The 284,594-nt window shown below is 46.3% G+C and overlaps 3 protein-coding genes and 1 non-coding gene across 9 annotated transcripts; 3 read left to right on the top strand and 1 right to left on the bottom strand.

The window, feature by feature from the left end:
* Positions 1-53,733: 53,733 nt before the first annotated feature.
* LOC135917816 (kinetochore protein NDC80 homolog) lies at positions 53,734-114,204 on the bottom strand. 3 transcript variants are annotated; one of them, XM_065451417.1, is made up of 9 exons: positions 113,621-114,204; positions 111,356-111,479; positions 110,262-110,348; positions 98,276-98,461; positions 97,574-97,615; positions 86,249-86,381; positions 80,927-81,021; positions 79,500-79,648; positions 78,837-78,973 (listed from the first exon to the last, which is right to left on the bottom strand). In XM_065451417.1, exons 1-8 carry the CDS (start codon positions 113,749-113,751, stop codon positions 79,583-79,585), a joined length of 864 nt encoding a protein of 287 aa, XP_065307489.1. In that variant the 5' UTR covers positions 113,752-114,204; the 3' UTR covers positions 78,837-78,973; positions 79,500-79,582. The 3 variants fall into 3 exon arrangements, with proteins under 3 accessions (XP_065307488.1, XP_065307490.1, XP_065307489.1); XM_065451416.1 differs by lacking the exons at positions 86,249-86,381; positions 97,574-97,615; positions 98,276-98,461; ... (1 more) ...; positions 111,356-111,479; positions 113,621-114,204 and adding exons at positions 53,734-54,007; positions 58,326-58,428; positions 63,303-63,427; positions 72,046-72,138; positions 74,631-74,870 and having other exon boundaries at positions 78,768-78,973; positions 80,927-81,019; XM_065451418.1 differs by lacking the exons at positions 86,249-86,381; positions 97,574-97,615; positions 98,276-98,461; ... (1 more) ...; positions 111,356-111,479; positions 113,621-114,204 and adding exons at positions 53,734-54,007; positions 58,326-58,412; positions 63,303-63,427; positions 72,046-72,138; positions 74,631-74,870 and having other exon boundaries at positions 78,768-78,973; positions 80,927-81,019.
* Positions 114,205-115,980: 1,776 nt separating this feature from the next.
* Hs2st (Heparan sulfate 2-O-sulfotransferase) lies at positions 115,981-193,474 on the top strand. Of its 2 annotated transcripts, none has more exons than XM_065451400.2 (7): positions 115,981-116,373; positions 120,051-120,322; positions 130,596-130,681; positions 133,024-133,162; positions 141,931-142,028; positions 172,220-172,377; positions 189,528-189,980. In XM_065451400.2, the coding sequence occupies exons 1-7, from the start codon at positions 116,229-116,231 to the stop codon at positions 189,659-189,661; spliced, it is 1,032 nt and encodes a 343-aa protein (XP_065307472.1). In that variant the 5' UTR covers positions 115,981-116,228; the 3' UTR covers positions 189,662-189,980. The 2 variants fall into 2 exon arrangements, with proteins under 2 accessions (XP_065307472.1, XP_065307471.1); XM_065451399.2 differs by lacking the exon at positions 189,528-189,980 and adding an exon at positions 192,881-193,474 and having other exon boundaries at positions 115,996-116,373.
* Positions 193,475-211,816: 18,342 nt separating this feature from the next.
* On the top strand, positions 211,817-211,888 carry TRNAT-CGU (transfer RNA threonine (anticodon CGU)). The gene has a single exon. It is a non-coding gene; the product is annotated as a tRNA-Thr (tRNA).
* A 27,370-nt stretch (positions 211,889-239,258) lies between these two features.
* LOC135917793 (neprilysin-like) lies at positions 239,259-273,488 on the top strand. 3 transcript variants are annotated; one of them, XM_070528668.1, is made up of 4 exons: positions 239,259-239,632; positions 257,148-257,281; positions 266,292-266,336; positions 270,023-273,488. In XM_070528668.1, the coding sequence occupies exons 1-4, from the start codon at positions 239,275-239,277 to the stop codon at positions 272,084-272,086; spliced, it is 2,601 nt and encodes an 866-aa protein (XP_070384769.1). In that variant the 5' UTR covers positions 239,259-239,274; the 3' UTR covers positions 272,087-273,488. The 3 variants fall into 3 exon arrangements, with proteins under 3 accessions (XP_070384769.1, XP_070384767.1, XP_070384768.1); XM_070528666.1 differs by having other exon boundaries at positions 257,103-257,281; XM_070528667.1 differs by lacking the exon at positions 266,292-266,336 and having other exon boundaries at positions 257,103-257,281.
* Positions 273,489-284,594: the final 11,106 nt, after the last annotated feature.

Raw genomic sequence — 284,594 nt, 5'->3', positions numbered from 1 at the left:
CGCCGAACGACGGGCAATATGTGGCGATATGCATTCCTCTCAGCTGCCATTGCATATGGCTACTCATTAGGATAATTCGCGCGGCTCGTCGCACCACTAATTATGGCGGAAAATCTCAGCAATGGCGGCCCAGCGCAACGTAACGCATCGTCAAAATGACGTGGACGAAACAGCCCTTCCTGTGACGCTCCTCACGGGAGATTCCTTCAGCCAATCAGCAAGCTGGCATGGCGGCTATCTTGGATCGCCACCACATATTCGCGAAATTGCAGATGCATTGCACTGGCTTCTGTACGCTACCGCTCACGTTCCTTTTGAAGCGCTAACGTCGTAATATAGCTGCCAAGGACCAAAAAATGTATTAGTCTATAAAATTTGCAGCTCCACGTCACGTTTCGTCATCTTGATGAAAACGCAAAGTTGCATTTCGCAAAGTTTTCACTTCCCGGCACAAATTTCAAGGGACGTGAGCTCTCCACAGCCAATCGGACAGTCAACATAGCGGATAATGGCGGCCGTGCAGACGTCATGCGTGTCCACACGCTTCAGCGTGTCCATGGCGAAGGCGTCTGGTTGAGGCTTCGCGCTGGGCATAGTTTACGACCTAGTCCGCGTTTTTCACGGTAAGCTTCTTACTGCCATTTTCCTTTGCGTACCGAATGAACTTTAACGCGACAGACGTTAAGCGCCCCGTGTCGCGGAAAATCCGGCGTCGACGCCGTTGTCTGTGTGGGAAAAATGTTCGCGAACCACGTAGGCCCTTCGGCTGGCGCAAATGAATTACTGAAATAATTGATTTTCTCAATGTAAAACGCGTCACGAAATTCCTTAAGTACGACTTACACTCAGCCTACAGACATGGTAGCGTCGAAGTTGAATTTGAATATACGAGAAAACATATGTTTGTTACGCGGAACCTTGAACACAAATCCCTTTTCCTGCCACCGTTCGACGTCTTAGTAGGGGGGCGATGGTTTGGGCTAGTTGCTTTTCCATGGGACTGAGTGGTGCAGCACGAAGCAGGACAGGGGACATTGGAAAAAAAACGAGGACGAGCGGCTACTTCCAAGTAGGAGCGGCACCCCCCGCTCGGTTCCAAGCAACACTATCCAGAAGGCAATCGCGGCAGCGGCGGCGCCTGCCGTGCGAGTGGCATGAAAAAAAAAAGCAGAAAGCTCGCTTTCGTGCATACTGTTCGCCTCCAGCGTTTGAAAGTAAACATTATGGTAGCATACGCTGCAGTTGCCGGGAAGCGTGAGAAGCAGTTAGGGATACAAGCGTGAGCTTGTATCTAACATCACATCATCAACAGGCAGCAACTTGCTCATTCCAACAGAAACTCTGCTACAGAATGACGTCACTGATACCGAAGTTTTGGCCGAGTTACCCGACTTCCATGTTTATCGAACTGACCACGTAGGCACAAGGGGCGGCGGCGTTCTAGCAGCAGTTCACCGGCAACTTTTGTGTTCATTTATTAACATCGCATCAAAACTCGAAATTCTTTGGCTACTATATCGCACATCACCAATTACAGTGCTGCTGGGGGTTTGCTACAGGCCTCCCCATGCCACTCCTGAATTCTGTGGGGAGCTCAATAACAGTTTAATACAACTTACGACCACCTACCCTAATGCCTCCATCCTACTTTTCGGGGACTTTAATTTCCCAAACATAGACTGGAGCAACTTACCATATTCTTAAACAGTAGGTCCCCCAGAGACAAGGAATTTTATCGACATTTGTTTGAACTTTAATGTGACACAATTAGTTTCAGAGCCAACGCGCGTCACACTAGAATCCGCCACCATTCTGGACCGAATCCTGACTAATAATCCCAGTACCCTCTCATCAATTACACACCTTCGAGGAATTAGTGACCATAATATCATTCATGCTACTTTCTCCTTTCCGGTAACACAAAATAAGACGCATAAGAAAACTATAAGGCTTTACGAAAAGGGTGACTATAACGCAAATAACCGCGAACTTGAGACCTTTTTCCCCACGTTTGAAGCCGCGTATCGCAATCAGTCAATATTAGATAACTGGTTGATGTTTAAGGATAAGTTAACAGATTTGACTAACAGATATACTACTAAAGTTCACATTCGCCACAGTAATCAAAAACCATGGTTTACTGACGCATAAAAAACTAGAAAATAAAAAGAAACGTCTTTACCAAGCGGCTAAAAATAACGGGAAGTCGCATCAATGGGAAATCTACTACAAAGCTGAAAACGAATATCTGATTGCTATCCGCAGCGCAACGCGTTCCTTTTATGACATCCGACTCCCAAATTTGCTGCGCTCTAACCCAAGACAATTTTGGCAAGTAATAAATACTCAACCCGTTCGCACTATTACGCTCACCAATGATTCACACGAGACGGTTACCGATACTGAATGCGCTGACACTTTTAATTCCGCATTTGCAACAGTATTCACGAAAGAAATCGAAACAAACATTTCTTTACCTTTGTACAATATTGAAGGTCCCATGCCATGCATCACATTTTGTGCTGACGGAATTTCATCCATAATCCAGTGGACTAAGCTATCATCTTCATTTGGGATGAAATTCTCTCTAAACTTCTAAGAAACACAAGACACATGGCTGCATCATACTCGTCCTTACTGTTCTCACAGTCACTCTCATCAGGAAACATGCCGGGTGATTGGAAAGTATGAAGGGTCATTCCAGTCTACAAAACAGGTAACAGGAATTCTCCACTAAATTATCGACCCATCTCACTAACAAGCGTGCCGTGCAAAACCACGGAACATGTCATCTACTGTCAAATCATTGCCTTCTTGGACAGTAATCACTTTTTTCACCCTTCACAACATGGTTTTCGCAAAGGTTTCTCTTGCGAAACTCAATTAGCTCTTTTCGTTCATGACTTGTGTGGTATCCTGTGTTGGCTTCTGGTTTCGGTTTTGGGTCGTTTACGTCAGGGCGCCACTCAGCGCCAAACGCTGTAAGTTGCCTCCTGTTTCCCCTATCATTCTTTGTCTGGTCCCCGACTGAAGCAGCCCGGCTCTTTCTTGCGGCGCTGCGCGCCCCGGCCGTTTAGGCCTCATGCCGTAAATCCTCCCGTCCGGCCGCCCCGTCGGAGCTACAACAATTTGCATACTAAACTTGACATTAATGTACAAACTGACGCAAGCTTTTTAGATTTTGCAAAGGCATTTGATAAAGTATCCCACCGACGTTTGCTACTAAAACTTCAACTGTTGAACTTGGATCCTAACTTTGTAATCTGGACAATGGAATTTTTGTCTATTCGCACACAAATGGTTTCAGTCAACACTAACCTATCAAGTCCCCTCCAAGTAACCTCTGGCGTGCCCCAAGGTTCTGTTCTTGGTCCCCTGTTATTTTTAATATATAATAATGATTTGCCTCAGTGTGTCTCCTGTAATATACGCATGTTTGCAAACGACTGCGTCATCTACGGCTTTATCAAAAACTCCTCTGACCATACTGCTCTCCAAAATAATCTTAACAGTGTCTTAGAATGGAGCAGCAATTCGCTGATGACCCTTAACGCCCACAAACGTAAATTCGTGTCCTTCTCCCACCGTCGCAACCTTTCCTTCTTCCCATATACAATTAATAAGACACCATTAGAATCAGTACAATACTATAAATATCTAGCTGTAACCCTATCACGATTTGTCTTGGCGCGCTCATGTCACTACCATTATCTCCGCAGCTAACAAAACCTTCGGTTTTCTAAAACGGAATCTACGGCGGGTCGCATCAGATGTAAAATTACTAGCATATAAGTCACTTGTCAGGCCGAAACTGGAATACGCGTCAGCCATCTGGAACCCTCACCAAGCATATCTCACCGACGCATTAGAATCAGTTCAAAATCGTGTTGTTAGATTCATTCATACCTCATACTCTTACGACGTCAGCGTTTCATCTCTGCAATCAGAATCCGGCTTGTCAATACTTCCATGTCGACGTCGCATTCCCAGTCTTTCCCTGTACCACAAGTTCTTCCCTTAATCAAGAGCCTTACATCACAGCAGCAGCACGCATATTGCCACGTGTACTTATCTTTATAGGGCGACCATGTTTCGCCGCCTAACAAATGTAATCGCATAGCGCGGGACGCGCCTGCATGTATCCGAAGTTTCTGGAAAGTTATCGATGCTTCCACCCGACTGACTGTTGTCGCCGAACCTTGCGTTATCTGATTTCATCGCGTGACGCGAATAGTGTAGAACTTTGTGGAAGGCACGCGGGTCCGAATGATTAGTCTGGAACGTTCGACGACTGCTGTATAAAAGCCGTCGCGCTTGACCCGCTGATCAGATTTTCGGCGATCGCCGACCGTGTTCGCCGCTATCGTTGTGCTGTAAGTGTAGCCTGTTTTTGTGGGCACAAGTTCGCCCAATAAAAGTTTTGTCTTTCACAGTATTGCCATAGAGAAAAAAACTCAACAAGAGGGGTCGCTCTTCAAAAACTGGCTACAGGAAGCACGTCGCGCCTAGTTTCAACTCCATCCGTAAGTTGACGCGAGCATCAGAAAAAAAGAATGTGAAATAAACCTACAGACAACGTTTTATTTTTTTATTCTTTCCCACTAAAAGTGAAAAAGTTTTGCGTGTAAATGAACTTCTACTTTACGACTTATTTTGTTGCGTTGCCCAGCAACAAGCTAGCGGCACGCCAGGCGCGCGTGCATACGTCATGCGCCAGACAAGCCGCCGGAGTGAACGAGGCCGGCTGCGCATGCGAACCTCGCGTGCTCGGCGACCCGTCTTTTTTGGATGTAGCCCGTTTTTGGGGCTCCTGGCGTTCTTTTGTGTTCCGTTTGCATTTCGGCACGGCACAGCTGCACTACTGGACTACAACAAGGTGAGGAATCTTGTTTGACAGTCTGCGACGCACTTCAAGCACATTTACGCTTACTGCACAAAAACTGAACCTATATGGTGACGCAGTTACCGAAAAACAGCTCCGCCGTCTAAGCCTACTTAGTTTGAGTTAATTATTCGTAGTGGAACATGTTTGCAACGCTTTCTATGAGCCCAAGCATAATTAAAACTTATTTCGGTAGTTTTTTGGGCACGCTCACCGCACCTGGTTTTGTGACGAAAAGCACCTTGGCCGTGTGACGCAATTTCACGTGTACTGAATCTTACCGGGAGAAGTTTTGGCGCTTTCTCTGACCCCAGACATTATTCTAACTAATTTCGCTACTTTTGGGGGTACTTTTCAAGCACAGTGGCCGCGCTCGGCGTAGTGGCGCAGTTAGCGAAAAGAAGCTCGGCTGTGTGCCACAGTTAGTTTCGCGTGTACGTGTTAGTGTTAGTATAGTAGAAGTTCGTGACGCATTCTTTGGCCCGAAAAAGTATTGTAATCCATTTGGTAACTTTTGGCATATATTGAGGCATGCTCGCCGCGCCTGGAGTTGTGAAGCTGTTACCAAAAAAGCAAGCCGCCCATAGTGAGTTAGGTTTGCGTGTACTGAATTTTAGTGGGTCAAGTTGGTGACGCATTTTATAGCCCTGAAACAACATATACCTTATTTCGGTACTCACGCTTGTCGAAAACGCGACGAGCGATTGCCGAGAGTGATAACAAGGGAGTGTTGCTTGCGCCGGCAGTACGCGTAAAAGATAACACGGAGGAGCTCAATAACTTGACATTTGTGTATTCTAAGTGACTGAAAACAGGCTTTGCACCCACGAATCTGTTTTGAGTGCGACTAGAAAGCATTCTGCGAGCGTTAACATGCTCTTTAGCAGGGAAGAAGTTTGGGCGTGTTGGTGGGATGCATTCAGACTGGGATACATAGCGCGTCCTGTGTTCTGCTTGTCCCTGTGAAATTTTTTGCGCTATGTATCCCAGTCTGAATGCGTTAACATGGTCTGACTGAGCCTGTGTTGAAGCCACGTCTGTGTACTTGGCGTACCGTCGCATCGACTGAGGCCAAGTTGTTTCGGAAACGCGCAGTCACCCATGTATTTGTGCACCTAAAGTGGAGGAAATAATGCCAGGGAAGGGAGGGGTGCTTGAAAATCGGATGTTTTCTTCAGATTTTGTGGTATAGTTTGGGAGGAGTCTTTGCTGCGAAATGTACGCAAAAGTGAATTTATCTGTAATGCCGCTCATTCACCACTTACGCACGTTTCGCCTCTACCCGCAATACTCCTGTTAGGTCGATATACCAAAATGATACATGTTTGTAATTTACTTTCTTTCAGCTGATGGCATCCGGTGGAGCTTCGTACGGCGACTGCTGCTTACCTGGTGCCACAACTTTGGATGAATGCAGAAGAAGCCCGTAACGAGCATTTATATAGGGCAAAATAAACATCTCACCATTGTCTTTCGTTTTCTTTATGAAATTGCACCTGACAGGATCGGCGCAGTCTTGTAAAGGTCAATCGCAATCATTTCTACTGAATAATGAAACGAATCCACGCCAAGGCCCGCGGGGTTCAGCAGAAGCGAAAAAAAAATGAATGCCGCGCCGATCAGTGGCGCGGCGTGTACCAACTGGTGTTCAAAACGCGCGCGCCCAAAACCGAAACCGGAAGGAGTCAATACCATCCGCTTGGTGTGCTACAGTCAATTCGGCCGCTGGGCTCTATGGGAGTGTCCGCTCTCGTTGAAATTTCTTTCTCTATGCTATTGCTACTGTGTTCTTGAACGTCACCACCACGTGACATCTGGTGGAGGTGCTTGTGCGTTCATGTACCGAACGCCCCCGCAAAGCCGCGATCCAAGCCCGAGGACAAAACCAACATCGTCCAAGACCAGCGTGCTAGCCGCAGACTGCAAGGACTGCCCCCAGAGCACGGACTTCTACCTGAGACGACAACGAAGATCGTGGTCAAGACAACCCCAATGGCGGCCCCAGCGTCCCCCGTTATCTTAAAGCAACCTCGGGACCCACCGACCTTCCATGGAGCAGCGACTGAAGACCCGGAATCCTGGCTGGAGACCTACGAACGAATTGCGACATTCAACAACTGCGACGCCGACGACAAGCTGCGGCATGTCTACTTCGCCATAGAAGACGCCGCCAGAACGTGGTTTGAGAACAAGGAGTCGACCTTGACAACGTGGGACCTGTTCCGTAGCGGCTTCCTGCGCAGCTTTACAAGCGTCGTGCGCAAGGAAAGGACCGAAGCTATGCTGGACGCCCGAGTGCAGCTACCAAACGAGAACGTTGCCATTTTTGCGGAAGAAATGAGCCGTCTATTTCGCCACGCCAACCCGGAAATGCCCGAGGAGAAGAAACTCCGCCTACTCATGCGTGGTGTGAAGGAGGAACCATTTGCCGGAATGGTACGAAGCCCACCAAAGACAGGCGACGAGTTTCTTCGCGAGGCCACCAGCATCGAGAAGACACTCGAGATGCGAAACCGGCAATTCGACCGCCGCCCGAACTCGACAAGCTATGCGGGAGTTCAGTGACTGGCCACCGACGACCTGCGCGAGACTATCCGAGTGGTCGTGCGGGAGGAGCTACAGAATCTGTTCCCGTCATCACAGCCTCAAGTGACTTCGATTGCCGACGCCGTGCGTGAGGAGCTCCAACAACAACTCGGAGTAGCCCCTGAATCGCCTCAGCCGCAAACGATGACATACGCCGCTGTAGCCCGCCGTCACGTTCCCCCTCCGCGCCCACGGCCGGGCCCAGTGACGACACAGTTCCGTCGTCCACCACCACCCCCGCTCCCGGCACGCCAAGCCGTCAACCCACGCGGCTTTCCAAGGAAGGCTGATGTTTGGCGCGCCCCCGGCCACCGTCCGATTTGCTATCACTGCGGAGAAGCCGGACACATCTACCGACGATGCCCATACCGGGTGATGGGACCACAGAACACCTATACAAACTTAGAGAAGGGAAACTGTACCTTCCACAGTGCTACGGAAATAAGCGTAGCGGTGGCGTCGTGAACTAAAGTATGTGACCACGGGTGGCGCTGTACAACAGGAAACGGAAACGGGGTTTTGCACACGCTTTACCAGGTGTTCTGTGGCTTTACTGGGTTTCTGGCTGCTGCGCCTCGATCGTGGTCCCGCCAGTTTGGTTGCTGTGTGGCAAACGTAGCGCCTACATTATACAGGCGCTACGTTTGCTACACAGCAACTAAACTGGCGGGAACACGATCGAGGCGCAGAATACATGTAGCGCTGAGTCATATCGAGTTAAGGCACACTCTGAACTGACTTTTAAGGGCAACCCGAGCGGTTTTTCGTTTATTACGCCGCCGTTACGCCGAGTTATGCCGCCGCGCTCCAGCTGTTGCATTTCGTGTAGGGCTACTGGCAAAATGCGGTTTCCAGGTGGCACGATGGCCTCGACTGGAATAAACGCACACGACACTAAAGATTGAGTAAGCCTGAAAATATTTTATTTGCATTTTACAAGTACAACAAAAAGCACACGTCTACGCATCCACACAAACGCGGTTACATAGTCAAGAACATAGGCAAGAAATGGCTCATTAATAAGGGTAGCACAAACGCACAAGAAAGAAGACCTAAGCTACAAAACGTACGGTCGGCTGCTAAGTATAATAATTTCCCTGTCACCGCGTGTCACTTTTATGCAGCATCTTTACAGCACTACCAGGCCGGGTAGTTTGGCGGAAAGAACGCAACAGCTTACGGCCGTCAGCTGCCTCTGTCATAATTATCCTAATCTCCGCATCAACGTCGTGCAAGTCCGCATACAGGCATCTGTATCTGAACCATATATGTGCCAGCTTAATACACGTGTAGTGAAATTATGACAACCACTGCGTCTTATCAAACGTATTGGTTTTGCAAATGCGCATTACAGCTGACGGAACGACATACTGTATGTGAAGCACAAGAGAACAAGGACAAAAGGAGGGTACAACACTTGAAGAAATGAAGAATTAGTAGGCGTACAGCAAACAAGCGATGACGGAGAACACACAATGATCGGGTGTTCTGTGACATCGCTTTGCGTATTTAGGGTGTTATGGAGGTCAACGGCATAAAAACGTACCTTCAAGCGTACTCCCTCAACCTCCACCGCATTCATTATGATAATCAACGCCTAAACAAAATGAGGCACTATTTTTTGCCAAGAGTATACCTCTTTACAGCAAGTCTATGTAATGACTCGCAGACGAAACCAGCATGCTTTCGAAAATGTTTTACCGCCGTAGTATTCGAACGCCAACGGCCAGGAAACACGTCGATGCCAATAGGCTGTCGGCTGTCGGTGGTTAATCAAGTACAAAAACCTTGATGCTATTACTAAAAAGCAGCTTCAACAATCGAATTAAAAAAAATCAACTGCCTATTTGCCTGAGGTAACAAAACATCCTTAGACACCTCGATTGTTTATGTCAATGGTTTGTGTAAAGTAAAAAATTCAGCATGTTCAGCGCCCCTAGCAGAAAAAGCACAAATTAAAGTATTCGACCAAATTACAGTATCTCCACTTGCGCGCTTACGCTGAAACACGCCTCGATTGATTTTTCGCCCTCTGTGGCCATTTGTTGAACTTGAGAGTGTACGGGGCCTGATGGGACTCCGAGGGTTCGCCGTAAACGCGCCGCGACCACAGCTTGGCGAACGACCTCGCGATATCGCCGACTTCCTCGCCGCCACTCAGTGGAGCCCTGGACGACCGTCCCGTTCGCCGTCACCAGGCCGCTACCTGTCGCCGTAGCGCGCACCATACACCGTCCCAGCCCGGGGCCGCTCGGCGAGCCCATATCCGGAAAACTAAAAGCAGCAACCGATGTACGTGCGCTTGCTGTTCGTCGAACTCACGAAGATCCTCCGCCGCCAACGAAAACGACGAAGAGATTATCTCGACGACCTAATAACGACACGCCGCCATCCCGACGAAGTCAGGAAGCCAAGACTACAACGACGAAAGACGACGACGCGGCGTTCCAACTTCAGTTCAACACGACGCAGCCGTGATCCGACGCCAAGACCTAACTGTAACGCAAGACAAAGAACCGCCGACCTCGACGTGCTTCGCGATGGCCACGCAGTCACCGCCTTAGTAGACGCAGGAGCCGGTTACTCCGTCATGAATGAACCCATCGCCGCCCAGTTGAGGAAAGTTAAGACTGCATGGGAAGGCCCTTAAATTCCGACCGCTGGAGGACACCTAATTGCGCCGACTGGGATCTGCACGGGAAGAATTAGCGTTCATGACCGGACTTACCCTGCCACCTTCGTTATCCTCCAACAGTGTTCACGAGAGATTATTCTCGGCATGGACTTTCTGAATCAACATGGCGCAGTCATCGACCTGAAGTCGAAATCGATAATGCTGTCGCAAGATCAAGCGATACCGCCGGAGAGCTGTCGTACTCGCCACGCCTTGAGTGTGCTCGAAGATCAAGTGAGCATCCCGCCGCGCTCCAGCATTATTATTTCCGTCGGCACCGAAACACCCACTGACGTAGAAGGCGTCATCGAGGGCGACAAACATCTACTGCTCGACTCCACGGAGGGCAAGTAGAAGTTATGCTAACCAACTTCAGCCAAGAGTTCAAGCACATCAACAAGGGCACGACAGTCGCATACATCGAGGAAATTGTGGAAACTAGCAATGCCTTTGTCCTCTCGAATTCAGACGCATCTACCCCGATGAGCATAGTCCCCGAACCAGACCTCGACGTGAATCCAAGTCTTCCTATGAGTAAGCAGCAACAGATCAGAAGTCTTCTCCGACGATACAAACACTGCTTTTCGACGTCACCGAGGATTCGACAAACACCAGTTGCAAAGCATCGCATAATAACCGAAGAGTGCGCTCGACCACTGGGCCAGAGCCCTTACTGAGTTTCAACGCGAGAACGTGAAGCTATTAGGCAACAAGTCGACGAAATGCTGCGCGACGACATCATCCAGCCGTCGTAAAGCCCGTGGGTCTCTCCTGTAGTCCTGGTGAAGAAAAAGGATGGAACCCTGCGCTTCTGCGTCGATTATCGTCGACTGAACATGATCACGAAGAAGGATGTGTACCCCCTTCCACGGATAGACGACGCATTGGATCGGCTCTGCAACGCTAAATCCTTCTCGTCGATGGACCTCAAGTCTGGCTACTGGTAAATAGAAGTCGACGGGAGAAATCGCGAAAAGACCGCCGTTATCACGCCAGACAGCGTCTACGAGTTCAAGGTCATGCCATTCGGACTATGCTCGGCACCTGCAACGTTTCAGCGCATCATGGACATGGTGTTAGCAGGATTGAAGTGGCAGACGTGTCTTGTTTATTGGATGACGTTGTTGTCTTCGACGGAAATTTCGACGATCACCTTAGGCGGCTTGCGACAGCGTTAGAGGCCATCAAGTCATCACGGCTCACTCTGAAGCCGGAAAAGTGCCGCTTCGCTTACGATGAGCTTTTGTTCCTAGGCCACGTCATTAGCAAATCAGGAATACGTCCCAACCCACAGAAGACAGCTGCCATCGCAAAGTTCCCGCAGCCAACCGACAAGAAGGCAGTGCGCAGATTCCTTGGCATGTGGGGCTTTGTCAAGGACTTTTCACGCATCGCGGAGCCGCTAACACGTCTAACCAAATGTGATGTCGAGTTCAAGTTCCACACGAGGAAGTCACTCGAAAAAGGTCAAAGAATTCGCCTGCAGAACCAATTGCTTCAGTAATTCATTTTTTCCTCGAACTATTCGAGAATGGAACCGTCTCAGTGCACACATTGTCGAGAAACCCACCATGCAGTCATTCTTAAGTGCTTTATAATTCCATCAGCCTTCAATTTTAGCAACACTTATCATCTCGCGACATATGCTATGGTTCTCCCGCAAAATGCTTCGATAAGTGATGCATTACAGCAGTTTGTCATATCGAGCGACGCGCCTGTGCAGCTTGAATTGTCCATGTTCTGATTTCTTCTTTCCTTGTCAAGCACTCTGTCAATATATCATTGTACAATTTTTATATCTGTAGCACGGGTTTGTATTCAAGCGACGTGCAAACTATTGGTCTTTCGCTACTTTTCAGTGCGTAGTGCGAGCATTGTGTAATGCGTTCTTGTCTTGTTATTTTTGATCATTTTTTTCATATGTACTGTCCACTCCTGCCTACGGCCTTCACTGAAGGCTGGCAGTATTTCTCAAATAAAATAAATAAAGTGGGAAACACCGCAGGGCAAGACATTTCAAGAACTCAAACAACGCATGCAGTCGCCGCCGGTACTTGCACACTTCGACGAGGACGCCGATACCGAAATCCACACTGACGCCAGTAGCCTAGGCCTCGGTGCCGTCCTAGTCCAGAGGAAAGAAGGACTTGAACGGGTGATATCGTATGCTAGCCGGTCGCTGTCAAAAGCGGAAAGCAATTATTCTACGACTGAAAAGGAATGCCTCGCCGTCATTTGGGCTACAGCTAAATTCCACCCTTACCTCTATGGCAGGCCATTCAAAGTCGTCAGCGACCATCACCCATTGTGTTGTCTAGCTAACTTAAAGGACCCTTCAGGACGGCTGGCGCGGTGGAGCCTCAGACTGCAAGAATATGACGTCAGGGTAATATACATGTCCGGAAGAAAACACTCCGATGCAGACTGGTTATCACGCGCCCCCATCGATCCCCCGACGCAAGACGACGAGGACGACGACGCCTTCCTTGGGATAATAAGCGCGGAAGACTTCACTAAACAGCAACGAGCAGACCCGGAGCTAAAAGGCCTCGTCGAGTATTTGGAAGGGAACACCGACGTTGTCCCTAGGGCATTTAAGCGCGGGTTGTCTTCGTTCACGCTACAAAACAACCTGCTCGTGAAGAAGAACTTCTCACCAGTCCGCGCCAGCTACCTTCTTGTTGTACCGTCAGCGCTGCGTCCAGAAATACTGCACGCCTTACACGACGATCCAACCGCTGGGCACCTCGGATTCTCCCGGACGCTGTCGAGAGTACAGGAAAGGTATTACTGGCCGCGTCTGACCGCCGACGTCGCCCGTTACGTCAAGACATGCCGAGACTGTCAACGACGCAAGACACCACCGACAAGGCCAGCAGGATTACTACAGCCGATCGAACCTCCTCGCCAACCATTCCAGCAGATTGGGACGGATTTGTTGGGGCCGTTTCCGATGTCAACATACGGGAATAAGTGGATCGTCGTGGCGACGGACTATCTCACCCGCTTTGCTGAAACTAAAGCTCTACCAAAAGGCAGTGCAGCCGAAGTGGTGAAATTTTTCGTCGAGAACATCCTGCTGCAACATGGTGCCCCAGAAGTCCTCATCACCGACAGAGGAACGGCTTTTACAGCAGAGCTCACCCAAGCCATTCTGCAGTACAGCCAGACAAGCCACAGGAGGACAACTGCCTGCCATCCGCAGACGAATGGCCTCACGGAGCACCTGAACAAGACCCTCGCCGACATGCTGGCAATGTACGTCGACGTCGAGCACAAGACGTGGGACGCGGTCCTGCCGTATTTAACCTTCGCTTACAACATGGCAGTGCAAGAAACAACACTGATCACGCCGTTTAAGCTGGTTTACGGCAGGAACCCGACGACGACGCTCGACGCCATGCTGCCCCACGTCACTGACGAAGAAAATGTTGACGTCGCTAGCTATCTCCAGCGCACCGAAGCCCGACAGCTCACCCGCCTACGGATCAAGAACCAACAGAGGACCGACAGCCGACACTACAACCTCCGACGACGCTTCGTCGAGTACCAACCCGGCGACCGTGTTTGGGTTTGGACACCGATACGCCGACGAGGACTGAGTGAGAAACTATTGCGCCGCTATTTCGGACCCTGCAAGGTCATTCGACGTATTGGCGCACTGGACTATGAGGTCGTGCCAGACGGAATTACGCATTCACAGCGGCGCCGCGCACGATCTGAAGTGGTCCATGTGGTGCGCTGAAACCCTTTTACGGACGCTGACGAACTTCCTTATTTTGTTGTTTTCTTTGCTACGGGTGTTTTTTTTTACTTTCGTTTGTATGCAGAATCGGGTCGGTGCTTTTTAAGAGGGGGGTATTGACACGTGTACTTTTCTTTATCGGGCGACCTCGTTTCGCCGCCCAACAAATGTAATCGCACAGCGCGGGACGCCCCTGCATGTATCCGAAGTTTCTGGAAAGTTATTGATGCTTCTACCCGGCTGTCTGTTGTCGCCGAACCTTGTGTTATCTGATTTCATCGCGTGGAAGGCACGCGGGTCCGAACGATTAGTCTGGAACATTCGACGACTGCTGTATAAAAGCCGACGCACTTGACCCGCTGATAAGATTTTCGACGATCGCCGGCCGTGTTCCCCACTGTCGTTGTGCTATAAGTGTAGCCTGTTTTTGTGGGCACAGGTTCGCCCAGTAAAAGTTAGTTTTGTCTTTCACAGTATTGCTACTGTGTTCTTGAACGTCATCACCACGTGACAATATCTCATCGCACGAGCCATCCACTTCAAGTGGCACGCCCACGTGCACGGACAACCACCTTCGCAGCCTCCTTTTTCTTCCGTACCGCCACAGACTGGAACGGCCTTCCCGCCAACATCACTAATACCACTTGTCCATCTTCGTTCACAGAACTTGTAACCGACCATTTTGTTGAATAATTATTTCTTACGATGTTTTGCTATCTTATAAAAACCCACCCCTTATGTAATGCCCCTACGGGGTACTTTTAAAGTAGCAGACTGAACTGAATGCTATCACGTTCCACTCCTAACTAAGAATATTAAAGAGCTGAGAACCAATTTTCATGGTACCTAGTTTTGGATACAATGGAAAGTTTACCCATGTTTACCGGTCAGAGTGTGCAATCAAGAAGTGGTAACGCGGAAAACGCCGTGGAACATTTTTTATCAGAAATTTTTATCTGCAGTGAGGATGTAGTCTTTCACCTGCTGAGGCGGTGATAGGTGAGCGCGATAGTGATTATACGCCGGCATTAGTGGGAGGCAGACGACAAGTGCGGTCGTAATTGTGACAAAGTATTTTGTCTAGCAATTCGACGTTCCTGCGATTCATGTTTTCCGAAGTGTTAAGTATTTTTGCGGTAATAGCTAAGTGTTTTCTTTTTTTCCTGCCCAACTGCTTTGGTATTTAAACAGTCAAAGCGAAACCAATCGGATTGAAAACGAAACGATTTGACACGTGATACGCAGTTCAGCGTGTTGCCGTAGCCATGCGTGCGCTTTTGATTTCCGAAGCATAGAATAAAGCGCAAGTGTCTAATATTATAGCCACTGCAATTTTAAGCAATTGTTATGATGTACTTAATTACAGCCCACTTACAGTAATCTCTTACTTAAATAATATTGCGCGACAGAAAATGACATGGACATGACAGAAGACGACACACCAAGCGCAAACTTTCAACTAAGGTTATTGCAAGGTAAATATACCTGGTAGCGAAGTTATGGCTCTAGCCACCATAGCGAAATTTCCATAGGAGCCCATACGTTCAAAACATGGCGGACCATCGGCGGTCCATGGGGCTATGGTGGCTAGAGGGGGAGGTGTCAGCATCGGCTGGGCTGCGCCGCGAATGGCGGTGCGGCATTTTTTCATGACAGCGACAGGTGGCGCGCTCGTCGTCTCCGAGATGCCTAGCGTGATGTTTTTGAGCAAACTCTCCGGCTCCAAGCGCGCGTCGTGAAGTCTGTGGTGAAGTTAGCTTCGCCTTCCCCGCTTTTGTTTGCTTGTAATAAGAAGTTCTGAGTAACCTTCTTGACCCACGCCACTGGAAAAATTTGGTCGGTATGCAGAGTAAGCTGGATGATCTCCTGGACGTGGGCCACCTAAATGAAGTTCACGAGATGGTAAAGCATTGTGATGCGATGCCAGATCATCGTGAAATGGTGGGATCAAATAGCGACTCTCGCATACCCTACTACGTTAGCGGGTATGTTACCAGGAAAATGCTAATGAGAAGAAAGTGCGAATAGTGTTCTTTAGCTGTTGCTTCAAGCAAAAGACTCGCGCTTGCTTCCGGAAGAGCCGTGCCTTACCAACCACATGGATAGAGGCGGCCTACTTTACCCATCTCAGGCACTAAAGGACTTGGTTGCTGCGATGGAAGATGCCTTCACGCATTGTTTCAGCTTTAACAAGTTGAAGGCTGACAGCATCATGGGCCTTATTTCCTGCCTGTCAATAAATAAGCTGGATATGGTTGGCTGTGCGCAGCATAGCGTAGAAATCACCAACCAAGTGATACGGCTTTCTGTCATCACGAGGTTGCACGTCCTTGTCGCAGGAGAGAACGCATCGAAGCAAGGGAAGCGAGAAAAAATTAAGTACCTAAGTTGAGGCGCACAACATAACTGCATAACTGCAAAGTTTATATCAGCAAGACCAACATAAGGCGTTTGTATATGTAAAACAGGAATTGTTCACATCACATTGTATGCCCAGAAATATCTGCATATCTGAACAAAATTTCCCACCCGACAAATTATTGTTTGCACTGCACCTTGTTCACCGTTTCTGGGTATATACCTCCATTATATATTGGATCTGCGCTCCATTTCGTGTCATATTGTTTGAGAGCTAACAACCATGTATATAGAGTCATGTGCATAATTTTTTAACAAGAAATATTCTTTTTAAGGCATTTTTGGCATTATTTGAGCGGTACTAAATACGCGAGCTTAGTTCTTTGCAGGTTTCTAATATTGGAAGCCAAATTTCCCTTAATTAACACTCTGATATTATGCTTAGTTTTGACCATTGGTGCCTACAGTTCTACCTTTCATTGCAAAATTAAATAAACTTGAAATAATCATGGTTCACTCGAGCGGCCCGTTTCAACTGAGGCGCGCACCAACCAGTAGACGATTAGGCGAAGCGCCTGTAGCTCAAGGCACTAATAAAGTCACGCCAGACATAACTGCATACGGCACCCCATAATAGTCCCTTAAAATGTTAAAGCGGCACTGGCAAACTGCAAACAACCGCCTACTGCGGAAGCTTTCTGTTTGGTGCAATTATGAGTTTCACAAGTGTTGCACTGAGCGCGAAGCTAAAGCGCGGCGATACAATGACCAAAATTTAGTAGATAGTACGTTAGGCCAGCTGCAGTTATGAAGTGGCCTAGCCTTTAAAATGATTTTCCGATGCGCGTATTGCACCCCAAGAAGCCGCGGAGCGAGAAAGCACTTCATAGCGGAACCAAATAACCGCAGCGGACCTTAGCCAGCGTACGGGAGGCATCTCGGAGCCGACAGCAGCGCCGCCGCATCGTCCTGAAAAAATGCCTCTCCGGCGCTCCGATGCCGACACCTCCCCCTCTAGCCACCATAATGGGGCTTAGCGCCATCTGTATGTGGTGGGAACACTTCCGGCGGAAGAAAAAATAATGTGACGCCATGTCCATTAAAAAGCAGAAGTGACGTCATTTTGTTTTCGAAGGTACGAAATTTGTTTTGTTGGCCTGCTTTTGGTGTTATATATTCAAATGCCCCGCCACTCGACTTGATGGCCGTTTCCAGCTTTCAGCGCGGAAAGCGATGCAGGAAAAGCCAGCCGTACGCTTGTCGAAATCACACCCCTGCACAGAACATACTTTCTTTGGAAGCCGACGAAAGCTTTAGGTGTAGAGTGCTGATCCTATCGTCGGACGCCAAGCCCGTCGGCCGGCGCAGTCGCACGAAAACAACTACACAATTATCTGGCAGTCGTAACTCACTACATTTGACTGAACAGATTAAGAAGCGATGAGGCTACCCGCGTCACCAAATTCAAACAAACTTCCACAAGCAAGAAAGCGCAAACTGTGAGGGGGGCGTATTTCAACAGGTGAACTTTACGAGTGCGCCTTTCTGCCCATTTCAAGACGTGCATTGCATTGCGAGTGATAGTGGCGTTAACGCCCCCTCTAACGATGGGCGCTCAAAATAAATGCATTTATTAATAAGAATAAAATTTAATAAACTTGCATTTTCCTAACTCGTCACGAATATATAAAATTGACCAGCAATTTTATTTTCGTTGCATGAATCTAACTTTGTCTCCCTTGAATAAAAAAAAACGCTTTTTTTCTTTCCCGATGTTTGTTCCCTCCAAACGTAGCCACGCTTCAATTGCTGCTCCTATAACCCCCCTTGCTGCTGTCGGTGACAATTTGTACTGAACCGCTTTTCGCCCGAAGCTTCGCGACCAAGGGCGCTATTCTGGACACGCATGGCGGCTGCACAGCCGCCATTATCCGCCATGTTTACTCTCTTATTGGCTGTGGCGAGCTCACGTGCCTAGAAATTTTTGCCGGGAAACGGAAGTTTTGCGAAATGTCATTTTGCGTTTTCATCAAGATGACGAAACGTGACGTGGACCTGCAAATTTTATGGACTAATACATTTTTTTGGTCCTTGGCAGATATATTGTGATGTTAGCGCTTCAAAAAGAATGTGAGCGGTAGCGTGCAGAAGCCAGTGCAATGCATCTGCGATTGCGCGAATATGTGGTGGCGATTCAAGATATGCGCCATGCCAGCTTGCTGATTGGCTGAAGGAATATCTCGTGAGGAGCGTCACAGGAAGGGCTGTTTCGTAATCGTCATTTTGACGATGCGTGACGTTGAACTGGGCCGCCATTGCTGAGATTTTCCGCCATAATTTTTGCTGCGACGAGCCGCGCGAATTATGCTAATGAGCAGCCATATGCAATGGCAGCCGAGAGGAATGCGTATCGCCACATTTTCCCCATCGTTTGGCGCCACGAAAATGTTTTGTTCATAACGCGTGCTCATAGTATTTGCATCGCTCTCGGGTGCTGTTGGCATTTGTGTTTGGGGCCATCATTTTTTTAAAGAACGCGTTTATACAAAATAATATTGGTTGAACATAGCAAACTTTCGGCAATGTTGTCCACTTTTCACTGCTGCATTCGTATTGTAATCAAGATTAATGCCTTTTCGCACAATGAAACGTTATGACAACGGCCTCTTTCTAATTTATAAAAAGAAATGTACGCAAGGCGGCGCCTTGAAGTTTCCTCTCTCGGTGCGAGTAACCAGCGAAATGAACAAGAGATGGCAGCGCCGGCGCTTGCGTCGCTCTAGTGGATATCTCTGGCGCCCGCAACGCTATCGGTGATATTCGGCCGTTTCTCAGCCAGCCGAGTCGGGCTGAGTCACTTACGTTTCACGAAATAGCGATAACGTGGCCTAGAACGTGCGCGCATCACCACTGGTAGGTCGCGTATGTTGTCTCAAGCAAGAAAACAAGCGCGTTGGCGCCAACATGCGATGACTCATTGCATTTTCCGGGGACACGCATCCTTGCTATTGAAGCAGACGACGGCTTGTACGCAGCAGACGACGGAAGCGCAAAGCGTTTTCGACGGAACAATCATACGCTTTGAGATAGCTGCTTTATTTTTACTGCGGAGGAAAACTGTTTTGCTTTACCGATAACGCTACATTCATTGTCTTCATTTCAGTTTCTTAGGCAAAACGTCAAGTTGGCGTCACGGTACGTAAGCAAAACCAACGTTACTAGACTAGGTTCAGTTGTCAAACTCTCCGTAGGCGCCATACATCGCGGGTGGCCCCTTGTCTTGGTTTGCCGCCAGAGGGCGGGAGCACCGCAAGTAGCTCTACGCGGGCGCAGCTCTGCGTTGGCGAAGGGGCTTGAGTCCAGACTTCGCAACTTACGTACTCAGCAAGTGTTTTCACCGATGTGTCTTTAAATGTTTGTATAGTCTCGCGTTTAGGAGATTGATTAAAAAACTTTACGTAGCTGTGAAAATGCTGCTGCGCTGCCCCAGAGTGCGCTGTGGAGTCCTTAGTCCAGAGCCGCAGCAGCCCCGGCCGTCCACTGCGCTCTATATTAATCAGCTGTTGCTGATGAGTAGCTGTAAGTAGCTGATTAGTAGTTGTAATCAGCTGTTGCTGCTTAGTACTAATTAAATAATAATGCGAACGCATGAGGCGATGTTAGCGCGACCACACGATGGTCCAAGAAAGTCACGGGAGCCCAAGCGAACCAATCGAGGCAGTTCACGAGGCCAGTCAAGGCTCAGTGAATTAGGCGAAGTTAATTAAGGCACAGTTAATTAAAATAGAGTTAAGGCACTCGAACCCACGGTCGTTGAAACCTGGACCTTTGGTGGTGGCAACGAATTACATAAATAGATGAACTAATTTATTCATTAGTGAATTAACAAGTACACTAACAATTATTGGATAACTTTTAATTAATAATGAATTAACTACGCATTACCTAACTGGGCGGATTTATAATTTGAATATCTCAAAGCTACGGCAAACATTACCTTGGTTGTGCCCAGCTACGCAGCATTCGCATATTTTAAAACTCTGGCTGAAGTTAGCTGGGAAACACGGTATATACACACTCTCAGCGCTTCATTTCGGGATAAAAAAAATGAAGCTAGCACTATTTCTTTCATCAGAGCACCGCATTCACAAGTGCAATGTTGCAACCTACGTGAGATTTGCTCCCTTGCGAGCAGACTTGCACATTCAAAGTAAGTTATCGCTGCAGGAACGGTGCATAAAAATGCATTCGCGTCAGTAAATAAAATTGGATGATACGGCCCGTAAACTCTTCAAAACCCACAGGGCATTTAAAACGCATAAGAGTGTCGCAAAAATGCACCGAGACTGCAGCAAAACACGCATATATACAACGCGCCAAAACGCATAAACAACGGACAGTGCTTCGTCGCCCTGTCCGCGCCGCGCTGACCGAGCAAAGTGCGACAGCAGCGCCACGAGATGGGTGGTGGGTCCACGCAGTCACGGGAGTTTGAAAACTGAACCTAGTCTAGTAACGTTGAGCAAAACTGGGCCACCAGCGCCATTTTGTTTGCGTCGCACCTACGTCACGCACCGAAGAAAATGGCGGAATGTCCAGAGTAGCGCCCCTATTTGGATCGACCTTGGTTATTGTGCCACTGCGTCGATTTTATACATGGGAAGCAGTGTAGACCGCGCATGCGCCTACAAGAAAATGAAGTGCGAATTCATGTAACATAGTTAGGAGTCATGTGATGCCGCCTCCAAGAAAGTTAGTTCTTTTTCTGTCAGAGCCAGAGACGGGAAGCTAACACATTTATCACCCAATTTCGCGATCATCTGCGCTTCAGATATTTCACGGATGAGCTGCGTGCTGCCACGGGAAACAATCGTACATTGATCCTCAAGAACTTTGCATCCATGATCACGACAGTGGATCGCCAAGAAACCACCACAGCCATTTTTTACATTGTTGCTGTGTTCGCGGAGTCGATTATTCAGGCAACGCCCAGTTTGTCCGATATACTTCTTCCCACATGAAAGCGGGAGGTTGTACACCACCCGGTGGACACATTCGACAAACTTTTTGCGGTGATGCTTTCTGCACTTATCGGAAGGGACGGCATTTGGATACGTCAGTCTGCAAAGCCTGCCAAGCTTGTTGGGAGCAGAAAAAACAACTCTTACATTCGCCCTTTGGGCCATCTTTTTCAAGTTATGGGATATCCCGTGCATGTTAAGGTATCACGCTTACTTTAGGGCGTATGCCGGGAGGAGCATCCGCAACTGACTTCTGCGTGCTGGATCGCGCTTCTCTTAAAATGCGTTCCGCGACAGACACTAGTACCACCCTAGGATATCCAGCCAAGGACAAACGTAGAGTTTGCTTTTCAAAGCTTACGTCCACTACATGACAGCAAGACTTGCCAAGGGCATTCTTGAAGCACAAACTGATAATGGCCCGCTTAACAAGCTTAGAATGTGCGGACGTATACGGCAGAAGTGGCTTGTTGACTCGTGGCTCATACGACCAACACGTGTGGCTGTCCTGAAAGCTCAGGCGAAGATAAAGGAAACGAAGAGACCTATCTACCGGCATCTCATGAGTAGTTTGAAGGTGGCCTAAGCACTTCTGAAACGTTTATAACGCTTTCTTAGCTTCCAGAATGAAGGCATTAGAAGAGCAGCCAATGAAAATGAAAAAGTCATCAACGTATCTAAATATTTTAAAAACTGCAGTGCCTTGCACTTGTGATGAAATGTCACGGTCTAAACAGGATAAAAACAAGTCACTAAGAATGGGAGCAATGCAAGAGCCAATACAAACTCCGCTCTTCTGCAAAAAACATTGGTTATCCCAAGTGATGAAGGTGGAATTAAGATAAAGCTGTAAAAGTTCTAAAAATTGACTTCAAGACATGCCGGCCTCATTCTGGAAGGAAACAGCACCATGCTTATCAATACATTGCTCAACACAGGACAGTACGCTTCTATGTGGGGAGGAATAATAAAGATCCTTTACATCAATAGAAAACGCCTGAAGACCGCGGTCAGAATGTGATTTAAAAAAATCAATTACAGTATCTGAGCTCTTACCGAGGAAACGGTCGCTGTTAGGCAGAAGGCCTAACAGAAGGCCCAACGGCTTTTGCCAAGTATCAATTTCTGACAATAACCCGTAACGGGACACCGGGTTTATGCGTTTCGGCACTGAAGAAAACTTGTGGATGATCTCACTTGCTGTTTTCAAAGGCCTTGGTTAATTTTTTGTAGATTAAGTCTGTTGCTCGTGCGCTTTGCCACAGCCTTTACCTTAGCCAGACACACCACCCTACGACAGTTAAACGTGGATTCATGTAACTATGTTACATGAATTCGCATTTCATTTTCTTGTAAGCCCATGCGCGGTCTACACTGCTTCCCATGGATAAAATCGACGCACTGGCACAATAAACTTAGTTGAAAGCTTGCGCTTGGTGTGTCGTCTTCTCTTACGTCCGTGTTGGTGTTTTGTCGCGCAATATCATTTTAGTAATGGATTACCAATTTGCCCGGAATGCTGCTCTCATACAGTAATCTCATAGACTACATCCGAAGTACCAATATTTCATTGCCAGGTCTCGCCACTTACTGGCCTTTCATATTTTCTTTGCCAATTTAATATGATAATCCCTACTTCCATCTCGAACGGCGTGCCTGTTCCTGTCACCATAAATCATGATCAGTCCATTTCCATCAACGCCTCACAACACTTTCTGGCCAGTTGTCCACCAAGCGTCCTCCAAGTTTTTTGTTCGTGCTTCCATTCGACATTCATTGCGATAGGCTGTCCCTCAGTTTCCGGGGCCAACAAAAAAGTGTTGTGTGCAAGCATCATGTAGCTGTTGTAGATGTCAAGGGTCGACCGTCACGGCATCACGGACATTTCTTTTACGACGGGTTGTACAAAAAGGGATTACCGTAGTCGAAAGGTAAAATTGAATATAAATATGGCTATATTTGGCTGCAAGTTTGTGTTGCTCTTTTTTGTGCTTGGCTACATTTGGGCTAGTTTCTCTACCTTTGGGTTGCGCCGCGTTGTCCGACCTGGCGACACTGGCGCGCGCACTGCCGACTTACGGTAGCCACCGTAGCCATAGAGTTTCCTACAAAAATTACTAGAGGGAACTCTGGCGCCAGTGTCTACGGGAGCTTCAATGGGAGCGCTAGTCCCAGCATGGGAAGTACATGGATTTGCCTAAACTTTGTCCTTTTGGCTTCAAACGGCGCTGTGACTTTGTAAACTCGTCATTTTCAACAGTGTATTGCGTAATAAATAATTGAATAAACATAATTAAAATTGCCCGACGGCGAGATTCGAACACAGGGATTCTAGCATAGAAGCCTGATATTGAAACCATTAAGCCACGGACGCATGTATCGACAAGCGAATGAAACGCCCTTATTAATTTATCGCGGGCATGCCAGTGCCTTGAGACGCTTGGCGCGTTTCGACTTGGCCACCTGGACAAGCTCAATCGTTGCAATTGATTGTACAATCGTTGCAATTGATTGAACGCGTACAATTGCGTACGCGTTCCCAGCGTCTTGTGCACTTCGAAGAATATAGATTGCGCTGAAATATACGAGAATAAGATTTATATAGCGTAAAATACAAAGCCACAAGAACGTCTGAATCCACAAGCACGAAGATCAGACATGTACTTCCCATCATTCCCATGGTAGGACAACGACTGCAGCGCCAGAGTTCCCTCTAGTAATTTTTGTAGGAAACTCTATGACCGTAGCCACGAGCACATCATAAATGGATTTCTCCGCTTTTTCTGCGCATGCGCGAGGAGCAGTGGTCGCGAGAGAGAAATGTGGGGACTTTCGGTCCTTGAGATTTCTCTTCGCCTAGGTACTACGGAGAAGAAAGTTGTTAGTTCCGTTTGTCCCTAGCCGAGCTGGCAACACAATCGACAGAATGCGTGGCCGCGAAGGCGAAGAAGCCGTGTCCAAAGTGAGCTTGTTGCTATTTTGTAGCGACGGTAGCATATTAATTTTTTATAGTCGCAGGGGGATACGTTTGGACGTGAGGCGTTTTCTCGGATGACTTTAATGACAAAGCATTACGTCGTGCTGATGCATTGTTCATTAGTGTCATTGAGCATACCACACACTTCAGGGTAATCGCGGAAACGGAAACAGTTTGTCAATTCAACTGCCGTGCCGATTAATTAGTTCTTAATGTAACCGAGCATACAACACACTTGGAGATTCGTGGGAATGGAACCTTTCGTACTCTGTATGTGAAAGTACTAAAACTTGCGTCGCCATGCAAACTGAACCATACGTCGTTGTGAAAGCTGTACAGCCACACTGGCAAAACACTACGCCCTGCGGATGAATACGGAACAAAAGTATGCTAAAGAAAATCGGTCGTCATGAAATTTCATAGCAGTAGACCCTTGGAAAGCTACCCGTGTCACACGGGCGTTTGGAAGGCCTTCCAACCGATAGTCAGTTGACTCAAAGCTCAAGTTCGAGCTGCTACACGGGCGCTTTCGACGGCCGTCGAGTCAACGGAGCACCTTACAACTCCATCGAAATCTCGATGGCCTTTGAACAACGGAAACGAAAACAGTGCGAACATGCCCTCTCGTTCACAGTGGGCTCGTACTATCGGTTGGAAAGAACAAATCAAACCAAAATGCTCTTGAAATACTATATATGAGTGTTATTAATTATTCAATAAAGTATTTTTGCTACTTGACATGCGCGATCTGCACATACTCTCGACAACAGCAACATGCAGCGACGCAAACGTTGCCGCAGTTTCGCTACTCAACAACTCAAAAGCTAAACATATATGTATGGCAATGTATAAACATTTCTTTAAATGCATAAACAAACATAAATAAAATTATAGTGCTCTTAAGTGGTTTTAATGTTGCTTAACTTTTCGGTACATGAAAACGAAAGTAAAGATCCGCAGCGCCACACAATTTTACGAGAAACGCCTGAACCACTCAACGGCCTTTCGAAAGTGCCGTGTAGCAGCGCGACAACTCCTTTGACTCGATAGAGTTGTGGCATTTCGAAGGCCGTCGACTGCAAGGCCTTCCAAATGTGCCCGTGTGACACAGGTATAAAACACTGATATTTGCTACGTGGTGCAGATTCGTAGCGATTCTGAGGTGCTTGTGCGCAAGGGTAATTAATGAAGGAGCGCGTATTACTAATCTCGGCTGTTACGATGTCTAGCTCTTATACGGGGAGCTCTATGTGGGCGAAACAACCGCGAGCGAAATAGCTCTGAAGGCCTGCCAGCACACTTGTTCGGCGTCTCCGTGCTTCTACTGCGGCAGGAGATATGACGGCAAGTGCGCACGTAGGTATATCACACTATATCCTCCGACAGTGGCCGCTTTTCACCCTTGGTATACTTCGCCGCAATACATTGCGCATGCTTGATTGCGCAACACTTATGTCTTACGGTGAAGCTGACATTAGGCAAACGGCATTGTGCAATGCTCGAGCCATCTTGTCCGTCACTGCGGATAGAAAACGCATACACGTTCAAGCTATTTGAGCTGCATCATTTTGTCGATGTTTATCCCTCTTTACTAAACGAAGAGGATAACGTACGCCTGTGTGGGTGATTCAAAAGATTGATAGAAAGCCTGCTAACCTATGTGCAGTCTTTCAAAAAACATTATTTATGCAGGTGCCCACGCTCCTGTAAAAAAGAAAAAAAGAAAATGCAATTCAGTGATGACCCTCTGGAGGTGGATCCCCACCTACGTAAGCACAGCAGGCTCATCAGTCGCAAAGTAGGAGCTGAAGAGAACTTTTTAATGCTCATCATACGACATTGATAGCGATTCATTTGTGGTCAGCCAGTGGCGAACGCATTGCACTAAACAGGGAGACTTCGCCTTAATCCGCAATGCTTATGTGGCGAACAGTAGAACAGAAGGTGAAAACAATGTTTCCATACAAGGCAAGTCATCCATGTAGTGGAATTGCGTTTATCGTTGGTGTAATGTTGACGCATTTACTTTCTGAAGTCCAACTTTTACTGCAACTTAGTTTCCATTGGTGCAGGTGCTTCTATCGGAAACATCCAAACTATGATTTATCAAATCAGAATGCTGTTTAGTAGTTTGAGGTATTTTCCTCCGGTCCTAAGTCTTTTCAGTCTTTTCTGTATCTGGAAGAGCTGGCTGATTGCACAAACCACGTAGCCAATATCACTGTTACTGTACAGCTTTCACGAGGGTCTACTGCTATGAAATTGCGTGTCGACCATTTTTCTTTAGCATACATTCGTTCCGTATTCATCTGCAGGGCATAGTGTTTTGCCAGTGTGGCTTAACAGCTCTCACAAAGATCTACGGCTCAGATTGCATGGCGACGCAAGTTTTAGTACTTTCACATACAGAGTACAAAATGTTCCATTCCCACGAATCTCCAAGTGTGTTTTATGCTCAGTTACATTAAGAACTAATGCATCGGCACGGCAGTTGAATTCATAAACTGTTTCTGTTCCCGCGATTCCCCTTAAGTGTGTGGTATGCTCAACGACACTAATGAACAATGTATCGGCGCGACGTAATGCTTCGCCATTAAAGTCATCCGAGAAAACACCTCACGTCCAAACGTATCCCCCTGCGACTATCAGAATTTAGTATGAAACCGCCGCAAAAGAACAAAAAAAGCAATAAACTCGCATCGACACGGCAGCCAAATTCATAAACTGTTTCTGTTCCCGCGAATCTCCTGAAGTGTTCGGTATGCTCACCTTGCTCAACGACACTGATGAACGATGCATCTGCACGATGTAATGCTTTCCCACTAAAGTCATCCGAGAAGACACCTCACTTCCAAACGTATACCCCTGCGACTATAGAAAGTTAATATGCTACTGTCGCAACAAAATAGCAACAAACTCGCCTTGAACACGGCTTCTTCGCCTTACCGGCCACGCATTCTCTCGATTGTGTTGCCATCTCGGCTAGGGATGAACGGAGCTAACAACTTCCCTCTCCGTAGTACCTAGGCGAAGAGAAATCTCAAGGACCGAAAGTCCCCACATTTCTCTCTCGCGACCACTGCTCCTCGCGCATGCGCAGAAAGAGCGGAGAAATCCATTTATGGTGTGCTCGTACCATAGCCGACTGCAGAACCGCGGACGCTCTGGCTGCAACGGACTTCACGGAGTTAGCTAGTGGAGATGTCGGCAATGAGAAAGGAACCGCTGCTAGTTGCCGCAATCGATGAGCTTTTTTCAAGTGCGTCTGACAGCGAAGACGACATGCTGATCGACCTCGTCCAAAAACAATGTGGTGAAGAGCGGCCGAAAGTGGACAGGTTCGTTGAACGGGTCGTCAGGATTAATTATAAAATCCATTGGTGTTTGCTTGCAACCAGATATGTCGGAGCGCGCAGTTTGACAAGGTTCGAGCGCTTGCCACAGATGCTCGGCACCTGCAAACAATAAAATGTGTGCGCATGCATATTCGCGCACGTTTTGCGCGCCAGGGGCAAAGTAGCGCTGCATGCAAGCACCCTGCAAGGGGTGCAGTTTTGTCCTCGATTTTGACCCTCCGAGGTGCGCCACCACGGCGGTGCAAAGCGCGCCATTTTGGTTTCGGGGCTACCGCGGGGCAAGGTGATCGAGGACGCTATAAGAATGCAATGATTGCACACGGTAGATTAGACACACGTACATTGGCTTATTGCTCTCATGATCGCGACCAATGTGTGAAACGTTTCGCTGGTCACAGGCGGCGTGCATTTCCATGCGCCAGCCGCGTCCCCAGCTCCTTGGAGTCAAAATGAGTAGCACAGCCAGCCACAACAAACTTTCTGAAATCGAAGCCCAAGCAGGTCGGCACGAAATTTTATGCATATGAGACGTACCCGCGGATAACCTGCTTTTTCATGTCTTGTGATGACACAACGCCAACTCGTCAATGTCGCCGGCGGGCGACGTGATCGCTGCGAATAGGGATCTTCCAGATATCGCTTTCGAGTATGCAATCACTTACGCGCGATTTCGCGTCTTGCCATCCGCCGCGTCGGAGGCCATCTGTTGCGCTGCGTAAGATGAGGTTGGCCCAGTGCGCGTCCTGCGCCGAGTCGCGCGAAATCGCGCGAAAGTGATCGTATCCCTGAATGCAACAATACATTTTCTAGCTGGCAACGCACAAATGGGCCGACTACGCCGAGCGCAGCCGTGCTGGTAGCATGTTTACATTTGTCCAGCTGTACCGGCGCACAGAACACCTACATAGAAGAAAGAACCTACATTAGAGAACAGAAACTGTACCTTCCACAGTGGTTCGAAAATAAGAAGCGGCAGCACATGGAACTTCGCGTGCGGCCCGACAGATGGCGCTGCTTCAGTGCACCGGAATTGTACTGGCGAAGCCACAGGCAACTCAAAGAATCTGTTTAATTGTTGCACTTTGAACAATCTATTGGCACGCGCGAGGAAAGCTGAGACGAGGCGTGGGGCTTGGAGTCTCGGTGCCAACTTATCTTTATTCTTTGTGCGCCGGCCCTCTCTCGGCGGCCGGCTGGCTACGGTCGACTGCGGTCGGCTCTGTTCCGCGCTGGCAGCACCGCGGCTTATCCGCAGCATTTTTGTGTTCACTACAGCACTCCCCCCCTAGTGAGAACACGAACGGAACCAACACGACAAAACACTTGTGTGATTAGAGGTTGAGGCGATTTGGCGCATTTAGACGTCTGCCACTGCGCGTGTGGTAGGTGCGAGTATCAGGCGTGGCTGCGTTTTCCGCCCTGGTGGAAACCGCTGCCCTGGGACGAGGCATTTTTGTATGGGTTCCAGGCGACGGGGTGGAGGTGGGTGTCATGGACTGCGTTTCCATGTACGCAGGTTTAAGTCTGTCCAACGAGACAACTTCCCGCCGCCCCCGCATTTCGATAGTGAACGTCTTCCGCCCACGACGGAGAACCTTTAACGGCCCATCGTACGGTGCTTGTAGTGGTCGTCGTACAGCGTCGTTCCGCAGAAAGATGTGACTACATGACTCAAGCTCGTTGCTCACGTGTGTCCTCCTCTCTGTGGGCTGTCGCGGAGGTGTAGCTCGAAGCTTGTTCATGATGTGACGGAGGCGAGATGCGTAGTCGCTGGCGGAAATGCGAGCTTGCTGTTGGCCAGATACGAAGAAATCACCGGGCAGACGTAGCGTCGTGCCGTAGACAAGTTCCGCAGCGCTGCAGCCGATATCTGCCTTGCACGCTGTGCGTATGCCCAAGAGCACGATAGGCAATGCTTCCACCCAAGAGTCATGTTCACTTGCCATAAGTGCTGCTTTCAGCTGCCGGTGAAACCTCTCGACCATTCCATTGCTCATCGGGTGGTAGGCCGTAGTCCTGATGCGTGAGGCGCCGATGAGTTTCGTCAGACTGGCGAACAACGCAGACTCAAATTGGCTTCCTCTGTCCGTTGTAATGGAGGAAGGTGCACCAAAACGACATAGCCATTGGTTGACAAAAGCGCGAGCAACAGTTTCGGCTGTCATGTCGGGAATCGGGATAGCTTCTGCCCACCGCGTGATACGGTCGACCAAAGTGAGCAAGTACGTTTGGCCCTGGCAAGGTGTCAATGGTCCGACTATGTCCACATGGATGTGGTCGAATCGAGCATCTGGCCCTGGAAAAGTCTCCGACGGTGTCACCGTGTGACGCTGAACCTTGGACCGTTGACACCTAAGACACTGGCGAGTCCACTGTCGGGAATCGCGGTTGATGCCAGGCCATACGAAACGTGCCGTGAGCAGCTTCTGGGTCGCCCGGATTCCTGGGTGTGAAAGCTCGTGTAACGAAGCGTATACCTCCCGACGGAGGCAAGCAGGCACGAATGGTCGAGGGCTACTTGTAGATGTATCGCAACAAATGTCTCCTGCTCCGGGCAAAGGAATCCACTGTACGATGAGTGACGTCGATGTTTTCTGCAAACGGCGCAGTTCGTCATCATCGCGTTGAGCGGCCGCCACTTTTGCGAGGTCTATTCCCGTGTGAGTGTTGGCATTTACTGGGCTGCGCGACAGAGCATCGGCGACAGCGTTGTCTACTCCTTTTATGTGGCGAACGTCAGTGGTAAATTCAGATATGTAGGACATCTGCCGCAGCTCGCGGGCTGTATGCGTGCCGCCATCAGATTTGAGGGAGCGTAAGGCGTAGGTGAGAGGCTTGTGATCAGTCATTACAAAGAATTCCGTCCCTTCTAAGTAATGACGAAAGTGCCGGATTGCTGCGTAGACGGCCAACTGCTCGCGTCCGAAGGTGCGGTAACGCTGCTCGGTGGGTGTCAATTTCCGAGAAAAGAAAGCGAACGGTTGCCATACTCCTTTGTTGAGTTGTTGAAGGACAGCACCCACAGCTGCGTCCGAGGCGTCGATCATGACGCACTGTGGAACTCCCGGTTGCGGGTAGGCGAGAAGTGTGGCGTCGGCGAGGTGTCTCTTGATCTCTTGAAAAGCCACTTCGGCGTCGTCCGTCCACAGCAGCTCCCTAGCAGCACCTTCGTGTGTCGACAGCAGGAGGTGGAGAGGGTGTAGAACGGCCGCGCACCGAGGTACGAAACGTCGGTAGTAATTTACAAGGCCAAGGAACTCGCGGAGCTGGCGCTTAGTGGTGGGTCGCGTAAACTTCTCGACAGCTTTAACCTTGTCTGGATGAGGTTGAATGCCAGAGCTTGAAACAACATGGCCAAGAAAAGTCAGCTTCTCGGCACCCAGCTCGCACTTGTCTGTGTTCACCAGGATGCCATGCTCCGCCAGGCGCTGAAACACGGATCGCAGATGCGCCTCATGCTCGTCCGGTGAAGTGCTTGCGATGAGTAGGTCGTCGAGGTATGCATGGCAGAAGTCGAGGCCGTGCAAAACGCCGTTGATAAAACACTGTAATGTCTGTCCGGAGTTTCGCAGGCCGAACGGCATGCGTAGGAACTCGAACAGGCCGAAGGGCGTGGTTATCGCCGTCTTCGATACATCCTCTGGAGCCACGGGGATCTGATGGTACGCCCGCACGAGGTCGACCTTGGAGAAAATCGCCGCACCATGTAGGCTGGACGTGACATCATGAATGTGAGGTACCGGATAGCGGTCGGGCACGGTTGCTTGATTAGGGCTCGATAGTCGCCGCAGGGTCGCCAGTCTCCTGGTGTAGACTTCGGCACCATGTGCAGTGGAGACGCCCACGGACTAGCGGACGGGCGGATTATGCCGAGCTCGAGCATTTGGTCGAATTCCTGTCGAGCTGCTTGCAGCTTTTGCGGGGACAGGCGACGTGGGCGTGCGTAAACTGGTGGGCCTGTGGTGACAATGTGGTGGCATACATTGTGTTTGACGGCCGCGCTGGCCTGTGGTGCCGCGTCAGTTCGGGGAAATCGCCGAGGATGCCGGTGAATCGTGTAGCGCCAGGCGGTGCTACGAACGTGGGGCTGAGGGGTGGATGCCTGGATGGCTTCCCGCGCACTTCTGCTTGTGACATGGGGTCCTGTAAACGCCGGTTGCGGACATCAACAAGCAGTCCGAAGTTGCGCAAAAAGTCCGCTCCCAGGATGGCAAATTTTACGTCAGCCACGACGAAAATCCATCGAAACGTCCTCTTGAGGCCCAGGTCCAGCGAGAGGGAGCGTTGCCCGTACGTCGGTATCGTCGTATTGTTGACAGCTTGCAACGGTGCTGCGCACGGTCGTTTGCGGTCGGCTGGCGACGCCGGCACGACACTAACTTCCGCCCCTGTGTCGACTAGAAAACGAGCACCTCTTTCCCGATCGGTGAGGAAGAAAACCGATAGGCGACTGTCCGGCGGGGCGGGGGCACTGGTCACCCTCAGTGCTGGCCCGGGGCGTTTCCCGAATTTTCACAGGGCAACACACAGTTCCGTGCAACGTTGCCGAATTTGCGGTGGTACCAGCACACCCTACGTTGTTGTGGTTGTGATGCGGTACGCTGTCGTGGTCGCTGGTTTCCGCTCGAGTGCAGCGCTGCGACGGTGTCTGCGAGGCCAGAAATTTCCTCTCGCATCTCTTGCAAGGAAGTGGCGGACGGTGCGTCTGCGTGCACCGACGCGACTGTGGGCACGGCGACAGCCATGAGTTTGTCGGCGAGCTCAGCCATCTTGGCAAGGTCTGTCTCGCCCGACGCCGTGAGGCCTATCCGTACACTTGTGGGAAGCCTTTGCAGGAACAGTTCCTGCACTAAACGACCGTCGCTTGCTGTCGCGTCGCCGGCCAGTTGTTGCATGTGGCGTAGCAACTGGCTGGGTCGGCGGTCGCCAAGTTCGGCCTCCCGCAGTAGCTGTTGGAGACGCTCGGGCTCTGTCGGTGTGACACGGCGAATCAATGTCTCTTTTAGCGTCTGGTAGGCGTTCTCTGCGGGTGGCGTTAGCAGTAGGTCCCGCACCTCGCTGGCCGTCGCAGGCGGGAGGTTGCCCACCACGTGGTGGTATTTGGTGCTGTCAGCTGTGATGCGGCGTGCAGTGAACTGCGACTCAACTTGCACGAACCAAAGTTCCGGGTCGCCAGTCCAAAACGGAGGTAGCTTGACATCAAGTACGGCTACCGTGGGGCAGTCGGCGTCGCTTGGCTGGTTCATGGCGATCACGTCCGGGTCACCAATTATTGGCACGCGCGAGTAAAGCAGAGACGAGGCGTGGGGCTTGGAGTCTCGGTGCCAACTGATCTTTATTCTTTGTACGCCGGCCCTCTCTCGGCGGCCGGCTGGCTACGGTCGACTGCGGTCGTATCTGTTCCGCGCTGGCAGCACCGCGGCTTATCCACGCCATTTTTGTGTTCACTACAAATCATGCTTCTACAAAGGCCACAGCAGAAAAACAGCCTGATGCCGGGTATTTCTATGCCACGAAGTAATCAAGAGGCGAGTGCCTAATGCGGACGAAATCGAGTGCATCGAGACATAGAACGACAGAAAGCTGAGCTAGTTGGTAAGGATTCATTATGCAAAACAGAGGTGAGGCGTGCAGACAGGACACAAGAGTAGAGAAGTGGGCGGCGCTCGTGTTGTTTGCTTGTAAATACTCTACTCTTGTGTCCTGTCTGCACGCCTCCGTTTAGCATAACGAGTGCATCAACCCACATATTAATAGCGTACGCGTTTTATTAACTGTGCAATATTTTCAACACTTCCTTGCATGCCATTTCATGTGGAATATATTTTCTGGTCACAAATTTGTGCAGCGAATCTATTTGCATGATCGACTCCGGGCCTGTGGGACCGTTCACTTGCACTTGATGCTGAGTCTTTTACATGTATCCATAAACTGCAGGTATGCACATCAGATCCCTGCGAGCATTTTCAAAATTCAATTATTTTGGACAACAGGCACATATGCAATACTGACATAATCCCGAATACCATGCACTAAGCGGCTGGGACACATTTTTGTTGACCATACTCGCAGGTAAAATAAGTACATCATGTGGACAGCTCCAGCTCATTTTCCATAAATCAGTGTGTACAAGGGGTATGCAAAAATAATTTTTTTCTCGCACACGGATTATTTTGCTGTATAAGCAAGAGAACCCACCACGTTAGTGTAACGTATCTTGTACATCACACTAATATGTGCTTTAATTTACCAAGTGAGATGAGTTACTTTTATGGCTCATTCAGTCATATCACAAGGCAAGCTGCATTCATCAATCTTCAATTGGATTTTGCAAATGTTTAATGAAACATGGTTCCCTTTTATGCAGATATGCTATGGCAAGCCCTTCCGTGTGTTCCAAAGGTAAAATTTAAGCTCTAAATTAAAGAAGACATTTCTAGTCAGAAACAAGAAAAAATGGTGAATGCAGAGTATCAGAAGCCCAAGGTACAGAAATTATGAGAAGTGTCGAATGATTTTAAGGAAAGAGTCATATTTGAAAATGCAAGACTCTTTAGTGGAGGTCAAGCAAGTCAATATAGGTAGAATACTCTGCAAAATTATGCGAGTGAGGGGATGTCAAACAATGGGTCAGGAAATGCGTTGTTTTTCTGCAAAACAAAAGCTGATTGCCATTTCATAAGTCACTTTAGCATCATGAGACTGCTGCTTGATAAATTCAGAAATAAACCAAAAAACAAGACGCGCAAGAATAAAAAAAAACCAATTAAATGATGCTCTCTCCACACTGGGATAAATAAAAACAAACACATCACATCTAATTTGGACATATCAGACGCCTTGTGAAACACTAAAGGAAAAATTCAGTTTCGAGCTATGGCACTTGTCGCATAGATGTGGGGGGCCTTGCACTAATAGTGATAGTTACCACTGCATTTAGAAATTGAAAGCATTCATGCAGACAAGGATGATTCTTTAAATTTTTGGCTACCACTTCAAGTGCCTCCACCAAGTGTTACAATGCTGCACGCAGCCACACTAAGGATCTCGCAGCAACACCTGCAGGTAAAAAGCAGAAGCAGTCAAAGTGCTGGTGTGTGCTGGACACTATCTTTGAAAACTTTTAGGCAAGAAGAGTGCAAGAAGCAGACATAACAACTGCATTTATCTCCATAATTCCACATTTGAATGTCCTTTTCTTTTTGCTTAGCCAATGCCTACGCCTAGCCACAGCAGCTCCCTCATACAGACTCCGCAAGCCAAGAGGCCGTGGAGGCAAATGCAGGTAAGAGGCAAGAAGCAATAGTACTGGTATCAACATTCATCTAATTTTTGATTTTTCTTTCGTTTAGGCAGCCAGCACACCTCGAACAGCCACTTTGACTGCGGGTGTGTCACCCTAGTCGCCAAGGAAACATATGAGGGAAAGCGACAGGCAATGTGAACAACCACTTCTCCATGTAAACATACTCTTTCTCTCGGATGACTTCTACGCCTCGCCACGCCAGCACACTTGTGCACAAAGATGCCGCAGAGGCACGTGCAGATGAGAGGCAAGAAGCAGTGGCGCTGGTGTCGACATTCACCCAATTTTTTTTTTCTTACACTGAGGCTACCAGCACACCTCGAACAGCCACCTTGACTGCGGGTGTGTCAATAGATTCCTGTTGTACATATGCTCATAACAAACTTCAGTAAACTTGAACTTGATAATAAACTTGAAGGCAAATGGGACATTGATGCATTTTATTATTTACCATTTATTCTACACATAAAATATATGTTATACTTTGCAGTGCTACAGAGCGTATTTTGAAGCTTCCTCCTATATTTTGCACCTTTAATTACGTATGTGTTGTGTGGCCTCAATGCAGTTCATGTTGTAGCAGCTGCTTTGTCTGTGTATCGCACATTGGCTTAAGCTCGTGATATCCACATACTTCTCTTACATATACAAAATAAAATTCTATGTAGTCCTCAGTGTTACAAGAAAAAATGAAAGTAAACAATCCGATCGTGGAATTGTGTTTATTACAGTGATTCCTATGACAGTTACTGACACGTTCACAACTTGAACTGGTCAATCCGTTCATAGCCTCCTCTATTTTTCGAAAATAAAGGAGGCTATGATCCGTCATGGCAAGGAATTGTATGTATAAATAAAAAAGGGGGGGTACGTGTGTGTGTTTGTAGGGGGGGTATAGGATTAGGGCGGTACGAAAAAATGTACCAACACCGTCTTCTAGACCCATTCCGTTAAGATACCGTAACAAAGCGTATTATGCATAAAGTTCATACACCTAACTCTGATATTACTACACACGCCAGGCGACGCGAGCTACATTTGCCATGACGCATTCGCGACTGCACCAACTGCACCGGATGCCCTCCATATTATTCTCGTTAATCGTGCTCACTGCACCGAGGCAAAAGAAAGATCATGGGCGCAGGTACCTTTAAAGTATCTCGACCTTGCGAGGCACTGCTGCGCGTGCCAGGGTAGCTGTCAGTGCGAACACTCTCTGGCACACACCTGCCTCGGCGGCCCCAACCTACACACCGTTCTGCTTCCAGCTTTGATCCCCCCACTGTCCCTTGGGTGCCCTGGAGTTCCTGTGCCGCCTGCTTTATTATAACCTCAGGTGCTTTCTTTGGACTTCCGTTTGTCAGTTACATGTGCCCTACAGCTGGATCAGTACTTACAATAATAAAAAAACCCGATCTATCGTCGCGACGATAGATCGCGAAAGGGGCTTTTGCAACATACCGAGCCCGTGCGAAGAGAATTACGGAACGCCAACGAGGAATCTGACCACAGCTTCAAGCTCGTAACCTCGTCGAGTGACACTCCTGCAACAGGCGTGACCGCTGAAAACCGCATACCGCCGGAAACTTCAACGGGTTAATCCTTCGGTTGCATAACTGCCACCTGCACGGCCAACATGGACCACACTCACACCGCCCCGCAACATAGAATAAAGAAGCAACTTAAAAAATCCCAAACACACGGCTGCACGCACACCACTTCACGACACTACAAGCGAGACGCCATGCTGCTACGCTGCTACTGTTGCCAGATTAAAACTGACTACTGTCACGAAGTCTAGCAAGCGTCTCGGGAGCTGGCAACCTCAGCGCGTAGCAACATGGCGGCGCTCTTGCGGGTCCCGATTTGAATGCATGGGCCCTATGGGTAGCTTGTCCTCTAGAGTCAGTATAGTAACTCTATGGCACAATGTAACCATGGGTAGGCTGGCTAGAATTGGGAGGTGTGAAGACCGCGGCACCGCCGCCATTGCCTAGGGAGGCCCCGCTACGCGTTCCTCCCACTGGGGTAAAATTTGGCGCTTCCGTCGGGGGCGCGGGTAGGGTGGCTAGCGCGGGGGCGCCATGAGCTTGTCAGTCTCGTAGGCCACGGTGCAGTGCCAAGTAACTCTCGTGGTCGGTATAGTGCAGCTGCATTTTTCTCGCGTTTCCTAAATTTCGATCGCTTCACAACACAGCGAATCTAAGTGGCCCAGAATGGGATGACGTGAAGGTCAGAGTGCGTGGGTGCTTCAGGTCTTGGGGCAAGCTTCGAGCACACGAGGAGCGCGGGGAGATTAGAATCGTCTCCGACGCGATCCTCCTTCTCTCGAGGCCACTGTCCGGCGGGCCTGGTGTTGCTTCGGCTCTGGCCTCACTCCGAAAGAAACTGCGGATTCACCTGCAGCGACGCTGGGACGGCTTGAGGGCCACAGCCTGAGCAGAGCTGTGGGAAATGGAAGCATGGTGCAGCAGAAACGTCCTACGTAAGCATCTTTCAAGGAAGAACACAACTCTCTTTTCCCTAATAGATCCAAGTGATGGTAGCATAGTCGACTCACCAGATGGAGTTCTTGCACTGGCGAGGCAGTTTTACATGATGTGCCTCTCCAGTTGCCTCTCCAGCTGTCTTTCCGTTTGCTTCACCAGCTGAGCTGCCACAAGCGTGTGACTCAGCCATAGATGAGGACGAGCTATTTTCGGCCTTGAAGTCTATGAAGCGTAATCGCAGTCCAAGATCCGATGGTCTGACAGTTGAATTTTATGTTAAATTTCGGACACTGAGTGAAGCCGCTCATATCACTGGTGAACAGGCTACTCGGTGAAGGGACTTAGCGTCTCAACGAGAGGGGCTAATCACTCTCCTTTGTAACGACGAGTCGAGGAGCTCCGATCTGAGAGCATGGCGTCCAATGACGCTTCTGAAGTGCGATTATAAGCTCATAGCAAAGTGCCTGTGTACGCGACTCACACCAGTGATCAACACTGTTTTGGGTCCATACCGGGCATGTATTGTCCAGGGGCGCTCTACTCAGCTTCACGGTTCAGCAGTGAGAGACCTTCTCCTGGAGGGAAATACTAGGAAACTTCCCGGTATTCTTTGCTCCTTCGATCAGGCAAAGGCTTTCGACATCATTAGCCATAGGTACCTTTTCCGTGTTCTGGAAGAGGCTGGTTTTAGTGTGGGTTTTCGGCAGATGGTCCAAGCTTTGTATTCTCCACCGACTTCTGCTCTTGTCATACGGGACCGCGTCTCGGGGGTTGGGGTGGGGGGAGGGGGGGCTTCTGTATCCCTCAGCATGTGTATACAACCTCATTCAGATACTCGAGGACAGGTTCACTCGTGCATTTAGCACTACGCGACTGCACGCAAAAGTTGTGAAGAATTTCTTGTTTCTAGCAGCCAATGTGCCACAGATTGGCTGCAGGAGGCATTCCGCTGATCTAACAGGATCGGTGTCTAGGTTTTATTGTATAACACGTATTCACTTTTTCCTCAAAAGCTTAAATCAGTGTGTCGATCATCCCCAACAAAGCCAAGAATGTCAAGCACTGCGTTTTGTAACAATGTGATGTTATGCAATAACTGTGTTATTTCTAATAAACATGTATTAACTCGCAAGCGCTTTGTACTTTCTAGAATTTCTTCACCACAATGCTGATATATTGCATGAACTTCCTTCATTTCAAGTAATGTTACAATTCGAAATATGTGACTAATGTGCGGGCGACACATTCAAGGTTATTCCAATGCGCTGGCCTTGCGCGGCAATTCCTATGAACTATATTTTCGGTAAGGCATAAGCGCGCTAATCTCGGCAAGAGGCGGTCGCAAAAACCGTTGCAATGCCGCCTGCGTAGTCGATGCTCGCTGTTTCCATGTGGAATGAGAGCAGCGAAACATTAAATTCTCTCAGCATCTACAATGTAGAGAAAAAAGTCTGGTAAGATTTTAACGCATTCAAACGCAAAAGCTAAGCGCTACCAAATCATTTTCCCGCTCGGAGGTATGCACACGCCCCGAGAAACTACGGCGCCCTAAACGGCGCCCCGGCCGGCAGCGCCGTCACGTGGCAGGAACGCGTTTTGGGGCCAGCTTCCGGAGGCCGGTCTTCCCACCTCCTCATTCTAGCCACCCTACCATGGGCGCTATTCTGGACATTCCGCCATTTTCTTCGATACGTGACGTAGTCGCGACGCAAACAAAATGGCGCTGGTGGCCCCGTTTTGCTTACGTAACGTGACGCCAACTTGACCTTTTGCCTCAGAAACTGAAATGAAGGTACTGAATGTAGCGTCATCGGTAAAGCAAAACAGTTTTCCTCCGCAGTAATGGTAAAGCAGCTATCTCAAAGCGTATGATTATTCCGTCGAAAACGCGTCTCGCTTCGGTCGTCTGCTGCGTACAAGCCGTCGTCTGCTTCAATAGCTAGGATGCGTGCCCCCGGAAAATGGAATGAGTAATCGCATGTTGGCGCCAACGCGCTTGTTTTCTTGCTTGAGAAAACATACGCGACCTACCAGTGGTGATGCGCGCACGTTCTAGGCCACGTTATCGCTATCTCGTGAAACGCAAGTGACTCAGCCCGACTCGGCTAGCTGAGAAACGGCCAAAAATCACCGATAGCGTTGCGCGCGCCAGAGATATCCACTAGCGCGACGCAAGCGCCGGCGCTGCCATCTCTTGTTCGTTTCGCTGGTTACTCGCACCGCGGGAGGAAACTTTAAGGCGCCGCCTTGCGTACAATTCTTTTTATAAATTAGAAAGAGGCCGTTGTCATAACGTCTGATTGTGCGAAAAGGCATTAATCTTGATTACAATACGAATGCAGCAGTGAAAAGTGGACATCATTGCCGAAAGTTTGCTATGTTCAACCAATATTATTTCGTATAAACGCGTTCTTTTAAAAAATTATCGCCCCAAAGACAAATGCCAACACCACCCGAGAGCGATGCAAATACTAAGAGCACACGTTATGAACAAAAGATTTTCGTGGTGCCAAACTACGGGGAAAATGTGGCGATACGCATTCCTCTCGGCTGCCATTGCATATGGCTGCTCATTAGCGTAATTCGCGCGGCTCGTCGCAGCAAAAATTATGGTGGAAAATCTCAGCAATGGCGGCCCAGCGCAACGTCACGCATCGTCAAAATGACGTTTACGAAACAGCCCTTCCTGTGACGCTCCTCATGAGATATTCCTTCAGCCAATCAGCAAGCTGGCATGGCGCATATCTTGGATCGCCACCACATATTCGCGCAATTGCAGATGCATTGCACTGGCTTCTGCACGCTACCGCTCGCATTCTTTTTGAAGCGCTAACATCACACTTTATCTGCCAAGAACCAAAAAAATGTATTAGTCCATAAAATTTGCAGCTCCATGTCACGTTTCGTCATTTTGATGAAAACGCAAAATAGCATTTTGCAATACTTCCGCTTCCCGGCACAAATTTTACAGCACGTGACCTCTCGACAGCCAATCAGAGAGTAAACATGGCGGATAATGGCGGCCGTGAAGCCGCCATGCGTGTCCAGGGGCCGAATCTTATAACGGTTCGGTTGGGGAACCGTTCCTTTGGCCTCACCTGATTGGCCAAAATTTTTATTACGTCACAGGTCGTCAGAGGCAGCGGGGCGGTATCGCAATTTTCGAATACGTCACACATCTGTCAATCATCTTCAAAGCGAACCGGTCGTAGGAACCGGCGAAGGGGTAGTCCGCTTTGGGTTCCGTTGCTGTGGCTTGGCTTTGGCTTGTGACCCTGGCCGCACGCGCCGGTCGCGCGACCCCGGAGACACGCGGGCGTCGCGCGCGCGTGCGTTGGTTGCTTCGGAGGCTATTACTTGCCTTCGTCGTCTGCTTGGCGTTCCTCTTTCGGTGTCGACCACGGCTGGAAGCGCGATACGCGTTCGAAGAAGTGACGGATAATGAGTTGCACCGCCCTTGCTGGCTTTTTAAGTAAACCTTTTGCAGGCTACGCTATCAAATGTAGGGGACTCAGGTGCAAGCGTACGAGTGGCAATTCCACGCAGAGGAAGGAATATTGCGCGCTGGGGTTCATTGCCACCGGCCTGCAGCTCCCAGAGCTCAGTTGGACGCGAAGCATTCGTCGGAATCGCCTAGATCTCTGCTGCCGACATTGTCCAGAAAGTTGCTCTCGCAATTACTGTGTTGGCCGGTTGAAGGGCTGGGTCAGCTTTCCCGTGACCTCAGCTTCAAAGTCAATGCCAAGGAGATATTTGCACGGTGAGATCGAATTCCCAGTGCTATCGCCAGTGTGAATAGCTCGCAGATCGCCGTTCAGCCGTCAGAAGGGTTCAACCTAGGCTGGTTCAGCGCTTCCTTCGTTCGGCTGATAAAACTATACAGTCAGGACGGGAAGGTATTGTAGAGCTCTCTTATTTGGCTGGCCTTTTTTCTCTATTTCGGGAGTGCCATACTTTGTTTCTCAATTTCACGGCACAGCGCGCACCGTCAGCACCACACTCTTCGATTTGACTTCGCGCAGGAAACGCAGGGGCCGTATACCGTAATGTTCGATTTAAGTTCCATTGCTTCTATCACGCGACGCGCCGTGGGGCAGATCGCAGGGATAGCGGCAGCGCGGCGGCGAGCGAGTCATGTCCGAGCCGATGACGAAGGGCGAAAAAAGAAGGAAAACTGATATAGTCGGCTAGTAAAGGTGTCCCTAAGAACCAGTTCACGGTTTTGTCGCGCTATCTATTTGAGAAGTGCTGATAGTGCGTTCCTGTTTCATGCATCGTGCGAGCTCCTGGTAGCAGACGACATAGCGCTGCGCTCTGCCCACTCCGTGGCCAACTCATTTACGCTTACGATACCGCCTGTGGGCTGAGAATGAAAAAGAATGACATTAATAAATTACTCCTGCATTGCGTAAACACCCGGCACCACAAGTTTATACTTCAAAACTTGGCGTATAATATTTAATTTATATTTTACATTTGTTTAGCAAGCAGAAACATTCTGCAATTCCTCGATTAGCTCGTCATATAGTGACGTACACTTCAGAGGTGGCACCCTCTCATCTATTGGTCGCGTCCTCCCCTTCTTGCACCGCCGGCTTGGGAGTGGCACATCAAGTGACGTAAGTGGCGAAGCGAACGGTTCGTATTCCGAACCGTTATAAGATTCGGCCCCAGGGGTGCTATTCAGGGGCTCTATTCTCGACACGCATGGCGGTTGCACGGCCGCCATTATCCGCCATGTTTACTCTCTGATTGGCTGTAGAGAGGTCACATGTTTTGAAATTTGCGCCGGGAAGCGGAAGTTTAACAAAATGCAATTTTGCGTTTTCATCAAGATGACGAAACGTGACGTGGAGCTGCAAATTTTATGGACTAATACATTTATTTGGTCCTTGGCAGCTATATTTCGATGTTAGCGCTTCAAAAAGGATGGGAGCGGTAGCATGCACTACCAGTGCAATGCATGTGCAATTGCGCGAATATGTGGTGGCGATCCAAGATATGCGCCGTGCCAGCTTGCTGATTGGCTGAAGGAATATCTCGTGAGGAGCGTCACAGGAAGGGCTGTTTCGTAATCGTCATTTTGACGATGCGTGACGTTGCACTGGGCCGCCATTGCTGAGATTTTCCGCCATAATTTTTGCTGCGACGAGCTGCGCGAATTATGCTAATGAGCAGCCATATGCAATGGCAGCCAAGAGGAATGCGTATCGCCACATTTTCCCCGTCGTTTGGCGCCACGAAAATCTTTTGTTCATAACCCGTGCTTATTGTATTTGCGTCGCTCTCGGGTGGTGTTGGCATTTGTGTTTGGGGCCATCATTTTTATGCGAAGCATATTACGAGAGCTCAACCCAGCTCCTCAGGCGCGGCGGTGTCGCCGTCAATACCACCTGACACCGTGACGTCACGACAGAGGAGAAACGAGGCTCCAACTCGCGCCGTCGCTCGCGGCGTCGCCCGCCGCATCGGACGCGGTGAGCGTCGAGCAACGCAGCGTTCGGCGCGATAACGATTTGTTCATGAAGTGCAACGCCGCAGACACCGACACCGACTTTTCTGCGACACGAGCTCCTTAACGCTGTCGCGTTAAAATAAAGGCTAGTATGCTTCGCATCCTGGGCGTAACCTTAGCTAAGCCACAGCCATTTTTAAAAGAACGCGTTTATACGAAATAATATTGTTTAAACATAGCAAACTTTAGGCAATGTTGTCCACTTTTCACTGCTGCATTTGTATTGTAATCAAGATTAATGCCTTTTCGCACAATCAGAAGTTATGAGAACGGCATCTTTCTAATTTATAAAAAGAAATGTACTCAAGGCGGCGCCTTGAAGTTTCCTCCCGCGGTGCGAGAAACCAGCGAAATGAACAAGAGATGGCAGCGCCGGCGCTTGCGTCGCTCTAGTGGATATCTCTGGCGCGCGCAACGCTATCGGTGATATTCGGCCGTTTCTCAGGCTTTGACACTAAGGCTTCTACAGACGGGGGCATACCCAAACCCCCTACTTCTTCACAAGATGTACCCCGAAATTCAGACGACAAATGCATGTGCACTATGTAATGACTTGGCGAACTTACCACACATGCTCTGGCGATGCCCCGCGTTACGCAGTGATGAAAGTAACACTTCTTCACGCTGGGATGCTGTCCTACACAGCCCCAACCTCGAAGAACAGTTATGGGCTGTCCAACGGGCCCGCGACGCAGCGGAGAGGCTCGGCCTCTCTGTCCCGACGTGGGAGCGGCCCGCTGCGCGCTAGGGCGCGCCCTAAAGGACCCTAATAAAGTTTTTCATCCATCCAACCATCCATCAGCCAGCCGAGTCGGGCTGAGTCACTTGCGTTTTACGAAATAGCGATAACGTGGCCTAGAACGTGCGCGCATCACCACTGGTAGGTCGCGTATGTTGTCTCAAGAAAGAAAACAAGCGCGTTGGCGCCAACATGCGATGACTCATTCCATTTTCCAGGGGCACGCATCCTAGCTATTGAAGCAGACGACGGCTTGTACGCAGCAGACGACGGAAGCGAGAAGCGTTTTCGACGGAATAATCATACGCTTTGAGATAGCTGCTTTATTTTGACTGCGGAGGAAAACTGTTTTGCTTTACCGATAACGCTACATTCAGTGCCTTCATTTCAGTTTCTTAGGCAAAACGTCAAGTTGGCGTCACGTTACGTAAGCAAAACGGGGCCACCAGCGCCATTTTGTTTGCGTCGCGCCTACGTCACGCATCGAAGAAAATGGCGGAATGTCCAGAATAGCGCCCCTCACTGGCGCCCCTGCACGGAGGACGTGCGCCCCTGGCTATACCCGCGGGCTGCCGGAGCTAGTGTTCATGTATATGCTCCCGCAGATACAGGAACACTAGCCAGAGCCAGCCAGAGCGTCTTCGTTTTTCTCGGGTTGCTCCGCCCACCGCGCTACGCACTTCCGCCGGGCGTTCGTTTTGCTCGCGCTGGATGGTTCTGACTACCCGCGGGCTGCCAGAACCTGCCAGGGGCGCTATTCTGGACATTCCGCCATTTTCTTTGATGCGTGACGTAGGCGCGACGCAAACAAAATGGCGCTGGTGGCCCAGTTTTGCTAACGTAACGTGACGCCAACTTGACGTTTTGCCTAAGAAACTGAAATGAAGGCACTGAATGTAGCGTTATCGGTAAAGCAAAACAGTTTTCCTCCGCAGTAAAAATAAAGCAGCTATCTCAAAGCGTATGATAATTCCGTCGAAAACACTTCTCGCTTCCGTCGTCTGCTGCGTACAAGCCGTCGTCTGCTTCAATAGCTAGTATGCGCGTCCCTGGGAAATGGAATCAGTCATCGCATGTTGGCGCCAACGCGCTTGTTTTCTTTCTTGAGACAACATACGCGACCTACCAGTGGTGATGCGAGGACGTTCTAGGCCACGTTATCGCTATTTCGTGAAACGCAAGTGACTCAGCCCGACTCGGCTGGCTGAGAAACGGCCGAATATCACCGAAAGCGCTGCGCGCGCCAGAGATATCCACTAGAGCGACGCAAGCGCCGGCGCTGCCATCTCTTGTTCATTTCGCTGGTTTCTCGCACCACGGGAGGAAACTTCAAGGCGCCGCCTTGCGTACATTTCTTTTTATAAATTAGAAAGAGGCCGTTGTCATAACGTCTGATTGTGCGAAAAGGCATTAATCTCGATTACAATACAAATGCAGCAGTGAAAAGTGGACAACATTGCTGAAAGTTTGGTATATCCAACCAATATTATTTCATATAAACGCGTTCTTTTAAAAAACGATGGCCCCAAACACAAATGCCAACACCACCCGAGAGCGATGCAAATACTATGAGCACGCGTTATGAACAAAAGATTTTCGTGGCGCCAAACGACGGGGAAAATGTGACGATACGCATTCCTCTCGGCTGCCATTGCATATGGCTCCCAATAGCATAAATCGCGCGGCTCGTCGCAGCAAAAATTATGGCGGAAAATCTCAGCAATGGCGGCCCAGCGCAACGTCACGCATCGTCAAAATGACGATTACGAAACAGCCCTTCCTGTGACGCTCCTCACGAGATATTCCTTCAGCCAATCAGCAAGCTGGCATGGCGCATATCTTGTATCGCCACCACATATTCGCGCAATTGCAGATGCATTGCACTGGCTTCTGCACGCTACCGCTCACATTCTTTTTGAAGCGCTAACATCACAATATATCTGCCAAGGACCAAAAAAATGTATTAGTCCATAAAATTTGCAGCTTCACGTCACGTTTCGTCATCTTGATGAAAACGCAAAATTGCATTTTGCAATACTTCCGCTTCCCGGCACAAATTTCAAAACACGTGACCTTTCGACAGCCAATCAGAGAGTAAACATGGCGGATAATGGCGGCCGTGCAGCCGCCATGCATGTCCAGTACAGTGTTCTAGAAGGGCTGCCCCTTCTAGAACACTGTAATGTCCAGAATAGAGCCCCAGGACGATTTTGGTCTGGCTGCTCTCTAGAAGTTCTCTGGCTAGCAGACGACTAAAAGAGGCGATGGGCGCTCGCCGCCATCTTTACGGGGACTTCACGGATTTCAACGCGGGCGCTTGAGGACTTAAGTTTATCTCGCTCAGCCTACTGTATACGGTCATCTCCGGATTTCCTTACTTCTAGCGTTATCTTTTTAGGTGCTAGCGCTCCGTTCCGCATCGCGAAGCGGTGTGATACGAGCCGTGGTGAACCGTTTGAAGCTTCTGTGTGTGTGTGTCCCCTGATTGCTTCTTCGCGGCGGTGAACAGCGCGCCGCGCTCTCATGTGTGCATGTTATCTGCATCGTGTTCCACGCAAGTTGTAGACGCTCATTCACACATTGCGGTACATCTTGGTTTCGTTTTTCTCTGGTGGCGTTCCTCTTCACATATTTCGCGTATGTATATCTCTCCTTTCTCTGCAGTTAGCGAACGCTTTGCAGTTAGCCCGTGTTCGCTTCGTCTCTCCGTTGTATGCTTAGGTGGCAGCTCGAAACCGATATGTGTTCGAACTGCAGGCCGTTGATCTAAGAATACACTGATTGCACTCGGTACATTTAGACACACGTACATTGGCTTATTGCTCTCATGATTGCGCCCAATGTTGTTTTTCGTGTGAAACGTTTCGCTGGTCACAGGTGACGTGCATTTTCACGCGCCAGCCGCGTCCAGCTCCTTAAATGAGAAGCACCATCAGCCACAACAAACTTTCTGAAATCGAAGCCCAAGCAGGTCGGCGCGAAATTTTATGCGTATGAGACGTACCCGATAACCTGCTTTCTCATGTCTTGTGATGATACAGCGCCAACTCATCAATGTCGCCGGTGGGCGACGTGATCGCTGCGAACAGGGATCTTCCAGCTATCGCTTTCGAGTATACAATCACGATTTCGCGTCTTGTCATCTGCCGCGTCGGAGGCCATCTGTTGCGCTGCGCAAGGCGAGGTTGGCCAAGTACGCGTCCTGCGACGAGTCGCGCGAAAGCGATCGTATTCCTGAATGCAACTATACATTTTCAAGGTGGCAACGCATAAATGGGCCGACTACGCCGAGCGCGCGTCGGCCTCGACGGGCGCTGCCATATAGCATGTTTACATTTGGCCAGCTGTACCGGCGTTCGATTTTGCAAACTTCGGGCAGGTTCGGGTTGTCTTGGGATCCCAGCCCACGTGACTTCCTCTCAGAACCGGAATTAGCTGGCTGCCGTCTGGCTACCAGCGAGCTGCCAGAACTGCGAAAATCGAAGAAGCTCACCGTTTCCAGGATAGTGCGCGTAGCGCGCGCTCCGCAATATACACTAAAGGTTACCAGAAACTCAAGTTAAAATGGTAGAGCAATGTTCTAGAACGTCTAAGGCGTCAATTTAATCGCGAACAGAGCTTTAGTAACCGAGAAATTGAGGTAAATGCATGACACGATTTGAGACTCCCCAGTGACATTCCGGTACTAGCCCGATGACGAAAGTACTCATAATTTGTGTTACTAATACTCAACTACTCATATTAAAAATATCATTTCATTCGATTATAAGACGGGAAAAAATGCTGCTTGTCTACGTCTATTCGATTCTAAGAAAAAATAACATTTTGACGTTACCCTTCAGTAATATGGGTGTTCGAAAGGTTTCGTTTTCGCTCGACTCTGCGCGCTCGACTCTGCGCCGCGCACGCTTCGGAGTTTCAGTACTTTCGTTATCGCGTCGTGCTGTGAGGGTTCTGCTGGCTCACGAAACTTTCATTTGGAACAAGCAGCGAGAATGCCACGTCCATGTGATGTCGTGGGAAGCCCTCGTTGCTTTCCCGCTCCGGAGAGCCGGTGTCGAGGCCGCCGTCGTAGTACTCAACGACGCCGGCAGTGCGAACCCTCAGCAGCAGGTCGCGCTCGTCGGTGCTCAAATCGCTGAAGTTGGGCCCACCATCGCGAGCCAATCTTGTCGGTGTCAGGGTCCATTGCGACGAGCGTCGAAGTTTGCGTCATAGAATTAATGAAGTACTGAATGTAGTGAATGTAGTGAATGTAGTAAATGTCAGTGAATGTAGTAATGAATGAAGCTTATGGGCGTCTTGCGCTGGAGCTTGAGGTATAGTAGCGGCGCCTGGTGGCGGTGCGGGAAACGACATCTGGGTCGGCTGTGGCGAAGCACGTTTCTAGGCCGAGTTTTGCGTCGATTCGCACTTTTTTATGCCCTGTTGCGAGTGCGAAAAGGCTCGTCACTTCTCACAGACCACGCTGCGAGCTCGCCGCAGCCTATAGTTTAACGAAAACGGACTCTCCGTGTGCCGTGGGACGTAATGTGGGACGTAATTCGTTTCTCCTTCCGCTAGCAACCATACTCCCGCTTTCGCTCTTCTGTCGGCTCTGTCTTGGCTCTGTTTCTGGCCGCGCGTTTGCGTTTTGCGCAGAAAAGCCGTAGCGCCGTCTGCGGACGCCGTTCTACTCACCGATGGCGCAACGTCACTATGAGACCATGATGTCAGTACTCCTCGATCGGAGGGCGGGCGATCTGAACTGCGCTAGAGGTACGCGGACGCTTCAGAACGCATTTTCTCTTAAAATAAGTCTCTCCTTGGCACGAAACAAGCGTTTCGAGGTTTCTGTGATGGTATTTCAACAGTCCACGTTGACTTAATAGTAACCTTTAGTGTCCCTTTAAGCTTAAAAGAGCGCACTCTGCTGGCTAGAGCGCACTCGAGCACCTTAACTTAACGCGCCCATTGCGAGTGTTCTGTCACAGTACCGAGCATGTCTGGTATTGCAGTAAGCGCAGGTGAGCTGGGCGCTTTCACAGATAGACGGAGGCGTAAACTGAAGTACCTCTACATTACTACCGCTGTGATGATGGGCTTTTTAATACCTTAAATGTGAGCAGCCTGCATGGTGGAGCCACCTGGTGGCACAAAACTTAACTGGCAAACAAAGAGCTAATATTGCTGTAATAATAATAATAATAATAATACATTTATTGCAAATAGTCAAATCAGTACATTCATACAGGCCTGCCAAAGCCTTTGAAGGCTTGAGTGGCAGTGCCTGGCAGGCAGCAAAACCATACACGGTACATTGATATACTAGTTGTAAGCACCGAAATCAAGTATACAACACCAAAAAAGGTTATGAGAATTTATACAGTGTCTATGAAAAGAAATTTCATTGAACATAATGAAACACAGAAGTACAGCAATGCGTGTGAACAAAAATTACCGTGAGAGGATGCATAACCGTCATGGTGCAAAGAAATGGCACAACCACATGTACAAAACACAAACAGTAACGGTAAATAAAAGGAACAAGTACGCCTTTACGAACAGACACGCCTTAGCAGTCTCTTTAACTTATATTTCGTTTTTGCACAAAATGTACTGTGCGGTAATTTATTGAAGTAGGTGGGCACATAATGGGCCCGAGCTCTAGTGCCGTATCTTGTGGAACAACGTGGCCTCCAAAAGGGGTCCCTGGGCCTTAAGCATCGGGAAGCTTTGTATGGAACTAGGAATTGACTGCACCAGAAGTGTTTCAAAACAACCGTTTGCCTTAAAAGATCATTGAAATTCGGCATCGAAAGTACTTTGAAACAGTCTGTGTCAGCATTCAGGTTCAGATCATAAGATATGTTTTTTAAGAGGGAGTGCAGTATCGCATTTATTCTGTTGTGCCAGCGGACAGCACAGTGCCCGTAAATTGTTATTCCATACCGGAGTAGACTGTAGCCTAAAGCATGTGTTATAGTTTTCCTTACTGATAAGGGCATGTAGTATCTTATATTGTACAGTAGACAGGATACGGCTCGAAGCTTTTTACAAACGTAAGCAAGGTGACTGTTCCAAGAAAGGTCGCTATCAAGATATAAACCAAGATATTTTACAACAGGTGAGTACTTTAAAGGTCTACAAGAACAAGCTGAACAATCTGAAGAATGCAAAACAAGAGGATAGTCAAGGGCTACCCTCCTTAAAGGATTATGGAAGCAGATTAATTGCGTCTTAGATACATTTATAGTAATTAGGTTATTTTTCTTGTTAACCAAGCATAAAACGGTTTAAACAGTTAAAAAGCACGATTACGCTGCTGCCTAAAATTCACAGAAGAAGCAAAGTAGAATACACTAGGGTACTACTATATTAGCTCTTTTTGTGTGCGTCTGTGCCACCAGGTGGCGGGCGCCCTTTCTTAAAGGGTGACATCAGGATGCCTTAGAACACGCACCTATAAAGCGAGATATAAGAAGGAAGAAGAAGCATGTGCTTGCTGTGGTAAAGCTAGGGAAACTACGGAGCATGTTTTATTAGAATGTGAAGACGTCTCCCCAGCGGTCGATTTGGGCACCACTGGCCTCCTTGAAGCCCTTGGGTTCAGAGGGAGCAGTGGTAAAGCAAACATGTCCGCAATAGACATTAGTAAGAGGCGACTGGATGATTGGTGGAAGTAGGGAAACGACAAAAGACAGAGACGCACAAAAGCACAGTTCGCAATAGGGGATCAGAAAATTTGGGCGTGGTAGTTCATAGTGTTTTTTATGTGTCTTTTTTCATTGTTTAACCTAGGTAGAATATTAGGCAGTATAGTAGCAAGAGCTTGGTGGCGCAACCCACCGCCCCGTTCCAAAGGGGACGCACATAACATCCATCCATCCATCCAGCAGGTACGAGGTACAACAGGTATGAGAAACTGAGAGGCATTTGGAAGGGAGTAATGGTGCCGGGGCTTACTTTCGGGAATGCGGTCCTGTGTTTAAGGGCAGAGGTTCAGTCGAGACTAGAAGTAAATCAGAGAGCTGTGGGAAGGTTAGCACTAGGTGCCCACGGGAAAACCACAAACGAAGCAGTACAGGGAGATATGGACTGGGCATCATTCGAAGCACGGGAAGCTCAGAGCAAAATCCTATACGAAAAACGTCTGAGGAAATTGGATGATAACAGGTGGGCAGCTAAGGTGTTTAAATACCTATACAGAAAGAGCGTTGACTCACAATGGCAGAAAAGAACTAGGAAGCTAACCAGTAAGTATGCCAGACACGAGGACGAAAAAGGACAGAGCATTAAACGACAGGTTAAAAATGCGGAAGGTAAAAATTGGATAAATTCAATGGAAAAGAAGCATAGTGTAGAACTATATCGATACTGGAAACAGCAGATCAGGAAGGAAATGTTTTATGATAACTCAAGAGGCATTGCCCTACTCTTTGAAGCTAGATCAGGATGTCTTAGAACGCGGAGCTATAAAAAGAAATTTAACGAAGAAGAAGACACATGTACTGTGTGTGGTAAATATGTAGAAACAATGGAACACCTCATACTAAAATGTGATGGTATCAATCCCTATGTCGATGCGGCCACAGTCACCCTTCCTGTGGCCCTAGGGTTCAGAGATAATGATAGTTATGTAAACAAATGTGCGGTGGAAATTAGCAAAGGGCGATTGGAAGATTGGTGGCTCAAAAGCAGAGAGGTGACATAAGGTTAAAAGGGTAGGAAGACGTATTTAAAGCAAATCGAGAAATTCAATAACACACAACACAGATAAAAATAAAAGGCAAAATAAAAATCTGAGGGTGGCAACTGCCATCGCCCCGTTTCAAAGGGGACGCTCCTACCTTCCATCCATCCATCCAGCGCCGGAGAAACAGTGGAGAAACCAGTTTGGATTGTTACATTTCAGGCGGACGTATACATTTCACGCGCTATTGGGGGCGATGTACTTGCGGATTCGCCATCTGTCGGAAGCGCCTCCCTTGCGTAGTATGAGGGATCACGCGGCGCGCTCCTCAGGTTTCGTTTACGGCGCTCAATAAAAACACGACGCGGCAGCCCTCCTGGACATTTATGCAAGTACTCTCAAATCAAGGAAAGTTTTTGACTGTCGATGTAATATTCTTGGGCAAACTGCAAGCACAGAATCGTCCACAGACGCGCGGTCGCCGCGATGGAGTCTCCCGAACCGGCTTCTTGCGTGAAATGTAGACAAACGCTGAGAGTAAACTATGTGAAATATGTTCTTATAGTGGGCTGTCTGTATAACCAAATGGAGCATAACAGAATGAAGCCTCAATGCAGCGACCGATGGCGCGTCTGCATGGATGTCCGCGCACAATGTTTTGCTTTCGCTGTGAGCGCGTTTTCGCACCGTGCCGTGAGCTTTAGGCCGCAGCATATGAGCATTTGACAGTACAATACCGACCATTGTTGCATGGACGCTATCAGAACTGCTAAAAAATAATTTCGTTATAGAGACTTCCACGCCTATGATGTGCCGCCGCGACGATTCAATCTTTTTTTTTGTCTTCTAAATTCTTGGACATTTCAATATTATTTCTCAAGTTGCGTCGCACTGTATGCTTATCGGTCTTCGCAGCGTGCGATTTTCCTCTGCTTCTTTTTCGTAATCCAGTGCATTAATTCATAACACAAACATGACCATATGCCATGCCTTTGTTTAATGTGCGTCTTACCGCTCCCTTTCCGTTCCAGTGAACTTGCCACTATCAAGCATCAACAAGTTCATAGACCAAATTAACCGTCATGACATTAGCCGAGCAGCTGGTGCGGGCGAGCGCCTCAGTATGCGTTTAGCTGCTTCTCCCCGAACATCTAGCAAGATGCGTTGTTGGGCAAGTTGATTCATTGTATTTGGAAAGATTGGATGTGCTTTGTAGACAACCACAAGGGAGATCATAGCGCCTGTCCCGTCTTCTTCCTTGTGATTGTCTACAAAGCGCATCCAATCTTTCCAGATCGCCGAACATCGCAGTCATGGCGCCGTACGTAGTAGAAATCTTCCTCGCGTCTGTGCTTGCTGCATACCCGAGTTGTAGCCGATGGCTGTCTGCCCGTTATAAGTTTCGCGCAGCTCCTGCCCGTTATTCACGCAGCTCCTTGTCCTGCGTCTGTATAGGTGTGAATAAGGCTGACACCGGGCTCCGTTGCGTATGCCCGGTACTGTGACACCGAGCAGTAACCTAACATGCTGCACGCCTCCAAAGGCAGCCACTACCTCGCCTAAAGCCAGTAAGTAAAGAGGCACCACATTTCTTGAGCCCTGCAAGAGATGTTGGGCAACAGTGACTGAAGAACTGATAGGACCATATGGCAGAATACTCCATTGTTAGCATTACACTTCATTCGTTCTCGATGGCCCGGCGGAATTGCTACGCGAATACATTTCATTATGCAGAGCTTCTTAGTTTGTTTCCTTTGTTTTCGTGTAGCTTGCTTCGATAGAATCCAGAATGGTGCAACAAGAAAAAAAAAAGTTATGGGGTTTCATGTGTCAAAACCGCGATCTGATTACGAGGCAAGCCGTAGTGGGGGACTGGAAATTTGGACCATCTGGGGTTCTTTAACGTGCACCTAGATCGAAGTACACCTGTGTTTTCGCATTTCACCCCCATCGAAATGCAGCCATCATGGCCGGGATTCGATCCCCCTGACCATAGCCACGAAGCAACCGTGGCGGGTAATGGCATAACTAAGACATGAAATAAAATGTCAATGTCATGTTCATGATGCAAGTGCGGGAGCATGCCAAGATATTCTGCCTATCCCTTTAGGGAATCAAGCTTGCCCTCGTGCACGCACAGCATTTCTGCTGGTTTCCTTACTCACGTGAGGCCAGCATGTGCCTTGTCAGGGGCGTTCAAATCAACCTGGTTATTGAAACAAGTTGGCAGGCAAGTTAATTTCCAATTGCATAAACGCTGCATTGCATGCACAGCCAATATAGTTTAGCAAGCAACACTTCAGCAGCACCACCTTTCAAAGTTTGTACTTATAGAAGACGAGAAATAAAAGGATAGTTCCAGACCTTTTTCACAAACAAGTAAATCTTTCTTTGGAAATCCCAGATCAAGGTACGCATTTATTCAAAAAGACAAAACTGAGAGGTCTGAAAGTTATGACCAATTTCACGCACTAAAAGAACAGCAATAATAAAAATGCAATAAATATTAATACTATGATAAAAATAGCAAACAGCAATAAATAATAAAAGTCAATAAATAAAATGGCCAACACCAATAACTATAAGACAAATTCTTATTTCTTCCTCAATCTGAGATTTTCTTCAATGGCATCTACTACGCTGTCGTGTGTTTCCTGCATCATGTCCAAGATCTCCTTGTGAGCAGCCTGGAACATCAGAAAATTGTGATTATTATTTTCATAATACATATTTGCAGAAGAATGTTACACATGGAAGACAGTTTTGGTACTAAAGGTAATGACTTTGAATGGCTTTACCTTTTGTGTTCTGCACCAAACATACCAGAAAGAATAGGAAGATAAAGGGCTGGTTTTCCAGTAGTGGTTCTCGAATGAAAATTTTCTAATCGATTCTAATAGAAATAGTAGAGAAGAACCTTTAAAGGGACACGAAAGGCAAATATTAAATCAAGCTAAAGTGATAGAGTAGTGCTCGAGCATCTCTAAGGTGTCAATATTATTGCAAGCAGGGCTTTGATAATCGAGAAAGTGAGGTAAATGCAAGACATGATTAGAGACTCCGCCGGGACATTCAAGCCCGATGACGAAGGCACTCCTCACTTAAATTCTGTCACAAGTACTCAACCACTTGTTGCAAAAAATTATAATTGTGTTTTATTAAAAGACTAAATTAAATGTTACTTATCCAGTTCTATTTCATTTTTTAGAAAAAAGAACTAATTGAAGTTGCCCTTGACAACGACACAGGCAGTCGAAAGGTTTCGTTTTCACTCGAGTTGGTGCAGCCTACGCTTTCGCGTTTCAGCAGTTTCGTTATTGCGTAGTGCTGCGCTGGTTTTGCTGGATCGCGAAACTCGCACAAACTGCAAGTAGCACAGATTTCAACTTCCATGTTATGTCGCGGGATGCCCGAGCGGTCTTGCCCCTTCACGAAAAAGCAGCTGCAGCGGCGAATCTACCACTCTGTCTTGGCTCGATGCCGCCATCTGTCGGGTGCTGTTTTACTCACTGATGGCAGCAAAAGGTGGTGATGGTGTATGCAACGTCACCAGTCCCCCCGGTTGGGTGGCGGGGGATTTGAATTTCGAAAAAGGTATTCAGACCTGTTAGATGCAATTTTCTCGTAAACTAAGTCTTTTCTTGGCACGAAACAGGTGTTGCGAGGTTTCTGGAATGACATTTAAACAGTCCACATTGACTTATTATTTGCCTTTAGTGTCCCTTTAAATATTGAATCGAATATAGGATATCTTCATTTTTAAACAAAGTGAAATGTGAAGATTCTGAGGAGTTTTTGGTAACACAAGAAGAAATATAGACTTTGAATTCGAATATTCACACTCTGTTTTCATGGTTTGATATTACGATTTTCATATTTTCTTTGTTTTGAAGCCCATAAGCAGCAAATTACGCTTAGAAATTGTACATTAGTATTCTAGTTAACCGTTTCCAAAAAGTGTTCTATCGATTAGGGGCAATATTATATAGAATGCAAAACACATTTTTAGCAGATGTTGCAGAGAGACAATGTATAATGCATGACAAAGGAAAAGTCGACTTCCGTTAATTCGACCCTGACGGGTACGGCGCCATTGATCGAATTATCCGGCGGGTAAAATCAAACAAGATATAAAGAAAGAAACACCAAAAGCCCGCAGTTTCATTTGGCAGTATTTGCCCGATTCTAACACGCCACAAATAAAACGCGCGATCATTTTCGATGTGTCCAAAGCAGAGAAATAACGTAAAAATTAGAGTAAAGCCCTTAAACAAAGTATAAATCTAACGCGCACCCGATTTTGGCAAGAAAAATTGTTGCACAATGGAAGCCTGTTTTTTAAAGTCAACTTCGCCGCAATACACTTGTGTCATGCGGCGAAGCATACGAATGTTGCGAAGGCAGTTTTGGTTTTGTGTCCGATTGTACCATGTAGGCAATTTTTGGCCCAATATTTATTTTTTAAAAAGGCGCGCGTTAGAATCGGGTAAATAGTACACTCAAATATTGTGAGCTACTGTAAACTTCCTAGGGCGGGCACTAGGAAGATAACTGCTCTAGGAAGATCTTTGTAGGGTAGGCTGAAAATAGGTTTTATCAATGAGAGATGGACATGCAGCGCATTCATTGTCCGCTAAGCTCCGCCGAGACGGACGCTGACACTAAAGGGGTCGCTATTCGGGACACCATATGGGTCAGGTGCATGTGAGCCGACATTCAGCAAAGGCCAATTTTAGGATCGCAATAACGAAAGTTTGGACTCATACAAATGCATGAATGCTGGCTGGAAATCTCATTCGGGATCGAATTAAATGAAAAATAGAATTAACCATAGCCACATCAAGGAAAATCTGCTGCCTAATAGATTTTTACAGCCAGTTTCAGCTTCATTTATACCGTAATGTTATAACACAGTATGTGGTTACATGACAGCAGGATATTGCGAGCTTTTGACATTCGCACCAGCTAACTCAGCCTCCCACTATACTGCCACATTGATCCCCGCAACGAGTACCAACATGCGAGGCGACTGCCGAAACCTCTCAACATCCTGCTCCCACGTGGTCATGTACTGTGTCATGACATTGCAACACTAAGTTACTGGGAAGCGATACCACAACAGGCTGCAGAAAAGCTATTTTCCATCATCAGCCTATATTTATGTTACTGAAGGACGAATACCTCGCCCAGAATCTCCAACTGCCACTGTCGTGTTTGTGGATTCGAAGTTGTGCCTGCAAATTTACTGCTTTCATCGCACCACCTGATTCTCGGCTGTCCTCAGCTGTGCTTCCCTTCTCGTGACCCCAATTTTGTAGTTCTAATAGAACATCAGTTATCTGCCCTACACATTGCATGGCCTGCCCAGCTCTATTTTGCCATCTTAATGCTAACTTGAATATCAGACATCCCCGATTACTCTAATCCCCACCACGGTCTTCCCATCTCTTGACATTACACATAACATTTTTGGCTCCTATAGTCGGGTACAACTTCATATGGCAGCGGCATGTGCCCCTCAAAGGCGGATGCACATGAGCCTCCGCCAGTGGGCACGCCACTCTAGACTGAAGTCGTGCGCCGGACAGCCGATGACCCCGCTGACGGAGAATAGGGCAGCCTGCACTTCAAACTGGGCCGAGTAGCGTCAGCAGGACTATTTCTTTAGTCGCGGAGGCAATCAGCTGCCGCATTTCGGTTATCTGGGCGGGGCCGGGGCAGCCTCTCCTGCCTCAAGTTGTACCTGACTATAGAAAAGCTATTGTAATAAATTAGTTACGGCACTATGAGGCTTGTTACTATTTTTCTAGTGTCTATAGGTCTAAGGACTTTCATTTCACGCATAACAATTAGTTGTAAAATAGTACTATGTCTGCCCAATTAGCAGCTTAGCTGTAAAAAGCTTTGAAGCCTTTTACAAGCACTGTGCACCTATTGGTCCTCTATAGTCCTCTCCGAACATCAATTTTAACTGGCTTCACAAATCCCCATATGCTGAAAGCAATTTCGGAGAGTGATTGACCAAGCATGTTGACCTATAACACGTAGCCAGTATAATTTGAAATGTTTAATTCGAATTGACAAACAAATAAAACTTTTTTTTGGTCCTGTCAAGTCCTATGTATTTGAATAGAGAAAGACTTGTGAATTCGAACTAAAAAAAAAACAGAACAGTTATTTTGAACAACATATTTCTCGCTCCCATGGACTGCTTTTTGCACAAATCCAAGCCAAAGGTGAAGTAATTTTGCATGCTGTAAACGAGGACAGACATGCAGGGAGTCTAGACCATACCGGAGCAAGCAGAGTGGCGGGCACCCTCCTTTTACACCCAATTTAAAAGGAGCAGAAAAAGGCATCCTAGCGCACTTACACTTAATTGCGTTATTTTGCATGCTCAATCATGTCATCACTAATACTGGGCCCGCGAGAGGACAGTGTGCATCAAGCCACCATTCTTCTCTGCTCACCCTCGCACGTTTACCTTCGCACACACAGCAAAGTATGCACAATCTTATCCCACTTGGGATTTACACTGAACCCAGACTTCTTTCACCACATGGCGTTCACTGATGGAGGAAAGATAACATTTTTTTCGAATGCGAGTCCAGTGACTGTTTTGGTTTTGCTCGCTGTACCACACATGTGATCAGGTGTTATGTATAAAGAGGATCTCCTTAGTTCGCACTCCATTTTGTTCGAATAAACTTCCAGACACTTTGGAGTTTGAATTAACCAGATTCTACTGATTCTATATTTCTTATCCACCGACTACAACTCGCCAGTCTTAGTGATAATGTAGGCAAAGTAAAAAGGCTAAGGTTGGAGCTGGTTGGTTGCATTTCGTGTACTTTCCATCTTTCATTCTTGTTGCTCAGTAGCACCTTTTACGCCAATGCAAGGGCTAATGGCCTCTGGTGCCACTGACAAAACATGAAAAGAAATATATGTGACTGGAGTAAAATTGTTACATTATCCTGGCTGAGCATTTTACTGCATACTTACAGCTGCAGCCTCCTGGCACTGTCGCAGGGCATCATCACTGGCAGCAGTGGTTTCATTATGCCGAGACTTGGTCTCGGCCAACTGCACCTGGAGATTAGCCAGGCTTGATATTCAGTGTGCAAATAGAGAAAGGGTTTGGAGGAGAAAGAGAGGAACAAGTGTCACTCATTATTCTTTAGTACACCCAAAAATGATTAACTAGGGATTTATTTATATTTCGATCTTGGCAGTGCGGTACACGAATAAGTACAAAACAATACAAAACAATGGGGAACTGCACTAAAAAAAATTCAAGCAACGGAGCTCAGCAATTCTCAAATCATACAGTGAGACATTGACCTCAAAACAGTCTCAGCAAGTGCAGAGTGCTTTTCATAAAAAAATATGTCTTGAAAAGTGATAATGAGTCCTCTCTTAGTTTTATCGGCCAGCTTATTCCAATCTACTATGGTTCTAGGAAAATATGAACACTTGAAGCAGTTGACACGTTTACTAAATGGAGTTGCAGCTAGCGAGTATCTGTCTGGTAGCGTAACTTGTCGTATAGATGAGAAGGCGATATTGCAGTGACCATTCTTAGCTAGAAAAATAATTTAAATGACACACATGATTTCTGTCAGTTACAGAAGGGAAGCCGCTCTGAAATAGGTTAGTAATTGAAGTACACGCATATGTATTGTAGATGAATCGAACTGCTTTTTTTTGTTGTTGTTGTAAACTGTCCAGCTCTCCAATATAGCTTCTAGTGAACGGGTCCCATATAATTGCAGCATATTCTAAAACGGGGGCGGACGAGTGTTTTGTAAGCCAATAGATGTACTGTTGGTGTCGAGGATTTTAATATGAGTCTTAGGAAAAACAACTTGTGACAGCAGTTTGCTATTACTGTGTCAAGGTGCTTTGACCAGGAAATATTTGTTATGCACAAGCCAAGGTATTGGTATTGCGTTACCTCTGACAAGGCATTTTTTGTGCCATAACGATACAGTAGTGGCTTCTGTTTTAATGTTATCCGTATATATACCGTCTTTTCAAAATTAATACACATTTGTCCTTGTTTACACCATTCAACAACCTCATTAATGTCCCTGTTTAACACAAGTTCGCCTTCAGTTACTTCCTCGCACAACATCCAGTCGTTAGTGTAAAGCCCGATTTTAATGGACAGGTTAGTGACAATATATCATTTATATATGACAAAAAGAAAAGGGGGCCAAGAACGGATCCCTGTAGGACGCCAGAATTGGCAGCAGCTATATCAGAGGTTGTTTTATCTACAGTAACAAATTGATGGCAGTTTGTAAGAGGGTTTAATCCATGCTAATATTTTTCATTTTTAAATGGAGCTCCTAACTTATGAAGCAATTCAACATGAGACTTTACGAAACACCTTGCCAAAATCCATGAATATTACGTCTGTTTCTCTTCTTTTACAGTGCTAGCAAAGTCATGTATGATTTCAACTAGTTGAGTAATCGTTGAAAGGCCACTTCTAAAACCATGCTGCATGTTTGTTAAAACGTCGCGTTCTAGAAAACCGGTCAAGTGTTTAAGAACTATATGTTCTAAGAACTTACCGACCAATTTCATTAACATCAACATCTTGTAATTCTTTATGGGAGATCTATCCCTAGATTTACGTAAAGGTTTTAGTCTTGCAATTTTCCAGTCTTCTGGCAATGATCCTCCTTTGATTGACCTCGTAAATAGCATGGACAGGTATTTAGCAGACCATTCAGGCGCTTTGAAACCATTCAGGCGACACCTTAGAAAGCAGTTTGGAATATTATCTGGCCCTGGAGATTTTTTAATGCCAAGATTTAACAGTAAATTTAGAATGACCTGTTCTGCAATAACAATGTCAGGAAGGGAACGCAGTTCAGCAGGAAAGCATGGTAAATAGCCGTCATTACTTGTGCATACACTTTTAAAGTGGTGATTAAAAGCACAGCACACTATTTTCTCATACCGCACACTTTCACTCTGTATAAGAAAGGTGTCAGAAGACAAAGAAGCCGGCATTAAAAGCCTCCAGTATATCTCGGGAGATGATCCGATAAAGTCGGGTAGTAATGTGCTGTGATAGTACTCTACCTTGGACAATTTTTGTTTAAGTGTTTCAGCCAAGCTATCAATAGTGGTATTAAGTTCTTTGCTGTCCTTCATTTTGGTGTGCTTCCTTTTTAATTGCTTAAGTTTCCGCCTCATTTGTAATGTCTCCTGCATAATCCACAAATTACAGTGCTCGGACCTCACTACTTTACGTTCCACACAATCAAAAACGAGGCATTTAAAAAAAAGCCAGAGGTTGTTTACGCTACAATCAAGGCTTTGAAAGCGATCGTAATTAAAAGCTAGCACATCTATCATACAGTCATCGTGAGGTCTTGACAAATTTGGAAATGATTGAACCTTACTAGTTCAATTGATTGAAGTCCTTTTTAGTGTTGGGACAACCACCTTATGATCAGAAATACTTGATGCTACAGAACATGAAATGCTGTCTTTTATGGCGTCACTTACAAAAAACAAATCAAGAATGGACGCTGAATCATTCTGAATTCTTGTGACATCCTTAACAATTTCTGGTAGATCAAAGTTAAAAGCTAGATCAGTCATAACACTTTCCACGCTCTATACTGAATAGGAAGAAGTGTCCCAGTCGATATCTGGGAAATTGAAGTCCCCGGTTAGTATTAACTTATCTCGTGTCACATATGAATGCAAATAATTATAATAGCATGACTATACAATAAAATATACTTAGAAGGCTCGGGCACAAAGTCATACAATGCAAAGACTTCATCTTGTGATGTGCTGAGTTCAAGTGACCACCATGAAAGGACAATGAGACAAGCAAGTTCAATGCGAAAGGACATTGCACTCGGTCATCCTTTCTTGGTGAGTCATTTTAATATTGTCAGTTGTACTCAATGCCTTACAAAATGTATTAGCACATATTGCCCATGCATTTGAAATCTTGTTTTTGGCCTGTGCCGATTGGTGGAAGCGAAACACACTTGGGATCATCACGAAACTTCAAGCAAACTTTATTTTAATGGAGCATATGCAACTATTTCACAGCATTGTCCAAGCCTGAAAAATCAATTGACAACTGCAAATGTGTTCGTAGTTGGCCACCAGTGGTTGCACTATTTTGTATAGCTCTCTGCGTGCACTTCAAAGCTTCAGTTAGAAGCTATAAGCCTGTTTCGAGCAAATCCTACATGCAGCACAAATTCCCAAAAAAGGAAAAAGAAAAAAAAGGAAGCATGGGCGTCACACAAGTATATACAGCATATCTAGCATGTAAAATTTTCATAATTACTACAGCGCAAACAATGACGACGAATACCAACCAGCCTAATTCACAGTTGTAAACTTTTGCATGGATGCCACTCTATATCTACAGTATCAAACTAGGTTTATTAAGCAGTCCAAATAATTTTTTTGGAAATTTCCAAACCAAAAGTGCCTATCTTTTTTATGGCTGATTTCGAACCATATTGTACTAAAAAGCAACTACTTGATGTTGGAAAAATATTTGCACCACATACTAAGTCAAATGAACACAATAGAGTTTATTTCTGAACCTTACATAGGAAACGAGCTGCCTGCTGCTAATAAAAATGCAAACCGCATAAAGAAAACAGTCACAAACACCTTATCATTCTTCACTCGTGTAGGCTAATCATCCTTTGGCCATTTCACTCGGGAAGCTTCGGGACTGTATGGTAAGTTTAAAAGAGGGGAATGACACTGGGATGAGAGCGTTTTAGCTTTTCAGCTGCGTTGCAATTGGTTTCATCGACCACTAGTGTAATCAGTTAACCATTGAAAAACTGCTGATATATGTACTCCAGATGGTCAACCGGTAATATCAAATCAAAAGTCTTGACTGGAATGGCCAAAAATGCAAACCGAGGAGACTTTGCGCAAAGATTGTCGAGATTAAGCTGCCCCCACTGATGAGCACTCTGGCAGCTCTTTTGGTGATGAGACAATCTCTGAAGTGAACATTGCAATTCAGAGCCATTGCTGTCTTCACTACCGGACGCAAGATAAACATCAATATGAAGATCAAAAGCTCTTTCAGGTTAGCAGGCCAGCTATGCATGTGTTGCTGCCACCGGACGCCATGTTTTCACACAAAACCAGCACTCCTACCGCAGGAGAAACTGAAATCGTCAAGTCTAGTGCTTCCATCTGGTTGGCAACATGGGATCTAAGCCGTAGAAGAGCGCTTCTCGTCCTGAACACTCAAAAGGATAACTTATTCTGCGTTTGGGGACACTTTGGCTAGGAAGAGTTCTCATCCGAAACACTATTAATGGCACTAAATAGAAGTGATGAAGAGCTCTCAGAACTGCTGCTGTTATGAATAGCTCTGCGGCCTGTACATTTCTTTTACTCTAGGAACCGGTACAAACTTCTACCATAAAGAACTGCACAACTGAGCTATCTGGTATGCCAGATAATGCAGTAAGTTGCAAAGAAATTTATACAAAATGGCATACACAGTGCACTATTCTAGCTCATGCATGCCTGCAGTGACTACCATGTATTGAGCTAGCTGAAGATGCAACTTGTGTGCAGTTAAATACATCAGTGGTCGAATCTAAAGCCGACTCAATCAGAAAGAACTCCAGTTTGACCAACTAAATTGGAAACTACTGTCATGCACCTTTGTCCTTGCTACAAAATGTGAACATGAAATACTTTATACTAGTTTAAACTGAATGGAGCACAATTTCTGTTGCATCTTCATAGAATCTAATATGAATACAGTCCAAGAGAGCAGCAGAGCAATTTTTAGTAGAGGGTGGGATTCTTTCTTAAAGCTACTTTAGCTACCTGATAGGTGATGCAAAACAAGAAAAATGACGAATACGACACTTGAGAGGCTACCTTCGTGTTGCATCGATTGCACACAATTTTTTTTTATTAGTGTTGAGGTACCAGACAAGAGAGACATACCGCTTTTCGGACTCCAGGCAAGCCTTTACCTCTGGGTTGAAGAGTTGCTTCTGCTCAACGTCTAAGGTTTCCTTGCAGATATCGGCATACTCCTTGTCCAATTTTTCAGCATCTTTGCGCATGTACTGAAAAAACAGCAGTGACACTTTTTATGAAAGCAGTAGTTCGGGGAGACTGCTCGAACACATGGCAGCATCTGGTTCATTTGAGAGCCACGATATGCTGAGACTAGTAGTTGGACATAATTCTGCTAAAACATGCGTTAGTATGAATGAGCAAGAAACCTAGCAAAACTTTTTTATCTGTTAATCATAACACACTGTAATACCAAAGAGCAGCCTATTAACTGATTATTTAATTGCTACTTAAATTGCTGTTGTGAAGCGTTACTGCTACATGGTGGTGTACAGGCAAGCAGGTGGACATTCCGAGCAACAGTGCTGGCTACACAACCACAGTGAGACAGACATGTATACAGCCAGCATCGTTTTAGAGCGCAGCTCTCTGGCACCCGTTCCTGTGCTCGTTCCTGCCAACGTATGCTCCCTTTGCGGCGGCTAGTGCAAAATGTTCCACACGAGACGGATTGTCTGAGGCTCACAGACGGTTTACATTACACTATAATCTGTCTGTCTATATAAATAGTTCGTTCTCAGTCAGTTCTTTCTGAGCCATGAGCGAGGCAACCGGTGGAAGTCTTTTGCTGCTGCTGCTAAACGGGCTGCCCGGGCAGAGGCCCAGCACTGTCGCCGCCAGAATCCAGAGGTGCGCTACGCCGAACCAGGAATTGGTGCACAAGTCGAGCATATATCCATCCATTTCGCCGACCACAAAGCTTCCTTCATGACTATCAAGAACTGGGAGTGCAGTGTTTCTTGAAGGAATATGTGTGAAGAATAAAAAGTTGTCTGTAAATGTACATACATGTCTTGCTCAAATTCTTTGCCTCAATATACCAAAAAGCCGAAACAGCTGAAGAGCTGCGCTCTAATTTCGCATTACGAAATAACGTAATCAGCATTTTTTTTCATCATTTAAATGCTCAACCAACGAGCCCAATCACGCAATTTTGCACAAGCAGATAGGTTCTCGGTCATATTCTGAACGACGCCCTAGATGATGATGTGTGGTGTTTTATGGTGCAAGGGCCAGGTTTATCCAAAGAGCGCCACGACAAGTGGTAATGTTGACAATGTATTATAGATGGCGTGCACAATTAATTCCTCATGGTAGATGTCACATGGCTCTAAAAGGGCCTAAAATCTGTAGCTGTAAGTGGCGTAGAATATATAGTTGCTAAAATAATGACGGTGACTAGGCAGTGATGTGGGCTATGGCAATGGGCTGTCGTTAAAACATTATGCAATAAAACAACACTCACACCAGAGTTTCAAGAGAGCCCTTGAATGCAGGGCTGTTAGTCACATGCTAAAAATTGCCTGGCCAAATGATTTTTTAGAATGTCGGTTTCGGCTAAAAAATTTAGGACTATTTGCAGTTTAAAAAGCGGTTCGTCACTAAGAAAAAATGCAGGGATGGAGAGGTATATTTTCCCGATACGCAGAAGGGAAATATTTTTTCCTCTCCATTTCTATTGCAGGGCACTGGATAAGAACATGGAGTACTGTCAGGCTATCGCCGCACCTACTACAAGTAGGAGGATCCCCGCCAGTCAAGAGCTAGAAGTGAGTACTGTAGGTGTGTCCTATTCTTAATCGGCAAAGAAGTACTTCCTTGTACCGTGCTGTTTTGTCACTTATCCAATTCCACAATCTTGGTTTTATAATATGTAACTTATTCAATGTTTGTGTATCCCACTCTGCTTGCCAATGTTTCCTCAATTCACGATGCAGAAAGGGCTTTAGGTGTGTGGCAGGAATGAGGATATTTCCATCTGTGTCGCTAAAACTCACTGACGTAGCGTTTTCGTCAGCAGCTACGTTGCCTTTTATACCTTTATGGCCAGGTACCCAGCATAGCATAATCGCTTGGTTGCAGATATATGCGGAGCAAACAAACTATACAGCTCATACAAAACAGGATTCTTATGCTTTCGTAAGCTAATCAGGGCTCTCACGACACTTAATGAGTCTGTGAAGACAATAGCTTTAGCGATACTTGTGAGCCGTATGTGTTGAATGGCCTTAAGAATGGCGTATGCTTACGCTGTAAAGATACTGGTGTGTGGGTTTAGTGGTCCAGATGTTAAAAGTGAGGGTCCCAGAGCTGCGTAGGCAACACCAGCTGGAGACTTCGAAGCATCTGTGTACAATTCATCACATGAGTACTTCTCCTTGAGTTCCAGAAAATGCGAATATATGTGCGCCTCCGGGGCTCATTTTGATATTTCTAAGAAAGAGATGTCACAATGGATAGTTTGCCACTCCCAGAGCGGTGGAAGCCGAGAGGGGGCCATTAAGACATTCTCTAAAAAAGAGACCCCTGTTTTTTCTGAGAGTGCTTCCAACCGGAGGGACAGAGGAGGCCGGACACCTGGGCGGTTACGGAATAGCCTGGCCGTGGAGGAGTCGTGAATAATTGAATGACATGGATGATCCACAGCTGATTTTACCTTCAAGGCATATGAAAGAGACAAATATGTCCTTTGGTAGTATAGGGACCATTCATTAGATTCGACGTAAAGGCTTTGCAAAGGACTAGTTCTAAAGGCGCCTGTTGCAAGGTGGATGCCTAAGTGGTGGACAAGATCTAGCATTTTTAGAGTACTAGGTCCAGCAGAATTATAGACTATGGCCCCATAGTCAAGGCGTGTTAATATTAGACTTTTGTACAACTTCATTAGGCATCTCCTGTCGCTTCCCGAAGCTGTGCGTGACAACAGCTTCAGCAGATTCATAGTCTTGAGGCACTTTTCCTTAAGATACTTCAGGTGTGGCACAAAAGTTAGCTTAGTGTCTAGAAGGATCCCTAAGAATTTGTGTTCACAGCTCACAGATAACTGTTCTCCATTGAGACTGATTACGGGGTCCGCCAGTATCCCTCTTTTATTAGAGAAAAGGACGCACATACTTTTTTTCGGATCTAACCTAAAACCATTTTCGTCCGCCCACTTAGACAATTTATTTATTCAAAGTTGTACAAGTCGCTCACAGATACTTAGATTACATGATTTAAAACCTATCTGGATGTCATCTACATATACAGAATAAAACATACTACGCGGTATGGCAGTCTGGATCGAGTTCATTTTGAGAATAAAAAGAGCAGCTGAGCACACCTCCTTGTGGAACACCAGCCTCTTGCGTAAACGGACGAGACAGAACGTTACCAACTCTAACACAGAACGTGCGATTGGAGAGGTAACTCTGATGTATAACAAGTTGCCTCGAACTCCCATTTCAGACAGATCACGGAGGATTCCAAAGCGCCAGGTTGTGTCGTATGCCTTCTCCATAACTAAAAATACGGACAGGAAAAACTGTTTGTGGACAAAGGCATCACAGATATTTGTCTCGATGCGGACAAGGTGATCTGTTGTGGATCTACCCTCTCTAAAACCGCACTGTAAGGGATCGAGTATCTTGTTGCTTTCAAGAAAATGGATCAGGCGACAGTGAATCATTTTCTCAAATAATTTGCATATACAACTTGTCAGAGCTATAGGCCTATAACTGTTGGGTGAGGAAGGGTCCTTGTCCTCTTTGAGAATAGGGATTACGATTGCTTCTTTCCAAACAGAAGGAATGTAGCCTGCAGAGAACATGGAATTAAATAGTGACAGTAGTGTTTTTCGGGTTTCGGGGTGTAAGTGTCTGATCACCTCATACATTATCCTGTCACCTCCTGGAGCAGACTTGTTGCAGCAGTTCAGTGAGGCCTGGAACTCAGCCATTCCGAATGGACGATTGTATACTTCGTTGGATGTGCTTTTCCAACCCAAATTTATCTATTCTGCTAGTTGCTGGTATTTTATAAATGTATCTGTGTAATGAGATGTACTGGAAATGTGCTCGAAATGTGCTCGAAATGATCCTCCAGGGTGTCTCCTTGTGTATTCAATAAAGGTAAGGGATGAGTTTCGCGGCCTTTTATTTTCTTAACCCTGTTCCAGGCTTTTGGTTCGTCTGTATATGAATTGATGCTGCTTATGTAGTTTTTCCAACTTTCCCGTTTAGCGCGGCGGCGCGTTCTTCTACCTTGCGACTTGATTGCCTTGACATTAATTAGATTCTCTGTGGTTGGTGAGTTACGGAGGAGATTCCAAGCCTTGTTTTGCTTTTTCCTGGCTTCCCTACACTCCTCATTCCACTATGGAATACGTCGGTTCAAGGGCGACCCTTTTGTTTGGGGGATACATACTGATGCAGCATCAATAATGAACGCTGTTATGTATGCCACTGCGTCGTCTAGGCTAAGTTCACAGATATCATTCCAGGGCAGCTGCGTTAGTTCGCGAAACTTCGTCCAGTCGGCTGAATCAACTTTCCATCGAGGAACATGTGCAGGACACTCACTTTGTTTTTTAAGGTTTAGGACGACGGGGAAGTGATCACTGCCATAAGGGTTATTAATGACATCCCACTGTAGATATGGCACAATTTTACTAGACGCTACGCTTAGGTCTATAGAAGAAAATGTTTTATGTGTAGAGCTGTAAAATGTTGGCTTTTTCTTGTTAAGCAAGCAGGAACTTGAAGTGAATAGGATGTTTTCTATAAGCCGTCCTCTCGCATCACAGCGTGAGTCACCCCACAGTGTGCTATGCGCGTTTAGATCACCGACGACTATGTAAGGGTGACGCAGCTCATCAATAAAGCTTTGAAATATTGTGCTAGAGAGTTGATAACTTGGGGGGGGATGTACACAGACGTGATGGTTACTAGTTTATTGAATAGAGCTGCTTTGATAGCAACTGCCTCAAGAGGAGTTTGGAGTTGCAGTTGCCGACAAGCAACGCCTCTGTCGACTATTATTGCAAGCCCGCCGGACGATGCAACAGCATCATCTCGGTCTTTCTGGAAAATAGCGTATTGCCTAAGAAAGTTTGTTTGCGTAGATTTAAGATGTGTCTCCTGAACACAGAGCACCTTTGGATTGCATTTGTGTAAGAGTTCTTTGACATCGTCGAGGTTGTGGATCAAACCTCACGTTCCAGTGTAATATTTGTGTATCCATATTGTTTGTGTTTCTGTGCTGCGTGTCAAGAGATATCACTTAGGTTGGCTCAAGGGACCTTTCCAGGCCCCTTGATGCGGGGTATTTCTTTTTTGTTGGCGCGCTCCAGGGAGCAACGCTGTTCCTTCGGCGTTTGAGACGCCGAAGAAGTTTTTGCTACATCCATCGCCTCGTCAGAGGCACTGGATGACACCCGCTCAGAGGGCACGTGCGGGCGTTTTCCGGGCCTGTCTGCACGAGCAGTGGCCCTGGGACCGGCAGGCTCGGAGGTCTGCTGGCCCTTCATGGTTGGGGGCGGAAGAGCCGTGGCTGCTCCCGCCAGGGGGGCTGATGGCGTAACCGCCGTCACACTCCGTGTGACTCGCGCGGCCGCCTGAAGATGTAGCACTGCCCCCCGGCGTGCCACATCGGTGTAGGAAGGACTGGACTGATTTTGGAGTGAGAAACGCTTACGTGCCTCTGCAAATGATAGGTTGAGTTTTACTTTCAGTTCTATGATTTGTTTCTCTTTTTTCCAAGTAGGGCACGATCGCAAGTAGGCGGGGTGGTCTCCTTCACAGTTGGCACAGTGGTTTTTTGATGTACAGATGTCAGAAGCGTGTTCAGAAGAACTACACTTGGCACAAGCAGCACGTCCTCTGCAGTTCTGTGACCCATGCCCGAAGCGCTGACACTTGAAGCATCGACGCGGATCTGGGATATACGGTCTCACGCGAAGCTCACAGTAACCGGTTTCTATTGTTTCAGGTAGGTTGCAGGTTCCGAAAGTAATGATTATGTGTTTGGTAGGTATTTGCTTGTCATCTCGCCTCAATGTTATTCTTTGAACTTTGACTTCGTTCTGGTCTTGCCATCCTTCAAGCAGTTCGCTTTCGGTCAGTTCGAGGAGGTCATCATCTGAGATGACCCCGCGCACTGTGTTCATTAATCTGTGTGGGCCCACTGAGACGGGAATATCTCCAAATGCTACAATTTTCGACAGTTTGTCATACTGCACTTTGTCGCGGAGTTCGAGAAGAAGATCGCCACTTCCCATCTTTGTTACTTTATAGCCTGGGCCAATTGCTTCAGTGAGAGATTTCGCTACAACAAAAGGTGAGATCATTCTGACTGTTTTCTTATAGTTCTGACTATGTACAACGTGGTACTTTGGAAAAGATTGTTTTGGCTGCATGAAGAAAGTGAATGTTTCATCAGTGCGCCCCCTTTTCAGGGAGCGATCAGGTAGCAGAGGAAAGTTATTTGCCATATAGAGCAGGGAAATTCGGCGGCGATGGTGGCCACCCACCACCGAGCCCAACAAGGGGACGCTACAAGGTTGGAAGAATACCTGCAGACGCCAGCCATGCATCACCGCTATAACCTAATATATATACATGTACCCAAGGCAGGATATATTACACACGGTTAACCCTTGCCGCCAGGAAATACGGAAGTAATAAGAAGTGAAGAGAAGACAGGAAAGATGTAAATGTGGGAGAGAAAGACGAAGATTGGAGAGGACAGGAAAAGGCGACTGCCGATTTCCTCCAGGTGGGTCAGTATGGAGGTGCCGTCTCATCATCATCATCATCATCAGCCTGGTTACGCCCACTGCAGGGCAAAGGCCTCTCCCATATTTCTCCAACAACCCCGGTCATGTACTAATTGTGGCCATGCCGTCCCTGCAAACTTCTTAATCTCATCCGCCCACCTAACTTTCTGCCATCCCCTGCTACGCTTTCCTTCCCTTGGAATCCAGTCCGTAACCCTTAATGACCATCGGTTATCTTCCCTCCTCATAACATGTCCTGCCCATGCCCATTTCTTTTTCTTGATTTCAACTAAGATGTCATTAACTCGCGTTTGTTCCCTCACCCAATCCGCTCTTTTCTTATCCCTTAACGTTACACCTATCATTCTTCTTTCCATAGCTCGTTGCGTCGTCCTCAACTTGAGTAGAACTCTTTTCGTAAGCCTCCAGGTTTCTGCCCCGTAGGTGAGTACTGGTAAGACACAGCTATTATACACTTTTCTCTTGAGGGATGCCGTCTATGTCTTTTCTCTTGAGGTGCCGTCTATGTGAAGCCAAGGCCAAAGAGGTCTGTTGCCTCTGCTGGGGGGCCTTAAAGGTCCAGACACCCAGCTTCGGCTCAACCTCCAGGATCCCCCTTTCCCCAGACACGGCTAAGCCGCACACGGCTACACGTGGGAGGGTCCAACCCTTCATGTGCTCGGGTACGTGGTGTCGCAACACACCAAACGCCTGCTTACACAGATGCCCCTGCGGGGAACGATGCCCTAGATATAATGAAAGATATGCCCAAATTTGGCATTAGGCAGGCAGGCAGGCTCAAACACCAAGCTACTATGTGTTGTGAAGAACCTCTCATTGGTAGGAGAAGCAAGTCTGAAAAGTGAGAGTGCGTTTGTCAAAACCTCTTTGCTGCGTTGAAGTGTAACAACGTCGATAGTAGCTTAAAATATATCGCAAAATTATGGTTTACTCAATTCAGGGCCGGCACTAAATCCTTCGCTACTTTTCCTTGCGATTTCAAATGTTACAAGCATCAACGTGCCACTCTTCCACTGCCTGCCTTGGACGCAATGCTGTCTTGTACAATTGGGTCATGTTATTGCAGGTGCAACTAATTACCCTCATTTTCTTACTCGTAATTGTTTTCTTGCTTTTATTCTCTCTTCCTATGTCAATATGCGTGCGTTGATGGAAATAATATTTTGGTATATGGAATCAGTATGCGCTTGTCAGACCAAGTCTGTCTAGGTGTCTGTCGGATGTACCTTGCAAAGGAAGACATGAGTGATTCCCAAACTTGTTCATGCTATATATCAGCATACGTGCCTATGAGGTTGGGGGAGGTGGGGGCAAGTTGTGCATCCACTTCGTAAATGCCTTCACATTGGCCCATGAACAAAAGTGGGGACTCTGTAAATTTTTGGAATATGGCTCTATCCACAATGGTCTGTTGACACAATGGCCTATCCTGCTGAAAGCTGTCATGCATTCATTATGTCCACTGCATAGGAGGCAAAATGTTCGAGTAAACCGAGCTATTGTAAATACTGTAAGTAATCCAAAGAGTCTCCGTCTACTTTTTTTTTTTGCCAAGCTCTAATTTATCCTCCCTTTGCTGCACCCTTCCTGCTGGTCAAGTGTCAGCCATTGGCAAGAGTTACGGTGCAGCCAGCAGAATTCTTCCTTCTTACAGCAGTATGCAATGTGCTGCCATAACACCATATCACAAGGTGAAACTCTCACTGCTGTTAACTTCAAGGTGAAATTTACATGTAACCTGTACCCCTCGTTTACTAATAAATTTTTTAACTGTTGGTACGGTACTACCTCGCATGCCAAGGTTTAATAGTTGCCACAATTTGCACTGCCGTCTAAAATCTGAATTGTTGGAAATACGGTGCTGCTGCTGCCAAATGGAAACAGGAACTGAATCTATGAGCCTAGCATATAAGGTGGGCGGTGACTTTGAGGCTAAGGATCTTGGGAAAAATAGCTCGCTTTATAGTTGAATGAATACAGTTTTCGAAATTCCAAAAGTGGAAATGCTGGCAAGGCGAACCGTGTTTAGTTTCTAGGACAACAGGTACTTACAGCTGTATGCTCTTCCAAGTGCAATTTGCGCTTTGCAATTAATTCTTCTTTCAGCTTCAGATCTCGCTCCAGGTCTTCATTTTTGAACATGTACTGCAGAGCACAGAAAAAATACCAAACCCAAACCATCATCTGCAAGTACTACTACTGTCCAGTAGTGCACTACATGGTGTACTGTGCAAAAGGTAAGAGTGCACTAGCCTTTCAGTCATTAAATTTAACTAGGCTGTCATTTTGTGTGGAAAGACATTAAACAATAACTCTAAATATCAAGGCTAAATAAAAAATCTGCTCCCTAGTCACAAAAGCTTATATTTAACCCTTACCATTTCATTAAATGCAACAAACAGTATCTTTGAAGTCTGTTCAGTAGTTACTGTACGGGCCTTTCTATTTCGCACAACCTTGAACAATGAAAGCAAGAGCTAAAGCTTTGTCTCAAAGCGACACTAGTGTTGAAAACTATATAGAAAGAGGTTGATGCACGATAGTAGGGCTTGTACCAGGGCCATCTTAGTTGCAGCTGTTTGATTAATAAACTGCACCTAACGGACATCAGTCTGTCTTCAACAAGAGTGAAGCGTTAAGTTTACTTGGATGAACCATTTCCGTGCGAAGAACAAGTTTCACTAGTCCTAGCGTTTTCTTGAATACATGCCAGTGACGAGTCTTGCTCATCCAGGCCTTTCATTCGTTTACTGGGTGCCACAGGTGAGTGGCAGTCTTATTTTGCACCATCGAGCAGTGCAGCATTTTGCACAAGCTTCCCAGAAAACTCTTCTGTGGGTATGGTTAGCAAGAGCACGGCTGAAGTCGAGCTACCATGGCATTTAAAAGTGGTGTCCTGGAGCTAAGCCGCTGTAGCGACGATTACAGATTTTTTCAATGCCAAATCTGTGGTGTTTTTGAATATTTCACCACTTCAAATAAACAATTTGGCTTGAAACATTCTGAAGAGTCATGTTCAGAACTTCAACTCAGTAATGAATTGCGTGTTGCATGGAGGACAACAAAAGGGCGCTTTTTCATATAGACTGCTTTTGTAGCCATGCCTACCATAATCCAAAAAGGTGAAAAAAACTGATAGCAATAAACAGAAAATATAACTGCCAATATTGCAATAACAAAAGCTGTTCACAATGAATCAGTCATTAAAAAATATTTTGGCAGTCTTTACAAAAAAAGAATTTGGCACAGAAAAAGTTAGTGGATTCAGAATAATCATCAGCCATTTACATTCACTATGAAACTAAGACATTCCCCAGGGATCTCATATTACCTTTGTCTGGGTTCAGCTAACTCAACCCCATGTATGCAAACTAATTTCATCAACTCGCCCAATACTATGGGACCTTAAACTGTCTATTGCCTTCCCTTGGAAACCACTGCGTTACTCTAGTAAACCGCAGTTTGTCTGCTCCATACTTTAAATTACATGCCTAAATCTATGCCTAAATATTTACTAAAACGTCAGATTATGTGGAGTTTTCTAATCCTTATTGCCTTCATTCCATATGCCATTTTCTATTTAGAACACTATGAAATGGTTTGGGGAAGCATTTCATGAAACTATGACAATAAATGGTTAGGGCTTAGTGAGCCACTGTGCCGCATTAGTTGTCGCTTCTCCGAGTCTAGCACGGCGCTTTGTGGGCGCTGTGCAAAAAGGAGAGCGGGGCATCAAGCGCTATGCATGCATGAGAACTCTTAGTATTGTTTTAAGTTGATGGAAACCGTTTGCTTCCTGTGACACCCAGCACAAATGCCCGATCCCGATCCAGTGCGGGAATCAAAGGGCTCCTGTGCCAAGAGCAAAAAATACAGACAGGGGCACCGCTAGCACGTCGCTGCGAGAGGCTAGCACTTTTCCTAGCTTTTCCTAGGGCAAGTCCCTGCAGCTCTGCTGCTTGCTCTCGTGATAACCAATGAGCCCCACTCGCAAGAGCTCGGGCAATCTCTGTTGGCTCGGACCTCCGATAAGTGCGGCTGGGTGCAGTACAAACACGTGCGAGCACTAGGCACAGTGACTTAGTGTTCGGAAAAGGATCCACACAAGGCACACGCCTGCTGTCAGTGCAAAGGTACTGGACGAGCTCAAGTCGAAGACCTTAACAAAGGGGCCAGTGGACGAAAGGAAAACTTGTATGTACCCAGTGGTGTCCCAGAGAGATCTCTCTCAAGCTCGTTATCTACCACCATCAGCAACGCGAGCACCACCGTTGCAAGTTGGTTCGTGGCAAAGGCCACCATTGACAACCGTCACGAGTGGAAAGGGAGGCGTAGGGACAATAGAACAGGTGAATGCCCGCACAAAAGCACCCACGGCATCCCCCAGTGCCCACAACATTTCAAACCCGTAACTTTGCCCACACTTCACCCTCATTGTTCCTCCACATTCTCCAATTATTATCATAGTGTGACTTTTGGTTCCTAAGATGGAGCCCTCGTTTCAGCTAACCATTCTGCTGATTTAATTTCATTACTGCACAATTCTAGGTTGTCAACTTGATGTGTACAACTGGAGACTTGGTGCTCTGAAGGGAATGTAGAAAAAAAAAAACTTGCCTAGGAGCTTTAATGAATACCTGTTCACAAAGATACTGGTCCTGCAGAATGCAGCTTTTCATTTCCTTCTCCATTTGACTGAGCAGGCTGGCCACTTTAGCAGTGGCTGCAGTGTTGGAGGCTATGTGCCTCTGGAGTGATTGTGCATCCTCTACAGGGCGCAGGTCAAAGTCATCCAGCGTGTTTCGTGGAAGCATGCGGCGCAGGGAGTTCGTAGAGAACTCCATGCTTGTCTGTAGTTGGGCATTTTCGGAGCGAAGCTGCACAGAATATGACACAGTACACATTAGTGCAATGCTACTTACTAGAGAGAAAAACTAATGAAAAAGCAGGGAGGCTAACCAGAAAAATCAGATTTGCTACCCTACAGTTGGGAGGGGCATAGAAAGAAGTAAAGAGAAACGGAGCACATGCACACAATCACCGCTGTCATAGCAAAGGATAACAGTTAACAATGTCATTGCTAGAACTGCTTGTGCCAGTTTATTGTCCTCCAGAACTGCAACAATACATTCGTAGCCCTGTGCTGTGACTGTGCTAGCTCATATCGACAACACACCATTGTCAGACCATTTTCAAGTACCAACCTCACAAGCCGTTGCAGCAGACAGCTACTAACTAGTCTAGCTTGTCATGACCTGTCAAATGTACAGCGCAGATGATTGATCACATACATCAGCATGGATCTTCTTGAACCTTTGTAGTGATGACAAATCTTGTTAAAATTGGCATAGCTGGACTACTCAATTGCTCTTAGCAGTCGGGTGCTAATGTGGAAGTACAGTCCATTCACATCTCACTTGACCCTAATCCCTCCAATCAAGAGCGAAAACCATGTAAACCAAAGAATGCATTATTTCATAGCTGAACAAGACTACTGTGTGATGAAACATTCAGATTTGTTAAACGTAAATGTTAAGGCTAAGGTTAAGGAACAGACTTTCTGAACTGCTTTTGTAATGCTATGGCAAAAAGTAGTTCTCTCCACCTGCCGCATGCTAACCTTCCCCATAAATGGAGTTGAGAAACCAAGGAACAATGTTACTAAAAAGACATCACGGCATGTGTCCACTTACATTTAAGGGAATGAAATTGACTACCATATAAACACATGCAAGGCCTGCACTTGTGTACAGGTCGCACACTGTTTTCTTGAAGAAAATACAGTTAGATCTCAATATAGCGAAGTCGGTAAAATCGGCAGTTCGTTATATCGAAATTTCGTTCTATGGAAATTCGGCCTTTCATGCAAATAAGTACAGCTGCCTATCTGTTTTTCTTATGCGGAGAGGGGCCGCAAAATTTTCCAAATAATCGGGCAATTGAAAAAGGCAAATTTGAATGAGAAAACACTTTATATTGATAAACTTGGGAGTCTGCGACGAACGATACGGTTTCATGTCACGTTCGTCGACGATATCTTCTATGAGGTACGAATTGGGCGAAGCCAGCCACGCTTTTCCCGTGAACTCTACCCCCGCAGCTGATAGCGTCGCCCGCACTGGGACGATGCTGCGAGGAAAAGTGCCAGCAGCGGGGAGTGAATGCTTGGTCTGCCTCTAGCTCCAATGGGTCACCGAAACTCGAGATTATGCAACCTCAAATACTAAACGCGCGGTAAGACGCCTACATGGTGCCACGCCATCTCAGCACACTCACTGTGCACACACGGCAGATTACCTCTAAAGCAGGGTGCACGGCTGCGTATGCGCTCAGCTGCACTTACAGCCATGCGCAGCCACAGCTGAGACATGCACCAACTTAACCCCCACTCCACCCCCTCCCCCTTGTGCACACCCGATCGCGCTACCACAAGCTCGTTACCCTCCCCTCTTTCCCCTTTCTCGTGCAGGAATGAATGAATTAATGTTTTTATTGGCGCAAGGGCCAGGTATGGCCAAAGAGCGCCGAGCCAGTGTTGAATTCGCAATGTAGTTATGAGATCAATGAAGTTGATGTGACATGGCTGTAAAGGAGCCTTAAAAATAGTCGCTCTAGAGTGGGTAAAATCTATCTGTTATAAGATTATGTCGATGATAATGACATGTTCTATTAGACATAAAATCCATCGTGAGAGAACGATGCATTATAAAAGATCTGTGAAATGGTAAAATTACCTGGAGCACTACTGCTTTGCCAGAGCCCATGAAACAAGGGCCTGGAGGCATGTGCTATACAGTATAACTATCACAGCGGCATCCTCTCAAGAGAGGAAGCGCTACGAATGTATGGGACTAATAACGTGTAGTACAACATCTCTGAGGAAACCTAGGACAGTGTTTGTATTAAAAAGCGGTTCTGGACCGAGAAACATTACAGGATGAAGAGGAATGTGTTGACGGTATGCTAAGGAAAAATGTCTCCTTCTCTCAGATTCAGCTTTCCGACACTCCAGGAGAACGTGGAGCACGGTCAGCCTCTCCCCGCATCTGCCACATGTTGGAGGGTCATTTCCGGTGAGAAAAAAGTTATGGGTGCCAAATGTGTGCCCTATTCTAAGACAACAGAATAGGACATCTGTCCGCCGTGATTTTATTGCAGAAGGCCAGAACCCTAATTGTGGCTTTATTGCGTGCAGCTTATTATTTGTTTCTCTGTCCCACAAGCGTTGCCAGTAGTTTGGCAGTTTCCTGCGCAAGAAGGGCCTCAGATCTGTAACAGGGACTGCAGCAGTAGGATGAGCAGAATACAATGCAATTGATATGGCCATCTGGTCCGCCAGAACGTTACCTTCGATGCCCCTATGACCCGGCACCCAGCATATGATGACATGCTGGTTACATATATATGATTTACATAGGACGGAATATAGTTCATTGATTACTGGATTTTTGTGCTTACAAAATGACATCAAAGCCTTCACAGCACTTAGGGAGTCCATATATATAACAGATTTTGTGAGTTTTGTTTTCCTTATATGCTTTACAGCCGACAGTAGTGCGTAGGCCTCAGCCGTAAAGATGCTCGTGCAGGAAGGTGGCACTGGCGAAGTCACCATCTTCTCTCACCCTCGCACACTTTCACTCCCACCTAAAGCACACAGTGCGCAGGGCGCAATAGGATCTTATCGCACTTAGGCATTATACGGAACATGATGCAGCTCCACTTCAGCGGTCGCTCTTGTTGCACGGAGTGCGATTTTAGAGGTGCGTTTGCAAACAGCTGCTTGTAATTCAATCATTTGACCATCTGCGTCCACGGATTTATTGTCTCGGCATTCCTTTGCGGAAGCAGTGAAATTTAGCAGGGATACAAGCTGTCATGAAAAAGGATTGAACTCGAGCGTAGTTTTGACAACAGAAGGACGCCATAGCCACAAAGCAAACGTGACAGGCAACACTTAATGAAGTCATTAATGAAGGCAGTCATTAATGAAGGCAAATATGCGCTATGGCGGTCCTTACAGTGTGGTTGCTGAGTGAATGTATGTAGTAACCAGAGCACAGTGCATTTTCGGCTGCAGCTTCTTTGACGCTACATTTGAGAGTAGAAGGACTGTTCGCTTATCAAGTCAGTCGCTTGTTAAAGCTAGAAAGGACACATGTAATCCCTGCTAGCTACCAGTGCTTCAAACAAGCAGCATCAAACGACACTGAAGTACCATTCGTACTCGGTATGCATGCTTTTGGCATTTTCAGCAAATTATTGCCAGCACATGAGCAGTCAACAAGTACAGTGAAATGCAAGTAATTCGAAATCTCTTAACTTGAACTGACGAATAACCTAAACCACTCTGTTGGTTCTGGCAAAGTCCTATGTACTCGACTAGAGAAAAACTCCCATGAATTAAAATTCCAAAAAAGGCACACGGTCATTTTGTTGCTCCTATGAACTGCTTTTCGGACAAACGCAAGTCAAAGGCAAAAGTTCGATGCGTTGCTCGCTACCGTAATTTTATGTTCTAAAATATCAACGAGATAAGACGCCCAAGGAGCTGAGACCAAACCAGAGCATGGCACGCCCTCTTTTCCCAACCGGCTTAAAAGGAGAAAAGAGCTACCTAGCACACACTCGATCATGTCACCATTCACCTACAGAGTTTTATTTGAACAAATTTTCAGTCCCCTCGGAGTTTGAATTAACAAGATTCTACTGCATTCTTGCAAAAGATGCCCCACACAATGCTGGCTCAACGGTGTATATAAAAGACAGCACACCTTTTCGTTTGTGTTGTACAACTTTAGGGCAGACAGGTCATGCTGCTGCCGGAGTGCCTCGAGATGCGAGCGTGCAGCTGAGAGGTCCTGCTCGAGCCGCCGCTGCTGCTGCTGCAGTGCAAGCTTGTCCTCATGGCGCGTATGTTGCTGTCCCCACAGTGCCTGCACATCGGCTAGCTCCTCCTTCAATTTGTTTCTGGTGGCATCTGCAGCAAAACGTCCTCCGACAACTTACCATGGGTCACCAGAATCAAAGTGCACGGTGAAACATGTCACTAGTGTATCAGCAGTGTCGCAGCATGCTGGCAAAGGAGATTGGCATTGTGGCACAACAATGAGGGCGCTGAAGTGTGCGCCTGTCCGTGTCAATTCTACTGACCAACTGATTTATTTCTAGAATAATTCAGACAAATTCAGCACATTTCACAAAAAAAGAAAGAAGCACACCCACGAAGGTACTATATATGTATTCGAAAGCAATCTCTCGGGAAGCTGAATTCACTACTGTGAAGCACAAGTGATGGCTCCCTAACACAAGGATAAAATTTCTTGATTGATGCTCATGACTTTCTGCATGTTTGCTGGATGTACACAATGACAGCTTTCTTCTGGAAATAACTATCTGTAAGTGTGCGCTTTATTGCTGCACCATGTTCCTGGCCTGGAACATGCGCAAACTAGCCAAATAACACATTTTACTAGGCTGGTGAAGGAGAGGAGTAATTAACGCACCGAGGGCAGCTAGCTTCTCTTGATTCTTTTCCACTTCTAGCCTCTTCTCTTCGAAGTGCGTAGCCATGCTTTTAAAGTATTTCTCATAGTCCTGAATTTCTTGTTTCTTTTTTTTCCTGCAGCTCCTTATTGAGCATCTCTCGCTCTTCCTGCAACAAAAACAGTGAAAAAGAAACAAAAGCAAGCAGTTGAATCTATCGTTTCACATGAAAGATTGAAATGTCATGCTAGAAGCTTGAACGACAACTGAACACAGGAGAGGAAAGCCAATCAGCCCATAATTCATGCTGTAAAAGCCTTTGCAGACATATGCAAATCGAACAAACTGAAACATCAAATGTAGCGAAGCTGCATAAGGAAGATGATGCACCCTTCATAAGGTTTGCAAAGTCCTGGTTACATTACAAGCTGTGGCAAACACTTCACTATGTCCAGTGCATGTTTTTTGCTGCACCCGAGTCTTCAAATGCTTTGCTAGTATCCGAGCTTAGTACTTAAGCATTCTCCGCTATATCCGACAGATGTTACCTATGTCCATTCGGCTGTGCATTCAGATGACCTGGTCATGTGGCCAATTCAAGGCTGCAATCCAGGCTGCATTGCTGTTTGTTCTTAGCGATGGTCTATCATTAACGCCTACATACAGCTGGAGTCCTCACCAATGCCCTGGCCATTGTGCTGTTCCTGGCTAAGATTATATACAGTTGAAACTCGATTTAACAAAGTGATAACCACGCTAAAATTATTTAGTTAGATCGGGAACTTCATTAAATTCAGAAAGGAACTTTTCAGTCCTTCGAAATCTAAAATTGCAACGTAGCAACACGCAAAGGCTACCACAGCATTGTACTTGCCGCTAATGCAGTCATCTGTCGCATAAACCATAATATAACGAAAGCAACCACCGCCGAGGCAGTGTTGAGTTGGCTGTTCCTTGCATCGGTGTGGCGTGCAGCCTCGTCAAAATAAAGCTAGGGATGCAACCATGGCACCTAGATGTTTCAATGCGATAGCTTTTAGAGCACACACTCGAAGAACCCATCTGTGAAAATCAGAAAGAAATTGCCGCTTTTTTCCCTCATTTATTTCAGGAAAAACTTCGTTAAAGCAAGTTTGTTTCGTTAATTCGGGTTGACGATAGTACTTGCCGGGCAATGTTACTTTCTTCATTAGATTGGGAACTTTGTAAAATCGGGTTTCGTTGGATCGAGCTTTAACTATCAACCATGCTGCCACTGCCCGAAAACCTTTGTGCAGCTCCTCCATACGGCTTCGCTGAAATACACAAAAAGTTCACAAAGAAGATTCAGCAGTTGGTCCGTAGGTGACTTCACTGAACATCTGGTGGCCTGGCGTAGCAGAGAAACTACTTCTGGAGTGCAAGACTGAACCCTGTACACAAAGATTTGGCAAAGTACTGCACACACCATGAGACCTGTCAGTCTTTGCACCTCTTTGCATTTCTCTGCTAGCTTCTTCTTGATCTTCTGTAGTGGCTCTATGGTACCAACAGCTTCCAGCACTGCACAAGGAACATGAAACCAAAGCAGGTTTAAATTTTTCATGCAACAAAGTGTTTCTACAAGGAAACTGAATATAACAGAAAACAGTCGTAAGAAGGACAACACCATTGAATAAAAGACATGCTTATTTGATAAGAACCAATGAGATTTGAGGTTGTATGACTAACCATCACGGACACCTACAGACAAGAATTTCCAGCGCCTGTAGACAGCCACCATGCCTTTCTTTACGATGATGGTACAAGTGCTGCCTGGGGACTATGGGAATGGTGCGGGCAATAATAGGCCACAGCAAGTTTCAGTTGCGAGTAGCCTGTGATAGCATTTTCCGAAATCGACAAAGCCGTCTTGTCTTTGGAGGCCGGTAAGCATATCTTCTTTAACGTGATCGCATTTCAGATGTCTGAATTATACAATGCAAATAACTTGGTGAGAGCACTCCACAGTGTTGTCCGATTCAATGGAGCTGCAACGTCATCTGCTTCACTGCAGCTGTAACTTTGTGCAGATGGCCAAGCCGTTTTCTCTGTTTTCTATGTACCTATGTACGCTTTTTGGGACCCGAGGCACTGCATGACATCTAGTATGCTGCACGTATTTTGTTTTTTGAAAGGAGAGTAACATGTCTGTGCTTTGCACCATCGCCATAACTTGTGCTGCCTTTTTACCTTGCTTTGTCATTGCGAGACAAGTACAACAAAACGATTTTTTATGCTTTCACAGCTTTGTCATTGCGAGACAACAAAGTGATTTTCTATGCCTTCGCAGTGCACACGCTCGCAGGAAAGCTCTAGTGTGTTTATTAAGACGTAGGCGCAAAACAAGCATCGACATTTGGGGCGCAACACGAGCATACCTCGACTTTTCGCACAAGTTCTCTTTGGAGCCTTGTCGATTTCATGCCCAGCGGCGGCTTTGATTTGGACGAAAGCCGGCCACTGCGTTCAGCTACTGCATGGCAATTGGACGTGTGCAAGAAAGCAAGTGAAACATCCTTTTTGTGAACTTGGGAGAGCAGGGACATGGCTAAAAATAGGAATGTGGCTAAAAAACACTTGTATGCTACCTAATGACATGAAGGCTGCCCCATTTGAGACCCTTGCTATGCATGAAAGAGAGAGCGGAAACCGAGGGGCTCTATCATGACCGCATAAAGCCAACAGACAATGAAGCCGAGGAAAGCATTGCGAAAATTAGCCGAGGCTAAAATTGAAATCTAGAAAATAACAAAGAAAAGAGAAATTAAAGCAGAAAAAAATAATGTGTAGCCGGTGCAAGCCGGTGACATTTCGCTGTGCAAACATGCAACATGCACTATCAGCCATGGTGTGTGCGCGAGCTATTAACTATGTTGGCTGTATCAGTTGTTACACAACAAAGAGCAATGGTTCTAGCATTATTTGGAAGATCTGCCTATCCGACCACTTGGCGTAAGAACTAAAACATAAGAGTGCTCGTGTACGACCAACATCGCTATAAAATATTTTTGTCGGCCACCGGCATCGTTCTCACGCATTTGAAGTCTAGTAGACTTGAAATCGCTATTGTCAACGTTGTCAACATTGTACGTTGGCTTCCTGTACAACGCTGATGGCATTGCTCAACACAGCGATCAATGCGGTTGGTAAACCAGCATAATAAATATGTCTTGTGCTTCAGCATTGCCTTCTGGCCCTGTAAAGCAGGAATATCCAAAGGGGATCGTAAAAAAAAAAAAAAATCTGATGATTATTTGCAAGGACACAATTTGCGTAATGTAAGTGAGTGCATCGTAGACTACGGGACGAACAAGGCCAAAGAAGAAAATGTTTTCACCCTCCTCTTACGAAAGTAAAAATACTACACCGGCTAACGCCGCAATAAGACCTCACATGGCCACGCCACATGCTTGGACAATGCGCTATAAAGCCACAGACAGATCTATAACCCAGCATTTACCACTACTTCAGACGCTCGGATAGTCCACAGCTGGTTGTTTGACCTCTAAACAAATGCGATTCCCACTGTATAGTATGCTATTAGTGACCAGAACTATTTGATTCGTGGGCGGAAACCTCGTCAAGCAAGCGAGGCAGTCGCGATAATAATTTGAACTCCTTCATAAACTCAGCAACAAAATTCCATAGCCACTGAATTATCAAGCTTGAGAAGCTTAAGAACTGCAATGAGCGATGGGATGAAAAATTATTGGTGTAATATTACTTTATTACCCACAGCATCTCAATGGTATTACAGTGATGTGGATTAGGTAGCGAATGGTGGTGCCAGAATCCTAGTTGAGATCGAGAGGAAGAAACATAGTAGGGCAGGCCATGTAACATGTAGGACTTGTAACTGGTGCTCCAATGGAGAGCAGAATAAGTGACAAGGGAAGGGAGGCACTGCCAAGATAGTTGCGATTGAAATAGGCAATTTGCAGGCAGAGGATAGAGTAGGTTGATGCAAGACCAGGTCAAGTGGAGATTGCTGGGTGAGGCAAGGCCTTCATTTTGCATTGCACATATACAGTTAAACCTCGATATAGGGACCTTCAACATAACGAAATTCTCGATATGATGAAGTATTTACCTTTTCATAATCTCTTGCCCATAGAAAACTATGTATTTAGAACCTCAATAAATCTAAGTGTGTATGCGATTTCAATTGAAGGAATTTTGCTTCTGCCGCAAAGGAATGCCAAGGCAATAAATGGAAACTGCCGCAGATGTTGATGGTCAAATGATTGAAATACAAGAGTGATTGCAAACGCAGCTCTCACATCGCGCGTGGAGAGACATAAGCGACCGCTGCAGTGGAGCCGCATTATGTTCCGTGTAAAGTTCAAGTGTGATAAGATCCTATCGCGGTCCGTGCACTTCGTGTTTTAGGTGCAAGTGAAAGCGTGCGAGGATGCGGCAAGAAAGAGATGGTGGCTTCAGGAGTGCTGCCTTCCTGTGCAAGCAAAGGGTACAAAAAAGGGGAGGTAGCTTGCTCGCAGTAACTCGATCAAGCGCATGCACGAGGGGTGAGGGCGGTAAATTGGTGCTTCGCGATTTCTGGCACGCGCCACGACCGTGGCTGCGCATGGCTGTAAGCGTGGATGAGCGCATACGCAGCCTTCTTTAGAGGTAATCTGTAGTGAGTGCAAAGAGTGGGTGTGCCGAGACGCCGTGGCATCATGTTAGCTGTCTTCCCGCATGTTTAGTATTGGAGGTAGCATAATCTAGAGCTTCAGCGACTTGTTGGAGCGAGAGGCAGACGAAGCATTCGGTCCCCACTTTTCATGATAGCGTCGTCCCAGTGCGGGTGATGCTATCAGCTGCAGGGGTGGAGTGCACGCGAAAGCGTGGCTGGCTCCGCATAATTTTGCGGTAACGCTATGGGAGAGCTTGCTATGTTGCCACAGCTGCTGCTGTGTGGCGGCGCTGAGAGCACGAAGGGGGCTAGATGAAAGCTATGCGTTGCATTAGGAGAGCTGGGCACCTAACGAATAAGGCGGCATTGCTAGTCTGTTTTCCTCATTTCAACAGATAATTTGTTTATCTGACGGCTTTGAGGATTGTATGCAAGGGCACAGGAATAGTGCACGGAGCAACGATGCCTAAACCTTGCTGTGTACCGCACTGTCGCACTGGCTACAGAGGTACGAGCAAAGAGGTATCGTTTTGTTTGCCTAGTGACACCAATGAGCGCGAGAAGTGGAAATGTGCAATACCGCGACAGGAAGGCGGCGGCTCTACCTTCGACTCTCAACACGTCAGAGTGCGCAAAAAGCATTTTGACACCACGGACGTTGTTTGAAGCGATAAGTTCATTGTGAGACAGTCTTTGCAACGCGAGAAGGCTAAGCTGCGGCCCGGCGCCGTTCCTAGGCTGTTCAAAGGGCTGCCTGTGTACTTGAGCAAGCCGAAGCCCCGATCCCAGTCAGCGAAGATTAAGCCAGCAGCAAAATGACGTTTGTCGTTGTCCGACTCTACAGAACAAGAAATTCTACCCTCTTCAAGCACGGAAACATCCCATACAACCGAGGCTGGCAATAAAGGTAAGCTAAACAGCTTTGAGAGCAGTAAACAGATGGGCGAAACGAGCAGCGTGGCCAAGCAAATGCTTCAGGCATACTTAAATTGGATTTTGCATTGTTCTGTAGATGAGACAATGGACATCTACGTGTGCGCGGGCACAGCCGGCCCAACAGAAGAAGGCGTTGCTCCTTTTCAGAGTTGCACTTCGCCGGTGCCAGATGAAACTCGCGAAGATGACCGTGTTAGCAAGCAGACAAAAAATAATGGATCAAGATATTCAGAATAAGCTACCGAGACATGTGCAAATGCTGTATTACTCATTATGACCTCATCTTGTGTTCTCTGTCCTTCACTGCTATTGCAGACTGATGTGACCAAAGCCCACAAAAAAAAGAAAGAAAGAAAGAAGAAAGAAGATTAGCTAGTGCACTGGCCTAGCCAGCTTGGGATACTACCTGAACGGGCATATTCCTTTAGAGCAATGTTCCCCCTTGCAATACTTTGCCATCTCACCAGCCTGAGGAATGTGCATGCTTTCTTAAAGCACGAAGTTGTAATTATTGCGATTTGCATTTTCTTTTTGCATGTGTCTGCATGCATGCCAGCATTCTGATAAACATAAAAGAAACCATTAATCCTTTGCTCCGTAGTATTCGACTATAGGAGAGATAAACCTTTCGAGAAGAAATGGGGTTAACCGAGGGGCCCGATTTTTATTAGTCATATCATAAGAAGCCAACAGACACTGACACCATGGAGAATATAGGAGAAATTACTTGTGCTGAATAAATGAAATAAAGAAACGATAAATTAATGGAAATGAAAGTGGATGAAAAAAGACGTGCCGCAAATAGGGAACGATCCCACAACTTTCGCGTTATGCGAAGGTTGTGAGCTTGCGAGCTTCATGTACCGCGTATGACAGCAAAATTTGGCTGAGATGTTCACAGTAGTGTATGCTACCCGTGGACTATGTTATTTCACCCAGCCCAAGGGGTGGTTCGGGGCCCCTTTAATTTGAACTCTGATATTTTATGGCACCTTTGAGTATGTGTTAAGATTTCAATGTACCACGTTAGGCTATGGATGATAACAGCAGGTCAAGCATACATTGTCATATCAATTTCATTGTTTGCAGTGCCTAAAATTTTCCCGGGATCTCAATTTGGGAAGCACTGTCATCACAAGGTTATCATAGTGCACAAACATACACAAAAGATCTTACCCAAGTTGTCAATGAAATCATCATCTTTGTCCGTGTCCTTATCTCCCTTATGCAAGCAGTGCTCCAGCAGCAATCCTGCGATACTGTTTCCTCCTGCCTGGTGCTGCCCAGGGGTGCCGGATGAAAAGTGTCCCTGAAAAAAATGCATTTGGTCATTTACCACATCACTACTGTTAATGCTATGTGCAATTTTGTGCTAAATCCATTCAACGTCTTTCCAACCTCACAATATAAAAAATGCTAGCCAAAGCTAAAACATAAAATTTGACAAATACTAAATTGCCTGTATACTCAAGGTATTGACTTTATAATTAAGGATTCACTGGCTTTGTAATGCATGGATGCTGTGAATGGGTACTATATTCTATAGTAATCACAGAAAGAATGATCTGCTGCACCACAGACTATCACAAATGTTTAAGCAGTTTATGCCAGATGTGAAAATTTATGAGCATGGCATTTTCAACCTCTTGCTGAAACTAGATGGTAAAAGATGTCCTGACCCGGATGATATCCCAAATGCTTTTTTACAAAAGGTATGCAGAATGGTGTGCGAAGTACCTGTTTGTATTGCTTAATAAACCTCCGAAAGCTTGTGTATTGCCCGACGACTGAAGGACAGCCAGAATCAAACCACTGCACAAATTCGGTGACGAATCTAATAAAAAATTACCGACCGATTTTATTAAGATCTACTTGTAAAATTTTCAAGCACGTAATTCGTAAACATCTAGCCGATTTTCTTGAACAAACACAAAGTGCTAACAAATGCTCAACACTGGTTTAGACGCAGTTAATTAACAAACTAATTCGAATAACGCAATTTCACATCCGCGATAAATAAAGGAAAACATATGTTACATACATGGATTTTAGTCAGGCATTTGACAAAGTCTCTCACAATAAACTACTACATAAATTATGTTTTGTAATAAATCAAAAACTGCTAGCATGGATTAGAGCTTGCCTTCAAACCACTATCGGTACGTTTCCCTAAACAGCTCTTCCTTAAATGGCGTTGGCATTGATTCTGGCGTTTCCATGGGCCCTTTATTGTTTCCAAATTTTATAATGACATCATTAGTGATATTAATGTTAATATTAGGCTATGTGCAAATTTTTGCGTAATTTATGAAATGGTTAGTTCAAATGAAGATCAAGTCAGGTTAAACGAAAACCTCTAAAAAAGATCGTGGTGGGAGAAATGGCAGATTACGTAATTTTGAAAGAAAAAAAAAACTCTTTATGCAAGTACCTTGCAAGAAGTTACTCCTTTTTAATTACTGAGCAAGCAGCATAACTCTCAGAGGTAATAGAACATAAATATCTGGGCTTATGGATCCCAAATAACCTATCTTGGACAAAGCACATTGACATGGTTACAAGTAAAGCACTGTGCGAATTGTTTTTTTCAAGACTCTTTTTGAATTTATCCACACCTGCTGTACATCTTCTTGCATATCACTATATTGTATGTCCTATGTGTGAGTATGCAGTACCCATTTGGGACACGTACATAAAGACAAAGAATAAAAAAAGAACATTACCTTCAGTTATTAATAAAAATCGAATTAGTAGACTAAAGTCCTTTTACCATCTAGTAAAATGACGTAACAGATATATTGCACATTATCACTTACTCCAATGGCTGTGCTACCAGAAAAAGAAATGTTTACAATAACACCTTTAGTTGCACGAAATAAATGTTTTAAGTACTCTTCTTCTGGGGAACCATTGTTGGACGGAATAGGCTTGCCGATAATGTTGTGACCCAAGATTCATTGTCTTCATTTGATAAACACTTGCAATGATCTTTTTTAGCAGTGTTACTTAGGTATGTTTGCATGTGCCTTTTTTTTTGTGCTGTTGAGGGTTTGTTATGCATGCAGTGGTATCGGTTCTTGTTCTGCCTTTTATGAGAAGCATATTAACGTAGGTTTCGGGCCTTCGCGCGACGCCCGGCGGTGGCCACCATTGACCCTGAAGTGGGGTCACGTGACACGACGTCACGTGATGACGTCACAGAGGCTGCAGATGGGGCCTCATATCGCACCGTCGGTCGCCTCCCGGTGGTGGCCACCATTGACCCTGAAGTGAGATCACATGATGTGACGTCACGTGATGACGTCACACCGGCTGCAGATGGGGCCTCATATCGCGCCGTCGGACGTCGCCCGGCGGAGGCCTCCACGCTTCGGTTCGCGCCGTCGCGCGCGACGCGGCGGCGGCGCCACCATCGCTGCATCACGTGATATGTGACGTCACGCCAGGGATGAAGCGGCGCGCGCCCGCCGTCGCGTCAGTCTCTGTGCCCGCAACCGCGCCAGCGTCTTTGCGCCGGGCGTGTATGCGGTCAAGATGCCTCCAAACGCTAAGGATACGCTAAGGTTAAGCCCAGTGGATGCTTCGCATCCACTGGGCTTAACCTTGATAAGCCTCCAATTTTTTTGGTCTTATTTAGCGTTTGCCATTTTGCTTCTAAATAATTTGTGCTATTCATCAACTTTATGCTTTTGAAGTTTAGCAAATCCTTATATTCATTCACTATTATATACTGTTTTTATTTTCACGTGGTAGTGCCTTTTTATGTAAACAATTTTTCTATGTATCGTACCTGCTATGATCTCTCTCCAAGATCTCAGTATCAATTAATAAAATATTTGTCTAATAGCTGTTTATATTTCACTTGCATTATGTGTTGGTTTTAAAAGTTCTTGCCACTGTTGCCTGGGTAGCTCCTTATAATCAACAGGTATGGAAAATTGCACTCAAGTTAGTTAATTCGGGTTTAATGGCGCAAAAGCGACTAAGGCCATGCTGCGCCCGTCACAGGACAGTATAAGATCCAATGTTAAGGTAGCGATAGCTGTGTTTCCTTAAAGTCAATGTAGATAATCGGTTTCACCTAAAAACTGGAACAAGTTAGTGAATGGCACTAGTGAATCATCGCCCAATATTAAGGCAGGGTGGAGAGGTAAGTGACACAAATTCTTGAAATGTTTCCGCCTCTGTGTTTCAGTGTGTGGGCATGATATAATGATGTGGGTTACTGTGAGTGTTTCGTGACATTTCTCGCATGTTGGTGGACTTTCGTTTCGAAGTAAAAAATTGTGTGTTAGATGCGTGTGTCGAATTCGAAGTCGACATAACATTACCTCATAGAACCGTTCTTGGTGAGTGCATGATTTCCACTCGCGAAGCAGGGGTTTAGTTATAGCATGTAACTTGTTATCTATGCACAAGTTCCATTCTTGTTGCCATTTTGATGCTAGGGCCTTACGAACCGCTCTGATACTGTCTTTGTATGGAAGTGTTATATGTGTTATGCTTTTGTGCGCTGCCATGGATGTGCTTCTATCTGCAGCTTCATTCCCTGCTATCCCAACATGGCTTGGGACCCAGCAGAATCGTGTGGTTCCTTTGTATTTCTTGTTAAATACTATGTTTAAGATATCGCCGAGCAGGGGTTCAGACGCGGAGTTTAAGTTAAGGGCTCTTAGGGCACTTAACGAGTCGGTATAAATAATAGCATTCTTCTGCTTGTCGGAAGTAATTTTCTTAACTGCCATCCATATCGCATAAACTTCGGCGGTAAAGACTGAAGAAAAATTATTTATGCGAATGCTATTTTCCCAATTTTTGTTACGATCCCGACACCTACGTATTCTTGTGTTTTAGAGCTGTCAGTGTAAAATTCTGTGTAATTTTTATATTTTCTGGAATAGCTTGGAACTCTTGTATTATGTGTTCTTGTAGAATGTCTTTTTTCTTTATATGTGTTAACATCCAGTCACACAGCTGTGTAAAATTGCACCACGGGGGCAATCTTGGTGGCCTTTCGGCAACCTGCAGGGCTTCAGGAGGAACATCATAGGTCTGACAATATTCTTCGTGTCGTAAGATGAGTGGCCGAATCATGTTTGGTTTATTTGCGTAGTGTAGTCATGATTTGCACTGTGTTACGATGTTGTAGCATATATGTTGTGGTGATGACCGAATTCTTAATACATAGCAAAATGTAAGTTGTGCTCTGCGTTGCTCTAATGAAGGCTCATTAGAGTCAACGTATAAACTTTGTATAGGCAATGTCCTGTAGGCACCACTCGCCAGTCGTAGGCCGAGATTATGAACTGGATTAAGTTGTTTAATGTAGGACTGCCTAGCTGCACCGTAAACTACACTGCCGTAGTCGAGGATGCTACGTACAAGGGACCGGTATATACGTAGTAGACATGTTCGGTCAGATCCCCAGTGCTTATGTGATAAAACCTTGAGGATATTTAGCGCTTTATTTGCTTTAATTTTAGTGGCCTTAATGTGGGCCAGGAAGTTCAGTTTAGTAGCAAATGTTACGCCTCGAAATTTGTAGTGTTCTTTGACCGGCAGCGTTGTACCATGCAATGTAAGAGCTGGAGTGCAGTGTAACCCTCGCTCCTGGGAGAAGAGAACTGTAACAGTTTTGTGTGTTGAGAACCGGAAACCATTTTTTTCAGCCCATTGTGTAAGATTATTTATCGTTTCTTGTAATTGTCGTTCGCAGGTGGGTAAGTTTGAGGAGCGGCAAGCCATTTTTAAATCATCGACATATATTGAGTGCATAACAGATGGTGGGATGATCTTATTTACAGAGTTCATTTTAACTATGAAGATCGTTGTGCTCAGAATGCAACCTTGTGGAACGCCATTTTCTTGTGTGAATGTGCGCGAGAGTATTGTACTGAGACGTACTTGAAATGTTCGGTTTGACATGAAATCGCATAGACAATTTAGCATTCTTCCGCGAATTCCTATGTCAGCCAAGTCTCTCAAAATTCCATATCGCCAAGTGGTGTCATACGCCTTTTCAAGATCAAAGAAAACCGCAAGGCAGTATTGCTTGTGAAGAAACGCGTCGCGTATTTCATGCTCTAGCCGCACGAGATGGTCAGTGGTGGAGCAGCCCTTTTTGTATCCACACTGGTGCTTGTCTATTAAGTTTCTTGTTTCAAGGATGAATGTGAGTCTTATGTTTATAATGCTCTCATAGGATTTGGCTAGACAACTTGTTAGTGCAATCGGTCTATAGTTGCTAGGGGATGTTGCGGGTTTACCAGGTTCCAGAAAAGGCACTACTACCGCTTTTTTCCAATCTGTGGGTATTACCCCAGACTCCCATATCTTATTGAAAAACTTAAGAAGTGCCCCTACCGATGCTTGAGATAGGTGTGCCAGCATTGTGTAGTGCACACGGTCAAGACCTGTTGCCGATTTTTTACCAGCAGAGAGAACTCTGTTCAGTTCATGTATTGTGAGTGCGTTATTGTACATTTCAGCTGAAGCCCCAGTGGTAGGCAGTCCCTCTTTCTCAGCAGATTCTTTATATTTAAAAAATGAATTTGAATAGTTTGCTGAGCTAGATATGTTATAAAACTGTTCACCTAATAAGTTGGCCTGGTCCTGTAGTGTTGTTTGTATGTGTGGACATGTAAGTAGTGGTATAGTGTATGATGAGTACTCCCCTCTAAATTTCCTCACCTGGTCCCACATTCGTTTTGATGTGACTGTACTATTGATTGACGTTATGTATTTTCGCCATGATAATTTCTCCGCATTTCTTCGAATAAATCGTGCTTTGGCTTTGGCCTGTTTGAAATTTAGCATATTGTTATAAGTGGAGTATACCTTCGTAGGATTCCCCAGGCTTTATTTTGTTCTCTTTTGGCTTCAATACATTCGTTTGTCCACCAAGGATTTAGTTTTTTGCGCATAATTCCGGATGACTGCGGTATCGCCTTTTCTGCCGCTGTGATTATGACTTCAGTGATTTTTTTTACTAAGTTCATCAATACTAAGCTCTGGCACAAAGACATTTTCCAGTTTCGCATTCTCCATAAAAACCTGCCAGTCAGCGAGTTGTAATTTCCATCGGCGTGGTCTAGTTACTAAAGTTTGTGGTGATGGTAGGAGTTTGATGAGTGCGGGTAAGTGGTCGCTACCATATGACGTGTCGAGAGCTTCCCATTTAATATCAGTAAAAAGAGAGGGCGAACAAAAAGCTAAATCTAAACAACTAAATGTGCGGGAAGTTGGTGAGAAATAAGTTGGCGCACCTGAGTTTAAAAGACAGATATCATTTGATAGAATAAAATCTTCAACGAGTTGTCCTCTTTGGTCAGTTTTGACACTGCCCCAAAGACTACCATGAGCATTAAAATCTCCTACCAAGACAAATGGCTTCTGTAATTGATCTAGTTTTTCTAAGTCTTTAATAGTAAAATGTGTGTGGGGTGGAATATATAGTGAGCAAATGGTGATGGTTTTGTAGGATAGAATGGTGACAGCTACGGCCTCTAAAGATGTATTTAATTGGACATTTCCGGTGGAAGTGCCACCCTGTACGACTATAGCCACTCCTCCTGACAAACGGCTGGAACATTCGCGGTCCCTTCAGACAACGGTGAAGCCTCTAAGGAATTGACTCTGTTTAGGGCCCAAGTTTGTTTCTTGTAGGCAAAATGCGACTGGCGAAAACTTGTTTGTTATGTCTTTAATGTCACCCAAATTGTGAATAAGTCCTCTACAGTTCCAATGTATGATAAAAGCCATAGTGGCAGAAGTGAGAATGTTAATTTATATATGTGTACTAAGCAAGTGTAGGTGACATTTGTTATCGGAAATGTACTATTGGTAGAACGGTAACCGTTCAGGTTACCGGTCCCTTTGTTCGCGTAGTTATTGTGACCTTGTCTTTCTTAGTGCGCTCCAGAGAGCGCTGATCTTTTGGCGTCGATGACGCCGGAGTTTTTGTGTCGACCTCCATAGCCTTGTTCGAGGCACTGGATGGTCGAGAACCAGGTGCTGAGTGGCGCGTCTCAGGTCTGGGACTTCGGTTTAGCCTGGGGCCCTGTGGAACTAGGGTCTGCAGGCCAGTCTTTGATGATGATGATGGAACAGCACTGGCTGCTTCCACTAAGGGGGCGGATGGAGTTACTACTGGGCCACTGTCTGCGGTCCCTGTAGACTACCAAGACCACTGTGGTGCTGTCCCCTGCCGCACCGCACTGGCGTAGGTTGTTTGAGGTAAGTGTGCTAGTTTCTTTCTTGCTTCATAGAAGGAAATCTCTTTCACCATAAGTGCAATTATCTCTTTTTCTTTCTCCCAGCAGGGGCAAGATTTTGAATATGCTGGGTGATCTCCTTCGCAGTTTGTGCAGTGTGGAGCAGCATTGCAGTTCTCCGACTGACCCCCATGTGCTCCAACCCCCATGTGCTCGGGTACGTGGTGTGGCAACACACCAAACGCCTGCTGACGCAGACGCCCCTGCGGGGTGCACTCATCAAGTATACATGTAATATGACAAAATTTCGGCCCAAGCTAGACAAATGAAAAACCATAAAGATTATTGGCGTATATATGTATATAACAATAGTAAACAAGCTCTAAACATCGGGCACGTTACTATGAAGTCTTACAAGTTGGCAGGTATGCATCTATGTACAGTATCATGTGAAATTGATTAACACTTGCAGTCTTGTGTAAAGTCAGTCCAGTCTTGCAATTCCTGTGCAAGACTTGACCAGCCTTGTGCAATAAAGGTGCAGCAACACTATAATATACTAGTATACTGTATATATAGGTAAGCTAGAATATACTAGTTTAACTGCCAGTGCCACCATGTCTTTCGAATGCCATTCACTTTTTTAAACTTCAATACTTACTGCTACATTTTAGCAGATCAAAACTATATATATACATATACAAATCACCGCCCCTTCCAGTCTGTGAAGATGGTCGAACAGCGAAGCTGTGTTAATTACACCGAGTGTTACGCCATGCAAGGCAAACTTCGCAAGCAATCTGTATTGTAAACTTTTTGTTTCACCATTCTTTCGTTCTTTTTTGCGCGCGAGGCAGGCCCTATGACGACGAGCCCATTCACAAGCCAACTCTCGTCAACGCAAGCGGTAGGCAGCTTCTTCCTCAGGAATAAGCACTACTCGTGGTCTTCCCATAGCTGTAGCTGGGATGGAATGTGCGGAACCACTAATCCAAAGCTCTGTATATTGGGCGCAAGGCTCACCACAGGAGATGTGGGCACTGCAATCGTTTCGACGCTTGACATGGCTGCCAGCACTTCTTGCGCCAGCAAGAAGCGCCAGCAGCCACGCGCTCTTAGTATCGCGTTTCGATTGCTGGGCACTGTTCGTTGGCCGCAAACTGCCAGCATAAATTTAGTTTCTTTTGCGGCATGGTGGAATCCATCGTCCATAATTTAGATGCCGATCTGGCTCGATCGCTGAAAATGCATCGTGTGACAACCGTATAACATTCGTATGTAAGATAGCATTCTCACAGAGGGAAAGGGGTCACTCTAACCCCTTTCTCTCTGTTGAGCTCTTTTCTCTCTCACTAAGTCCCGTGGCCCCTCTTTAGCGAAGTCTGACAACGATGGCACAGAGTCTGCATAAACAGCTTCACTGTAAAAAAATTGAGAAAATCTGCTGGCAGTACACACCTATAATCTATTACTATTCTTTGCAGGTCTGCAGGCATCACATTGGATGATACTACTAGTCATCATACATGAAAACCTGAAAAAGACTCGAACAATCCTTAACAGCTAATTTAAAATTTTGATAACACCGCAGATCTTATGGCAGAGACAAGGTGGAATAAGCAGTGACGTTTGTAAAACCATACTCAAGCCACTCCTGAATTAGCAACAAAAATATACAGGGTGATCTTTCTAAGTTTTACAGAATATTTAAAAATTGCCTGTGGCAGGTAGCCTAATTCTTATCGTTGAGCTGGAGTATTCAAAGATGTAGACATTACTAGCACAAGAAATCAAAACACATATTCAACCAATTAACAAATTAATTACTTTAGGTTACATACTGAAATTTATTTCTTGTAGCCGGTGAATTCGCAACTCATCCACATGAAATGAATTTCCAGGATGACACCAATTTCGAGATATTTCCCAAAGTGCGGGACGAAATACATGAGCATTTTAGTTACTTTTGTGCTTCGATGCATAAAAGAGCGTTGCTTAAAAAGTGGACCAACAATACATTTTTACAGCTAGTTTGATGGCGCACATCACCAAATTGGCATCATTCTGGAAATTCTTTGCAAGTGGACATCCCTGACAAACTGGCCGGCTACAATTCGTAATTGCAATATGTGCCATAAAGTAAACAAAAAGAAATTACCTAGTAAAATTTCATTAAAAATATGAAAATTTTTTCAATAATTCATGCAATGTTTGCTTCTCTGAACAATATAGCTCAAGGAGTAGAATTATGTTATCCGCAACAGGCATCTTTAAAAATTCCATAAAAATTTAAAAATGATCACCCATAAAGCATCACATACTTTGAGCAAGAAGGTACAGAAACAGTGCATAATTAGATGCAACATTAAAGCTATGCGATATAGTTCTGAAGTATGAAAGAAATTATTCTGAAGAAGACGCTGCCGATCAAAAGCCAGTGCAGTAAGAAATACATTGAGCCAGACTTTTACGACTGGAACGCTTGCATAGTTTCCACAGCTTTGACTGCCAATCACAAGTGTTAGTGTGAATGCGTGGCCAACACGCGCACAGAGTCAAAACTAAACTACTGTTTGCCTTAACTGCTGCAGACGAAACCGCAGTTGCTGTCGACACTATCATTGATAGTGACTACGCAATTATGAAGGCACACAGATGATGTGGTGTTACGCACAGTGAGAAATGCAAGAACAAAGGTTTAAAGGCACAAATAGGGACAACAGTTTCGCACCTTGAATCAATCTTCCTCACTCAAATGAGACTTTGACGAATGCTCAAAGTTATTTCCATCTTCAACTAGCGCTTTGCATAGAAAAATTATGTGGATGCCATGCACTGTGATAATGAGTTTAAGCAAAGCTTTCATTAGTGCTTGCAAGGAACACTGTATTTGCAAATGGTTTCTAAACAAGAATAGTCGAACCTTGATAATTCGAACTCGAAAGGAACTAAAGGAAGCTAACTGAATGGAGGACTTACCTGTAGTGTCGCATGTGCACTTAGCTAACACACGAGTGGAAAGTTCAACAAGATTTATTCACTCGTATTTACAAATTAAAGTCAGTTATTAGGAGTATCGGTGCTCGTACTGCGATAGGAGGCGGCGGGTGCATGCGTGTATAATCAAAGGAAACGTGTCCCGTGACAATTGCCCCTTCGAACTCTTGGTATGCTTCACCGCGAAAGACTCCTGTATTGAGGCGAAGTTGACTTTCGAGAGCCGGCATTATGCAACGTGCCGTGCTTTAAGACATTGGTGAGGATTACAAAGGTGGAGTCGGCACCAATGCTAACAGTGGCGAATTGAAAAACACGGCACCGAACAGGAAGAAGCTTGGTAGCGAACGTCGAAGTAGCTAGGCCTAGCGTTGCAGTAGTGCGGCTAGGGCTGCCAGCGGATCTTCATGCGAGAGCCCGGCTCGAGGCGAAGCCCGGAAAGTCGGACCGCGAAGGTTTCTTGCGTCCGAAATTTCAGACTTCTTATACACTGACTCGTTAGTGTCACGGCACATGGATGTGCCGCGACACTAACGGAAGTCACTAACTCATCACGAACAGAAGTAATCAGTGATGCGCACCTGCACACGCCTGCGCACAAATTTCCGCCACGGTTTTTTTTTTCTTCGCGTGCGGCGTTGAGAAGTCTCTCCTAAGCTTCTTTATGGCGGGGTCAGAGGAATGCTAGTCGGAGGCGCCGCCGCGCGATATGGCGCGCTGCTGAGAGGATTGTGGGAGTGCAGTATGTTCGAATTAACTGCCGCAAATGCTTGCGCGTTCGAATTACCAGGTGTTTTCGCCCACTGGAATACACAGTTTTGGCGGGATAGCGTCATTTCAAATAAACCGAAAGTTCGAATTAAGCGTGTTCAAATTAACGAGATTTGACTGTATATAGCACACATAACCAAGTTTTACACATTTTCAGTGGGGAATTGCCTCACTTTAGATAAGCTTGTGGCACTCAAAGTGCAGATCTCATGTATGATGAGAAAGGAATGACAATGATGGCATGACAAGAATGGAAAGACCATGACAGCATGATAATGCTGAAATGACAACGATAGGACAATCGGAGCGGTGGCGTAATGACTGACTGACAACTGCATGATGTCTGCAAGTGAAAAGTAAATTGTTTTCTTTGAGATTCTTTTGAAGTGAAATGAGGTTGTCACATGTTTCATTTGTACGACTGAAATTGTGCATAATTCTGATGGAGCAGTAGAGAGCCACAGTAAATTTTCTTAAAAGTACAAATAAGGCTACGGTAAAAGGAAAGCCAGTAACTTACTGAGCTGAAGAAGTCCATAAGTGGGTTCACAGAGTCATGGTACTGCAAAGAAAAGACAATAAAACCACCAGCAAAAAGCCAGTAAGAACACAGCATTTTCTTTGCCTAATTTCCAGCCTCACCAAAAAGTGTGCCAAGTACTATGTTATTAGAGCTGAACAAAAACAGTGAATGGAATTGCCCACCAGCTTTTAGTTACTACTAGATCTACAAGCATATATTTGCATTCACCATTTTAATGCTTAAAGCTCTTAGCTATGGCTACTAGTATAAGGAGAAGACGTGTACAGGTACTTTAGAAACCTCAACAATGCCTGTTAGGTTGATTGGACATGCCCTGATAGATTTTTTTCTGTTGCTTGGGTTAAAGAGAACTGAAGTTAATTCTAGTATACCAACCATGCCTGCTGTTATAGCAGCTCCACAAGACTGAAGAGATCGTCATTCAAACATTTATATTTGTGCTGCTCCCATGACATTGGTTACAAACAGCAACAGTTTGCAACACTACTGCTAAAAAGATGCCAAAGCCACAGATTGTGGACACTAGGTGAAAGGAACTCAGCTGAAAAAAAAAGGGGGGGGGGGGTGACGCTTTCTGCTCATGGACCAGTTATGTCAGCAGTACTCATCTGGAAACACAAAGGACATTTGCAGAAGTGAGCCTGCTGGTGACAACATTCCCTGTTCACTCATGCTTACCTTGGCTAAGTCTGCCAGCCAGGTGATGACGGCGAGGGCCTTGTGTGGCTGGGAACCGATTCCCAACAGCATGCTCTTGTGTAATGGGTACGGATAACCCAGCTGGCGCAGCTGCTCGAACACCACATCTTCCATCCGTGATCCGCCATCCAGATTGAAGTTGGGCTCGAAGAACTTCATTAAAAACTGCATGAACATTTAATTACTTTTTGTGCCAGTAATGAACGCACACTTTGCATGTCCAAAATATCAAGCCAAGCTGGACACCAACAGAGCTCAGCACTGGGCCTCATCCATCACTGTTTTCTATTATTGCATTAGCAACGGCAGTGGTGTGTGAGCCAACGATAAAGGGCTAAAAGAATGGAGAAGTGTGGCTTCAGGTTGCAGCTAAATTGGTTCACAGCTGAGAATATCCATTGCTGCCAATGGCTGTCTTTCCTTATCTGATAATTTATGGGTTTTTCATTACAAGAATGCACTATGAAAGTCCTCACCAGGTTTGGCCATATTGAGCTGACAAGCGCGCAAAGCATACGATGCGCGCTATTGATTGTGTTTGCAAAGTATTACATCGCGATGGGCTGCGGAAAGATCCGAAATTTCAATCCGAACGCCGTATTCCCTTTCCCTCGCGGCGACCGCACTCCAAGCCAGACAGTGATGTACACATGCTCCTGCGCCTGTGCACTTGTGTTCGCAGTGTGACGTCAATCATCGAGACACACGACTTCGAGACTTATTCAAGGCAACATCTGTTATTTGTGCAATCTGTTGCTTGAAATGACGAATTAAAGCTAAGAGAAATAATAAAGCACACAAACTGAATGTCTGCATGTTTTTGTTTTACTTTGCACCACAGCAACAGATGTACTTCTGTTTTGTCTGCTTGTCCCCACCGTCGTGCAGTCACGCGTGCAGACACCGAAACCGTCATTTTCTATTGTGTTCCAGCATGGGATCATGCTCTCTGATCTGCTTGTCTGCCTCAGTATTTGTGTAGCACTGACTTATAGCACTAGTCAGGTGTCCTCATGCACAGTGCACAAAATTGTGCGCTGTGTAAAATGTGACAATCAAAACAGCTCATGCGCGATGCCGTTAGTGGAAGTGCGCCGCACCGCAAGAAAGCGAGAAAAGAATGAAGGCGGGGCCCGCAACGTATGTGTCACATGATCCTTGAGGTCCGGTATGAAAGAACGCAGGGAACGCATTTTGCTTGGGGAGGCTAGATGGGGCAAGTGGAGAGAGTGCCTCACTTGGCAGGTAAATTCGCCTGCTGAAATCACCGGTTCGTGGCACTGAAATATTTTTATCTCTGCTATGAGGAAGAAGAAGACGAGGAGGCGTGCGGATGTGTCTTGCGTGCGCTTCCAGGTTTTTCGATGTTCCTGGCGGATTTATGCTTGTGCTCAAGCCAACTTCGATCGAATCATCAGCGGAAGTCACCAGGATCACCTGGATACCAAAATTCCGGCAAGTGGACCCAATTTTCGGCTATTTTTCGACTCTGACGCGTCGTCCCGGCAGCTGCGTTCGACCTAGCGTCGACTCCGATCACTGCCCGCCGGCCAAGCGTCGGTGCGTCGCGCTGCCGACCCCTGGGGCTTAGCACGGCTGGATATCTTCGGCGAAAATGGAGGTTGTTGTTCAAGGGGAGGATATTTCTCCTGAAGAATTTTCCGAGAAGGTCGGTTGGTTCACGATCAACACAAGCCGGCAACGCGGCAGCCAAGATGGCGGCCGCGAAGGAGGAAGCCAAGGTGTCGGCTCGGATCGAAGAGAGAGACAAGATGGCGGCCACGGCCACGTGAGCACCAAATCAATCAAGATGGCGGGGAGGAAATTGGCGCTGCGCTCCGTGGCGTCACAGCAACCACGCCTACCTACTGGCCTGCATAAGGTGATAATCCGACCGAGCGGAGGATTGAAAGCTCTATCTTTGGGTGGAGACGTGAAGATATATGAGATTGTTCGAGCCGCTGCGGGCGTGAATTTGAAGGAGGCTAAGGAAGACATTATTCAACTTAACACCAAGCAAAACACCATTTTGGTGGGCACCATGAGTGAAGAAAGAATGCATCGGTACCTGAAGATAAAAATACTTCAGGTTGATCAGGCAAAATACGAAGTAAACGCCTACCTGTCAGCCCCCGATGGCAGTGGCAAAGGAGTTATTCATGGGATCCCGGTGGAACACACGGAAGCACAGATTCTGGCCAACCTGGATTGTTCAAGGAACCCCAAAATCAGAGGGGTCAGAAGAATGGGGAAGACATCGACCTCAGTTCTGATACTCTTCGTAAACGATAATGTGCCGTTTTGGATTTATTATGGAGGCGGGCTCCTCAAGTGCTTCCTCTACAAAAAGAAGTTTGAGGTGTGCAACGCATGCGGACATCTTGGGCACCGCTCTGATGTGTGTCCGGACCCGGACGACGTCAAGTGCCGCGGCTGCGGTACGGTGAAGCCACCGGATGGACACGTGTGCGATCCCAAATGTGCTCTTTGTGGAAAGGGACATGAACTGGGCAACAAGAAGTGTCGCGAGATCTACCGAACTCCGTACATCGTCAGGAAACGCCGGTGGGAGCGGAAGCTCCAAGAAGAGGAGGCGAAGAAAACACCCTCGTCTGGGCGAAAAAGCCGATCAAGAAGCCGGGAGGGCTTCCGGAGCCGCTCCGGCTCCTTCCCTCGCCTCGATCACCCGGGCCGTTCCAGCTCCAGGGGCTGCTCCAGCTCCAGGGATCGTTCCGGCTCCAGGGATCGTTCCGGCTCCGGGGTCCACTCCGGCTCCAGGGCAAGATCGTCGTCAAGGCCGAGGAATGAAGCCAACAAGCAAAGGGAGGTGAGCTGGGTAGATAAGGTCTCCCCAAAAAATACGGAGTCCGAGGAACTCGCCAAGATGAGAATCACGGTAGAGAAACTCATTAAAAGAGTAGATGACCTCGAAAAGGAAAACGCTATGCTAAAAAGGGAGAAGAAAGTAGCTACCGCAGTCAAAACCGCTAACACGATTGGAACCCACCCAGCCGTTGAAAGCACTGTGGCGATGCAGGTAGATGACACCCGCTCCCCACCTCTGAAAAGGAAACCAGGCGCGAACGCGCCACAAGAACCCACAATGGCAGATCTGTGCAAGAAAATGGACGACTTCCAGGCGAGCTGGGAGGCAAAGTTCGCATCAGTCATCCAAGCCATCCAGGCGCTATCGGAAGAAAGCCAGAAACACAGGGCCGCGTTGGTGAGCATTAATAACTGGCAGAGGGAAACAGAGCAGAAAGTACATGGTGGTTCTCAGACGGCTGCGACCCTAATACCACTGGGTGATAATCCACAATTCAATCATGGCCAGTCACAATAAACACACGATTTGGCAGTGGAATTGCCGCGGGTACCGTCGCAAAAGGGCGGTCCTACAGCAGCTCCTTCTTGGCAAAGACAATCCGGACGTAATCGCTTTACAAGAAACTGCGGGGATGGCAAAATTATCGGGCTACATATCATTTAGTACAGGTGATGGAAGATCCGGGGTAACCACCCTGGTCAGGAGAAACTTGGCAGTCGTTAAGCACGACACGGAGGTTATCAACGTAGACCACGTCCTTGTTGAACTCATTCCAGCAAAAAAGAAAGAAGGCAGCCTCTTTGTTCTCAATATCTATAGCAGCCCGAAACAAAGGAAGGCCCGATTTGGACCTCTTCTCCAAAAAACTCTGCGTATTGCCAACAGGCAAGCTTTGGTAGTGGTGGGAGACTTTAACGCCCAACACGCTGCCTGGGGGTACAGAAAAGAAGGAGTTAAGGGAAGGGAACTCTGGCTGGATGCACAGCAAGAGGGGCTCACCTTAATGACCGACCCCCAAACCCCCACTAGAACGGGGAATAGTGTCAGCATAGACACCTCACCCGACCTCACATTTGTCAAAAACGTGGGAGATGCAACCTGGGTTAATACCCAGGAAAACCTAGGTAGCGATCACTTTATTCTCGAAACAGTGGTGAGCGCAGGCCCTGCCAGGAGAAAAGGCAGAAACCAGCTAATTGTTGAATGGGATGCCTTTCGCGAAATAAGAAGGGAGACGGCAGGGAGTGAGATAAGGGATATTGATGAATGGGCTAAGAAACTAGGCCAGGACGTTAAAAACGCAACCAAGGAGATAACGGAGGATTCTGCACTGGAGATAGCGGACAGCCACCTCCTCCATATGTGGGAGGCTAAGCTCAGCATGGAAAAATGGCTCACGAGGCAAAGGTGGAACCGCAATCTCAGGAGACGGATCGCTAGGCTCAATAAAGATATAGAAGATTACGCGCTCAAACTAACCAGGCAGAACTGGGAGTCCACCTGCGATAGGATGGATGGAAATATAGGCCTAGCTAGAACATGGAATCTACTCCGCTACCTGCTGGATCCACAGGGCTGCAAAACAGCGCAGCGACAGAACCTTCAAAAAATTCTTCACTTGTACGAAGGTACGGAGGTAGATCTAATGAAGGACATACAGGAGAGATACATAGGGCACACTAGCAAGGAACCCCTACCTAACTATGCAGGCGTAGGCAACTCCAGCCTAGACGAACCCATCAGCGAGGCGGAGGTCCGGGCGGAGATTGCCAAGCTCAAAACCAAATCAGCTTCAGGCCCGGATGGCGTTAGCAATAAAATGCTACGCAATCTAGACGATAACTCTATAACTGCATTAACTAACTTTATGCAGAAGTGCTGGGAAGAGGGTAAACTACCAAATCAGTGGAAAACCGCTAAGGTGGTGATGATCCCAAAACCAGGCAAGAAACTCCAGATAGAGAACTTAAGACCTATCTCTCTAACCTCTTGTGCAGGCAAGCTTTTGGAGCACGTTATTCAAACGCGGCTCAATAACTACATGGAGGATAATGACCTCTATCCGCATTCGATGGTGGGCTTTAGGCCCAGGCTCTCCACCCAGGACGTGATGCTGCAACTAAAACACCAAATCATCGATGCGGAAACGGGGGACGCAAAGGCAATTCTAGGGCTTGACCTAGCGAAGGCTTTTGATAACGTCACACATAAAGCCATTCTTGAGAACCTTCAGGACTTAGGAGTAGGCGTACGAACCTACAATTACATTAGGGACTTCTTGTCAGACCGAGAAGCAAAAATCCAGATTGGAGAATGCCAATCGGATGACATTAAATTAGGCAGCAAAGGGACCCCACAGGGCTCTGTGCTCTCGCCGTTTCTTTTCAATGTGGCCATGATCAAACTCCCTGAAAGACTGGAGGCTATTGAAGGACTAAATCACAGCATATACGCTGATGACATTACGTTGTGGATAGCTAGGGGCAGCGATGCCCAAATAGAGGAAACCCTCCAAAGAGCTATCCAGGCAGTTGAAGGTTATGTCGGACCTAGGGGACTTAAATGTTCACCGCAAAAATCGGAACTGCTTCTATACCAGCCGAAAGGCAGGGCCAGTAAGGAGGAACCGCAAATCTCTCTCACAGCTGGGGGGATCCCCATTCCAAAAGTGGACAAAATCAGAGTTCTGGGACTTTTTATTCAGGCCAATGGTTTTAATGGCGAAACAATAAGGAGACTAGACGGCTGTGCACTGCAGACCATGAGGCTGATCCGCAGGATCGCCAACAGGCGGTCCGGGATGAGAGAAGCGAATCTAGTTAGGCTAGTCCAGGCCTTTGTGATAGGTAGAATAGCTTATGTTGCTCCCTTCCTCAGTTTTAGGTCATTCGAGAAGAAGAAGATTGATGGCATCATACGTAAAAGTATAAAACAGGTGCTGGGGCTTCCCATCCGCACTGCAAATGAAAAGCTTTTAGCTCTAGGGCTCCACAATACGCTTGAGGAGATTATTGAAGGAGTGAGGATCTCGCAGTATGAGAGACTTGCGGGAAGCCCTACGGGCAGGAAAATCCTAGCTAGGCTAGGCATAAACTATGAGGGGCAGGAAGGCATCAAAATAGACCTGCCGCGAAGCGTGCGGAACCGACTAATAATCCCACCACTACCTCAAAACATGCACCCAATCCATCACAAGGAACGCAGACAGAAACGGGCCGAGGCTCTTGAGAAGCGTTTCAAAAACTCGAAGGACGTGCTCTACGTTGATGCTGCAGACTATGGCAACGGCCGCATGGCCCTAGCTGTAGCGAGCGCTGAAACTAGATTGATAGCCAGTGGCACAGTTCCAACGGATTGCTCTCAAATTGGAGAAGAATCTGCCATAGCACTTGCAATTGCAAGTACTTCAGCCAAAATTATAGTCAGCGACTCTAAGGTTGCGGTGATGAACTTTGCCAGAGGCAGAATTTCTCCCGAGGCGAACAGAATCCTGCAGACCTGCAGAGATAGCAGGAAAATTGAAATAATCTGGGCACCTGCGCACGCCTCCCTCGCTGGGAATGAGGCGGCCCATGAATTAGCTCGAGGACTCACATTCCGAGCTGGTGGGCTAGCCGAAGGCTTCACGGGGCGAGACCGCTTAGTGTGCTACAGAGAGATCACACAACACTACAGACTAGGGCGGGTTAAATATCCTCCGGCTGATGCATCCTTAAACAAGAGCCAGGCCTCCACTTGGCGTCGCCTGCAAACCAACTCGTTTCCAAGCCCGGTGTCGTGCAGCCTCTACTACCCGGGTCAGTACTCTAACCAGTGTAAGCTATGTAAAGCCAGGGCTAATCTTCATCACATTCTGTGGGAATGCCCACAGGCTCCCTCTGAGGGAAGAATAACCTCTTTAGAACAATGGGAGACCTTATTACTCAGCTCCGATCCGGAGATTCAACTGAAGACCGTCCAACTGGCCGAAAACGCCGCTAAGGTCCAAGGACTCCTGGCCGTCGTCTAGGTGGGAAGACTTAAAGCCTTCCCTACATCTGTTGGACAAATAAAGTTTTACAATCCAATCCAATATCTCTGCTATTAATGAGCTGAACTGAAAAATTGTTGTGGCAGAACACTGCCGAGAGAGCATGCAACAACTTCCATCGTATAACCAAAATTTACTATGAAGCCTGGTGAGGGGCCCTTTAATGTGCGCTTTAACATCAGTACACAAGGATTTCTGCATTCTGCTCACACTAGAATGTAGTTACATTGGCTGGGAACCAAACACACAGCCCTGTGCTCAACAGCACACCACAGCCACTGAACTACCGTAGTGGAATTTGCCAGACAAGGCAGGCAAGCACCTCTGCCGAATGCATTACTGAACATGCATAGATCAGTATGCCAAGATCTGGTGCGAATAAGTGAAAGTACTGCAATTTTCAGTGTCTGCAGCACAAGATTTCAACTTCCTTGACATCAAATAGATGGCTATTTTTCGTTGAATGCATAGCAGCACAATATAAATTAACACAGCAAATTTCCACTAATGCAAACATGAAGAAAACCTGAAACCTGCAAAGAAATGTTGCTTAAAGATACAAAAAATTTCGGAGTAAGCAGGAGTGACTTGGCGGTAACAGTCAAATCATCCAGCTGTCGTGGCATTTTTTTGTGCAGATTTTTGTGTGGTAGCATGGTATGCAGGTGTTTCATTGCAGGTTCTATGCAAGACCCCCTTCAATTTGCCATCACTCTAGATAAACTAAAAGTTTTACTCAAGACCAGGAATGTCTTTCGTCCTCTTCACCTTACCCCAATGCTGCAGCAACTGACTTAAGCATAGTGCACGGACACCGTCCCGCATTGCCCCTCACTCTACAAAATTGACAGTGCTGACCCTCAATTAAAGAGATGGTACGGTTCCTTGCCAGACAATACCTCGCTTGCTGGTGCATTGGATGTGTAACAGGATAGGCTGTGTCAAAGTTGTACAAGATCTTATAGGTGCCCGAAATCACTAAACCTGCTGACTTCCCGAACACTCTTTGGGAAGCCTTGTAACCACACTCCACCAAGTGCCCATAGCAGAAAACCAGCACGCACAGCTGCCAACTTACTATTGTTTCATCACAGGGGGAACGGCACGCCACTTGCCTAGAGCAAGTAACTCATTATCGAGTATAAGAGTGGGCTTCTGAGGCGGCTGCCGAGCTGGGCTCAATATTAGTATTTTAATCGTGACAGATGCCACCTCAACATTGTGCTTGTGCACAATGTTGTGCAACATTTCTTGTCCAATGTTGCACAATAATGCCGTGCAACATTGGCACCGCATTGTGCAACATTGTGCGGTGCCAGCAGGCAAACTGCCGTGTGCCAAGCAGATGCCGTCTTCACCAGTCCGCTAGTTTTTCTGGTCGTCTTGAACCTTGCATGCCGTAAATGGTATCATGGGTGCCCATGTTGATGGTAGCAGTGCTAAATCTTGCAGGTCTTGTTCATGCTATGGCAGATGTTACGAGCACCGGATGCCGTGGCTTTCCACATTTCCGGGGTCCTTCCCAGAGCACTGCCTGGGCCCCACTATAGGGGAACGAAGTCCCAGCTATCACTCACGATGTCCTGGCTATCAGTTCCCAGCCACGGCAGGAGCATCTTTCGTCCTCATAACCTAGCTGCGATGTTGCTGCGACCATGGAGTTCCCTACAATATGAGGGAATTCTGGTGCTGCGATCGTCCAGCCACCATGTGAATGATGGTTAGTACAGTGGAAATTCATTGATACGATCCTGTTACGCACAATTTCCAGACGCCAAAATTCACTATTGAGAACACAAAGAATGACCCAATTGAGTTTCGACTACTTACTGGTTCAATGTTCCCTTAAAAAGTCGTCTTTCGGCCCCAACGTTCAAATACATTGCAAAAGTGCGACTGCATGATATGCTTTCCGGCCGCTAGATGCCATGCGAACAAGAAAACGCACGAGATACACGTGACCGAGAGCAATAGCCGCCTGTCGTGGCAGCCTAACAGCAATACTCGCCCAACCGTCTCATGTGAAAACGCCGGTGAACACTATTCCGGTACTAGCAAAACTCATCCCTGGTTGTTGCACGCCGGATTTACAGTTATTTCCACCAACTCTAATGATCTTCACCTATCTGTTCCACAAACCACGGTGTCGTTGGAAGCATACTGCATCTTTCTGAAAGGGGGCAACCTAAACGCGCCACCATTCCCTGCTGCAGACTGATCGTACGATAGGTTTTATAGCCGCTAGATCTCCTGTAAACAATACAAGTCGCAGTTTCGCCCGAAAGGCAAAGCATTGATTGCGATAGCAAATTAGCAGACAGCTACACAAAGTAAGGATAGTAGTTTTACCAGCCATATAAACTTGTAAACATTTGCTTTACAACTAAATTAACAGGCATGGCATCTCACGCGCACAAGCAAACATGAACACATCTCTTTCTATGACCGCACACACTCGCTGTCAAAATGGTGGAGGAAGCGCGACAGCAGCAGCGAGTGAATTGATCTTTGTGTTGTCCCTTGCTTCAACACGAACTAAGTGGCAAGAATACAGCGCACACGAAGCTATCAGCACTTGGCGCACTCTGTCCTCATTGCAGATCGCTTTAAAGGTAGGACTACTGGAGTTGGGTATACTGACTGGTAGATCTCACGTAAAGAAAGAATTCCAGCCATGGCAGTCACATTTCGATGGGAGCGAAATGCAAAAAAATCGCTGTGTCCCGTGCATCGGGGGCATGTTAAAGATCCCCTGGAGGTCAAAATTAATCTGGAGTACCCACTATGGCATGCCTCAATCCAATCGTGCTTTTGGCACGTGAAATCCAAGAAAGAAAACGTAAACAAGGCGTGAGGCACGCACAATCAGAGACAGTAGCCGCCCGCCGCATTGGCTGTCCCACAATACTCGCCTGCCCATCTCGCGTAAAAGCACCGGCGCGCACTCAGTTTCTTATTCCCGTAGCAGCAGATCTCCTTGTTGCAGGCCATATTCACTGATATTGCCGTCAACCTTATTGCAATAAACATCTTGACCTATCTGTCTTGCAGCGTGTGGGGCGTATGTGGCGTTGGAAGTGTACTGCATACTTTTTGTAGGCGATAACCCAATGCACCGCCATTCCCTGCTGCAGGCGGCACCATGCGAGCGGCACGTTTTTCTCCAGAGGCATGCAAAAGCACTCTGCAATAGCAAAACAAGACGGGTCTTAACACGCCAGAGGCTCACTAGCTCGTCAAGTGTCGTCATCTTGTGCTGCGACGTTTCGCGTCGACTACAGTTTAGTTACTTTGGATTGTACATTTCCCCGGTTAGTACGTTTTCCCTCCATGGTTTTTCACATACGTAGGAATCAGGTTCTACTGAATATGGATTTGTCTTATCTTCGTGCTTGTGGCTTCTACGTGCTTGCCGCTTCACTTATACGCTTTATCTACCTGCAATGGCATAAGGTTCAAAGCAGTCTACTTTTTTTTTTAATGCAAAAGGAAAGAAGAGCCAAGCCACACAATCGCTGCTAATTGCAATTGTTCCGCTTGTACATGCATTCGCGGAGTAATGTTTACAATATCTGGCTTGTGTGCTTGAGGCCCTGTGTTTGAATCCAGCTGTGAAACAATTTTAATTATACCACAGCACTTTCTTGAATGTGATCAGTTTATCAAATAAAAGAAGTCGTTTGACAAAGTTCAGGCAAGTCCATGTACTAACTATCATTCCCATGTCGGCTGAAGTGCTCTGCTTGCAGACACCAGATCAGCAGTTCCCTCAAGTAAGTGTGAAACTAAGGCTGCTACTGTCATGAGGATACGGCGCATGGCAACAGTTCAACAATGTGTACAAACCAACACCACCTAGGTACAAACTCGTGCAACTTTTCCCCTGGCTTCCCTTGCTGCTTTCTTTCTCAACGTTTCCCCTGGCTTCCCTTGTTGCTTTCTTTCTCACATTCCTACCTCGTGCAACAAAATGCAATAACGTGAAGCAACAGGTCAGACGGCCCACATGAACCCATGCAAAATCAGCCTGCACATTTCACCCACTCCAGCTTCTCTCATTGTGCCAGCGTTTCACAAATAATATTTTAGGCTTTCCTGACCTCTCACTGCAATGCAAGGTTGCATCTTGCATCACTGCCTCTTCCATAAAATTTATAACAGTAATACAAGCCTAAAACAAACACTATTTAGTTCCCTAGCTTCACCTTGCCAAGAGTCGAGTGGTGGCGAGATGCTTAACAAAACATTGCTGCACTTCATTCGTAACAAGATCCAGCTTTGAATGGGAACACCTGCAGTCCTCTATTGTCTCCATCATAGATTTCATTGTTCAGATGATTGCTACATGGTAACCTGTTGTAACTCTGTTCCACTCCTATTTAAGACTGAAAGACATTGAGAGTAAAATGAAGCGAGATCAATGTGCGTGGACGAAATAGTTCCTGATGATCTTTTTATTATTATTATTTTTTTATATATATATATATTTCAAGCGAGCGTTATACATGAAAAAGCGCCAATGTATCTTTTGAAGCATGAGTGGGTCACTGAAACATTTAAAGGCATTTTTCTTTTAGATACACGACTAAGTGGAAGTGGCTTGTCTGTAATACAATGTTTTATTGGTTTCGTTGCTCCATGTCGCTATTAGAAAAACGCAAGCAAACAAATGGTGCAAACAAGCCCAGTGTGCTCAAGTTATGCAAAAACAAAAGAGGTAAGCCTGACACAATGCGTGAAATGTCAAGAGATTGATGGGTAAACACAACATCTTGCCCTATATCATTCTTGGAACATTAAAAATTGCTTAAAGTGCATTCATACATTGTGTGCCACATAGTTCAATCATGCTACATTGCTTTGGTTACTCCAATTCCACCAAAACCAACTTTTCATTTAGGATCACTTACTTTTTAAAATTGCTGAAGAATTCCTTTTGGTGCTATTCAAAAACCAAAATTAAAAGAGAATACAGCCACTTTCTTTTTACCCCTCATTATCCCTACGTCAGCATGGTAAATCCACTTCAGGTTAAGATGAACAGAAGGCAGCGTTCACGATACTGCATGCAAGAGCAGCTTGTTCCTGATGAAGTAGGAAGCACTCACTGTGATGACATTTTCAAATTCCTTGGCCGACATTCTCATCAACCTCTCGGGAGTAGTGTAGTGTGGGTATCTCCGCTCCTTGAGAAACTGCCACAAGAAAATGAGTACAAATGCAAAATTAGGCACTGGCCAGAAAGTTCCATTCACAAGAACACATTAAAAGGGTTACAGATATTGGTGACAGTGGCTCCTTTCAGGTTAAATCACTTGAGCCCCCAAACTCATGTTTAGGGGAACACCTTCTAACTGGTTCTAAGGCACTGTGCAAGCAACAATCCCACACAAGGTCCAAGAAGAATTTTGGGGAAACATGGAGCAATGGCTGAATGACACTTACCTCGCACTACATAGAGCACGTTTATTAAAGCAACTGTTTTCTTTGGCTCTTCCTCAATCATAGTCACCCGATCATAGTCCACAGGTATTTAATGCAAAACCCAAACATACTGACTAAATGTTTACTTTTGAGGAGAAAGATGTGAAATATCACAAAGAAATGGACTATTATTTTCTCAGAGGCCATTGTAGTATTAGTAGGAAAATTCCGTCACTACTAAATCACACTTGTTTAATTGCTTCCCTTGCTATGCTCCTGTATGAAAACATTGTTACAGTCATTTCAAAGCCACAAGTGACCTTGAAAGAGTGCTAATGTTATTGTCTGCAGATACGGTTATGTACAGCGTTAAAATTTGACACTTAGATCTGTACAACTGTAGTCTGAAAAATACAATAATTCTATTTGTATACTCTTTCCATAGAGGTAGATAAGACGTCATCAATTAAAGAAATTAAATGCAGAAATAGACATGCAACCACCGTGGCCCCCATTCGATGCCGCAGACTCATGCTTAGTAGTGCAATGCCATAGCTGCTAAACCACCACGGTGGGTGTAAGACGTCATCAATGAAAGTTACCCACTGGTAAAGCTCGCAGTAATCCCTTGCAATGTTCAGACCTGCAAGCTCCTATAGTTTATTGCATTTGGACTGCAGAAATTCTAAGCAGGACAGCCCATGTGGTAGCAAACATTAATGCAGCCTCCAAAATGGAATGTGTAAGATGCACGCTAACAGGAGCATTGTAGACTCACCCTGTGCAATTTGTCCACACATTCAGAAAGGTAGGCCTTGTCATTGAAGTCCCTCTGGTCTTGCAGGTTCACAGGTCTCTGTGCAATAAGGCTCAAACGGTCCATCTGAGACAGGCTGTACGAGCTAACCCACAAAGCAACAGATTAGGCACAGTTCACTGAATACCATTTTTTTTTGTGTATGCCACAAGTAGATAGAATAAATGACTAAGCTGTGTGCTCTTATGCTGACAGTCTACTCGAATTTTCGGGCACTGCTTTCCCCAATCCATTACACATTTCCACAGTCCTCCAACTACTTCATAGCTATTGTACTGCCATAAAACTCTGCCTTATTATAGCTGCATTTCTTTTACCCTAGGCTTTAAGTGCATCATTTTCTCCACTGAAGGTACAGTGCATTGGAAACATGCATGCACATATGGTTTCCGCACAGAGTGCAAGGCTGCATGCTTGCCCTTCTGCGATAGTGTTGCTTACATTTCTTTTTATGCTTGTTTTCTCACCCTGCCACCACAATGCCATTCTTACTTATGTATCGTTTATGGTGGCTAGCGCCGGTGCTGATCAAGCAGATAAATTCCTAGCTCTTGGCCACACTTTCTTGTAAATCAAATTACGCTTAGGGACAGGCAGCTTTTCGACAGTGGAAGCAATAGGAAAGCAATGCAAGGCAGGAAATGGAGCATGTACCAACCATACCCCATTGTAAAGAACGGTCCACTTTTAAGAGAACATTTGTGTGCAGAGCATGTTCAGATCTTCCTCCTTCACAAGAGTGCAATTGCCTAGATTTACAGCAGGTAACTTGTGGTTGGTAGCGCCGACTACTTTCAACACACCTCTGCAGTGCCCCGACATTGCCTCCACAGCCACGTGCCACTAGGGCACCAGAAAAGCGAGAGCCGACAATTTGAGCGTCCCCTTTAATAATGGACCACACTGTAAAAGTGGCAACGATGCTGGCCACCTCAACTGTACGGGTAGGTGGGGATGGCCATGTGGCAGTAGGGTCAGGAAACAAAGCTAAAACAAAATGTAAGCAAAATTATTGCAGTAAGGCGAGCAGCCTCGCTCTGCATGGACGCCCTTTATGGGCACATGTTTACCAACGATGAATGGCCAACAGTATGCACTATACTTTGAGTTGTGGAGCAAAAAACACTCGGTGTACTCTGACAATTCTGGTACAGTAAACTAGTCAGTTCACTAACCTCTGGAGGAATAACACCTCCTGGTATTCAAAGTTGCTGAGATTATATGGAACAAATGGGTGAAATATGGAACAAATGGGTGAAAAAGAAATGTTGAGAAGCTTTAAAGGAAACAAAAAAGAAGCTTTATTACACCAGTATGAATTAACAAGAGCATTATTACTTACAGCGTGCACTAAAAACCGTGTTTTTAGTGCGCACTGTAAGTAATAATGCAGATGTATACCAGCTCGCCCAGCTAGTTACCGTATTAACAAGAGCAGACGCGTTTGCAACAGACTTGGCACTCTTTACCAAAACAAAATTTTTAGTTCATTGACATATTTAGGTTTTTCTTTATCTTTTCTTTATTTCTTAATCTTCTTTACCTGCAGTGCAGCCTTATCGGCTTGCATTAAAAGTTGATTCATTCCAATTCCCATGGAAGTGGAATTTCTAACAACTTCGCTTTCAAAACCTTATCAGGTTTCAAGCGAGAAAGACATCAGCATCCGTAGGCGAAAGGCACAGGAGTGCACTACTAAACACTGCAGTGCAGGCAATCCGAGCAGTGTCTGAATATTGACTTTCCTGTGAAATGGCTTAGTTGGGACAGGCATAGCATTTTCTACTTCACATTTCTGTTTTGACATTACTTTGCCGAGGATGATAGCTGCGAATTGCAGATAGAGGTGTAAAAGGTAAAGGAAGTGGGGATGGGGGCGTGACTGGTCACCACCTAGGTTTGATAACTTTTCGTACAGAAGCTATCGCAGCGGTATGAGTTAAGGACTGACTGCAGCACTAACTCAGGAACGAACTCGCGTTTCAAAGGCAGTGGAGTTCACAACTGTACAATGCAGTCCAGGAAATTCAGACAGCGTCTGAACAAATTGACTTTCAAGTGTAGCGCCCAGTACTTCCACCCCTGACTCGTGCAACTCTACGCGTCCTCGGACCGATGCACACTCGAGGTGTGCGTATTCAAGCGAAATCATCGAATGCACAGCGTTAACTTAAATTTTTACTATCTGGCCGACAAAGGTGTGGAATGACACGGAAGTTCGCTTACCGTCTGCTAGTAGTACGACCCGTCATCGCTGCACACGTAGAGCTCTGCACATCGACCGAAGAGCTCCGCCGAGGAAAAGTACACGGCGTCACCGAGCTCTTCTTGCGCGAACGCGCTCCCCTGTGTTCCATTTTTGGGTACTTAGACCTTAACTTTAATCAACCTTAATTTATGGTCTGTAAATACAGGCACTGAAAAACAAACACGCACGTCGACTAACTGCTGTCCTGCGGGTTTATGTCAAAGTTGCAAGGATAGCAAACGATACGGCCGACCGTTTAACGTATATCGTGAAAGGAACAGCCGCACGAGCTGCTCGCGCTATTCACGTCAATAGGTCTATTCGATTCAGCCAAGTGCAGTGCACCAATTCACGGTGCACTGCACCTAGACCCTCGATTCCCCGAGGTGCAGCAGTGCACCCTGCACCCCCGTGCTCGATTGAACGGGGTGCAAGGCAAGGTGCCGCTGGTGCCGCCGTGGGGCCGTGGTGCACTGCACCCTTGAACCTTGCAGCGAGTGGTTGCAGCCCGGCACCCCCTGCACTTTTTCGTTCGAAGTGCCGTGCACCTTTTTCTAATGTTCCCGCGCATTTAGGCGTTTGTTAAGGATCACGTGACCCCACGCACTGATGTAACCATAGAGTTTCTCACTACATTACCTAGAGGGAAATCTGGCGCTGCTGCGCTGTGGTATGCATGGGAACATAGACCATACCTATACCATGCGCTGGAGTTTGAGGTATAGTAGCGGCGCGGGAAACGACATCTGGGTCGTACCAGCTTGGGTCGTATTGAGCCCTGGCTATGGCGAAGCACGTTTCTAGGCCGAGTTTTGCGTCGATTCGCACTTTTTTCTGCCCTGTTGCGAGTGCGAAAAGGCTCGTTACTTCTCACAGACCACGCCGACCACGCTGCGAGCTCGCCGCAGCGTATAGTTTAACGAAAACGGACTCTCCGTGTGCCGTGGGACGTAATGCTAGGAGCAGAAGGAATCCGTGACGGCGATCCGGAGAGACCTAGCCCAGCCTCGAAAAGGCGTCACCGTCATTACTTCTGCGTCGTGGGCTGCCATGAATAAGAAGGCCTGAATCCCAACATCAGATTCTACCGTTTTCCTTCAAGGCCTCACGAAGTGGAGCGTCTGGCGCGTTGCATAGCTGCAATTCGTCGCGCTGAGTGAGCGAAACTTCGCGCCATGCTGACTGCTTCGCCTGTCTTGAAGCGTGCTTGATTATTTGCGTTCTAAATTTTGGTCTTTTGCACCTACAGTCCCGACAGCAGACCGACATAGCAGCAGGCACGGCTGGTAATTCACGATTCGAGACCCGGCCCCAGCGACAATTAACAATTCGACCGACGCGAAGTGGTACGTGAAGTGACCAGTTGTGTGCAAATGAGGACAAATGGTCGGGCTCATTCGATGACAATTCACTACTCTACTACGAGGAGCACAGATTAAGAGAGTTAAATGCGCTAATCCTTGATATCAAGCCAGCACGTTGAGGCAGCGAAGCAAGGCAGTATTGATTGCAACACATCGATATTCGAACGCTTAAAACCTACATCAAGCGAGCAGCGTACGAGCTCGCGCTGCGGCGCGATTCGCACGTACGTGCGAGCTCATATGCATTGCATCAGTTATTACCACTTACTAAAAGGTACAGATGGCCGCTACTACAACGCAGGCATGACTACTTGTTCAGCGGCATGCAGTCAACAAAGATTGCAGGCGGCCCGCCGTTTCGCGGCATGTCGAAAGACCGCTGCCGTCGCGGCGCGTACGATCGTGCGCTCGAGCAGTCGCAGCGCGTACCGTCGTGTGCTCGAGCAGTTCCGTACACATGATGTCTGCTTATCGCTGCTGTGTATTCATTTATGGCAAGCATTTCCTCGCGTTTGTGCGTCTGAATCTTTCAGCTAGCGTGCAAACCTTACCTGAAGTTCCACTTCGTACGCGACTCGCTTCACTTGCGATTGACACCGTGCTAAAACTTCGCCGCCTAATTCTTGAACGGCGTACGCGCATTCGGCACTGCATAATTTCTTGCCTTTACGCAGCGTGCCACCCCTGAAAAAAATCTTCGGCGCCCGATATTCGCTGCAGGCCGTGATACAACACAACCGAAAGTGGCGGGTCCATATTGTAAACGTGCTTTCCGAAGCAGACGACCGAGCTTGGTACGACCCGTTTTAGCACAGAGGGCGCTTTTTAGCACCTTTTTCGCAGCGCTCCCTGGGCAATGTAAGAGCCCCATACCTAGACGGGATCCCTACCTAGACCACTGGGCAGACGCAGCACACCTGGTGTCCTGTTTACAAACCGCCGTTCATCACCATTTGTTCATATATCGCCCACATACAACTGAATTAGCACACCTGTGTTATTACTTTCCATAAAACATGTTTTTTCCTAAGTAAATTATCACTCGTTTGGTGCAAAGATCGTAGATTACTGATGCGGTTCTCCTTTGGAAATGGCGGAAGCGGCTGCGTCAAGACGGCCAACACGGTTTTTGACGCGATACATTTGGCATTTCTTTCTCTATGGCGATGCGTTTAACGGTAGCTTGCCAGGGAAACCAAAACTGTTTTAATAACGCGTGCTCATGCGGCACACACAACTAGCTATGATAGGCCGCATTTTTCAATGGAAAGTCATACTTTGTTTTTGCATCATCGTCTGCTTTGCATCAGTTTTCCTCAGGTTTGAAAACAAGTTGGCACTGCTCGAGTCGTCCCGCCTAAAACTGAGTGAGTTGCTTTGTATCAAATCAAATTTCTGAAACATTAGTATGATAATGTGCTTTAAATGTTGTGGCAATGTCTCACTGAAGTATATTTCGTCACAACTGCCCGGAAGTAACCGTGCGAGCACCACCGCAATCGGTTGCTGTTGATCTGACCACGGGGACCGGCGACGTTTCCGCGGCTTCTGTGCAAATTACGCTTTCAAGAACTACTTTAGCTTTTCCAGGTTCGGGAAAATTTCGCGGAACATGCAAGTGCGTTTGTGTACTGCTCCTAATGTGTTGAGGAAAAATCGAGCTAGTCGTGCTCCCTTTTGTGTACTACATCCTTGCAGCCGGCCCGACTTAAATTTGGGTAGCGCCCGTGAAAGTCGAACCAAGTCGGTCTCGGCCGTTTTGTACAATTGAAATCAGTGCGTGAGTTGGAGAACTGACCATTTCACCTGTCTGATTTCCACACCTTTGTTAAAGCGAAGCATAGAATAGCAGCCACACGAAGAGCTCACTCATGCTGGATGCTTTCTGTCAGCTTTATTTCTCAGTGATAGCTATCATGGGCTTCCTCCTTTGGATGTTGGCGAAATGCGAAAACGGGGTGTGTGCTTAAATAAGACTTGACTTGACCTGACGAAATTAAAGAACCCCGGGTGGTCCAAATTATTGCGGAGTCCGCTACTACTGCGTGCCCCATACTCAGATCTTCGTTTTAGTACGCAAAACCCCACAATTTCATTTCTTTTTTTTTTTATGGGAGGGAGCCCATGTTGCCAGCGGCCGTCTCACGAATGCGTAAGTGTTTTGCCAGAAGATAAAAAAAATAATAGTAAAGATCAGTGGCGTAGCAACAGGGGGGGGGGGGGGTGGGCCCGGGTGCAAGGGGCCAGTGAGGGGGGGGGGGGGTTGTCATATACGTCTGAAGACACCCCTCTTTCCGCCGGCTACACCCGGGGAGGGGGGTGACAGAAGACCTACAGGCCCGGGTTGCCAGACGACCTAGCTACGCCACTGGTAAAGATGTCGCCAAACAGCAGTAACAAGCTACTCCAGCCCACAGATTGCCAGTCGAATGCTTTAACTCTCTGCCACACGAGAAGAATACTACAGCTGGAGAGTGCGGTCGCACCGTCAGGTACTATGATTGGCTAACACCACGTGCAAGACTTGAACACAGAGAGGAGACATAGGAAAAAAACTTTATCACCTCATAACTTAGATGGGAACTGAGAGATGAGAGAACATCATAAGAACACGGTACATTTAAACAATTTAGTTGCCTGTATGTATGGCATTCTATTATTAATTGTTCTGTAGCATATATACACAATACTAACCCAGTGCATGTAATGCACGCCTTACCAATTGACAAACCTTGCTCCAGGCAAGGGATGATGGCAGTGAGGCTTCTAAGCTATCGTCCATAAATTTCCCTGGGAAGTCTTCAGGTGTCGGTGAATGGACAGTCACCTTTCCTTTGCACTTTCAGCAATGCAGCCTCTGCATTGCTGGCGCACAGGTTTTTCACCAACTAAACTGTTTTGGGAAGCCTAATAACTCTCCATGGACACCAGCGCTGCCCAGGGCTCCAGTGACTACATCAGTAGCAGGCCACGAACACTTGCTCTGGAACATAGCCCTGGTCATGGTCATGAACATAGCCTTGGAACGTTAATGGCTGGAGCGCTTCAGCAGGCCATGGACATGAGCATGGCCTCGACTGTCCAGGCATGTTGACTGCTGAGGACCTTGAGTGGCAGGATGATAGTGGTCATTAGAGCCGCCTTTAGTGTCCCAGCATCCATTGTCGCTGTATACCGTACTGCCAGCACCGTGGTGCCAAAATTGTGGGCACGAATCTGGCACCATGTTATGACAAGAGCTTTAAAATCTTCTTTCGTTGAGTATTCAAAGTACCTGGAAATTGAAAACTTCCTTGTGATGTTATGTCCACTTGTTTTCGTAAACCAGGACCAAGGTGAATTTTAATGAACCAGTGGTAAAAGACGAAAGGCAGAATAAGTAACAGGAGGAAGAAAAAGAAAAAGCCATGTCTCTCCACTTCTCTACCACCAGGAAGCACCACTTCGACAAAGAAAGAGGACTCAGACTTCCTGTTCTTGAAAGGAGATCGCTTGCGCTGATACTGCCCAAAACGGTGCAAAACTAACTGCCCATGATGTTGCACCAGCTATCCTATTATTGCTTCGCTCTATGGGCAAAACTACTTGGAACATTATTAAATATCAATGCATATCAACCCGCCCAGCTTCCGACACTTCTGAATGCAATTGACATTGACAGAGTGCAGTTTTATTCCTATAATCAAAGTAGTGCAAGATATTTCATTTTTTCCTCATCAGATGCTCCGATACATTAAGGGGGGATGCGGGGCTAAAATATAAATTTTTGCCAAGAAAGAAACCATTTTCTATTTTTGTCTATTTTGGGATGTAAGACGTGTAAAAAACTCACCAAGTTTGGTTGCATTCTGCACCGTAGAAAAAAAGAAAATGAATTCGCTTTCTCATGATGGTGCCGCGCGATTGCTGTTGGGAGCGCGCCCATGAAAGTTGTATTCAAGACACGGCCATGTAACGAACCGAATGCAGAGTGGGTGCCCACATTAGAAAGTTTGTTTTTCGTCAATTATAATCATGGGAAACCTTTCATAGAGACTGTGGCAGATCGCAAAGTATTAAGACACAATTCTGGCTGCGGCGCCCTTGTCTGCGAGCACAGACAAGGGCGCTGGACTACTTTAAAGCTGAAAAAAGCAAAGACAATTTAGAAAAAAGCAAGACAAAAGCAATTGCCACAGAGCAGGTTCAAATTGAAGAGGAGGGAATTGAAGTGCAGGGCCCTTTGATTAATTATTTTCGATCTTAAAATAAAATAGCGGGTTCTGAAATCTTTGAGCTAATTTTTCCTAGTTTGCCTGTTTTGGCTAACAGCACCTTTAGGAAATCTAACTCCCAGACTGCTTTGTAAAAATCTGCTTTTGAAGTAGCTTCTAAACTTAAATTTTGTCAAGAGCAAGATGAGGTGCTTTTTATATTTATAAATTTTTATTAGCACAAACAGTTTTTACATGTCTGAAATGTAATGATAATGAAAAAAATTGATTTGAGCCTCAAAGTGATGACGTCACAGAAACAATAAAAAACATGCAACTGGCCTTATCCTGCACTCTGATCCCCTAGAAGGTATCTTAACAAAAATGATTGGTGTGTTTTCATTATTTCTAAAGAGATAGCTTTCCTAAGGTGACAAGCCTAATTGGTCTGCATGACAGCCACAAGTTTTCTATTTGTTGCATATTAATGAAATTTAGAGGATATGCTCAAAAGAAGATGCATAAAGTTATGAATTTTCATAACTATCTGTAAGCAATAGCTCAAAAGCTAATTTTCGGTCCTGCATTGCCCCTTAAAGTAACTAGCCACCTTGCCTGTGACTAACACAAGTCAGGCACCTGCTCCTGCAGTGCATGTAGTGTTCTGGTTACATTTTTTCTCGAGTTAGTATTGTGTATATCTAGTGTGTGATTTTTGAATGGAGCACATACTGATGGAAATGATAAGATTAACAGGAAATCATGTTTTACGGTTGTCTTTTGGGTCGTTATGCAAAAGATTGCTTAACTGTTACCGGTCTCATATGTATTTACATTTTTACTCTGTACAGCGGACACGGTTGGTAGGCTACAGCTGTTTTACCTCAATGAGCGGCTGCATGACTTCCCACCTGTGCAAGAGAGCCGCACTGATGCACCCTTGGATGACTTTGGGCTACCTGAGAAAACAATGGACAATCTTGTCATTTTGTACAACCGGGTTCCCAAGACTGGCAGCACCAGCTTTATGGGTGTTGCATATGATTTGTGTACTACCAACAAGTTTCATGTGCTCCACTTGAACACATCCAAGAACATGCATGTCATGTCACTCCCAGATCAGGTAAGAATGCAGTGTGCTGAGCAGTTTCATTGTGGTATATGATGTGTGAGCATTGGGCAGAACTCATGCGCCTATTTTAAGGGGGGTGTTTAACAGGCTTGACAACTCCGAATGGATAACTGCAGCATGTAGAGCAAATAGCTACATAGTGCCTGCCAAACATGGTAGCGTTGTATGTTACAGGGAACCTACAAAAATAATTTAGGCTCCCTCTAACGTTGGCCCTAGTCTCTTTGACTATACCTAAGGGGGTGTAAGCTGCATATTTGTGACATTCGAATCCTCCAAGTACAGTGTAGACATTAAATAAATGAACAGTGCTGTGTTCCCCATGGTAATGCGGGCTATCCTCAAGAGCTGCCCTTGCCTGCTCCTAAGCTTACGTACTGTGTGACACCTGTGGTTAAAGGGATGTTCCACATCCACCATCTTATCCATTAGTAGCACTGACTGATACTCCCAGGGCTAATCTTGTGTGCATACACAAATACCCAAGAAAATGGATGGCAGGATGGCCGCAACAGTAGCTTGATTCGTAGAAGTGCTGCTCGTATAATGCGGAGGATGTCGGTTCTCTCCCCGTCTGCAGCAAGTAATCTTTTCTTTCACTTTCATTTCCCTTTACGTTGCTATTTCTACATTTCAATTAAGCATCTCAATCAATTTAACCTGGGATTCCTCAAGCTTCATTGGACGTTTCTTCATATAGTTGTGACTATTAAAAAAAAAATCGAGCCCCCCTCATACCCCTTATTTTACAGCATGGTGTCATGTACCTAGTAGTTCCTCGTCGCAGATATGCAATTAAGCATCTCAATCAATTTAACCTGGGCTTCCTCAGGCTTCATTGGATGTTTCTTCATATAGTTGTGAGTATTAAAAAGAAAATCGAGCCCCCTCATACCCCTTATTTTACAGCATGGTGTCATGTACAGTGCTCACGGAATGAAATGCGACAGCGAGTGTTTGGTAGAACCCAGCATATGTGCAGAGAACTCGAGAGTACCATGTCATGTCGCTATGAATCTGGTCACTAAAGGTGACTCTGACTCCGCTCTAAGTGTACACACCAAAGTTACGTCGATGTGACACGAACTGCAGCCGGTGGAAACGAAAGTATGGGCATTAGTTAGCCCTAAATTGATGCGTTTCATTCCGTGAGCACTGTACCTAGTAGTTCCTCGTCGCAGATATGCGTGCCTATCCAAAGGGAGTGTGCATCACTGCCAGCACACTTCATACAGAAAGAGAGATTAAGTGCAGTTGTGGTATGCAAGCTACTCTGTGCATCTGCCACATGTTAGAAGCAGCCATTTTTGCACTAAATTTTAGCTGCGATTTCTTCAGTGCAGCAGTGCGAAACACTTCTATTGATGCGAAAGCATTAATGTCCAACTGAATGCCGCTGAGTGGTCCTTCAAGTTATGAACTCCTCGCGGGCAAACAAGCACGTTGAGATGCTTGGCCAACGCCTCCTAGATAGCACAAGGCTGGTGCATTTCGATCCCTGACATCATGCTACCTTGCCTGACTGCCATGTAATCTAATGGGGAGGCTCTCGAGTAAGCCGTGGTGTCCAATTCAGCGAAAAATCTGGCATCCGTAACACCAAAACAGCACCTAAATTCTTATTGGCTGCAACACCATGCCACGTGTGCACCTCAACAGAGCAGAGCGGGCAAAAGGGAACACCTGCTGGCATAGGCGCAGACTACAAGGGAGCTCCGGGGCCCGAGCCCCCGTCGGAGTTTTTCGGGGGGGGGAGGTGCTGGGTTCGCCTCAGCGATGCCAAAGCCTACTCCCCCCTCCCCCACCTCACTATGTCATTGCTATAGTTTTGTCAGCCACATCATTTGAGGCTTATTTTGACTTAACTCAACCTTTTCACTTAAAATTTTATTGCGGATAATAGCTTACTGCATCATTGTTGGCGCGGATGTGCACGGCTTTTAATTCTTACTTTCACTTTATTTCTGCTAATCCTGACAATAAGAGGACAAGCGCACTAGAAGCACTAGCAGCGGCTGCCTCATCCGTATTTTTTCACTTCAACATGCATTGTTTGAAATTTACACTGTAAACACCACGAACATACACAGTATATTTAAACATACACTTAGGACAAATCTTATTATACTTTTTGAATAAAAGGAGGTAGCCAATTAAGTTATTCCTAATGGTATGGATAGCCTATGCCTAGAAAACGAATATGTTGTTGTATGTTCACCTCGTTTCAAATTGCTTTGCACACTTTTTTGACCCTGAAAAAAACCTGCGGACTTCAGTGACCCCGTCAGCAGAGTCTTTTATCAACGGTGTGTGAAATGCACGTGAATGATATGTGTCTCAGTATTGCTTCTCTTTCCATTAAGCAATGCTAATGACTGATGGAAAAAAAAAAGCTTCTCAGAATTTGCAACATTTATTAGGAATTAAAACATCACCACTTGCACACAGAGGTCATAAATATATGCATGATGTCCCAGTGAACTATCATGCACTTAATTAAAGAAAAAAGAGCAATTGCATTACCTGAAGAAAGCCTAGTGCATTTTGTATCTGGTACAGTTGAGTACCTGGCAGTAATTTTTCATTACTGAGATTTAATCAGGCAATTGTAAATAACTTTCTAACTCGAAACGTAATATCCTAATTATCAAAGTGTTAGTGAGACATTTGTAGGCACAGCCAAGGGACATCTAATTGTGGTATTTTCAGCGACATACTTATTAGGTACTAATTTTTTCCAACCATAACTAAACCCTGCGAAATATGAAAAATACCATGTGACTGTGCTTCCACCCGCATTATAAAGCATTGCCCTCGAACATGCTCCCTCTGAGTTAGCCAGTTTAATAAAGGAAATAAAGAAAAACATTGTGATCGAGCTACTGCCTTATCTGCCGCACCCAGGCCTAAGTAACACGGCGCGTTTGGCGTTAGTTAAAAACAAGCTGTGATAGCTGTTGTCTAAGCATAGATATAGTGGACGAATGTTTATTATTTTTTTTTTTGCCACAAAACCTATCGCCACAAAAGTGAATTCACAACTTCACTGCAAATGTTCAAAGGTGTGTTTTGTTTCTTCCCAGTTGCCATGTCTTTCTCTAATGAGTAGAAGGTAAAAATGATCCTTGCCTTAGAGCTGCACATTACAACAAGAGGAAGGCTGCAGCTATATATCACTTATGGAAATGTGGCGGTAAACTAAACGCAACGACTATCATCAGAAATGATGAAAACCTTATACAAACCGGCAGCTTCAAAAAACAACGGCATAGGACTCCATCTTTGAGTCCTAGCCTATGCACGGATGCTCTGGCATTCATAACCTCAAACCCTCATGCTGTGTGCGAGACGTGGCCGCCCAGGTATCAATTTCCAAGTCATCAGTTTGGAGGATTCTAAACGATGGCCTTTCACCCGTACCACCTTAACCAGCACCAATGCTTGGAAGATAAGGATCTGTAGAATCGTGTAGCTTTTTCAAATTGGGTCCTCACAAAAGCCGATGAGTCACCAGACTCTTTGAGCAACATCATGTGCACAGATGAAGCCGATTTTCAGAGAAATGCCGAGATAAATTTGCATAATGCATACTATTGGAGTGATTACAATGCATACTGGGTAAAGCGCAATCGGCTCCAGTACGAGTAGTCATCCAACATGGGGTGTGGAATTTACGCCGATGCTGTAATCGCTCACATCTTCTTCGATCACACACTGACCGGACAGCGTTACGTGGACGAAATCCTTGAAGGAGTGGTGGATGATTTTCTCAGCAAAGTCCCGCTCTCACGTCTTCCGCTTCTGTTGTATCAGCAAGGTGGGGCACCCGCACACAGCAGCAGCCGAGCATGAAACTGGCTGTATGCGACTTTTCATGCGCAGTAGATTGGAAGGCACGGGCCTGTAAATTAGCCGGCTAGGTCACCTGACCTCTCTCCACTCGATTTCTTTCTTTGGGGTGAAAGATCGTGCTTACATGATTGAGACGTATGTGAGATTAGCTCAAGAGAAGGATAACGGATGTCTACCGTAGAATTCGAGCGTCGGTCATCAAGAAAGCCACTGAAAATGTAAAAAAGCAGATTCGGTACTGCGTAGCTTCAGAGGGAGACCCATTCGAACACATCCTCTAGGCAGCAGCTGGTGTTCAACGATGCTTACGAATTCATAGGTAATTAGGCCACTCTGAAATCTGGTGTATTATTTTTGTTTGTCTTTCGTGCAGGCATCCCGATTGCCAGTTTGCCTCATTTAGAAGTAGTTATTTACGTTCTTGAATGCATCGGTTTTGCCTTTTCTCAACACATGGGTCGCTTCCTGGTATGTTTATTTCGATTTTATTTTATGCCACGAACCTGTTTTCCCAGCACGTATACACACTCACAACAACTAAAACCGTCGCCTTAATTTGGCTTTGGTCCGAAGCAAGTTTCTGGCGGGAAATATAACTGCGTGCGCACTCTGACGATGCAGTGCGAGCAAAGCCTGGATTTTTAAACATGCTATGCCTGTTACATTGCTTTTCCCATTTTGTGCATGGTCAGAGCGGCGCTTCGGCTGCATTATCAAAAGGCTTTTGTTATCAGTGTGATCAGTTGGCCTTGAGAGACGGATAATAAGAATGTCGTAGAGAGGCAGGAATAGCTAGCTGCAAAGGTGCGAAACCTACTGTTGGAGCTCCTTCCGTACCATTATCAAGGTGATACGCTGTCTCTTTGGGTTTGCGACAGGCAATGCACTTGCTTTCAGTCATGTAGCTTATTTGAGGGCACTGCTTTATGATGCGGGTGGGAGTGTAGTCACGTGATATTTTTCATATTTCATGAGGTTTGCCAGCCGGAAAAAATTGCACACAATTAGTATGTCGCTGAAAACAGCAGTTATATGCCATCTGGGGGTGCCTACAAGTGCCTCATTGACACTTTGATAATTAGGACAGTACTTCTTGAATTACACAATTAATTGCAATTGCCGAATTAAATTTCAGGAACGAAAGAATTACTGGCGGCTACTCCACTGTACTGGAAACAGTATGCACTAGATTTTCTTTGAGTAATGCAACTGCTCTTTTTTTAAGTCTTGGTGCTTGATAGTTGGGGCACCCTGTATAATTCACTCAGTAACCGAAATGAAGCCAAGCCAGATTCACTCGAAATCAGAATCAACAGCAGTCATGCGCAGGAGTGCTTATACTCGGACTCACTGAAAAAGAAAAGAGAGACAGAGAGAGAGACTGTAGTTTCTCCGGAGGAGCGAAGCAGTATGAGTGATAACGAAGTATACGACAGTTACATGGTGTAGTTTCTCCGGAGGAGCGAAGCAGTACGAGTGATAACGAAGTATGCAACAGTTACGCAAATGTAGATCACACTACCGAGAGGGGATGCCAGATTCTTGGTGGTAGAAGAGGTCTCGGGCTGTCTTGTAAAAGCCTTATATAAAGGTCTTGTAAACCTTTATATACGGCCGTCACTTCAGCAAAACAATTCTTCGAGGTCACACGAAGTTTCCTCAAGTGCAAGAAATATATACATAGGGTTTGGAAAGCTGGTCGTGCTTAATTAATGCTTTTGCAGTCACAACTCATAAGAAGTGCTTAGGTGTCCTCGGTTTATTTATTGTTCTTTGCAGAGTAGCTATTGTAGAAACTGGCTGCTACAGGAAGGGGTCAGTTCATGTAGCAGGCAACAAGATAAAAACAAGAAGATAAAATGTGACTTGGTGACAATGCGCTTTACAGAGCAGATGCGCTAGTGCTAATTCTGTCGTGTAATATTGCTTAGATGCTGTAATCATGACTGTAGGTGCTGTGTTGGTTGGGGTCGGGCATGAAATAGATGGTAGCTGGCCTATGCTGTTGTCCAACTCATCCACGCTGAGGAATTTGTTGAAGGGAAGGACTTGTTCTCATCGAGAATGAGGAATATGTGGTTTATTTACAGTATCTACATGAGAATGTTACGGTTCATCAGTCTAGCACAACTGAAAGAGGAATGCACACTCAGCAGCCGTGCAACAGCTGCTTATAAACACTCTGTCCTCCCTAGATCCCTAGGTGAGGGAAAACGGCTGTTCACCGTCGACCAATTCAGAGCGTCCATAGTCATCGTAGCCGACCTGCCTTTGACAGGGGAGGGTTTACACACTCACTTCCACACAGGTTTCACTGACCTCGCCGAGGTGAGAGGGTTCTCGCAGACAAGGGTCCTGCCCTGAGCAGGCGCCTCTTGATCCCAGTGTTGACTCCGCAGACAGTGGCCGCCACGTCTGTCCATTGACTGACGACTTCTAAGAAACGTGAGACGGTGCCACAAAACTTCTTATTCCAGGAGTTCCACCACTTCAAGCAAGCCATGACGGTGACGGCGAATCCACTAACAATGCCTGGTCCGCCGACTGCGTGTATACATCCCGGCGCTGTTCGGTTGGGGATTGTTGTATTGTCGTCCTTACAAAACGAATCGCTGCCATAGACATGGCAGCGCCGTTCGCCTGTTGGCTCGGCGTATTGTTGTTTTCACAGAGTGAGTCATTGCAGCGGGCCAGGCAGGCTTGGTTCGTCGCTTCTCCTCTAGTTCGCCAGCCCCCGCAGGCCATTCGTAACAGTGCTTAATAACGCAGTATTGCTGCAATATCTGCTTTCTTTGAGTTCATTTTGCGTCCTGTCCCATTGCAATAACTGTAGTGTTCGCCAGCATTAATCTTCAATGGCATGTATATGTTGTAACAGGAAATTTTGGATCCAGGGAACAAGACATGTTGGAAATGCTTTAACTCCGAGTTTATGCCACCCAAGAAAAGCAATGGGTTGTTTTAAATGTCGGCTAACATGAACTCATAGAAAATTGGGAATGTGCATGGTACAGCTAGATCATACCTTAAGGGAGGGACTTTGGTTCCTAGAACACTAAAGTCAGAAACATGACATGTGTTCAGTTATATGAATCTATCTTTTCGTTAATAAAAAGCATCCTTTGAGAAGTTTGCAATTTTTAGGCGCTAAGAGGGTGATTGACAACTAGACTCAGGTAATGTACAGACTTGTCCACTCTTAGAGGGAACACTCTAACAAGTGACTGTGCTTTGCGAACTATCAATACAGCCAGTGCAGCTGCACAATGAAGCAAACCAGGGCCGATGCAGTGATTCCTGGAGGCAAGGCTTCATGTCATCTGCTACATTGTTGGTGTTTGGGCATGCCAATGATATGTTACATCGAAGCGAACTTCACTTTCAGTAGCCTGCCGCTGTTGTGGGGATGCCAGCCCAACGTTTGTGTACCATCGTAAAAGGCCAGCGGTTTCACTGCATTGAGCCCAGTGAACTGCATATATGCCAGCAAAATTTTCTGTAACAGAAAAACAGTTTCACTTCTCTCGTTATACCTAGAAGTTCACAAAAGGTACCAAATAATTTTCTTTCAAGAGAGAACACTTTGCTGGAATCTATGTAGTTAATTTAGTTCAGGGCGAGGAATACAATGCCCACTTAAGTGTAACACAAAAACACAAAGCTGACTTTGCAGAAACGACCCTGCCCCTGTAGCACTTCTGCAAGCAAAGTTTGATTCATAGTAATGGAGCCTTGATATGCGCCTAAAATGTGGCAGACAGCAAGAAACCACACCTCCAAATATCACTATGTCTAAGCAGGTTTGCTTCAATGTGTGGCCACACTGGCTGCACTCGGCAGAATGCGGCCATAGATTCGCATGTTCATTGCAAGAGTGGACGAGCCTGTGTACTGCATCACAGCATGGCCAGCACCGTGGAAAGTCTGTGTACTTGGCAAGTTCTCATTAGTATTGCGACATTGCGTAGCCTGTCCACTTTGGTCCCCCTCTGGGCATGTGCTACGAGCTTTGAATGTGCTCACTGCAGCCAGATTTTTTTTTTTTCTACTGATAACTTCACCTGAAGTTTTTTTTTCTTAAACAAGAAAGTCGCCTGTTGCAAGAGGACATTGAGAAGATATTTTTTGTTCAGTATGAAGTTAAATAAAAGCTTGTTTTACCATTTGCAGTGAACACTATAGCATGGGTGTGGTATCTGTGAACCAATATTGTTTTAAATGTTCTGGGAGTATGAAGGTGCTCATGTAGCACCAGCATAAAGGGCCCCCTTACCAGGCCCTGTCAGAAATTTTGGATGTAATACTAGGAGTTGTAATAGCCTGTTTAGGAAACATTACTACCAGAATTCTAAAAAAGGGCACAATAAAGGTATGATAAATGGCTGCCTTGTTTTCCTTGATTAATCGAAGTCCTTTTACATTTAATTCTTGTCAACATCTGTGCACTTCACAAAAAGGGAAATGGCCATCCACTTTAAAGTAGCACAATGCTACAAAGGAAAACCTATACAGGTCTCTCTTGCCCCCCACCTCCCCTGGACATTTTTTTTTCGACTGCGAAGTTTCCTTCCTGAAAAATTTATGTGGTTTTGTTTTCGTCGCTTCACACTACTCACAGGTTAATGATTTTTCATGAAACTTCCTTCACCTTGCAGATTTCTACATAACTGATTTGCTTGTGGTTAGTCTGTACAGCTCAGTTGAAATCAAGTAGTGCTTTGCTTTTTTTATGTCACCAGAATTACATTGTACCTATTGTAGTGCTAGGATGTGAAAGGATCCCATTATGAAACTGGTCTGCCAAATATACTGGCAAAAGAAGTTGACAGTCACTTAAGTTACCTTACGTGACTTGAATGCGAAAGCGTAGTGATTTCTCTGAGTTATCATTAGATTGAAACTCTGCCTTAAATTGCCCTAATCCACCTTTCTCTAATTTGTACCAACCTTAATCCTCTTTATTCCACTGTAATCCACTTACATTCATTTTAATCCACCTTAATCCACTTTTGAGTGTGTGCCAAGTCAATTTTGAGAATGGGCCAAGTCAGTTTTGAATGTGGGTGAACTCAACTTTCGAATTTGGCAAAGTCAGTTTTTTTTTAGTATGGGCCACGACATCCATTCACTGTGGGATTTCGCAGTGCAAGCTGCTGTGAGTCCAGTGCCAGGAATGTGACTTCCTCACTTGGTCACATGGGTTTTGGTATCATCGGATGTTAATGCCAGACAGGCGCCGGATTTTCTGCTTCATGGGGCATATAATGCTTTCGCATTAAAAAAACATTTTGAATTGGCCAGCCCAAGTTTCCCAAAGGAATGTCATGTTGTACTTTGGTACTGGCATGGTCTTCTTAGCAGAGGCTTTTTGCTAACGAAACATCTGTCGCCAGCTTTAGGACATTATGGCATTTATGGCACTTGACTACATTAAGGTGGAAAAGATAGCTCAACTTAGTTGTGAAGTCTTGACGCTGTATTTGGATTCAGTAGGGATGTGGGAATATGGATTTACGAAATTAGATAGACTATAAAAGAATTGTGATGGCACTGAATTGAACATTGATGACACGGAACTGAGCATGAATAAACTAGTTTACAAAGAATTTTTAGATAGCTGAATTTAAAAAAAATGAAGCGTAGACCTTTTGGATAGTTTTGCAATTCTGGCTGGTTTCGTAGTTCTGGTCCCGTGATTTGCAATTCAGCAAAGTAATGATGCCTTTCTACTTTAAAAATTCATCTGAATCATCCACATGTTTGTGTAAATTACTTGTCAATGATTTGAAAAATGAATTGAAATAGCTGGCAGTTTCAGTTCCTCAAACAGCAAAATATCCAGTTCACTATTGAATATTACTGAATATTCATCACCTCCAGGCCCCGGGCAAGATAGCCTGGAGAAACCGTGACTGTGGGCATGTCTTTCAGTGATGCTTCTGATACTACCAGTCCCTCTACTTTCTTATAGAATGAACTCAAGTGTTGTCATTATAATGCACGCTGCTGGGCTTGTCCACGTTAAAATCTTGCAAACAGAGACATTTGTCTTCTTTGCTGTCATGTGGTCTGTATGATTGTAATGTTGGTAAATGTCAGTGGTTTTTGGGACCTGTTTTGTAATTAGGTGTTCTATAAAATGCTGATTAGGTCAAGTTGCAGTACAACTTTAGGAGAGATAAAGAGAATAAACTGCATTTCTGGATATGCAGTTTTGGCAATAAGGAGTCTCAAACCATATACGCGCCTGCACAGGGTGGGGTTGTGGAGGGCATCCATGTTGTTCTTCGAAGAACCAAGAAAGTGCCAATTTGGGCATATAGACCATCATAGTTACTTCTGTTGTTCTCATGACAATTGTTTTTTGTGTAATCTGCTTTTTTAACACCTTTGCTTCTTGGTTCTTTTGCAGATTAGGTTTGTGTACAATATTTCCCTGTGGCAGTACATGAAGCCTGCCATTTACCATGGGCACATTGCATTTCTCAACTTTGCAAAGTGAGTGATAGTTCAAGTGATTAACTTGTTGCTATTGCCAGCAACAGCCAATCAGTTCTGAGAAATCGTAAAAGAGAAATTATAAGCATTGCTGATTTAAGTTAGCTTTAATAGTGTTTTTTTTAGGAGAGGGGGAGGGGGGCTCTTTTTGTCACTGTTCTTTTCATAGGTGTTCTGCATATAAGGAATTTAGTTTCCTGAAATTCAATGTTGAAAGATCTCGCAGGATAGAACTATGATGTGGAGCATTTTTTTCTGGTGCACAAAGTTCCACTTCAGCAACAATAGATACACTCATGAATACTCACGCACATGACTTTCTGGATGCCTTATATATAATGGCAACTTTCGTCCATAGCCGGTGGCAGATACATGTCTTCAGAGGAAGTATACAGAATGCATGCAACTTCAGCTGTATTAATGTCTGTAGCCATTGCACAGATCATAAATGGGTCTTTGTGTAATGCCTTCTTTTGGTCGGTCAGTCAGTCAGTTGGTATTTTTTCACAATATGCCACTAGGCAGGAAAAAAAAAAGAGAAAGAAAATCTGTCTATGGATGACTTATGGTTGCAGGCCATATGTTCTAACCACTGCACGTGAGCAGTTTGATTAAAATGGTGCAATAGTAGGAGCAAAGTTTGGTATGTTAGTGGTAGAGCATCATACACATAGTATGCAAGATGTTTTTACTTGCAGCATGTTGTCTTTTCATCCACTTTCACGTCCCTTTTCGTTAATATTTCTACATTTCAGTTGATAAAGAACAGTTAATTTCCCCTATGCTTTCCTTGATTTCATTGTCTATTAGCTTCATGTTAGCTTCATGTGTTTGTAATTAACGAAAATTGAACCACTTTTTCTCCTTTATTCTTCTCATTCAATATTAGGAACATGTTATGTAACTTGATGCCTATGCAATGAGGCAGTTGCACACAACTGTGCAGATGCTTCACTAGGACTAGAGCTTGGCATTGCAAGCACTGGAACACTATGTGCTACAAAGAGAAGACAGATGCATTGATATGCTCTACTTTGTGCATGTCTTGCAGACTAGTATTGTGTTGTAAGCACTGGAAGGCTATGCATGACAGTGGAAAGGCAGATTTATTTGTGTGGGCTGCCATGCTCCTTGTGTTGTGAAAAACAAACCTGAATCACCTGTTAGAGGAAGTGTTAGTAAATGGGGAGTCTACACGTACTACAGTCAGGACATTGTAAATAACATGCATGTCGTGTGAAGTGCTTGTGTAAAGGCATTTATCAGAGGAAATGTGGGTTCTCCTTGGCTACTGCAGTTATGTTTTACTTGCTTTCAAAAGCAAAAAGTCCTGCAGTTGGTTCAGCAGTTTGTTTTGCTGATCATACTTGCGTAGTTAAAAAAAAAATGACGGATTCCATGCGTATGTGGGAATCGTTATAAGCGAATCTTTCTTTGAAGTTTACCAAAAATGTCTTCACTTCTCCTTTCCTGCTGTGTAGCTAGCTCAACACTCCTCACTCAAAGCACGCTCTGATCTCATTCTTATCACTTCACTTCTTTCTCTACATTTGGCTGCTTTTGGCGCTGGTTTCTTCACTTCTTGCCTCTTTGCTTTTATATTTGAGCACCTATCCAATGGCGCATACTCAATCTGGGGAATTGGCCAAGGATGTTCACATACCCAGTGCTACAGGCCCGGATGCATATACCCGGTGCCCTAAGTTGTCTGTTTGGGCACATACCCAGTGACACATTCCCAGTTGCACATATCCAGTGGCCTAGCTTGCCTGTTCCGAGCCTGTAGCCAGTGGCCTACATGACATAATCGGCAAGACAGCAGCAGCCAGCACTTGCAAAGTGGGGGGAAAGGACAAATAAAGCTTTGCTTTAAAAGATTTTTTTGGAAGCAAGAGCAGTGGTGTTTAGTGCATGAAGCCACACATGCTCTGGGGGCCCTAAAGACAAATTGAATGGGTAGATAGTGTAATAAGCATAAGCAGCATAGCGTACATGCAGGTGATTACATCATCTCTCTAGTTTGTAGCATACATTCACCTCATAAAGCCTCAACATTGTGAGTGCAAGAAACAAACACCTCCAGAAAAGCTCTTGAATGCTAGCAAACCTTCTAATTGTATTTGAGGTGACTGATGTTAGCTCCTGCAGTATTGATCTGAGTTTTCTCACAACACTTTTCTCAGGTGGAAATCTTTTTGAGTACAAGTATTCTCCTGCTGTGTTCTTGCACACATTTTGTCAGATGTGGTGGTGTGAATGACCTCCAGTAAAGCATGCCACAAAATTTGGCTTTGTGCAACTATGGAAGTGGATTAGGGATGAAGTTCTGCTTTCTCGTGCAGGTATGGGGTCTCCCAGAGGCCCGTCTACATCAACCTTATCAGGCGGCCTCTGGATCGTCTTGTCTCGTATTTCTATTTCCTCAGGCATGGGGATGACTTCAGGCCTTACTTGATTCGTCGAAGACAGGGAAACAAGATGGTAAGGTGCATTTAAGAACCCTGTTTTGTTTTTGCACATCAACTACTTTGTCTCACCTCTTGTGCAAATGTACACTAACTATGCAATCAAATCGAGACAAATATACCATCTGCTGAAAACAAAAAATTTTTTCTTGGCATTTTGGTTATACAGTACACTTCCATTAATTCGATTTTTCGGTTAGTTTGATCCTGACTTAAGGTTCCAGCAAGTGTCCATACATCTCAATAGGCCAGGACTTTCATTATTTTGATGCTGTAATTGTCCGTTGCCAGATAATTGGAACTTGGCTGGTCAGCAGGCGGGCTCCTGACCTCAGTTATGATCGCCATGGCTGCACAATTTGTTTTGGTGGAATAAAGGGGGCAGTGAACGTGTCAAATGCACATCTTTATCTCCTGCCAAAAATGAAAATTTTCAGCCATTCTTTGGCAGATCTTGAAGTGACAAAATTAGCGGCTCACAATGAATGGTTACTGTATTTACCCAATTCTAGTGTGCACCCTTTTTAAAAAAATATTGGTCTGACAATTGCTTGCACATTAGAATTGGATACGAAACTGAAACCATGCTTATGGCATTAGCAACAGCCTACCATGAGGGGGTGCTATTCTGGACATAGACAAATTATACGATGTTGTCGTGTTCACCATTTTGTCAGCCATGATTGGCCCAGGGCAGGCCCAGAGGGCTGCTATGACCTCTCTGATTGCCTCGAAATGCTGCTATTACCAACTTTGACAATATGGCAGAATTTGGCAATGTCCAGAATAGCACGCAGGGCTGGCATAATCACTGTTGTGATCACAAGATGGCGACAGAACAAGTTTTGTGTAGGAGGGCGCTGACCACACAGTTTTGTATTCAAATAATAAGGGAAACTCTGGCACTGTGATCGTTCAGCTATTACAAAATGATGGTTAGTACAGGCATTTGTCTAATCTTCGTGCTTGTGGCTTCAGACGCCCAGGCAGACGATTCTTCAAAGCATCTTTATTGCTGTTCAGCAACACTTTGCACTCAGGGAGGCCAACTTAGGAAGGCATAGGTTTATTAGAACAAAGTAGGATACATTGACTAGTGGCAGCCAAATATCGGCTCACTCACCACAATATCAATAATATTGTGTTTGATTCTCTCAGTGTAAAGCACAATGTTTCCATTTTTGTCATTATCTCGTAACATGTTTCACTCAGTTGTCAGTCCCTTCAACCCTTTCAATGTCAGGTTTTTTTTTTGAAGATGACGCACCTTCAGTGTCGGGATATTTCTCTCGGATATTATAAAATGAACACATTTCTTTTTTGTTCCGAATGAAAAAAAATGACAAGGGTGATGGCAAATGCTCTCTTGGTGGGGTCTTCACATTTCTATCTGACAGAAGGGATGTTATAGAAACATGGTGGGACAGAAATGCAGAAACATGTAGATTTGTCAGTGATACTGAAAGGGTTAAAGGGACCCCTCACCAGGTTTGGGCATTGCAAAGAGACAAGTGTTGTGCGTAGCTCATGTGGCAACAGTCGTGTCTGAAAACTATTGCATCTATGTTTGCCACAAAAACAGGTAAAGATTCAAATGATAGCCCACTGTTAGATATGGCGCCGTTTCCTGAGGCTACTTCGAGTTCCCCAAACCACTTCGAATCGCAGCACAGCTAATTGAGGAATGCAGAAGCAGGAGTGGCACATTCCAGAGGAGCGCACGAGCCAACAAGTTCACGTGCCAACAAGGTCGTACGCCGCCAGGATTAGAAGGGGTCCTCGGACAATAGAGCCCAATCGTCCCCCTTCGCCTTTGAAGAAGACATTTGCTACCGCTGCGCGGCCCTAGCACCGGGAGCAGGTGGGTCCTAGGACAATGGAGCATGAGCACCCCCCTCCCCTTCTCCTCCTTGGAAGAAGCGCATTGCCAGTCTGCGAGGCAAGATCGCAGGGGGATCAAGTGATCAAGAGAGGAGGACCAAGCACCGACTCTCTTCGCCGGGTATGACACCATCGCACGGGCGCCTACCATTGGCTGAAAATGGCGTCATCTGAGCGGACTCTCCCATTGGCCAAACATGACGCGACTTCCAGTCCTCGAAGGGTTTAAAAGAAGAATTCCAGAGAGACCAGAGCATTCCCCGATTCCCTGATTCACCTCTCTCGAACTTCTTGCCGCGGGCCGCAGCGTCCGAGTTGCTGCCGGCCCGTAATGACTGTACAACTGTTACTTGAGTCTCACCTCCCTGTATATAATGTAAAATAAACCCTCCCAAGTTTGGTTTTCATCCCGAAGTCCGTCCCTCAACCCCTACATCTGGTTGGCAGTGGTGAGATCGCCTCCGAATGCATCAGCAGGTGGCAACGCTACGGATAAACCTTCGTCAAAAAAGATCCTAAGGAACCCGGAAGAGCGAAGAAGAGAGAGCCTTCGTCGAAAGAGGTCCGAAGAAACTGGGAGTAGCGAAGAAGGAGCGAGCCTTCGACCCAGGGAGTCCAGAGGAACCGGGAACAGCGGACGAATGAACCGGATGGCAGGGTGCTGCAACCGTAAGTGAGTGCGTGGTTTTTTCCTTATGATTCGCCAGACTCAAATGTTGTGTATTCATTTTGATAGTTCTGGGAATCGGGAGTTTGATGCATTGTGTGTGTGCACAAATTAATTAAGGAAAACAGTTTTAACCACCTGTCGGGGCAGCTGCCATGGATCTTAGAAGGTTGACGAGGTTAGACTTGTTGTTGGTGTGCGACGATTTGGGAGTTGAGGCGGACGAACGGATGAAAACGCCAGCTATCATAAAGGCGATTAATGATAGTGGCAATGATGACAAAAGCATTGAGCTTGCTTGGGAGGTGATACAGGAGCCACGGGAGCGTGAGCGTCGTGAACTTACGAGTGAGCGTAAGCGTGAAGAACGCGAGAATGAACGGAAGCATGAGCTTCAAGAACTTACTCTTAGGTATGAGCGTCACGAACGTGAGAAGGAACGCGAACGTGAGTATCAGGAACGTAAGCTTGAGCGTGAGCAAAAGTATGAGAGAGAGAAGGCAGCACTGATCAAAGAGATACAGTATTGTGATCAGTTATTGGCACAGAGACAACGGCTGTCTGAGAATTCTGTAGGTACTACAGAGCGAAAGAATGAGGCAGCATCGAGCAGATTTTCGCCAAAAGCCGACGAGAAGAGTAGTGCCTGTGAGATTGCCTGCCGATTCATAAGTGAAGGGAAAAGGCTAGCTGCTAACGATGCCTTAGTGGCAACAGAGGCCGTTAAAGGCCGCAAGGAGAGCGACGAGGTGCTGTGCCAACAGATGACTGTAGAGACAGCTAGGCCAGCTGCGAACAAATTGGCACAGTTACCGCGCGTGTGCGTCGCTGGTAATGTTAGCGAGGTTGCTAGCGAAGAAAAGGGTACTGCTGACCCGACAGAAGTGAGCACCCATGTAGAGCCAGATGTGCGTGCAGAAGTGAAGTGCGAGCTGAGCGGTGCAGTTGAGGGTAATTCTCAGGATTGCGAGCTGCGTAGCTCAAGAGAATACAACTGCATTGTTCAGGGAACGGTGCGCCTCTCCGCCAGTCTAGATGGCCTAGATAGGGATGATTCAGTTGTTAATAATTCGGACTGTGCGCGTGAGACAGCGATCGATACCGACGGGCTGTGTGCCGATGCACAGCGTGAGCTGGGCAATGTAGTAGAGGGCAGTTCGCAAGAGTGCGAGTTGTCTAACTCGAGCAAAACCTGCTGCATTGTGCCAGAGTCGGTTGGGCTGTCCGCCAGTCGAGGCAAAGTGAGAGTAGATTTAAATGTAAATCACTCAGACTGTGCGGGTAAGAGACCGGTCCGGGCCGATGAAATGTGTACCGGCCAGCACGAGGCACGAGGCGACATGAAAACGAGTGCAAGGAGAAAGCGCCGTAAAAAGAAGCGCTGTAAAGACCGAAAGTCGGTAACTAATGTAGCGCCGCCAAAGATGGCGAGAAACCCAAAAGGGCAGGGCGCGAGGAAAAAGGTGTGGTCGTCAAGGACGATGTTGACGCATCCAGAACGTTCGAGCCACCGGTCAAAGAGGGACCGCGAAGCATGTTCTGCATGGACGCGGACAAAGGGCACGAGGCAGTTAAACTCCTCGTCGTTCCGTAGTTCTTTTCACAGCTCAGCGTGCAGTTTGAAGAAACGCAAGGTGGCAGGACGAGACCAGGTGGGGAGTAGCGACGCGGTCAGTCGAGTTTGTGAAGAAAGCGGGGCGCCAAGACGCAAATTGGCAGGAGACTGTAACGTCTTGGGGGAGCTGATAGTGAATCAGCCCTTTTGTTGTATCTCGGCAGCCAGAGTAGCTTTCAAACCGCGCCCACCTCGAGTCAGACTCAAAGTAGGAGTCAGACATAGCGTTTGGAAAGGGAGGCCAAGAGAGCTTCCGTAGAAGTAAAACGTGTTATTTTGTTTTATTTTTGAGCATCGGAAAGTTTTCGCGATTTGAGACTAGGATTTCTTTCAAGGTGTAAGGTATGAGCTTTGTTTATGTTTTGGTTTGAGAAAGCTCCGAGATTTGAAAGACGCGTTTGCGTAAACATGTAGTCTCGCGAGATGCTCATTAATAAGTATATAGGCTTTCTTTTTTTGTGTGTGTGTGTGAGTAACCTGAAGGTCAAGGTTATAGTCGAAAGGCCTATGGTAAAGCGCATGTGTTATTTAACCTGCTTTTTTATGTGTTTTCTTATTGTCGAAGGTTAAGCGCGTAGTTTTCAGTGAGTGCATGATTTGCACGGAGAAGCGTTCTTAGTTCCATTAGCGCATGTCCTGTGTGGACGGAAGGAAGCAGATTTATGACTGGGTTGCTCGTGTGTGTTGAGGGCAGCCGTATTCTGACTTCTTTAGTGAGCGTGCATGGAAAGAGTTAGTAGAAGACGCATCATTTTAAGAGTTCTGCGGAGTGTGTTAGTCCCGCAAGTTTAATTGTTCGTTTAAGTCACGTGTCCTGTAGGACTTTCAGGGAAGAAACGCGAGTAAGCGTAAATGAAAAGTTTGCCTACAACGCAAGTACGTGTTCTGTTTAGTGACCACAAGGCTAGTGCGCTTGTGTTTACGTACTTGTGAGGTTGACCAGATTGTTTAGTGGCACCAATACGTGCGATAAGTACGCCACTGCGATAGATTGGAAACATGCTGTTCGTGTAGTTAGGCCACTTAAGTTATGTTCGGCTGTTTTCATTTGTTGTTTGCATCGTCAACGACCCTTTTGTTTTGCAACAACAATAGTACTCTGGTCTTGTCGGCAATCGAGGAGAAATGGATGGCTGTTTGGAAGGGTGGTTGGAACTGTTTTGTCAAAATTGGGGAAATAAAAGATCAGGGTTCATTTTGACTCAGTAATAGCCTGGCGAGTCAGGGGGTGAAAAGCCTGCGCACACGTGGTGCAGCGCTGTGTTGTTTTGTTTGTTTGACTTATGTTCTCCAGGGCCTAGGATCCCGAAGTTCGTCAAACAAGGCTCGACCCCAGTACCCTGCAGGTTCTATCAGCGTTCCTCATGGCCAGCGAATTGAGTTCACCGGCCATTCAGAAGAACCGGGGCGAGGACGAGCTGTTAGATATGGCGCCGTTTCCTGAGGCTACTTCGAATCGCAGCACAGCTAATTGAGGAATGCAGAAGCAGGAGTGGCGCATTCCAGAGGAGCGCACGAGCCAACAAGTTCACGTGCCAACAAGGTCGTACGCCGCCAGGATTAGAAGGGGTCCTCGGACAATAGAGCCCAATCGTCCCCCTTTGCCTTTGAAGAAGACATTTGCTACCGCTGCGCGGTTGTAGCACCGGGAGCAGGTGGGTCCTAGGACAATGGAGCATGAGCACCCCCCGCCCCTTCTCCTCCTTGGAAGAAGCGCATTGCCAGTCTGCGAGGCAAGATCGCAGGGGGATCAAGTGATCAAGAGAGGAGGACCAAGCGCCGACTCTCTTCGCCGGGTATGACACCATCGCACAGGCGCCTACCATTGGCTGAAAATGGCGTCATCTGAGCGGACTCTCCCATTGGCCAAACATGACGCGACTTCCAGTTCTCGAAGGGTTTAAAAGAAGAATTCCAGAGAGACCAGAGCATTCCCTGATTCACCTCTCTCGAACTTCTTGCCGCGGGCCGCAGCGTCCGAGTTGCTGCCTGCCCGTAATGACTGTACAACTGTTACCTGAGTCTCACCTCCCTGTATATAATGTAAAATAAACCCTCCCAAGTTTGGTTTTCATCCCGAAGTCCGTCCCTCAACCCCTACACCACGCACCCTTCTTTTTGGAGGAGGCACTTAACCTGGCCAGCAAAAGTGACATAACTCTCGCCTCTGCCTTTGCCACCTACAGTGTGCAAAGCACGGAACGTGGGGGTTGCTATAAGATATAGTGGGCACAAAACTGCTGCAGAAAATGTGCCACCGCTCGAGAGGAAACAAAATGTAGGCATGGAGGTAGTGATGTAAACATCATGTGGGCCCTTGGCTTCGATGCTGGAGATGGGAGGAGAGCAATGTTGCTTGCGGATGCTGGTCAAGGCAATGGGAGAGAGCGTCTGCTATAGGAAGGGTGATTCGCCCCCACATCATTGCCTTGCCATCTATCCATTACTACAGTCAAACCCCGTTACAACGAACACCACATTAACGAACATTTCAGATTAACGAACTTTTATGAAATCCCGTGCCAACTGCTTATAGTTTCAATGTAAAAATATTTCACTACTACGAACTTCAGAATAACGAACATTTCAGAATAACGATCGTTATTTAATTTCCGTGTCATCTTAACAACACCTCAGTACTACGAACTCATATCCCGAAATGCGAGGATTCTTAGATTTCCGTGTATCCGTCACGGCAGTCGGAGCTCTAAGCTAGCAGACGACGCAGCGCGAAGAGCGGGCCGCCTTGCAACTTGCTTCCCGCAAAAACCTGAGATGGCGCGGAAGGAGAAAGATGCGGGCGGAGACTTTTTTTTTTATCCTTCTCCGTTGTGGAAGCAACGACGCACCAGGTTTTGTGAGTGGAGAGGCGGGGAGCATGGGCTCGTAAAACCTGAGACGGTGCGGCAGAAGAAAAAAAAAAGTAGTAATTAACGCTGAAGTGGGCCTTTTTTTTTTTTCCTGTTGCGGAGGTGACGACGCATCACGTTTTTCTTGCTTGTTTTCTCAGTTCGCGTGCTGTCACCCGTATCAGTCCTGTCCATCTTGTTTTTCTTCTGGTTATATTATTGTGTTAGAAGTGCGTGACGGCGTTCGCGTTGCCATGAGCTCAACAACTCTAAGCACGGCGAAGAAGCGAAAGCAGTTTTCTTTGAGCGAGAGAGTAGAGATTTTTCGCGAGATAGAAGACGGGAAGAAACAAACCGTCGTGGCTAAAGAACGTGGAGTGGCGCGGTCGACGATCGCTACGATTCTCAAAGATAAGGAGAAAATCTTTAAGCACCAGCAAGAATCTTGCTGCACGTTACGGCAGCACCCGAAGACCGCGACGAGTCCGTGTCGGCCACAGATGCGTTGGACTGCTTGCGAAAACTCCGCATATTTATAGCCAAAAGCGGCACAGCGGCCGAAGGTGTGCATAATAATGCGGACGGTCTGGAATCGTTCGTGCTGCAGAGTCTGTGCTGCACCCGTCAGAAGACGATCACGGACTATTTCAAATAAATGTGCCTTGTCTGACGATCACGTGTGCATTGTGTGAGAAACGAGTTCAAGGAGGTACCGTTTCAAAGGTAGGACGCTTGCGTTACTGAAATGCTATTGTTATGGCTAATTTTTGGGCTTTCACTATAACGACCTTTCAGAATAACGAACATTTTCCCGCGGTCCCCTGAAGTTCGTTGTACCGAGATTTCACTGTAAACCCTTTTTAATATCTCTTGTGGTAGAACGCTCCCTTAATAGTGCCTTACTACTTTTAGTGTATAACTGAAATTTCTGAGTGGGTCTGGTGAGAGGCTCTTTAAGGTTGGTGCACATGAATGCCAGGAACTAATGACATATATCATAAAACCTTTTATTTTCATACACCCTTAATGTATACAAATTTCACAATTGGGAAATGCCAGCAAATTTAAGGGCATGTTAAAGGATTAATTATGGAGACAATGCTGAAAGCAGAAAAAAGAGGCTATTTTGCCGGCTAGTTCTGCTGACTGTACCCTTTAAAACATTGCGCATTTGATTTACCGTACTTGGCTGCAGAAGCTTACATTATGTCAGTCCCCTCAAATGCTGTGCAGGAGATCTCTGGCTAATCAAAGCACCATACTTTGATGAGCCAGGCTGCGTGCAGTGGCTTCATCACAAAGGCCATTAAAGGCGCTCTGTTATCTGCCATACTTCAGGGGCATTGCAATCGTGCCAACGTATGAATTTGGCCTTCATTTCACACTTGAACGTGCTGTTAAAGTGCACATCTAGGGTATGCAGAAATGAGGCATAAGCCACAAGCCGGAAATTGCGAAGTTTAGTTGCCGTATATATGCCCAATGTTTCCGATTCGTCAGCTATTGGGGCCACAAAATTAGAGTCTTACAGTACTGTTTCAACCGCTGGGGATTGTTTGCTATCAGTTTGATCAGGTGATCCAACTTCTGCAAGGCTCACTTGTCATGTGAGGCTAGCATGTGTGTCATGGAAACAGATTTATGGATTGGCAGCAGACACTCACTTTGTCTATTAATCAGTGGATCCTTTTGGTTCCTGTGCACCAGAACAGCCGCAATATCACAAAAGGGAGTTATGTTGTGCACTGAGATGTTGTTTCCTGTTGCTGCAGACTTTTGATGAATGCGTTGCCAAGAAAGGGGCGGACTGTGCTGAAGAACGGCTATGGCTTCAAGTGCCATTCTTCTGTGGCCATGCTGCAAGGTGCTGGTATGTGCTTGGCTGATATTCATGCAACTGCTTCTTTAAATCATTTACTTGCAGTTTCACTACTTTAAGGGAAGCTGTAGTATTACCATGATCAGTAATCTGCTAATGCTATTCTGGGACGGCTTCAAATTATGTTGTTATAATATGCTGCTTCACTTCCTTCATTGGCATGCACAGTACATACTGTTGCAGCTGAGCCGCAAGCCCCAAGCGTTGGCCTGGCGGCCTGGGGCACAACTGGAAGCATCCGAAGGTCCTGGCAAAGCATGACTCGACTGCTAACAGAACAACTTGTTTATTCTAGCATCGCAAAAGAGCGGCCGGTCAGGTCGACCGAAGTGGAGACGGGAGAGCACGCTACTCGACGGAAGAATTCGGAGCCTCTCTCTTGGCGTCCGGGGGCAGCTGCTTTTATAGTCTCGCAGTCGAGGGCAAGAAGGAACGCCTCGTCAGAGGCACACGTGACGGCGGGACACGAACACGCTGAGAGACACGTTGATACGAGTAGGTGACGCATCCGCCGGGCCGGCGCCGGTCAGACCTCCTCGCTTCACAGTTGGGGGAGCTCCTCTCCCCAGCTGCCGCGCTTTGACAAGCGTGGGCACCAACATACACACACGCACACACGAAGACATGTGGCATTGAAACATGCCTGGACGCGCTTGGCTGGGAGGCGTTGCGGCAGCACTGAACGAGCCAAAATGTCCGCCGCTTTGAACGAAGCCCTGGCGTCCGTTGCATCCGCGCCAGCTATACCGCGCGTCGTAGTCGAAACGTAACAGACCGCCCCGCCGGGAGAAGGAGATCCCGATGGACAGGGGACTGCATCCGCTGTCCGGAGGGATGTCGCTCGATGATGCTCATAACCGAAGTTGGTTGTCCCTTGGCTTTTCTTGTGCGCAGCGCACAGAGAAGGCCTCGTTCTCACGTTCAGGTTCACACAGGACACTGCAAAGTGACTTCGGGAGAGTTGCCATTTTTGTTCTCGTTCCCAGCAAGCGTTAGAACTACGCCCAAACTCAACCGCTCAGTCAGCAAGCACGAAACAACCCTCACTAAGCCATGCCAGGCTCTTTCCCCTTTTATACTACTGCCTAGTTCCTTACAGTAGTCTAGCAGCACTCAGAACGCGTTCACAAATAGGAAAATTGCACTAGAAAGCACGTCATCACTTTGAAACACTAAACAAAAGCAATATGTTAAAAGTCCTGCCTCAGGAAGAAAAACATCAGTAACAAACAACTTTGAGGCTGATTCCTACTTTAGGGGCCTCGACTTAAGCCATCGGCGTTACCGTTGAGACTTCCCTTTTTGTAACGCACCTCAAAGGAATATTGTTGCAAAGTGAGGCTCCAGCGCAGGAGGCGGCCATTTTTGGGAGAGATGGTCTGCAGCCATTGGAGAGGGCAGTGATCTGTCTCAATGATAAACCTCGAGCCGGCTAGGTAGCATGACAATTTCTGAACGGCCCATACGAGACACGCTCACTCTTTCTCGGTGGCGCTGTACGCCTGCTCACGACTGGTCAGCTTAAGACTAGCATACAGGATGGGGTGTTCCACTTCTCCATTTTCCCGTTGGCACAGTACAACGCCCATGCCTCGCTCACTAGCATCGCGCTGAACAACGAACCCTTTTGTGTAGTCTGGCGATCGTAGCACAGGCTGGCTTGTTAGGGCGCTCTTTAGGACGCTAAAAGCTCTTTCCTTTGTCTCGTCCCAGACGACTGTTTGGGGCTCTGTTTTTCTTAGAGCATCCGTCGGGAGCCGCGATATCAGAGTACCTGGGGATGTACCGCTGATAGTAGCCGGCGACACCTAAGAACGACCGAATATCGGTCTTCGTGCGCGGTTGCGGGAAGTCTCGCACAGCGGCCACCTTTATTTCAGAGGGGCGGCGACGACCCCGACCAATCACGTGACCGAGGTAGACAACCTCGGCCTGTGCAAACTGGTACTTGGGAGCCTTGACTGTCAAGCCCGCTTCGCGCAGGTGGGTTAGCACTGCCCGCAAGTGTGCCATATGCTCAGACCAGGATGCGGAGAATATCGCTACGTCGTCTAAATACGGTAAAGCGAATTCTTGCTGTCCCCGCAACACTTTGTCCATGAGGCTTGAAAAACAGTATGGCGCGTTCTTCAAACCAAAACTCAACACTTTAGGACGGAATGTTCCCATTGGTGAAATGAACGCTGCATACCTACTAGCCTCTTCTGTAAGTGGAACCTGCCAATAACCCCTGACAAGATCTAGGGTGGAAATAAACTGAGCGCTACTAACTTTCTCAAGGCGCTCCTTGATGTTAGGGATCGGATAAATTTGATCCTTAGTGATGGAATTAAGCCTGCGGTGTTTGACGCAAGGACGAGGTTCCTTGCCCGGTACCTCAACTAAAATCAAAGGGGAGGTATAATCACTCTCACCCGCCTCAATAACACCGAGCTGTAGCATTTTCTTTACCTCAGCCTCCATAATATCGTGCTGGTGGGGTGACACCCGGTACGCCTTGGATCGTACTGGCTCTGGGGAGGTAAGTTCTATATCATGAGTAAGGACAGAAGTCCTACCAGGCCTCTCGGAGAACTGACCTTGAAACTCTTGTAAGAGCTGGTGTAGTTCGGTTTTCTGCTCAGGCGACAGCGATGCTTTACTGATTAAGTCACTACATAATGACTTGATCGGTGTCTTCCCTGTTCGTCACTGAGCCTAGTCCCGGAAGCTCGACCGGAAGCTCTTCGGGAGCGTTTACCATCATACACACCACTGCTTCCCGTTGTCTATAGGGTTTGAGCAGATTGCAGTGGTAAACTTGCTGTGCTTTCCGTTTTCCTGGCAGACTCACCACGTAGTTAACGTCCGACAGTTTTTGAACAATCCGTGCTGGGCCCTCCCACTGCACGTCAAGTTTGTTTTTTAGCGATGTGCGCAATATCATGACCTCATCGCCTACCTCAAAACGACGGGCCCTGGCTGTTCGATCATAATAAACCTTGGCCCTCTGCTGGGCTTTTGCCATTGCGTCACTTGACAACTCCTGTGCCCTTCTTAAGCGTTCGAGGAGCTTAAGCACGTACTCCACCACGACTGGGTCGTCGCCCCTGCCTTCCCACGATTCTCGAAGCATGCGAAGCGGAGACCGCAGCGAGCGACCGTACACCAGCTCAGCTGGCGAAAACCCCGTAGCCGCATGCGGCGCGGTCCTTAATGCAAACATCACCCCAGGCAGACACAGCTCCCAGTCAGTTTGATGTTCAAAACACAATGCTCTCGACACGCGCTTCATGACGGAGTGGAGCTTCTCAACGGAATTCGAAGGGGGTGGTACACTGAGCTGTGTAACAGCTTTACCCCGCACCTTTCGAGAAAGGCTGTCGTCAAAGCGCTAGTAAACACTGTGCCCTGATCTGATTGGATTTCCGCAGGAAAACCAACTCGCGCAAATATGGACAGTAGAGCATCGACTATCTCAACTGAGCTGAGTTCTTTAAGCGGCACTGCTTCAGGGAACTTTGTCGCTGGGCAGATCACAGTCAAAATGTGTCTGTACCCCGTGGCTGTTACCGGCAGAGGTCCCACTGTATCAATAACGAGCCGCCTAAAAGGCTCCGTAATGATAGGTACCAGCTTCAACGGCGCCCTCGATTTGTCCCCTGGTTTGCCCACCCGCTGACAGGTGTCACATGTCCTCACAAAGTGGTCTGCGTCCCGAAAACACCCTGGCCAATAGTACTCTTGCAAGAGACGGTCCTTAGTTTTCTTAACTCCTAGGTGTCCGGACCACGAACCCCCATGCGGCAAGCACAACAGATCCTGACGGTAGCACTGAGGCACGATAAGCTGATTGAACTCCACTCCCCTGCGGTCTAGATACTTCCGGTACAGGACCCCACCTCTTTCCACAAAATGAGCATTTTTCTTGGCGATACGTTCCTTGACAATGCAGCGTATGTTTTCTTGGCTGCCATCCTTTTTTTGCTCAGCTAAAGCTGACCGGCTGACTTTTAGCAACCTATTAAGTGCGTCTGACGTAGGCGCGATGAGCAAATCTGCAGATAGCTCTTCTAACTTTCCCGTGTCGGGCATTTCCTCTCCAGTATCTGGTGCCTTCAACGCTACAGGCTCAATTTTATTCAGTTGAGACGTGCTCTGAATATCAGCTTGCTGCGCCTCCGACCCTTTCTCATTGTTCGACGTCGGCCTCGCAACTACCGCCTTTGCAGCTAGCTCCCGAACTCTCGATCTGGTTAAGACCTGAACGCTAGCCTCACCAAACAAAAGCCCCTTCTTGCGCAGGAGGTGATCGGACCTGTTCGAAAATAGGTACGGGTACTGGGGGGCAGCATAGGTGACACCGCGGCCTCCGTGTCAAGTGCTCCGAAAGGTCCTTCAATAAGCACTTTTGCTACGGGCAGACACACGCTATGAGCTTCCACGGCTTGCTTGATCCATGCGCACTCGCCCGTGAACATATCGGGTTCTACGTAAGAGGGGTGAGCTACATCCATTGTAGCTGTGGAATCGCGAAGCACTCGGCACTCTTTCCCGTTCACGAGGAGGTCTCGCATGTAAGGCTCGAGAAGCTTCATGTTCTCGTCAGTGCTGCATAATGACAAAAACACGACTTTTGTTTTTGTTTCCTGACACTGTGCCGAAAAGTGACCCGGCTTCTGACACGTATAACACACGCGTGCTTGCCTCGTCTCGAACCGCTTTCTGCGTTCGGCTTCGGCTGCCGCCGTCTCCTTAGATTCGGTTGGACTGCTTTCACTCGCATCCGCACTACGTGTGTTCCCCCTTGCTCTCATGGGTGTGAACTTCGGCCTCTCAAACTTGGAGCCAAATTCACCCTTTTGACCGTACTTAACTCCGCGAGCCCGACGCGTCACAAACTCCTCGGCTAGCTCGGCGGCTTTAGCCACCGTACTAATGTCTGGCCTATCCAAGACCCAGTACCGCACATTCTCAGGTAACCGACTATAAAACTGTTCCAGCCCGAAACACTGCAGAACTTTCTCGTCGTCACCAAACGCTTTTTCTTTGAGCCACTCCTGCATGTTTGACATAAGCCTGTAGGCAAACTCTGTATATGACTCACTTTTGCCTTTCTCATTTTCACAAAACTTCCGACGGAACACCTCCGCTGACAGCCTGTACTTTTTTAGCAGACTCGATTTCACTTTGTCGAAATCCTCTGCCTCCTCTCTCTTCAAGCGAGCGACTACGTCGGCCGCCTTGCCGGGTAACAAAGTGAGCAAGCGCTGTGGCCACGTTTCCCGAGAGAACCCCTGCTTCTCGCACGTTCGCTAAAAGTTAACCCGGAACAAACCAATGTCCTCTCCAAGCTTAAACGGCCGCATCAGGTCAGTCATTTTGAACAATACTCGTTCTCCTGCACCGTGTGCCTGACTTCCATTACGAGCGTGTTCCATCTCTACCTCGAGACGCTTCATTTCCAAAGCGTGTTGACGGTCGCGCTCCTCTTTTTCTCTTTTTGCTCTTTTAAGTTCGTGCTCCTGTTTCTCTTTTCGCTCTTTAAGTTCGCGCTCCGGTCTTTTTGCCCTCTCCTCAATGGTCTCAAGGCATTCCGACAGCTCATCATCCTCAGCTTCTAACTCAAGAATAGCCCTTAGCAGTTCTGGTTTTCTGAGTTTGTTTGAGACATCCAGACCCAACTCTCTTGCAAGCTCCAGCAATTTCGGTTTGCGCAACGACTCCCAATCCATGGCTGCTCTGAATGCTGCTTTCTCTACTGCCTACTATTGTCTTGCCGCTAACTAACCCGGCAGCAACGACAACCACAATTACCAGCTCTGTTTCTGACACTAACAAAAGCCTGGCAAAACTCGGTAGAAGAAAGTCCCGCACTCACCAAACCTCGCAGCCAAGAATTCAGCGCAGTCGTTCCGCTGCAGGCAACCAGTCATCACACAGGGCTCGTTGCACTGCTCCCGGATGGTCGTTGTGCTGCTGAGCATACAGTCAACCGCATATCTTTGCTGCTGGCCTCCGTTGCTGGCCTCCGTTGGCGTCATTCCACAGTTCTTCCGTCTCCCTAACACGGCTGCGACGTTGTCTTGCGTAGACCTCACCACTTCACCACCCTTAAATGAGCACGTCACACGCATTGTTCGCCGCGAACTCGAGGCTACAAGTCCTGCGCCGTTCCGTTCACTTGAACCCACCATTGACCAACCAGCCCCAGCGATCTCTCTCATTCAGGCAGTTGTGCGGCAAGAATTTGCAAACCTAGGTTTTCCTGCTGCCTGCTCTGTCTCCTGACCTGCCGCCCGATCAGTGCCGACTGCTTCGCCTCACAGCGATCTGTATTCCCCTCCCAGATACCGCAACCCTACCGAGTAGAGTACTTCGGACGACAAGCCCATTTGCTTCCATTGCTTCCGCATTGGCCACGTCGCTCGCCACTGCCACACCTCCTGGACGTATCCGTATTCGAGCTCCTTTTCCCCGTCTCCTCGCCCCACGTGCGGACCTGCACCGTTACTCGTCTTGCCGTATGCCTCCTACTTCTGACGTATCCGTCGATGTCAGTCGTCCTGCTCGCTCGGCGTCACCTCGGCACCGTCGGTCCCCGTCGCCCCAGCCACGCCGCTATTCGTCGCCGACCAATTATGGACCCTCCTGGACGGAAAACTAGACCATGCAGCTCCTGGAGGTAGTGCTGCATTCTCATCGTTGGGTTGAAATCCTCCATTGATGCTCCCAACGAACCAGAACTTACTTGATGTTCACGTCAAAGACGTCCCTTTGACGGCGTTAATAGATACTGGAGCCCAGGTGTCCATAATGAGTTGTAACCTCCGTCATTGACTGAGGAAGCTTCTCGCGCCTCAGGCTGTACGCGTGGCCGATGGTAGCACTGTTGACGTCACTGGAATGTGTACTTGCCGTATCAATATCGCTGATCGCCACGTTCCTGTTATTTTTACAGTGCTGACCAATTGTCCCCATGACCTAATCCTCGGTCTCTTTCTTATGGCGCATTCAGGTCTGATCGACTGTACTGCCGGTACCCTTTGCCTCGAACTTACTCTACTCGCGCATATTTGTGCCGAACTGCCAAGCAACTTTCGTACGACCGCCTTCGTCGGCCCGCCGCCTAAAGCCTTGACTTTCATTGATTTGCTATCATCTTTTCCTGTGCCCAATGGTGATTATGTCACCACACCTGTTCCAGATGTCCTTTTGATGCGCAATATAATTGTGCCCCACTCCGTCGTCACCGTCGCCGATAACCGGACATGCGTCCCCGTCGTCAATTTTGGCCTGACAAAAGAAGTTCTACGCCAAGGCATATCGGTCGCAACGCTGCGTGCTATAGGAGATGACCACATCATTACGTTTTCAGCAGACGTCTGCTCAGATTCTTCACCATGTCCACAGGATGCTATTTGCCCTGATGCAACATTTTGTCCCATGATTTCTGTGGACCTATTGCCTGAACAAGCAGCAGCTCTGTGTTGTCTTTTCGTTTCCTACCATGACATCCTCGACCTCAACGAGTGCCAATTGGGCCAGTCTTCATTTGTTAGGCATCACATAAATACTGGTGATGCCAGTCCTATTGATTGCCGGCCATATTGAGTTTCTGCTTCAGAGCGTAAGGTTATTCAAGATAAAGTGAACAAGATGCTTGCCAATGGTATTGTTGAACCTTCGTGGAGTCCTTGGTACTTGTTAGAATGAAAGATGGCGCATGGCGTTTCTGCATCGTCAAGGTTTGTCACCTGTTCGCCGTTGGCGCGAAGTCGTCGACGGGGTATACAAGCCAATTGGCCAATCTGTACTCAAGCGAACACAGCAAAGGAGTCAGAGTCGGGAGAAAGACAGAAAAAAGAAATAATTGTTGACTGACAATGACACAAAGATTAAAAGAAGCACAAGAAACACAAGAACACTAGCACACATGCACTTAATCTAGATCAATGATGAATACAAAATAAATACAATGAACAGTTAACAGTAAATATAGAAATTAAGACTACACAAAACACACTTAATGGTGGTCAACTAAACAGAGTTCAAAAGAAAGCAAATGATGGGCATATGCATGGCTGGGCAGCAGCAGCAAGTCCTTAAAGTGTGGATTCGACGGCAGAGCTTTCCCGAAGAACACTGGCAAGCTGATCTCGCTGCGGTGGATGCAATGGCTGGGCTGGGTTTTCAGGGCGTCTAGGTCTGATGTCTCCCTCGAGCAGGTTAAGCTAACTTGATGGGAACTACCGTGAGCTTCATTGCCGACGTTGGTTTGACGTCTCTTACGCCAACTTGTAACTCGTAGTTCAGACGCGGCTAGGCGGTACTGGACGGCACTAGCTCTTTGACGCTTTTCAGCAGATTGTAGGCTCAGCTTCTAGACTCTAGACTGCCTAGCTCGGTCTAAAACCTGCGCTTAAATAACTTCTTTCCTTAGTGCCCTGGGTTGGAGGACGGCAGGTATTGGTGACGATCCAATCAAGTTCACCTAATTGTGTACTGGCTCCTCTCAATGTCATGGCCGCGCCCCTTTTAATTAGGGGCGAGGGAACGGGTGGTTCCCCCCGGCTGATAGAGTATGTGCACTCTTATTGCACCACACACGCACACCCTTGAGTCCGTGCCGGACCTCCATTGTCCACTCATAAACAGGAGAAAACGACGGCAGCCGGCCATACGGCGCTGTCGTTACACATACACTGACAGCAATCCATGGACACAGGATTGCACAGACACCACATACTTCAGAGTACAGTATTCGCACCCCTGCCTTCTTAGTAAGCTTCTCAACGCATCCGCGGGGCAGAGTATACACAAGGGTTCCTAAGAATAGCTGTCGGGGCGTCACGGTCGCACCGATGACACAGAGATTCCTACAAAAAGCTGTCGAGGCGTCACGGTCGCGCCGACGACAAAAAGACAATTCCTAAGCCTGCTTTCGACCCTTTTCAGCCACTTGCCCGAGTGGCTGGCAGTAACCGTCTTGCTCGTTGGTTCCTATTAGTACTACGACCCTTTAGAGCCTGCCCATTGATCAGTGCTTCACTGAATCGAATAATGCCGCACCGTGACAACTGCTGCTCATTTTCAGAATATTATACAGGGTGTCTACCAACCGGGAAAACCGGGAAAACCGGGAATTCTCAGGGATTTTGATTAGTCTGGAAAAGGTCAGGGAAAACTCAGGGAATTTGGGCCTCTATCAGGGAAATTTAGCGGCAATTTTATTGAAAGGGTCGAAAGTCGCGGTAATGCTGGCTCGAGTAGCAGACAGGAATCGTAATGAATCGTCTTTGACGCCCTGTCGTTGGCAGGAGGAGTTGCCAGTGTACAGTCAACGAGCGACTTTCCGGATTCCCGATAATTTGGACGGCTTCACGGCGCCACCTCGTACCCCATAGTGTTCCGAATTTCCGACGCAAGAACTCTTTGCCGTCCGATTTTCCGGACATTTTGCCGCGACCGCAGGTCCGAAACGGCATTAATCAACGGCACCACCGCTGCCGTTTGATTACTTCGCCGCCTCGAACCGGCACTCTCGCACGCAGATCCGCTGGCACCCGTCGCCACCACTGCGGTAACGCTAGGCCTAGCTGCTTCGACGTTCGCTATGAAGCTTCTTGCCATTGGGGGCCGAACTTTTTATTGAAAGAATTCCCTGCTGTCAGCAATGGCACGGACTCTACCTTTGTGGTCCTCGCGATTGGCTTAGAAACTTGGAAAACACGGTGCGTTGCGTAATGCCAGTTCATGAAAGTCAGCTTCGCCTTTGTACAGAAATTTTACTCGGTAAAGCTTACAAAAAAGTATTGCAGTGAAGCATAACAAGCGTGGGAAGGGGCTATTGCCACGGAATACAGTATGTATATCTTAATTATACACGCGGGCACCCGGCATTTCCTGTCACAGTACGAGCACAGGTATGCCTAATATGTGTACCGACAGGCCTTCAGAGCGTTTTCGAATGTGCCTGTGGTGGTTTGAGCCTCTAAGGGCAGTAAATGACACGCATTTATTTTTTTCCAACTGGCCGATTTTTCGGACGTTTTCGCGGCCCCTAGGGAGCTAGAAAAATCGGTCGTGGACTGTGCAACTGATCAAGATGCTTTAAATGGTCCTTGGGGCGAACGAGTGGCGGAAGGCGGTCAAGAACAGAAGTGACCTACGTACTGAGGAATAAACGAGATAGGAAGCTTGTTGCCGCCGTTTTGAAAGAGCTTGAGGTCAAAAAGTAAAGTTTTGGCTGATGCCGAGATGCAGGTGTCCCTCATCCAAACCAAAATACACTCTTTGAAGCAGTGCAACACAACACTCGGGCGTCGTGCGCGGCTTGAGAGTATGTCAGGACTGTTGAGGTTGACTTACGAGCTGTTTGGAGAGAATCTCAATTGTGACAGAGTTCAGGCCTCATCCCACTGAGGTTGCTATCAGTTGATAAAAATAGCTCATATTAGAAAATATTTGCCTTTGTATGCATCTCCTTTCTATTCGTATTTGATAATGTCCGACCCTATTTGCAATTGTTTTCGAAGATACTTTATTTGCTGTGCATTTTACTAACCCCTGCCTTTTATTCTCTTTTTGAATAACATAAACACTGCTTTTTAGTATTCAAATTAGATTAAGTTGCTTTTTTTTCATATGCTTACTAGAGAGTGACAGCATCAGGCGATATGGTTTCAGCCCGTGTTGATATAAAACATAGTTCTGCATCACTCAGGGAAATTTGCAATGGCACTCAGGGAAAACCTGGAAAACTCAGGGAATTTGGAAATGTCAACTTGGTAGGCACCCTGATTATAAAATAATATTTGCTTTCACGAGTGGCATTTTCGAGAAAAAAGAAAAAAAGAATCACCGTACCATGTATACAAAACCCTATACACACAATATACAATATGTACATACCAAAAAAAAGTTACTTGAACGGAAAACTACAAGCCTATGTTCAACACAAAAATCTCCAACTTAACTGTGGAATGACCCTATATTCGGCTCAAATAATCGGCTACCACATTCTCGCTTCCTTTATTGTGGGTGACCGTGAACTGATATTCCTGAAGTAGTAGGTGCCTTGCAAGTACATTGAGAATTTTTGGATCCTCAAACCTGACACCAGACACTCGTGTTGCATGACACCAAAAGTAAGATATACAATAATGAAAAAAAAAAATTATAATCTAAGTATCATACGCAACCCAACTGCCACGAACAGTCTGTTTGTAGTCCACATGAATTATAATGCACATTCTAGTGCCACTAGAGCCATATTTGCTTCATGAATGTATTATCAGAGTGGCTCTCACCTTGCGGTCAAAATTCATATGTGCTACTCACGCACTAACATTTTCCTTCTATTGTCCATAAAGGACGCGCTCCAAAGAAATAAAAAAATCTTGCATAAATTACACGCTCATATCTAAATACGAGTACTTCACGCACTAATGAACCTCAAAATGCTGCCCGTTTCTAAATACACGTGCTAGGCACATACCAATACTCCTTTGTGTACATGCAAGACAGGCTTTACAGATGAAAAAAAAAAGATTAACTTTCTAAAGTTGTGTAGTCAAACAACGGCTACTCCAAATAACGCATTCCACTTTAAAAGTAAAATCTTGTGAACATTTCTGAAAAGTGAACTGACGCACAAGCGCGCCACTACAGGCCTCCAACACACAATGTAGACTTGATGTTACAAGTGCACCTCCCTCTCTCTCTCTCTCTCTCTCAGAAAAAAAAAAGCCCATCTGCTTAAAAAAAAAAGAAAGAATGACTCATTGAAAATCAGTGTATTGAGATTACTATCAGCTTGTAGAACAACCTAACTGAAGCTCGAACCTTGCTTATCGAAAAACATTTAACTGAGCCCTACAGTAAAGAAACAAACTGTTGTTTTCACAAGACCCGTATTGCCATTTCTCTTCTCAGAAGCCTGCGGCTGTCGCATATTTTTAAGCCGAACTCGAGGCAGGCGCCATCCGGAAGCTTGTCCTGTCAACCAGGGATCACAAAGGGCACGTCGGCTATCCCACTCGCTGCGGACCCCCGAAACTGTGGATACTGGCAACATGCTTTCTGGGTATCGTACTGCGACTTCACGGCCGCGCATGATCAATTTGTGCCGTCTTACTGCCTCGCTTTCCGGTGTCATGCCTAGTACTTGAAAAGAACCCAAGGAGGGGGAGCACAACTGCCCCCTGTCCTTTGCCCACCTTCGCTCCGAACGGCCCTTCCTTTTCTTAGTCGGGTGGCTCCGGCGCGCTCTGAATGAAAACTTCCCAAGTCACAAATGCGCCTTGTGAACTCATTGACTGCGATCCCCACAGGGTTTAGCGCCTTGCGATTTATTCGGTGGCATTGTCTTTTCTGTCGCATTCTCGATTCTGTGATGCCGCTTTTTTCTAGCACACTTCCTGGTGCTCATATCCGAGCTCGCGTCTCGTGCTGACCAGCACTCATATCGTCAGTCACGATTGCCATCTGAACCAAATAGTCTGAATGATTTGTGACGAAATCATTCCTATCATTGCTATCTCGGCTGGCATACTCCCTGGGTAACAGTGCCAAATCTTCCACAGCTGGCCTAGCTGCTTCTCTAGCACTCCACTGGTACCGTATCTCGTTGAATTCAATCAGGTCCCCATTAACTGTTCTCCTATGCAACTACGCCACGGCCTACGAATATGGCATCCTCCGATAAAGTACATTTAGGCTCACAAAGATTAGCCTCTCTTTCGACCATCGGTAGAACCGTGCATACAACTTCTTTGCACCTTCCGTGCGCAACTTCTACGGGTGCCTGACATTTCTGCTGCCTTTCTTCAAAATCCTGTACTGGGTGCTCGTTGCTATTTCTGCTCTCGTTGCTACCATGAATAAGCCGAATCCTTAGCTGTAACAACATTTCGAGCTCTCCGGCTTCTTTAGCCGCCAATCGCTCCCTCTCTTTTTCTTCTCGAGTCAACGCACGCTCTTCTCGGGCCTGCCCCTGCTGTTTCGCAACCGATGCCCTCAGTTCAGTGCCCCCAAGGCCTAACTGTTTGCCTTGTTCTATCCACTTCTCGGACTCCATTCCCTCCAAAATGCCACTTCACCTCCAAAGCTTACGTGCTCACAATTCGCATGCACATTGCATTCGACAGTGGGCAACAATGCGTCATTAGCACTAATCGATCTATCTCCACGATTCTTGTTCTTTGTTTACTGTGCTGCTCTTGTACGGAACGTCCAGTCTGCAGGTGCCAGTTTAATATCACGGCTTGTCACCCGTTCACCGTTGGCGCGAAGTCGTCGACAGGGTATACAAGGCGGTTGGTCGTTCTGTACTCAAGCGAACACAGCGAAGGAATCAGAGTTGGGAGAAAGACAGAAAAAAAAAATATTTATTGACTGACAATGACACAAAAATTAAAAGAAACACAAAGAACACTAACACACATGCACTTAATCTAGATCAATGATGAATACAAAAGAAATACAATGAACAGTTAACAGTAAATGTAGGAATTAACACTACACAAAACACACTAAACGGTGGTCAACTAAACAGAGTTCAAAAGAAAGCAAATGATGGCATACGCATGGCCGGGCAGGAGCAGCAAGTGCATAAAGTGTGGAGTCAATGGCAGAGCTTTCCCGAAGAACACTGGCAAGCCGATCTCGCTGTGGTGGATGCGATTGCTGGGCTGGGTTTCTAGGGCGTCTAGGTCCTGACGACTTCCCTCGAGCAGGTTGAGCTAACTTGAGGGGAACTACCGTGAGCTTCGTTGCAGACGTTGGTTTGACGCCTCCTATGCCAACTTGTAACTCGTAATTCAGACGCGGCTAGGCGATACTGAACGGCAGTAGCTCTTTGACGGTTTTCAGCAGATTGTAGGCTCAGCTTCTAGACTCTGGACTGCCTAGGTCGGTCTAAAACTTGCGCTTAAATAACTTCTTTCCTTAGTGCCCTGGGTTGGAGGACGGCAGGTATTGGTGATGATCCAATGAAGTTCACCCAATTGTAGTCTGCAGGCACGTACCCAGAGGGGGCCCAGGGGGACCCGGGCCCCGCCAAAGACACCGCTCCTGACACACATTCCTAAAGCGTCGACAAATCAATGTACTTGCCGGTAAACATTTGGTGCCTTTTACAGCAAAAGCAGTGTATGACTAACTTCCGCAGTGTTTTTAGGCATCCGTTAACAGAAAAAATCATCATGTGGGCCGACACTGGTGATAGTGCAAAAAGGGTCAAAGATCAATGGCACATACCCCTGAGGACTCGGAAACCTATAACACGCCCTTCGGAATCATTGGGATGGGCCCACGTATGGGGAGTGCTTAAACGCCTGCTTCACCTCCACCGCGGGTCGGCCCCATATTGCAATATCTTCGGGATCGCCTTACGTGTGGGGAGTTCTTAATGCCTGCTTCACCTTCACCACCGGTCAGCCCGGCATTGCATTACCTTCGGGAGCGGCCCACGTATGGGAAGCGCTTAACGCCTGCTTCACCTCCGCCGCGGGTGGGCCCGGTATTGCAATATCTTCGGTATCAGCCTGCATATGACGAGTTCTTAATGCCTGCTTCAATTCCACTGCGGGCCGTCCCGGCATTGCACTACCTTCAGTATGGACCCATGTATGGGGAGTGCTTAACGCCTGCTTCACCTTTGCCGTGGGTCGTCCCGGCGTTGCACTATCTTTGGGAGCGGCCCATGTATGGGGCATGCTCACGCCTGCTTCACTTCTGCCGCGGGTCAGCCCGATATTGCACTATCTTCAGGCCGACCCGCAGTGGAGGTGAAACGCTTTGCTTTTCGTTTGAGAGCTTTGACTGTCGCCATCTTTCGCTGCCATTCCATCTTCACAGAGTGGAACGACTGTCAATTTTTTCACTCCTATTGGATGGCAGTAGTTATCGGCATCTCCTGTGGTGTGGAGGCCAGTTTTCTCATCGATTCGGTGGCCGCACAGTTAACTCAAGATGAATTCACTTGTCGCCATCTATTGCAGCAGGCAAGGCCTAGTTTATTGTTTTCATTATATTTTATGTTATTTATAATGCCCAACACAGTTTTTATGTCACCATCGTTTCTACGATCACGCGCGTCCCTGTTGCTTCGTTAGTTCAACCTTCGTTGTTTAGACTGATCCAGGGACCACAAAAGGTTCATAGTTGGCTGGTCTGTATGCTCGTGGAACGAGTTGTGGCAGGAGAAAACGCCAGTTGTGTTTAATTTTTCCTTTTGCTTCATTACTTCCTTGCGTGACGGCTCGTCGCGAAGCTGGCAGATCCTCGGAACCATATACCCGCGATATGGGTTAGATAAGGTGGAAACTAAAATATTGCGAAACAGCGTCCATCATCAGACCCTGCAATAACCATTCAACCCATAAGCAATATGACTGACCCTTGGTTAAAACACGATGGCGGGCTAGTGTACCTCATGGGCGTACGTACCTGTAAGATACACGTGCGCTGTGTCTGTGTATCTGTTTCTTTCTACATCCTCGTCCATTCGCGCTTATACACTCTACCATGACTGACCCGTTACCTTGTCTGGTTTTTCCTTTATTGTACAGCACTTTTCGTGTGAAATTGGCATCTAGAAAAAAGAGTCGCAAGGAGATGAAAAAGTAAGCGACCTACTAAACGAGAAAGCCAAGGTAACATCCAAACTGGGAGGAAAAGCCAAAATTGTTAAGATGTTTATCGATCAACATCTTTTTATTTAAAAAGGAAGTAGAGGAAACACGGCCGAAAGTGGAGAATAATTCCGTGTGTTTTGAATGAAGCTTCAAGCTGCCTGACGTTACTTCCCTGCTCTGCTAATGGGGGGGGGTTTAACCTTCCGTGGTTGGCGCAGTACATCTAGAATCGCAGCGTCCTGTGCTCTACGCGGTTGTATGGGACTGGTGACCACGCATCGTTACGCAACTTTCCAAATAACAACACCAGTCAGTTTTGCTACTTGGCAGTGCAGTAAACGAGGGATAGAAACGAACTGAGATTGTTCCACAAATATAGATTTCTCTATAATTCTTCCAGAGTTAATTAAAAAAACACTACTAGAGAACTTTATTTTGCACTTCTGCTTGTAACTTGTTCTTGGCAAGGTTCTTCCTGCACATCTTTCATGTGCAACTCCATTTGATGTGGTTCTTTGTTTGCCAAGTAAAGAAGAGGTGTACCTCACGGGCGTACCTGTAAGATACACATAATTTAATTCTCTTTTGCGGCTTCACACGTCTTTATGGCAAATGGTGGGCATTCACATCTGTACTAGTAAAAGTACCCTCCCCCTCATATGCATAGAAAAGTTGCCTTGGGCTAGGACGAATTCCGAAGTCCCGGACTAGGACGAATTTTTCTTCAACTCTGAGGCTTTTCTTTCGAGGAATCCTTATGGGTTTCCTTTGTAGCAATTGCTACGAACGGGTGGATGTCTGATTTCCCCTTTATTCATTACTTCTCTCCACCTTGCGGGTTTCCGCAGAACTGCTACGTCAAATACCCGCCTTTGCTTCATGTTGTCGACAAATTCGACTTCGCCCTGCCATCTGCTAGCCGCCTGGTTAGCTCAGATGGTAGAGCGGCTGCCCCGGAAAGGTGGTGGTCCCAGGTTCAAGTCCCGGACCAGGACGAATTTTTCTTCAACTCTGAGGCTTTTCTTTCGAGGAATCCATATGGGTTTCCTTTGTAGCAATTGCTACGAACGGGTGGATGTCTGATTTCCCCTTTATTCATTACTTCTCTCCACCTTGCGGGTTTCCGCAGAACTACTACGTCAAACACATGCCTTTGCTTCGTGTTGACAAATTCGACTTCGCCCTGCCATCTGCTTAGCCACCTGGTTTGCTCAGATGGTAGAGCAGCTGCCCTGGAAAAGCGGTGGTCCCGGGTTCGAGTCCCGGACCAGGACGAATTTTTCTTCAACTTGAGGCTTTTCTTTCGAGGAATCCGTATGGGTTTCCTTCGTAGCAATTGCTACGAACGGGTGGATGTCTGATTTTCCCTTTATTCATTACTTCTCTCTACCTTGCGGGTTTCCGCAGAACTACTACTTCGAAGAAAACATAAATTCAGAAACAAAAAATGCTGCATTTCGCTACGCCAATTTGGAAGGAATTTCGTGCTGACAATTTGGGCAATCATGGAGGGAGTCCTGCTAAATGAGAGGGGATCTTCTTGGCTTAACAAATTTATTAACCCCAAAATTTAGGCAGGGTCCCTAAATGCAGAATTCAAATGAGCCTGCTCAAACCATCCGCATTGCTATGCAGCTTTCCCTTCTTATATCTAGAGGAGAAATTGTACTCTCGGAGAGTGAGGCTCCATCGGAGCAAGCGGCCATTTTTGTGTGACATTTGATTGAACCACGTCAGAGGACAGTGGTCGGTCTCGAAGATGAACCTTGCTCCGTACAAGTAACACGACAACTTCTGGGCGGCCCAATTTAAACAAGCACATTCCTTCTCTGAAGCGATGTAGGTTTCCTTTCTTACGGTTAGCTTACGGCTGGCATAGAGGATAGGATGTTCCTCATTATCGTCATCGACCTGACTAAGTACCACGCCCATACCTCCGTCGCTTGCGTCGCACTGAACTATGAATTTCTTGGTGTAGTCTTGCGTGCGATGCACAGGACGGGAAACCAATAGCGTTTTCAAACTTTGGAAAGCATTCTCTTTGTCCTTATCCCAGTGCATGCTATTCGGTGCTCCCTTTCGGAGTGCATCCGTTAAAGGACTTGCCATTTGCGAGTAATTCGGAATGTACCGTTGATAGTACCCCACAAGTCCCAAAAATGAACGAATGTTTGTTTTTGTGCACGGCTGTGAAAATCCTCTAATAGTAGCTATTTCCGGCTCAGCCGGCCATCTCGTGCCCTGGCCGACAACCTGGCCGAAATAAGTAACCTGCGAACACCCAAACCTGCACATTTCCATCTTCATCGTTAAGTCGGCTTCCCTCAACCGTGAGAACACCTGTTTGAGGTGTGATACATGCTGTTCCCAGCTGTCCGAAAAAATTGCTACATCATGAAGATATGGCGAGGCGAACTTCTGCAAGTCTTTTAGGACAATATCCATTAACTTAGAGAAGCTAAACGGCGCATTCTTCAGCCCGAAGTTGAGGGCGAAAGGGCGAAAAGTGCCTACAGGTGAGATAATTGCGACATAGCGGCTGGCACTTTCTGATAGGGGAGCTTGCCAGTACCCCTGCACGAGATCTATAGATTAAATGTATTTAGCAGCGCTAACTCTTTCAATTCGTTCCTCAGTGTTGGGTATTAGGTACAGCTGATCCCTAGTGATGGCATTTAACTTCCTGTAATCAACACACAGTTGAGGGCCCTTGTTAGGGGTTTCTGCAAGTATTAGCAGTGACGTGTAGTCACTCTCAGCGGGCTTAATAACTCCCAACTCTAGCATGCGCTGTATCTCTGCCTCCATAATTTGTCTCTGTCATGTAGACACACTGTAAGGCTTTGATCTTATGGGTCCGGTTGATGTGAGCTCTATTTCATGCGTTATTAGTTCGGTTCTACCTGGCCGATCGCTGAATCTGTCGAGATATTTCCTTAACGTCCCTTTTAGCTCATCTAGCTGCTCGGGTCTAAGAGCCTGCGAGCTTACCGAATGTTTTATACTTCTTCTAGGCCGATTTCAGAGTTGGAGGTCGCCCTATACTCCTTAAACTTGGTACTAGTACCATCCTGCTCTTGGATGGTATAGTTAACGACTCCGCTCCGCTCTATATAAGGCTTCATCAAATTGCAGTGACATATCCTCACCTCTTTCCTGCGACCGGGCATTTTCAGAGCATAGTTAGTATCTGAAATTTGTGCAACACTTTAACGGGCCCGTCCCAGTGAACTTCAAGCTCGTTCTTTCTTGAAGGTTTGAGGATCATTACCTGGTCTCCGGCATTAAACGTATGAAGCCTCGCATTCTTGTTGTAATAGAATTTGGCGTTCTTTTGAGCTACTTCCATGTTCTTTCCGACTAGTTCTTGGGTTGCGCTTAGCCGTTCCAGCAAATTTATCACGTATTCAACCACTGTTGGACTCTCTCCTCTTTCTTCCCACATCTCTCTTAAGATTCTCAGTGGAGAACGGAGTGTCCTCCCATAAACTAGTTCTGCTGGCGAGAACCCTGTAGCCTCATGAGGAACCTTTCACAAAGCAAACAAAATGACCGGAAGACAATTCTCCCAGTCCTCCTCGTGTTTGTAACAGAATGCCCGCAAAACTCGCTTAAGCACTGAACGCCACCTCTCTACACTATTTGACTGAGAGTGATAGACGGAACTGTGGATCAACTTTAACCCACACTTTTGTAAGAATGTGGAAGTCAGTGCGCTCGTGAATACTGACCCTTGACCCGCCTGAATTTCGGCTGGAAACCGAACTCGTCCGAATACTGTCAAAAGCGTGCCTACTACTTAGGTGGAGCTGAGCTCTTTCAGAGGGATTGCTTCTGGAAACTTTGTAGCCGGACACAGCATGGTAAACAAATACCGGAAACCCAACTTTGTCTTTGGTAGAGGCCCTACCGTGTCTATCATAAGTTGTCTGAAAGGTTCTGTTATCAAGGGCACTACCTCTAGTGGAGCTTTGCATGTCTCTCCTGGTTTACCCGAGCGCTGGCAGGCGTCGCATGATCTTGCAAAGTTTTCTACGTCTTTGAAACAGCCAGGCCAGTATTATTCCATAAGCAACCTTTCCTTTGATTTGTTTATGTCTAGGTGGCCGGACCACCCATTTCCATGACAGAGACTCAAGAAGTCCTCCCTGTACTTAGTAGGTTCGACTAACTGATCTAGAATCCTACCCTTTCGATCTCTGTAGTGCCTATACAACTGTAGCGGCAGCAGCATCGGCGTCGCACGAGAGTTGACGTAAACGCTCGCGTCTACACGAGGCTCGAGCGGCTGGCGCGTTCCGGCGCGGGCTAGCGTTCCGAAGATAATTAAAAAGAATGCTACGCTAAGCGACGGAGTGTTGGTATTTCCTCTCCTGCGAGAGCCCGATACTTTGACCGGTCTACGTGGTCGCTCGTCGCCACAGTTTGGTGAACCCGGACGTGATATTGCCATACGCTCCTGTGGTAGAGATGACCATGGACCAGACCGACGCTACGAGAGCTCAAGGCCAGAACCCTTCCGAGGAACGCGGTGAGCCCTCCTGTTCCGCCATCGCTGTCCGCCTCCCACAGTACTGGGACCAGCATCCTTCGGCGTGGTTTCTTCAGGCCGAAGCGCAATTTCAAGTCGCTGGTATCCGCTCTCAAGCCTCGAAGTTCCATTACGCCGTCGCAGCACTCTCGCCCGCCGCCATTGACGAGGTAGCAGATTTGTTGAACTCCCCATTGTCTGCCGCCGCCTATGACGATCTCAAGGCAGCACTGCTACAGCGCACAGCAGCTTCACAGCGTTCTCGCATCCAGCAGCTTCTGTCCGCTGAAGAACTCGGCGACCGACGCCCTAGTCAACTTCTTCGCCGAATGAGCCAGCTCCTCGGAAACAACGCGAGATCCATCGACGACACGCTGTTGCGCGAACTGTTTTTGCAACGACTCCCGGCTAACGTGCAGATGGTCCTGGCGACAGCCTCTACCATGGACCTTACCGGACTTGCCGCTTTGGCCGACAAAGTCATGGAAGTAGCCACCCCAACCATCGCAGCCACGTCACCGTCTCCGGGTGACAATACAACCGCCCTGCAAACTCTTCCCTGCTCTTCTGCAGTGCAATCGCCGCTCGACTCCTTGTGTGAGCGCCTGGAACGCATCATCTGTGGAGCGGAGCATCGCCGCGCGTCTCGTCGCCCACGCAGCCGTAGTTCCAGCAGATCAAGACGCACGGGCACCCAAAATGAAACCTCAACTACAGCGCCTGGCGTTTGCTACTACCACCGCCGTTTTGGAAACGACGCTCGTCACTGTCGGCGTCCCTGCGCATGGCAGGGAAACAGGCCGGCCGACCTCTAACGGCGACGAGTGGTCCGGCCCAGCACACAAGTCGCCTTTTCTACGTGACGGACAGAGTTACGGGACAACGATTTTTTGTCGACACAGGTGCTGACGTCAGCATTCTACCCGCCCAGCACTCCGACCGAAAAGCGACACCTGTCTCGTTTTTGCAAGCCGTCAATGGCACCAGGATTCCAGTTTTCTCGTCACGCTCCGTCATGCTAAACCTTGGCCTTCGACGAGCGTTCCGCTGGATTTTCCTGGTTGCAGACGTCCGTCATGCAGTCATTGGAGCAGACTTCTTGCATAACTACGGACTCCTTGTCGACATCCAACGACGCCGTCTCATCGACTCCGTGACCCAGCTATCCGTTCCCGGCGTCCCATCATCAGGCACATCGCCCATAGCGCCTATTTCTGCCATGTTGGACGAACCTTTCGCCGCACTCCTACGCGAGTTTCCCACTTTGACGCGCCTACCGGACTGGACGCAACCGGTACAACATGACGTGTGCCATCACATCGTCACCTCCGGCCCACCGGTCTACTTCCGACCCCGGCGTTTGTCCCCGGAGAAACTCAAGATCGCTCGCGCGGAGTTCGAACACATGCTGCAACTTGGCATCATCCGCCCTTCTTCCAGTAACTGGGCATCACCACTTCACATGGTGCCTAAGAAGACGGGCGACTGGCGCCCCTGCGGCGATTACCGGGCACTAAACAACGTCACAGTTCCTGATCGCTACCCTCTACCGAACATTCAGGACTTCACGGTAGCGTTACACGGTGCGACGATCTTTTCTAAGATCGATCTCGTTCGCGCCTACCATCAACTACCGGTCGCTGAAGAAGACATTCCCAAGACCGCCATCACCACACCCTTCGGTCTTTTCGAATTTCTCCGCATGCCTTTCGGTTTACGGAACGCGGGCCAATCTTTTCAGCGCTTCATCGATTCCGTCACCCGAGGTTTGCCTTTCGTTTTTGCATACATTGACGACCTTCTCGTTGCAAGCTCTACGGCAGAAGAACATCTTCACCACTTGCGGTTGTTGTTTTCACGCCTTGCCAGTAAAGGAATTGTGATCAACGCCGCCAAGAGTGAATTCGGTCAACCCGAACTCGAGTTCCTCGGTCATATCGTCGACGCTAACGGCATTCGACCACTGCCGTCCAAGATTCGCGTCATCGAAAACCTTCCCCGACCGACCACACTCACCAAGCTTCGCCAATTTCTCGGATTTGTCAATTTCTACCGCCGATTCATTCCCGAGTGCGCACGACTTATGGCTCCGCTAGACGCTCTCCTGGTAAACAAACGCAAACAAGTGCTTCAGTGGACTGAAGAGGCCGCAGACGCTTTTACAAGAGTCAAGTCTGCCCTCGCCGCCGCCACGCTGCTTAGACACCCAAAGCCAGACGCACTCACTGCCATCATGACCGACGCTTCAAATACCGCCGTTGGTGCCGTTCTGCAGCAATTCATCGACAATGAGTGGCATCCACTCGCTTTTTTCTCCAAGAAACTGAAGCCTGCGCAGTCCCGCTACAGCGTTTTCGGCCGTGAATTACTCGCTGTTTACCTGGCTATCAAGCATTTTCGCCATTTCCTCGAAGGCCGTGCATTCACTGTCTTGACGGACCACAAGCCCCTTGTGCACGCAGCGAATCGTTCGGCGTCCTGTTACTCGCCCCGCGAGATTCGACAGCTTTCCTACATCTCCGAGTTTACAACAACGTTCCGCCACATCAAGGGCTCCGACAACATTCCAGCTGACGTTCTGAGTCGTGTCAATGTCGTTTCCACGTTGACATCGGAACCTTTCATCATCGAGGCCGACTTACTCGCCAGTCAACAGCGTGACGACACTGAACTTCGCACACTCCGGAATTCGCCAACGTCCCTGAAATTGGAAGACGTCGTTGTGACCCCAGATGGTACGTCCATCGTCTGCGACACTTCTAACGACACACCTAGGCCATACATTCCGGCATCCCTTCGCAGACGCCTATTCGAAACCGTGCACAACCTGTCGCACCCTGGCATACGCGCGACACAGAAGCTTCTTTCCAGTCGTTTCGTTTGGCCTCGGCTAAACGCGCAAGTTCGCGATTGGGTTCGCTGCTGTTTGTCGTGTCAACGTTCGAAGATCCAGCGTCACCCCATTCCGCCTGCCAAGTCTTTTCTTCCACCGGATGCTCGTTTTGACACCGTACACCTGGACCTCGTCGGCCCTCTTCCACCTTCGAAAGGATACTGCTACATACTGACATGCATCGACCGTTACACACGGTGGCCAGAAGCTACACCTATATCTGATATCTCAGCACCCACTGTTGCAGCAGCGTTCGTGTCTACGTGGATAGCAAGGTTCGGCTGCCCATCCACAATAATCACAGATCGCGGTCGACAGTTTGACTCAGCGCTCTTCAACGAGCTACTCAAACTACTCGGAACGACACGTTTTCGCACAACTGCTTACCACCCGCAGTCCAACGGACTAGTTGAACGTTTTCACCGGCATCTCAAGGCCTCCCTTATGGCACATGAATCGCCGGAGAAGTGGGTCCTGCATTTGCCTCTCGTCTTACTTGGCATCAGAGCCGCACTCAAGAGCGACCTAGGTTGCTCCTGTGCTGAGCTAGTCTACGGCACCCACCTACGCCTTCCGTGCGATTTCTTTGTCGCCACCCCCCAAACGCCTATGCCATCACCTGCCGACTACGTAGCCGAACTGCAAGCTTTCTTCAGCCAGATGCGCCCCGTGCCTACACGTTCACAAGAAGCAAGGTCCCCGTACGTTTCTCCCGCACTCAGCTCTGCTACCCACGTTTTCGTGCGTAACTGTGCCGTGCGGAAGCCTCTACAACCACACTACTCCGGGCCATATTGTGTTCTAGAGCGTCGTCCGACGACGTTTGTTGTGAATGTCAACGGCCGATCAGACACAATTGCCCTGGAACGTCTCAAACCCGCCTACATCGAAGCACTCGCGCCATCAGCTCCACCTGTATGCGACGCGACCCTGCTGCATCCTTCGTCGCCGCCTGCGCACGTGACACCCAAGACCAACGCGAAGACACGCCGCGTCACGTGGACTTTCCATCGTTCGTCGAACTTTCCTCCTCTCTAGGGGGGGAGCCCTCTGTAGCGGCAGCAGCATCGGCGTCGCACGAGAGTTGACGTAAACGCTCGCGTCTACACGAGGCTCGAGCGGCTGGCGCGTTCCGGCGCGGGCTAGCGTTCCGAAGATAATTAAAAAGAATGCTACGCTAAGCGACGGAGTGTTGGTATTTCCTCTCCTGCGAGAGCCCGATACTTTGACCGGTCTACGTGGTCGCTCGTCGCCACACAACAATCCTCCTCTCTCATGTATCGTCACGTTGCGCCTAGCAATGCCTTCTTTATCTGTGTGATGCAATTTAGCTAAGCTGTCATCATTATTTTGCTCGGCTGCCAGTGACTCTCTGTTTACACGTAAGAGCTGATCAAAGTTATTTGAGGCCGGTGATAGTAACGACCCTGTCTCGTGTGCGATTGCGTCAGCTGGCTCTTCCTGCAGGCGTGAACTTTGATACCCTAGTGATCCACTCTCATTGAGCTGGTCAGCTGGCAGGCTTTCCTCAACCGTTTTTTCATCCCTCGAGCCTAGCTCGGATTCGGTTACTGAAGTTACCTCTTTTGCTACTTCCGCTGGAGCAGCTTTTGCATTTTCAGCTGAAAGCGACGCGATTTTACGAGCTTGGCCTCGCGTCAACGTGGCCATTCGACCAAACGGAGCCTTCAAAGTCATCGTCGTCGACTCGCCTTTGAGGGGGAGGGTTTACACACTCACTTCCACACAGGCTTCACTGAACACACCAGGTGAGAGGGTTTCTTGTAGACGGGGGTCTTGATCCGAGCAGGCACCTCTTGATCCAAGAACTGACCCCGTAGTCAGTGGCCGCCGCGTCTGTTAATTGACCGACGACTTCTGGCACCCGTGAGACTGCAGCTGCAAAGCATCTCTTTACAGGAATTCCCCCGCTCCAAGCAACCCGTGGCGGCCACTGCGAATCCACTAACAATACTTGGTTCGCCAACCGCATTTAGTCATAGCGGCACCGAGGGGGTGTTGATGCAGCACTACGTCGTCCCTAGAAAACAAGTCGCTGCTGCAGGCGGGGAAGGGTTCCAAGGTTGCTTCTTGGAAGCTCACCACCCTTGCAGTTGCGGCTGGCTGGGAAAAATTTTGTAGGTCGGTACCCTTGCAGGCCGTTCGTAACACTGGGCAGTTTCCAAATTCCGCCCGTACTTGTATGGTGTGCACTTCTCTGTAATCACGGACCACCACGCGCTCTGTTGCCTTTCCTCACTCAGGGATCCTACCTGCCGGCTTGGTCGCTGGGCTCTGCGGCTACAAGAATATTCCTATGCAGTAGTGTACATGTTGGCCCGATTACATCAAGATGCAGACTTTTTATCACGATATCCAGTGGACGAACCACCCACTGACCCTGACCCCGATGCCGATGCTTGTGTTTTCTCCGTTTCTCGGCTGCTACACATTGCCGACGAGCAACGCCGTGATGCCACCTTGCGCGCCATCATGGATGGCTTAGAATCTTCGTATTCTGATTCGTCCCTTCACCTGTTTGTTCTCCGGGATGGTGTATTATACCACCACAATCTATGCCCCGACGGTCCTGCCCTGCTCCTTGTCATTCCCAAACACCTCCGGTCAGCTGTTCTTCAAGAACTTCACTATTTATCAACGGCAGGTCACCTTGGCATCTCCCGCGCCTGCAACCGGATTCGCCAACGCTTATTTTGGCCAGGTCTTGTCCACTCCATCCGGAAATACGTTGCAGCGTGTGAGAAATGCCAGCGCCAAAAAACACCATCAACACTCTCTCCCGGTTGCCTTCAACCGCTCGGCATTCCTTCGGAGCCGTTTTTTCACGTTGGCTTGGACTTACTTTGCCCTTTCCCTCCATCCATATCTGGCAACAAGTGGGTCGCTGTGGCGACAGATTGCGCCACGCGCTACGCCATCACCAGAGCTTGTCCAATGAGCTGCGCCACAGATGTCGCCGATTTTCACTTACGCGACGTGATTCTGCAGCATGGCGCTCTACACCAACTGCTCACTGACTGTGGTCGGGCATTTCTTTCTACAGTCATCGCCGACATCCTGCAGTCCTGCTCAACCTAGCACAAGCTGACTACGTCTTACCATCCGCAGACTAATGGTCTCACGGAGCGTCTTAATCGTACCCTAACAGACATGCTTGCAAAGTACGTCTCGTCCGACCATACTGATTGGGACCTTGCCCTACCCTATGTCACTTTGACATATAATTCTTCGCGTCACGACACTGCCGGTTGTATTCCCCATTCTTTCTGTTGTGCGGCGGAGAACCCACATTGCCACTGGACGCATCCCTTCCATCCGCTGCAGCAGAGACCAGCGAGTATACACTTGATGTCATCACCAGGGCAGACCTAGCACGTGAAATTGGCCGCGCTCACCTCCTGACCTCGCAAGAGAAGCAACGGCGTTTGTACGATCGCCAACACAGAGACATCCACTTTTCTCCTGTATGTCTGGTACTGCTGTGGTCCCCTAGTTGTCACGTTGGCCTGTCAGAAAAACTCTCGTCTCGGGACACAGGCCCATATCGAGTGCTGTATGCCATGACTCCAGTTACATACGAAATCACCCCAGTGAGAACCAGTGCCTCATCTGCCTCGAATTCCACTGACGTTGTGCATGTTGCACGCCTCAAACTATATTACTCTCCTGTTATCACCTATATTTAAACGCACCGGTACGGTGCTTGCGCCAGCGGGGATAATGATACATGCATATTGCGTGTTTCTTGTGGACAATGCATGCGGGCGCCCCAACAAAGACGACGAACACTCTCTGGCTCTCTAGCTGTCGGGTGAACTGGCCAGCGCTGCATTTTCCTTTGTATATATACTTTGTAAATAGTCTCCAGTCCTTAATCCTTCGTTCACGTAACAATATTTTTGGAAGAGATGGGGGTAGCCAATTAAAAATTATTTCTAAAGGTATGGATAGTGTATGCCTAGAGAATGAATACGTTGCTGTATGTTCACCACGCTTCAAATTGCTTTGCATGCTTTTTTGACCAGGAAAAAACCTATAGACTTCAGTGACCCCTTTGGCAGAGTCGTCTATCATAGGCGTGTGGAATGCACGTGAATGTTGTGTCTCAGTATTGCTTCTCTTTCCAGTAAGCAATGCTAACGACTCTTGAAAAAAAAAAAGCATTTCTAATAAATTACAACATTTATTAGGGATGGAAACATTGTCACTTGCATGCAAAAGTAATAAATATATACAGAGTGTCCTGTCATGCACCAATATTTTTAAAAAGAGCAATGCGTTACTCAAAGAAAACGTAGTGCATATTGTTTACAGTACAGTGTAGTAGCTGCCAGTGATTCTGTCGTTACTGAGATTTAAATACATGATTGCAATTAACCCTTTCGCTGTTGGACCTTTCTGGCCGTGATGCACCCCCAGTGTCAGCTTGGTTTCAGGGAACGAGCATTACAGGGAATGAACATAGCAATTTATTTTTGATTATGATTGGTATACAAATAACATAGTCAATGCAATATGCACATTTCAGTGTTCTGCAGCTGTTGTTAGTAAACATCATCATCATCAGCCTGTCAATAAAATCCGTTCAACATCCGAATCTGACGATGCGGAACCCTCTTCCTCGCATGCGACTCTGTCCGAGTCTGAATCTGAGCTTGGCTCGTATTTTGAATCGGAATTGAGCCACTGCTCTAATGAGCAGACGAAGGTCCGCGCGCTGAGCCATCCGAAAGTAACCGCGCGCAGGGAGGATGCGCTTTCAGTCGCCCGCACAACGGAGATAAATGGGACGTTGCGTGATCAAGAAGATAGAGGGAGATGGAAAAAGGCTAAACAAAGTTAGAAGGGCTTTACGTTTACTGCTGCAAGTCAAAAGCGAGGGTGCGGCGAGAGAGCGAAAGCAGCTATGGAGTCACTCTTTTCGGAAAGGCAACGGCACGTGCGCCTGAACTTGACGCGCCGTAGCAGGCACACCAACAGAAGAAAAATAAAAACCTTACAAACCAGCGGAGATGGTAGAACAACCCTTGAACCCATGACCACACGCGGCGGCGCATGATCCAGCGAACGCGGAGCCACCGCGCCACTCAGCAAAGAGAAAGTGGGGAGTGGCAGCCGCACCATACTCTTCAATACATGGGTTAACACAGGTCGAGGCAAATATACGATCTTGTAGAAAGAGTCAACAGATGGCGTGGCCAATCCGGGAGCGCCAGCTTTGCGCTCAGACGCGAAATTTTGAACGCACGATAGAGAACGTACCGGTACGTCGGTGACACTTTGGGGGGGGAAGCGCGATGACGTACCGGTACGTCCGTGACAGTGAAAGGGTTAATTATCTAACTCGATATGTGCTATCCTAATTATCAGTGTCAATGAGGCATCTGAAGGCACAACCAAGAGACATCTAACTGTGGTATTTTCAGCGAAGTACTAATTGTGTACTAATTTTTTATGATTGATTAATAAACCCTGCGAAATATGGAGAATACCACGTGACTGCGCCCTCGAACATGCTCCCTCTTGAGTGAGCCAGGACGAAATAAAGAAAATAAAGAAAAACATCGTGGTCGAGCTAGTGCCTTATCTGCCGCGCCCCGGCCTAAGTAACATGTCGCGTTTGGCGTTAGTTGGAAACAAGCTGTGATAGCTGTTGTCTTAGTGTAAAGTGCACAGATGACCCTTTTTTTCTTTTGACGCTTTTTTTTTCTAGCGCAAAATACAGCTTCGCACGCACTCTTTCAATGAGATATGAGCAAAGCCGGGATTTTGAAACATTCTATGCCTATTACACTGCTTTTCGCATTTCGTGCATGGCCAGAGTGATGCTTCGGCCCAGTTATCAAGGGGCTTTTGTTATCAATGTGATCAGTCTGCCTTGAGAGATGGATAATAAGTGTGACGTAGAAGTGAGAGGAAGGAATAGCTGCGAAACGGGAAATGTGCTGTTGGTGCTCCTTCCGTACCACTATCAAGGTGATGTGCTGTCTCTTTGGGTTTGTGACAGGCAATGCAGTTGCCTTCAATCAGCTTATTTGAGGGCACCGCTTTATGATACTGGTGGGAGCACACACACGTGGTATTTTTCATACCTCTTGAGGGAGGTTTCTCTGCCAGCTGGAAAAAAATTTACGCAATTAGTATGTCACTGAAAACACCGCTGTTAGATGTCATTTTGGGCCTCTACGAATGCCTCATTGACACTTTGAAAATTAGGACAGTACTTCTTGAGTTAGGTAATTATTTGCCTTTACCGAATTAAATCCCAGTAACGAAATAATTACTGGTGGCTACTGCACTGCACTGGAAACAATATGAACTAGGTTTTCTTCGAGTTAGGGAACACTGTATAGTTCAATCAATAACTGAAATGAGGCCAATTCAGATTCACTCGAAGTCAGAATCAACAGCAGTCACACGTAGCATGACTTGGACTCACAGAAAAAGAAAAAAAAGAGAGAGAGACGCTGCAGTTTCGTTGGAAAGGTGAAGCAGTATTACTGATAGCCAAGTATGTGACAATTAAATGAACGAAGATTACACCACCAAGAAGACTCAGTATATATATGGTTAATAAATGAAATAAGGAAACGATAAATTAATGGAAATCTAAGTGGATGAAAAAACAACTTGCCGCAGGTGGGAACCAAACCCACAACCTTCGTGGGTTCAGTTCCCACCTGTGGCAAGACTATCCACATATGGGCTGAGCAGTTACCATTTGCACTTATGGTTGTCTCTACTATTATTTACTTGTGTGTTTTTGCAAGGGACAGGGTCAGCACATTAATGAGTGGCAGCACACAAAATGTGCATAAGAATAAAATGTGACAGAAGCAGATGGTGTGGAAAATGGCAGCCTTTTGGTAGGTGCATCAGGAATGCCAAAAATCAAGACGGGACCATGGTTCCAGTCTCTGGTAGTGCGAGTCACAAAGAACTGTGATACTTGTCAATTTTACTGGGGGTAGGTTTGTAGCTGTTGTAAATGAAGGAAATTTTCATTAATGTTCACTTACTGAAGTCAAAATGTGTGAAACCACCCTAGCTGCATAACCATTTTGTTGTTTTCGCTCATTGAAGTGGATGAACCAAGTGTTGTCTCATTATCGTCCAGGATTCCGGGGAACCCATGGGCCTTGGAGGAGGCAAAGCACAATCTTGTGAACCATTATTTCCTTGTTGGGCTGACAGAACAGCTGCAGGAATTTGTGGTCATGCTTGAGGCATCTTTCCCCCGTATGTTCAAGGGAGCCACTGACAAGTTCGTTACAGGTATGGTAGAATAAGGAGCCTGGCTCTCATGGCTTTGTTGGTTGAGAACATCATTTAATCACCGAGTCACAATTTAAAGTCTAATCACCGAGTCACAATTTAAAGTCTCTGGGCAGTCATCCCAAATTATGCTCCTGCTGTTTGTTGTATGTCTTTCAACTGTGTCTCAAGCTTGTGTACATAAATTTTTCAGATGCCCCTCCCCTTCTTCTTTGCTTTACCTTATGATTTAACTCACTCTTCCCCTGGCTTCTTGCTGTTGTGTTACCCTCACTGGTGTCCTGCCACATTTTCTTCAATCCTTTCTTTTTTTCTGGAAGAAGCCAGTTTGATGGAAATCACCTTATCACTTTAAAGGAACACTAAAGGAAGAAAGTTCGGCAGGTTTTACACTCTTGTAACACAAGAAGGTGAAAGCATGCTACACATTTGGTAATAGATGAAGTTATACAATCAGGTTTCGACTTCTTTGTAAGACATATTGGTAATGCATTAATGTTTTACAATCATGGCTAGACTTCTTGCAAGAAGTAACAAGCCGCAATGGGAAGTATACATGTGTGGCACTAAGGTTACCTCCTCACTAAGGTGCTGCAACACGCGCTTCTTCTGCAGTGGCATACTTGCGCGGCCGTCCGCGCAAGGTGCAAGAAGGTGCACACTCCTCCAACGCTCACCGCCGCCAACCGCCGCCACTATGACTGTGACATCAATGCACAGAGGGCACACGCTCACTTTTCTGTGCTACACTTGGTGCGACAGCATTTACTAAACTTAACATTCGGCAGACACTTAAGACTGCTTACGTGTGGGAATGCAAAAGCATTATACCATTTGTAGATCTTGGAACGTCATCAACGCACTCATTTTATACACTCACGACGTTGCGCCACCTCCTCCGCACTGCCACGTGAGCCGCCCAATGACGCGCACTAGTCAGTGAGATGGTTGCCACGTGACGTGTGCAATCAGGCATGCACCAGAAGCCAGAAACGTGGAGCAGTCGTGGTGTAAGGGAAGCGTGCTCGTCTTGCACCACATAGGCCCGGATTCCTGCCCAGATCGAAATGTACCAAATTTTCTTTTCAAAGCCACTAATTTACTTTGTTTACAGGAAAATCCCTGAGAAATCTGCCGTCAATGTGAGCATTTTTTGACGTGTTTTTACTCTTGGTGGCATCCTCCATTTTTCGTTGTGGCTCAGTTTCGCCTAGGTCACCACCAACATAGACACCTAAGGCTTTCACCTTAATATTGTGTCGAGCTAGATTGAAAGATTAGGCTTCTATAATTCAAAGCAAGAACAGAGCTTTTGTAAGCATTGAAATGATGAAAATGGAATATCAGAGGGGCGCCACCTATTTTGCACTATGGTACTTTTCATGAGACGTCAACACTGGGTGATTCATAGAGAGCGGTAAAAAGGGAGGTGATGTGAGAATTATGTCAATTTGTCTTTTATATGGCACAAGCGATTCAAATTGAGGAGCAGCAGGTGACCTTCACTGACAATTTTCTACGTAATCGGTTATATATTGGCATAATGATAGTCAAGAATAATCTATTAATCTAACTCGGCTAACTATTTTCCTTTAGTTTGCCTTTAACTATATCTTCATAAAAAGAAGTGGTCGAAGCTATCTGCCTCGGAACATAACTACTAAGTTCTTATATTTTGTTCAAGTCCTTTACAGATCAGTAATCTCAGTAGAGTGAAGCCCCGATTGTACGGCTTTCTTGGGAGCAGGCGAAAGCATCATATAACCTGGGTGTTGTATAGTTCTATCAACAAAAATTATATCTTAAGTAGATGGTTTTGCATGAAAGTTATGAAGAGCTGCAACTTAAGCTATAGGCTAATACAGCAGAACCTTGTTGATATATTCTTGCTACATACATTTTCCCGGTGCCAATGTTCATAATTGAGAACACCAAAAATGACCCACTAGAGTTACACTTAATTTTTACGGGTTCATACGTTTCCGGAAAACACAATTTTTTGTCACTGACGTTCAGTACGTCGCAAAACTGCAATCGTGTGATAGGTTTTCTGACTGCTAGATCCCGTGTAAACATGAAAATGCGCGAGGTGCGCACAGTTGATAAAAGTATATACCGTATTTACTCGCATAATGATCGCACTTTTTTTGTCAAAAAAATTGAAGCAAATTCAGGGGTGCGATCATTACGCGGGTTAAATTTCCCGGGAAAAAAAAATTTTTTTTTTCGTCCGCGTTTGCTGTGGGATGCGAGATTGCGGGTGCGGGACACCAAAACAAGAATGGCGGCTAGCGGAGCGAGCCGAACGCGCCGAACGCGATTTTTTTTTTCTTCTCGTGAGCACATTACGTGCATTGAAACAGTTTCTTCCGTATTAGTGATGAATAATATCGTTAATATCGGCAAGTTTGCGGCAATAACGTAGCCATGTCCACTTTGAGGGGACAGAAATAGGTGGGCGCGCTTAGCTGCCAGTGACAGAAACACATGACGGGCATGCTGCGGAAACTGCGGCATCTGTCTTCACTACTTTCCGCTAAGGGTGGGCGAATATCTTAGCTGTGTTACAAGCGTCGGCGTATGAATAGGGTGCACTTTTAACGTATCAGAGTAAACGTGGCTACTATCATTGCCGCGCGCGATTTGTTGCGTGCTCACGAGTGCAAAAGCAGATGAAAAGAATCGAAATGCGCCTTTATTGTTTTTGTTGACATCAGCCATTATAAAGGCAAGTTTGGTTGTACCTCATTTTGTCATGGAAGTGCGGAAAGTGATGAAAGTAATGAAATGAGGCATCTACTTAAGAATGTTTAGTGCGTGCAGGCCGCTTGGCTTGTCTTGAAGAGTCGTTCGCGTAGCATTCGACAGGTGGTAAGCGCGATCATTATTCGCTAGACTTAGCACACGACATATCGCTGCGGCAAGTTCGGGGTGCGATCATTACGCGGGAAATAAAAAAATCGAATTTTGACGACAAATTTTTGGGGTGCGATCATTACGCGAGCGCGATCATTATGCGAGTAAATACGGTAGGTGCCTGCCTCAGCAGCTTCACCGCAATTCTCGCCCACCCGTTTCATGTGAAAATGCCAGCACGCACTCAGTTTCTCATTGCGGTACCAGCATTGCGGTACCGGGGTCGTTGCACGTGGCATTCACAGCTGTCACAGCCAATTCTCTTGCGATAAGCATCTTTGCCTGTCTGTTTTACAGCATGTGTTGCCATCGGAAGCGTAGCGCACGCTTTTAATAGGTGATAACCGAAACGTGCCGCCGTTTCCTGTTGCACACTGCAATAGTATACGTTATCCGATTGCTAGATCCCGTGTGAACAAGAAAAAGCGCGAGGCGTGCGCGATTGATATAGTATACAGCCGCCCGTCTCATGTGAAAAAGATAGCGTGCACAGTTTCTCATTACGGTACTAGCAAATCTCTGCCCGGGTCATCGCACGCTGCATTCGCAGCTATCGCCGCCAAACCTATTGCGGTAAGCATCTTCACCTGTCTGTTTCACAGTGCGTGGTGCGTAGTGCCATTGGCAGCGTACTGCCCACATATAGCAGGTAATAATCCAAACGTGCCGTCATTCCCTGCTGCAGGTAGTGTGATGTGGGCATCCCGTTTCGCTTTGGCGGCATCCGGTGTCGCCCTCCAACTCGATTTCGCTTCAGTTTCTTGTTGCCGTCTTAAAACACTACGCAGTAGGAAAACAACAAAATGGGTCTTGGGCCACTGGAGCACCACCAGCTTGATGCGCCTCGGTGTCTTGTGCTGCAACCATCCGTGCGACACTCCACAATACATAGATGTCAACCATAGTTGAGCCTGTCAAATTTTTTTAGTTACTTCGGATCGTACATTTTCCCCGTTACTATGTTTTTCTCACTTTTTTTTTCGAAAACGTATGAGCGAGGTTCTACTGTACACTGCAGGATCTGCAGACCAAAACCACATTTTTAACATGCCGTGTACCTCGATCCACAGCCGCCTGCATGGTAAGAAATTCTTTTCTCATTTACAGGCTTCTAAAACGATGGATCAATTTCTTATAGGTTTTCTTTGAGCCACGCCGCAAGAGTTGTCTTTCAAGCACAGAAACATCTGCAAGGAGGTCAACTACAGCGAAGTCGCGTGCACCTATGAATCTTTGAATCTGGTCAGTGCTATGCAGCACATCCACGATTGTAGGCACAAGTACGGCAGCGTCTATGGCATCCTCCTGTGAGGTGGCAGCCAGCCGTGTCGGCATGATACGTTGACTCGCATGAAACCGGAAACCCAATGACAGACACGTGAGAAGTCTTGTGCGATTGCACGTAAACAAAGCCCTGAACTGCGTGCATAAACATATGTATCCGATACGATCTGCATGCATGCCGGTGGCTAATCGGTTCGATCTTCGCACATGCTTTTGGGCTTTCCATACATACTAAGGCGGTTTCTTGCATCTACAAGAGACAAGTGACAGCGCACGCTGACTGGACTCGCTCATAGCAGACGTCACTTCGTACTTTGTTATTGACAACGCTTTAATATGCTTCAGTATCTATAAAGCTAATCATTATAGCTTTAGAGCTATTAGATTAGCACAAAAAGGAAAGAAAAAACACTTTCTCACGTGATATAAATCTGCCTCACTGAGAGTTGATTGTACCACGGTGTAGCTGTGTAGCCATGGGTGCCAACGCAGGCAGCCAGAGTGTGCTATAACCAAGGGGAGCTGTTCGCCAGAATCGCACAGCATTTCAATGCATATGAGTCGTGCCGCACCATCTGTGCATGCGTAAGCATGCAGCCTTGAGCTTGCATGTCTGTGCAAGTGTACGTGTAGTCCTTGCTTTATGCAGAGCAGCGTCACTCGATGTCACACAAACTACAGCAACGCACTTTTATTCAGCAACGTTGAAATAGCTTGTCAATTTGCAATGAACTTTTATCTTTTTTTATGTCCATAAAGAAAGTTAAAAAAAGTCTTCATTGCGTCACTAAATTGAGCAGCAGCACACTGCCAGTCAGTATGGCTGCATTGCCACAACAGTGCTTTACCACTGACACTGTGCCGCATGCGTTTTTCCTCCAGTGTGGCTGGAGCTTAACACGTTTGTGGGTCATTGCAATGTTATATAAGCTAGTGCACTGGAATATGAAGCTATGAGGTTTAGAAATATTACGAAAAGCTCACTCATGTAGTCGTATAATCCAATTCATGTGCAAACACGATCACAATAACCGTAAGAAAATACATTGCTCCTATGGCACATTGGCTGGGAAAAGAAAGAAAAGTGTATTATCCTGAAAAGACGTGTCATGCAGAATCATATCAACAAGATTCCACTGTATAAGCTATGTGCTTAGGCATTGCTTTTTGGCCCTGTGAAACAATAATATCCAAAGGGGATCGCATAAAAAGAATGCAACCCGGATTTGTGCAGATGCAATTTCCATAAGACAGGCAAGTGCATTGTACAGAACAAGCCAAACAAGGCCGGACGAAAGGAATGATTGGTTTTCATCGTCTTCTTTTGCGATGCTCATGCAGTGCACAGCTGGTCACTCGATGACAAGCGAGTCACACTGCACTCTGTGCTGTTATTCAGGGTGTCTACCAACCGGGAAAATAGGGGAAACCGGGAATTCTCAGGGAAAATTAGCTGTAGTTTTATTGAAAGGGAACGAAACTCATGTTGATGCTGGCTCCAGTAACAGATGAATCTCAACAACTCGTCGTTGACGTCGTGTCATCAGTACAAGGTATTGCCGGACTAGTTAACGACCGATTTTCCAGAAGCCAGATTTTTCGGACATGCCCGATAATTCGCGCGGCATCGCGGCACCACCACGTTCTCCATAGAGTAAATGTATATTGCCCTGACGGCAGGTTTGAAATAGCATTCATCAAAGCCGCCACCGCCGCCATTTCGACTGTCTCGCCGCCTCGAACCGGTGTTCTCGCACGCCGATCCGCTGGCAGCCTTGGCCACCACCGCACAACGTTAGGCCTAGCTGCTTCTACGTTCGCTAGCTTCTTGCCATGCGGTGCCGTATTTTTCATTGAAAGAATTCGCCGCTGTCAGCAATGGCACTGACTCCGCCTTTGTAATCCTCGCGATTGGCTTCGAAGCTCGCAAAGCACAGCACGCTGCGCAATGCCAGTCTCCGAAAGTTAGCTTTGCCTCTATAGAAAAATGTTACGCGGTGAAGCATAACAAGCGTAGGAAGGGGCAATTGTCATGGGACACAGTATGTATTCTTTAATTATATACGTGTGCATCCCCGTCTCCTTTCATAGTACGCGCACCGATATGCCAAACAAGTGCACCGGCAGGCCTTAAGAGCTTTTTCGGATGTGCCTGTGGCAATTTGAGCCCTTAACTCGTTCGTTACCGCGAGAAAATTGTAGTTTCTTTATAGGTCTCGGAAAAAAAATTACCACTACAAATAATATTCCAGCACACATTGCAGTATCGCTGCGTAATGAAATTCTCTTTCCAAAAACATACGTTGCCAAACAAAAAAATTTTAGGTAGAACATAAAAATTCTAGAAAGCACCATTTTGCTCCCAGTTGATAAAAACAATAAAAAAAACGATATCTGCTAAAACATTAATATCAAAGGAAATTCTGAATATACATTTCAAAGATAAATAACCGAGGAATAGTGTCTGAAAAAATAAATGCTAAGTACGCTGCCATTCTTTGGATAAAAAAGAGAAACTGAGACCAGTTCATCGCTCATGGCATGCGGGGAAGCAGTTCCTGGATTTTGTGAAGCATAGGTGCACTCCGCATTTTCCCCACAAAATGTCTGGTATTTGTTCATCTTTGCGCTACTCGTAACACATTTTGCAGTTCCGTCTTTCCGGCATCTTCTGAGGATGGTCCGATGAGAAGTCCAGGGAACGCACTTCACCAGTTCGTCTAGAGTCATGCACCTCTTTCAGGACCAATCGCTCTCAGTGTAGCTGGGTAACTACAAGATTGTGCATCCAAGCATATCTGTTTGCATTTTTGCGGATTGTCTTTATCACTTTTGCAGAGAAGAGTAGAAAGAAATCCCACGCCGTTGCAGACTGTCTTGCGCTGATCCACAGTGCTGGGCCGAGATGTGCTACGGGTGGCCTTCTTGGCGTGAATGGAAGTTTCTTTGCTGCCGATGGTAGCACATCTTAACCAAGCGAAGTATACACCCTGAAGAAAATCAGGAGAGCTCTAAGGTCGTGCAAGGAGATCAGCAGATAAGTGCGCACTAGGCAGGAGACCGCTCAAGGCCGTAACGAAAACTCGCCGGTGAACAGTTGCGGATGTCCCATGCTGACTCAAAACATTGTTGCCGTCAGATCTTGAATCTGCTTTGCTGTCATCTTCGGAATCATAACTCGAGTCCTCATTACTAAATTGAAGTGCGGGTGCAGCATAGTTTCGAGCACGATGCTTTTCTCGCAACGCAGCCGCGCGGGATGATGCTGTGGGAGTCACTTTCAATAACTGCGCAGTGACACCGGCAGCACCCCTTGCCTGGATTTTACGAGAGGAGCAAAATCGATACTTTTAGAAACTGGTTGAAAATGCCAGGTCCATATGCTAGACATGCGGCGGACCTTCAGAAATACACTTTGGTGGAATACAACGACTCGGACTCCAAACCAAAGCTCACTAGTGAACAGCTGGCATAATTTTCAATTAGTTATCACCGTTCGGCACTGTCGGACGGCAAAGCCGGCAACATAATTTAATTCTTGACTTACTGGGAGTCATTTGATTACAAGATTTTGATGCTAGTGCAGTGTAAGCGTGTGCAACATGATTTTTTCTGAAGCGTGGCAGAAGGTGATGACCACGCCTCTTTTCGCTACAACATACATGCATTCGTTAGCAAGAAGGTTCATAAAAAATCACATCACCGGATCATGAAAATTTTAACTGATTCTGAAAGTTCAGTGTCTGTGCTAACTACTGGATGGCCTTAAGTGGATAAAATGGCTCCAGCATGTAGGAAACGGCGATCTAAAGTATTGATCACTGGGGATCGATATCGATATGCGTGGTAACAAAAGAGTTAAAACATGCATTCATTTTTTTCAGACTGCCCGATTTTTAAAATGTTTTCGCAGCCCCTAGGGAGTCCAAAAATCGAACGTTGACTGTACAACTGACCAAGAGGGTGCTTCAAATGATCCATGGGGCGAACGCATGGCGGAAGAAGGGTGAGAACAGAAAGGACTGATGCACTGAGGAATTAACAAGAAAGGAAGTGTGCCGCCGCTTCTTTGGAGGAGCTTGAGCTCAAGAAAACAAAGTGTTGGCTGACGCCGAGATGCAGCTGTCCCTCATCCAAACCAAAATAAACTCTCTCAAGCAGTGAAACTCAACACTGAGATATTGTGTATGGGCTGAGAGTATGTCAGGACAGTTGAGGTTGACTTCCCAGCTGCTGAGAGAGAATCTTAGTTCTGACAAAGTTAAGGCCTCATACTGATGAGCTTGCTATCAGTTAATAGAAATAGCTCATATTCGAAAATATTTACTTTTGTATGCCCTTTTCATTCGTATTTGAAAATGTTCTACTCGATTCGGACTGGGTTTTACCATTTTTTCCGCTGTGCATTTTACTATCACCTTCTTTCTGTTCTCTTTTTAATAAAATAGATATTACTCCTTGCTATTTAAACTGGATTAAATAATCTTTTTTTTTGTTTCAACATGCTTACTGAGAGTGACAGGATCGGGCAACATGGTGTCAGCCCGTCTTGACATAAAGCAATGTTCTGGCTCATTCAGGGAATTTTGCAAAGGTGCTCAGGGAAATTGGAAATGTCGACTTGGTAGACACCCTGGTTATTACTAACCAAAGCTATTTTATTCATGGGCAGAAACCTCGTCCAACAAACAAAGTAGTCCCACAATGTATCTGCAGATAAGAATTTGAATGCTTGTCAAAGTAAACAGTATAACTTATTCCGTAGCAGAACGGTATCGATGCTGTTAGGATGGTCATATGTTTCTTAACTACTCATTGCTACTAAACCGCGGCTTAGAACTAGGGTGAGTATGCTGTGGTAAGGTCACATTAGGAAAATTAATTTTCAGAAGTACACAAGTGATCTCTGTGGCTGATTGTAGGGTCAAACGTGCACATGCATCACGCTGAGTACTCTGTCCGCCCCAATGTTGCGGAAACTCTGGCTATACTGGCTTCAGTCACTTCAGTACGTCTCAAAGAACCATTTCCCCCATAGAAGACACCACGTCATACTAAATAGACTGCGTGAGTGCAAGAACTACCACTAAAAACTGCCGCCGAGCATATACCTGGCATACAACAAGGAGCACTCGCCCAAGCCAGCATGCCAACCTCCCATAGATGGCGCCACTGCCTAAGCAGTATGGCAGTCCATGAAAAAAAGATCTACAGTTGAAACTTGATTTAACGAAGTGATGACCGCGCTCAAATTAGTTCGTTTAATTGGGAAGTTTGTAAAATCGAGGAAGCAATTTTTTGGCCCTTTGAAATCTAAAATTGTAACGTAGTGACATGCAAAGGCTACCGCAGCATTGTATTTGCCACTAATCCATCCATCTGTTGCATAAACGATGAAATAACGAAAGCAACCACTGCTGCCCCTATCCAGACGGTGTTCAGTCGGCTGTACCTTGCATGAGTGTGGCGTGCAGCCTCGTCAAAATAAAGCTAGGGGTGTGACCACGGTGCCTAGATGTTTTAACACGATAGCTTTAGAGCGCACGCTCGAAGAAGAGCCAGTCTGTATCAAAATTAGAAAGAAATCGCTGCTTCTTTTACTCACTTATTTCAGCAAAAACTTCGTTAAATCGAGTTTAGACAAGTTTCTTTCGTTAAAGTGCACTCCAATCCTCAACACCCATGTTTTAATACCGTTACCGATATGACGTGTGCTACACTTTTCCGCAATCGTCCGTCTATAAGACAGCCTTTCTCGCGGCGTGTGAAGGAGCTTCGCGATGAAATGCATGTCCCACTCCTCGAGCTTCCCTTAATGCAGCTAACCAAGCTCTTACCCCCTTGGGAGTGGCAGGTGATAGAATGTGACGTATCTTTTCTAAAAGTCGCAAAACACGCTCCAGAGGTCCAAAGAAGGATGTATTTCCTAGACCTTCAGTACAAGCACTCGTGCACAGAGTTCTACACAGACGCTTTCAAGTCACATGCCGGAGTGTCGTATGCAGCCGTCAGTCCATCTTTTTCGGAATACGATGCACTACATACACAAACAAGTATCTTTACGGCAGAGGCCTACACTAAATTGTCGGCTGTAAAGCACATAAAGAAATCAAAACTCCAAAAAGCTGTTATATATACAGACTTCCTAAGTGTGGTGAAGGCCTTAATGTCACCCTACAACCATAAAAATCCTGTACTTACTGAGGTCTATTCCGGCCTGTGCAAAGCTTATCTATCTAACCAGCATATCATCATATGCTGGGTACCGGGCCACAGAGGAATCAAAGGTAACGTTCTGGCAAACCAGATGGCTACGTGAATTGCACCCCCTTCTGTTAATAATACTGCTTTGGTGCCTCTCACAGATCTGAAACCGTACATATGAAAGAAACTGTGAAACCACTGGCAACGCATGTGGGACGCAGAAATAAATAATAAACTGCACGTCATAAAGCCCCAGTTAGGATTTTGGCCCTCCCTAACAAACTCTCGGCGAACAGATGTCCTATTCTGTCGCCTCAGAATAGGACACACATTTGGCACCCATAATTTTCTACTTACTGGAAGTGAACCTCCAACCTGTGGTAGATGCGGGGAGAGGCTGACCGTCCTCCACGTCCACCTGGAGTGTCGGGAAGCCGAGTCTGAAAGAAAAACATTTTCCACTTGCATACTGTTATTACATCCCTCTACACCCGGCTATGTTTCTTGGTAAAGAACTGCTTTTTAACATCAAGGCAGTCCTCAACTTCTTAAATGATGTTGTCCTACATGTTCTAAGCCCATTAACTTCGTAGAGCATCCTCGTTCCAGAGGATGCCGCTGCGATAATTGTTTTGCGTAGCACATGCCTCCAGGCCATTGTGTTTCATGGGCTCTAAGGAGGCAGTAGTGCTCTAGCCAATCTTATAACCTGATATATTTTACACATTGTATCATTCTTTTGAAATGGATCTTAATGTTCATAGTACATGTCATACGTCATCGTCATATTCTTATTATACAGATTTTACACACTTTAGAGCGACTATTTTTAAGGCCCCATTACAGCCACGTCACACCAACTTCATAGAAATCATAATCACACTGCAAACTCATTATCACAGACATGGCGCTCTTTGGTCATACTTGGCCCTTGCGCCATTAAACATCAAACATTCATTCCATGTTTCTTGTATCACCTCCCAAGCAATCTTAATGCTTTCATCATCATTGCTGCTATCTTGAATTGCCTTTTGGATAGCTGGCTTTTTCCTCTTTTCGTCTGCCTCAACTTCCAACTCGTCGCACAATAACAAGTCTGACCTCGTCAATCTTCTAAGATCCATTGTGCCTGCCCGACTAATGGTTAGAACTCTTTTCCTTAAATAATTTGTGCAAACACAAAATATGCAACAATTTTCCGATTCCTAGAACCATCAAAATAAACATGCAAAATTTGAAATCTGGTGAATCAAAAGGAAAACAACCGCCCACTCACTCACGGATGCAGCACCACGCCATCTGGTTCATCAGTCTGCTGTTCCCGGTTCCTCGGGACTCCCTGGGTCGAAGGCTCTTTCTTCTTTGCTGTTCCCAGTTCTCCAGGACTTCTTTGGATGAAGGTTCATCCTTACCGCTGCCACTAGTTATTAGATCTTGCCATTGAGTGCGAGAGTTGGCCGACGTTGTGGAGGATTTTGAAAACAGAAGGTTTATTTACATTATTCACAGTAATAGCACAAAGTAATGAACAGTCATAAAGTCATCGACGGCTGGCAGCAAATCGGACGCTGCGGCCCGTGGCAAGAACAACAACAACAAAAAAAACTCTTCTCCATGTCTCGCTTTTAACCCCTTCGGTCTCTTGGGGTCATGTCATTTTCGGCCAAGCATCGAGCCAGCTCACGTGTCATCATTTTCCTCTAATGGTAGGCACCCGTGCAAGTGTCATCACATTTGGCCAATGGGGATGCTCCAAGGGCTCCATTGCTCGAGGGTTGACTTGCCTCCGGGATCGCCTCCTCGCCTGGAAGCGTTCAGCTGGAGGAGACAGGTTGTTCTCAAATGACCTTCCAGAGCTGCAAAACAGCATTCCTCGGGACCAAGATCAGCTACCTAGAACCATGCCGGCCTCCTGGTGCACCATTAGTGGCGAGAATTCGGAGTGGCGCCCTCTCGCGAGTGACGTCACGGCCAGGACGCCGCTCGCTGCGGCTCGCTTGGCTGCCGCGCACGCTCGTTCTCTTCGTGCATGCCTGGGGTATGGGTGGCTCGAGCCGTACTTATTGAAGGGTATGTCGGCTTCTTTCTGCTCTTACTCTTGCATATTACTCTTATGTGTATTGCATCTCCAGTGCGCATCCGCGTATTGGACAAGGTGTATATAGTATCTCATTGTACCATAACATAATCACCCGCCACCTACCTTTCCCTGTATTTCCCACTTCCCCTTTCCCCAGTGAGGAGTAGCAGGCTAGAGACACGCTCTCCAGGCCGACCTCTCCTCCTTTCTCTTCATTAAAATCTACTCCTCCTCCTCCTTCTTTCTGCTGCTATGCCTGAACCACAGTTTCTTCTTCAAGAGCGCGTGAGTCGAGAAAATTTACGGCTTGGATATCGCAAGCTATGTAGCGTAGAAGGGGTCTACTGGTTTTACAATGCGTATGTGCGCCGTGTCTGTCCATAAATTTTGCGTAAAAAGAATGTCTGAAAATTCAACACGCGAAGTTGTGTATGATGCTTCGCTAAACACTTAACACTCCTCTAGTATTTAGCTATGAGATACATTGCATTTTACATGGAAGAAAAATCTTAGTAAATGGCATCAACATGTTATCTGTGTTAGAAAGACACTGCCCAGCGAAGCTGCCGTCACGATTCTTGTTACTCTGGTGAGTCATTCCACTCAAGTATGGCCATTTATTAGTGTAAAAAAAAGTTAGGCGTGCATTAATGCGCGCCTATCTTTTTCTTTTATTATTAAATGGCATGGATACTTGACTGTTTGTTATGAAAAAGTTTGCTGCTACTTTCACAAAGCCTCTCTGAAACGGGCCTTCAAAAAATGAATTGCTCATGGCTGCTAACACGACGGCGTGTCATGTAGAATATTTACGTAGTTAATTCACAAATACTAGTAGCAATCACTTCAGAGAAAAGTTTCGTGGTTTAGATCGAGAGCCAATCCATTGCAAGCGATGAAATGTTTCATGGTGGCTCTCAGTAGCCTTTATCGACAGTATGGCACACCCCTCACTCAACGGTAGCACCCGACTGTCGGTGTGGCGAGGCACCCATTCGGGAAACCCATCAGTTCACTACAACTTCGAATTGAAACAAAGCATTTTTTCACAGCGCCAATTGGAATGCCTAAAGTATTCTCGAGGTGCTACAGCACCACTTAGATTGCTTAGAAAAGGAAAATTCAAACACCTTCTGCCTCGCTACGTCTCAGTCCAGCGTTGTTTAATTATACAAACGGAGAACTATTCACTTCGTCGGTACATAAAAGAAAACGAGCTCGCAAACCTTCATAAAGAAAACACCACAAGCCTTACATATTTCACTTGGTTTTTGATCCTCCACCGGGGAATTGTGATATTTTCAATATGTCCCATACTATGCATGATTGACGCTTCGACTTCTGTCTGGCTGCAACCATACAGTCCAAAAGGCATATGTCACTAAAGAATTTGGGCCGAGCAGCCTGTGTCAGTTCGCCAAAGAGATTCGTCATGTATATTCCTCAAGCAACAAGCACCAGTAAATTTCTCAAGTGATCGAGTTGAACGTGTAGCACGGAAAAGGGAATATATATTGGCACATTCCTTTTCGTATTCTGTAAATAGCTGCAAGCCTTCATTGGCTTTACTTCAAATTACTGCCACATAAAATAAACATGTGAAGAACCGACTAATTTTGAGAATCAGATAAAGAAGCAAGTTGTGCTTGTAGAATCTAAACTGCAGTGTTAGTTAAGTCCTTGTGTTACTGCCGAGCGTTTCTCTGAAGAAGTGCAAAATTCGATATTATACCATGAACCACTCATCGTGAGCAAACCTGTTTTAGTGGATTAAAATCAAAGTAACTGTTGTAGAAGTCATATATAGCCAGCATTTGTGACATACTTGTTGCACCGCAGCAGGTATGTTATCATAACTGGATTCTTATGTGCTACGTTTTTGCGGTTGTCGATCCGCGCATGAAAAACCCGCAATGGGCTGGTCTGCGCTCCTTCGGCTGGCACTGTAGCGTTGCCTTTGAGAGCTGCATTGTCGTATAAGAAATGAGCTCTTTAAATAAATTTTCGCGAATGAAGACATCGCAAAAATATATTTGAGACGACCACCATAAGTATAAAGCCGAGAGAACGAAGATGAACAAACGAAAACACCGCAGAAAGCACCCGGACTGTAGCAGATGAGCAACGCGAGTTCTTGCCCTGACGTCACGCGAGGGGTGCTCGCAGCGCCCCTGTAGTTCGTTCTTGGGGCTAATAATTGGAATTCGATGGCAATTGGGTGTGGTCGGGGAACTTGAGTGATGCCAGGAAGAGGGTCCATATCTGACGACGACTCACCATAGCAGATGGCTCGCCAGACTTTTCGCCAATTAATTTGATTACAGCTGCGTCGCAAGACTTTATGAGGCGCCGGTGGTCGCCCACGCCACGGAGCATGCCACGGGCTCCCATGCTCACCCGAGCAGTGGCCATGCCTATACGTAAGGGGAATGTATCCATGAGGTTGTACTGTAATATTAAGCTTCACACTTAGAGGAGGCTGTTTATCTGGCGTTGGATGAAATGTTTAAATAACTTGCAGTAAAGACTAAGAAATTCAAAGGATGATTATGTGATATCGTGACTTTGTTTAATCTACGAAATTTTTTTTATTTATTTGCTTCAACTGAATTTTCATCTGTACAACGTTACGGTGGTAAGGCTCAGTCTTGTATGAATTCTAAATTTCATGAAGGTAGACAAATTGAAGAGTCATTTAGCCTACCTTCATAAAACATTTTTTGTATGCTCGGTATGCATGCATGATTCATACTAAAAGCACTGTGCAAGACACATTACTGCAAAAAATTTATTTGTGGTATTGTAGACTGACCTTTGGTGCTACATTTGTGTTTTATGGTGCTGTGGATGACTGCATTTATGTAAGCGCTTACTAGCTAATCCTGAGCAGCAATAACAGCAAACCTTAAGTAGAGCCAATATATCTACAGTTAAGTACCATAAATATTGCATCTTCTTGTATGGATTTTATAGATGCTTTTAACACAAAGTTGCAATCTTGGAACTGAAAAATGGCTGGTTCCATGGTAAGGCTACCACAGATAATGCAGGATAGGTCTTGTTACCTTCAGTTTGCAGTAGTAGTTAAAGAAAGAGAAAGAAAAGATGAGTTAGGGGGAGTAAAGCCCCTCCATCCACACGTCACCGTTACTTTTGCTAAGTAGTGCCAGCCTTTCATGTGCGTCGCTGTTCCCTGATTTGTCACTCACACCAGTACAGTTTCCACAATTTCTGCTTCCAGGGTTTTCGCTTCCAGGATTTACACTTCCTGAATTTAAGCTTTCACTGCTGTTGCACGCTCGCATCCCCATGTAGCAGTATGGTGGCTAGCAGCTGTTCTTGACAAGGGTACATTAGGCCTTGTTGGTATGGAATTGTAACAGGTACAAAACGCTTGGAAGAAATGGGGATGTCGTGCTGTGTCCTCTCTCTTCATCCCCATCTTTTCGAGTGCTTCATACCTTTTACAATAGCAACAGATGATGTCTCTTCCACTCAGAACCGGAAGCTGAGATTGTGCAAGTTCTGCTTGACACCTCAAGCTGAGAAAATGAGAGAGAGGAGTGTGGAGGAGGGTAGGCGGGCAATACTTAACCTTGTCGACAGAAATAAGTCAGAAGGGGGCTTAAGCAAGAGCGAACCTCCAGTAAAAGTGAGCTACACTTCAAGTTTAAGTAGACATTGCCAGTGCCCCCCATGTTGCAATTTCACTAGGCTTGTGCAAATATAAATTTTTGTTTGTTTGAAGCGAATAGTAATTAGCATCAAATAATTTCAAAGTGAATAGTTCGAATATTTGTGGGATTTGCATAAAACCTTGACATAAGAGCCAGATGTTGACAAATATAAGAAAGTTGGTCGTTTACTTGTTGAAAAGGAAACAGGTTCATCTCTGGAGTCAGTTTATCTTCATATTGCCGTTATTCAGAAATTTCCATGCAAAAATGCAAGTTGAACATTTCTTACAACTCCAGCTGAACAGGAAACTTGTTTGCTGTTACAGGCTTATGCTTACTGTTGTGCTTCATTCTACTTAAGATTGTGGTGGTTGAGGCTGTAGGAAGATTTCGCGCTTGCTAGTAGTGCGTCGTCGCGACCTGTACTGCTCAAAGCCGGCAGTTTATGCTCTGTTGCGCAAATCCAGCTTGATGCTTTGCATCTACAGGCGAGCTTAAAGGGGCCCTGAACCACTTTTTGGAGAAGTGAAGAAAGGCATTTGAAGTGAAAATAGGCTATTTTAGAAATACTTTGCCACAAAAAGTACTTCAATGCGTTCAACAGAAGCTGAGTTACTGGCAACCAAACACGGCTTCTGCGGTGCTCCCATTCCTTCTTCAATGCCCTGCACTGCGAAGGCTATGTGGGGAGTGCCCACAACGCTCCGCCTTCTAAATGTCATCATGGCACGCAGTTCAGATTTCATTTTGGATATTAACGTAGACACTGCGACTTCCGTCCTTGGTGTCTACGACGTGCTAAACATAAGCCAAATGCGGTTGTCCTCAGCAAGCCGCAGTGCGCTTAGCCAGTGTACTTGTGGTGGCACCCTGCGGCGGCCGCGGTATCCACGCGATGTAGCCGACCGCAGCTTGATTAGAGTGTACTAGATAGGGAGAGTGGGTCCAACGAGGGCTCCGTGCTGAGGCATTTTTTATTGAAACTCCAGATGGCGCCACCATTGCCTCCTTCTGGACGCCACGCCCCCGCGCGTGGCGGAGGTGCCGGTCGGCAGCGTCAGAGCGTGCCGAACAGAAGCACGGCCACGGTCAAGCACAGCGTTGCAGTTGCGTTCGAGGATGACCGTGCCCGATTTAGCTGGAGCCACGCAGTCAGATGGATCACGTTTGCAGTTTGCTTCCCTTTTTAAACCTTATGTGCGTGTTTCACTGTGTGAAGAGATAACGAAATGCAAAGCTCATATTCCAAAGAAATGGGGATCATGTGCAGTAATGGGATGAGGTACAGGAATAAATGAACTGTGTGGCATCATTAGGAGTTAAATAAAAATTGGTAAACCTTTGTTTTGTTCCCTTCTCAAGGGGATATATTGAATGCTAACAAAATTTCCCTGATGCCCTAATAACGTCAGCAATTTGACATTTAGGGAGAATGTGGGTCACATCATTTGTTACGTGCAGCACATTTTTTTGTAGGTTAATTGTGTTTTGAAAATATTTACGGAATAGCCGTTTTCTTCCCTATGTTTATGCGTCATACGCCTGAGATGTAGTTGGTTTTCCAGATCTCCTGGGTGAATAAAGCAAAACACATTGTTTATATTCGCTTGGATTAGGAAGCATATTTATCAGTTGTCTATGTATTCGAACTCGCTCAGGTTTCCATTGTCACATGCCTCCAATCTGAATGACGGTTCAACTGAGAGCAGGAGCGTTCTCTTTGATGACCAGCCTTCATCTATTCCATATGAGGCCGTTCTCTTTCGGATGGGCTGCTCATAGAGATACCCCGGAAAATACGGCAAAAAATTGTAGGTACCGCATCAGACCGAAGCGCAGGCTTTCCATGCTGTGTAGATACTTCCTGGCATTCAACGATATCTACATATAATGCCTCAGTATGTACTTTGCATCAAAGTGCAGCTCACAAATGGAGTCCGGTGACTTCCAAAGGGCCGATCGGTGCGGTGAAGATTGAGCTCCTACACGCGTCCCCTTTCTTCATCTTGGACTCCGAAGAGCGAGAGCTTGGCCTGACCTTTCAATCTACTGTATACGGTTTTTCAACCCACTACACAACAGTAGTCCTTTCGCCGAGGTGTACTCATCCTCTCATTCTTTGAACACTCTGCCAAGTCGCCGAGTTACGAGACAAATCATAGACATATGCGAGGGCCGTCTGCGCACGTAAACATCGTGCAGACGGCATCATTCGACGAAAGCGAGGAACCTCAATTCATGGCAAAGCAGTAATTTTATTGTATTCTTTTTTTTCGCACATACTAGGAACAAAAATTGATGAAACAAACACAAGCACGATGGTGTGTTCAGTAGACAGCGGCGCGTCGAGCAGATGACAGCTCGGCGCCACCGTAACCACCGTCGGTAGGCGTGGTTCCGCCGGGCCGCCGAGACACCGGATTGGCCGGAACGTCAGAAGAAGGAGGAGCTTTAAGAAGAAGACGACTGCAGCGCCGCCGCAAATTTCAATGATTTTTGCTTCACTCTCGCTGCTTGGCGGGGTTTCTGTTGGACCCACTCCCCCATTCTAGTACACTCTAGCTTGATGTCGGCTATCAGCCAATAGTAGCCGCCTAAGAGAATGACAAAATAAAGTGTCCAGAAGAGTGTGAGGGCAGGGCCTTCTGTTGAAAAGAGATCATTTGAGAGAAAGGTGACTTCTTAATCCGCTTGCGAGCTCCGCGCACTGCGTACAGCAGCAAAACTTGGCTGAGATGTTCACAGCAGCGTATGCTACCCGTGGATTATGTTATTTCACCAAGCCCGACTGGTAGTTCAGGGCTACTTTAAGTGTTGGAATGCATCATGTAACCGCGCAAACGACAACGGACGATGAAAGAAACGCACTGTGTGTTGCTTTCCACGTTCTTTGTCGTTTGCACGTTTACATGATGCATTCCAATATCGACCACCTAGCCCGCCTATCCCTGTTAAATATGGAACTTTAAGTGCACAGACGAAAAATTTGTTTAAATTTAACAGTAAAATGAGGGTGTAGGTTGCATATGAATTTTGACTTCAGTGTGGCTCCAAGGCAGTGTAAATTGTGCCTCGAGGTACGGTTTCATCGCAGCATGGCCTCTGCTTCTGTGAAACCGCCTTTAGGGCAAAGTTTGCCGCCATCAGCGTCCCTGAAGAGGTGAACAGAGCAGCTGGCCAAAGATATAACGTGGATGATTCGTGCATCTGTGAATGGAGACTTTTTACAAAGCTTCAGGCGTTGCATGCAGTTATCTTTGTGAGATATATGTGCAGATTTCTTTTTTCTTTCCTGGGTGTTGTAAGCGGGGGTGTGGCTGGTGCTCGCCAAAATATGTGTATTCATTTGTTTCGAATACTTTGAGAACTTCAGGTTGAAATTCGAGCCGAAGCGAATATTGACCAGCACATTATTCAATTGAATATTCGAAAATATCGAATATTTGCCCAAGCGTAAATTTCACTCTTTGGATATAACTGATGCTTATTGTCCTGCTTGCATCATGAATGAAAAGGCTGTACAACAGAAGCACACTGCTTTTCTGCATTTGTTTGTTGAGTATGAGGAAATGATGCGTAAACTGCTGGCTCGCAGTGAACTGATCACAGTGAACAGCATATCTCACCGTATCTGTTGCCAAAAATCATGACCACATGCTGCTGTGGTCAGCAAAAAATACTCATTTATTCGTGGATGAAGATTCTAAATACTTACGATGTCAGTGGCGTCATGGCTGTTGAAGCTTAGCTAATGCCCACAATATGCTAAACGCAAGTAAAAATGGGTGCTCAATCTAGCTCGCAGGGCTCCTGGAAAGTTGGAGTGTCGTAGTGATGGCACATTCCTTAGGCAACAGCTGCATCAGCAGCTGACACATGTCCACAGCATGGGCAACATTACCCTTGTCCTATCTCTACCACCTTTTTTCAAAATCCATTGTCCTATTGACGAAACATTGAGCACTTCTTTTTGCACTGTTAATTGTCTCGACTGCTTCTGCAGACATGCAAGTGGGACACCACTGTAAAAGGAGTGTTTTCACTATTAAAAGGATGCTTTGAATAGATAAAAGAGCACCTCACTTTTTATAGATTGAGTGCACAAGTCCTGTTTTTGACCACAAGTTCGTAGCACCATCAAGAAATAATCTCAATCCAACAAGTCAGTTTGATCGACTTTTGGACAGTACTTTCACATTAAACATCTCTAACTTCACCCAGTCCTGCATGTTCTTCCAAGTTCACACTACTCGAGACATCAGTTATCTTTAAAAGCTAGTATACTTCAAACATTTTTTTTGTCCTTTGTTTCTCTTATTTATTTATTTATTTTTTGATGCAGGGAAGAGGTCACACCTTCGGAAAACCTTCAACAAGGTGCAACCAAGCCAGGAGACCATAGAACACTTCAAGCGTTCACCAATCTGGCAGATGGAGAATGAGTTTTATGACTTTGCAGCCGAACAATTCGAGTTTGCCAAGAAACGAACTTTAGTGGCAACTCAGGAAGGGCAGCAGACAGAGCTTGGCCAGCAGTTCTTCTATGAGAAGATTCGTCCTAAGTGATCAGTGATAGTGCAGTGTGTGACCCTTTGCCTGGTTTGAAGCCAGAACTGCCTTAAACGGGCAGGTTTCATCAAGCCATTTTTTTCCCGGGGCTGTGCAAATGCTTGATGCTGGTTCTTTGTATTGAAAGCCAGCGTCAGATGCGCCAGAGTAGGCAGTTACCAAAGCATTAATCAGTATGGTGTTTGGTGCTAGAGATTGACAACTGCATATGCCTGCACAAGCCATTTCAAATGTGTGCATAGCTCTGTTCTCAGTGGGTAAAACATGTGAAAAGAGAAAATCCAAGGTGCTTCAACATGCTGGTAACATTCTCATCATTAAAAAAAAATTAATTTTAAGTTCAAGAAGGTCATTTTATTGACAGGCATTCGTTGCTGACACTTTTTTATTTTGAGCATAATCAAAAGGTGTAATCATAGAAATTCACAATTATATTGTGGGAGCAAGATGGCGTCACTGTGAAAAAGTCTTGTGAAAGTAATTTTTAGTTCAGCGGCATCATCATTAGTCAAATAAGGCCAAGGTAAACTGGCCTTTCTTAACTGGTTTGAAGTGCTTTCTAGGCAAGCACCCAGGCCAGGAGCTGGTTTAGTCTGCCTGCCATCTTTAGATAAGTTAAAGTGGATCTGTTGGTGAGTGTTTAATTAGGGTTCAATGTTTTCATACAGAGGCGAATAACAACAAAAAATGTGTATTGAATTAACTTGTGAAACTGGTTTGTAATGCCTAATTCACCCCTGACTATAAAAAAAAAAGTAATGCAGAACATTTGGAAGTTTTATCGTATAGAAGCTGTATACGCTAACTGTAGAAGTACAAAATCAAAAAAGGGGCTGACAGATGGAATAGCACACTGTGGTATAAAGTTTGTAAACAGGGATAAGGTGCCTCAGAAAGAGTGGCCAACGTTTCGATAGGAGGACCCATCTTCGTCAAAGGCGGCCTCGTCATCCTCGGCTTGTTAGTTTTAAAGGGTGAGTGCAGTGACGTGACGTGCGTTTGTGGTCGGTGGCGGTTGGTTATAAAGGGAGAGACTTAAGAGGTAGTGAGCGCTGTCGCCTGACGTCTGTGAGCGTCATTACCAAGACGAGGGGACAAGAGCGCGAGAGTGGGAAGGCAGGGAGAAAATAAAAAAAAAAGGAGAGAGAAAGAACTGGGGGGAGGACACCAAGAGAAAAAAAGGGGGGGGGGGAGAAAGAACAAGAAAAAAATAGAAAGGGGGCTGTGGGGAAGCGAAAGGTTAGGGAGCATTCAGACACGGAGCAAGAAAGTGCATTCAGAGGAGTCGTTGGTGGCACGTTTTTGTGGCATTAGAAGAGCCGGTCATGCGGTCAGTGCGCGACTAACACGGAAGACAAAAAAAAAAAACGCCATGAGTTGAAAACGTGACTTGAGTAGCACAGCAGCAATGCGTCAAGTAATATTGAAGTAGTTAAGATGGCGACAAGGAGTCTGGGATGCAATGTATGGCGTATCTGGAAAGTAGCGGCATGGTCTTTCAGGGGATGTTAGCCCCAGTAGCTCAAGGTAGGTGTCGCTACAGCGGTATACAGAATAGGATGCCTCGATGCGCGCGCGCGCTCCGCTGAGGGTGAAGACAACTGCGTCGTCTGCTACGGCGGCTGCCATTGCCATGCCTACTTCAGAGGCGCGGGGCGTGCGCCAACAGGCTTTTTGCACTTGCCGCTGCAAAAGTGCGCTTGTCTTCGCGACCAAAAGACAATACAACTGCGTTTCACGCCTTTTCTAATGAAGTGTCAACAGAACAGGCTTGTAAGGGGCAACTGTCCAAATATTTTAAGATTTGGACGGTCGTTTCTCCTAGCACACGGCGACTCGGGTGCTAGATTGGAAAGAGTTCATAGAGCGCACTAGGAACGTAACTGCAGGATTAAAATAAATTAATAACAGCAATATCATAAGCAGGTAGATTGCATTCAATTACTCAATTGTGTAACTAATTAAGAACGCTCCAGTTGCCTTATTCACATTTATTGTCAACCTAGAATGACGGTTTTTTTGTAGAAGAAAAAAGATTAATGTGCTTTACGTACCTTGTCCTAAGAAATAAAAGCCAGCGCATTCGCCACACGTACACGAACCGAATATCGCAGTACCTGAGCCACGCATGCATGCATTGTGCACTGAAAACCCCAAATATCTCCAGGCATTTTTATACGCGTGTAGTCGGCCATTCGAACTTGGCGGGACCACTGTATATTGGTCAAATGATGAGAAAAGTTATTAGTCGCAGTGAAAATACATCCGTTTATACTCGAATGGAATCGAAATTTTGAGGTCATTAATAGGTCAAACTAATGAGAGTCGACTGCATTAGTATATTCAACGCGCACTTAAGACAGTGTTTTAAAGACAAAATACAATCTATTGCCGCGATCAGAGGTTAGTTGAAAACAAACAATCATTAATATTGTTTAAAACCATGAAAGTTGTTTATTTGCCCCGAAAAAAAATATTTCAGGGTACTTTGAAGGCATGTTTGCACAGATTATCCTTGTCTTCAGAACCTGGAGTCGGTGCAGTTTAGGACACTTATTAGGTGTAAAAATAGGAACTCTGCTAATGCTAGCAGCACGAGTGTACTTCAGCGTGGATAGAAGCTTAGGTTAAATTAACTCCCGCACACGTCTTGCTTGCGTGACCATTGAGACGAGCTTTCTGAAGGTGTCGGAGGAAGATGCGCAGTCTCAATCTTGCGTACCTGTCGGTCAGCGTTTTCCGTATTTCTTCATCATGGCTTGCGCACAGCTTCAAGCGCGGCTTGCAGCAGACCTTTCCTAGGTATGCTGTAAGTGAGCGGACAGGTGACTTCATTGTCACTAGTTTGTCACTAGTTTGCCTGTGCACCACGAGTTTATCCCTACAAAGTGCTCCTCGTAGATTTTGAGCATGTGCATCACATCATCACTGGGAGAAATTAGGTTGTCACCTTCTGACACATTCCTTCAGAGCAGTCAGAGAGGCATGTTCGTCACTAGCACATCCCAGTAGGGCATCCTTGCATTGCTGGCAGCTGACAGACGGCAAGATTCCTTTCAAAATGAAGCCTCCTATGTAGTGTAGAATGCTGCACTCTGTTGTGGACAGTTCTTCAATGAACAGAATTTCTGAGTCGTTTATCTCATCAGCTTCCACTTCTGTCCTTTCTTTCTTTGCCTGGGAGAGAAGGTCTACCAGATATTCGCGGTCATCGAGATCGTAGCTCGTCGTCCGTGGGGTAAATAAAAACTGGCTCACGCTCACAAGCCTCAGAGCGCATTTCATATCATACGCACTGGGCACAGGTTTTCTTAGTCGAACCACCGAAAAGAGGTTCTCCAGACAATCCTGTAAGAGTCGGCTGGTAAGAAAAAAATCGTACCCCTCATTTCCCAGCAACACTTCTTGGAGGTGGATGACAACGGTTGTTGCAATGAGAAGGCCAGCTTGGCATGGTTTCCACAGTGATGTGGACCCCATTTTCGTACTTCTAATGGTCTCCATTGCCGTGTGCAACGTGCCTAGGGCGGCATAATACTTGGCCATACTCCTGCGACTTAAGGCCATTGTTGGGTTGCGAGACGACATTAGAGAATACCATTTGAAAATGAGCTCCAAAAACCATGCAGTGGTTTCAGCTTCTTCAATTACAGATGCTCTTATTAAAAACCGAATAGCAGCTGGTGCTTCGCGGAAAAACTGAACGGCAACACCAACTTTCATTTTCGTGAAATGGCCACTGCTAGTGTGCACCTCGCATAGGTTGGGCGCTACCTTGAGCTCGTGCTCTGCGTTATAGTCGAGCACAGCCTGAACATGCTCGAGTTTGACCTCCGATGATGGCAGGTTGTTCTCCTTTACAGTGGTGTCACTCAACGTAAAAACTGATGAACTTAGTAACTGTCCTCCGAGATTTTTGAGAACGTGTGCAGGGTCAGCCGTGAAAAACAGTTGCTTTCCATCCAAACATGGGTGTGGTATAGAGCACACAGTTGAGGAGTTCCTGTGGCTTGAAAAGCCAAAGTCTCGCCACATCGCTCGATTTGACGCACCCATATCAGATGTCACAACACGAACTCTGAGGGACACCTGGCTGCATAATTGAACAAGCTTAAGGACATAGTGCTTGAGCACAGAGCTCTCTACGTGTTGTCCGGTGAATTCATAAGCGATCACCTGTTTCCACCTCTGATTTAAACCGCCTAGCATGAACACTAACGCGTGATTGGCAGGCTCGTCAGGCTTTGGCGGTAGCGTCTTTCCTCCAAGGAGCGCATCTTCAGCACGGTCCAACTCATATCCACTTGAAATCTCCATTTCATCCAAAAAAAGGATGCAATCTTTCTCCACCTCCTCCATGGCCATTGCCTTGCACCGCATGACGTCAATCACCTCGTGAAGTATCCCCGGAAGGAACTTCAAACCTGCGAGCCTGCGAGTCAGTGTCCTGTTTGAGGGAAGGGGATATCCCAGCTTTCTGAGCGTTTCATATCCAGTTGTCCCGCAAGCGAACTTAATTTGAAGGCCTTGCTTGACCGTTTCAGGCGTCCAGGAATTGCCTCGGTTGTTGCTCCTAAACAGAGCACGGAGCTGATCTTCATTCAGGAACTTGACATTTTTTGAAAAATTCCTGATTTCGCTTTCAAGCCTCTGAACTTGATTTTTGAGGCCCTTAATACTGTTTCTGGCGGCAGCATGATGGTCCTGAAGGTCTGTGTATTTCCTCGTGATGTCCACTAGCTGCTTCTTCAGCTCTGCAGAATACGAGGAAGCAGTCTGGGTCCCACTAGGTTCGCCGGCTTGCTCTCTCCTGTCTGCATCCTGAACCTGCTGTGGACACTCAGCAATGACATTGCTGACCTGGAACGAGTCCATTTCGGATGTATCTTCCTGAAGCGGAGGTCTGAATTGAGACTGCTCCGTGGTCTCAGAGAGCGTTATTCCTTCACATGACGAGCTGTTTGCTTCCACGGGGGTCGCATCTGATTTACCATTTGAGAGCGAGATCTCTGAAGCCGCTCTCTCCTTCGGTGCTTTTCGCTCCTTAGGTAAAGCTGCAACATAAAAAAATATGCACTTTAAGATCGGTTTATTCGACCTGGCGAGCTAGTACATTCTTTTCTACAACAAGCAAGATGGGACCAAGGATCACATCTTTTCTACAGTGTACTCTTGAGAACGCATATAAACTGGAACAAGCATGTTAATGTTGTACGCTAACGTGCACGAACCCGACATTTCCAGAAGGTTAAAAATGTTTTTTTTATTTAATGCTATCCACAAGCATGTTCCCGAGACGGCTTGTAAGCAATGCAAGTAACAATAGCTATATAATACTTATCCGGACTTTAGAAATAACTTACGTTTGAATGAAAAAAGAGTTGGAACTGCATTCGGCTTCAGCTTTTTCCATCCATCTGAACGATGCTGTTCAAAGCTGCTTGGTTGAAAGTGAGCCTGCAAATGAATGTGTAAGGTTGAGGCACATTAGCATTTTTGTTTCACTGTAGATGATATAGACAAAACCAAGTATATCATATAACTGGTATGTCCAAAACTGTGTAGTATAACCAAGTGTGTCATAAATGAAACTGTTTTACACTTGCTTGACGGAGAGCATCCGTAGAGCACCCAGAGCGAGATTTTATTTACAGACCCCAAGTATAAATAATATAGCAACGTGCGAACAAAAATTCCAGTCATCATGAATATGTGCTCGCAGCAAACAATGCAGGTCATAGAGACGAGGGGGTGCATGTGCTCAAGGACAGGGTGCGAAATAAGTGATAGCAGGTACCAAGAAAAGCCTATGCAGAATGCACTGAAAAAGTGAAGCTTTATTTTCGCATGCATTACTAATCGAACAAATTCACTTTTTCTCATATGTTATAAAATTTTTAGGACAGTACCACTAATTTTATCTGTAACAAGCACATGAGCACAATTATGCCATGTGTACTATAAGCGGCTTTCCGCGCATCTTATACCGAGCAATGAAATCAATTAGGTGGCATCAGTGATGTGAGCTGCAGTCGTTACACTGTTACGGCTGTCGCTAAACGTTTTAATGCGAGGGCAGCTCTCGCATTCCTTGGCTCGTTGTGCGAAAAGCCCGCCGTTGCCGTGGCAGCAGCACCTGTCCCCCCCCCCCCGGATTTAACCCTGGGGGCGGGGTTATGACGAGTGTATTGTCACCGCGGGGGTGACAATGCACAAGTTTAAACCTGTCGGCGTGGTGAAGGAATGTAGAACTTCTTGCTGGGCGAGTTGGTGCATAGCTTTCTTGGGATCGAGCAGACAGCGGAATATTTCTGCAGCTACCGAGTGCATTAAAAGGAAAATCCCGCGGTCAACATCAGCTGGCCTTCAGTTTTCGGAGAGCGAGGTTGCGGTGCTATGCCGTCTTCACCGTCTGAAGTTCAATCACTCGCGTCCACATCACCACTCGAGACAGCAAAGCGTGGCCGTAGGCGGCAGGGCATGGTGAGAACTCCGCAAATAAAACCCAGCTGAGAGATCGCAATATGACCGATTTGTCGTCTCGCTTTGTCGCGACCTCATAATAAGCAACTTTCGGAGCCTCGCAAAAATTACATAGCCGCACTACACATTGCAGTAGCATTTCGCCGCAGCCCTACACTCAGCAACAAGTAACGCTCTCGCCTTTACACAACATAATGATTGCTTAGGAGCCCACATAATCGAAATAGACTGCACTTTTCGTTTATTTTACTATGAAGGGGAATTGTGTGTGCCATTGTGAAGAGATTTCATGTTCATTGTTTCAAGTTAAAATGCAGTCAGTGAGTCGGAAGAGCAGGCGCACCAAAAAAGGCCTCAAGCTTTTTTTCAGCGAGAAAGTCTCATTCGAAGGAAAATACTCGAACAACGCCTTTTTTTTTTCCTTTTTTCAGTCTCTCTCGTCAAGAGAACGCGGGCATTTGTTTTCTTAAAAGGTGCGGAACTTTCCGGGCAGCGATACTCGTTCTGTGAGCAATCTAATTTGCTCCCAACATTTGCCTCGCAATCCCTGTGCGCGAAGTTGCTAATCCTCAGCGGCACTTAATTTCAGAGCGATCATATTTACATGTCCCTGTTCAGACCTTCCACACGTTCTCTCAATAAAAATGAATCGCGCACCTCAACGGCACGCACATGCGAATCCTTTGGCATACGAAGGAAAGTTTTACTCACGCTGCACACGCACGATGTGTTTGTCGGTTGCCACTTGTCGCGCTTGGTCTGTACTGTCCCAAGCAGCCTTCTCTTGGGGTCCCTCGGGAACTGAAACATTCTCCATCCCTTTCTCTAGGGTGACCTCACCCTAGAGAGGGCGCGCGCGCATCGAGGCACCCTAATACAGAAATGTCGATACCCTGTGTGGCTGAGGCGCCGAAAAATGTTTACTGACGTCTGGGACTTCGGAATGTGTTGGTGAGGGTGTTTGAAAAAACATATAATAAAAAACAGAAAAAAAAGAAATGAGAGGGGGAGAACCGAAACCGAAATAACAAATAGGAGGGGGGCGAGTGTACATGGGAAAAGGGGATCGTACAGTTAATACGAATGTAAAAAAATGAGAGTATATTAAATTGAGTAGTAGGCAGGAAAACATTTTTTTTCGAAATGGAGGAATAGGTGAGGTTAAGAATTAAGGTTAGCTGGTGGCATAATGTGTTTTTTGTCCTGGTTGATATGAGAATTTCAGATTTAAGTTCACACTGACTTTGCAATGTTGAACATAACCTCATCCTTCGCAATGTTGCACATTCTTGGAACGAAAGAAAGCTGAGCTAGTTGGTAAGGATTCATTATGCAAAAAAGAAGTGAGGCGTGCAGACAGGACACAAGAGTAGAGAAGTGGACAACACGAAGGCCGACTATCAACTGAAGGGAGCACTGAGGCGAAAAAAGAAGACACAACTCATCTGCGCATGTTCAGGAATGGTAACACCACGTGTCAGTCGGGTACACGTGCCGATCTACGTGATAGATGACTGTTAAGGCACTTAATCTCTTCCTTATGTAAAGTAATCGAAGGCTGACTCACGCACGCACTTCCACCATTATAGATATGCCATGCCTCTACCATAAGACGCGTACCTTCATTCTTGTGCCTGTACAATATCGCGCATTCATCTAACTCTGGCGTGCAGTTACAATCTCGGCAATGTAGCGAAATATTAGAAGGCGATCCACCGGTTAACGACTTTTTATGTTCCATTAGCCTCTGATACACCGTCCCGTGTGCCCTACGTAGAACTGGCCACAGCTAAGGGGAATTTTATAAACCACACCCATACGACAGTCAGTAAAACTGTTGTTCTTATTGTGCATCACTGGACAAATATCTGTTCGTTTTTTGCCTTTTACCCGCTCCTTTTTATTCTGTACGGCAGCGCATATCTTACCTAGCTTATTGGAAGCAGTGAAAGCAACATTAACATCATATCTACTTGCAACTTTTTAAAGCCTGTGCGACACTGAATGAATATACGGAATAGCCACTACTCTTTTTTTTGCTATTACTACTTTCTGTAATCACGTCCGTCCCTCTCGAAACCGACTTCTTTAGGCGCTCAGCCACAGTGGCCACTGCTACACTAGGATAACCTGCTTCTAATACGCTCGCCATTGGAACCGCCCCTACGCCGATTGGAATAAGTTAGCCGTGCAGCACGCGGACTTCCTATGGAGGATGAAACTTCCGGAGCTTCAACAAAGAGGAAACACTTTCCAAATAATTCATCGCCAAATTACGTACTGGTTCTTGGAGACGCCATCATAAGTGATAACCATAGAAGAACCCTTGCTTTAGGTCCTAAGCACTGTTTTAAGCCTAACATAAAACCCGTTGACGTTTTAAGCATACCGCACTGCATAACCAGGTTCGTCCCGGAAGAAGAACGTTCACGCTGCATTTCGGATTGCATTGCTGGCATTAAACAATCAAATTCTCATTTTAAGACGCCTGACCCTGTCCGACCGTTAGTTGATTACCCTGTGGAGCATAAACTTAGACCAGTAATATCGGACAACCAAGGTTATTTCGTAATTATGCCAGATGACATGTTTTCAGAAAAAGCGATTTCAGCCATAGAAAAGAATTTACAGCCAGTAAAACTGAAGCCTTCGGTAGTTAAGCAACGTGCGGTTGACCTCTTGTCAAGACAATCTTGATAGGCTTGTCTAATGTCAAGGAAGCTAAATCACTCGCCTTAGAACTGTTTTATTTTTTTGGCCAAGACCCATAAACAAAAAATTCCTTTTCGTGCTATAGTGTAAGAGAAAGCGGCGTGTCAGGTCTGTGTCGCTAGTAACCGCAGAACTGCTTAGCTTCACTAGTTTTTTCAGACCCGGCCCTTTTGCTTACGTAATTCCCAGGCACTAGTTCAGTATTTGAGAGAGAAAACTCCTGGTGATTGTACAGTTTTAGTATGGATATCGAAGACCTGTATTATTCCTTGCCGCATGACGGGTTGCTAAATTCCGTAATTGAGTGCATTAAAGAACAAGTGCAAGAGTCGGCTTTTATTGACAGATGCGGTGTTTCAACGGGAGATTTTCTAGAAATTCTTTCAATGTACTTGAAGTCGACACTGATTGGGTGGCGAGATGGCGTTTTTCTGCAGAAATCAGGCATTTGTATTGGCTCAGAGGTTGCCCCTATTCTTAGGAACATCTACCTAACTAAGGTTGACAACTGCATAGAGAAAGCCTTAGGTGATAGCGTTATCAAGATATTTCGTTACGCTGATGATTACCTGATTTTCTGCAATAGGGAAGAATTCGATTCCGCTGCTACCTCAGTAAGTGAGCAATTTAAATTTTATGGGGGAGGATTAAAGTTTACCAAGGAATTTCCTCAGCGACGCGTAATTCCGTTTCTTGGCATTTCCTTGATCTTCGAACAAAATCATGTTTGTTGGCAGTACTCCCCAAGATCTTCGAAGCGGTTGCTAAACTTTCAATCCAAGCATTCCAAAGTAGTAAAAAACGGAATTGCCATGTCGTGCCTTAAGTCTTCCCTCACCAGGTCCTGCATGCACAAAATGAGCGCCAGTTTTAATGCGCAGGTCTGGCGCCTATTAGAAGCAGGCTATCCTAGTGTAGCAGTGGCCACTGTGGCTGAGCGCCTAAAGAAGTCGGTTTCGAGAGGGACGGACGTGATTACAGAAAGTAGTAATAGCAAAAAAAAAGAGTAGTGGCTATTCCGTATATTCATTCAGTGTCGCACATGCTTAAAAAAGTTGCAAGTAGATATGATGTTAATGTTGCTTTCACTGCTCCCAATAAGCCAGGTAAGATATGCACTGCCGTACAGAATAAAAAGGAGCGGGTAAAAGGCAAAAAAACGAACAGATATTTGTCCAGTGATGCACAATAAGAACAACAGTTTCACTGACTGTCGTATGGGTGTGGTTTATAAAATTCCCCTTAGCTGTGGCCAGTTCTACGTAGGGCACATGGGACGGTGTATCAATCAGAGGCTAATGGAACATAAAAGGTCGTTAACCGGTGGATCGCCTTCTAATCTTTCGCTACATTGCCGAGATTGTAACTGCACGCCAGAGTTAGATGAATGCGCGATATTGTCAGGCACAAGAATGAAGGTACGCGTCTTATGGTAGAGGCATGGCATATCTATAATGGTGGAAGTGCGTGCGTGAGTCAGCCTTCGATTACTTTACATAAGGAAGAGATTAAGTGCCTTAACAGCTATCTATCACGTAGATCGGCACGTGTACCCGACTGACACGTGGTGTTACCATTCCTGAGCATGCGCAGATGAGTTTTGTGTCTTTCTTTTTTCGCCTCAGTGCTCCCTTCAGTTGATAGTCGGCGTTCGTGTTGTCCACTTCTCTACTCTTGTGTCCTGTCTGCACGCCTCACTTTTTTTGCATAATGTTGCCCATTCACACTGGAATTCGTATGTACAACTATATCCGCACATTTCTTCGAGAACGCACAGCCACCGTAGGAATGGGACCGCATCGATCCGGTACGATTCGCCTTGTAGGACATCGGACACCCCAGGGCTCAATTCTTTCCCCTACTCTATTCAATATCGCGCTCGCAGGGCTCCCCCGGCTACTCGAACAGATCCCTGATGTCGCCCACGCTATTTATGCGGACGACATTACTATCTCGTCGACACGGGGTTCCGACGGAGCCATCCAGGACCGACTGCAGGAAGCAGTCGATGCAGTTTCCGAGTACGCGAGAAAATGCGGCTTAAGATGTGCCCCGGCAAAGTCGGAGCTCATAATCATTCGCCCCCGGAGCCGTTCCTCTACTCCCCCTATCATTGTGCACGTGGATGGCACACCGATACCACAGGTTAATCGTGCTCGTATCCTCGGCCTACACGTCCAAGCGGATGACAGGTCAAAATACACTGTTTCCCTTCTGTCTAGGCAAATTGAGCAAATTCTGGCCATGATGCGGAGGTTCTCCAACAGGCGCTCGGGCCTTCGAGACGAGGACCTGCTGCGCTTGGTGGAGGCATGCGTGATCAGCCGCCTTACATACCATCTCCCATTTCAGTGGTTGACCCAAGCGCAACAACTTCGCATAGACGCAATGATTCGCAAAGCAACGAAGCTGGCCCATGGCCTCCCGAATTGTACTTCCACACGCCGTCTCCTTAACTTAGGGACACATAACCCACTAGGCAAGCTGCTATAGGCACATTGCGTCAGCCATCGCCAGCGCCTCCTACTCACTCCTACTGGCCGCCATCTTCTCACATTGCTAGGATACTCTGTCCCACCCCTTGAGTCTGAAACCCGTCCAACGATCTTGTCGTCAGCGATACGCCAAGCACTAAGTATTCATCCATTGTCACGTAATATGCACCCCGAGCATGACAAAAGGCGGCGGAAAGCTCGTGTACGATATATTGGGCCCAAGGGGCGTAGCCAGGGGGGGGGGGGCTTATGGGGCTTGAGCCCCCCCCCCCCCCCCCGAAATTTTTTCGTGCTGTCATGCGCCGCCGACAAAAAGAACTCGGCGCCGGAAATCATGCTCGATTTTGTCTAGAATGTCCTGAATTCACGCTCGAAAAGACATTTTAACGCGAACATCGTGGAATCGGGCTGGATTTCGCGGAAACGCCCATGCATCTGGAGTCGCATATCGTAACGCAAGGAGCCCCACCGAGAACAAAATTTCAAGGGCGTTTTGATGGCGAGCGGGCTCGTCTCGGCATCTCTTGGAGGCCGCGGAATCTACAGAGCGCTTGGATTTCAATTCTGAAACTTTGTGGGTATAAAGTTCTCATAACATTTTAATGCGAAAGGTGCATTGACGTGCTTTAGATGTTCGATTCCGGAACTTTGTGGGTTTAATGGTGTTGTAAACATTTGACGCCCAAGGTGCATCGACCTTTCTAAAGTCGTACATCGGGATACAAGTGGACAACCACGCAGCGAGGTCCGATGAGACAAAGCGTTGTGGTGGTTCATTTCTGCCATCAGGTCACAGAAAAGAATATGAATTTTTTTTCACCTGCGCCAAAGCATCCATGTCAAGACACCTAAGCCACCATTGTAACTAAGTTATTTATTTCTCTACCTAGACTTTTATTCGCGAGGATACATTAGGCCTCTTTCTCATCTTTTTTTTTGTTCTCGCAACCCGCGAGCTGCCGATCCAGCCAGAGCGCATGCGTTTTTCTCGTGCTGCATCGACAACCGCGCGGCGCACTTGGATGCACCTTCGTTTTTCTCTGGCCGACTGCAATTTCACCTGGCAGAGTTTTGGACGCTTTCTGGCAAGCAGACGAGAAAAAGAAACAATGCATAGTCGCTCGCCGCCAGCACTGCATAGAATCCACGGAATGCAACGCGTTCGCTTGCGTGCGTAAGGGAGAAAAGCGGGGAGGAAGCGCGCCGCCTTCTGCCGCACGCGATACATTTTGGGAGTGGAGGAAGGGGGGGGGGGTGTGATCTGTGAATCTGTGGTTGCGCAACCTGTTTATTTGCCTTGTTTGACGCATTGTATTTAGTGATTTTTTCTTAGGTACGTAGATTTATTGGAGACTTATACGTATATTTAAACATCTTGTTGCGAGGTTTTCTGTATATGCGCAGTGAACTTTGTTTCCATTGCCAATTTTTGACCTGTATCACGCTGTATCTTCATATTTGTATATTCCAATGTATCTTCGCATTTCTAATGTACGAAGGCGAGTCAAACGAAGGTGAGACAAGCCGCCCCGCGCAATAATGGTTCGGTTGATTATTTTCGAGGCATGCGCGTAGCACATACGCATCTCATTTACAAGTGACATGCAGAGGTGAGGTTAAATGTTCTTTAATGCTCTCATATACTGGGTTGAACAGGGTTACGTGACATAATGGACACTCCAAAAGTTGAACAGCTTGGTGTCGTGAGGTTGTTGACAAATGATGTTTCTCAAAAAGAAATTATTCGCCATATGGCTGCCGTATGCGTTGAACATTGCGTTTCATTGGCCACTGTGAAGCATTGTAGCAAACTGTTCAAAGAAGGACATGGAAGTTACAAAGACGATCCATGGCCGGGCCAAAGCCACCATGCAATCATCCCCAACACAATTGAAAAGGCCGTGGTAGCTCAGTGGCTATGGTGTTGGGCTGCTGAGCACGAGGTCACGGCGGCTGCATTTCGATGGCGGCGAAATGCGAAAACACCCGTGTACTTAGATTTAAGTGCACGTCAAAGAACCCCAGATGAGGGTGACGACATTTTGTCTGCAATTGTGACCGGGGATGACTCATGGTGCCGCTACTACTAGCCTGAAACACTACGGCAAAGCTTACAGTGGAAGCATTTGAATTCACCACTCTCAAAGAAAACAAAGGCCGTCATTTCTGCCGGAAAAGTGTTGACTTCTTTTTAGATCGTTAGGGGCCATTATTGATCGAATTTTCTAAACCTGGAGAGGCTCTAAATCGTTTCAGATATTGTGAAAGGTCGGATCGGCAAACGACGTGCAAAATTGAGCATTGGAAAGATCTTGCTTCACAACATTGCCCGTTCCTACGTCGCTGATGTGGTTAATGCGAAAATGGCAAAGTTCAAGTGGGAAACGTTGCAACATTCCTCATGCAGCCCAGACCTGTTGCCTTGCGTCTTCCATATTTGGTAAAATTTGAAAAAAAAAACTGCTCAAGGGAACCAGATTCGTGTCGGAAGATGACGTGTAGTCATTTACAGATTTTTGAGGCAGCAACCCAAGGAGTTTTATGAGACGGGAATTACGCAACTCGTAAGTAGGACAAGTGTCTAAATACTCATGGTGACCACTTTTGAATAAAGTACCCCGTTTATCATAAATTCGCATTGGCTCACTTTCATTGGACTCGCCCTCGTATATTTTGCAGAACTCCTGCTTTTTTACATGCGCTCTCTGTTGCGACTATAATTTCGGAGCATCATCATCATCATCAGCCTGGTTACGCCCACTGCAGGGCAAAGGCCTCTCCCATATTTCTCCAACAACCCCGGTCATGTACTAATTGTGGCCATGCCGTCCCTGCAAATTTCTTAATCTCATCCGCCCACCTAACTTTCTGCCGTCCCCTGCTACGCTTCCCTTCCCTTGGAATCCAGTCCGTAACCCTTAATGACCATCGGTTATCTTCCCTCCTCATTACAAGTCCTGCCCATGCCCATTTCTTTTTCTTGATTTCAACTAAGATGTCATTAACTCGCGTTTGTTCCCTCACCCAATCTGCTCTTTTCTTATCCCTGAACGTTACATCCATCATTCTTTCTATAGCTCGTTGCGTCGTCCTCAATTTGAGTAGAACCCTTTTCGTAAGCCTCCAGGTTTCTGCCCCGTAGGTGAGTACTGGTAAGACACAGCTATTATACACTTTTCTTTTGAGGGATAATGGCAACCTGCTGTTCATGATCTGAGAATGCCTGCCAAACGCACCCCAGCCCATTCTTATTCTTCTGATTATTTCTGTCTCATGATCCGGATCCGCAGTCACTACCTGCCCTAAGTAGATGTATTCCCTTACGACTTCCAGTGCCTCGCTGCCTATTGTAAACTGCTGTTCTCTTCCGAGACTGTTAAACATTACTTTAGTTTTCTGCAGATTAATTTTTAGACCCACTCTTCTGCTTTGCCTCTCCAGGTCAGTGAGCATGCATTGCAGTTGTTCCCCTGAGTTACTAAGCAAGGCAATATCATCAGCGAATCGCAAATTACTAAGGTATTCTCCATTAATGTTTATCCCCATTTCTTCCCAATCCAGGTCTCTGAATACCTCCTGTAAACTCGCTGTGAATAGCATTGGAGAGATCGTATCTCCCTGCCTGACGCCTTTCTTTATTGGGATTTTGTTGCTTTCTTTATGGAGGACTACGGTGGCTGTGGAGCCGCTATAGATATTTTTCAGTATTTTTACATATGGCTCGTGTACACCCTGATTCCGTAATGCCTCCATGACTGCTGAGGTTTCGACAGAATCAAATGCTTTCTCGTAATCAATGAAAGCTATATATAAGGGTTGGTTGTATTCCGCACATTTCTCTATCACCTGATTGATAGTGTGAATATGGTCTATTGTTGAGTAGCCTTTACGGAATCCTGCCTGGTCCTTTGCTTGACAGAAGTCTAAGGTGTTCCTGATTCTATTTGCGATTACCTTAGTAAATTGTTTGTAGGCAACGGACAGTAAGCTGATCGGTCTATAATTTTTCAAGTCCTTGGCGTCCCCTTTCTTATGGATTAGGATTATGTTAGCGTTTTTCCAAGATTCCGGTACGCTCGACGTTATGAGGCATTGCGTATACAGGGTGGCCAGTTTCTCTAGAACAATCTGCCCACCATCCTTCAGTAAATCTGCTGTTACCTGATCCTCCCCAGCTGCCTTCCCCCTTTGCATATCTCTCAAGGCTCTCGATCTTTACTTCTTCCGGCGTTACCTGTGGGATTTCGAATTCCTCTAGACTATTTTCTCTTTCATTATTGTCGTGGGTGGCACTGGTACTGTATAAATCTCTATAGAACTCCTCAGCCACTTGTACTATCTCATCCATATTAGTAATGATATTGCCGGCTTTGTCTCTTAACGCATACATCTGATTTTTGCCAATTCCTAGTTTCTTCACTGTTTTTAGGCTTCCTCCGTTCCTGAGAGCATCTTCAATTCTATCCATATTATACTTCCTTATGTCAGCTGTCTTACGCTTGTTGATTAACTTCGAAAGTTCTGCCAGTTCTATTCTAGCTGTAGGGTTAGAGGCTTTCATACACTGGCGTTTCTTGATGAGATCTTTCGTCTCCTGCGATAGTTTACTGGTATCCTGCCTAACGGAGTTACCACCGACTTCCATTGCACACTCCTTAATGATGTCCACAAGATTGTCGTTCATTGCTTCAACACTATGGTGCTCTTCCTGAGTTAAAGCCGAATACCTGTTCTGAAGCTTGATCTGGAATTCCTCTATTTTCCCTCTTACCGCTAACTCATTGATCGGCTTCTTATGTACCAGTTTCTTCCGTTCTCTTCTCAGGTCTAGGCTAATTCGAGTTCTTACCATCCTGTGGTCACTGCAGCGCACCTTGCCGAGCACGTCCACATCTTGTATGATGCCAGGGTTAGCGCAGAGTATGAAGTCTATTTCATTTCTAGTCTCGCCGTTCGGGCCCCTCCACGTCCACTTTCGGCTATCCCGCTTGCGGAAGAAGGTATTCATTATCCTCATATTATTCTATTCCGCAAACTCTACTAATAACTCCCCCCTGATATTCCTAGTGCCTATGCCATATTCCCCCACTGCCTTGTCTCCAGCCTGCTTTTTGCCTACCTTGGCATTAAAGTCACCCATTAGTATAGTGTGTTTAGTTTTCACTCTACCCATCGCCGATTCCACGTCTTCATAGAAGCTTTCGACTTCCTGGTCATCATGACTGGGTGTAGGGGCGTAGACCTGTACAATCTTCATTTTGTACCTCTTAAGTTTCACAACAAGACCTGCCACCCTCTCGTTAATGCTATAGAATTCCTGTATGTTACCAGCTATATTCTTATTAATCAGGAATCCGACGCCTAGTTCCCTTCTCTCTGCTAAGCCCTGGTAGCACAGGACGTGCCCGCTTTTTAGCACTGTATATGCTTCTTTTGGCCTCCTAACTTCACTGAGCCCTATTATATCCCATTTACTGCCCTCTAATTCCTCCAATAGCACTGCTAGACTCGCCTCACTAGATAACTTTCTAGCGTTAAACGTTGCCAGGTTCATATTCCAATGGCGGCCTGTCCGGAGCCAGTGATTCTTAGCACCCTTTGCAGCGTCGCAGGTCTGACCGCCGCCGTGATCAGTTGCTTCGCAGCTGCTGGGGACTGAGGGCCGGGGTTTGATTGTGTTGTTCATATAGGAGGTTGTGGCCAAGTACTGCACCAGGGTGGCCAATCCTGCTCTGGTGAGGGAGTGCGCGTTACCTGTTCTGGTCACCGGGATCAGGCCACACTCCAGGCCTGTTTATGCAATTTTATCAACACGCGGATTTTTTTTTAATCCGGTGGAAAATTGCCGGCACCGGGATTCGAACCACGGACCTCTTGCACGCGAGGCGGGTGTTGTACCTCTACGCCACCGCTGCAACAAATTTCGGATTAATTGCTCGCAATACACGAGCGGTGACAGCTGCACCTGCTGCGCAATGCATTCTAACAAAGGACAGCGTCATTGAGATGTTCCCCTGGTCGTTGCATATGTACTAAAATGTAAACAAAGTTGTTGAATGATATATATATATATATATATATATATATATATATATATATATATATATATATATATATATCCCTTGACTAATTGTACTAGGAGGAGGCCGAGCTGCAAAGTGAGCCCCACACGAACGAAATTTCTGGCTACGCCACTGGCAGGAAGTGATTTAAAATGGTGTGATGGCACAGGTAGCACGGGGAGGAGCGAAAGACGTAATTCACGGGCTTTAATAGAGGTGACCGAAGGGCAAATCATGCGAATAACGCCACAGCGACGGCTTTCTATGAGGATAACATTTTTTGATCTCGAAGGCCATGCTTTTGCTGGGTGCAGAAAACATGCGATTCAAAATTTATAATGCGTCAGAATTTCTATGTCAATCTATAACTTAGAATATAGACTTATCTGTGGTTCTTTGTATCCCGCAACCTCTCTACGTAGTTGGGCGCAATACGCCACAAAACATGGGTGTACCGGTTATTATTTTAGGCATCACGGAGGCCATAGCAGCCGCACAAGTCCCTAACTGACGCTGGCCCCATGCGACTTGTTGGTGGCGCTACCCACCACCCCGTTTCAAAGGGGAGGCTCATAGCATCCATCCACTCAACCTCTTGCTCTGTTTACAGCGAGTCGGTCGGGTGTGCGAGCTGCAACTATGTGCATGTTTAATCATGCATTTGAGTTTGCTGTAAGAAATGCGACTAAGTTCGCGTGCGCATAAATGCCAGAAGACAGCTTGTCTCGTTGCAAATTCGCCGTATGCGGGGCGAGCCAGCCAAATGTGGACCAACGATGTTCACGCCGTGGAGTGTTCCATTTGTATCTGGTTGTCGTGGAAAGTTTGGTGGACATCGCAAAGAAATAATGCGCACATCCGCCGCCAAGGTTTGTGTGTGGTGGCGCTGGCTAACACTCCCAGGGTCAGTTCTAATAGTAGCACATAAATACCCCGGAAAATAGATGGGAATATGGCGCCGCGGTAGCTCAATTGGTAGAGCATCGTACGCGTAATGCGAAGATGTGGGATTGTTCCCCACCTGTGGCAAGTTGTTTTTTTTTCATTCATTTTCAGTTCCATTAATTTACAATTAATTTAATTCAATTAGTAAGTACAAGTAATTTCCCCTGTGTTCCTTGGTGTCTACGCTTGTTGGCTTCTTATGAAATTATTAATGAAAATCGGGTCTCTCGGTTAACCCCCTTCTTTTTCACACACGCACGCGCATACGCACGCACACACGCAGGCTGCATATATCAAGCACCGAAGACGGTCAGGCACACGTAACATTTAAATAAGGTCTGACTGCCATCGGGACACAAAAAAATGTTACCGCACGTGTTGGTTATCGTTATAGTAATGCTACAAACGCCGGTAATCTAATTCATAAGATCATTAGAAATTCATTAGGAAGACATGAGACAGTCACAAGAAAACTGCTCTGGAGTGTACATTAGGAAAACATTTCATGTTCGCAAGAAAAACTCGAAGTATTATTCAACAGAAAGATGGTCACCAATATTTGTTAGAGTGACATTAGCAATAGATCAGAAAATTCCAAAGAAACATCAGAAAGTCAAATGACCGATGTTGAAACTCGTGAGACTCATGTGAAACTCATCTCACATTTTCTTAAGGTATTCTTCCTTTCGCTTCATTTCTTCTGTTGTGTGCTCCGTCTATGCGATGTGATGCGAGCTGGCGCCGCAGACGACGTGGCGCAAGAAGCCTCGCAAGTAAAATGCTGATTTTTTTCCACCGATAGCTTAACCCCGCGAGATGTAGCTGACGCTACCGTGCCTCCACAAGCCAACATTCTGCGCAACTTTCTGCGTTTGTTTCCATTCGCAGGTATATCTGCAAGTATACCTGCAAATAGAAACAAACGCAGGAAGTTGCGCTCTGTTGGAGGTTACTTGCAGAATATTTACGATTTTTTCTCATGTTTTTGAGGATGGGTAAAGAAAACAAAATGAGCACCAGTTCAGAAATCAGCACCAACAATTCTGCGGGAGGCACGATGATAGGGTGGTCGTCTCGTTGCATAATGACAAGAAAATGGTCTGACAATCTGCGGAGAATTCCACCCCCGCCGAAGCGCCACTTGCGAATCGTCTGCACACTATTGGCGTCGGTACAGTATCCTAGGACCACTAGAATTTTGGACAGCTGTCCCAGCAAGTCGGTAGAAAAAAAAACAAAAAAACAGCGCAGTGTCGGCCTTGTGTGACTGGGATATAGGGCCACCACCGGTCCTCCGCTTCAAGTGCGCTGAAACCGCGTAGTGCTCACATGAAATCAGAACAAAATACTGCAAGACATATTTGTGCAAATGAGTAGCGGACACTGACACGTGACGACCAGGACGAATTTTTCTTCAACTGTGAGGCTTTTCTTTCGAGTAACCCGTATGGGTTTCCTTTGTAGCAATTGCTACGATCGGGTGGATGTCCGATTTTCCCTTTATTCATTACTTCTCTCCACCCTGCGGGTTTCCGCAGAACTATTACGTCAAGTGAAAAGTAGTTCATTTCATATCGCTATGGCCATAATGGAAGTATACGGAATTGGACAGCCCGAAATTGAAGTCGTGTCGGCCTAGAGTCGCTGGGCGTTTAGGTCAGGCCGTCTGCTATTCCGTCCACGTGCTATTGGCGGCGAGGAGTTACGGAGTCGCCATCTATCGGAAGCGGCTCGCTGGCGTAGTATGAGGGATCACGCGGCGCGCTCCTCATAGGTTTTGCTGTCAGCGCTCATTGAAAACACCACGCGCGAGCACTCCCGGACATTTCTGTAAGTACTTTCGAAATGAGAGAAGTTTTTTACCGTCTAAATAATAATCTTGGGCAAACTGAAATCACAGAATCGTTTTCAGACGCTATCTCTTTACCGAATACGTACAGTGAACGCCACTGCGCGCGGTCGCCACGATGGACTCTCATGAACCGGCTTCTTGCGCGAAAGGTAGCCAAACGCTGAGTAAACTATGTGAAATATGTTGTTAGAGTGGGCTGTCTGTATAACCAAATGGGGCATAACAGAATGAAGCCTCAATGCAGCGATCGCACGGGTTCGCAGCGACCGACTGCGCGTCTGCATGCATGTCCGCGAACAATGTTTTGCTTTCGCTGTGAGCGCGTTTTCGCACCGTGCCATGAGCTTTAGGCCGCAGAATATGAGCATTTGACAGTATACAAGCAGCCATTGTTGCTTGGGTGCTATCAGAGCTGTTCAAAATAATTTCATTGTAGAGACTTCGACGCCTGATGAAGCAGTGTTCGAGAACCCTGCAGGCAGTAATTAAAAAATATTTTGATTATTAAATGAGAAAATGAAGGACCAAATATCAGTATTTGAATTTCGCGCCGAAACCCCAGTGCCGGTACGTCAGCGTGACGTCAGGGATTCCAAAGTATGTTTTTGCATTTGAGCCGCGTTGGCTGAATAAAGGTTGATGTGCCGTCGCGACGATTCAATCTTTTTTTTTTCTTCTAACTTCTTGGACGTTTTCATATTATTTCTCGAGTTGCGTCGCACTGTATATTATCGGTGTTCTCAGCGTGCGATTTCCCGCTGCTTCTTTTTTGTAATCCAGTGCATTAATTCAGAACACAAACATGACCCTATGCATGCTTTTTTTAAATGTGCTCCTTACCGCGGCCTTTCCACTCCGCTGAACTTGCCCGTATCTATAGCATCGACAAGTTCATCGACCAAACCGTCATGACATTAGTCTGGCAGCGGACTCGGGCGATGGTCTCAGTGCGCGTTTTCAGAACATCGCGGACCGGGCGCCGTAGCAGAAATCTTCCTCGCGTCTGTGCTTGCTGCATACCCGAGTTGTAGCCGATTACTGTTTGCCGGATTTATGTTTCGCGAGCCAAGCTTCGCGCAGCTTCTTGTCCTGCGGCTACGTGTGAATAAGGCGGACACCGGCGTCCGTTACGTGCATCCGGCCCTGCGGCACCGAGCAGTAGTCTACCATGTTGCGCGCCTTCAAAGGCAGCCACTACTTATTTTAGTGCTTTCAAGCGTTGTAAAGGAGACACTCGAAGCGGGAAAATCTCGCCACTAAATGAGGACCGCAGCGTACGAGGGAATTTAAACTCTCGTTTTCAGCACGCTTCGGCGCTCTCGAAGCAGCCGACGCGGCCGCTATGTCCACGTGATCCCTAATAGCACGTCACGCCGACGGTGGCGCCAGCTTTTCCAGTGGTGGAGCTCGAGGCCAATAGCCCTAAATTCGCCGAACGATAACTGTATCAAGGTAAGCGTGGACGCGTGCAAGAGATGACGAACGTTCACTACAACTACGGAAACGTTCTGGCCTAACTCAAACTCGAATATATATACAAGTGTAGTTGCTGCGACAATTACTTAGCTAGTGCCATGCTCTCTCTCGGCAACCGTTTTCGCGACCATTGGCGGAACGACGGTCGGCAGAGCAGTTTCGTCGCTGGAACCAGTCTTCCCACTACGACGACTCGCTGTCGTCTGTCGCGATGACGTCGATGTCGGGCTAGTATGGCGATATATATCTCGGCCCCACGACCTGCCGGCTTCTCGGCTTCGGCGTCGGCTTATGTGACCGGGCTTTAACGAAACGCCGTAAGAAAAAAAAATTATGGGGTTTTACGTGCAAAAACCACGATATGATTATGAGGGACGCTGTAGTGGGAGCACCGGAAAGCTGGACCACCTGGGGTTCTTTAACGTGCACCTAAATTTAAGTACACGGGTGTTTCTCGCCCCTGTAGAAATGCGGCTGCCATGGCCGGGATTCAATCCCTCGCCATTGATATCCACTAAGCAACCACGGCGGGTACGCTATAAGCAGCGCGCTTCCTCGAGGGGTAAAACACCTCTAGCACGGCAACAACACACGTACTACAACACAAACTGCAACACTTAAAGGGAGCATTGTAAGACGGCGTCAGGAATAAGAAAATAAAATGCCTTCACTGACCGTATCTGTCGCAAGCACTGTCGTTCACGAGAGCAGACTGGGATATTGGAACAGCGATCAGCACAGTTCGGCTGAGCAAGCGAGTGATTGACTGGCGTGACCATCGGCACTGTTAGCGCTGTGCAACGGCAATCGCTGGAAGCATTGCACATGCGCAGTACACGTTTGGCGAGGCTGTCTTTCCGGCGCCCGAATCACGTCATTGGAGAGGCTCATTCGTCGTCTGCTAGCCGCACTCTTGGCTTAATTGTGAGCTGATACTTACGGCATCCTAATTTCCCTCCTTTAAATATTCATGTTTTGAGAAAACAGGGCAGAAAAAGAAAGAAAGCATACTAGGGGAGGCGTCAACGTTACTAGACTAGGTTCAGTTTTCAAACTCCCGTGACTGCGTGGACCCACCACCGATCCTCGCATCTCGTGGCGCTGCTGTCGCACTTTGCTCGGTCAGCACGGCGCGGACAGGGCGACGAAGCACTGTCCGTTGTTTATGTGTTTTGGCGCGTTGTATAAATGCGTGTTTTGCTGCAGTCTCGGTGCATTTTTGCGACACTCTTATGCGTTTTAAGTGCCGCGTGTGTTTTGAAGAGTTTACGGGCCGTATCATCCACTTTTATTCAGTGACGCGAATGCATATTGCTTCGTTCCTGTAGCGATAACTTACTTTGAATGCGCAAGTCTGCTCGCAAGGGAGCAAAGCTCACTTAGGTTTCAACATTGCACTTGTGAATGCGGTGCTCTGATAAAAGAAATAGTGCTAGCTTCATTTTTTTTATCCCGAAATGAAGTGCTGAGAGTGTGTATATACCGTGTGTCCCAGCTAACTTCAGCCAGAGTTTTCAAATATGCGAATGCCGCGTAGCTGGGCACAAGCAAGGTAATGTTTGCCGTAGCTTTGAGATATTCAAATTATTATAAATCCGCCCAATTAGGTAATGCGTAGTTAATTCATTATTAATTAAATTATCCAATAATTGTTAGTGTACTTCTTAATTCATTAATTAATAAATTAGTTTATCTATTTATGTAATTCGTTTCCACCACCAAAGATCCAGGCCTTAACTCTATTTTAATTAACTGTGCCTTAATTAACTTCGCCTAATTCACTGTGCCTTGACTGGCCTCGTGAACTGCCTCGATTGGTTCGCTTGGGCACCCGTGACTTTCTTGGACCATCGTGTGGTCGCGCTAACATCGCCTGATGCGTTCGCATTAATATTTAATTAGTACTAAGCAGCAACAGCTGATTACAACTACTAATCAGCTACTTACAGCTACTCATCAGCAACAGCTGATTAATATAGAGCGCAGTAGACGGCCGGGGCTGCTGCGGCCCTGGACTAAGGACTCCACAGCGCACTCTGGGGCAGCGCAGCAGCATTTTCACAGCTACGTAAAGTTTTTTAATCAAGCTCCTAAACGCGAGACTATACAAACATTTAAAGACGCATCGGTGAAAACACTTGCTGAGTACGTAAGTTGCGAAGTCTGAGGACTCAAGCCCATTCGCCAACGCAGAGATGCGCCCTGGTAGAGCTACTTGCGGTGCTCCCGCCCTCTGGCGGCAAACCAAGACAAGGGGCCACCCACGATGTACGGCGCCTACGGAGAGTTTGACAATTGAACCTAGTCTAGTAACGTTGGGGAGGCGTGTCTATTTATTGCCATCAGGGTTGTTCCGAATGCAATGTCGGATATAAAACAATATGCGGGCTCTTCCCTGTCCGACAGTACATGTAAGCACGGAAGGACCACCGGCAAAGCAGATTGGTTGGAGTAATTACGACGATTATTCCTAACCATTTCACAATTATCGGCGGCGCGCCGGACACTGCCGGTCACACAGCCCATCTTTCGAAGGAGGCGGAGCATAACGCGTGCCGCGGAACTCAAGGATCGCGGGCGTTGAATAGAGGACAGCCGAGCCTGTCTCAGCGCGAAATGACTATCAGTTTACGGTGCACTGTACCTGCCTTCTGAACGTCGCTATTGGAAACAACAAATTAAACTTCAGTATACAAGAAGTTACAGCTTCCGTGATATTGTGAACAAATATTAGGAAGAAATCGGAAGAAATATTTTTTTTTGTAACTTGTTTGGACAGGAACTAGCGTATGTAATGCGCTCCTGTACAAGGGGTTGGGGGCTGGAGACCGCGCTTCCTTAAGTTTTGACTGGTTGCTCGGATAATCTCGTTTGGTTCTCTCTCTATTCTCGTCTTCGGAGTGACCGAATAACTGCTCGAGATTTTGGCTCAAGGTTTCTCATGTCCAGGAATTCTGGACATTCTCCTTCGGAACTTCACAGGAACGCACAAGTGTAACTCAGTGGGGAAAATTTTTTTTCACAATTATATTTCAGAATATCGGCTGAGCGTCAAAAAGTTTCAACTGACTACAACAAGAGGGTAGCGCCTTCTAACAACATATGTATTTTGGCACTTAGTCAGGACATTGGTGGTGCGTTAAAGCACTTAAAGCAGGTCAGACAGCGACGGTGAAGTCCCACTACAGGAGGAAATCGTTTTGCGCCCTCCCGCCAGAGGGCACATTGACTTGAGAAGCGCCAAGTTTAAACCATAAAGCGGTTTATTACAGTTGGCATTGAGAAGGTTATGGTAATTCAATTAAGGGGTTTTACGTTCCAACACCACTTTCTGATTATGAGGCACGCCGTAGTAGGGGACTCCGGAGATTTGGACCACCTGGGGCTCTTTAACGTGCACCTAAGCCTAAGTACACGGCTGTTTTCGTATTTCACCCCTATCGAAATGCGGCCGCCGTGGCCAATGGTAAAGGGAGTGTTATGCAGCCTGTTAGCACGCGCAGGTTTTTGAGAAGCAGCCGAGATGGTACATACAGAGTGGTTATGCGGACGGACGGACGGACGGATGGACAGACATATGTGTTCGAAATTGCTGAATAAAGGCAAATAATGGTATTTACCTTAATACCAACCATCTGGGGGATAATAATCAACTTCTCAAATATTATATTTCGGTGAAAAGTGTCAATGAGAAAATTGTATAGCAACACAAAAACTCCCAATCAAACAAAAAATGCAATGCCTCATAGCCCCGTAAGACAGAGGCTACAAGCCCTCAGCAAAGTCAAGCGAACCGCGCTTAAATTTTTTCTAATCACGCATACAACATACAAAACAGCATGTCGAAAATTGTCATCATCAATGGCTCATACCCCAGAAAGCAAGCAAACAATGCAATGACTCATAGTCTCGTAAGTTTCATGGCTTCTCACTTTGCGTGAATTAGCTGCGATGACACTACCTCTGTTGTCGTTGTCGGTGATTTCAATGTGTATGTGTGGGCACAAAAAAGGGAGCGGTTTACGCGTTCCATATTGCAGACATACCCCTTGCGATGCCACACTGATCCGGCCTAACCGTCCATCCAGCGGCGTACGTGCACCGATTTGACATTCTCAAAGAATGCGATTGCAGTTGCGAGTGAAATAATGACGACCCTCAAGACAATAAATGAGTTTGTAGCTTTTGTTCAAAATTATGTGTCACCTCGGAGTCGTGGTCTAAACAGCTTCGCTGGCCAACCACCTTCACGGAGTGGATTAGCTCATGATTTTTTTTTACTTCCTCTCTGTCCTTCTTTCTTCGTTTCTTTCTTTCTTTGTTCTCTCTTTCATTCTTTTGTTCTTTCTTTCCTTCGTGCTTTTTTCCTTTGGTTTGTTCATTCATATTCAGCCATTGCATCTTTGCTTGCTTACGAGGGAATGAATCATTTCTTATTATGTCGTTCTTTTTTCGGGAAGGAGCCATTGCTGCTGGTATTTTTTGTACCATTCATCTACTTTTCTTGTATCACTCTTCTACTTTGTGTCACTGGACTAGACACCGCGTTTCTGGGGGGGGGGGGGGTAGGGGGGGGTATGAGCCATTGCTACGAGCCACTTGGGCCCTTTGCTTTAATAAACCAATATTTCGTGTGCCTTTCTTCCTCTTTCTATTCCCCTTTCCTCCACCCCCAGTGTAGGGTAGCAAACCGGATGCTGTTCTGGTTGACCTCCCTGCCTTTCCTACCCTTGCTTTCTCTCTCTCTCTCCCTCTCTCTCTCTCATTTCGTGTGCCAATGTAGGTAGCCGCCTGGTTTGGGGATGCTTCCACCAAGGGCACTAGGCCGGAACTCATGTTTCCCTTGACTGCATGCGTATACCACCATTATTTCTAAAAAAAAAACCCGTATTTTTTCTTTATGTGTTATCAATAGACAGTTCAAATATGTTCCGCAAAGCACTCATCCCAATACTTCATTACTTTTTGTTCTAACACACAATTGCGCGCTACTCTATTTCATACAATGTACTAAAACAATTTTTCATTGCTTTCCTCCCGGCAGCTTTTTTTATTCTTAACGAAACCAGGGGCGCTATAACATAAAACTATTCCAATATGTTTCTATTCCAATCTCCTGACGTCAAATTTGCGTAACCACCGACGCAAGCACCGGGCGGTCACCCGCAGGGTTGTCTGAACAGACCAATCAAACGTTCTCCTCGTTCATAGGAGGTCACTTTTGTTTGCTTGAAAAACGAATAATATTGTCTACACTGAGCGGCTTGTCGTATCTAATTGGCTGACAAGAGGCGAGGAGAACGCTCAAGTGGAGAGGGATTCACTGGGGCAGAGCCTGTGCACTGAAAATCGATAACCAGATGAAGAGGGTGGTGCCGGCGCCTGCGATTGGCCGGCTTTCCCTTACTTAGCTTGTGGTGGCTGGTCGAAAATCGCGGCGGCATGCAACGGAAGCTTAAGAATGACGCTAAAACTGACCCTCAGCAAAGAAGAGTTGGCAGAATGAGGTGGTAAACCTGATGAAAGGGCTCGAAAACGTTACACGGCCACGCAAGAAGTTTTATTATACGCAAATGCACCCATGCTCTCCGGCAGGTGCGAGTAGCCAGCGTCTCAGCGATCGGCGGCAGTCATCTTTTATTCCTTTCGGAACGGGGCAGCCTGCGGCTATTCCGAAGAAAATTCAGTTTTGTGCGGCATATTAATGCATCTTTATCGCGTACACGTCACTTTGACGCAGTGAGTTTGTGCGGTTTTGTGACGTCGCATGACAGGCAGGTCAAGTGGCTGCAGCCCGAAAACTTTTTACCAATAGCCGAGGGCTAATGGCTAAACAGGGTCAAATCAGAAATAACTGTTTTTCTTTTTTCTGTAAAATTATGCATAATCAGTCTGTACACATCATATCAGATGGGGAGGTATCGCGGTTTTCGTGACGTCGCGTGACAGACAGGTGAAGCGGGCGCGGTCGAAAAAAGTTTTTGACCAATTGTGGAGAGCTGATAGCAGAATTGGAATAGAAAAGTTTGGAATAGTTTTACGTTATAGCGCCGCAGGAAACCGACCCTGATGCCACCAACGCTCATATAGTAATCGGGAGCGCGCACAATGTTCTCGCACACCTTGTGTGGTGTACCGTAGCGCTGAAGTGCTTCTTGTATAGCGTAGGAGAGTCCGTCGCAAAAGCAAAAGTGTACTGTCGAAGGTACTTAAACGAAGGTACGATAATTGTCAATACTTGATCTTAGACAGCTAACGGACATAAGCAGCTTGGAGACAGTCCTCGAGATTATCTAGCTGAGCGAATAATTACTAAACATGTTTCTGTTTTGCACAAATGTTTTGCAGATAAACTCTGAAAGCATAACTGACGCTGAAAAAGAACGTTTATAAGGGTGACCTGACCCAGCCCCGTCTGTTGTGATAATGTGATCAATGGCATCGCTCCGTGAGTACTGTAGATTCCTTGCGGCCAGTCCGCTTTCGATCTATGTACATTCGTTTTTTTTTTTCGAAATCAAGCAGTTTAAAGCTTTAGGGTGCGATCTTGTACGCGTTCCAAAATAGAACGGACCACCTCCGTTCTAAACGTCACGAAATAGGCGGTCCGCAGTGTTCGCGAGAACGAGAGGAAGCAAACAGCCAATGAGCGAAGTGGAAGCCTGCGTCACGCAGGCTTCCACGTCTGCTTGGGGACCGTATACTTCGTCTGCTTGTAGATCGTCTGTTGATCTACAAGCACACTTGTAGATCTACTGTAGATCGTCTGCTTGACGTCTGCTTGGGGACCGTATAATATATTGAGAAGCATTTGCAACATGTTGAGAAATAGTTTGCTATTGTAAGTGAGTAGCAAAATGTGTTGGTGTTGCTTTTCAAAGATTCAATTTGGAATGCGAAACGACTGAAACAAAATATTGCGGTTAATGTCTTCAAATGGCGCTAGGTGGTGTCGTAGTTTTGCGAAACGTTTAGTGATGGCGCTAGCTACCACCCCGTTTCAAGCACACGGCGCGAATTTCGAAGCGGTTGGTTCAGTCGTTCAGTTGAAGCCATGACGCTAAACGTGGAAGCACCGGCGAAGGGGCCGCGCGTGTCGGAGGCACAAAAGAAGACGCTGGTCGCCTTCATGCAACAGCATCCCCAGCTGGCTATAAGATCCAGCGAGCTGGGGCCGCGCTTCACTGCTGGCGACCGCCGACGGCTGTGGCAGCAGCTAGACGACGCTCTGAAGGCGCAAGGCCCTGTCGCGAAAACCGCTGAGCAGTGGCAAGAGTGGTGGCGCAAGCAAGTGTTTGAGGCCTGCCGCAACGCTGCCGCAATTACCCAAGCACAAAGGTGAGTGACCGTCCAATGGCCTGGGCGATTTGTCCTTCGACATTGGCGTGTATTTTCAGAAGCACAGGAGGGGGGCGGCTACATGGTTTTTATGGCCGAATCCTGCAGCTGACCGGGACGGTCCGCCTCCATGGTTGACCGACCTCCTCTACCAAGAGGTAAGCACACTGCCGCCGTAATATCATGGGTTCCTGAACGGTGCTGGTTTAGAGTTTGCCATTATCTGTAAGTGGTACCTTTAGCGGAACGCGACACCGTTGGTGAACAGGAAAATAGCGTAGGAGAGAATGGAAAAGCAGGTAGGTCAATCAACTAGAATCTCAGTTGGCTGCGCTTTCGGGAAAAGGGGGGTTAAGTGATTAACACAGAATTAAAATGCCTTCACGGAAGTGCACGAGGACGGTAACACATGGGATCATTAAGCACTCAATAATTGCACAATATTTTCGCAAATTAGTACGAAAACTTGTAACGTAGGCATTGTAACGAATAGCCACGCTTATGACACTTTTCAGCAGGCTCACGTCCCCACCTCCACCATGGAAGTCGTCGTCCAAGACGAGGCTGCGGCCGTGAGCACAGCGACACGTAAGCATCAGAGGAATGAGTGTTTTAATTATCGTCAAGTGTGTGTGCAGTTCGTAAACATTTAATGTGTTTACTCTACAGCGGCCTACCGAAAGGGTGGCCGCTGCACCTGGTAAGTTATTGATCCTCACGCTGTTAAAGAAAATGAGCTCTCGTATTTTTTTAAGCTAGCCCAATAAGCCATAACATGGCCTTAGCCACTTCTATTCGTACCATAAAATGCAGTGCAACTGTAGAAGATGCTGTATGCTTTCAGTGTTGCAGCGCCCTGTTCGGCCACCACGTCGACAGCGACCGCGACGGGTGGATACCTTGACGACGTTGTCGTCGCAGTGCGCCCGCAGCCTGGAACAGGGCGACGAGATGCTGCAGGTTGGTTGGTCCTTTGGTGTCATTTTACATGAAGGACATAAATATTCTTTATGCTTTGTTGTAAGTAAATTATGAATCTGAAAAACAAATCAGCTTGGGATGTAAACAAGAAATATGCGTTGTATAGAGGGCTCGGTAACGTGTCTTGCCAACGATCAGCCGCCGGACAAAAGGATGGTTAGCCCTTAAAAGGGCTGTTTGGTGGTGAGAGATGCATTATAGTAGATGACGGAAGAGTAGTTTCAGCAGGTCTTTGTCTGTCCAAACAAAGAGGGCATAGCTTGTACGCGACGCTTGACACTGCCAAGCGATGCCATCAGGCCAGTGGCTCTTCAGCAGAGAAGGAATCGTTGTGCACGTTGGAATTCTTCACAACAGCAGCTTCCAGCCGTGAGCTGGTTGCGAGTAATCAGCAACTGATGCGAACAGTTCCACCATGATTATTCATTCCAGGTGCTGTGGAGAATCGAGGCCTCCACCACCCGCCTCGCTGGCGCGGCAGAGCGGACGGCAGCAGCTCAGGAGGGGATCCTGGAGCAGGTGCGCGCCATAGCGCAAGACATCGCTGCGCACCTGCAGCAAGAGAGAAATTAATTTATCATTTTCATTATCATTTTATTCATTTGTTTTTCACCAGTTCCGTTTGTTTTGTTTATTTATTGTTTGAGTTTCCTTTATGAGTAATAGAGGAGGATTTTTTGGTTGAGAGGTGCAATGCGTGCACCCATTTTTGTTCTGTTGTATTTGCGTCTTTCTATTTATGCTTATCCAGCTGCAATGCCAGCGTGCTTTTTTTATTTACACATTTCGAAGGCGCCTAGTCATTCACACTGGAATCGTTACAAATAGTTGTCGATTTCTGTGTATGGGTTTTGTATTGTGATATTTATGTTGCTTCACTGTGTTGTAGCTTACTGCACTCATTATGAAGCGTTATCGCATAGTGTTTGCACTGTGATATTTTGATTTCGGCACAGTGAGGCTAAGGTGGAACGACTACAATGTCGTCTTCTTTTCAGAGCACCAAACTAGTCACTCTTTAAGTTGCATAGTTTCACAAATGAAAATGACCATCATCATTGCACCACACCAGTGATTAGTTTCCTCTAGTCTTCATTCCAAGGGAGTCATTGCAAGAATAACTTTCACGCGTGACACTTTCTGGGTGCTGTGAGATTGTAGAGCTAATTATTCATGTTTTATGTAACATGTTTCATCACAACTGGCAAGTGCACTCACCTTTTTACAATTATGATTCACCTGTTGCTTAGCATCGCCCTACAATTGCTGCCGAGAAATGAATGCTTCTAGTAAGTGACTCATAACACTGACAAGAAAATGGACATACCTGGGATAGTCATACCTTCTTGCAAGGTCACGTAAATGTAACTGCAAGTTTTACGTGCCGTGGCGAAAACGAATTGTGTGATGCTGATGTTGCAATGTTGTCACATGCTTTGCTACCTGAAGCATGTTGTACTACAAGGTTTGTGATGTACTTGTCATCATAGAGTGTGATAAAGTTGACCTATCTATTTTTTGCGCTTTTACGTTAATTTACATCTACCCATTTGGACATGATGTGACGAGTGTAATGTTGTCACTACACTCGGCGTTACATTTTGTTTGTGTTTAAATCCGCATTCATTACGTTTTACTTGCTTGCCTCGCATGCGGATTTATGCTTTCACAGAAGTTTTGATACACATAGTACAAGAGATGGCTAGCAAGCATATTGCCTCGTTCCTACCAATGTACACTGAGCGCCGAATGCACAGGATGCGGCTGTTGCGTTCATTCTGGTGTGCTTTATAAAAAATTTGCGTACCTTTTGCTGATGGTGATCATGGGTAAAGAGTGCCAATCATATGCATTGCTCCCATCAAGTCTGCCATGACTATGATGGGTCAAGGGATGTTTTTATTTCATATTTCATGTGATATTTAAAGAAAAGGCTGCACTTTAACGTTGCTACCACGTTTCATGTTCCACTAGGAAAGAAGTACTTTGTGCCAATTTCCCATTACTGTAACCACCAACTATGGCAAAACAAATACATGTTTGGACATGAGTACAAAGTAACAACTGCTGCATCTACAGAAAGTGGCATATCACAGTATGCACACAACACATACAAGCTGTTGTAGCGTCGTATTTCTAATGTTACACGAGGAAAGAAGCACTTTGTGATGTGCATATTGCATAAGACAATGCTAGCTTGGGAGCAGCAGCGAATGCAGTTCTTCACAGATGAAGGGGCATGAAGCATTGCCCTACGATTGCTTCACGAGTACTACTGTTAATAAGTGGCAGCCTTCGAGACTCTTGCATAGTGACGAGGGTACAATTGTTCCCGCGGCTGTGGCATTCTATTTAAAGGATTCTTTGTATAAGTGTTCTTCATCATCATCATCATCATAATCATCATTCTGGTTACGCCCACTGCAGGGCAAAGACCTCTCCCATACTTCTCCAAATACCCCGGTCATGTACTAATTGTGGCCATGTTGTCCCTGCAAACTTCTTAATCTCATCCGCCCACCTAACTTTCTGCCGCCCCCTGCTACGCTTCCCTTCCCTTGGAATCCATTCCGTAACTCTTAAAGACCATCGGTTATCTTCCCTCCTCAATACGTGTCCTGCCCATGCCCATTTCTTTTTCTTGATTTCAACTAAGATATCATTAACTCGCGTTTGTTCCCTCCCCCAATCAGCTCTTTTCTTATCCCTTAACGTTACACCAATCATTCTTTCCATAGCTCGTTGCGTCGTCTTCAATTTAAGTGGAACCCTTTTCGTAAGCCTCCAGGTTTCTGCCCCGTACGTGAGTACTGGTAAGACACAGCTGTTATAAACTTTTCTCTGAAGGGATAATGGCAACCTACTGTTCATGGTCTGAGAATGCCTGCCAAACGCACCCCAGCCCATTCTTATTCTTCTGATTATTTCACTCTGATGATCCGGATCCGCAGTCACTACCTGTCCTAAGTATATGTATTCCCTTACCACTTCCAGTGCCTCACTACCTATCGTAAACTGCTGTTCTCTTCCGAAACTGTTAAACATTACTTTAGTTTTCTGCAAATTAATTTTTAGACACACCCTTCGGCGTTGCCTCTCCAGGTCAGTGAGCATGCGTTGCAGCTGGTCCCCTGAGTTACTAAGCAAGGCAATATCATCAGCGAATCGCAAGTTACTAAGGTATTCTCCATTAACTCTTATCCCCAATTCTTCCCACTCCAGGTCTCTGAATACCTCCTGTAAACACGCTGGGAATAGCATTGGAAAGATCGTATCTCCCTGCTTGACGCCTTTCTTAATTGGGATTTTGTTGCTTTCTTTATGGAGGACTACGGTGGCTGTCGAGGCGCTATAGATATCTTTCAGTATTTTTACATATGGCTCGTCTACACCCTGATTCCGCAATGCCTCCATGACTGCTGAGGTTTCGACAGAATCGAACGCTTTCTCGTAATCAATGAAAGCTATATATAAAGGTTGGTTATATTCCGCACATTTCTCTATCACCTGATTGATAGTGTGAATATGATCTATTGTTGAGTAGCCTTTACGGAATCCTGCCTGGTCCTTTGCTTGACAGAAGTCTAAGGTGTTCCTGATTCTATTTGCGATTACCTTAGTGAATAGTTTGTAGGCAACGGAGATTAAGCTGATCGGTCTATAATTTTTCATGTCTTTGGCGAAACGAAGTGTACTTTGTTTGTATTTAAATTATCATAATCTGTCGGATGTGTGGATTTGGAACATTCACCATCCATATAGAGGTGCACTTGTTGTGTATACAAATTTTTTAATGTATTTCACGCTGTACAAACACAGCCCTGTGATAGCCTAAGGGCACTGCACTTTGTATAAATAAATTATGTATTATGGAAACTCACCATTCCTGTGTCCTTCAGAAAAGGTTGACAACGGCGCTGCGCTGCTGCCTTCCTCTGAGGAACACGTCGTGTGGTGCCAGCACCTGGATGTCTCCTGGCTCCTCTGGCTCCTCAGCTGGTGGCACTTCCCCACCATAATCGTCCAATGTCCAGTCGCCCGCGTCAAATCTATGTTATGGAGAGCAACGCATGCATAAATGATTCGCGCTGCTCTATCGGGGCTGTATAGCAGTGTCCGAAAGCGCTACAAGCAGCGGAACTTGCTTTTCAACACCCCGATACATCTCTCCACAGCATTGCGCATGGATGCGTGCTCCTGGTTGTAGTGGCCTTCCGAGGTGGTGCCGGCATGGCTGCCAGGTACTGGAACAAGCAGCCATGGCTCGAGAGGATATCCTGAGTCTCCTATTACAGAAAGTGCCAGCTGAGTGCTCTGCCCTAGTTAGGCGTACGCATTACGAATACTAACCAAGCAGATACTCGCCAGGCTGCAGTCTGCGGCTAAGCGTGCACGCAGTGGGTTATGCTGCCACACCCAAGAGTCATGGCACGAACCAGGGGACCGGGGGTCCACAACAAGAATGCGAAGTTCCGCGTTGCACACCTGCAATGGCGAGCAATACAAACTAGCGCTGCAGATATGCTCGAAATCCTTTTTGCCATTCATATACACAAAAGAATACACGTACGCTGGTACAAGTGCCAGACTGTTTCAGCCATAGGCGTGCACAGGGTCTTGCAATTGGGGGGGTGGGCGCAATGCGCTCCCCCCCTTGTGTGGATGCCTATGGTTCGCACTAATTGATAGCGAAATGAAAACTCGAGGCCCGATATTGCGCAAGAACCCCCACACGAGCCAAAGCCAGCCCATGCAATGGTTGTAAGTACTTCCGTGTTCAGAATGCTTCGATCGTGTCTTCCCCACAGTGTATCCATTTCTGCTACGACTGCTGCCCATTTAAAACACAATTTTGGAACGGCAGACTGATTATGCACAACACAAGGCACTCATCATTACTCCCGACATGTCCGATTTCAACGAGCTCGTAAACAGTTCCCTGCATGTGCTCTTTTAATCGCTACATTACTTGTTATGCCAGCTTGGGCATTAAACTGAACTATTGCAACTATGGGCGAGTAAAAATGGCAACAACAGTTTGAAGTAAAACATTCCAACGGTACTTACGAGCATGACGTTTAGGGCGTAATAACCCTTTCTCGACATGAAACTCGGCGTGTCAGCCGGGCTGAGTCCCTCTGGCTTCATAATGGCGATCAATGTGCCATCGACGTACGCTAGCACGCCTGGAATGGCACCGCGTCACTGTGGGGAGGTGGCTGACACCTACCACATGGTTTGGGCTTGTCAGCAAAACTCAGCTCTTCCCCTCAACCCTAACCCAACCCGAGAGGAGTGGGAGGCGACGCTGCTCGGTTGCTCAGACCTTCAGGCCCAAAAGGCCTTGGTCCAGAGGGCTAAGCTGGCGGCTCGTACCAATGGGGTCCCGGAATAGAGACTCCACCCACTGCGGAGCCCCATAAGGACTCTACCTCTCTTCCTGTTTTGAATAAAAGCTTTCAATCAATCAATCGCGCAAACGCCGCCTTTGCCTCATCCTTGTCAGCCGGTGTCAATGGAAAGTTCACCAACTTTCTCCGGGCAGACACGGAAATGATGGCCTCCGTCACCTCGTGAATGGTGCTACTCACGGCCGACTGTGCCATGCCTACGTGCACCTCGCGACCAATGCTCCTCTGGAAGCTTCCGGTGCCGAAGAATCGCAGCGCGCACAACACCTTCCTTTCTGTGGAAAGGCCACTGGCTCGCTGGCATCCAATGATAGGGTCAAGCTCGTCGCACAAGCTACGCACTGTTCCTTTGGACAGACGAAAATACTGCCGGAACTCTTCTTCCGTCAACTCTTCAAATGCATCATCTACCTCGGGTCGTCGTCCCTGCGCGACTGCAGCAGCCACACAGGCGACACGAAAAGGCACGGCAGAGAAAAACGCCATGTTCTCCAACTGTAGGGAGTGCGGAATCGGATTGAACCGGATACGAAAGATGCTAACTGTCCCAAGCACTTACGTTCTAATCCAATCCAAGCCGTCTGGTAGCCGTTCTAATCCGTTCTATCGCTCCGGACGGACTCTCCGTCCGTTCCGTGGCGTTCGTCTGTTAAGGTGCATTCACACGACCGGACGGAGGAGGAATTTTCTCAGCGGATCGCGCATCACGTGACGCGAGCGTCATCAAAACTTGCCGCCCTCGCCTTGTCCGGCCTCCTCCGCTCGCAGTCCGGATTGAAAATGCTCGCCGGTATTTCCATCCGTCCGTTTGGCGGTCGTCTGGCCTCAATTTAACGTAGTCAGCGTCAAATCTGCCAACATTGGACGGGTTGGCGTGGCAACGATGGCGTGTTGTCGGCTTGATGCCACGTGTGTTTTTGTTGTGCAGGAGTGTGCAGGAGTGACCGCATGTGCTTTTGTTGTAGTGCAGCGGGAAAGGCGAGTCGTGGTTGCGCGCGCATTTCTATTTAGACCGCGCAGCCTGCGTGACCTCAACATGTGTGAGGTGCACAAGAAAATGCTAAGTGACGAAGCAACCGGTACTTTTTTTGCTCTTGTTGATGGATTCGCAGCGCTATTGAATGTAGAGCTCGCCGATTATGCAAGCGCGCAGGTGCGTAACAGGCTATGGCAACAGATCGCTCTCGAAATGGCTCAGCGCCATGTAGAATCAGCGCCTTACTCTGTCAGTGTGTATTATTTGCTATAACTTCATTTTTGGGATAACGACGGGCTGCGTAACCAAAAAATTTCTGCGCTCATTTCTGCGCTCAGCCCTGTCTTTCTTTTTTTTTTTTGTGGTCAGCAGCATGTTTATAGTTCAATATGAACCATGGAGCCAAAACATTTACTTCATTTTTGGGAATGCTCTTCTAGATTTGAACCATTATGTTTTCTTCATCTGATTGAACCTCTGCTGAGTTTCTAAAAACAATTTCCGCGAACAAACGCCGCACCTTCAGGAATTTTCACCCAGAGGAAAAGCATCATCTCCTACAATAACCGGGGGCATTTGAAGATCCGGCGAACTTGCCACTTTTACGGTTTTGGGCAGTCCCGAATTTTATTTCATCAATTGCTTTTCGCAGAGGTGTTGACTGCCAAATTCCGCCATCACCTTGTGAACCAGGGGCGCCAATGTCCAAATAGCGAAACCTATAGTTCGCATCAACAAGCGCAAATAGCACTATGCTGAAGGTTTTATTGTGGTAGAAATACAGAGAGCCTGAATCTTTGGCTTGATGCACACATGCTTTCCATCTATCGCACCAATACAATTGGGGAACTGCCACTTTTCTTTGATGTCTTACATGGCTCTAGACCACTCTCCGTCAGTCTTGGGGGTCTTCAAGAATTCGTCTTTCAGCTCCAGGTAGATTGCCACACATGTCTCTTTTATGAGCTGGTTGACAGTTGAGTGTCCTCCCTGAACTGTCAGCTTAAGGAGTAGTGCGTTTCTCCTATTAAAAAAATAAAAACAAGAAATTGTTGGTTACACTAAAAATTAACAAAGAAAGACAGAACTCCGCATTCGAATAAAATATGCACATCGGATATTCACACTGGAATCTATGTAAAGCGAATCTTTTATAAAGCGCTATTTTCATGCTATGAAACTAAATTCCATACACACAGTTGTCTTTATTTCACCATATTTCCAACATTCTTATGCAACATGTTTATACGATGTTCATGCGCCGTGCCGGTCAAAACAATTTAGTACTGTTGATGCGCCGTAGCATTTGCTATATCTACGCCGAAATACACGAACTGTTCATTGCGAGAGGTAAGGGCAGTCACGTCACAACGAAGATGTGTTTGTCATTGTACATACTGCACAGAGATGTAGGACGCTAAAGAGTGGTTTCGTTCTTTTTTTTTTGCTTCATTCCTGCGTCCACGGGCTAACGGAAATAAGTGCACGCGCACAGTACACGCGACGTGAAGCGCGCACTTCCCAAGAGAGCGGCAGCAGTCGCAGTCGAGAAAGCTGGGGGATGCCTTCGCTTTAAAGTCAGTGCGCCTCATGAAAAGTGACACTTGATACTTCAAATTGAAGCAAACGCTAGTGCTTACCTGCGGCGAGAAAGCGAAGAGTGATTTGAAGCCGTGTCTTCGCTGGCACAGATGATCTCACGATGGTTTCTTGCCGCTCGATTGTATGTTGGACGCGGAACAGAAGTTCGAAAAACTGCGTGCTGCTGACGCGCAGTAGGCGCTTGTATTCGTCCGGATCACACTCGAGTAGATCTTCACAAAGCAAGCTCTGAACACAAAGCGTATTCTTCGATATTCGTGGTTTCCTCCAACATAATCGTTCTCTTTTTACAGCCTACACCTAGTCGTCTTCACTCACTTCGAATAGAACAGCCAACGCGGACAAACGCCGCCTCCGATAGCTGTCTATCTTGGAATGCGCACTCGTTGCACTCGTACCCAGCAATTTGGCAACGTGCGTGGCATTGGCGTCGAGAGTAAGCACGCGGTTTCCGCAAACGGCGCTCCGGCTGTGGGAATGCGACCTAACTCGGCTGCACGGATTCAAGTGATGACGTCACTATTTTTTCCATGGAGCAGGCGGGATTTTGCCCTCGCGTGTGTATCCACCTTTAATGTCAATACAACAGCGAACGTGTGCTGCTGAAAGCTTGCTTGGTCAAATATTGGATGCACGACGCAATGATGGTGCATATTTAGCACGTCATCGCCGTCAAGATGCAAGGGAGATAATGAACGTGAACCGCTAGCAGCACCTCGCGGGACCGTGCCGATGCTGATAGTGCCATCGAGACAAAATACAGGGCGGCAATACTGACTGCGCAGGTACTTTCACAGCGCTGGAGAGCTGTTGAGGTGTCCTCCTTTGAGAGACAGTTACGGCACTGCACTTCTCTCTTCCTCTCATCCAAAAAATCACTACACATACACAAACATACTTTAACAGTGAAGCTATGTACCTCTGCCCCGAAATGTATTTGTCGTGTCAGGGAGCAAAAATGCGGGCTGATCCCAGAGGGTGCGGAGTATTCGACTGTCATGCGGCGGAGGTGAAGCAGGCTTCGAGTGCTCCGCCAATAATAATAATAATAATAATAATAATAATAATAATAATAATAATAATAATAATAATAATAATAATAATAATAATAAATGAAGATGCATTGTTTCCCGTCGGTGGGTATGCTGGAATCGCACATGGCCTCCCGCGCGGAAGGCATTGCCATATATGCAGAGCAGGAAATGTATGTACAACCATACAACCTTGACTCGTAAGAGGAGAGGGGCACCGACTGTGGGGTTGTGTGTGCTGTACAAATGAAAGACGGAATTATGATATGCACTGTCTATATATATTCAGGCACACCCAACTGTGGTATTAAGAAATTCATGACCACGCACTTTGCATTGGTTAGCCGCGATGACACTACCCTTGTGATCACCATTGAAGGCTTCATTGTGGACATTTTAAAACCACAAAAGAAATGGTTCATGGAGCTTGTGCAAGAAGAATTTGGTTTGAAGTGCTAGACCAATCGAACTCAGTCAAGTAACAATGGTCGTGCATAGATTCTACTTTGGCCAAGATTCTGTCTAAGGTTGTAAGCGCGCCAACCCGTATAAATCACAGTAATCACAAGGCTATCGTCACTACCATTACCAAATGGTGAAAATAAATACATGACCCCTTGGCTAATCCTGTGTGATATGCTACAGCTTAGCTGGTCATCCATCTTCACAGAGTGGAATGGCCCCTAATATATATATACTTTTCTTTTTCTGTCGGTTTCGCTTTCAGGAAGTGATAACTTGGTATAAAAGCAGTGCCATTCGTTCTCGTCTCTGTGGATATAAATAAGATTCAAGTAAACTCTATATCCGTGCCGTGCTTGCTTATTGTCCGTGGTGTTGGGCTACTAAGCACGGGGTCACGGGATCAAATCCCGGCTACGGCGGCCACATTTCGGTGAGGGCGGAGTGCGGAAACACCCGTGTACTTAGATTTAGGTGCAAGTTCAAGAGCCCCAAGTGGTCGAAATTATTCTAGAGTCTCCCACTACGATGTGACTCATAATCAGATTGTGAGGTTGACACGTAAAAAGCCCATAATTTTAACGTCGATATTTCATTTGCATCCGAGAATAGGTGCAAGTAAAGAAATGCTAGCTCCTCACACACACACTTTTACACACAAACAGATTTTCACCACTATCTCTCTATCTCTCCAGCGTACAGACGAACAGATAACTGGCATCTTCGGCTCCACGCACATTTACATGCGCCCACGCATGCACACACACGCAAAAATGTGCGCATGCATGCACGCACCCACATTGAAATGCACGCATACACAAATGCGCGTATGCTCGCAGACACATAAGCGCGCTCGTGCGCACGCAGATTCAAATACCAAGACAAAAGCACGGGCGAACACAAACTCAAGTTCACGCGCATGCACACTCAAGACGTGCACACGCATATACACTCCCTCTCCTCTGCTGCTGCCTCTCAAGACGCTACTGCGTGCAGAGTGAATGACACTTGCTCTGCAATTAGATATCCAACGCCAGCTCTAGTAAATCACCGTACGGTTTAAATTTCGTGCTTCTTGAAGTTAATAGGGCTATGTTTTCATCTACACTGGCTACAAGAGTGTAGTTAGTGTAGGAAGTCGCGATCTTTTACTTGGCATAGAATAGTTTAACTCCGCCTACCTACCTGTCCTGACCTTCCTGAGGAAGTTCCCAGCAGGCTCTGCTTCGCTTAGCACTATCGACTCGCCCCACAAGCCATGACCAGAGTACTGCTTTATACAGCTACACCTGTGCCTTATGGTGACTGTGTTGTGTCTCCTCTCGCGGAAGTACTCCTGGTTCTTCACATTGCTCTTCAGCAAACCGTCGTCAGTGTCACCAAAAACTCTAACAGCCTTCAGCTCGTCAACTTGAAAGTCGTTGACCACGTCCTACTACAAGGCATAGTCTTAGGTACGCTGTCTTCATACCAAGTTTGTCTATTTTCTTCCTCGGCTGCTTATAATACGTCGTCTCCCGTTGACTCTTCTTCTTTGCCGGCTGTTCTTCCTTAGCTCACAAACGTTATTGCTCCCGGTCTTCCGCCTCCCCACACGAACTAGCTGCTCTCCGCGTTCAGCGACATTTCTGACTTGGGCCACCCTTTAGGCCAGACCTCTCTCCCGACACACCATACTGACGTGGGTGACGCACAACCTATTCACAGGCGACCACACCGTCGGTCCTTGCAGGAACGACAAGTCATTCAAACGGAGGTCGAGAAGATTCTCAATGATTCGTTGAACCATCATCCAGTCCTTGGGCGTCCCCTGTCGTTCTAGTTAAAAAGGACGTCAGCTGGTGCTTCTGCGTGGATTACCGGCACCTCAACAAGATCACCAATAAAGACGTTTATCCCCTATCACGCTTTGATCACGCCCTCGACTGCTTCCATGGTGCGAAGTACTTTTCTTTCATCGCCGTTGGTTCCGGTTACTGGCAGACTGCGTCGATGACATTGACCGAGAGAAAACCGCCTTTATAAAGTTGATATTTTTATCATTCGGCTTATGTAATGCTCCATCTACTTTTGAATGCATGATGGACGCACTCCTTCATAACCTCAAGTGGTTCATCTGTATTTGTTACTTAGATAATGCCGTCATTTTTGTTCCTGCAGTTTATGCTCCTACATTCCTCGCTCGGTCTTGCTGCTTTTCCCAGTGCTGGCCTTCAACTTAATTTGTCTAAATGTCACTTCGGACGCCGCTAAATTACTATCCTCGGTCATCTTGTTCATTCATCTGGTGTGCGCCCAGACCCGGGAAAAGCTCGTGCCGCACAGAAGTTTCCCGTGCCAACATGTGCTAAATGTGTCCGGAGCTTCGTGGGCCTGTTCTCGTACTTCCGCCGCTTCATGCACAATTTTTCGGAGATCACTCGTCCTCTGCTCTTCAGAAGGCAGATGCTTCATTTTCTTGGGGACCTGGACAAGCAAATGCCTTCTCGAAGCTTATCTCTTTCCTTACATCTCCATTTCTTCTTGCGCACTTCGACCACACGGCTCCAAGAGAAGTCAGCACTGATACCAGTGGTCATGGAATCGGTGCCATTTTTTGCCAACGTCAACGACGCTACGACCGCGTCATTGCCTACGTCAGCCGTCTGCTTTCTCCAGCTGAGAGGAATTATTTCGTTACTGGAAGTGAGTACCTTGTACTTCTTTAGGCAGTGGCGAAATCTCGCCCTTACCGATGTGGTTGGCCCTAGACCACGATGCACGTCGGCCCTAGACCACAGACCACGATGCGCTCTGCAGTCGCCTACAGGTTTACTCGTACACAGTTGCTTACCAGTCCGATCGTTTTTACCAAGATGCCGACTGCTTGTACCGCCACCCAGACGATGTTCCGGCGACCTATGCATCTGCTCTGTATTTTCTCTATCTGCTTAGCTGACTTTGCTACCAAACAGCGCCGATATCCAAGCATACGTGGTATCATGGAAAAGCTCACATCTAGGTCATGTGATCCTTCTCTTGGTAAGTTCCTACTCAAGGACGGCACTTTATATCGGCGTAGCATGTACCCCAGTGGATTAGATTGTGCTGGCTATTCCACGGCATGTTCGCACTACTATTCTGTCCAAGCTGCATGATCTGCCAACTTTTGGTCAGTGGGTCGCCTCGCAGACTACAAATGAAGCTGTGCAGGGTGATATGGGCTGGACTAGTTTTGAAGTAAGGGAAGCTCGCAGTAAAATTGAGTATGAAGAACGGCTGACGAATTTGGAAGAAAGTAAATGGGCTGGGAGAGTGTTCAGGTATCTGTAGAGGAAAGACATTGATTCACAGGGGAGGAAAAGAACTAGGAAGCTTACCAGCAAGTATCCGACCTGTAGGGTGTGCAACACAGCAACAAGAAGGTCAAGCTGAAAGTCAGAGAGGCTGAAATAATCTCATGGGTGGCGGCAATGGAAAAGGAACCCTGCCATGAGTAACTACTTAAGAGGAAAAACGAAATCAGGAAAGAAACAATTTATGATAACTCAAAGGGAAGCTCATTACTTTTCCAAGCGAGATTGGGATGCCTTAGAACATGTTACTATAAAGCGAGATATAAGAAGGAAGAAGAAGCATGTGCTTGTTGCGGTAAAGCTAGGGAAACTATGGAGCATCGTTTATTAGAATGTGAAGACGTCTACCCAGAAGTCGATTAAGGCACCACTAGCCTGCTTGAAGCCCTTGGGTGCAGCGGGAGCAGTGGAAAAGTAAACACGTCCGCAATAGGCATTAGTAAGAGGCAATTGGAGGATTGCTGGAAGAAAAGTAGGGAAACGACAAAAAACGGAGACGTACAAAAGCACAGTTCGCAATAGGGGATCAGAAAATTTGGGTGTGGTAGTCCATAGTGTTTTTTTTATTGTTTAACCTAGGTAGGACATTAGGCAGTATAATAGCAAGAGCTTGGTGGCACAACCCACCACCCCGTTCCAAAGGGGATGCTCATAACATCCATCCATCCATCCAGTTGTGGGCGACGTCCTCCATCTTTATTCTACCAAGCACAAATTTACCATTGCACGCCATGCGCAGACCAATGGTCTTACGGAGCGGCTTAATCGAATAATAACAGACATGCTCTTCATATATGTTTCTGATTACCATCCTGACTGGGATACTGCTCTCACGTTTGTCATATTCGCGCACAATTCATCAGCCACGATACTGCACGTTACTCGCCATTTTATTTGTTGTGCGGCCGTGATTCAGTATTGCTCTATAATACAATACTGCCTACCCCTAAAGAGTCCGTGTCTCAATATACAAGCGATGTCATTGCTCGAGCCCAAGAAACACGCCAAGTTGCTCACCGTCGTCTTTGTGCTTCTCAGAACAAGAGTAAAAGAATTTGTGACAGTAGTCACCGGGACGCCGATTATATTCTCGGGGATTTTGTCCCTCTTCGATGTCCCACCCGTCGTTTCGGCCGCTCGGAAAAACTGATATTCCACTACTCCGGCGCATACCGGGTCCTCTGTCAGGTAACCTACGTAACCTACGATATGTCTCCGGTCACACCTACTACTCGCTCCATCCAGACTTCACATCACGTCGTTCAGGTAAGCCGCCTAAAACGCTACCAGTCCTTTTCTGCCTAAAAAGCAGCGGGACGGCGCTTCCACGCCAAGTGGAAATATGTTGCGCAGCTCTGCACAAAGCTGAGAAAGGTGAACACGAGCTTAGGTCTGAATAAGAAAACGCTTTAATGACTAGCCTGCTGTAGGCTTGGCTTTGTCAATTAGTGTAAATTACTGTACATTCTGTAAATAAAAAGAATTATGGGGTTTTACGTGCCAAGAGCACGATCTGATTATGAGGCACGGTGTAGTTGGGGAATCTGGAAAATTTCGACCACCTGGGTATCTTTAACGTACACCTAAATCTAAGTACACGTGTGTCTTCGCATTTCGCCCCCATCGAACTGCAGCCGCCAAATGTATATGCGCTACCCGTCTTGCTTCCTCTCTCAGCAAAAATATTAGCCTAAACCTAACGTTACGGGAAGCTTTAGCTCCTACAAGGGAAATCAGCAATCCTTTCTTCTTACAACCACTGCACCGCAATTCATGAGTTATGTTGAACTTAAAAGTAACAGTTAAAATTAGATTTCGGAAAGCGAATTTTTATTTAGCTTTCACTTTTTTAAATTCTAAAAATATGCGAGATTTCGAGAAACAATACTCGAAGTATACGACTCTGTACCTCAGCAACTAAAAACAATATCGGAATTCTCTAAGCTGCACCTAATATTTCATTTATTGCAGACAAAAATGATATATCATATGCCACCCTGAAATACAATACACAACTAACTCCTGAATATGGTATTCGCAAAATCTTTACAGGCATTGTAATTTGACATAAGTTATAAATTCATACATCGAATTTGTCCGATTGAGATGCTCCAAGGGATCCAGTCTAGAGGGATGCGATATCAGTTTTTATCCAAACTAACGGATTAGTAAACTTCGCACTTCTATTCTTTTTTTCAGATTTGCCGATTTCCGATAATTATTGTCAATAATGCCATGGCCTAGATCAAAATTATTATTGCAGCGATCACTGTGATCTAACGTTCTCTCTTGAATGCAACAATTCTCATTCATATCGGTTGAGCGATTTTCTCATCAAATCATTGATGCGTTTTACATGTACTTGAGCAGCCGGCATCGAAGAAGGGCCCGAGCTAAAACTTCCTCTTATTGAATCACACCGGTTCGTTGAAAACACAAGAAAAATTGCGCTGAATATACGGAAGCCCGCGGCTGCAGTGGTTCACAAATAGTAAGAAAAAACAACGAAGAAAGGAAACCCAACGGAAGCATTGCGGGAGCCGTTATCTCGGCCGGACATCTCACCCGGAATGCCGACGAGCTGTCTGTCAAGGTGTCTAGCAACATCGTCGATTCATTGCAAGTCGAGCAAGTAGCGGGTTGTTTTCAAGATAACGCTGATACATAAGCGCGCTCGTTTTCTAGTGCCGAGGTGAAGCAACAGTCTCAGGGTGTGCTTCTTTTTATTTTGTTTTCTTTAGTTGTGAGTCATGGCCTATGTCACAGCGCGAATTTCAAATCTTTAAGGTTGATACGCCACGTGGTGGCGAAAACAGAAACTACACGCATGTCCAGAATTCCTGGGTATGCGGCGCGCTGCCTATACGACGCTTCCGCAAAAATGCACTCCTAACCAACGCACGAAGATAAATTCCCTTCGCACGCTCATTCATTTGCCCAACAACCTTACTAATGTGATGCGGCTCACGCTCGTTCAACGCGATCGAGACAAAGACAAAAAAGACGATGCAAGCGTCGCCGCGCGACCCGACAAACGTTAGCAGTCGCAGGCTTCCGAAAGGGACCAGGTCGTCCCGAAAGTTCGCCACTTCGCGCAGCAAGATGGAGCGGCTGAAGACGGCCTCCGCCGCGAAGGTGCCCGGCGACCGCACTGCAGCGGCAACGGACCGCAGCAAGACGAGCAAGGCGCCGACTTCCCCGGCCCCGCCCAGAGAACATCGCGACAGACCCGCGGCGCCCACCGAGAACCGCATCGCGCTGAACTTTGAACCAACGAGGGTGTCGTTCACGAGTGGGCCTGCGCCCGAGTCACACGGCCACCCTAGCGAGTCTTTACTCCAGGCGACCGTACGGCCTCTACCAGGCAAGTGATTCGCTTTCAGGAGTAGAAGCGAAGAAAATACGGAAAAAAAGGAGCAGCACAGTCCTCCCTGATAGCGTCTGAATGGATGCAAATGTGAAACAGATGTGCGCGCCATCTGCATCAAAAGTTTAAAGGGACACTACAGAGCAGTCTTAAATGAATATATGGATAACGCGTACCTTCAATATCTGTTTTTAAAATTTCTTTTCTAGAGATAATATATGATACTATGCGATGAAAAGCAACGATAAAGTCTCGCATATTTAATTTCGTCCCCGAACCATAGTACTGGTGCGTCAGATTGACGTCGCGATCCTAATGTCTATTTTCTATGTGGGCCATTTTTTTTTTGCGGCAAACGTGTGTAACGTTATCGACAACCAAATGATTAGTCCCGAACAAACGCGGTTAAAATTTTATGACATTCTGAAGAGATATAGTCAGGAAACTTCAAGGTGGTCAGTCCCCAAACGCCTTTGGTTCTTTCACCTTTTCAGATTGATTCTAGCCTCCGATCATACTAGGACTGTATCTTTAGGTATTTAGGAAGTACAATTCGTCAGTCTAGCTTCGCTTAATTTCTTTCATACAATAGTATAGCTACAAGCCAGTACGGGTTGTTACATGGTGGAATACACAGATACAACAAAATACAATCAACTAGCTATCAGTCAACGTAGATTAAATTATGGGGTTTCACGTGCCAAAACCACAATCAAATACTTATACAATCGTAAGAAAACAGCAGAAAATGTAACTCGAGATAAAAAATACTTTTTTAATCGTGGCGTTTTGTACGCCAGATCCACGGTCTGATTATGAGGCACACCGTAATGGGATACTCCGGATTATTTCGTCCACCTGGGGACCTTTAACATTCACCCAATACACGGTGCACGGGTGATTTTGCATTTCACCTCCACCGAAATTCAGCCGCCGCGGCTGGGATTTTATCCCACCACTTCGTGCTTAACGGCGCAGCGACAAAGCCACTAAGCTACCACGGCGGGTTAAAGAGGAATTATAAATCTCGTTCAAAATATGTCAAGTTTTCAGCATCAGCCAAAACTTCCAGACGAACATTATTCCTTTCTACTGTATGAATATGAATATGAATATTTGTACGGGTCCACTCGTGTGTTACAGGGTAAAAATACATGACAACGATTGTTGCTAGGAGGAATTCTTCCAAATGGGAAAAGATGTGACAACGAGTCCAAGTTTACCGTTTCACAACATGGCAAAGAAACTTTAAGGCGACCAATTTTCTTAGCAAACCTGGCTTTGTACACTTTCACTCAATTATAGGATAACATCTTGTACATATAACCAGTACTTTTTTAAATTTTAGAAGAAAAAGCCGCATATAGGCCGCCCTAAAAAGGGGTCCTAACCGTGACCTGCACCCTCAAGCAGCCCGCTTGGGGCTCATGCCTCAAAAACCGCATATAGGCAGCCTTGTCAGAAATGGTGCCAAGAACGCTCGCCACAGCCTGTAACGAATTAACCCTGCGCGACTGGCCGAGGCACTTTGCGTGTATTCGCAGGCTTCTTTGATTCCCGGCAAAACACTTTTATGTAGCACTTGTAGCTCTTATTGAGCAATATAAAGCTGTATCGTGAGTTTTTCATGTTGCTCTACTGTTTTCTGATTGACACTTTTCATCCAATTATAATACTTGGGAAGTTGATGAATTTAGAGTAATTATGTAACTAGGCGGAATGCAAAAAGAAAATCTATCTCCAAGTGATGAGAAACATTACCTTGGTTCTGTCCAGTTACGTGGCACCTACGTGGCTACGCGTGTCAATATTCCACAATACAAACACTCGAATTAAGGACGAGATATGCATACACCGGTACCAGCGGTATTGCTCTCGCTGCAATCGTTCAAAAGGCCGGTTTCTGGGGTTCTAGTTCCCGAACTAGAACTTGGGCAATCAGCGACACCACACGAGGCTCAAAACTATGCTAGGCTGCTAAGGCGCACACAGGAACAGCAAACAGGCGTGTTTGCATTTCGTCTTTTATGAAAACGTCGAACCTGTACAACCGAAAAAAAAAAAAACGAAAGGGGTGGAACACCGTGACCATTGCACAGCCACACTGCACAAGAAATCTGATGTTTACACGCCATATATGCAGGACACGCAACTGCTACCGGAGGGACGTACACGTAGACACAAAATGAAAAAAAAAAACACGTTTTTGTCATTCTCATTCATTTCATTGTTAATTGCCATTGCAAACTTGAAGCACTATTTGTAGATACATAAACCAACTTAAATAATCGTGTCATGTGACTCGTTTGGGTTGCAGTCATCATCCACGCGGTGGTCCTGGCTTCAAATCTTGTTGCGCTATGTTCTATGGACTAGCACGGTGCACGGTGTGGATCTACAAAACATCTTGCACTCGCCATGGCGCAAATGAGCTTTGCAAAAAAAAAGAAGAAAAAGAAGCATTTGTCACGTAAATCTTTTTTAAGAGCCGCGCTCACGCTCCGGGCCGCGTATAATTGCGCCGCATAGCAAGGGTTGTTAAATTTAACTGAAGTGCGCCACATAAAAAATGTGGCATTGAGACTGCAGGCCCCTTTGTAGTAACGATTTTTAAACTGTTGTACCGCATAAAAAAAGCCCGGGAAAGCAGACGGGCCGCATAATTGCTGGCCGCGTAACTAGGGCCCCGTTACTTTATGAGCCGCATACATTTGGGCCACATAGCAAGCGTACTTATTTTGAACTTTTCTTCTGGGTAGATGGCGATGTCTTAAGCCGGATTTGACCAAAATTATTCTGTTAGAGGACATGAATGGCCAAACACAGGATTTGGACGGTTATACCGACAACAACGGGAAGTTATTTCTAGATATATGTGAGCAACGTAACAAAGCGTGAGTACGTGGCCTAAATATTATGGCCAAACCACATGGGAAGCCATAAATACGCAATCGAACATTGATTACTGTCTGATGACAGAATGAATTTATAAATTTTGAGAAATGGTCATTGACGAGGAAGGGTATAGCTGCATAGGGAGTGACCACAAACGGCATCATTTTGAAAATGGGATATGTAGTTGGGAAAGAGAGCAAGGAGCGAAGAATGGCCAGTTCAAAGGTGAACGCTGAACAAATAACAAATATAGTCACAAGAGTCGAGAAAAAACTTGGAAAATGGCCAAGCAAGGGGCGGGAATACAGTGAGCTTCTAAATGCAATGACGAGAGAAATAAGGAAAGAGAAGCAACGCGTTTGCTGGGGTGCGATCGGAGATGGTTGTTCGGCGCGTTCGTTCGGTTACCGGCGCGCGCGATTGGCCTACTCCGCGCCGACGTCGCCAGCCGCGGGGCGCGGCCACGTTTTTGGTGACGTCAAAATGACGACACGCTCCTGTCAATCATCCGCCCGCCGAGCATTTAGTCCGAACGCGACGGGAGTTGAGAAGTTTGGAGCGATCATACGGCTTCACATGGCGTGTCTGGTGGATTTGATTGGATCCAACAGGCGGCCTTTTCGGCTGCGGAATGGCACGTTTGAATCAAATCCATAGTTTAATTCTAGAAAATGGCGCTTGCGTTGGAAACTTAGGTTGTTGCGCTGGCGTTTCTAGAGAAAGGAGGAGAGTGGGTGGCGCTGCGAAACGCGTTTGAAGATATGGCAGAAAGTGAACTCCGGCGTCGTTTTTGTTTCTCGAAACAAATAATTCGTTGGTTGTACAGAGAAATCGACCTCATCATCGGTGCCAGCGCGCCACTGGAATGTTGTCGCTGCCTCTTGAAAAGTGCGCCACTCTTTCCATCGTTTTTTTTTCTTTTTTCTTCTCGCTGCGCACGACACCACCTAGGGACGACGCAAAGAAACTAATAGTTATAAATTGCAGTAGTCACACGTACTGCTATTTGAAAACGTGTTTGGGCTGAGAAGAAAAAATACACTTTTTTAGGTAAGGATTTCATTCATTTGGACGACGAGAAACATTTCGCTTTGTAGTATACTGTCTGCAAGCCGACTACAAACGACGGAAGTAAACTTCCGGGGAGGTCACCGCTTCCTGATTGGCTGCTGTCTTCGCCCCGCTGTGGCGCGATCGGAGATATTTTGTTCGATACGCGTTCTGTTCAGTTGCTGCAACGTCACAAAGTTGCAGTATGCAAAATTTGTGACAGTGGCGCACTTTTCAAGAGGCAGCGACAACATTCCAGTGGCGCGCTGGCACCGATGATGGGGTCGATTTCGTTGTACAGACAACGAATTATTTGTCTCGAGAAACAAAAACGACGCCGGAATTCACTTTCTGCCATTTCTTCAAACGCGTTTCGCACTGCCACCCGCTCTCTTGCTTCCTCTAGAAACGCCAGCGCAATAACCTAAGTTCCCAACGGAAGCGCCATTTTCTCGAATTAAACTATGGATTGGATTCAAACGTGCCACGCCGCAGCCACTTGTGGGATCCAATCTAATCCACCAGACGCGCCATGCGAAGCCGTATGATCGCTCCAAACTTCCCAGCTCCTGTCGGGTTCGGCGCCTAGCAGACGAAATGCTCGGTTGGAGTATGATTGACAGGAGCGTGCCGTCATTTTGACGTCACCAAAAACGTGGCCGCGCCCCGCAGCTGGCGACGTCGGCGCGGAGTAGGCCAATCGCGCGCGCCGGTAACAGAACGAACGCGCCGAACAACCATCTCCGATCGCACCCCAGAATAAAAATATATAGGGAGAAAGACATCTATGGTTCAAATACTGGTTCAAGCGAAGATTGAAGGTGAAAGTGAACGTTGGTTGCGAGAAATGCGTGAGAAAACGAAGGCTGCACCTATAATATTTTGGAACTATATTAATTTATTAGGCAGGAAGTCGGGAACCGTATAACAACATATCCTAGACGAAGGTGGAAACAAACTGAAAGAAGACATGGTATTAGTTATATCTGAAAAGTAACAGCGTATTTATTTCAAAGCAATGACGAGGTGATTTTTCAAGAAAAAAAAACAACATGAACGAGAACCAGATGGAAAAGGAGCTGGCGCTGAAAAATTTGATCTGGAAGAAAGCCTGAGAGAAAATTCTTAAGCGCACAGCCACATGGTTAGACGAGGTTTCCATTAGACTGATTAATGAACTAGGACTAAAAAGTGAAGAAGCTCTGTTGAAAGCGCTAGAAAAATACTTACAGATAGGTGAATAGGAGAAAGTTGGCGACAAGGTAGAAATAACTTAATTTATAAAGGTAAGGAGGAAAAAGATACAGCTCACTCATATAGACCGTTGACCATTACATCGGTGATATATAGGTTAGCAACGCAGCTTATTCAATTAAAACTACAAGCATGGGCAGAACCTAATGGCATATTGGGAGAACTTCAGGGTGGCTTCAGAATCGGTAGGTGTCTGGATGATAACTTATTTGTTCTTGCTCAGTGTATCGAAATATCTAGAAAAGTAAGAGAACCGTTATATGTGGCCTTTTAGACATTAATTGAGCGCATGACAACGTGGACCGCAACATTTTGAGAGATATCTTGAAATTAGAATGCTAAGGCAACGACTGTATAAAGCTTTTGAGAGAGATTTATCCCCAAAATACCGTTTGCGTTGAATGGGAAGGGATGAGGAGCAAGGAGAAATTTGATATCACCAAGGGACTGAGATAGGGGTGCCCTTAATCCCACTGCTGTTCATGATGTACAGTCTCGTCCACTCTTAGGGTGAACACGGCTCACCGTGGCCGCGCTCCGCGGGGCGCCAGTGCGTCCGGCGCGGCGGCGCATCGAAGCGAAGCGGCGCAGGCGCACACGGACCTCGGGGAGGCGATTCGCGTCGTCTGCTACAGCGCTGCAGCGCGCAGCTCTGGCTTTGCTGTACACTTCGCTAGACCCAGGTGACTGAGCGACCGAGGCGGCGTTGCTGGAAGGTGCACTACACTAACTGGAGCATTTTCCATCTGGCTCGGTCTACAGCTTGTGAACAGCCTGCTTAATCAACATACATAAACAGAAAAAAGCTTCTGACCACATCAATCACTTAGCATGTTTTTAATAGGCGATGAGGGTAAAAATACGGTCATCTTTTGGCGCTCTTTATTAGGCTGGGGCCATTTTATTTTACTCTTACAGCACTTGGTGCAGTGCATACCGAGAAACCTATTAGGCGCGCTCTTCTTCGTTGGAGTCATCATGTGATGAGCCTAGCACGCCGTTTCGCGCATGTCTTGATGCTAGAACGAATTTGCTTAATTGACCTAAGAAAGCGACCGAAAACCGCGATAAATTCCACAGAAAGTTATAGAGCGATGTTCAATCATGCATCATGTTTGCCATCGATTTTACCATAAATGAGGGCAATAATATTACTTCGACAGCAACTAAGAAGTGACATCCACTACTTCCCGACTCTCTTATTGACGCGTTAATGTCGCTGGTAGGGGTGCATGGAGCGCTTTACGCGATGTAGGAAAGTGCTCTCCCCGGCATAGCAACTGATTTGGTGGCAATTTTACTCCCCCTTTTCATCTTTCTACATCCTATAAAAATACAAAATTCATTTTTGTTGTCACAGTTTGGGTAAAATCACCGAAGCGGTGCCAATCCTTTGACCGCCACCTGACGCGAGAAAGAACATTCTCATTTAGAGGAATCGTCAGTCAATTATTTGATTACATTGATTGGGTGAAGTAAAACATGTGGCGCCATCGTTTTTTTGGTTGTTTTTTTTTCCTTAGAGTCAATGCACGCCGCATGCGAATGCTGTTTCTGTCCGTTTTGAATAGGTAATTGGAGTGGAAAATCTATAGACTAGATGTCTGTTTCCTAGCATAAATTACGTCTTGCCGGGCAATTAGGTCGTTATTCGCTCCTATTTCAGATGAGTACTTCCTCGGAATAGGTCATATGCATATTCTCACTAGCATATAATAATTTGTTAATTGTGCGGTATACGTCCCGAATCGACACATGGCCTCTGCGTTATACCTTATAGGTGGGCATCAGATAAATTTGGAGAAAAGGAGGAATTGATTTCGCTTCTTTTAGGGGTTGTGGGGGAGGGGGGGGGCAGGCTGAGTGGGTAAAACCCAAATATGAATATGGCACAGGAACCCTTGCCGCGAACAAGCGATGCTGTTGCCGTCGTGGGAAGGGGCAGGTCCGCGTGTTGGACGAACGCAGCCACGATAATTAAACCGGCGGTCATGAGGCCGGCCCGGTGTCGTCTGCCGTCAGCATGCCAGTGGTCGGCAAACGAGCTCGACATTTGTAAAAGCCAAGCCCGGCTCAAGCCGTATTGCTGTGGTCGGGCCAGTCTACTTTTTAACTGACCATGGGCGTCAGCCGGAGCTACCACCGAGCCCCCCACCCCCCCCCCCCTTTTTTTTTGCTTAGGTCACGCTACCCCATCTTAGCATAATGTGATGATGCGGTGCAGCCAACGGCTGCTTAAGTGAGCGACTGGCCGCTCACGAGTTAAAGATTCTGGGATGACTCGTCAAATCGAAAGACACTATGGGCAACCAGCGCTGAAGCTTCGCGTGCCGACAGCAGCGCCGTAACACACAGCCTAGCGAGCGGTAGACACAGTTTCCAGTAGCACACGCAGTGATTTCGTGTCAGCAAATTCACCGATTGTCTTGAGTCACACTTTTCACGGCTCCTCAAACGGCAGGGAACCGGCGTGCTAGGACGTAGCAGCGCATGCGCTCTACGCAGCGCGCATGGCCATGGACAGAACTTGGCTGGCCGCATCGGGCTAGACAAACATTGATACAGGCGCACGTTTCTTATCGCTAAATATGTCGTGCCATCTTCGTAGCCTCCCTATCGGACGGTTTCAGCATATTTTAGTAACGCATGAAAAATGTCGTTGCGCCTCCTGGCCAGCGCTGGTTCCCCATGAGGTGTTTCCATCAAACGCATTTCTGTCGACTTGCATGATGAATTGCATTTTGTTCGGTTGCTGGTTGCCATGGCACTTCAGCGATACAATCGCTGTTACAGTGCAGGATAATTTTATTTCCCCTGTGCACTTTCGGAAACTAGCCATGTCGTGGGTACCGGAAAAAGAAAGCCGACGCATTGTAGATCTGTGCCTACAAAACTATTCTCAACGCGTTATATCGGAGATGACAAAAAGGCCACTGAAAACTATGAATCGAATCATCCAGGCTTACAAGAAGGATGGAAGAATTGCGGATGTTTCCCGTAAAGCACGGCAAAAAGTGACCGCTGAAGCTGAATACATGACCATTGTTGCGGCGGCTGCTGCAAACCCGACCTTCAGCGTTCGGGAAATTAAGAACAGCCTCAGGCAGGGTAACGTCTCTGACACGACTATCAAGAGTCTCCTCTACGCCCCAACCTAATAAAGAGCGCAAAAAATGACTGTATTTTTACACTGATCACTTATCAAAAACATGCTAAGTTATTTATGGGTTGAGAAGCTTGTTTCTGTTAATGTATATTAATTAAGCAGGCTGTTCACAACCTGTAGACCGAGCCAAATGGAAAATGCTCGAGTTAGTGAAGTACGCCTTCCCGCAACGCCGCCTCGGTCGCTCAGTCACCTGGGTCTAGCGAAGCGTACTTTACAGCAAAGCCAGAGCTGCGCGCTCCAGCGCTGTAGCAGACGACGCGAAGCGCCTCCCCGAGGTCTGTGTGCGCCTGCGCCGTTTTGCTTCGATGCGCCACCTCGCCGGACGCACTGGCGCTCCTCGGAGCGCGGCCACGGTGAGCCGTGCTCACCCTAAGAGTGGACGAGCCTGTACATGGCAAGGATGGGAAGGGCGCTAGAAGGAAAAAATATCGTGTTTAATCTATCTTACAAATGGGCGGGCACTATAGTAGAGCAGCAGCGTCCAGGTTTGTCTTATGCAGACGAAATTGTGTTGCTTTCTAACAGGCAAATTAATATTCAGGGTCTGGCTAATATCCGTGGACACGAAGGTGAGACTTTCGGATTAAAATTTAGAGTTAATATATTACCTTTTGTGGTATTCAATGAAAACAGTGAAAAGAGAGTGTCAATAATGGGCCAGGAGATACTTCGGGTAAAAGTATAGAAATACTTTGATGCATGGATAAACGAAGACAGTAGATATATGGAAACACAGGAAAAAGAATAATAGCAAAGGGGAAGATAAATACGGCACTAATAAAACACAAAGCGCAGTGGGGATGCAATACGTACGGAATGCTCCGGTGTATGTGGAAAGGTGTAATGGTTCCGGGGCTTACAATATGGAATGCGGTTGTTTGCTTGAAATCAGAGGTACAATCAGGAATCGATGGTAACCAAAGATCACTGGGATGCCGCACATTGGACGCTCAAGGGTAGACTACAAATGAAGCTGTACAGGGCGATATGGGCTAGACAAATTTTGAAGTGGAGGGACTCGGAGTAAAATTGATGTCTAGGAAGGACAGTAATATGAAAGTAAATGGGTTGCGAGAATGTTCAAGTATTTGTACTGGAAAAATATCGAGTCACAGTGGCGGAAAAGAACTAGGAAGCTGACCAGCAAGTATGCCACCGGTGTAGTAAGCAACATGGCAAAAAAGAACGTCAAACACGAAGTCGGAGAGGCTGAGACAATCTCCTGAGTGACGGCAACTTAAAAGTAACCTGCCACCAGTAACTACTTAAGAGGTAAAAACGAAATCAGGAAACAATTTATGATAACTCAAAGGGAAGCTCATTACTTTTCGAAGCGAGATCAGGATGCCTTAGAACGCGTACTCATAAAGCAAGAGGTAAGAAGGAAGAAGAAGCATGTGCTTGCTGCAGTAAAGCTAGGGATACGATGGAACATATTTTATTAGACTGTTAAGATATCTACCCAGCTGCTAGTTTAGGCTCCCCGTCGCCTCCTTGAAGCCCTTGGGTTCAGCCTGCTAGCAGGGGGAAAGTAAACATGCCCGCAATAGAGATTAGTAAAAGGCGATTGGAGGTTTGGTGGCAGAAAAGTAGGGAGTACAGAAACAGCGGAGGCATACAAAGACAAGGTTCCCAATAGTAGTTCAGAAAGGTTGATGCCGGGAATTCTTTTTGTTCTTTAAAAAAAAATATATAGGCAAGGCACTAGGTAACATAATTAAGAACAAGAAATCGGTGGTGCAACTCCACCGCCCTGTTTCAAAGGGGACGCTCATAGTATGCATCCATTTCACTCAGAGTGTGCACTTTTACCAATTGCGTCCGTCGACAGGAGACGTAAATGAAGGTTGCTGCTAATATCTGTACACGTTTGAGTTTGTTGATTTGGTATTGCTGGTGAGGATATTAAATTACGCTGGCGTATTGCAAAGCTGAGCACATGGTCGTTTTGTGAGCTTTGAGCTTGGTGCAGCAGCTGATAGTCTCTTTTGGAGAAAGCCAAGCTTGCGTTGGGGGGCAACTGCACAGACGTTATCTGGATGAGCATTCCAATTTAGTTGGTCTGCAATCGTTACGTCGAGATATTTAACGTGGTAGGCCACCTTAAAAAAGCCTTTTTCTAACTAAATAGATTTTTTTCACGTTTTATGTATGCCCAAAGATTCAGCTACATGTTGCAAAAAATTTCAACTATCATTAGTTTGGAAGTTGCAGTGAGTTTTCCAACACGTACCCTTGTATTGCGAAACCGAGAATCAGTGCTGTTCCCTTTACACAAATATTGTTCTAAATACTTCTTGTTTTTTCATTTTATGTTGTCACCGAGTAGCAACACAAACAAAATGAGACTCTATAGAGCACCTCATAGGGTACACAGCTATGAAGTTGGTGCATTTTGGGCCGCCGTCATGTTTCTGACATCTTTCACATGATTTGAAGATTTGTTTACATTTTTCTCAAAACAAAATTTTGTTCCAGCCCATGTTACGCAAACTTTGATACCGTTAATTAATGAACGTATTTGATATGAAATTTCGCACGCTCATTCCTCACATAGAGGTGTGTGCAATGAAGTAGAACAAAAGAAATGATGCACTATTTTTGCATCTAAAGCTCAGTTTGCAAATAAGTTTGGTGCAAATTGACATTCTTTCCCTTTGCTTATTTTTTGAACATTCCTTTTTAATGTTTATCCCATTGCATTTATCCTAGTTCATTGCACAGCTCCACCACTTAGCTACATAAATACCAACGCTTTACAAAGTCTATGAAATGATTAGTTGCTTAACACTGCTGGTGCGACTAGCACTTTTTTCATATATTGATAAGCGTTACCTACCAAAAAAATCAAATTCACCATCCTTTTGCTTTAAATAGTTGAATACGCTAAGACATGCTTTTTCGGCAAGAAAAAGTTGTTTAAATCCTGGATTCCGATATAAAAATTCTTTTTGTGTGTGGATATCACTTTAAGTTGTTTTGAACTTGGACTTTTCTTGCTATTGGTTCCTTATTTGCTGTTTGAGAAGGTTATGCAAAGTGATATTCCTCTGTGTGCCTCTTCAAGGGACATTGGAGGGTAATCAGATCACCGAGCTTAAGTACTGTACAGGTTAGTCTTAATGAGCTAGTAACTTCATAAGTCATTATAAAGGAAGGAAAACCACAAGGCAGATTTTAAACTTAGCAAATACAGCGTGGGAGCTTTCTGGGAACATTTCCTGCGTGAAAGCGGCCTTATTTAATGTGCGTAAATAGGTTACATCAGTGACGTCACATTGACGTAATCGGTGCCGACATTGGAGAGTTAAATTTTAGAAGGGAACTTTGGCATTCGGCTTTGATGACTGCCATTGTTCTCTGGGAAGGGCTCTTTGAACGGATACTTCCCCAGCATGTATAATCTGCTTTGGTGTTGTCCTTTAGTCTGTTTCTTGATTACATACCTGCAAACCTGTGGATTTTAAAATTCGTAAGAATCTCGCAGAGACAAACGGGACGGGTAGGGGTGGATGAAAGCACGCATTTCTTTAATGCTTGCCCTACAAGTATACACCTTTTGTGGTATACATGTGCACTTTAGTAACAGTGATATACCGTTAGACGCGCAGCACGCGAGCAGTAGCAAGCCTTTTTTTTATCAACAAAGAGTAGCAAGCAACACAAAGCTTTTAGATCACAATGACTTTTTCATCGAGTTCGAAGCAGCAGCACTGCACCGCTTAAGGCTGGGAGTGGCGTTTCTAAACGGCCAACCCCCCACCGTACTAGAATGGACCATCGCTCCACGTTGGACTCCTGTAAGTGCGAGGAAATAATTGCGTAACTGCTGTGCCCACGGCACAGTGGCCAACGCTTCTCTGTCTCCAGAAAACTTGAAATCGGCTGAACTCGAGACCATTTTCCGAGTCAGAAATAGTCGAACTGAAGCCACATCCGCCGCTGGCGAAAAAAAAAAGAGAAGGAAAAAGAAAATAATCGTGCATTAGTGACACTCTTGAAGAGCGCCGGCCTGAGCGACCATTTTTAAATCTCTGCAACGTCCTGCGTTCACGCAGGGCTCAATCTTTCCCTCTTTCTGCTCCCGCTTTCCCTAACCCTCAGCCTAGGGTAGCAAGCCGGAAGTAGGCATTCATGCCTTTACACTGCTTGATTTCCCTTTCTCGCTCTCTGTCTCTCTCTCTCTCTCTCTCTCTCTCATGCTGTTGCCAATTCGGACTACTTCAGGAAGTTATAAACTTTTACCCTATGGCATGTGACAACTTGTTCTGTCACAAGAGTGCAACGCAGGTAAACTCATAATTTCTTTTTGCAAGCATATTTTGCAGTACTGCGCCGCCCCAACGCGTTCGAAGTTCTTCGAGAAGAAAATTTACTTTTCCTAAAACTTGGTGCAAGATTCGTAAAATTATAAAACAATCCGGAATTTGTAAACTTAACGAAAAACTTCGATTAGTTGGCACCTAGTATATGCTTTAAAGATACACTAAGTTAATTTTAGTGCAGCGGTGGCGTAGAGGTAGAACACCCACCTCGCGTGCAAAAGGTCCGTGGTTCGAATCCCGGTGCCGCGCAATTTTCCACCGGAATAAAAAAAAATCCGCGTATTGATAAAATTGCATAAACAGGCCTGGAGTGTGGCCTGATCCCGGTGACCAGAACTGGCAACGCACTCCCTACCAGAGCAGGATTGGCCACCCTGGTGGAGCACTTGGCCACAACCTTCTACATGAACACAACAATAAAACCCGGGCCCTCAGTCCCCAGCAGCTGTGAAGCAACTGACCACGGCGGCGGTCAGACCTGCGACGCAACAGAGGGTGCTAAGAATCCCTGGCTCCGGACAGGCCACAATTGGAATATGAACCTGGCAACGTTTAATGCTAGAACGTTATCTAGTGAGGCTAGTCTAGCAGTGCTATTGGAGGAATTCGAGGGCAGTAAATGGGATATAATAGGGCTCAGTGAAGTTAGGAGGCCAAAAGAAGCATATACAATGCTATAGAGCAGGCACGTCCTGTGCTACCGGGGCTTAGCGGAGAGACGAGAACTAGGAGTCGGATTCCTCATTAATAAGAATATAGCTGGTAACGTACAGGAATTCTATGGCATTAACCAGAGGGTGGCAGGTATTGTGAAACTTAATAAGAGGTACAGAATAAATGTCGTACAGGTATACGCCCCTACATCCAGTCATGATGACCAGGAAGTCGAAAGCTTCTATGAAGACGTGGAATCGGCGATGGGTAGAGTGAAAACAAAATACACTATACTGATCGGCGACTTCGATGCCTAGGTAGGCAAGAAGCAGGCTGGAGACAAGACAGTGGGGGAATGTGGCATAGGCACTAGGAACAGCAGGGTAGAGTTATTAGTAAAGTTAGCGGAACAGAATAATAATGTGCGGGTAATTAATACCTTCTTCCGCAAGCTGGATAGCCGGTAGGGCACGTGGAGGAGCCCGAATGGCGAGACTAGAAATGAAATAGACTTTATACTCTGCGCTAACCCTGGCATCATACAAGATATGGACGTGCTGGGCCAGGTGCGCTGCAGTGATCATAGGATGGTAAGAACTCGAATTAGCCAAGACTTGAGGAGGGAAGGGAAGAAACTGGTACATAAGAAGCCGATCAATGAGTTAGTGGTAAGAGGAAAAATAGAGGAATTCTAGATCAAGCTACAGAGCATGTATTCTGCTTTAACTCAGGAAGAGGACCTTAGTGTTGAAGCAATGGACGAAAATCTCGTGGGCATCATTAAGGAGTGTGCAATAGAAGTCGATGGTAACACCATTAGACAGGATACCTGTAAGCTATCGCAGGAGACGAAAGATCTGATTAAGAAACGCGAATGTATGAAAGCCTCTATCGCCACAGCTGGAATAGAACTGGCAGAACCATCCAAGGTAATCAACAAGCGTAAGACAGCTGATATAAGAAAGTATAATGTGGATAGAATTGAACATGCTCTCAAGAACGGAGGAAGCCTTAAAGCAGTGAAGAAGAAGCTAGGAATTGGCAAGAATCAGATGTATGCGTTAAGAGACAAAGGCGGCAATATCATTACTAATATGGATGAGATAGTTCAAGTGGCTGAGGATTTCTATAGAGATTTATACAGTAGCAATGGCTTCCACGACGATAATGGATAATAGGATAGTCTAGAGGAATTCTAAACCCCACAGGTAACGCCGGAAGAAGTAAAGAAAGCCTTAGGAGCTATGCAAAGGGGGAAGGCAGCTGGGGAGGATCAGGTAACAGCAGATTTGTTGAAGGATGGTGGTCAGATTGTTCTAGAGAAACTGGCCACCCTATATACGCAATGCCTCATTACCTCGAGCATACCGGAATCTTGGAAGAACGCTAACATAATCCTAATCCATAAGAAAGGGGATGCCAAAGGCTTGAAAAATTATAGACCGATCAGCTTACTGCCAGTTGCCTACAAACTATTTACTAAGGTAATCGCAAACAGAATCAGGAACACCTCAGACTTCTGTCAAGCAAAGGACCACGCAGGATTCCTTAACATATTCACACTATCAATCAGGAGATAGAGAAATGTGCGGAATATAGCCAACCATTATATATTGCTTTCATTGATTAGGAGAAAGCGTTTGATTCAGTCGAAACCTCAGCAGTCATGGAGGCATTACGGAATCAGGGTGTAGACGAGATGTATGTAAAACTGTTGAAAAATATCTATAGCGGCTTCACAGTCACCGTAGTCCTCCATAAAGGAAGCAACAAAATCCCAATAAAGAAATGCGTAAGGCAGGGAGATACGATCTCTCCAATGCTATTCATAGCGTGTTTACAAGAGGTATTCAGAGACTTGGATTGGGAAGAATTGGGGATAAGAGTTAATGAAGAATACCTTAGTAACCTGCGATTCGCTGATGATATTGCCTTGCTTAGTAACTCAGGGGACCAATTGTAATGCATGCTCACTGACCTGGAGAGGCAAAGCAGAAGAGTGGGTCTAAAAATTAATCTGCAGAAAACTGAAGTAATGTTTAACAGTTTCGGAAGAGAACAGCAATTTACAATAGGTAGCGAGGCACTGGAAGTGGTAAGGGAATACATCTCCTTAGGGCAGTTAGCGACGGCAGATCCGGATCATGAGATGGAAATAATCAGAAGAATAAGAATGGGCTGGAGTGCGTTTGGCAGGCATCCTCAGATCATGAACTGCAGGTTGCCATTATCCCCCAAGAGAAAATATATAATAGCGGTGTCTTACCAGTACTCACCTACGGGACAGAAACCTGGAGGCTTTCGAAAAGGGTTCTACTTAAATTGAGGACGACGCAACGAGCTATGGAAAGAAAAATGATGAGTGTAACTTTAAGGGATAAGAAAAGAGCAGATTGGGTGAGGGAACAAACGCGAGTTAATGGCATCTTAGTTGAAATCAAGAAAAAGAAATGGGCATGGGCAGGACATGTAATGAGAAAGGAAGATACCCGGTGGTCATTAAGGGTTGCGGACTGGATTCCAAGGGAAGGGAAGCGTAGCAGGGGGCGGCAGAAAGTTAGGTGGGCGGATGAGATTAGGAAGTTTGCAGGGACGACATGGCCACAATTAGTACATAACCGGGGCTGTTGGAGAAGTATGGGAAAGGCCTTTGCCCTGCAGTGGGCGTAACCAGGCTGCTGCTGCTGCTGCTGATAATGAAGTTAATCTTCTGTTTAAGGACGCACAGTGCATAAAAAGTGCGCCTGTTCATATGCACCTCAAGGGGGGGGGGTCGTAACACTTCTGGGCTTCTGGGGGCAAGCGAGCTGAGTTCCACGTATATCTTTTCTAAATCTTTGAACGTCACGAGCGGTAGGATTATATCGCAATCTCTAGCTATGCTTTTATAAGTGTGCTGTGTGTTTAAAAATGTTTGTACAAACATGCTCACACTCCATCTATTAGCGTGCACTGCTCGTTTTCGAAGCGCCGTATATACGGTGTCCCAGCTAACCTTGGCCAAGCTGTTCAAAGGAAAAAGAAGCGATAAAAAACAAGAATGTGCAATATACAATTATAATATCTGCGGTGGTTGGCCGTCAGAGGTCTAACAACCGAACACCGTAGCTCTTAATATCGTTTCTTGCGCCATGTTTTCTCAATTGTTTGTGTCGTTGAACAGCTCGATAAATCTTTAAACAACGTGTATGTAGTGCTGACGCTTCGCGAACGCTGAAAATGGAATGATGGCGCCCGCACTCGATGCATATAAAGGCGAGGTCTCTACCGCCGTCTTGTAAGGAAGGATCGCAGAATGTTTCTCCTGCAGACTAACTAACCTTGGAAGGTACCGTGCACGAGCGCAGTTTATCCCTCGCGTTGTCTAAATGAAATTTCACCTCGTTAATTTTTTTTTCTGTGCATTGAACATTTGTGTGCTTAAAGACGTGTTTTTTTCGCGCTGTAAGTTCCCATGGAAGCGTGATGGACCATCAATAGTCGTGTTTGCATATGTGCTATACAGTAGAATATCGCATTGCTTTGCTAGCGCATCGCGTTATACAAACGGAGATAATGCGCTATACCAGGTGTTGATCGAATGAAGGCGTCACTCTTATTGGTGAGGTCATGGCGAGCTGCTGGCATCCCATGTAAAGGTAAACAGTGTGAATGTGAGACGGGGGGACGCCAAAATCCTGGGCATGTGACGGGTTAAGAAATCTGCCATCAGTGTCTCGGTCGGCCCGGAGCCTTCTGATCGACAGCTGACTAGCACTGTTGGCCAGTGCATCGCTCACCATTGAAGCTGGCGTGCCTAGCAGTTCGGTGCGTTTTGCAGGCGCCGACTGCCTGACAGCTTTCATTATGTAACGAAACGAAGGTGGCGGAATGCTGATCGCTTATACGGTATATTGCTGCTACGCGGAAAGCATCAGTTTCGGCAATCGGTTGAAACTGGATTTAAGTTACGTGATCAATTACATAATCTTATAGCAGTGCTGCTGAACATTTCAGCCACTTCGACATGTATTTTTCTTCCCCCACCGTTCAGGACTCTCACAGCGCTTGCTTCAGTGTTTGCCGCACTTCTTTGTGTAGCAGCGTATGTTTTTGAGTTTATTACATTTGGCGGAAACAGTGCGGCCTGATTCTCGACTTCCTCACGCGCTGCGGATCCGAAAAGGCGGCGAACAGGATCCACCTCAAGGAGGTGGGGTGGCGACCACCGGGCAGGCGCCTCCTTACCCGAGAAAATCGACCGTTGGCGTGGACAGCATGGGGCCGCGGCGAAGCAAGAGGAAGAGAGCGGCAGAGTCCGTGAGTTGCCGCTTCGCGTCCACCGTAACGTTGCACCGTCGCGCGCTGTGCACGCGGAAGCGTGGCGACATGGGGGAGGACCCAAGGATGTTGCTCACTCCTACAGCACAGAGAAATTCCTAGAGTGCATGATAGGTTAAAAAAAAAAGAAAAAAGATTGTGCTTACAAGCACAACCTCGCTTTTCACGTGACCACACTTGTTATAAAGATGTCAAGCATCACTGCTCGCTAGTCGTCAGTGGTTGCTTGATAGGAAATGCCTCTCTCCAGTTCAGGGCACTTGGCTAATGTGAGCCAAAGACCGCGACAGAAATTTGCACTCAAAGGAAGGATGCCACACTGAAGTTTTGTTATTGACGATCTAAACTTACCGTAAGCACCAATCCAGTTCGTGCACTCAAGCTCCGTGGACCTGTCAACAGCGGGCCGATAGGTGTGGTTATGGCACATTGAGGTCCCGAGTACGTATACTTGAAACACGTCGCAATGTGACCTGACCGACTAGCGCGGGCGTAGAAGTTTACTCCGACATGCTTGCGTCCGTCAACGTATTACACTGCGCTGCAGTCTGCCTTTACAATGCAGGACATCAGGTACTTTTGCTGTGAATAGATACTTATGCGACGTAGTTCGCTGTTGTATTATTTTTTAAGTCTTGATCATACGATTCAAAAACTTGGTTATTATCACCAAAAAAAATTGTGAAAACGTGTTTCTTTACAAGGCGCGGAAAATTTTACTTGGAAGAAGATAGAATAGCGTCACTTTCCCCAACTGTTTAATGCGGGACAGATGGCTACTCAACAATAGACTATATTCACACTATCAATCAGGTGATAGAGAAACGTGCGGCATATAACGAACCCTTATATATACCCTTACAAAAAATTTTATAGAAAGTCCATAGACAGTCTAAAGACATTTCTCTATGAAGTCTATAGACTGTTTATAGACATTTCTTTAGACTAGTCTATAGACAGTCTATAGATTTATGGCCATACACTTTTTATAGACTAGTCTATAAAAAGTCTGAGTCTATAGATTGTCTATAGACTGTCTATAGACTTATGGCCATACACTTTTCATGGACTAGTCTATAAAAAGTCTCATTCTAAAGACTGTCTATAGACTGGCTATAGACTTATGGCCATACACTTTTTATAGACTAGTCTAAAAGAAGTCTGAGTCTATAGACTGTCTGTAGACTGTCTATGGACAAGTGTATAGGCTTACAGTTCTACTTTTGTATACTGAAGTCTATAGAATGTCTAAAGATGACATTTGTCTGTAGACATTTTATACACTTCAGTCTACAAAAGTAGAACTATATATACGGTCCTACTTTTGTAGATTGAAGTATATGGAATGTCTATATACAAATGTATATAGATAGTCTATAGACATTCTATAGACTTCAGTCTACAAAAACAGAACTTTATAGTCCGATACACTTTTTTTCTATGACATTCTGCAGACATTTGTCAACAAACATGAATTTTCATTAATCTATAGACACTCTATAGACACAGAAATTTTATAGACAAGTCTACAAAGAGTGTATAAGGCCATAACTCCATAGCGGCAATCTACAAGTTAGTTTACATTTTTGTTTACATGCGGTAGTAAAAAGTTTTGAATGTATTTATGCATGTGCACCTGTTCCTTTTCATCTGCACTTATGCATTACCGTTAGTAGATCAATAATGCTTCTGAACCAGGTGTACTTTCATATATGTTGCATAAACAGAAAGAATTTATATAGTGCTGAATCATGCAGTGCGAAAAATAAAACAAATGCACCGGCAATGCATTCACGGTTTTTATTGCTAGATATAATAGATGAATTTGTTAAATTCATGTCGTATGCCATTATGGAAACAGATTAAATATTTACACTACTCCTTGGCAAGCATGGTCGCCAGGCTGGCCTTGACCTTTGTGTCTTTAGTCCCAAAGGTGCTGCAGGTGTATGCTGCAAATAAGTAGATGCGGTAATATGAGGCAAAAATAACAAGTGTGTATTCTTTGTATATTCATTAAGCAGCTCAATATATTTGCTCAAACCATCTAAGTCAATACTTAATGCGGTTTACCTATGACTAATGGCTGCTCGTCAATACAAATCAGTACCTATATACAATGTTTTATTGCATGGTATGGTGAACAATTAAACAGTCACAACTGCTTCTCGTGCCAGCAACAGTATGTTCCCTTTTATGACAAGTTCATATATGACGCATTATTGTACTTATCCCAAATGGCCTCTATATTTATTGCTGAAACGTTACCCAGTTGGGCTGTCTGTACATATTTTTTTTGGCTAGTAGTTAAGTATGCCCATGCAGAGGGATATTTTCAGAAGACGTGACTGGAATATTCACAGTATCATGCCTAAGATTGTAATTTATTTTGCTTAATACACATTTAAATGTCTTTCTCATACTTTTAAATGAATGGGTCATTGGCCATAACTTCAATAGAAGGCATATGGGCTGATTGTTTTGATATGGTCACTTAATTTCTTACAGGTAATGAGGCCTCTTGGGCGTGCTAACAGGTTTCCAAGTTAGGTATACCACATGAGCACCCGAAATACCACACGAGCACTTTGTGTCATGGCACGACAGATATGCACCTCCTAGGAAACAGAACTGATAGTATAGTTTGAATGAATTCTATTACAGCAAATTATTTAAGCTGCTTCGAAAGATGAACATTTTTTCTAGGCTATCGAGGTTCAGGACGTTTAGTTAACGCAAAAAAAACATATTGAGTAAGAAATGCCTTTTCAGTATGCTTGACTTTCTTTTTTTTCAATAAATGAAACCAATTTCCTTCAATCTTTATGAGGTGAAACGTTTTAAAAATATATTTAACACAGAGATTCTCTGGAAACTTTGTATTACATATATCAAGACAGCATACCTATGTGGCCATTTTAAAATTTCCCGATCTTTTTCCAAGCCTGCCCTGGCTGTTTTCATGAAAATTTTCTGGCAGTCTATGACGCCTGCAGCTTAAGTGCAATAAAAAATATTGTGGTTTAATGCTTGCCAAGTACTGCCAGTCCATAATATTTAGATGAAACGAATAACACGTCAGTCACTTGACATGCAGTATTAGATTCAACTGACTTGAATCCCTTGTTTGATAAAGCTGACAAGGACTTCGGCAAGTTCGTAATTGATGGTCACACGAGTACAGTACAGAAGACACAGAGACACACGTAAAGCAAATGCAACAACGTGAGGGAAAACTATACAATGAGTTATTTTTACGGTTCAATAGTAGTTTTCAATATAATTTGCTCTCATCACTTATGCCTCTAGTTAACTTTGTTTACCTCCGACTAAAGACTACATGGCAATATTAATCAGTACCATTATGATGTTTCGTTATAGTACAGTATGATAAGCAGTTAGACAGCCGTAATGGTCGCCGGTGCCAGCAACAGTACGTTTCGTTTCAAGACAGGTTCATGTGACACACAGTGTACTTATAAAAATAAAAGAAAAGCGAGGATCCCAAACGATTCCTATAATAATACTTGTTGAAACAAAGATACCCGGCTGGACTGTGCACATTTTTCAGGTGTTAATGCAATATGCCCGTGCCGAACGAACATGCTCAGCATACTGACTGCAGTTTTGAACAATCACGTTAAGATTTGCAATTTATTTCCGCTTAGTACAGCCTGATGTCTCTTTTCTCATATTTCGAGATGTACACATTTGCCACACTTTCAGTAGAATGCACGTGAATGGGGGCGTACGGATAAGGTTACTTATCAACTAAAACATGTTACGATCACTTAGGTGTGTTAATAAATGTAGAACAAATGAAATGTCCACTGAATTATTTGAATAATCTGTGCGTTATCTACTAAGAAAAGACCACCAAATTGATAATCTGGCTCTTTTTTCTTTTGTACAGCACATATTGTATGCAGTCTGTCCAAGACGACGGCACTACATGCAACAGTAATGAAAACCGGAACACTTATTACGCACGACAATGGCTTCATACCATGCACGACTGGCACAATGCGAATCTGTGCCAGCAGCTGCCTTGTGATTAAGAGCACGTAAAGTGCATAACGCCGAAGCGTCGGAAGGCGCTTACCGCTTTTCATATAGCTCAAAAGATAACTTCTGTGGCTAAACTGTTTAAAAAAAAGACAAAAAACAAATCTTCCAACTACCGTCAAACGCAATGCCTTCAGTTTGAAACGTGTAAAGGTGCTTCCGGGAGCGACTAATTTATTGTTCTCCAATTTTTTCGGCTAAGTTGCGAAGCTGCGAATAACCGAGCTTATCGCAGGTTTCATGCTCCAAAAGCGTCTGTGGTTGCATATAAATAGATTGAGTGAATCAAGAGATTTCTGCTAGATATTTCTTCAGGTCTCGTGTTTAGCTTGCTGTAACTTCCCAAAATTATTTACATTGTTTGCCAGGAACCTTAAAAATACTGCTACTTTTAAACTATGCGAAAACGGCAGCGCACACACTCCTGATGCATGCCTCACAAACACGGCCTTTCATCCGAGTACGCTAGCAGTTATTCAACTATGCCTGTCTGTTTGAAAATTCTTGATGCTAACACAATTTCGAGATATATACGTAAAGCGTGTCACGAGGATTTGACTACACATGCGGCGCAGCATTCATCGCGGCCGGATGAAGCGCCACGATATGAGATCTACCACACTGGCTGCCCAACACACACAATCCGCTTAGTGGTAGCTCAGTATCAAGTTAAAACGTGGTGTACTTCCTTTTTTACGCGCCTAAACAATAATGCTAAAATCAACAAGCCCGAGCGATCGCTCGCCGTAAAATATTCCGTATAGTAGAAGCGAGAACAAGAGCGCGTTATCAAACATGTCAACGACAAACCGACACTATACCCTAGTTGCCTGCGCTACATGCAGCCGGTTCGCGCTACGAAATGCGCTCACATAATCATGAGCTATTGATGCAAAACATCTTTGCTAAAGCTTACCGTTCAGTGTAGTTGACGTGTGATGCCACAAAGAAGACACGCATACACAGACACCAACGTTCAGGCGGACACCGCACACCGGTACAGCCGTTACGTGCCTGGCGCACTCGTTGAGACGGCGCACCGCCGCGCATGCGCCAGAGCTCCGAGCATGCGCAGGAGCTCCGCGCGGGAGGGCGTGCGCGCTCGGAGGAGTGTGAGCGCCTTTTCCTCCTTCATTTTTTTTTGTCTCTTTCTCTCTCTCTGCGCACCATGCGCGCCGGAACGGGTGGCTTTTCTTTTCCATTATTTATTTTTTTCGTGGACGAAGGATATGCGCTGGCAGGTTGTATGACAAACGCTGTGGCCTATCGTATGAGACTGGAACGCTAACATGAATGCGCTGTTTGTAAAAGCCGTTACAGGGCCCTTCAGACGTTTCAGACGCATTATTGCCAGCGTCGATGGGTAATACAGCGTAGTTGTAGCATATCTTCCAGCGTACCGCTAAATGTGATGCCCCCACGTATGTTAGTGCTAATTTTCTGTTCCGACGATAGGTCAAAGCAATCAGTACAGTATTGAGGTACTCATATGCGTGGCTGCGCAGGCATACCACCGGCGAAATACTGGGTGGGCTCAGAAAATTTGGCACCTATTTTAAGTGAATGAGAAACTTTGACGAGCTTATAGTGCAGGATATCAGGCAACAAAAAAACCGCCCGATGTTAGTTACGCAGCCGAGATATGAAGACAATGTGAAAAGTATCCGAGAATCGGACGACACACAACGCGAACACCACATGCGCAACATCGGTTCATCGCACATTAACAAAGTCCGCGTTGTCAGCTACAAACATTACGAGTGTCTTTGCTGCTAGCTTGATGCCTGTTTGGAATCCACTTGTATCTGAAGCTGGCGTTCATAACATCTATTATAACAATTGGATCGGCGTTTTGCTTTCGTTATTCTACTGCCACAAAAGTGATGCGACAACTGTGAAGACTGTCTTGGGATTGCCGAGAGCGACTACGTAGATCATATGTGGTCAACAAATGCGAAGGTATACGCTATGTGTATGCTAAAGTCTACAAATAGGCTCTACAGCAATCTCAGCAGTATACAACTTCAGTGGTTTATATCAAACGCAGCTATGTATTATCCACCGGTACCTGCGCTTGGTTACAGCGTACACGGGTTGAGCCCAGATTAACGATGTTTGTCTATTGTTAATCTATAGACATGCAAGACCACGACAACTCAGAGCTGGTGAATTAATTCACCACCTCGTCTGCCGGCTTTCGCCACTTATTCACCACCTTTGCCACATTTTCACCATCTGACCTTCACCACCTGGTCTTCGCTAAGTGTACGTCCGGGAAGTAGCCAGGTTTAGGGCCTTCGGGAGCCTAGAAGACCTTGGTGACTAGGACGGTGCCTAGCTGCTCCGCCGCGATCCTCGTTCGGTGCAGCTGCACCGAACGCAGACTAGCAGTCTGCACGCGGTTTGCCCGCGGCGCCGGGGTTGTGGTGCCGTCGTGCATGAACCAGTGCCATATCATCGCGTTCGCAGAGGGCGGGGGGTATGGGAACTCGGAATTACATATTATATATTTTCTTCTATAGACATTCAATACACCGCGAGTAGAGAAAAAAATAGAAACCTTGTCGACTATTGTCCATAATATAGAGAGTCTATAGACAAAGTATCGACAAAAATAAATAGAAACTGCATCGGCTTTCGCCTACAGGTAGTCCATATAGAGGGGAAATAGACAAAGAAGAAACAAACGCCTTATCGACTTTTTCTATACACCGTCTATAGACAACGAGTAGACAAAAAGAAATAGAAACCTTATCGACTTTCGTCTATAGAAAGTCTATAGACAAAGTATGGACAAAAATAGATAGAGACTGTATCCACTTTCGTCTATAGGTAGGAGATAGAGGTGAAGTAGGCAAAAAAGAAACACCTTATCGACTTTTTTCTATAGAACGTCTATAGACGGCGAGTAGACAAAAATAAATAGAAACCCTATCGACTTTCGTCTATAGAAAGTCTATAGACAGAGTATAGACAAAAATAGATAGAGACTGTATCCACTTTCGTCTATAGGTAGTCCATAGAGGGGAAGTAGGCAAAAAAGACACAAACATCTTATCGACTTTTTTCTATAGAACGTCTATAGACTGCGAGTAGAGAAAAAAATAGAAACCTTATCGTCTTTTGTCTATAGAAAGTCTATAGACAAAGTAAGGACAAAAATAGATGGAGACTGTATCCACTTTCGTCTATAGGTAGTCCATAGAGGGGAAGTAGACAAAAAAGAAACAAACACCTTACCGACTTTTCTCTATAGACTGTCTATAGACTGCGAGTAGACCAAAAGAAATGGAGACCCTATCGACATTCGTCTATAGAAAGTCTATAGACAAGGTATGGTCAAAAATAGATAGAGACTGTGTCGACTTTCGTCTGTAGGTATTCTATAGAGGGGAAGCAGACAAAAAAGGAAACAAACACCTTATCGACTTTTTTCTATGGACCGTCTATAGACTGCGAATAGACAAAAAGAAATAGATACTTTATCGACTTTCGTCTATAGACAGTCTATCGACCTTGTATCAACAAAAGTCGAAATCTATCGAAAGGAAAGGTCGTCTATGAAAAGTCTATGGACTTTCTATAGACAGTCTAAAGTAATTTTTGTAAGGGATAGCCTTCATTGATTACGATAAAGCGTTTGATTCCGTCGAAACCTCAGCAGTCATGGAGGCATTACGGAATCAGGGTGTAGACGAGCCGTGTGTAAAAATACTGAAATATATCTATAGCGGTTTTACAGCCACCACAGTCCTCCATAAAGAAAGCAACAAAATCCCAATAAAGAAAGGCTTCAGGCAGGGAGATGCGATCTCTCCAATGCTATTCACAGCGTGTTTACAGGAGGTATTCAGAGACCTGGATTGGGAAGAATTGGGGATAAAAGTTGATGGAGAATACCTTAGTAACTTGTGATTCGCTGATGATATTGCCTTGCATAGTAACTCAGAGGACCAATTGCAATGCATGCTCACTGACCTGGAGAGGCAAAGCAGAAGAGTGGGTCTAAAAATTAATGTATAGAAAACTAAAGTAATGTTTAACAGTCTCGGGCAAGAACAGCAATTTAAAATAGGTAGCGAGGCACTGGAAGTGGTAAGGGAATACATCTACTTAGGGCAGTATTGACCGTGGATCCGAATCATGAGACGGAAATAATCAGAAGAATAAGAATGGGCTTGGGTGCATTTGGCAAGCATTCTCAGATCATGAACAGCAGGTTGCCATTATCCCTCAAGAGAAAAGTATATAATAGCTGCGTCTTACCAGTACTCAGCAACAGGGCAGAAACGTGGAGGCTTACGAAAAGGGTTCTACTTAACTTGGGGACGACGCAACGAGCTATGGAAAGAAGAATGATGGGTGTAACGTTAAGGGATAAGAAAAGAGCAGATTGGTTGAGGGAACAAACGCGAGGTAATGACATCTTAGTTGAAATCAAGAAAAAGAAATGGGCATGACATGTAATGCGGAGGGAAGATAAGCGATGGTCATTAAGGGTTACGACTGGATTCCAAGGGAAGGGAAGCGTAGCAGGGGGCGGCAGAAAGTTAGGTGGGCGGATGAGATTAAGAAGTTTGCAGGGACGACATGGCCACAATTAGTACATGATCAGGGTTGTTGGGGAAGTATGGGAGAGGCCTTTGCCCTGCAGTGGGCGTAACCAGGATGATGATGATGATGATTATGATGGACACTGTGCCATTTCTATATGCACACAACGCACGTGCCAAACCACATATGTTATTGACGCCACGACAGTTCCTTTCACAGACATCTCTCAGATAAACGCAATTTCCGAAGCAAGTTTGCACGCCCTCTTGCTCGCTAATGAATAACTAAATAACTAAATAAATAAATAAATAAATAAATAAATAAATAAATAAATGTGCACGCAAGCTCCTTGTTTTTTTTTTCTGCCCAGTGTTCGCACTCTGGAAAAACAAAGCTTACGCATTTGCAACGAAAGGTGAGGTGCGCTTCTTTTTTTTCCAATTGTTAGAATGCTTCTTTGGCAGCTGTTTATCTACCAACCTCTTTCCCCTACGCAGGACTTTTCCACAGCGGAGAAAGATCTTTGCGGTGCCTTAAAACCCATGTTTAGACAGCCTGACCAGCTCGTATCACAGAAAGTTCTATTGAATCACCCCGCAGGGGGTACTGTTGTCAGTAGGACATGTGTATTTAAGAGGCAACTTTACCTCGGTATCAACTCCGACTTCCCTGTTAAAGTACACCTGAAACACAGAATTGATCTCGTTTGAACTATGTTGCACTAAAAGCCCCATACTACCTATATGACGACAAGCAGAATTTTGGTCTCAATTTTTCTTTTTTTTAATATAGTGCCGGAAATTGTTGATTCAAGAAGTACAAAGTTTACAAATCTGTAAATTTGCACGAGAAACAGATATAGCAGTCACTTAAACTGCAACTGCTAACAAAAAACTGAGAGACAAATTTATTACATGAGCTTATGGATCACGTAAAATTGTCGCAAAGTTCAGAGGGTTTCTCAAAAGTCCAACTTACATTTCATTTCGCTAGAGTGTCTATTTACGCGAAAGCATCAAACGGCCCATTAAGCGATAAATCCTGTGTCTGTTGTCTGGACAAGCGAAAGACTTGGGACCTAAATTCCCATTGGCTGCGACGCTACCTCACGAGCGTGCCTCGACGAAGGAGAGCGAGCGAAAGGGAACAGCTGCAGCCGCGATAGCGCCCTAGGTGTCGCGTAAGGGGAGAGCGCATCGCCGCGACGCCACGTCACCCTCACTTTCGCAAGCTAGTGTTATCCGCGCGGTCTTTGACCGCACAAGCCCTTGCCTGCATTCTAACTGCGCCTTGGTCAATCAAAACGCACCAAGCATTGGCCAAGCGTCTCTACGCACTCGCATGCCCGCGAGGAGTTCGTATCTCGAAGGACCGTCCAGGAGCGTTTATTTGGACATCAATTATTTCGCGTTCACTGTTCATAAGTGCTTACGTGTCCTCTGATTTTTTTACAGGACACTAAAGAAGGGAGTTTGAGATCGGTGCGGAGATTTTACCATTCGAGCAGCCAGAATCAGACCCGTACGTAAACCCTGGTGATGCGTTTGCCTGATGGACATTTCTTCCATTTGATCTAAAATGATAGATATGCGCCCGACTGACCGGCGGTTCTTCTTCGCTACAATTAGTATCTTTCAGAGCGACAAGAGTAAGGGAATCTATATTGGTGTTCCGATTAGCCCGCTCTGCTCCGTAGAAGCGCGTTCGGGACGTCGCGTCACAGCCAATGTGAATTTAGGTGCCGTTTCGCTGTAACAGACGCCGCCGGAAAAGATGGCCGGTAAAGAGTGCGAGCCAGTGGAGAAGAGTTCACCTGGTCTTTTTTTTGTGACCTGGTTATGAAGTCCTATGTTTCGAAAGCACTTGATGGCAAAGAGTACGAGCCAGTCGCGAACCGTTCTTGGGGAAAATAAGTATTTTGAATTGTCTTAGTTCCCGCGAGAATGGGGCCCAACTAGTATTCATGATTCTGTCACGCTTTTCTAGTAGAGAATTTTCACCATTAAGCAAATTTGTTGAGACAGACCTCGTCCAACGTAAGAGTCCTGTTCTCGCGATTTCTCCAAACCCATGCAGAGAGAGGAGCTCATGAAGTAAAACTTTCTCTTAAAAGGCCTCGCACCAGGCCACATAGCACATTTTAGTTGTACGCTGGAAGTTGTACGAACCCTCTACGGAGTGTTATACCGTAATATTTTTTTTCAAATTAATTCAATAATAACAGAGCTGTCGATATCTGAAGTGCCGCGAGCGCATGCTTTCAGGAAGTGAGCGTGACCACTCACATAGACACTCTCTCCGCTTGCCCAAACTAGCCTCCGCAAGCGAAATTCCTTGCCTGCGTTCTCCTATACTGGACCTGGAGGATCGCGCGACGAATAAACCACAGGCTCCTGCTCCTCTTTTTTTTTCTCTCTCTCTCCTGCGCTTTTAGTGAGTGGCGCACTACAGGTGACGATCTCGCGCACGAGCTGTTGCTTCTGTCTCGCTCAGCGCAGCGGGCGATTTTGCGCGCTCTGCACGAGAACACCTGATTAGCGTTATCAGCCAGCGTCACAAGCGCAAGCACTGAGGTAGGTGCGAAAGAGCATGATCGCTGCGCTGGAACACGGTAGAAAATTACAGAGTTTCGTTTTCTGCGCGTACGACTGGACGACGTGGGAACAAGCAGAGGAAACGTAACTACGTGTCTCTTGCTATGAGCGGTACGAAGTAAAACAAAAACAAAAACAAAAAACACGCAGACATTAGGTATGTATGTTTTATTATTTATCTACAATGTAATTGTTCTATTGAAGCAACAGGTTAACCAAATGAGTGATGTTGCCTTGAGTAATGATCCAAGTCACGTGTCACTAAGAATGACGTCACAGCGCTGTCATTTACGTAAGCGCATTTACGCGATAGACGTCGGCTCTCCGACTGGGAACGTGGTGCCCGCTAGGGGACAGAAAAACGGCGTTTGGATTGAAATTTAAACTGTTTCCGCGGCGCGTAGGGATGTAATAATTATCACACACGATCGTTAGCGCACACTGTACGCACTGCGCTTGTCAGCTCAATATGGCCAGACCTGGAGAGGGGGGGGGGACCTTTAAGGATTGCGGGCCGCACGTGATCTTTAGGCAACACAGATTGTGTACGATGCATGCGCACAGTAACAATATGTAAATAAATGAAATTGCCGGTATTTACGCGCAAGAACCAGGATATGATTTTGAGGTGCACGCCGTTGTGTGGCATGGCGGAATAATCTTGTCCACCTGGGGTTCTTTCATAGGCACCTAAAGCTAAGTACACGATCAATTTTTTTTTGCGTCTCGTCGGCCCCATCGGAATGCGGCCACATGCAATGCACGCGCATGCCAAATTAAAGGCCGAGAAGAACAGTCGTGTTAGTGCTCCTTTAACGATGTGTACTTCAACCATCTCGTGTTCGCTTGTGTGCTTAGATTTAGGTGTCTTCTAAAGTTCAGTTAGTCAAAACTAATCCGCAGGGGCCCTTTCACGCTACGGCCACTTGTGTAATCAATACGTAAGCCATCTCGGACGAAAAAAAAGTCATACGTCTCCTCGGTTTGTGGATGCAGATGAGTTACAAACAGGATGCCGACCTCGTTTGCACCTGTCCAGCGATGGTTGTGAATTCGAATTAGTGTCACTGTAATAGATTCATTGTTGTTTGTGTAACATTTGTGCCATATTTTTATGCAACTTCGCTATGCCAGAGAATGGGAGCAGCCAGCGCTGCCTATGGACGCCAATATCTTACACGTATCCGACAACAACAAAAACAACGTATCTGTCGCAGGTTTAGGGCTGGTAGGCAACAATGACCGCTTGCTAGATAGATAGATAGATAGATAGATAGATAGATAGATAGATAGATAGATAGATAGATAGATAGATAGATAGATAGATAGATAGATAGATAGATAGATAAATAAATAAATAAATAAATAAATAAATAACGTCTGCTTGGATCTAGCATTGTACTATTTCTTCTGCATAGTGCGTCGACAGTATATATGCCCAGCAGAAGGACTAAACTGCTTGCTCCTCGGTCGGCACCGCCTAACTATACCACGCTTCTTCATGCAGCTTGCAAATGCGGCATCTGCCGAACCGGCTGCCGTCGGTCCACGGGCAGTGTTGGCCATGGCTGTGGCATGCTTGGCAACGGTGCTGGTGATCACCGCACTGGTGGCCTACATAAGATCGACGCTTCATCCGTGGCACCAGGAGCGGGACGACGGCATGTGTCGAAACCCTCCGTGCCGTGGCTATGCGCAACTCTTTTTGGTGAACGTCAACTGGACGGTGAATCCGTGCAGCGACTTCGAGGCGTACGTCTGCTCCAAGTGGAAGCCATCGAGCGACCCTTATGCATACGGCTCGGCCCTGGCCACGTACGCTATCCAGGAGTGGTTTAACGTGTTCCACACAATGATCGTCGAAGGCCCCAAACATTTTGCGGCCGCAAGGAAGGCGCAGGCAATGTTCGAGGCCTGTCTTACCAACAGCACCGCTAACGGGTCTTCGGCGGCGTTGTTGAGGCAGTTCATGCTCGAAAGAAAGATACCGTGGCCGGACGATCCACTCCCTAACGCCAGTCCACTGGGCGTCCTTGTGGACCTTGCGTACAACTGGCGACTCAATGTGTGGTTTCAGCTGAAAGCGCGGAGGACGCCTCAAAGAGCGCCGCATATTTTGATAATCGCATCGGCTGACTTTTCTCCGCTGTGGAGCGCCTATAAAGAAACGGCCATGAGAGCGGAAGGCATCGTCCCCTACTGGAATAGGTTCCACGATGCTTTCGCGGCGCATCAGCCCCGACGCAGTGAGGAAGAAATTGAAAAAATCGAGAATGTCGAGCAGAACGTGCTTGCCGAGCTCCACCAAGTTTTTGATAAAGATGTAGCCGCACCTTGTGAGTTCTTGCTAAAAGACATAGCAAGTATTACGACTAATTTGTCGTCACAGCGATGGATAGAAGAGCTAAACGCGAACGCACGGGTGCATGGTGGTTACGGTCTGTCAGATCGCATCGTTGCAAGCGACGTGGCCCTCCTAGAGGCTGTGGGCAAGCTATTTTCCAAGTTCGACAGGCGTTCGCTGTTACTGCATATTTCCTGGTTTTTCATTCAAGCCTTTGCTCCACTTGAACACCGCAGCCTTCTGCCGATAAGCACGGAAGGTACTTGGCATTCCATGGAGAGGCGTCGCAGGCTCTGCTCCACACGAGTTGAAATGTCGTACAAGGTGCTCATCAGATCACTCGTGGCTCTTACAATTTTTACGGCACAGTCCAGAAAGGCAATCAGTGGCTATCTTGGCCTTGTGACGCAGCTGGCGCGGAACAAAATGTCCGCTCTTTCCTGGTTCGCTGATGAATCGTTCACGCGTGCCGCATCGTCGAAGTTTCAGAGCAGCACAGTAGTCCTATGGCCACCCAAAGACTTACTAACCGACGAAGGCCTGACCGCCATGTACGCCAATTTCTCGGCCAACGAGGTCTCCGTGGTCGAGCACTGGGTGAATGGCATGAAAGCCAAACGTGCCCTGCGAAAGCAACCAAAATACGAAGAGGTCCAGGATTACCCACTAAGCTTTATGCAGCCGCTGTTTCGGTATGACTATATCATGAACAGAGTGCTCATATCGGCGGCAGCTCTGCGCATGCCTGCGTACTCGGGGCAAGGCACAAAAGCAATGCTTTATGGCGGGCTGGGTTTCTCGTACGCTTTACAGCTGGTGAAGGCTTTAGACCCAGGAGGTCTCAGAGTGGACGCTGACGGAAATGTCCACTCGTGGGCTCCAAAGGGGTGGAGTGAAGCGATCGCCAACAGGTCGACCTTGTGCCATGGGTTGTCTTCAGGCAAGAGTCTCTTTCCGGAAGTTCCGGCGCTAGAAGTGGCACACGCCGCTTACGAGATGGCACCTGGTGATACGCCGCATCCCGGCCGCGTAACCATGGCGTTCAACGAGGACCAAGTGTTCTTCATCACTGTCTGCCTCAGCCTTTGCAACCTGTCGCCAACCTTCGGCTCGATAAGGGGTGACTGCAACAAGGCCGTCGCGAACTTCGCGAACTTCGCCCGGGCTTTCAAATGTGCTCCCCGGGATCCAATGAACCCGGAGACACGATGCTCTTTTTTCAACTAGCCATCGGCACTGTGCCAATATTTGGCACTTTCCCATGCATTTGTGGACGGTCTTCGAGTGTTCGTCGCGCTAACTATTTCGATATTATTTATGCTTACTGATTGGGTTTTGTCTATGGAACCGATGACATGGGATACAATAAGTTTATGCACGTAATCACAGGATGAATCGCAAGGTATATAAGAAGCTTGAGGGAAAAAATGTATACCTAAAGGCGTAATTTAGGTCTACCTGTCATGTGTTAGATGCATCACGTGTGTGAAGCTTTGGGCTGTTTCATGAGGAAGGCCGAGTTTTTAGCTTCACTTAAGTTTGCAGAAAGTTTGAGCCTGAATGCCCTTTCGGCATATTTTGCCATACATTGCATACTTTGTGTAGGTAACGGCAGACTATGTTGAATGTCGCATGGTTCAAGTGGGTCTGAGTTGTGCTCCGGTGACAAATTACCCGCACATTTCGCGGGGTAAAAGCATGTCGTCTTCGTCAATATGTACTCCGGCCCGCATGAACTCCTCGCACGTTCATGTCCACTGCAATAATGTCAGTGTACGTTTTTCGCTTACCTGTGGCTAAGACAGTCGCATGAAATCGCGTTTAGCCGCTATTTAGCAGATAGCCCATTTATTCCAGTGAAAGAATGAGCTGTACAACCGGAATTCCTTTCGTATCTGCCCTGAACATGTGCTCACGCATGTCGTCGTAGTTCGCGGCAGTCGAGATAGGACGTTTAATGATGGAAGCTACCGTGAGTGCATCACAACTTCAGGCACTGTCGCCACACTCATTAACTTCTTGCGTAACCAGGTGTAGTCAAGAACTGGATCAACGCCACGTAAGTCAATCGCTGCGTATACGCGACAAACCACGTACAAATGCATGACGTTGCTTTAGGTGGAGTTCTTGGGAACTTGAGGGCTACAATGTGAGTGCGCTGGTGGGATGAAAATCCTGCACCTGCCGCGAATAATGGCCGCTCAAACTGCATACAAGCGAGACTGACACACCGACACACAGCAACGGATGTTTATTTAGAGTGCAAAAATATCTATGTGAAGCGCATAAAGAAAGCACATGAAAGGACACAAAGTGGCGCATGGAGGTGTCGCAAATTTTGCTTAAAAAAAACAAAAAGCAAAAACTCATTCAGCGGCATACAAAGAAACAAATGTACATTCATCGGTGTATTTCTTAACCTAAAAGCTTCCCGTGTTTCTCTTACAGCGGTGTATTTGCTGCCTAGTACTACACCATAACCTAAAAAATTACGGGTCACAACCGCAGCGATCGCGAAGCGAGCACCGTCAGCTTTATGTTTCGCGCATGCTCTTTGATTGTGTCATCCATGCAGCGATGGATATGCTCCACATAGGTCTTGTTACATTAAAACATTATTCTTATACAACATGATTCATGGTTTCCTTTGTAGCGATTCGCTACGTATGGGCGTATGTCTCATTTTCCCTTTATTAATGATTCTGATACACTACTCCGGTGGAAGAGTTCATCAAAGTTGTGCCCAGTTTCTTTATCGTATCCCGGTTTTTTGTTCAATCGATCGTCAAAACACATATGTTCCGTATGTTTTTTATTCAATTGCCGCTTCGCAGGGCCACTATTTGAAGCCACTACTTATGAATGTGTAAACTGGATCTGCTCACCATTGTTTTACAACACAGCTATCTTTCTTTCGGCACTGTGAGCAGCTTACACGAGATGTTATACAGAAGCATATACCTGCAAGAACTCAGATGCTTATCGTCATGTGCTTCTCAGTTGCACTATCCGCTAAGGCGATATAGATATATCGGAAGTCACATGAGTTGTGTTGCTGTCTCCACCTCTGTGACTGTCATTCTTTGTCTGGTCCTCTGCACATGCACCGCTTGGATATGGGTTCTTTTTGAGCTATTTAGTCGTGTGATTTCGTAATACAGCCTTTCAGCACAGAGTAGTGCTGTTGTAAAATGAATCTGCAGATGATTTGAAGGATCTGCCACGAATCTGGTGACGTTAGAAGAGTATGTTTAAAGTATTTTTACCATATATGTGTCAAACTAATTTGGTAGCAGTCACGCCGGTATGAGAGCAGAATGAGAACACGCGCGTGCACACGCACACTAGTGGGTGTGAGAGAGATAGATTGTGAGATTCTCTCTGAACGCGAGATATTCTTGTTTTGTGGCTAAAGGTAGGGGTGTAACGAATGGCAATCTCTGCGAGAGTATAGCGACCTGCTGGAGTTTGCGATAACGTCTCATATTGCGCTATGAGGTGGGCCTCCACCATGTCCTCTAGCATTCTGTTTATACTAAGGGCGAGCAGCTTCGCCGTGGAGGTGCGTACCGGTAGGCCGAGGCCCACCTTGTATACCCTCCGTAGGAGTGTCTCGACCCTAGACTTGTCACCTTTCCCTAAGCGTAGATGTGGTAGGGAGTATGAGTAATTCTGCTCAGCACAAAGGCCTGAACGAGCCGGATTGCTTATATTCCTCTTTATGAGTCTGAGCGTTTGTAGAGTCGCCTTCTCCAACCTCTTGAGCGGTTCCGCGTTGCATCCTCTGTTTTGAATATAAAGTTCTAAGATCCTAATCGTACGGTCTTCAGCGATCGGCTTCTCTCCCGCTAAGATTCTTATATTTGGTGTGGGGCTGTGAGCACCCCGTCTCCCACGCTGCTCTCGAATGACAGGAATTCGGATTTCTGTGGTGAGCATTCGAGTCCTCGAGGTCTGACGTAGTTCTCAACGGTTCGCACTGCTCCCTGTAGGGTTTCTTCTATGTGTGCGCTGTTTCCTTTGTATACACAGAAGGTGACGTCATCAGCATATATGCCATACTGGGATCTGGGACAGCAGAGGTGGTAGGCCCCTCATCACCAAATTAAAGAGAAAAGAGGGTAGAACAGATCTATGAGGGATCCCTCTGCTGCTTAAATGGAGGGTGTTCGAGTGCAGATTGCCAAGGCTGAACTCAGCTGTCCGGTTGTGTAAGAAGTCCCTGACATATCAGTAAGTACGCGGCCCCACGCCTAGTTGATGCAACGATTCAAGAATAGCTGAATGCGCGATGTTGTCGAGAGAGAGAAAGCACTTTATTTGCGCCCGTCAGAAAGCATGGGTGATCGGGGTGAGACGCAGCTCCCCCTTTCACCGTCTACCTCCCCCCTAGATATCGGCCGGAATTAGTTGGCTTCCGGGGGCGGCCTGGGCTTGACCGATGACTTGCTTTTGGGCTTGTTCTTCCTGGCTACGGAGGTAGGATTCCCATGACTCTTTATTTCCATGTAGGCCCTTTAGTGCTGGGCAAGCCCAGAGCATGTGATTTAGGGTCGCTATTCCTTCACAGTTTTTTTCATTTGGAAGAGTGCACCTCAGGATGCCATTTGTGTAGGATATACGGGTTTGGGAAGGTGCCCGTCTGCAGTTTTCGCCAGAATACTTCGTCCTTCTTTGTGAGAGATCTATGGAGGGTGGGGGTGGCAAAGTTCTCCTGCCCATTCTATAGTGTTGTAGAATTTCGATGTATGTTGTTGGGTCTCGCTTTTTGGACAGGGAGTAGTCTGCCTGGGCTGGGGCCCGGTGTGTGAGTCCTCTGGCGACCTAATTGACGATCTCGTTCCCTGTCAGTCCACTATGGGCGGATGGATGAATGGGTGGATACAACTTTCTTGTACGTCCGGCAAGGTTAACGCGACCCGGGCTCAGGTCTCCCACGGGGGAACGTCAAGGCCGTGCCTCAACGCCACCTCAGAGGCTTGCTGGACTGCCCACGTCTGGATTTCGAAGTCTGAGCTGCGCAGAGCGGCGGCCCACCTCGACGACAGTGTCTCCGGAGTAACTGCCATCCCTCCTATAACTACATTGCACTCCCACAGCATGTGCTTGAGTGTTGCTGGTCCTTCCTGGCACATTTTTCACGTGTCGTCCTGATGCTTATCTGGGAAGATACGGCTCAGACGGAATGGATTAGGGAAGGTGTTCATCTGAAGTTGTCTCCACGAGCGCCTAATTATTGTAATTAGGTCGTTGGGTACGTTCTCCTTGCCTACCTGCAGAATTTTGCCGGCCTCTTTGGACACATTACCGCTGTCATAAGCTTTGATTGCCGTTTAAGAATCGGTGATAATTATTCTATTCTGGTTTATGGGTTTGGGATTGCCAGGGCAATCGCCGCCATCTCTGCCTCAATTTGACTTGACAAAAGCCTTCGACAACATCGCCGACACTTCACCAGAGGAGGCAGAGATGGCGGTGATGTTGTCGAAGGCTTTTGTCAAGTCAAATTCCAATATCGCCTTAGTGCCCGCCCATCCAGCACGTCATGTCGGATACGCAGCATGGCGTCCTGAGTGAAAAGCCCCGGGCGGAATCCGATCATGGTGCAGGGGAGCAGGTTGCTGTCTTCCACAAAGCTGCAGAGTTTGTTAAGAACCAGATGCTCCATTAGTTTCCATGTAGGAGGTAAGCGAGATCGCATTCCTGCAGAGGATTGTCTTGCCCCCATCTCTGGCTCCGCTTGACCATACGGGCAGGGCAGATGTCCTGACAATTCCATATTATTGTTACTCATTATTATTTACAGATACTGCTAGCCTTTACACAGGGCTATAGCAGGACGGAAATACGAACATTTACAAATAAAATATTTTCTACATGGAAAATTGTACATTGAAATACAAAAAGGGACAATAAATTAAAATTAATAACACAAAGAGGCAACAGCATAAATCGCTGCAGATAACAAAGATACAAAGTAAAGTATATTACATACAAACTACGATATCTCCAATGTGTTTTGCGAAGAAATCGATTGATGAGGATGAAAGGGTTTCTTCCGACAGGGAGTTCCATTCCTTGATAGCTCTTGGAAAAAAGCTATACTTAAAACAATTGGTATGAATAACAGGGGGACGAATAAACATTGAATGACGATATCTAGTGGTTTCACCGGAAAAAATTTCAAAAAAGTCTGAATACCTAATGTGAACATGATGATGAATTATTAGGTAAAGATATTCAAGTTCTTCATATATAGTTCTAGCCTGTGATGTCAGTAGGTCTGCCTGTACACAAAGTTGAGAAGGGGAGTCCATCCACCGATATTTATTGAATATGAATCTGAGTGCCAGACGCTGTATTCTTTCGATTTTTGATGTATTTATAGCAGTGTAAGGGTCCCAGACACCTTAGCATATTTAATTATAGGTCTAATTAATGTTTTATAATCTAGACGTTTTGTTTCTTGAGTTACGAATGGTAAATTACGCCTCAGACACCAGAGTGACTTGTTGGCCTTGGCACACACATAATATATATGGTGGTTCCAGCAAAGAGCACTTGTGAAAATCATGCCAAGGTACTTATGCTGCTCAACTCTTATAAGTTCATGATTATTAATAAAATAAGAGTAGTTTAAGTAATTTAACTTTCTAGAGACTGTCATAACTGCAGTTTTTAACGGGTATCGCGCCATTTTCCATTCATCACATCATTTCTTTATCTTCTGTAAATTAGCGTGTTATTTAGCCTAGTCTCCTAGTGTATCAATTTTATTGTATATAATGCAGTGATCTGCAACGACCCTGATGGAAATGCCTATTACATTCGGGAGGTCATTTATAAATGAGAGGAATAAAAGGGGGCCCAAAACACTGCCTTGGGGAACTCCCTACTTAACACGTGAAATCTGAGACCTTGTACCACTAATTTCGACATATTGCTCGCAAGAAAGAAAATAGGATGAGAGCCATTGTGTAATAGCAGCATCTTTGAACATAACGTTAATTTTTCTCAGCAGTTTATGGTGAGACGCTTTATCAAATGCCTTTGCAAAGTCCATGAAGATCATATCCGTCTGTCCCCGAGAGTTAATAGTTTCTGAAAGATCATGGGCTAATTCGATGAGCTGAGATGTTGTGGATAGGCCTTGATGAAAGCCATGTTGGTTGATAGATAACAAGTTATATTCATTAATATAATTTAACAGATATTTCAAGATAATATGTTCAAGCATCTTTGAACAGGTACTAGTAATTGATAAAGGGCAATGATTTGCTAAATCGTCAGCGCCGCCGCTTTTGAGGATAGGAATCACTTTAGCTTGCTTCCATACCTTTGGTAAAAAACCGCTATGAAGTGAAGAGCGAAAAATTAATGCAAGATATCTGGAATTCCATTCAGCGTATCGATAAAGAAACTCGTTAGGGATGCCACCGGGCCAGGGTTTTTCTTTATGTTCAAATGAAGCAAAAGGTTGAGCACACCTTCTTAAAAAATTTCAACTCCAGCAATAAGCAGCCTGTCAGGTGGAGTTTCAATAATCGGCGTAATACCGTTCTCTTCTGCGAACACAGATGCAAAATAATCATTGAAACCTTCAGAAGAAGGATGCTCCTTAGATTGTGTCGTTGAGGGAGCATTTGATGATGGAATAATATACCTACAAAATTTACCCGGCGCTTCTTCTAGAAATTTGGGGATTGTGTTGCCAAAGAACCTTTGTTTGGATTCTTTCACAAGTATCTTAAGATTCCTTCCAAGACATCGAATAGTGGAACGAGTCTGAATGCTAGGATTCTTTTTATAATTCTTGCGTTTTCGTTTTATTAGTCTCTTTAAGTGTATTATTTATCTAGTTATCCAAGGGCTTCTATTGCTAGTTTTCTTTATACGCTTAGGTATACACAGTTTTATAGAAGACATGAACAAATTAGAAAAGTACTCCCAGAGACAACTAGGACTCTGATTATGCATATAATGTTCAGAGAATCTCTCATAAGAGTCCTCTAGCAAATCTAGAACCCCAACATCACCAGCTCTAGCAAAGTTTAACACGACATTTTTGCGGGGATAGTGGACAGTATTGGCGGAAAGGCTCAAAGACAGTACCACAAGTTTATGGTCAGAGATACCATCCCTGGTCTTACAGTCGATTAGTAAAGGCAACAGGTGATTGAACATGAAAACAAGGTCAAGGATAGACGAATAACGAGCATTGATCCTAGTATAGTCGGTCACCACTTGGTTTAAACCAAAACAAAAAACAACAACAAGAAGCTCACTGCAATTCGAAATTTCTGTATCTCCAGGAGAGTAAGCATTAAAGTTTATTCTAGGTAGGTTGAAATCACCCAAAAGTACAATATTAGCTCCTTGTTGCATTTTGCACTTCATAAAGTGCCGGAGACAAGAAATAACCTGGACTGGTGAATTTCGTGGCCTATATATACCGCCTATGTGGACGGAACGATTCTTACAAATTATCTTAATCCAAACTGCCTCAATATCAGCGAGGACAGGAAGTATAATAAAGTCAATATTATCATGAATTATTAACGCAACTACATCACCTCTACCATCCTGGTCCTTCCTTACCATTACATAAGACTTTGGAGTTACCTCGCTATCTTTTTGAAGCCATGTCTCAGCAATCATTGTAATATCGGGATGATGCTCTAAAATCATAGCTTCGATATCCTCTACCTTATTTAGTATGCTTCTTGCATTCACATTCAATATCCTGAAGGAATCGGTTCCCAAAATTCAAGCAGGGTCGTCCTGAGGGCGTGCTTGGCACTCATAGCACTCCACGCATAAAGGACATTATTGACTTTGATTTTGCCATATAGTAATTTACCTTTTGCTCCCTTTGACCTTTCTTCCTGCGTAGAAACCGATAGAAATTTACGTACCTCAACAATCCTTTTCGAGTAATCCTCACTGATGCTTATATTGGTACCCTTAAGCATAGATCAATGACGCAAAATTTTCGATTTGTCTCTGCAATCAGCCATCCTCATGATTATAGGACGGTCTCGACAGATGCTACAGACTGCTTTTTTTCTTCTTATATAGCAAGCAACGCATAGGAGTACCCCTTATTCACGTAGTGGAGACCTTTGGTACATCGAAAACGATGATAACAAAGGTACTGGCACCCAGACGCCGATCATTGGGTGCATTGCGCTGCGAGCTGGTTATGGCCTTTGCTTGCTTGTCAAATCCGGGGATGCCGTGTAGGATCCCTTTAGCTGAATCGCCTGGAGCAGTGGTGTAGGGGCCTAATTTGTAGTTTTTTTTCACTGAGCGGGATCTCAGCCAGGTTACTGTAGGCCTCTGCTCGTCCTTCATCCCGTGTAGCGATCAGGACCAGGTTCTGTGCTCGGTCAACCCGAACCACATCCGTGATGGCCGTGGTGCCCGGGAAACGAAGAGTTTTCCGGATGCGGTCGGCGACTTCAACCCCTCTCCAGGCACTATATAAGGTTGAGTCCTTCGCCGGGGGGAACGACGATATTGTAATCATTGGCCTGCAGCTGAGGCGGAGGCGCGCGCCGATTTGGCCAGCGCGGTGCAGCTGTTTTCGCCGTTGATCGTTTACGTGTTGCACTCGCTTTCCTTGCCTTGCCGTGCGCTTATTACGTTTCAGAAGCATGCGGGAGGAATTGCAAGGTTATGGGGAGTCGTGCTTAAGATTGTTCTAAGCGCATTGACGACGAGGACAAGCAAGTGGACACGCACCTGCGCATGAGTGTGCTTTGAATGGCAATAAATATGCGCACATGCTCCTAATATAAGAATTTGTTGAATAGCGTTTGTACGTGTCCACTCGCTTGCCCTCTTTGGCGATGCGCTTACAACAATCCTACAAATATCTTACCGACAAGGCCATACGTGAACACTTGTAATGGGTAGTCCTTTGGGGACGCTGTCGGAGATTTTCGAGTGCCCCTTGGAGCAGAACGCCGATGCATGTCGTCGGGCACTTTCAAAATTAAATCTCGGAACTGGTGCTGTCAAGGGAATTCGTTCCAAGTTAATACGCCATGCGATCTAGCTCAGCGGCTGTAATTAGTGGATTGAAATTACATGGCGTAAATTAATTAATTAAACGCTAATTAATATAAATATGTTAGTTATCCAATTGAACATTTTGATTTCTCGTAGAAGTAATGGCCGCCTCATCGAGTAATTTAGATCAATAGTTAGAATTGTGTTATCTGCCATAGGCCGTCTTCAAAACGTTCGGTGCAACAAAAAAGAAAGCTCCCTCTATTTAGTAAAACTACGTCAGGGACAGCGTTATAATATAATTCGTCATATATAATTCGTGTTTTTATATTTTTTACGTGTTGGGTGAAATGAACACAACAATCAAACCCCGGCCCTCAGTCCCCAGCAGCTGCGCAGCAACTGACCACGGCGGCGGTCAGACCTGCGACGCAGCAGAGGGTGCTAAGAATCACTGGCTCCGGACAGGCCGCCATTGGAATATGAACGTGGCAACGTTTAACGCTAGAACGTTATCTAGTGAAGCGAGTCTAGCAGTGTTATTGGAGGAATTAGAGGGCAGTAAATGGGATATAATAGGGCTCAGTGAAGTTAGGAGACCAAAAGAAGCATATACAGTGCTAAAAAGCGGGCACGTCCTGTGCTACCGGGCCTTAGCGGAGAGAACAGAACTAGGAGTCGGATTCCTCATTAATAAGAATATAGCTGGCAACATACAGGAATTCTATAGCATTAACGAGAGGGTGGCAGGTCTTGTTGTGAAACTGAATAAGAGGTACAAAATGAAGATTGTACAAGTCTACGCCCCTACATCCAGTCATGATGACCAGGAAGTCGAAAGCTTCTATGAAGACGTGGAATCGGCGATGGGTAGAGCGAAAACAAAATACACTGTACTAATGGGCGACTTTAATGCCAAGGTAGGCAAGAAGCAGGCTGGAGACAAAGCACTGGGGGAATATGGCATAGGCACTAGGAATAGCAGGGGAGAGTTATTAGTAGAGTTTGCGGAACAGAATAATATGAGGATAATGAATACCTTCTTCCGCAAGCGGGATAGCCGAAAGTGGACGTGGAGGAGCCCGAACGCCGAGACTAGAAATGAAATAGACTTTATACTCTGCGCTAACCCTGGCATCATACAAGATGTGGATGTGCTCGGCAAGGTGCGCTGCAGTGACCACAGGATGGTAAGAACTCGAATTAGCCTAGACCTGAGAAGGGAACGGAAGAAACTGGTACATAAGAAGCCGATCAATGAGTTAGCGGTAAGAGGGAAAATAGAGGAATTCCAGATCAAGCTACAGAACAGGTAGCAAATCGCGCTCGCGCTGCAGGCCCCACTCCTTGCGCATCAGTAATACGGGGAAGGGAGTCCAGTAGGCGCTTCCAATCGGCCATGCCTAGTCATTCTGACCGTCAATAGATGACGCGAAAAGCGGACGTGCTTCCTCTCGCTGCCACTGACCGGCGCTCTAGGCAGCCGCCGCAGAGCACAGGCCACGCGCTCGTGTGTTCCCTTTCAAAAAGGACGACCCTGTACATCAGTCCTTCTGGGTGTTGCGTAGTCCAGGGTAGCGTATCGTACTGCTGCCGAGAAGTAACGGCGCCTGCCTATCGAAGCTCGACCGACGTTACTTATTGGGTTGCGTGGCGTTGTCGGCGGGCTCCAGGCATCCGGTAGACCATGGCGACCAAGCAAGGGCGAGTCTAGTGCGAAACTTGGACGGTTTATTCAAAGGTTGATGAAAGAAAATGAAAAGAGCATGACATGATCAAAAGTACATTTCGGAGCCCCTTAAATTGGCTCTCTACAATTGTGGGCGGGATGTTGCTTCCGTCGACGTCACGTGACCGGCCAGAAAGAGGGCCCCTCCTCTGTGGTTATACCGAGCCTGATGAAAGGAGGAGGTCGTCACGCCTCCTGGAGTTGTAGACGCCTGTCCGTCTCTTCTGGGCGTTGCGGGTTCGTGGAAGTTCTCCTTTAGGTCCAATTCGAGGAAAGGGCCTCTCTAAACTCACACACCAACACACACATACACACACAAAAGACGCCTACACACTGCGGGGCTTCCGGCAGACAGGCTGACAATAACGAAATGACGAGATGGTCATGGAGAATTAGAAAGTGACGCTTCATTTCGACGAGGCCTGGTGAAAGAAGGTCGGGTGAGAGAAAGTTCTTTCTGCACGTGGAGCGGGACGCCAACAATAGCAGGCGAAGTGACGCCTCATTTTGACGAGGCAGGGTGAGATGGTTGGTTGAAATTCCTTTCAACACGTGGTGCCAGACGCCAACCCTAAAAGGGAATATATCTGAAGATACATTACGCTAAACGCAGGAACGGGCGCCCAAGAGCTCAAAAAAACATGAATGAATAAAAAAAAATGCCTCGCTGTAAGTTACTGCGCACGTAAGCGTCTTCTCGGCTATGGGCGGCAAGTGAAATGCCGTAAGCCGCCGTCTTCGACAAACGCAGGTGCTGTGATAGTGCAAACAGTTAGCGGAAGAACGTCCCCCTTTACCCTCCGTTTTCGACAGCGCCATCTGCGAATCGCTCTGACTAGGTGTCGAGGCTATTTGCCACGCGTTCGCGTGTTCCCGCTCATATTGCCCACGATAGTACTTACACGCATTTGTCTGATGTTCATGGTTGTGGATTAAGGGCGCTATAACTTTAAACTATTCCAAACTTTTCTATTCCAATTCTGTAACCAGCCCTCTGCGATTGGTCCAAAAACATTTTTGGACCACCTCCATTCCACCTGTCTGTGACGCCACGTCAATGAAAACCGCGATAGCTCCCCATCTGATATGACGTGTACACACTGATTATGCATGATGTGACCGAAAAAAAAAATAGTTATTTCTTATTCGACGCCTTGTCGCCGTTAGCCCCCGGCTATTGGTCAAAAGTTTTCGGGTGGAACCATTTCACCTGCCTGTCACGCGACGCAACAAAATCGTGAAAACTCACCGCATCAAAGTGACGCGTACGCAATAAAGATGCATTACTATGCCGAACAAAACTGAATTTTCTTCTGAATAGCCGCAGGCTGCCCCATTCTGAAAGGAATAAAAGATGGCTGCCGCCGATCACTCAGGCGCTGGGTACTCGCAACGTGGTCGTGTAACGTTTTCGAGCACTTTCGGCACGTTTACAACCTCATTCTGCCAACTCTTTGCTGAGGATCCGTTTCAGCGTCATTCTTGAGCTTCCGTTGCATGACGCCGCAATTCTCCACCAGCCACCACAACCTAAGTAAGGGAAAGCGGGCCAATCACAGGCGCCGGCACCGCCTTCTTCATTCAGTTATCGACTTTTAGTGCAGTGGCTCGGCCCCATGAATGCCTTTCCACTTGAGCGTGCTCCTCGCCTATTGTCAAACAGTTAGATAAGACAAGCCGCTCAGCGTAGGCAATGTTATTCGTTTTTCATGCAAAAAAAAGTGACCTCCTATGAACGAGGAGAGCTTTTGATTGGTCTGTTGAGAAAACCGTGCGGGTGACCGCCCGATGCTTGCGTCGGCGGTTGACGCAAATTTGACGTAAGGAGATTGGAATAAAAACATATTGGAATAGTTTTACGTTATAGGGCCCTAAGACGCTTTGTGGCTTTGTTTATTACACTTTATGTGCCTTCATTGTCGTAAATTTCAGAGTAATATGTACTCTTCGAGGTGCAGAACACGCTGCGAACACGAGCAATCGCCACTAATT

The sequence above is a fragment of the Dermacentor albipictus genome, unplaced genomic scaffold (assembly GCF_038994185.2).
Source record: "Dermacentor albipictus isolate Rhodes 1998 colony unplaced genomic scaffold, USDA_Dalb.pri_finalv2 scaffold_13, whole genome shotgun sequence".
Classification (NCBI taxonomy): Eukaryota; Metazoa; Arthropoda; class Arachnida; order Ixodida; family Ixodidae; genus Dermacentor; species Dermacentor albipictus.
The sequence above is the reverse complement of the archived record's forward strand: the minus strand, read 5'-3'. Positions and strand labels throughout refer to the sequence as shown.

Excerpts from the sequence above, each read along its gene's own strand:
- LOC135917816 (XM_065451416.1), bottom strand. The coding sequence starts at position 79,566 with ATGGCTACGCACTTCGAAGAGAAGAGGCTAGAAGTGGAAAAGAATCAA. Across the intron at positions 74,871-78,767 it reads TGTACAACACAAACGAAAAG|CTTCGCTCCGAAAATGCCCA; the intron begins GTGTGCTGTCTT and ends TATTCTGTGCAG. Across the intron at positions 63,428-72,045 it reads ACTTGGAAGAGCATACAGCT|TACATGCGCAAAGATGCTGA; the intron begins GTAAGTACCTGT and ends CTGTTTTTTCAG.
- LOC135917793 (XM_070528666.1), top strand. The coding sequence starts at position 239,275 with ATGCAAGCGTCGCCGCGCGACCCGACAAACGTTAGCAGTCGCAGGCTT. Across the intron at positions 239,633-257,102 it reads GACCGTACGGCCTCTACCAG|TGCGGCCTGATTCTCGACTT; the intron begins GCAAGTGATTCG and ends TGGCGGAAACAG. Across the intron at positions 266,337-270,022 it reads TTACGCATTTGCAACGAAAG|CTTGCAAATGCGGCATCTGC; the intron begins GTGAGGTGCGCT and ends TTCTTCATGCAG.
- Hs2st (XM_065451399.2), top strand. The coding sequence starts at position 116,229 with ATGCGGCACACACAACTAGCTATGATAGGCCGCATTTTTCAATGGAAA. Across the intron at positions 116,374-120,050 it reads GTCGTCCCGCCTAAAACTGA|CGGACACGGTTGGTAGGCTA; the intron begins GTGAGTTGCTTT and ends TACTCTGTACAG. Across the intron at positions 133,163-141,930 it reads GAAGACAGGGAAACAAGATG|ACTTTTGATGAATGCGTTGC; the intron begins GTAAGGTGCATT and ends CTGTTGCTGCAG.